General features: G+C 38.6%; 8 protein-coding genes, 1 long non-coding RNA gene and 2 other non-coding genes across 11 annotated transcripts; 7 read left to right on the top strand and 4 right to left on the bottom strand.

Moving 5' to 3' along the window:
* Positions 1-3,073: 3,073 nt before the first annotated feature.
* Positions 3,074-107,371, bottom strand: LOC122412519 (dipeptidase 1-like). The gene is made up of 11 exons (XM_043422104.1): positions 107,205-107,371; positions 102,067-103,833; positions 79,827-79,980; positions 70,835-70,967; positions 62,362-62,512; positions 60,220-60,289; positions 33,468-33,644; positions 32,974-33,058; positions 29,640-29,715; positions 15,584-15,719; positions 3,074-4,644 (listed from the first exon to the last, which is right to left on the bottom strand). Exons 2-11 carry the CDS (start codon positions 102,189-102,191, stop codon positions 4,528-4,530), a joined length of 1,224 nt encoding a protein of 407 aa, XP_043278039.1. The 5' UTR covers positions 102,192-103,833; positions 107,205-107,371; the 3' UTR covers positions 3,074-4,527.
* Positions 107,372-152,495: 45,124 nt separating this feature from the next.
* Positions 152,496-152,686, bottom strand: LOC122405657 (U2 spliceosomal RNA). The gene has a single exon (XR_006259805.1). It is a non-coding gene; the product is annotated as a U2 spliceosomal RNA (small nuclear RNA).
* Positions 152,687-158,505: 5,819 nt separating this feature from the next.
* LOC122405647 (U2 spliceosomal RNA) lies at positions 158,506-158,696 on the bottom strand. The gene has a single exon (XR_006259796.1). It is a non-coding gene; the product is annotated as a U2 spliceosomal RNA (small nuclear RNA).
* Positions 158,697-175,498: 16,802 nt separating this feature from the next.
* LOC122407417 (antitrypsin-like) lies at positions 175,499-178,649 on the top strand. Its single transcript, XM_043413603.1, has 9 exons — positions 175,499-175,542; positions 175,719-175,879; positions 176,250-176,435; positions 176,543-176,708; positions 177,271-177,488; positions 177,716-177,916; positions 178,000-178,132; positions 178,239-178,401; positions 178,493-178,649. Exons 1-9 carry the CDS (start codon positions 175,533-175,535, stop codon positions 178,521-178,523), a joined length of 1,269 nt encoding a protein of 422 aa, XP_043269538.1. The 5' UTR covers positions 175,499-175,532; the 3' UTR covers positions 178,524-178,649.
* An 877-nt stretch (positions 178,650-179,526) lies between these two features.
* Positions 179,527-182,496, top strand: LOC122410731 (serine protease inhibitor 3/4-like). The gene is made up of 9 exons (XM_043419131.1): positions 179,527-179,577; positions 179,690-179,850; positions 179,982-180,167; positions 180,313-180,514; positions 180,807-181,021; positions 181,283-181,483; positions 181,564-181,708; positions 181,923-182,082; positions 182,182-182,496. The coding sequence occupies exons 1-9, from the start codon at positions 179,568-179,570 to the stop codon at positions 182,213-182,215; spliced, it is 1,314 nt and encodes a 437-aa protein (XP_043275066.1). The 5' UTR covers positions 179,527-179,567; the 3' UTR covers positions 182,216-182,496.
* Positions 182,497-183,690: 1,194 nt separating this feature from the next.
* On the bottom strand, positions 183,691-188,286 carry LOC122406645 (uncharacterized). Its single transcript, XR_006260034.1, has 3 exons — positions 187,658-188,286; positions 187,438-187,563; positions 183,691-183,981 (listed from the first exon to the last, which is right to left on the bottom strand). It is a non-coding gene; the product is annotated as an uncharacterized lncRNA (long non-coding RNA).
* Positions 188,287-191,324: 3,038 nt separating this feature from the next.
* Positions 191,325-195,884, top strand: LOC122406639 (serine protease inhibitor 3/4-like). Its single transcript, XM_043412198.1, has 10 exons — positions 191,325-191,341; positions 192,473-192,557; positions 192,836-192,975; positions 193,597-193,782; positions 193,859-194,060; positions 194,250-194,467; positions 194,766-194,966; positions 195,049-195,316; positions 195,439-195,595; positions 195,690-195,884. The coding sequence occupies exons 2-10, from the start codon at positions 192,548-192,550 to the stop codon at positions 195,721-195,723; spliced, it is 1,416 nt and encodes a 471-aa protein (XP_043268133.1). The 5' UTR covers positions 191,325-191,341; positions 192,473-192,547; the 3' UTR covers positions 195,724-195,884.
* A 21,825-nt stretch (positions 195,885-217,709) lies between these two features.
* Positions 217,710-219,697, top strand: LOC122418904 (uncharacterized). Its single transcript, XM_043433013.1, has 7 exons — positions 217,710-217,719; positions 218,128-218,280; positions 218,398-218,499; positions 218,615-218,763; positions 218,866-219,033; positions 219,162-219,366; positions 219,639-219,697. The coding sequence occupies exons 1-7, from the start codon at positions 217,710-217,712 to the stop codon at positions 219,695-219,697; spliced, it is 846 nt and encodes a 281-aa protein (XP_043288948.1).
* A 6-nt stretch (positions 219,698-219,703) lies between these two features.
* LOC122418532 (serine protease inhibitor 3/4-like) lies at positions 219,704-223,530 on the top strand. The gene is made up of 5 exons (XM_043432798.1): positions 219,704-219,794; positions 221,924-222,115; positions 222,193-222,340; positions 222,525-222,684; positions 223,370-223,530. The coding sequence occupies exons 1-5, from the start codon at positions 219,720-219,722 to the stop codon at positions 223,413-223,415; spliced, it is 621 nt and encodes a 206-aa protein (XP_043288733.1). The 5' UTR covers positions 219,704-219,719; the 3' UTR covers positions 223,416-223,530.
* A 535-nt stretch (positions 223,531-224,065) lies between these two features.
* Positions 224,066-227,676, top strand: LOC122418903 (serine protease inhibitor 3/4-like). The gene is made up of 6 exons (XM_043433012.1): positions 224,066-224,082; positions 224,176-224,380; positions 224,922-225,125; positions 225,204-225,348; positions 225,444-225,603; positions 227,541-227,676. Exons 1-6 carry the CDS (start codon positions 224,066-224,068, stop codon positions 227,674-227,676), a joined length of 867 nt encoding a protein of 288 aa, XP_043288947.1.
* Positions 227,677-229,932: 2,256 nt separating this feature from the next.
* Positions 229,933-233,282, top strand: LOC122418897 (antichymotrypsin-2-like). Its single transcript, XM_043432996.1, has 6 exons — positions 229,933-229,995; positions 230,711-230,896; positions 231,033-231,234; positions 232,237-232,451; positions 232,758-232,841; positions 233,034-233,282. Exons 1-6 carry the CDS (start codon positions 229,933-229,935, stop codon positions 233,280-233,282), a joined length of 999 nt encoding a protein of 332 aa, XP_043288931.1.
* Positions 233,283-243,793: the final 10,511 nt, after the last annotated feature.

Genomic DNA, 243,793 nt, shown 5'->3' with positions numbered 1-243,793 from the left:
GCTTCCTTTGCCACGATTCGTATCAAACGTAAATTAAAATAGAAGCAAAAGCAGATTGAAAGAATGCTCGAGTGACGATGAATTCCACCGTCAAATATATTTCCCGTGAATGGGAAACTCGATTGGATAAAGTTTCATGCTCGAATATGAGTTTACGAACAATACATTTGTGCGTATTCCCCTCACCGAGATTATGTTTCAACGACGTATCTCTGGTTGAAAAAATAGTAAAATTACGCGCTTATTATTGCGACAAATTAATGGTGATTTGTGAAGCTGCATACCGTTTGCGACCCGCTAAATTCCGATTTCTATCGCCTTGTATATACCGTCTATAACTCGACGGATAAATTTGAGTCCTCTTTCGAATAAGCTCGTTTACAAATAAAAGTATATGACCAGAGGGCGGAGATAAACTCGCGGATTTCCTCCCCAGCGGAGGGATGATAGCCAGGGATGAAAAAAAGAGCAGAGTTGAAAAAACGTTCTCTCGCGTCGCGATCTGTGTAATCGGATAAAGCGCGAACTCACTCAATTTTCCGACTACCATATAACGTCATACTTTTCACAAGGGGATTTAGAATTGAATTTGGACAAATATCGAGCTTCGTTTTTAGGGTGACATTTGAGGCTGACTAAACATTTTTACTTTCAAGGTTCGACGATGAACCCCAAATCCCTTATCAGCTGTGATCTCTTTTGTAACATTGTGTCAACGATTGTAACAGGGACCCCGGATGAACGTATCCGAACCTACCGTTCGTAATCTTTCCTGAACAAGATTAATGTAGAAGTGAAAGATCGTATGACGCACGTACAAAAACGGTTAGCTGTTCCTCTGAGCTGGGCTGAAAAATGGAGAGGCAAAATGTACGGGTGAAATGACAAGTGGAAATGGTCGAGATGAATAAGGGCCAAAAGTAGTATCGAGTTAAAGTACCGTCCTTTCATCGTTTCATCGTTGTACATAATAAGTTATAGTCGCGAGAGAAAATGGCTCGAAGCGCGAGAACGAACACCCCCCTTCCTTTTAATATCATCCAACGTTTTCGTATTAACGTTCAAATTTATAGGAGTTGAGGGGTGAGCGAGTTTTCATAAACTTGACTTCTTTCTTCCTCTTTCGCTCCTTCCTCTCCTGCCGGCCCCCCCTCGCGCTCTTTTACTCTTCATATCGTTGTACTTGGACACAAAGTGTCTCGAGTTCGAAACAAAAGCACCGATCTCGTGCTCATGACGCGCGATTCGTGAATACGAAAAGCCTTCGCTGCGCGTATGAAAAAAAATGGCCAGTAAAAGTCAAATTGCTCGATAAATAATGGCTCGTAAAAAAGTACTCATTTTCATTCGGTTCGGTGAACTTTGCTGGAAAATCCTTCGGGTACCGGCCGTTTTTATTCGTTCGCAATTAGCTAGTATTTATCATTTTTCATAGTTTAGCTATTGTGAATTTAAATGGGAATGAGGGGCGTTTGAAATCGGCGGGAACTCTCGTCGCAGCCTCGGCTCACTCCGACTTACCTTTTGGCGACAAAAGCTCGTAAAAGCCGCAGAAAAAAATGTTTTTCCCATACGTCTGGGGAATTAAGTGCGGAAAATTAAGAGACTTTTAGCCGCATTTAAAAGTTTTAACGACCTCGTTCATTGGCTCATAACGATAGTGGAACAACGCCGCTTCTCAGGGCTGCTGGAAAAAGATGCTCGAAATTTGACCAGAGAAGATTACATTCCGTATGCAAATTCCGGGTTCTACCTGCTTAAAGTTTCCGTGCAAATTATTATTATTATTATTATTATTTTTTTTCACCAGAGAGCGGAACATCTCATTAGAGTTTCGGATGTTATTAGAGACACAATTTTCTGCATCTCGACCACTTTCAACATTAAATTCATCAATAAAATACGAATCTATCGAATCGTACAAGTCACAGTGATTTTTCAGTGTCTGTTGAAAAATCATTGAATAAGCCAATGATAAAATCGGAATCGATATGTTCTCGCTTAATTTTCTTTGATTCAGCCTCATCGGTGCATCGTTTTTGAGCGTAAAACCAAATCCGCTCTCGATTCGTTTGCCACAAACGTGGCAGCTCGTTCAATTCGAATTTCGTAATTTCATCGGTAGTTTGTGTGTTTCCTCGGCGATGAAACAGCGATGTAACACAAATCGAGAACGTGGTTGGATGGGATTGTTATCGAGTTAATGTACCTCGGGGGTCTTGAATAAATTGTCATCGAATATCACTAAAATTCAATTATACCAAACACGTTGTTGCACTGTGAAATTCGTGGTAAACATTGGCTCAACGATTCATTACAAATGAACGATATTATCTATATAGATATCATCCCCTTTCGGTCTAAACATCCATTTGTTATACCGGGTGTCTGTAAAATCGTTTTATGCACTGTGCGCCTTGTAAGATTAGTTCTAAAATTCTGATAAACTGTTAGGTCATCGATGCTGTTTCTGTCGATCCAACCACATTTTCGCCGTGCTCAGGAAATATTTATTCGCGCCTTCCAACAAACTTTTCACTTATCACGATTTATCGCGGTTCAACGAAAATTTTATTCAATCCATAAATTCCTTTTCTCAGTGTTCAAATATAAGCTGTTCGCAAGAAAGCTGCAGTGACTTTTCGGACACGTTATGTGGACGAGTCTCAACGAGGCTGCACATGTGTTTATATTCGTACAATTAGAGATGTTTAAGTGGATTATGCTTGGTACATGGGAGCGTTGACAAAGCTCTTTAGTTTTGGTTAGATAATCATTCAATTGGCGTTGGCCCTGGCGCGTCTCTCATTTGGCAGCTTATTACTCAAATATTGTCGTCGACGTTGATGAAATTGTTGAGAACGTTTATTCATGGGGATGCTGCTCGGATCGAGAGAGCTCGGTGTAGCTGAAAAAATTTCAAACCCTTTCACTGAATGCGGAGACGAAAAATTTTTGATCGAGGAAATCTATGGGTTTTCAAAAAACCAATCGATCCCCCAGAAGAGAAAGCTTGAAATGCAGGCTAATTTGAGGGAAGGAGGTTCGACTCGAAAGCACAACGAGACATGCGCCTGTTTTTACAAGTCTTAAACTTTTTTTGTTTTTTATATATTTTTCATACATCACACACCTTCCGGCTCGTCTTCGTTCAACCCTCAGGGTCGAACTGTTGATCGGATTTAGACTCCGCGATGAAAAAAAAAAATAAAATAAAATAAAATTAAAAAAAAAATAAAATAAAACACTTTTCATTTATTTTCTTTTAATGACGATGAAGTTGAGTGAGAAAACGAGTCGATATATGGCCAAGCTTTTTCAAAGCTTTCGTATATATGAGGTACATATGTATATATATATATACGAAGGATTCTTGGCGACACGAGAAAACGCTTTGTCCTCAACGAAAGTTTTTTACGTCTGATCAGAAAATTCGCGTAGATTTTTTTTCTTTTTTTTTTTTTTCAAATTTCCGCTCCGAACACTCGAAGCTAAAAAAGTGTTTTCGAAGGATGATATTCTTTCGATATATCTGTTTTCGAGTTATCTCGAAAGTTTCCTCGTTTCGCCAAAGAGAATTTTATGTACAAAAAAAAGGTTTGTGTATTGCTTTTTCATTCATTATCAATCGAGCGAATTTCGTCAACATTTTCTCATCATCATTCACAAGGGCGCGCACGCGATCAATCCCATAAAAATGATCATTCGGAAACTCGCGACAATAATTACACACGATTTTACACGAACTCGAAACAATCATTCAACATTGTGACGAAATCGTGGAATTTCACTGAATTTTTCTTGCTCAACAGGTCACTCGTACTTTTCGATGAAAAAACAATTTTTCACAAGTATTCGTCACTGACGTATTTTTTCGAAAATTTCTTCAAGCGATTATTTTTAATGCGAATTGTATTTTGTACCGAAATTAACACTGAAGAATGAAAAATCATTTCGATATTCGCCGCGTTCATGCCTCATTTAATCATTGCTCACTCTCACTCGAAACATCACACATGTACGTACAATAATTTGAATTTGTATCGTTTTTGTATTATTTTTCTTTTTTTTCTTTCATTCAACGAGATGAGGAACAGACAAATGTTTCCACGTCGATCATCACGATGGAACAGTTTTGTTTTCACTTCTTTTTTATACAAATTTTATCATTTTTTTTGGTCATCGAATATTACAATAGTCGCGTACAATAATATATTATTGGTTTTCGAATTTTTATCTGCCTCTTCGTACTTTTTTAGTGTTCGTATTCTTTGAAGAGGCGAACTCCGCTCGAGGCGCACTTTCAGCCCTTCGCGTGACATTTTGTTTGACGAGGCGCAGAACTGCCTTTAAATTTTCACTATTTCGTTTTTGTCGTTTTTTCCGGTGCATATTATATCTAGACGCGTATAAAAATGCAGGAATAAAAATTGCACTAGCTGAGAGGAGGGAAAATAGCGGATAAAAGTTTTTTCCGTTTCCGCTGTTGTTGGTGGTGCTTGCTTTGTTACTTTTTTCACAACATTTTTAGGGGGTGACGAAACGTTTCATATTGTAACGGCAGTAGTCTCGTCCGATTATATCCTCCGTTGGTATTTCCTCCTCCAATGGCTCCATTCCCTCCGCTGCCATTCGATCTCTCACCTGAAACACAAAACCCAAATAGAAAAACATCAAAATACATCCATTAGTGCGCGATACTTTTCCGATATTTTTTTATAATTATTTTACACTCTTTCCGCCATCGAAACTTTTTTTCTCACTCCACCTTTTATTCCGCTTTTTTCGAAAAATATCTGATATTTTTTCCCGATAACAATGCTAATTATTAAGTTATCACATTCTCAGGCCTGAAACTCGGTTTTTGAGTGGTTTTTTCCAGTTCTTTTGGCGTAAAGTGACTCTAAGTTTAATTTGAAAAATGTTAAGACGATAAATTATTGAAAATTTCGAATAAAAATAAGTCTCGTCATAAAATTGATTTATATTCATTTGAAAAAAAATTTTATTCGTAAATTTCTTTCGGTTATTGATCCGCGCATTGGATCAACAACTTTCGAATCGCTTCCCCCTTTCGTTCGCCGCAAATTCAAACCGATTTGAAACGATCGTAGGTGAAATACATTTTTCAAGTTATAGACAAAAAAATCGAATCTAGGGGAAGGTTTGGTGGAATAATCTCTGGATTTTTCACGCACGAAATCGAGTGAGGAGAGGAAGAGAGCGAGCGAAAAAAATCCCATCAATGAATTGCGTTTTATTCACGGGATTTTCGAGTCCCGGGGAATAAATACACTGTGGAAATTTAACAGGCAACTGGGTCTATCAATTTTCTATAAGCCCATTAACTCCTGTTGCGGATTTTGCAGATAGTCCGCTTGTACACAAAGCGGCTTTTGCAAAATCGTTCAAAGAAAGAAAAAAATAAAAACGAAAAACAGAAAAATATCATTCAGCGGTTATATTCAATTTTTTTGAATAGTGTTTTCGTGTGCACATCGAGTAATCCCTCTTCGATCAAAGTTTCGATATGAATCGTAGATGAAAAAAAACCCGCACATTCATCGAGTTTCTTTGAAAAAAAAAAAAAAAAAAAAAAAACGACCTCCAATCTTTCAAATATTTTTGGTTGAACAAAACTTTTCAGAATAAATATTGACATGTGTTATTAAAAACAGAAAATAAAAGTGGTTATGGTCACCCCTTTTGAAAGTGTCTCTCAGAAATATAAGAGGCAACAATGTGAAAAAAAAAATGTTTCAATTTTTTCTGCGACTGACGGATGAATAAATATGAAACGAACAAACGTAATGCGAGTAGAAAGCTCGTTCATTTAACTTTATTCGGTAAGTCGAAGCAATGCAAGAATGTATAGTGAAAAGAGGTTTGATGAATTTCGAGTTGGTGAAAAAAAAAAAAAAAAAAAATAGCTACAGCCACGAACACAATGGTTTTGGATGGCACATTCGAGAGAATATCTTGCTCGGTTGCAGCGGAAAATTTATGCCTCCTTAATTAATATCTTTTTTTTTTAACTTGACAAAAGATTGCATGATTATAATTATAATCGCGAGACTCGCGTGTGAATTGATAAGACGAAGGGTGAGGCAGGCGGAAGGGAGATGGCACGAGAGTCTGGTCTTTGGATTCATTGACGTTAATGGGACGGATCGTCGAGGGTTTCGTTAATGAGATACTTTCTTTTTTTCGAGACTTTCTCTTTCTCCCTCTCTCTCTCTCTCTTTCTGTAAGGACACCGGATGCGCAGGAAATGCACACAGCGAGGGTCGTTCCTCGCGAAAAGGCGGAAACAGCTTTGCCATTTGCTCGTCGTTAATGGTGCAGAATAAAAAAAAAAAAAATAAATAAAAAAAATAGAAATAAAAAATCGCCTTTTTTTTTTGCTAAGAGTGGATAAAAAGGATCAGAAAAGAGATATGAGAAGACGAAAAGGCAGGAGAGCTTTTCGGGGTGAAATATTGAAAAGGGAGTACGAGCTTTCGAGGATAAAAAGGGGGTTATTTTTTTATTTTTTATTTTTTTTTCAATCGAATTCCTGTGGTAGAGGGTTGGAATTTTTTTGGCCTCGAAGCACAAATCCATGCCTCGTCTAATTGCTCGCACGTATATTCGTATACGCGCGCGTTAAAAAGCCTGGAAAATTTTTATAGAATCGTAAAGAGAAACGCCTACATACAAATCCGGTTTCTTTTGTTCGTATCCGCTGATTCGCTGATACTTTTTTTGCAACAAAATATGAGCCAAGCTACGGTGAATCGTGGGCGAGAATTTTCATGCACTTGGAGAAAAAAAGCTCGCCCGGGGCTCTGCTCTAATCAAATTCCGGCTTTCGGGCCGCGGTTTTTTTCTTAACATAGCCTCCGGCTTGCGAGAGACTGGAATTCATACGTCGAAGTACATTTTTATTGCAAAATGGCAAACCGAGGGGACAAGGAATCATAATTTTGTTTTTTTCCTTCCAGAAGTTATTACTTTATCGTCGCAAACCTCCATTATCTTTGCTTAAGGGGGCTACCCCCCCGTGCGGCAGCCGGATTTTTAGGGGGTTTTTGGCGATTTTTTTGCGACGAGGAAAAAGAACATAGACTTTTGAAATTCGAAGAGTTTATTTATTGGTAGTTCAACTCTATAATAGAATTTTTTGACTCTGTATCTGGGGTAAATTCGGCGTAAAACTACTCCTCAGGAACACATATATTTCTCCATGGTCTCAACGATTCCGGGGAATTGGTTTATCTGAGATGAAAAAACCAAAGAGCATTTTGATGTGTAGGGCAGTGGCTATGCCTGAACTAAAATTATACAGAAATATTAAAAATTGAAGGATTTTCGGGCTTTGAAAGATTTTTGAAAATTGAAATTTTGTATTTTGATAAATATCAGAGTTAGAAAATTCTATAATAGAGTTGAAATACCAATAAATAAACTCTTCAAATTTCAAAACTCTACGTTTTTATTCCTCGCCCCAAAAGGATCGCAAAAGATCCCCACAAAAACCGACCGCCGCACGGGGTGACCCCTTTAATTTCCAAATTTCCATTGACGATCGACGGAAAACCTGAAATTCCTCTTAAATGGGGAAGGCGCGATTCGTGATTGGAAACAAAAATTCGTTGCGGAAAACTGAACTTTCAATGAGCAAAGAATGCATCATTTCCGTGTTGTCGAAATTTGCAAAAATAGTCTCGACGAAAATCTGCGGAATACGGCATCCGAGCGATCTTTTTGAGAGCTCCACTCTCAAATATCCGAGCTCGAATTGAGTGAGAAAGAAATTGCAAATATAACGCGTTTCGGTGTCACGAGGGAGGATGGATACTGCGGATAAACTGCTATGCACCTTGTTCTCTCTGCCTTTTTTCCACGAGTCGTTTCGTCTTTCGATATGAGTTACATTATTGTCGCATCGAATGCTCAGGGTGTCGGAAAAATCGTTGCTCTGCTCCGACGAGAACGAGCGCTTAGAAATTAATGATTTCGAAAATCCTACGAGTCTCGACTACGCGTTGAAATTTCCGCGGTTTTTTCAGCATTATTTCCGATAAGTCGAATCCCCTTAAAAGCCTGCCCGCTATAAGTCTCTTCCCCGCTTTCGACGCAGAGAGTTTTTCCGACTTCGAAACGTTTTCGAGGTTTGCGACCAATTGTTTCTTTATAAGCCCGGAGCACGTTTCTAACGTTTCAAATTTTGGTACGCCAGTTCGCCTAGGCCGTGACCCCGGCCATTTTGAATTTTCCTAATTTTTTTTATAAAATAGTACCCCATGAAAGGAGTATCCATGCCAATTTTTAGATCTTTATCTCTTCTCTGTCAAGCGTTATAATTTTCGAAAAAAATGTCAGTTTTGGAAGTTTCGAAAGCCTTTCAAGCCTGATAATTCCTGAATTAATTGAGATATCAACAAACATCACCATATCATTTTTTTTGTCTCGAAGAGCACTTTCACTTCAAGAGATGAAAAAATTTTTAGATTAACAATGTCAACGTTTTTTTTGCTTCCAAAGTACAAAACATTTTTTTTGCAGATGAATGATATTTTTTATTTTTTCCAAAAAAATTTCTAAAACAGAGTGATTTATTCTACGATTTTTACGACTAGTCTCATCGTGGGCTTATTTGTCCTTGTATGTTTTTTCGAATTAATTATATTTTTTATTAAAGCAATTTCATTATTATCAGCCCGATTGATGATTTTAACGATATTAGACGCCAGAGAGCGTTACCAGTTTTGCTCACAACGAATAGGTAAAAATTCGATGGCGTGCTATAGTGGGGGGAGGGGCGTTAAATGCGTTAAATTTCCTCTACAGCCCCTAAACAGGCTTTAAGGGGTTTCGACTGTACTCCGGTCCATACTCGTTTGAAAAATCGTTGACACGATTTTATCTACGATATGTTCAAATTGGTTGTTTTTCACTAGAATTTTTCATTTATTTCTCGAAAATATCACGTCAATGTGAGGGTGATCGATGAATATTTTTCCAAGTGTGTGTTCGGAAAGTAACATTCAAAATTAGCAAATACGAGAAGCAACTTTTTGGACACACAGTTTGTGGACATAATTCTCGCCTATTTCACGGTTCGAGCACTTTGTATGTGTACACGTGCATACGGAACGTGGAGAATTGTGGTAAATGGTCTAGTTTATCGCGCCGGATGCAGCCTTTCTCCCATTTAAACGTCCAACGAATATGTACACACACGTACACGAGCTCGAGCCGCGTGTGTGTATTATTTCAACCGAAAATATATATTCCATCGTGAATTATCGATGTATCGTGTGCCGGGGTGTGCGTGTGCATTTAAATCGTGTTCAATTTCATTACGAGTGTTCAATGAAGCGAGAATAGCGAGCAAAAAGACTTCATTATACGCCTCGCTGACTCGTGTAATCGGAGGACAAAATAAAACAATGATTTTATTCATGCGGTGCCGAAGGAAAAGCAACTGCGTCCGATATGGATTGTCACTACGGGATTGCTACCTTAAAAATAGTGAAGGACCATTTTTTTCAACTTTTTCCCCATAAAATGATCGCGGATACCATGAAAACATTATTGGCCCCTTAAAATTTTTTTGGTCATCAGTAAAAACATCATTTCCGACCATTTTTATAAGCGAACTCGAAGCATCTGCTTGCTCGTTCGTTTGTATCGCTTATGCAGATTTCCTTGTAAAAATAAACGTTCGTGTCGTTAAAGGGACAAATGAAGGGAAGGAAACGCTGTTGCATATTTTGAGGTAGAATCGATCCTCAGCAATCAAGTTTATGGGATGGCCATGCATCCCGTTACGTTTTATACTTCTCCCTTTGCACACATCTCTCGAGGCTCTACATCGGTTTACACACGTACGTTTGCATACGACATTCCGTTCAAATTGGTCTACGAGTCGCTCCATCGTTTGACATGTCGAATCGATCAATTTTCGTTTGCTTTTGTTCAATAAACTCGGTTTTTCATTCTCCTTCCAATTTTTCATTGTAATCGCAACCCCTCGATGAGGTTTGTATAATTTAAGGGCCTAAAGAAATAATTTGTTTCACAAATGAAATATTGCTTTCCAAGCTTTTTGGAAACGCAATTCCTTTGACTCAATCGACTTTGAGAAAATTCATTTTTCAATTTTCTTTTCCAACCGTAACAGTTGAAATTTACAAATATTAACGAAAATCACATTTTTTGAAGGGTCATACACGGGCTCTCGTGGCAGACACGCTTCTTGTCCGACGATTTGGATTTAATGAAATAGGATCCTCCCAACTTTAATGAGCTAAAAATGAGAACAAGAAAATATAATGTATTTAGATATCAATGAAGTCTTGGAAAAGTTTTGTTGCCGATGAAAATGACTTGGGAATGGATAAAGAAAAATCCTTATTTGAGGTTAACGAGTAATGACGACTAAACAGTGGAAGTTTTGACATCACCATGAGCCAGCTGGTTTAAAATATCGATATGCATAAGCATATAAATAGAAAATGGCTGTTGTCACATTTTGCTTGACGATTTATAAGGTGGTTCCTCCACGAGACAGTTAAATTAGGAAATTATTTAAATTTGGCATTCGTATTGTTTAACATATGAACAACACCTCTGTAATTTTTAACAAGTTTCACCATCTCGAATCCGAGATATATGTAATTGAAGTTGACTCAATTAACACGTAACATATGAACCATGCATGGGCAAACATTATTAATTCTACCGCTAGTACTAAAATTAGGAAGTTTATAAAAAAACGAGGAGGAGCTAGAGCAGGATATCACGGATATTCTGAAAAAAAATCAAGGTGATTGACCATCTGGTTGACAGATACAGTCTCGAGAAGTACGAAGGTTTAGGCTGCATACGATATGTTTTGCAAGCGAACAAGCGAATGTCGTCTGTATAGGCAACCTTTTTTGTGTGTTGAAGCGTAACCCGGATAGTTCCGTCAAAAAAATTACTCGCGATGTCAGATCAAAAATATTTTTAGAATAAATTTTATGAAAGAAAATGATATTTGTACTATATCTGCTGGCACCGAGTACGTATACACAGGGTCTTTACAAAGTTATTGATTACGATCCGAACGAATTATCAACCCTTTTAATATGCAGACGGTACATAACTTTTGGTTGGGGCTGTCGCAGAGGGTCAACCTTAACTACGAAAGTATTTAAACTGTTATTATAATATTAAACATTGATCAATCTCAATAAATAAGTATAAAGGGAGTAAAAAATTTCAGTTCCTTTTTTGAATTACAAGTAACGCACGATCTTCCTTAAGGGAACTCTGCAAAGGTGCTAATTCATTAGACTTGAAATATCTTATTTGTACGCACGAAACATTCATATTAAATGGACCCCTCGCAATTTTGCAAGACGCACCAGAAGAACGTATAGTGTAGTGGTTAGCGTCTCGGACAAACTAGGCAGGCATTAAGGAAGTTGAGGCTGTACAGTCATTTTTTTTACCCAAAAGTGATGACCTGTACCTTTCAAAAGTTAGGCCAGTTTACAGTTTGGCAATGTTGCATACACTTTAAAGAAAAGTTGGGGAAAAAAAGATGAAAAACTGGTGAAAGCTCAGTCGAAAACACGAACAGTGACGATCCTAGCCTCAAAAAACTGCACGGAAAACAGATTATTATTAATATAATCTCAGCAAATCTCCTAATAAATCTGAAAAAAATTGACATTATTCGGCAAGCCTTGCTCATGTTGCCCAAAAAATTTCATATTTTTAGCATCATTTTTAACTTAGATATCACTGAATGTGTCTTGACTTCCATAAGATTACATGTTATTTGGCCCAAATTGTTATTGATTTTTCTCAGCAACGACGCTCCTAAACTGTCTGAAAATTTAACTGATTTTTTTTACACTTCACTTTATAAGATGCAATCGGTTTAAAAGCGGTGGCATCATTTTCATTCTAATGCCTCAACTTCCTTAAGTAGGAAAGTTGTAGGTAGGCAGTTCAAATCCCCTCTGAAGAATATACGGAACTGTTTTTTTTTTTAACTAATCAAAATTTTCACAATGACGGATAATTGTATAGAATGATAAAATAAGCATGATTGAATATAAATATTATTTAATTGAATAATCGATAACAGGCATTCGCTGGGGAATGACGCTGGGTGAATGTGGGGCTAGCATTGGCCAAACACCGGCCCAGCGTTGGGCCGTTGTCCAGACTAAAGCTGGGCCCATACTGGTCCCGAGCTCTAGCCTACCGTAGGACCGTAGCTATCACTCCAACCATGGTTCTACGGTTGGCCAAGTTGTATCGCTAACGGTCGTCCAACCATCGCTCATAGTTGGCGCTGTACTGCACCGAGCTTGGGCCAATGGTGCCGTTTTTCACGGGGTCGTTCTCCTTAGAGCAGCTTCTTCCCCTGACATGTATTAGCGTACAGAGGAAGAAATCCCTTTAATAGAAAATCGATTCGACTCGCACATATTTACGATCGTATCGTAAGCCTTTTTGGTGTTTCACCAACTGGGAAACGCGTATATGCAGGCGAGTCTCCGCATCTACAGGCCGATTATGGTCTGTATCAATAAATCATTCGCTGCTTGGTGGCTATGCGAGGAACATTAGTATGCACAAAATATAAGGAACATTAAATTCCACACATATGCGTACCGTATGCGCTTTTATATTTCGATGGAGTTCACGAGATACAATGTATATTTGTTGTGCTCGTATTATATGGAATGAAAGAGAAACGAAAATAAGAAAAAATGAAGATAATATGCCACACATGAAATGACTTGGCATTCGGTCTCTCCCCTGACGTTTTTCATTTTTTCGCATTTCCTACTCCTTTATATAACGCTGTTATTATATTCTGTGGAATTATTATGGAGCATATAAAGCCGCAATATGTACGAGCCATGGAAAGGAATAAAAAAACAAATGTCGACGAACGTTTGGATCGCTTTTTTTACTTCTCGCTATTTTCCTTTCGTCCGCGTGTTCTCGACATCTCGGTGCGTTCTATCGTTTTTACGAGTATCGTACAAAACGACAGGACTGAACTTAATTATTATCTCGTTTGTATGTAAATCGAAACGTCCGACGAGGAGTGGTCGCTATTGTTTTTCTTTCAAATGTTTCTCTTATCGTAGTTGGAATTTTTTATTTTTTACAGTTAACGTAGCCATTATCGACGATGAATTGAAATATTGATCGAAAAATTCATGATCAAAGTGATGAAATTAATCGTTGAAATTTCTTCGCGAGACGAAACGAGCTCGTCTGTTCTGTTGGCTGGACAGAAAATAAGAAAAAGGCAATAAAACTTCTCAGGTAAATTTATGACAGTCCCTTTACAACTGTGGAAGGGAAATCTGGTCGCGGCCACGTGCGATTTACTCGCTCCTTTTATGTAGAGCGTTGTTACGCTCGGAGAGCTTGAGCGCCCGGCGATCTCGCGCTTTCCTTTTTTTTTTCAAACTACCCGCGACTGTGGATTTTCTCGAGCAGCTGCTACTAACTCGTGGTCTCGCTGCGCGAGATTGGCAAACCTCCAGAAGTGGAAAAATCACGCGAGAGGTGCAGAGACCTCCGAGTCTTCTCCGTTTCGTTCTCCCTTCTTCGACCCTCCTTTTTGTCTGCGAATTTCTCTCGTTCTCCGTCCTCTCTGTCCGACTTTATCTTTCGTCGTCACTCATTTTCTTTTCCTCCCCCCGATCCTAATTTCCTCTGTTTTGTCCCTTCGCCCTTTTCATAAACTTTCCATCGTCCTTCTCCCTCTCGGTTTTCCAATTTTTCACTCCTTTTTCCCAACGCGTTTCTTCCACCGATTTCTTCTCCCACGTTTTTACTTTTTCTCGCTCTCTTCCATTTCGTTCCCAGACTTCAATCCCACCCGCTTCTTCTCGTCTGGCTTTCTTCTCAGAGTCTCATATATACTCGACACCCTTATAACTTCGTCACGTCCATCTGCTGTCACCGCGGGTCGCAGTTTTGCAACAGCAGTGCCGGAGAACCCGTTGCACTTTTCCAGTTCTCTCGCGATGGAATTTCGCATGCAAATACTTATAATAAGCGTGACGACGGGGGCGTGGCCCGAAAAATAGAAAAACTCGTTTTTAACACATATTACGTTGTTCGGTGCGTTAGAGGAAAAAAAGTGACGTGCACCCCTTCGAAATGGGTGTCATTTAAATCCGTGGCGTAAATCCGGCGACCTCTACCTCCTTCAAGCCTACTTCATTATGGTTTGACTCGAAAATATGCAATAAATGTAATCTCGGGAACGACGCAAGGAAAAATGTTTTTTTCATTTTGTATACATACAAAAACGAAATTCATTTGCAGTATTTATTCGGCTCCGATGGGATTAATTGGGTTTGTTTTTTTCCGGAGTCCAATTCGCGATTGAATGCTTTTTCTTGTTACGTTTTTTTTTTTTTTTTTTTCATTTCGTACTATTCTTTTTCTCGAACTGTCGCTCTGAAAACCGATCTGCCTCTCCCTCCCTCTCCTTCTGACCGAGCATTTCTGGCTTCTGCCATCCCCTTTTTTGCTGCGTTCACAGGTTTCCTCCTCGCCCATGCTCCGCCAACCCAAATACATGATTTGTGTGCTTCATTAAATTGTATATCGGTTCTGAGAACTCTTGGCTAACTCCACTGGACCATTTACATCCATACGTAGACTTTTTTCCACGGGAAAAACGGACGATCTGGGGCAGTGGGGCAAAATGGGCCTCGAGGAAAAATGGGAGACGGCAAAGGACGGAGTACTCCGAAAAGCCGAGAGTGGCTCGACGACTCGAGAAATATAAATGAAATACGTACAGGAGAAACTCAAAATTTCATAAATTTCACCGAGTGACAAAAGCATGCTCTATTCCTTCAAACGCCAAGCTTTTTTGCCTCGTTTCGTCCCATTTTTCTCAGTCCTGCCCTACCTATACCTACCACCTACGTAACAACGTATGTGCATACATATATAACAAGATTATTTCGGTTGAGATACGCGCTTTTCGTCTGTCAAGGAGTGAACGATCGCTTACCTGAGTTTCGTCCGAGTATATATCCATTTATATGAGATATAAGCGATTGAGTTTGCCTTGCTCTGTATCGAAGAGAGATTTTTATTCGACCGATAAAATACCCGGGGCCTTCGGGCTTTAGGATTAATTCTATTAATTCACCTCGGAGAATAACGTTTTACCTCGACTTCCAGTTACTCAAACTCGGACAAAATCCGCAGGGTTGTCTCCATTTCGTTCCAAATTTATTCTTCTATATATCGTCAATTTTGTGATTCGGATCTTAGTCTGAATATTTTTTAAGAAAATGGACTATCGTTCAGGTTCAGGAGAAAACTTGCCGACGTTGGCTATTGGACGCACGGTTTTTGCTCTGTTTCTGTTGTTCGACTCGGTGGAAAATGAATTATCGTTTCCTGTGCGAACGACGGAACGGATTCGAAGGTTGGAAAAATCCAGTCCACCGACAGACGACAGTGGGCTTGCTGGGCTTGCGATCGATCATTAATTTTCATATCCAGTTTTTTTCAAACCATCATTTTTTCACTTCTATGCATTATTTACCTGCTCGACTGTTTTAAAAACTCGTATGAGATTGAGCCCGGCGAGTTTTTGGATGTCCCTTTCGGACCAGCCCCTAGCCAACAGTTCGGCGAACAATGCGGGATATTTACTGACGTCCTCGAGGCCGGCGGGTGTTCTGTAATCAGAATGGTTCAACATTAACTCAAAATTAGTGTGCGTGAGATTAGGTTGTATTTCACAACATTTTTTTTCGCGTGAAACTTACGTTTTTTCATTTATTAAGGTAACTCCTGTACTGCATGCTAGTCAAATGAGTGCTAAATTTTCAAAACGCTTTTAGACCAAGTTTAACGTATCGATTACATGTATTTTTAGTGGATTTGTATTACAACATATCTCATTAAGATGTAAAAACATTAAAAACGCTAGTTTTGCAAAACCATCAACTGATAAATGCAAATTTCCACGCTGACACATTTTTACTGGTATTTTTCAAAGAATTATCTGCGTTTTTTCATCGATTTTATTATTGCAACGAGTCTCATTTTGTTCGTCAACTGGTCCTCTATGAATCCACCATGTAGTTGTTTTTTTAACTCGATCGTTTCACTGTTGCAGCTAATTGTTCATTAAGTGAAAAAACATTTTCATTCATAATTTCTGAAGGAATGAGTTTAAAGGAAAATCTACGTGGTGAATTCGCAGAGGATCAGTTGAGGAACAAAATGAGACTTGGTGCAATAAAATCGGTTAAAAAATACAGATGATTCTTTGAAGAATACCCGTGAAAATGTGTCATCATGGAAGTTTGCATCGATCAGTTGATAGTTTTGCAAAACTATCATTTTAAATATTTTTTCACGTTAATAAGATATGCTTGAATACATATCTACTGACAATAAGTTTAATCGGTACGTTGAACTTGGTCTAAAAGAGTTTTGAAAATTTAGCACTCATTTGACTAGCATGCAATACAGGAGTTACCTTAAAGCATCGAAAATAGATTATCGAAAATTATTCGTTCGTTTAGCCAGGATGAAGCAAGGAAATCGATTGAAAATTCATTTGAAATGGACGGAATTCTAGAAAGAATTTTTTCTTGGAATGTGAATATTTTGCTGAAATGAAAAATGAATTTGGAAAATGGATATTGCGGTTGAGTCTTATATTTAATGTGATGAAATTTTAGTGTCGAACGATCGACATAAGCGGGAAAATAGAGCGAACGAAAGCGTTTGCGGCTCGCTCGAGTACGTATATCTCGGAACGATTTCCGATGTGTCATTTCTCTCAGTCTTTTTATTCTTTTTATCAAATCGGCCCCGTCAAAGCAAGTGCTTGCATCTGAACCGAGCTATAGATCGACGACGACGACGACGACAGAATCTCGACCGTTCATAAATCTCTCGGATCTCTGAGACTTGGTACTTTCGAAGCCCTGTCCTCCCCCCAGCCCAGCGTTCCCGTGAAACCCTTTCGGCTCACTTTTCCCTGTTCTCGTTGATCCCTCACGAGAAATCGTTTTCCCGCTGCGAAAACTTTTCGAGGCTTTTTCCTCGACGTTCTACACGACGGGAGAAATTCCCTCGGTGCGTTCAAGACGAGACATTTTTTCGGGATCTTTTATTCTCGTCAATTTGCAGAAAAAATAAACGTCCAAAGCCCATTATCGGGACACGACAGTTCTCCTCAGTCTTCCATCTTCTCTCCGATCATTCATGTCCTCTCTCGTGCGGCTTTTGACTTTAATGGAGAATTCCAACAATTTATTGCTCCTGCATTCTCCATCGAAAATAACCATTTAAATTCATCGGATTCTCCTCTTTTATCCTTTTATTTTCAACGGTAAATTTCATTTCAATGATAATTTATTTATTTTCAGTAAATTCGTATCATCAACACGAAAACAAAAACTTTCGATCGTTATAACGATAAATGATTCGATTTTTTTCGATCAAAACCATAAGGAACCAGTAAATTCTGATTTTTTTCCGTTCGAATTTTTATTAGCGACAGTTATAAAATCGAAATCGTCACAATATCGTAACCCAATATTGCACCGAGAATATCACGCTCCTGATCTGCATTGCACCATTAAATTAATAGATCGTAGACGGTCGAAGAAAGTGACTTTCGGATTTTTATATGCGGAATGACTAGATATGAGAACGTGGAGGATGGCGAGTGACGCGAGGGTCAGCATGAATTATTTTATCCTGACTCGACAAGCACCAGGAGTCGTGTCGTTTTATCGATATTTTCGAATTGGTTTACCGAGCAGGTATTCTGAAATATTGATCACCAAATTCGACGAGAGTCGACGAAGCCAACGTTTTTAAATAAACAGAAGGTAAAGAAACGCTGAATTTGCATTTCGCCAAGGGTGATGAGAAAATATTGTTCGATTGATTTTTGTTTTTAAATTACTCGAGTCAAAGATCGTTGGGGGTGGGGGGTGGGGGGGGGGGGGGGACTCCAGTAGTTTCGAATTCCAAAACACTGTAAAAATGGTATCCGAACAGTGTAAAAAAGTGCGGTGAAGATTGAAATATGAAGACTGAGAAAAAAACAAGTCATTGGAACAGCGAAATGTGGCATCACAAGATTAAATATGATTAAACGAACAAAAGAGTTTTAGATCAAACTGCAGATTCATTCTCTCCGAAAGCATTGGAGCCAAATAAAGAAAACTCTTCCAATAACATCAATTGTTATCGAATCAACAATTTTTTTCTCTGCGAACGGTCGATCATGAATCTCCCACAGCAGTCGTGGCATCAAAGCAAATTTTCCACTTCCATAATTAACCTGAACGACACTCCGTTATTTAAAGTAAGCGTCCAAATGTGGAATCCCTATCTCAAGGAAATCGGAACGAACGTGTGGATACATGGATAATGAGAGGCGAGAATGTTTAAACGACTCGCGAATTGGTTGAATAAGCAAAAGCACCAAGTGAGATTGTGCCACCTCGTTCAACGTTATTAATATCGTTCGACAGCGTGATCGAGGAAACCGGTGGCTCTGGTGGTTTGTAATGGGCAACTCTCGAGAGATCCTCACCGGCGTCGCTCTCTCTCTCGGGCCACAGCGTTGAGCTCCTTCCACCAATGTGTCCTCGTTTCTCCCCCTATCCGAAGGAACTCTCACGAAGCCAGCGAGTGAGTGTGAGGAGGCACGATACCGAAATGAGGTAACGTGTATTACCGTGGGGAGTCATTGGAGACAGCTCTTCGTATAGTACTCGAGAGACTGCGCTATCGAACGAGAAAGGGTGGAGGAGAGGGACGGCGAGAAAGTGTGAGTGAAATTTCGATTCGAGAGTGTCTCGCAGTACTTATTCATGTTCAATGGTCACCGAATCCTGCCAGTTATTTCAATGAAACGAGAGCAAAAAGGCTTGGGTTATCGATCATCCGGGGCGCCCGGGTTGGCTTTGTGCACGGATGGAAACGTCCATGAATATGCATCGATTGAGAAACCGGGGCAACGGTTTTGTGTCTCAAATTCCCAGGCTTGTTAGATCGTCGGATTCCGAAGAGAAAAGTTTTTTGTTATTTTTCCCTGGGATGCACCGTTTTCAAGATATTATTTAAAAAATCTGTAGCCAATGAGATGCGTTGCACGCCACCGGGTGGGCGGAGTCGAGTGTTGAGTGGGGGAACCACGCGGTACTGCTCTCCGGATCCGCTGATTGGTGTTCCCCCACCCCCCGGCACGTGGGCTCGGTCACGCCTCAACGACGACTCGTCTTTGTCTCCGCATACGCTGCGCCGCGAGAGAAAATTTTTGCAGATTTTTATCTTTACATTTTCACGAGCTATCCGTACCGTGCGAATTTCGTTGAGATTTTCTGTCCACTCTGTACATGGACCGGAGCTTAACCGTCGTATATCATCGCGCGCATTTTGGTTCGCTCTGTCTTGACCACAATTTTGGTTGAGTACTACATTGAGCTACGACGTAGGACATACATCCATTTCCCGAATTCGAATTCCCTCGTGACTCAGCTCGTCGGACGATCGATCACGCCTTCGGCGAAACTGCTTTCATTCCCCTCCCCTCGCCCCTTTACATGTCTCCCTCTTCCCATTATGTATATCGTTTATTCACGGAATTGGAATAATATCGAATCGCAGAAACCTAATTTTGTTTTTGCTCCGATTCTCGTGTGTCCTCGTACATGCTGCGCTCGATAAAATATACGAACTAGGCTAGCTCGGAATGGCGGATCGCGGGTGACAAGATTTCAGCAAAATCCTCAATGAGGATTTTTTACGGACCTTACAATCGTTTCTCCGATTCGCAAAATATCGAGGATATTTTTCAGAAAATGAAACTCAAAGGAGACCTGGAAAATTTATTAAAAAATTTCATACTGCAAGACAAAAAATCAACGAAATCTGAGCAAGCAATCTTCGAGCTCAAACTCTTGAAAAGTTCCCGCAGTCGAAAGAGTCGACGCGAGTCAGTCATGCAATACTGAGGAGGGGCTCGAATGGGAAAGGTGAAAACGCTTCGGACAGGGGAATGAACGACATTTTCAACGCAGACATAATGGAATGAGAGCTAGAAAAAAGGAACGGTATAAAAAAAGGCAGGAAGGGTTGTTAGTCGAGGATGGATACTGGGATACTTTCGTTTATCTGGACACTAGCAGACAGCTATAACGTTTCAGTGAGTTGTTGGAAGTACAAGAGGCAGCGAGTGAGTGAAGAGGCGAGGAGACGGAAGCGCGGGGGGCTCATTAATTTCATTATTAAACGAGAATGGCTGGTAAGTAGGTAAATGGAAAATGGGGATAATGACAAAAGCGAGTGGGGTGGAATGTGGCGGAATCGCAATGCCGGTAATGATAATCGCAGATATAACATCGCCCCTTCCCTCCTCACCCGTTTTCTCTATTCGCCTGCTGCCGATAATGTTTCATGGAAGCATTAATAATAACTCGAGATTTTCGGGGAAGAAACCCGTTGAGAAAACGAGAATTTTTCAAATTCTCAATAACCAAAGGTCCATTAAAATATTTCTCGCGGCGAATCCCATTTGCATTAACATTTTGAGTCGTATAACAAGCACAGTACGATTGAGCAATTCCTCAAAACTTCGGTACCGTAGCACGAAAGAGAAGTGTCGAAAAAACGTGTTTGCGCCATGTTTTTGTGTGGAGTGCGTTGAGAAGTGTGCGCGTAGGTCGAAAAACTTGGCTCGTTGATGAGTCTGGCAGGGAAGGAATTAATATACATGTGTGATAATAACGAGCGAGTGAAGAGGGACCAGCAAAAGCCCAAGTGCACCACACTCCCTCGAATGCATCCACGTATGTATAAAGGGTGTCCCATTACTTCTGGAGCCAAAAGTCTCGTGAGGTTTTCACTTTCCAGGATCGGTCGGCAGTTGGGCGGTGATCACTGAGTCGATCAATTATTGCTTGTTACTCATTAGTTACCAGAGTGGGGAAAACAGAGGCTTTTATCTTCAGATTGAGATCTCTCACTCGTTTGATAAATTCTCGAGTCCGATTCGGAGGACACTCGATGTATAATACACAAAGGATATTTAAGGTATATATAGAGATGCAGTGTCGAGTTCTCGCGTCGGCCAATAAGCTTTTACGCGAGATTAAAATTCATATTACTCGTCGTGGGGGCGCTCGAATGAGACGACTTTGGGGGAGTGAGTCGGTGAACCGCCGCTATGACCATTATCGGCTTAAACGTGCCATTCTATACGTGCACACATACAGCATACAGGGGAGTGTAAATACAGCCACTGAAACATGAATTCCAGCTCACAATGGAGGTTTAACACCCTTGGGAGGAAATTTTTACAGTACGAGCCGCCACAAAATGCTTCAAGTGTCCGCCGCACTTTTTTCTTTCAACTCGCCTGAAAACATAAACCGGATTTTTTGAATATGTTCCCTCAGCTAATTAATTGGGTTAAACATTTCCTGTCCACTTTTTTTTCGATTCAATTTCTTTTGGTGAAAGCAGCAAGGATCAACATTTTTTCGAGTTTTTAGAAAACATTCACATGGAAACTCTCCACGGATGCGAGTCAAATTTTTCATCTTCGGAAGATAGGCTCGAGCTCAGGAACGAGCAGACTTAGGTTTACGCACTTACTTAGAGCACGCGATATATGTATATTAATGTATTTACTCATATGCTTCACATTCGTGTGTGCAGTCATATGTGAACGTGTACATTGGGCTTTATGTGCTAGGATGCCAGCCATGCCGAGCTTCCCACTGTGTCACAGTAGCAAACTCTCTCCATAGAGCATATTCTCTTCCTCTCACCATGCACCCTGAGTCCCTCGTAATTAATGTCATAATAATTATCATCAATTACCCTTTACTACTTCCCTCATCATAATTATATACATATAAACTTGAGTAGAATTTGAATTGATATAATAGTGCTGTTGATAATAATATTAATAATAATAATAATAGGAATAATATAAAAACCAACGACATTTGCTGAAATTTATTCATTTCACCACTGACCCTTACTAGTCACACCTCAAGTTTCTGGCGTAATAGTCATACGGGGTCCATAGTACCCCACTCACTTTGGGGGACGATAAATAATTGAACAACTGTAAAAAAAAAAAATAAAATAAAAATACTGCAATGTATTTTGAACCTTTAAGAAACGAACACAACGATTTTATTCTATTCGTGTTATTTTTAATATTAAAAAAAATGTCAAAGAAAAGAATGCAGGAAAAATGACTTTTTTCACAAAAATTGATGTAGAAATCGTAATTTTCAATTGAAAAAAAAAATCAACTCGTTCTATAAACCTGAGAAATCACGCTTTCAGGTAGCATTAGTTAAATTTGTCACGCTGGGGTGGATCGGGACCCAGATCTTCGCACGGTCTGACTTGATCGACTACCAAAACTAAACTAACAACGGGCCTTTTCAAATAATAACGATGAGGCAAGGTTCTCTTCTCAAAGGTTCGAACTATCGACCGAGGGCACCAAAAGTCCCATTTTCTCGAGATTTCTATTTGGTATCGTTGGTCGAAAAACGGCTGGGGTCCGATATACCCCGCGTGACTATTAAGGGATAATATTGATTGATCCAACATTTTTATGCGAACTGAAAAGACCAGAAAGAAATTGACGAGGAAGTCAACCCTTTCGAGGTGGTTTAAGAGTTACTTGTTTCTGGTCGATTTTTAATCGAACATTTCGAATAATTGTCAAAGAGTGTGATTCGGATAGTGGCTTCAAAGAAGTTAAGAATCATGAGACATAGAAAACATTCGAAATCATAAGAAAATTTGACTTTTTTGAGGATTCCCATGCGCTTCAAGATTCAGAAGGAATTTAGTAAGTTTATGTGGTCTTTGAGAAGCCTTCGACTTGCAGGATTTTTTCGGTACTACTTCGCCGAGTGATATATGACCTTTTATGTGCCCTCTTCATTTTTATATTGCCTTATTTCGAGGATACCGGGATTCAGAGTGCTCTGATAAAGGAGAAAGAATATAAAGGAAAATTATCCGAGTGTGCGAAGGGAAGGAAAGTAGTGTATTCGAGCGACGAAAAAAATGAGCGTCACTCAGATTGCGCGAGCAGCGTTTGTCTCTGTGGGGACCAGGAGAAAAAAATGTTCCTCGGTTAACCCGGCGTAGACACGATGCTGGTGCAAATTTGCACCCCCTCAAATTTCAAGTGTCTCGAACTTCAAAATTCCTTTCTCCAATTTGGCCTTTTTTCTATAATAAAACTTGATTTTTCAATTTTTCAAATGATTCTAATCGAGTACTAAGGAATTTTCTCCCCTGAAAAGTCTCGCTGTAAGAATAATTCCACACATTCGTGCTGGATGAAATAAAAACGTTTTGAAAAGTCCAAATCCAAATTTGCACCAGTTTTTAAATTCGCTCAATCATGGAAATACTACCCGAATTTTTTGTCACGGTTTTCATACGGCGGGCTAAAAAAAAACTGCAGAAATGCGTTTTCCCCTCTCTATCGACGATTCATCGGAGCTCCATATGCGATCGGGAACTCTGCTTCCGCGCCAGAGAAGTACAAGCAAACGATATCGTTACGAAGGAGGAGGAAAACGTCTTGGCAAAATCCGAATAAATTCGCCATTTTTCGTCGGTGGACGAAAAAGGAGAGGAGGCCAGAGCATTCGAGTTTCAAAGCTGTAACAAACTATAGACATACGTGCGGAGAAGAGAGCGAGGCGGTCTGGAAGTAACGATATCTCGATGTTCCGGATATCTCTTGTCAAAAGTACAAATATAAAGGCGAAAGAGCGAGCAGGAGGGAAAGAGAAAAGGGATAGCCTTATGCAGAGCTAGTGAAATTTAATCTAGACGCCGCGGGCTTCTAGATTAGTTTCCACGAGTCGCATGAGCTTTTACGCACATGTACACAGTGCTTCGCGTATGTCTGTATGAATAAATAGACACATACACGTACAAATATATTTATATACGATTGCACATCCGGTTTTATGCATCAAAGTATACCGGGTGTCTTCGAACTTGCATTGTACGCTGGGGCTGCGCTTCCATCGGATTCGATCGAGAAGAACGAAGTGGAGAAGAAACGTAAAGAGGTCGGAACGCGCGTCCACCGGAGCAGAGCAAAGTGCAGACGGAAATTGCTTCAGTATTTTTCCATCTGATGTTCGTTATCGAACTCCATCGCTAAAAATGCCAATCGAACGTGGCAAGATGCGAAACGACATGTCTGATACTGCGCAGTCAGGATTTGCCTCCTCGGATGCTGCGTCGGCCAAGATTAATCAACTAATAACTCGTTCGTGATGAATGAGAGAAATATATTTCTGTTCTCGATTACACGATCTCCTTATTTTGGATAAACGTCAGAGTCGGCTGGGGGGACACACTGTATACGTGTGTAAACGTTATGACGAGAAGGATCATGTCTAGGTGCTGCTCTCTTTTTCAGAACGTGATGCTCGCGGCACGAACGTTTCTCTCATTCGCTTCTTCTGGTTTTTACGATGCCGTAGCATAATTTCTTACTCCTTTTCCGGTGTTCGCATCCGCCGCGCGGAAGTCGAGAAAAATCCAGCTTCCGCTTGGGGAAGAAAGGGTACGTGCTCTTATTCGTCGTACTCGTAGTCGACTTTTATTTTTCATTTTTGTTTCCATATACATCTTGATTCGGGTCGCGAAGGTGCATGCTCTCCCCCCTTAACCTCTGCCTACTCGAGGTTCGATATTTTTTCGTCTCATGGGCGGAGGGGAAGTGCAACGGTAAAGGGGAATCGTGATTGCGCATGAGAAATTCTCATCGTTTTCATCGATGCGAGAAAACGAATAAAATCTGTTTTACAAGTTCTTTCGGTGAAAATTTTCCAATTTGCTGCGTTGCGAATGTATCAAGATCTCGAGCATGGCGAAGACGCTTTCGTTTCTCGGCTTAAAAAGAATGAAACATTTGGAGATACAGATATAGCCGAGCGGACAGAGACCGACACGCAACAGTGCTTCAACGATATTATGTAACGCGAGATTTCTCGCGCCTCCATTTAAAAACCTTCTCTTTACTCCCTTGCTCTTCTTCCCACTTTCCATTTGCAGCCTCTTGCTCGGCATTGTTTCAATCCCTTCTCAACATTCATCCACCTCTCTTACAGCCAACACCTTTTTTCACCTCCTTTTTTTATGTCTCTTTCGAGGAGTGAACTTTTTCCCCTATTTATACGCTCGCACAGCTCTTTTCACGTTTCTTTTAACGCGGCTTCGTATTCCGGAGGATTTAGCTTACCTTGGCGTATATATACAACATTATTCTGCTCACCGATCTCGCGGTTAACACGCATTCTGGCACCAAAAATCATCGGCTCGTGGTCGTTTTTGTTTTGAAACGTGCAACTTTGCGAATAGCATTTTTCATCATTTCATACCCATCGTGTATGTTGGAAGTTTTTTTTATCTACGAATCGTCTGACTCCTTGAGGTTTGATAAACAATTGCAGTAGGGAGAGAACAAATAATTCTCAACTGCGCATAATAAAGTATTCTTGCGCGACGTCGTTACCGGGCGAAATAAAAAAAAATGATTCATGCATCGTCCGCTAGGTGGCTGCGGGCATGCATGTATCGCGCAATTGGAGCACTCGAGCCAGACCTATATTACCCGAGGCCCCGGATTCTCTATCTTCTTAAGTCTTGTAGTATTTTTTCAACTTGAGTCTGGTAGTATTTTTTCAACTTTTAGCTGAATGAACACAGAACCTAAATTCGGAAAAACCGAAAAATGACGCTAGCGGCCGCCAGATTTTCAAGGAATTGGCGGAGGTGGCGTTAAAAATGTTGATCATTCCTACGAGCAATGCGGTGGTAGAAAGAGCCTTTTCAGCCCTAACTCTTATAAAAACTCGAATTCGTAACAAGTTACGAACGCCAATGCTAGAAGCTCTGTTACGAATTCGATTGCACTGCATTTCATTTAAAAAATGTTGTAAAACATTACAGCCAACAAGTGACATGCTTGAAAGATTTCAATCGAAGTACATGTACGGCTCTTCAAGCCAATCCCAGGCCACTTCAAACGAAAACCAAGGCGAATCGGAAGTGCTCGCGGAAATGATTAATATGATAGCTGAAGTGATGTAAACATAGATCATGATATCATATCATATAAAGATATCATAGATATCATATAAAGAAACAAACACCAAAGTCACCAATCACCAATGGAAAGCAGTGTAATAAAAAAAATCCATATTATTCATCGTAACGTATTCTATAAGTACATTGTTCAAAATCCATAAAAATGTTGTTTTATGATAGATTAATAAAAAAAAAGATGATTTAATTCACGTTTAAAAGGGATGCTCAGGATAAATGTCTTTTTTCACCTTAAAATTTTACCTATGATACAATAATTTGATAGCATGGAGAATTTTGTATTCCCGCTCATTTGCCACAAGGTTGGCTACTTTTGGCTACTTGAGCGACCGCTTCTGGCGACTTGGGATACTAGAAGTCTGGCAACCCTGGCCATGGAAAGCAACCCACAACCTAAGCATAAACAGACTAGTAAGTTAAAAATTAACAGGAATAGTCATAAACAAAAAGAATCAAAAAATGTACAAGCATTGTAACAAGACTCATGAATAAAGAAAATATTAAACGAAAAAAATCTCTATCTTCTGGTTCAAGCTCATCTTTTGCCCGAACAAAAGCCAACCATGACACATGATTGCACGGGTGGAAAGTTGTATAAAAAATTGTTATAACACCATCGTTCGCGGCTACCACATCGGCTCTCAAACTTTTCACTGGTTAGGCTTTCTCAACTTTGGCCTTTTTCCGAACGAAAAATTAGTACGTTTTTGCAAAGAATCACTAAAGTCCTGAAATTGTGGCAGAAATCATTCCAAAGGGATTCGAAGTATTTTTTTTCCACGTGAATAATTTAAGGTTGCTCAATATCAAAACCCAATTTCTTACGGAAATTTTGAAAAAAATATGCCGCGCAGATAAATCTAACTAATCGATTAAAAAAAAGTAGTTCTGCTGTATAGTTTTTCAGACATTGCAAGTTTAAGTTCTATGGTTTGAACACGTGGTAATCGTCAAACAAAAAATGTGTATCGAAATAACTCGAGAACGGTTCTTACGATTTTGATTTAAAAAAACACAGTGTTAAAGTATCTTCTGAAGGAAAAATAAAAAAATAAAAAACCCAATCTACCGGCTAGTTTTTGAGAAAAAAATTATTGTAATAAAAATCGTAAGAGAATTCGAGTGGGAGAATTTAAGGTTCGCGACATGGCAGCGCTGTCGTGTGAGACAAGCCATATGATTATTACTGTACTTTAGGACGCTGCGCTCGTCACAGGCAGCTCTGCCTGCGTACAGGGTTGCCATACACGGCATGAAGATGCGCTCTAGCAGGGGCCTACACAAGAGAAAAAATGTAAAAATTCCAAAATCACGAGCAATTATGAAATTTTAGTAAAATATTGTCGCATCATTAACGATAATTTGAATGATTTTTGGAACATTTTTCACAATGAATAATTTTCACACAGGAAGTGTGAAAATCTATTTTTTCTACGACACGTTGCTATCGAACTACCTTAAGTGAAGAATTGAAATTACGCAGGCCTTGTTGACAGCAGGTGTACTTGATTGCTTGCGGGTGCATCAATCATTAGGAAACTCGAGTGTGGTGTTTAGGCACAGGAGAAAGGGAAGGTCTTCTGCTGGAAATTTCAATTATGTTTTCACGCTCACGGTCTTTTGGCCATTGATTTATTTACAAGCAAGAGGATAAATTTCAGACTCAAAAAGTTCCGTTGCTCTCAATCGAAAGGCTGGAAAAGCCAGTTGTGAAGTTTCGAGAATTCGAAAGAATCAAATTATTCCTCTTTGACGTTAATCCTTTCAATAAATATACGCAAACATTTATGGTATAATTTATCATTTTAACGGTTGTTTGGCTCTTTTTCGTGTCACTTAAACGTGCCCTCGGAGACGATGAGGAGAGGCGAAGAATGAAAGAGGTAGAGAAAACGAGGTTACCGAGGGATGAGAAAATAAAGATGTTTAGAGATCGCAGTGTCTTAAGCCCTGCGACACAAGAGAGTCGGATGACTGAGCTCGGTATCGCTATATATTAGAGAAGATGAGCTTGTAATTCTTTCAGAGGAAAATGTACTTGGTAAACAAGATGTCTGCTGAGCTGACTGATGTCGTTTATAACGGCACTTTTATTTTTCTCATCCACGGATTTTCGCGTTGAAAAATAAAATATTGCATTCTGCCTCGGGCTCTTGCTTCGCGACCCTAGGATTTATTAACTTTACCCCACGGCTATTTATTCAGTAGATTTTCGGTCTTTGAAAATTACCACCAAATTTATACCATCCTTGAATGTGGTGGTACTACTTTTTCAACAATATAATTTTGGGCCCAATTCTGAAGAATCGTTTCTTCTACCCAATTTCTCGTTTCTTCCAAACTTCCGGTTAATCGGATGAGTTTTTGGGTTCAGTGCGGATTCGATTTTTCGTATTTCGACATCATCAATTCCAGTATCGATACTTTTCCCCGCTCTGCAAAGTATTCGAGCCCACATCGTATCGCTTTTGGTTTGAAAGGCATGAGAAAATTTCGTTATTTAGTTTTCGACGTTGCGCTTCGGTTTCAGCTCCATATCGAGGGCTTCTTTTTCTGCTGCCTTGCAATTTGACCTTTATCCATTTTCCAATATAATTTCAGGCTCTGTATATATTCACAGAGATGTGTAATGTAGGAAATTGTGGAATATCGTCGTTTATCGAGTACGTGTAGACCCAAAAACGAGCATACCCCTGTGCAAACGAGACTTTATACAGGATGAGGTTTGCGAAGAGTATCGTTATGTAGGCAAAAAAGCTAGTTGCTGGCTGACTGCGGGGTGAATTCGAGAAGAATTTTTGAGAGCTCACTCAACTGTGTAAATTTTCAACGTCATCCCACCATTCTCGAAATTCTACTTTTGATCGATTTCGAGTATTTACTTAATGTACAATAAAAAATAGTGTAAATACATTTAATATCTTTCCAGTATTCAGTGATTGTATGTGAATTCGAAAAGCTACGATTGTGTGATTCGCAAATTAAATGATTTTTACTCGTTTAATCAATCCCAATGGTGAAATCAGTGCCCATGATCCAAATCGTATCGGGTGATTGAAATATAAATACAATTTCATTTCATCAAACCATAAATTCATAATATTCAATAAATTTGCTCGAATCTGATCGTCGCTTCCATACAATAATGAGATTCAACAAGCGTGTATGGATTCCCGAATAAAACGGATTCGATTACGATGATATTATATAACTCAGTGGAGAACGTGAGATTTCTAGGTGTACACTGTAATATCGCAATTATTATTTCATAAGCCCGGCAGCCTTCGTAAGCTTTTAATGAAACATTCGACAACAAATGAGTGAAAAAAAGGTATGGAAATGAAGATTCGTGTGAAAATATAGAAATGTAAATATTTCGCTGCACCAATAGGAATGCGAGATGCTGAGGAGTAGGAAATTGAAAAAAAATATTTTTTCGGAGAACAACTTACAAATTGATCCCATCATAGCCAGCCCCTATTCCAACGTGGTCGACACCTGCGACGTTTCGCACGTGGTTGATATGCTCTGAAACAGAGAATCAAGAGCCCTTCACATATACGAGCAGGTACATTATGTACATTCTAGTTTTATATATACACGTTGATAATGGTGCGTACATGGGACAAACGGAACGAAACGAACGCTCGTGTCTAGTTAGTTAGGAATTCCGATGGGAATGGACGGCAAAGAGAGAGAGAGAGAGAGAGAGAGAGGAAGGGGAGGGGAGCCTTGGTGGGAAAAGGAGGAGTTGTGTGAGAGGATAAAACAGAGGTGGTGGGTTTACTCGTTACTTTTTCCCCATGGGGGATGCGTATACATAGTTGAGCGCGTTATTAGCTTTCCGCGGGTAACGATTATCGTCAGCGAGTACAACTCTCTCTTCTCCTATATTTTCTCCTTCCTTTCCATCGTTTTGCCCCACTTTCCGTCCACCACTTCTTCTCTTCCTTCCCAAACTCGATTATGTTTTTTCTTTTCGAGTTTTCCTTCCCCTTGCTTCTGTACTCCCTTCTATTTTTATACTCTCACTTTTTTTCCTCGTACTCCTGGATGTTCTTTATCCTACTCTGCGTACCCAACAAATTCATATTTTTTCCTTTCTTAATCGTTGCTCTTTCGATTATTATTCTGCGAGATCTCTTACTTGCATTGTGCAACGTTTCGATATTCGGACGAGGTGATTAATTTCTCAAGTACCGGAACTTAGGATCTTTTAGATCCTCTTCTCTCACGTAGGAGACGTGTCAATGTTCAGGTTCGTGCACTCACCGACGGATTTTACCTGGAGCGAGCAAAGCCTTCCGATTTCCCCATCTTGCTATCCAAGGAGGCTTGCTCGAACTCGACCTTCGAGAACGGATATTTTCGTCCGGTTTGGGATCGCCCACTATTGCATTTTCATGACGCGATCGGGCATAGCCTCGCTTGGACTGCGATAAGCAATCTTCTCGTATATTGAGGAACAACATGCTTCATTATTTCTTTGTTTTATTTGTACAAATCGTGCCAGGGGGTAAGGCTGTGCTGCTACGGTTGGTTTGCACGCTTTTCTCTCGGGTTCTATCATTTTTTTGAGTGTTTAAAATTTTTTGCTTTTTGAGCCTTGCTTTTATTTACTGTGGTATCTCAATATATGGGCAAAATCTAACTGTAAATCACTCGAAAAACACAATTTCGAAAATCTAAGTCTTGTTTCTAATCGGAGTTCATTTTGAGTTTGTTTACTCTGATTATTCGACGAGAGAGAAAAATGATTCGAAGTTGATAGAAAGAAGGAAAGAAAAGTGTCGTCCCATTTCCAACTTTTTTCCTCGTTTCCTTTGCCTCCCCCATTTTTTTCTGTCCATACAAGAATGAAAAGTATCAAAACAGTTCATATTTTTTTGTACTTTTTGATCAATTTCTTATTTCACTGTCTCGTACGGAGTTGCAAAAATAAAATACAACAAAGAGTCTATCCCCACGTCGATCCATCTCTCATTGCTTTTATGCACTCGTGCATACACTTGTTAATAGATCGGTCCTGCCTGTCCAATGGTACTTCAGGTTAAGTTTCGATTTTTATTTCTCTGTATTCTAACCGCTTCGCGTCCTCGGATATTTCAGTGAACGATTCGAACACTTGCTCGTAAATCAAACGATGGAAACGACCACAGAGAATTGTAAAGGCGAAATTGCGTCGGTCTTTATCGTCGGCTATGTCGCGTATGTGCTCGATTATGACTGCAACTATGCATCGATACGAGATACGTGATCCTTCCTATTCAATATTGCAATTAAAACCACATCGAAACTTTACGAACTTCGCAAACGTATCGATATTTTTATTCGCATCATTATTCAATATCAAATGTCATTGTTATTTTGGCGAAATAATAACTTTACGTGTACCTCGTTGTTTCGAACTTTGAAATGGCCACTCGAACTTTTCTTAATGTATTGACTTTTATCATACCAGCGATTAAGAGAGCTCCGCCGTGGGGTTGTTCGGAAGAGAGATTGAAAACGTGTGTACGCGCTTACTCAGAGAACATTTGACTGAAATTTGGCACGTGACTTTGTCATACTCATGCCCAGTAAATGGACTCCAGACCGGCGTCAAATAGCTATCAAAATCGACATTTTTCTGACCGGATGAAGACTTGAAATAAAAATAAAATCGACTCCTTTGTTCTGAGGCTTTCTCTTTAAACAATTGCCATTATTTTTCCTTTATTATTGGTAAATCGAGTGGCCACACGTGCATACTAATCGATTTTTTTTACGCAGACTGTTCCAGACAATCCTCGGAGGTGCTGCGAAGTGTATACTGTGTTTGGCCTACTTTCTGGACAGCTCGACGACAACTGGTATGCTTCACAATTTTTCACTCTTTTTAAGCAACAAATATCGTTGGAATGCGAAACTAGAATTATGCAAGAGTCCTTACCACGCTTTTAAGGACATTTTCGTTGTTGGACAACGAAATTTTGGTGAATTTTATCCGCTCCCAGCAATGACTTTTCCATGAAGTTTTATATTTACTTAATTTTTTGAAGGTCGTTTATATTTTTGGTAAAGTTCCTCTTTTTATTACTCGTTATAACTCTCCCCAATATTTTTCTATTATTAATTCATCTACAATGAAAGCGAATCAAATTTTGCAACGAAAACTCGTTCGGTTTCTCACAACTTAAGCTTTCCTGGCTAATGTTATGCATCCCTCGAGAATCGAACACTCTGACGAGCGATAATCAAGTTTTAATTATTCAAGGCTGACGCATACACGCCGCAAACCACAAGTTTCTTGTACGGGCGCACGGAGAGAGGGGGACAGAGAGATTTTAGTGATTAATGAGAACGAAACGCGTTTGAGATCAAAATTAAGGTACACGGGGATGGCGCATAGGCCTCGAGGAATCACGAGATTTCCTCGCGTTTCAGTAACCATCAAAAGATTATCATAGCCGAGAAATTTGCTTCTAATCAGCGTCCCAAAGCCGCGAGCCACCGACCCGGAAGTGACAAAGCGACCACACTCATCGTCAGATCGAATATGGATATCCATATAGTCGGGAGTCCTTCCAATTTCAACACCTCTAAGAGGAGTCGGTCGTCGCACACCTTTTACTCAAAGTACGGCGCACTCCGAGCGCCCGGAAGTCAAAGACAGGGCGCAACAAATTTACCTTTCGAATATAGTTTCTTAACCAAAATCATAATTATTTCAAATTCATTAAAAACTGCTAGCATATTTCTCATCGATTGGAATTTATCGTGGAAATGAAAAATCCAAAACATTACCGGCGACGTCTTCGAGGGTTGACTTTTCTCCGCAGCTTATGAAGTGTGGATAGAAAGACACCATTACAATCCCACCCGATTGAGCCTGCAATCATATTTAAAATTTTTTTGGTAATGCGGTTAAGGAAGTCAGAGAAAAAAGGGGATTTTTGAAAAATTCAGGAAATGCTACTAACATTGACGAAATGCAATATTTGAACTTGATTGTGGAATTGATAATCGTTTATCTGCATTTCCACGATGCACTGCAATGGAAAATGCTGAGCTTTTTTTTGTTTTCAAAGTAAAGAAAAATTTTATGTTTTCTCTCGTTTACAAAATCACGATGGTACAAAGAAAAAAAAATGTTCAAATTTTTCAAATTGAAGATGAAAAAAAGTAAATGCAATACTATGCTATTTTCCTTCGAATCCGTTCAACTTTGAATTTATGTAGGAACTTTCGAAAAAGAATAACTTTTTTCCAACTACATATAATTCGAGGTCCGTACGTACGAGAAGTCGGAGAGCGTGATCTGGCACGTTTCTGGACGAGTTGCAGAGTGCATGTGCGCTGCTGTGGCTAAATATGACAGGTGCTCTCGAGGCGCTCATTGCGTCGAGCATCGTAGGTACCGAGACGTGCGAAAGATCGACCATCATTCCCAGTCTGTTCATCTCGAGTACGATGCTCTGGGGCAAAAAGACAAAAATCCACGTAAAGCTCATTTATTATTTGTTCAACTGGAATGCATACGAGCGTTTCTGTTCATTTTAAGAGCGAAAATACAATTTAGAAATTCTCATTTCTTTTGAATAATAATTTTGCTGAAAAAGCTTGTAAATTATCAAAAACATTCGATTCGTTGTTTTGAGAAAATACTTTCAAGAAGAATGAAAGTATTAAATGAAGTATAAAATGAAGTATTAAATGTCCAAACGATGGCGAAGCCTTCACAATTAAAACAGGAAGCGTTACGAACCAACATAACTTTTACCTAAACGTATTGAAAGGGATAATATCAGCACAGAAAGAAAGAAAACGAAGTTTAAGGAAGATCATGCGTTACTTGTGATTCAAAAATGCAACTGAACTTTTTCGCTCTTTTGACGATCAGAGAAACCATTCAAATTTATGCTCACAATTATTTAAATAATGTGTAACTTATTTGTTGAGATTGATAAATTTATTTATATGCGTACGCATATCTATATTTTGAACTGGCTCATGCTGTTGTCAAACATTCCACCGTTTATGTCGTTATTACTCGCGTTAACCTCAAATAATTATTTTTCTTTTTCCATTCCCAAGTCATTTTCACCGGTAACAAGCGACTTTCCCAAGACTTCGCATTGACATCTAAAAACGTTCGTTAAGTTTTTTCTCGACAAGGTCGATCCTATGATAATTCCGGGAATAGATGCACGCTGTATATCTCTGGCATATTTTCAAATTTCTAATGGAATTTTCATTTCCATTAGATCCGCGTGAACTTCCTTAATTCGAATGAGAAACAATTAGTATTTTGCTTATTGTTGCGAGACGTGGCGTTGCCGCGTCTGAAAAAGTTTGGGGATGTTGGAGACATGGAAATGTGGAAGTTCGTAAACAGGACACTCTGAATGTGGGTTGCAGGCGAGTTGGATGGAAGGAAATGACTTAACGGAAAAGAAAAAACGGAGAAAAGTAACCCACGTTAAGACACTGACACTTATTGCTCGAGCTGTTGGGGTTCTGCCCAGAGAAAATCGTCTCCTTGGTAAGCAAAAGGGCGAAGGGCGGAGAGCGAAGGGCAAGGGGGAAGGAGAACAGACGATGAAAAAGGGAAATTTCGTTGGACTCGCACGCTGAATTCCAATGTGTCTTGTCGCGCACGACAGTGTCATGCGGAATCTCCGATCACGCGAGGCCGGAATTCTCAATCATTTGGATCACGGTACAACGTGAATTACATTCCAGAATTTTTTTTCAAAAATTTATTCTTAAACGGTTGAGCGTTAAAACGGGATTAAAGAAAAACAATGCCGCACTAGCGATTCTCATTCCGAATTATAAAAATTGAAATCCCATTTCTTTTATCCTCCGTCACTCCTTATAAGAATTTTGGCGAAAAAAATAAACGAGGCAATACGAAACACGAGCTTATCGTTTTTCCCTGCGGTAGCATCGTCTCGAGAGACGAGACCGCGCGAGGCGTAGGGAAAAAAAATTAATCAATCGATTAAAATAGTAAGTTCCGTAACATTGTTTTAGTTGCAGAGAACGATTTTATTCACCTGCTCCCCTCGTGCGTACGAGTGATGAGCTCTTATCACGTCGTCGGATAGAGAGAAGTGATTCTCCGGTGACTGAGGCATCGCTGTTTTCGCGAAGGTTTCCATAACGTGATAAAGTTGGACAGCCTGGGAAAAAGCAGCTTGTTTACTCGAGCATGGATTCAAATTAGGGGAAAAAATAGCTCGACCTCGAGCTTCGAGAAACGGTTGGCGAAGTTGGACCTTGGAGTGAGGAGCATCGACGTAGCAGCGTTGCTCCAGTGCTCGGTGTTACTTTGGATTGACAAATTTTCGAATCGACAAGATATTCCAAAAGGCGGCCCGACCCGTGCGAAGCTTGATACTTTTTGCATGAGATACTTGGCGAAGTGAAAAAATGATAAAGTAGGAGAAAGATTGGAGGAAAAAGCTTCGGGAAAGTTTTCGAGGGAGCCTCGCGGCACATCGGAACCGCGACCCCTATAAATTCTAATTTTTATGTATTTTCCAAGGATCCCCTTCGACTTGTGCTCGAAAAGATCGGAAAAATGACAGTAACAGCGGAAAAGATTGATACTTGTTGAACAACTGTGGGATTGCTGATCCATTATTTAGCATGACGAAAAGGAGTGGAAATAGTTTCGAGGGTGCGGTAGCTCGCAAGGCCGAGGCTCGCTTGGACCGAAAATTTCGATGTTTCCTGGATTTTCTGTGGTTCGTTTGCTATCCAATGGACTCGAGTTATTCAACGAATCATGCTGGCTATTCGTCATCATTAATCTTTGAGAATCGTGGCACGTGCGGCGGACTGGGACCGAGGCACGGACCTTGCTGACCTTCTTCCTCTTTCCGTCTCCGTTTTTCCATCAAAGATAGTTTGATTTTTCGGATCCTATTTCATGACAAGAAATAAATTTATCATCATATCGAGAGGTTTCCTTTGATGGTGGTGAATAGAGGAGAAAATTCGGCCGGCTAACTCTTCCGATTTAGGAAACATGCGATCACATATCTGGCAACTTCGAATGCTCGAATGAAATTCAGCCGAGATATCGGGGCTAAGTTTTCGTTGTTTCATTCCCGGAGAAAAGAGTGGGAGAGAGAGGAGGGAAGATACGAAGAGACTGAGTGAGTGCATCGTTCTATTGTTCGTATCTCGTGGAACTTTCAGTGATGAGAAACTTGGCAGAGTATATATGCGTGATAGATATAAGACACTCGGAATTCAACATAAATAAATCGTCAGAGTCATTAGGAACCTTTCTACTCGATGGGTCCTAAAAGTAGTTTGATATTTTCGAAACTTCACTCATGTAACATTGATTTTTCTGCAGCAAGGAGTTGCATCCGGTCGAATGAATGAAAACACGAGAAAAGTATTCATTTCATCAGGAATGAATGATCGACCATTGAATTTAAAAATAAAAATTCAATCGGCTTACGCTCGAGGTGCCAAAAAAGTGTGAAATAAATAGAAAATACGAAGCGAGTGAAGCGAGTACAGAAACATGCTCGTAGATCATGGAATTCTGTTCATTGGAAACGAGGCAAGTGTTCGAAGGACGAGAATCGAAGAAGAAAAGCAGAAATGAAGAAAGAGGTTTAGAGGGTGGGCGAGGCGGGGCGAAGCAGGAAGGGGGTCAGTTTGTATAGAGTGCGGATGACACGAAGAGGGGTTGATGAAAAGCACGAGAGGGTGGTAAGCCGGGCTGAGCTTGGCTCTTTCCATTATTCAAGCAATTTATTTCGTTGGGCTAGGTCCGGGTGAACGAAAAAGAGACTGACAAAAATTCAAGTTAAGGCAAAAAGAAACGTCGGTAGGAAAACTGTAAAAAGCTCTTATTCTTTTGATGCTTCAAGCGGTGAAAACGAAAAGCCATGATGCGGCGATAGACACCATGGAACAGATCGTTCTATAGAATTCGCTGTTGTGCCACTGTTTTTTTGTTTGTTTGTTTTTTTTTTTTTTTTTTTTTTTTTTCATACCCTGCTCTTTGCCAATCCCCGTATTTCTTCGAGAGGAAAAAGAGAGAAAATGAAGAAAATATCGTGTCGCATTGACGTCGACTTATTGCCTCGTATAGTTATGACGAATTGAGTTCAAATTCGAGAATAAATAGTAAGCCTAACTTAACATTAATAATAACGATAGTAGCACAGCGCGATGAAAGGCAATGACAAAAAAAAACGAGAATAGAATTTTAAAAAATGCTGCAAATTAAAATTTGCAAATTGCTTCCTCAAGATGGTCAAGACGCACGATGCTCAAAGCTTACTCTATGAGGTGCTATATTTTTCATTTTGGCTTCCTCATAGAGGAAGCTTCGAGCATCTTGCATCTTGACCATCTTGAGGAAGCAATTTGCAAATTTTAATTTGCAGCATTTTTTTGTATACAAGGAATTAATGTATTTTCTCTACCTTCTTTTACGAACTTTAATTTATCTCTTCGTTTGAATTCATAAAAAAAAAAACCAAATGACGAGTCATCAGAAAAAACAGTTTGCAACTTTCAATTTTCATCGTTTTTCTATTTACATTGAAATTAAAGAAAATTCCGACGACTTTGCTGGAAAGTATAGAGGAAGTACAGACTTGTACACAATATCTTATAAAATTTCCAAAAATTGAAGCGGTTGGACGATTTTTTGAAAAACTCATATTCTCGTAAAATTCAAAATGTCATAAAATTTGAACCGCTCAACTGATATTCCCCAAATTCAATACCAACCTTCCTATTATGATAGTCTATTTATAAAAAAAAAATTATTAATGAGTCTTAAAATTTTCGAAAGTTAAAGCGTCGACACCCTTTTTATGAAAATTTCAAAACGTCGTCAGATTCGTAATTTTTTACAAATTCTGACAAAATTATCAGAGAGTGAAGAGCTTGTATAGATTAACATCCGTGCAAAACGGTAGCCCTGTATCTCAAACCGTTTCCGAGTTATAAGCGTTTGAATTTTGCAGTGCCATACGATACACACACACACACACACACACACACACACACACACACACATACACACACACACACATCCGGACATTTTTTCTAGATATGATTTTTCGATGTTTTGGAACATTTTGAGCACATTGACATTGAAAACTGGAAAAAAAAAATTTTTCATCGTCACAAAGCTTCCTCGATGAGGAAGCAAAAAACTATGAGAAAAGGAATAAGAAAAAAGATTTGAGGCGAAAGGGAAGTGAAAATAAAAAATGCCGGGAGAAAAAGAGAAAGCAAAGGTGGAGATGGAAAATGAGGGAGAAAAAGGAAGAAAAACAATGGGATGAGAGAAGAAACGAAGAGGAATTAGAAAAAGGGAAAGTTGGAAGAAAAAGAAAGAAGTAACGACAGACCGGTGGGAAATGAAAGAGTTAAAGAAGAGCGAGAAAAAAATGGGAAACGAAAATTTGAAAAAAAAAAAGAACGTCGAGAGCCACGAGAAGAAAAAAAACGTGAGAAACAAAACGGAAGGAGTGAATGATAAAAAAGCGAAAACAACAGGATCGCAATTTCCATCGATACGAGAAGAGAGGGAGGATCGCACACGACAGTGCAACATGTCGATATCGTTTGTAAGAGATATATTGTACGAGGACCGTCTCCCTTTCTCCATATTCCTTTATATCTCTTTTTCTCGTGGCCGTTTCCGAGCTCGAAACCTGTTTCAAAGTTTTGCCTGTACATTCATCTGACGTACTGCGAAATATTTTCGTTCATTCCATATATAGAGACGACCAACAATGTTTTTCTCCGATGAGCGTATTTCATATTTATAACCCGGAGAGCATTTGCCCACCGTATCAGAACCAAAGACACCAACCGAGCGGAAAGCCTCCGACAAAAATATTTTCATTCACGTGAATACCGAGCACCCTTCGATAGAAAAAAAAAAAAAAAAAAAAAAAAAAACATTAACTGTGACGTGGAAATGTGAGAAAAAGAGAATCCAATACCCAACGCGAAAAGTCTCGCAAGGACATTGTCAAAACATCTTATGGCAAATAAATGTCGCTCTCGATGCGAGTTGCACACTTTGGAAATAGTGAGGAAAACATCTGCCAATAAGTGCGCCATAATATATTTGTTGTTATGGTCAGCAAAAGTATAAAGAAAACGTTTTTTTAAAAAGGCAGCTTCGCGCTGAGAAAAAAACCCAAAAACTGATGATGCCTAAAAGTGGAAATGCAGAGTTAGAAATCTTCCAACTCTTTTTCTATTCTCAGAAGAAGTAAATATATTTCAAATATATGTTTTTTATCTTTCGAAACTTGGTGAAATTCTGAAATTAGTCTTTTTCGATGCGAGCGGATCCACATACATACGCAATTCCAGGAAATAGTGTTCCACCATTTTGGTTGGATCGGTGAAAAATAGCCGATTTCTACAATATATTTGTTCGCTCGTTGGTACCCCCGAAGTACATTGCCCTCGAGGCATGCCTCTTTTTCTCAGTATCAATTTTTGTCAATATACGTAGAAACGATAAAAGTTGGTAGCGCTGAAAGAAATGGGTGAACGGGCAAAGAGTTTTTTCTTCGACAACGCGGGTCAAAAGAATAAGGAGCCTTTTGCTTGTCACCAATCGAGTGTCGAGCTCGTTCCCTCCGACTCGGTATGTCAATCGAACGCCTTTTTTCATGTGTCTACAGGTATACGCTGCGGCTACGGAGGGAGGTTCTTATTCGTACTTAACGCCCGATTCTGTACATGATGTGTTTTCCTCTCAGAATGTTCTTTTCTCTTATTGTTAAACCGTCATAATTTTCGTCCTTCTCACATCACTTGAAATAGAGATGGAGAATCCATAATAATTTATTGATTCGATGATAACGAAATAAAGTGTCTTACTCGACGTCTGCGGTGTACGATTCGATTGTATCTTTTATCGAGATGAGGATAAAAAACTTTTCAAAGAAATATGGAGTTCTGAAAGTTCGGGCTCTCGAGAGAGATCGCAAGGGCTCGCAGGAATCCGCATAAAGTCACACATTTGTGCTTGAGTGACAAACAAATCCCGTAGACATGAATTTTCGAGACTTTTTCAAGCGGTTAGAGATAAAACATATGTAGCTATGCTTATATCTTGGATGTGAAATATAGTTGGGTCCGGGTATGGAAAAGTTTTGGTTGGAAAGGAGAGGAGGAACGGGGAGGAAGAGCGTTTCAGTGAGTTTCCAGATAAGGTTTCGAGCGAGGCTGCACACAATTCACAGTCGAGGTAGAGAGCACTCTCTGTAACTGTAAAATGTCTCGTAGATACGAATAAAATTTATTCCCCCTGCGTAAGAGAAGCACGCGGAGTCGTAGCTGTGACGATAGTTTGTGAAATTGTGAATAGAAAAGTTAGCGAGTCTGTTTTCTGGGCTGCAGGCTTGCTGAGTTATTAATTAGTTGGTGGTGGAGCGTTCCGATGCGTTGGCATTAAGTGGGCGCGTGGAGTCTCGACGAGACGTGTCCCACTGCGACCCCTCTTTAAAGCGCACCGGCTCGGCTACGACGTCACCAAGAAAAATGACTGGAGACTCGCCGCTCCCGAATTTAACGGTCGACGGAGTCGGGACACGAGTCGAAATTTTGATTCACCCGGTACGGGCGTGAGGAAATCGAATGTATGTAGCTTGCCTCCGCTGGCAAAGTTAGATTCCTTGTGAAAGCTACGGCTCATGGAAAGTTCTGTTTATAGCCTTTCGGATTCGGTGAGCATGCCGAAAGGAGTTTGCTTTGATTGATACAACTTTGGCGGAGTAGAGAGCGCGAGAAGCAAGCGCCGAAACGGGCTCGAAGGTTGTACATAGTTGGAGCAACCGCTTCGATACGCTCACCTGTCTGGCGAATAAATATTTTTGTCTCTCTCTCTCTCTCTCTCTGCGTGCACGTATCGCTTATTTTCTTATTGCCCTACTTATCTCTCCCCAGTTTCTCAACCAAATCCCGATCTCGTGGAGAGCAGTCGCTCAACATAAGTTTCATACGTTTATAGGTTTGCACTCGTTTCCTCTGAGAAGCTGCAAGGGCTTGAAATCAGCTCGGCGGATCAAAGCGATCGAGACTCGCTCCTCAGAGAGGCTAATTTTCATCGAAAATTTCATTTAATCTGTGAGAGTGAATTTGGCATGAGACCCCGAATTGTCAAACTCGCCCTCGCGCCTTTCCTCAGCTTTTCAAAATGGTTTCCCCACCAGTTTTTTTCAGCAAGCAGTATTCACAAGATTACGAACGGTTGCCTCGTACAGAGATATCGGAAAAAGTAAAGGCTCCTGTCGGGGCCACCTAATTAGACGAAAAGTTCGGGTAAGCGGCCAGCAGATGGTCTCAAAGGTCTTTCCCCACCTCTAAAAAGTACTTTCTGGGTAGTTCGACGCGGCAGCCGGTCAAGGCAAAGTAGACGAACCGAGTCAAGCATAATACCGTACAACTAGTGCCTGTATGGGCTGTATACAAGTTTATATATGCTGCGCCTTGCATAAACGACGTACAGGCTGCTCGACTCTGAGTCAACCTCTTCCATAAAATTGTCCAGATTATCGAGAAAAATCTATTGATGTTTCTCGACCAGGTTTTTTCGTACGAGTCCCCATTTACCAGGTCTGAAGATTCGATGTAATTGAAGAAAGAAGAAAATTTTGAGGAGCATGGAATTCCGTAGATCCAGAGGCACCGTCGATACTTTTCTGTCTCCTGCATTCCGATTCCACGCGTCGTCTGGGACTTTGTTAAGGAGGGTGGATCGCGACGATACGATGTTGCCATGCTAAACCGTGTTAAAAATATTAAGAATTTCATAATTGCAAGAATTTAATAAAATTTTGAAAATCTATTATTTACAAATATATAAGACAGTACAAATTTTTTTAGATTTTTCTACCACACAGCTCTCGAGTATTTGAACACTAAAGTTCACGTGTATAAGCATAGAGTTTACATATAAACAGTTAAAAATAAAAAATATGTCAACTTATAATCTTCTCCGGAATGCTATAATTAATTAATTATTGAAGAAACAAATTTTTAAAATTTTCGAAAACAATTGGAAACGCTATCGCTCCGGTAAAGAGTCTCTGGCAGCAACTCGTCAAATATATAAATGTACTTGTCTCAGAGTCGCTGCCGCGACTCGAGATACATCTCGTGCATAAGAAATTGGATTTAACGCTCAATTATTCGATAGCCATGTGGTAAAAAAATTTGAAAAAAATTGTATTTGTATACTTGATGCCAAAGATGCTATCACCAAATTTGATCAAATTCTGATTATTTTGATTTCGTGATCCACCCTCCTTTAACGCCCAACAAAATAGGTGCGGGTTATTCGAGTCGAAGACTCCACGACTCATCAGGTCTGATATCACAAGATTCGGTTCGAAATTCGATCCTGAACTTAACGGCCACCCGCCTTTGAAGACCCTGTGAGTGAGCTATATAGACGCTTGAGAAATCTGGAAAGGGCGCGATACACTTTCTAGAGTTTCTCCCCCCTCCGATGTAGCCAGATATTGCGCTCCGTAAGGACCCTTTTACCCTTTCTCTCTATATATGACTTTGCCGAAGATGCTTCTTTCACCCTCTCGCAATTCACCCCTCGACCTCTTCCACCCTTGTAGCTGTTTCCTCGCGAACCCTGCAAGAAATTGCACCAGCAGTTCCTCTCGGACTATCAACGCTCCTTCTACAGTTCTCTTTACTTATATGTCATGTAACGGGTGGCGTTGGTCGAACTGTTGGTCGAACTCGACTGTTGTCACTGCAGGTATACGCTTCGAAATGATTTTTCTCTCTTCAGAGGCGCTGCGTGTCTCGGTTTGAAGTAAGCGATAGCGATCTCGCTTCGACTTCGGTTTTTAAAGCCTGAGTCGGTTCGAGGTGAAACGAAGTTTTCCTTCTTCGAGGGAGATTCAAATTTTCAGTGGAATGGAAAACGAATTTTGCTATTCGACGATCGAACGGTGACGATTAGCGATCCTGGAAGTCCATTTGTTACACTCTCTCATTGTTAACGTCTCAGAAATTTCGTGATACAAGAGATTTCGGTGTTAATCGAGACACCCGGTATACGGGAGTGCTCCAAGTTCGGATTCCCGGCCATAAGTTCGGTTCAAATTTTCGTTAAAAGAGCCCGCACCAAGTTTTGTAGCAGCTGCGAAATGTATTGTAATCAATCTCTCGGCCGAAAGTCAACGATGAAATATGTTCGAGTCGTCCCTAAAGTTATTATTAAAGATTATCTGGCAGCGTAGCTCTGTGGAAAGAGTAGCTGCCTTCAAATTAAAAATCGAAGATGTATCGAGACTCACTCCTCCAAAGGAAGGACATTTCTAGAGATTTTTCCATCGCTGAAATAAAAAATCACCACTACTTTGTTCTCAAAAATGCTTGTAACGAAAAAAAACTGCTGGCTTCTGAGATACCATGAAAGTTGTGTCTGTAAACAGGCACGAGGTTGAACAAACATTTAAAAAAATCGATAAGTAGATAAATAAGGAGATTGAAATTGATATAAATCTGTGCAAATTTCAATTTCTTTTATTTTCATGAGTCTTCGACGTGTTTTCCTTAGGATGGCTCGAGTTCTGTAATTAATTGGCAGGATCGTCATGTTCGCGTGTATAAAAGTATATAACGGCATGGGTTGTTGCTAAAGCGTGGGAATGGGCTTGTAAAGGTAAAAAGAACGAACAGAGCATGGGGAGACAGTTTCGACAATTTTGGTTTCCGGACACGCGCCTGAGTCTCTCCCTTACTCGATTGCAGGAGCACGCGACCGAGCACGACCAGGCACGTCGATTAACTCCTCTGGGGATAGCCCACGATTCTGTAAACCATCATTACATTTACCTTTTTTTTTGTTTTCAATTTATTTAGTAGTTCTCGTCGTCTGATCCCACTGGATTTGCCGGTTAGACTCATCCGTTTCGCCGCCAGTTTAACTTTTATTTTCGTTTGCTTTTACATCGATCGTTTCGTGGCGATTAAACTTGAGTGTATTGTTTACGATTTTCGAATTCATTACAGTGTTCTTACGGTTGTGAGAAATGACTTCTCACGCAGTCTTTTATTAGAGTTTGTTTCGGAATCGACAAAACAAAATCTTGGTAAGAATATTTCAGGATTGTTTTCATTGGATAAAACAGCGAACACTGAGGGGTTTGAAAATTTATGAAAAATGGAATGTAAATTGGATAATTTTTTTCATTCATTTTTAAGCCAGATCATGCCCGAAGGATCGTATTTTAGTGGTGTCTAAATTGGGTCGATTTTTACTTCCTAATTAAAGATATTATCGCTTTAAGGGGATCCTCTTGTTTCTCGGGTCGAAAAAATCGATTTTTTTTATATTCATAAATCACTTCTACAACGTGTAGAAAATATGTGCTACTAAAGGCCTATTGTATGGTTCAGGCATAGCAGATTGGCGGTGAGTTGAAATTTTTAGTATAAATTACATGCGCGAACTTTCAAACGCGTTTTTCTGGAAACACCATTTTTCCAGAAACTACTGCACCGATCTTGTTCAAATTTATACAGCATCTTTAATATGTTATAAGCCAGCGATTGAACTAGAATTATCATGATTGCTTCGATAGTTTTTTTTTGTACGAGCGAAAAACTTAAGAAAAAATGAGTAAAAAATGGAATGTAATTTTAAAAAGTGTATAAAAAGGTGAATTTTTGTAATTTAGAATTCACTCTAGTTCAATTGCTAGTCTTAAATATGAAGATTAATATGCCGTTTGGTTTTTTGATTTCGGATAAGTAGAACAGTCGCAATCTTGGTCACCGTCAAGCACTTCTTTTACTTGATGTCTTCCTGTCGGCCACTATAACTTTTATTCTATTATATATTTTGATTTCAATAAATTTTTAAGGCTTATTCAAATGTTAATAAAGATTATGCAAAAACAATGAGATTGATTATTTCGATGGTTTGCCCGTAAAAAAGTCATTGAAAAAGCCGTAAAAAAACAGGCGAGAAACTAGAGGACCCTCTTAAATCAGTAGCAGAGTTATTAATTCGAAATTGTAAATACATTTTTTCAACTTATCTTTCGGCGAATGAAATTACAAGCCATTTATTAATCGGGCATCCATCACTGACTGAACGCGTAATTTTATTCGTCCCTGGTTAAAATACTATAGTTTTTTATGGAAAAAATCGCATTAGAGAGCGCAAAGGGAAAAAACGAAGGAGAATGGATCGAGAAAACAGTATTAATAAAAAGACACAAGGCTGTGACAGGAATGGGTCAAACCATGAAGAAACAAAATGCCGAAATAAGCAAATGTGAGGTTATAAGAGTACCAAATTCGTTCAGTCTTTAAGGTAATTACTAGTAAGACAATCGTCTCGAATTTTTTCTCAGACCTTCATTGTATACTTCATTGTTATTGTGTACTTTTTCATAAAATCCGTAAGAAGCGTTCATTCCTTGCATGAAAAGATATCCCTGTACCCCCGAGTATTTTTCTTCATATTTAAACACGTTTATCTTAATAACCAATAAGACGAACCCTTCAAAATTTGATATGGGTCAATTACTCACTTAAACTCTGTGTAAATTTCAAGACTTTCTTAAGAAAATGGTTTCGTGCTTTAATATCGAGTTGTCTGAAAATTTGAGAAAATAGTGACAAATCAGAAGCGTAAAAAATTTGAGATTGGAAAACGTATTCTGGGACCATTGTAACCATTTTTTTTTTTTCAAAAAATATTGAGTATCGATCTTGTTCGTGATGGATGGTATAAAAGATTGGATTCATGTGTATTCTTTCGGATGCTTTCAAGCCCTTGATTCGTTTCTTCTGAGAATTACATAAACATTCATTTTGAATGAATGTTTATATATGACTATAGCAACGGTGAGTATGAGAGGGGGGCAAATTCAATCGTTACATTTTCTCAACGAGGCACTATACGTCTTTCTAAGATGCGGAAAAGCAATTCTCTCAGCTAGCGCTCTCTTCTAAGAACAGTGTGAGAATTGAGCGAGGACGACTATGTGCGTTAGAGAGAGAGAGAGAAAGAAGGGAATGGAGGAGCAATAACAAAGAAAGAGACCGAGAAAAAAATAGATCAGCAACGAAGAGCGATAGAAGGAGGAAAAAAGAGAAAAATAGAAAAAAAATAGGATGAGACATGGAGTGAGAGAGAAGTGATGGGGTGATGGTCTTAACCCTCAACTTTAACGTTCAGGTCGTGCACACAGTACACTTTCAGCTCCGATTCTCTTACAACGACGTGATGATGATGCTGAGAGAAGAGTTCTTCACTCTTTTTCGAGGCCAGTTTCATCCTCCACTTCCGAGCTACATTTCGCTTCACTTTATCACGTACCATTCGTTCCTCACTCGTCCATTATGCGAATCTTCGACATCAATTCTTGCACAGTTCATTAGCGGTTGAACAATCTTCGAAGTGATTATTATTCCCCAATACTTTGGCATGAGATACAAATATGAATGAGCTTTGGTAACGAATTTTTGGTCAATTAGTTTCGAAGCAAGCTTCACCAGTTGAAATTTATAAAAGTACCTCGCTAGATGAACTTTCTGCAGTTTTTAATAATCAGTGCCCGAGTAGTCGAATTATTCTGTTCGAAGAGTAGCATAAAACGAACATTGCTCAACAATGAGTCTCATTTCCATTCAGTGTTTTCCCAATATATTTTTGAATATCGAAAAATCTGGTATCTGCATACGCAAACTTGTGGTTTTGGTTAGTAACATTAGTTGCAGCAGCTGCAACTGCCAACAGATTTCGTTTTCCAATCGTGTACAGATTCGTAATAAGAAGGAGGACAAAAAATAGTATTTGGAGAATAGGGCCGAGGGGGGCGTAATAAAATTTGAAGAGGGGTTAGAGTATCGAGAGTGTTTTCCTATACACGTTTGCTGGAGAATTGCCCGAAAGCTTGCGGGGCTCGTGGTCTTTATGTCCGTTTTTTTAGGACGAAACTTTGCATCGAGATCGTGGCTGACCATTCGTGGATTTTACTACTGGAACGCGACACTCTCTCGTCCTCGTCTTCCCCTTCCGCCCTCCAGCTGTCTCTCTTTCTTTGTTTTTCCCATGACAAATCGGTTTGTTACAGTTTGCCAAACATGAAAGCACCCCTGCCACTTTTTCAACCCTTTCCACCGCTCCATCCATTCATAGCCCGATCAACAATAGCCGTTTCACAATTCGACGATATTTTACGACCTATTAACATTGTGTTAGCGTTTGACGAGTCCCGGCTGGGCCACAATAGGCTTGCAAACCGGTGGGGAGGGCATAAAATCGTTGCATTACGACCAGACTATGATTATTACTCGTAACTGCGCACCCTCGCTCACTTTTTACACTACTCTCATCGCACAAGTCATTGGAAATCACTCGTCCCATCGAAATCACTCTGATTTCCGGCTCCTCAACCACTTTACAGAACTCGGTGACTAATTTTTATTTTTTCGGGCTAACTTTATTAAGGACTCATGAAAAAGTGTGCGTGCGTGTCAAAAGTAGGGGAAATTGGGGTAACTCCGACAGCTTAAGGGAAATTGATTAATAACCAACCACATAATTAAATGACGAAATAAATTTTCCCTTTTTTTTCACTCCTCGATATCTTGTTTACGATTTCCAATGTAAATTTTAACAAATAGATGAAAACATTGCTAGATATTTAGCAAAAAACGACACTCCGTAAAGTTTGGATTCACCCCGGACCGGGGTAATTCCGAACGGCCCTTGGGCTGAATCTAGATTGCATTAGAAATTGCTACACACATCGCAAACATATTTTCGACTCGTACTTTCCCTTGTGCAACTTTGTGAGCCCACATTTTACACTGGATTCGCATAATCCAGTCTTTGGATGGTGAATTTTCATATTTTTCAAAACAAAAATAGCTTTTTCGATTTCACATCGTTCACGGCCACATTTATGCACTCAATATCGTACGTTGGTCTTTTCTTTCATATGTATTTACGACGTTACTGAAATTTCAATAAAATCAATCGATATGGAGTAGGAGCAGAACATCCGGAATTCCCCGAAACAAGCCGTTCGCAATCAACCCAAACTGCGAAATTTCACAAATTAATTAATAATTAAAAAAATTGTAGGGTTAGCCCAAGTTTGAACTGCGTTAATAATAATTCTACATTGGGAAAAAGCTACTTTCATTTCAAATGAGCGTTTTTAAATTCGTTTTGACAAATTTTCATCGACGACGATCAGTTTTAAATTAGTTGTACGCGAAAAAACACCACGAGAAAACTCATCGATCCATATGAATTGCGATCTTCTTGTGATCTGCATCGAGCTATGTCGATTTACTCTCCTCGATTATGCTCTTTTATATGGAGGCTTGAGAAACGAGATTCGAGATCAAGTTTTCTGTTCGTGGGCGTTCAGCTGTGCTCGTACAACTTTCAAGATAATCTATAATATTTCTCTATTTTTGTCCAAGTCGCAGAGTCGCATGGGAGTCTGCAAAATCTTTCGAGATATTTGCATGCATCAAGGCTCATGGTATTACGGAGCGAATAAATTTTAGTCCTTTTAACTTCCGACGTTCCGTTCCTGCGACGTTAATTGGCTTGTAACAGCCAGAGGTTGACAGCGTCGGAAAGAACGCGAAGAAGAAGCCCCGCGTACTACAACTTTGTTGAGACTTCAGCTTCGCAGTCCTGGCCGCACAATTCGCTGGCTTGAGATCACGTCCCTCGACATTAATTAAAATCTCATTAAGGGTTCATCGAAACGAGAAATTACACAAGATTTTTCTGTTCGAAATCACTCCGTCCTGTCAACATCTGATTCACTTTTCGAGACACCCTTGTTGTATTTTTTTTTTTTTATCTTTCTATCAGTATATACATGTTTTTATGTAATAACACGAACGTTGAAATGTTGCTCGAACTCGCGACAGGAGTCCCATTATTGTCGGTTGTTCCAGCTTTTCTTGAAATGCTTCTCGCGTTACTAACGTCTCGGATTCCTTGTGTGTGCCATTATCGTGGTTAATCTATCCACTTGAAACGCGTTTCACGTGTAGACCATCCTCCGGTAATGCCCTTGGAGGGTCGATTAAGGGAAACGAAGGCAGCAGGAAGGTAAAGCATAATACTTGAGGGTTCGAGGATGGAAGCTTTCCAGGAGAAAGAGCAGGGGGACGCAGAGAACAGAATGTACTCCGGTGCAATTATTGCCCTCTCCTTCTCGTCCTCAAGGAAATCGAGATCGAGAGCGAGAACAAGAAACGTATAAGCATACCACATTTATTAGGTCGAACATACACATTTGAGGGTGCACTTTACTCTGGGAAAATAACTCGGAATTTCTTCGGTATGTGCATTCCAAGAAATCTGAGAAAACGAGCGAAAAATATCTCATTCTCTTTCGGAGTAATTGAATTCTATTAATGCCATAATTAGTGAAAATTTTCAAAAGTAATTACAAGTTTAAAATCGTTCTTAATTACCAGTCGTTTGCCCCATTTTGACTTTAATGTACTTTGCAAATGTTCTTTCCATTCCTGCTTTGAGCTGCGTTTAAGGAAGACAAAAAATTCCAACGAATAGAAGGTTCCTAACTCGACAATTACGAATTTTTATCGAACGACGATGATGATAAAAAAATTGACGATTTTCCGAAAATCATTGACCGAGCTACACATTCAAAAATCAAACAAAAATGTTTATTAATCCGCGAAGCTTTTTTTAAGTGACGACTTAACAAAAAGAAATCGCTGTTTGGTAACTTAAATATTTTCATGGCGTACTACAAGAAAACACACGTGGACTGGATTCCATGGCGTCGGCTCACTCGACCAGAGAGACCTCTCGATGCATTGCCTCTGATTACCTTTTGGAATTCTGGAATGTGGTGGAATGTCAAAAATTTTTCAATCGAGAATCATTTATGAAGTCTCGAAAAATACAAGTGCAGTTGAACATTCTGAGTAGGAATGAATTTGCAATTTTGTGTTATTTGTGTAAGAAGTTTAATATAACCTAAAGTTGTGAGTAACGTCATAAAAATACACGGCTTTGGGTAGATCTGATATAACTTCGAGAGCAGAAATTCATAATTTTTCGTGTAATCGTTGAATGTAAAATTCGATAAAGAAATTGGAATTGCTCGAATTGTTATTAGAATATTGAAACGGGGAAAGCGAAATAATCGAAATTAGTGTCTTGTGCAAAAGTTTCGGTGTGAATTTGGTGCGATGGCAAAAGTTTCAGAGACATGTAGGGCTGAAATGGGGTGCGAGGAGTCATATTCGAGAGAATATTTTCGTAGTGTTTTTCGGTGAGGAGAGTATGAACACAGGTTTCGCGATTTCACTCTTGGTGGGATTAAGGCTCTGATTAAAAATTCCATGTATACTCATAGAACTTGTACAGGAAAGGATATTTCTGGTCTGTGCTTATACCCGCTATTATAATGCTTCGTACGCTTTAGCTTAGCAAACTGGTCTTAATATCGGACGTTTCATGTGGAAACGACAAAAAGTTTGCATCGTCAGATGTCATCGAAAGAGAAAATGATATTTCGTTGGAGTAATTTTCTCGCGCAGCGATAGTAAGCCCTTATTTATATGGACTTGTGTAACGAATGATAAAAAAAGTAGTTCGCAAAACGCTCGCGATGAAACTCGAAGTTTGACAGAAATTGAGAAACGAAATTCGATTAGACGGAATTGCAGTTAAAGCATAACCAGGACGTGTGAATTGTTGAATAAATTATATTGACGAATGACAGGAAGAAAATGAATCGGTCACTTCAATGCAGAAAGTGTTATAGGGTTGTGGTGAAATTCAACCAGAGATGCACTCGGTGAGTCTCTTTCGTTCGAGGATTAGGTTATACGAGAAAATCTCTGCTTGGACACGTTGTGCGGTCGCCCATAAAGACCCAAAATTATGTAAACCGACGTTTTGCGTCCGTGGCATGGGGATTAAAATATACTCGTGGAAATTGGGGAGATGCACGAGGGCGAAATTCTAGGGTTAGATATTTTGGAATTTCGCTCCGGAGATCTTATCCCTCCCCTTAATATCATCGGATTTGCTGGTTTCCTTGTGGGGAAGCATTTTTTTTATAACCTCACGAAATATTTCACCCCTCCAAACAATTCCATACGAATTTTCCTACCCCTAAGTCCTATCTCGCTGTTATTTCGTCCCAAAACAAAAAGTACTCCAAATCACTGGGAAAGCTTGAAAAACAAAGTCAAAATATATTTTCTATTCACTCTGAATGTATTTGTAAGCAAAATTCATCTCCCGGTCGAAGTATAAAATTGTGTTGCCTGTCACACGACAGGGGATGCTTGTAGCTTGTAATAATTTCATAAACCTTTATTTGATCAAATTTAACCTCAATATGAGCGTTTGCTACGAGTGTTTTCTGCGTCTACGGGAATGAAGATCGAGAGAATATGTTGAAAGCCTGTGAAACACGCGGGTAGATCTCGTCATTGCTAACGAAATGAAAAAGAGATGAAAACGGAAAGACAACACCCGGAGCCTCAGCGCGGCGCACTTACGATCTTCTCTAGAGAGTTGAAAAAAATATATGCACACAAGCCCCGCATCTAGAGGTTTCAGTCATACAAATACAGCCCTTATATATATATGGAAAGGGGGGGGGGGGCGTGGAAGGGTTGAAATCTCATATACGTATATTTGTGTGTACACGGAGGACTTCAACCCTCTGGCGAAAAAGAGCTACATCTCGCGAATATTTGAGCAGAATCTCTCGCGTTTTCCTTACTTCCGTTCCACGTCTGCTTATGCCACGTTTACGTATTTACGAAGTCCCCTGTCGTCTCTATCTCACGAATTTCTGCACCCCCTTGAGGGGCAAAAGCACGAGGAAAAATATATATTCGTATGCACGGACGGGAAGAGTTGACGAAAAGTTAACAAAAGTCAAGGAAAAGCTGTTTTCATTGTTTTTTTTCCAAGTTTACTTGTTCCGACGTCATTCCAGCCCTTACAAGAAAAGTTAAATTCATCGTTTCATTGGCAGCTCAAATAAAACGTCAAAACTTTGGATAACATTGTTTTCCAGGGAGCCCTTTGTTTTTTTTGTTTTTTAATAACATTAAAAACTTTTGATAAAATCTCGTTCTTTCGGTGTTTCAAAATTAGAATAATGTTTCCTTGCAAAGTCATTCAAATAACAGCCTCCAAATATATTACAGTGAAAAATAACACCATTCTCGTTGGTATGAAAAACAAAGAATTCTTGGCAAACGAGAACTGAATAAAAAAATTTCTCCTTCCCCATAAATTATAAATAATTTGAAAAAAGAAGAGCTCATAAAACAAGAGATGGTAAAACTCTAATATTTTCGTCTTGGCTGTCGAGAAAACTTTATCCCAATCTACTCGGCAGTCAGGCGTTAAAAATATAGATAGCTTTTCACCACCTCGGTTGTCAGACAGTCTATAATATGCTTGAAAAAAGGGGATGATTGGCACACTCCACCAAATTACGTATACAAGTGCCAAGGGGATTGTAATATTGGCACGCTCGAATCAACCAGTATATTTTATCTCAACTCAAGTAAATAGGAAATAAAAACACCATATCTGTGTGAACATTAGTGTACAGCTGACAAGGCCACAACGTCAGCCAAATTGTGTACATTTGCATGCACGCATCTTTTTTTTTGTTTCAGAGTCAAAAGTAAATGATTGTAATACACTTTTCTCTTATGAACTCGATTTTTTAATCAGATCGATGGTTTTTAATTATTTTAATCGTGCGAATACGTTTTCATCATTTTTTTTTTAGTTGGAACAAACATTTCAAATTTTCAAATCAAAATGACCATATTTTGAATTTGAAATTGGAATTCAATTTTCATTACTCGAATGTGAGTATGATTATTCAACTCAAATTTCAATTGGAATAAAGAAATAAAAATAATTAAATTTTCAGCATGTAATCCACGATGAAATTGCTATTTCTCGTTCTTTAAGGATTGATGTATTTTGAATAGCAAAGTATTAGATCAAATAACTCAGGAAGCCCGAAAGCTTTTTGTCATTCATTTGCTTTTCTCGGACGAATAAACGGAAAAGATGAAGAGAAGTCTTGTTTTCGTAAAACCATTGTATCTGCATGTCTGACCTGGACGAATCCATATCTACTTATCTATATCTCGCTCAGAGCAGAATGCAGTGCCTCAAAGGAAAGTTTTTTCTGTTCCTCTATTCCTCTGCTCCGTTCATCGTGTCGCTTGGCGGGGGAAAATCGTTTTGAAGCTTAACAAAAGAAGGCTCGAGGGGGTGGGAAGGAATCGTGGTCGTACAAATATTGGAAAGGTCGTGGCCCCGTGTGAGAAAGACATTCGTGTGAAAGTCGAGAGAATACTATCGATACGTGCAAGAACCGATGCGACGTACGTAATATAAATGTTACTTATCAGAGGCTGATGTTCCAGATTTTTTTGTTCAAACGAGAGAAAAAGTACAAAATATATTCTGCCTTTTTTTATGCGGAAAAAAAGTCTTCCCTCAGTAGCAATGGGATGAAAAACTGCTCACGTTTCTTCGAAAAAAAAAATACATTTTTTATTTGATTATTTACTCATTTATTGGCAGTTTACTTTTGGTTGATATAGTCGACCCGAATAAATTCTGATTCAGTCTAACTAGCGTTGACATTATTTCACGTTGAAAGTTTTTTACTCCTTAAAGAGGTACGTCCCGTCAAATTACCTACAATTATTCTGATTTCTGTCGGATATTCGTATTATCGATTATAACGTCTCGTATTCTTGATAAATTATTTATTTAGTAGAGATAAAGTGAATAGTTCGATTCTCAACGACTTGGGAATCGCATCAGCTGTTAGCCTGGTTTCCGTAAGCGAATAAGGCTGTATAAGCCTGTTCTTGTCTAGCTCATGGCCCGCGCGGCTTGGAGCATCAAAAACTGTGATAACTGAACTTCCGCAGATTGCCTTCATAAGGGAACGTCCTTAGGGATGTATAAAAATGAACAAAACTGTACAACAAATGTAAAATCGGCTGTATGCCAAAGGACATGTCTTAGTGCATTAATAAACTCTATCCTATTCTATTCTACTTAATCATATAAAAATGTCCAAACTTGAAAATTTATTATGTATCGACGAAACGGTCATGATTGTTTAAATTTTGGGAACAGCTGCGTAAAGTAATCGTTTAGATTTCATCAAAATTTCAAGTCCAGAAGTTGCATTTCGAGTAATACCTCCTTAAGGAGTTTCGGTACAGCTTATCTTTGGGGGGGGGGGGGGGGGATCAGGGTGGCAAATCCATTGTATTCTAGCAGGGCGCCAACTTCTACACTCTCACTTTTCATTATTAATTAAGAGTAGGCTTTATTACGAATAATATGTGTGTAATTATGTATCCATCCATATTTTCTGTAATGACGAATGTTATAGTTTACTTTAAATATTATGGATATTTTTTATGTTATTTCTAAAAATTATCGAAAATGTGACGCGAACGTGACAACCGCGGCATTGCTCCGTCGTGTTTCGTTTCGCGTGTAGTGGCCGGCCTGCTCTGTCGACAGGTCCTCTCGAACATTAGATTGCCCTCGTGTGGGCAATCTAACCTCGAAGTTTCAACCTCGCGATCATTTTGTCAGTAGTGTTGAATTGTTTTTTTGTTATTATCGTAATGGTGCCAAGAAAACGGTGCAAAGGCAAATGGGTGACCGAAGCTGTTCATGATAAAAGAGTGAAACAGACAGAGGCTGGACAAAATATGAATGTTACTCGGTTTCATACGATACACATAACCTCGTCCATCCACTCCACTTGACTGTTTGAAATTTCGCGCCGATCCTGACATAATGCAACGTTGCCGTTACTTTCTTCGACCGTGGCGAGTCGATGGAAAATGAGCAGTTCAGTAATTTGTTTTTACGAAAATCTGACAAACTATGCAGAGAAACTTCTTGAAAATTTGACACAATTATCAGTTTAATACAACGTGGAAGTTGGTGTTTTTCTTTTTAATGTGTAAGCATTTTTTAAATTATGACAAAAAAAAAATGTGGTTTGTGATGTATCAATTTCGAATTCCCGCGTATTGACCAAGGTGTACCCCACTCCAAAATTCGGAGAGTGAGATAAAGTAGGGACGAGAGACAGTCGGTCTCGATCCTCGAAGAAAGTAGGAACGCTCGTGGCGAGAACAATACGTCTGTATAATTTAGATTATTTGTAGATACGTGATATTGGACTATAAGGCCTGTTAATTGATTGTAAAGTGTCATCATATACCTGTATTACGCACCAAAGAATATCACAAAACAATAAATATTATTCACTTTAAAACAAAAAAAAAAAAAAAGAAAATATATGTAACGAAATAATTTCAGTATAAGAATATAACAGGTTTGTGCCATCTAATCCCGTGTTAAAACGCTTCATAAAAAAAATTTATTTCTCAAAAACAGTGTTGTGAATCAATCTCAATTTTTCCAGGTGGGCCTTGACATTATCGACGAACATATGGAAAAAATTTCAAAATAACCTAAGCATTTTGGTTTACTGTACCGAAACTCCTTAATGGACATTGTATCGTCGCTTTTCGCTTCCGGGCCCTTTTACCCCCTCTGCCGCCGTTGTTATCACAACGCGCTCACGCAGCGGTCCCACTTCCCCCTCCCCAGCTCCCCGCAGCAGTAGATAGGGGCGCGCTTGTGATAAGGAATCACGGCTTAGGCGAGTCAGAACGCCAGAATGGATGTAAGCAGCGCGTCGACGGAGCAGAAAGGGGTGCTCGGCGATAAATTAAGGGTTCAACGCGACCTCGTCAACTAGTTTATTTTTCCTCAAACGTAACCTTGCTCGAATTAGGGTTGAATATTATTTCTAATTTTCCCAATTCTTCTGATTCATGGGATTAAAAAAAAATCACAGAGTTTCATGGAGCTCGGTTGGTTACTTTAGCATCGCAATAATGATAATTTCATAAAAAATCATTCCGGGATGATTTTTGGCCGAACTATGCGAGTCTTTGGATTGAAAAGGTCTCGTACGTGAAGAGTTTAGCGGATGATTGAGAGTGAAAACAAGCTCACCATGCTCGAATGATCTTGTTAAAGCCGAGGCGCGGGTGCAACGACAAATGATGCCGTGCAACCGATGTGGCCGCCTCGTACAGTGGCGATTCTCGCCTCTCACCTCATAGAATTCGTATAATTCTCGAACGAAGCGATCGTCGACGGAAGACTCGTGTCTCGTGTCAAAGGGATCGAGGACCACTTCGCTCTTGGCCGAGAACACTCCGCTGCGAACCTTCGAGCTTTATACAAGGCGTCCGGCGGATAAAAGTAGGAAAACACTCCGATGTAGATTCTTAGGGTCGTTTGAAAATAAAAATAGAATTTGAGCGATCACAAAGCGCTTCTGAAATGACTTTCCGAGGGTGGATACTGTCCATTTTATTTAATTTCATAGTGTTGTTGTAATTCTATCATTCCCAATCGTTCGCGGAAAAAGGTTGTTTCGTCGATTTCTCTTTCAACATTAAAAGACTCAAAAAAATCTGCTAATTTGGGATTCAGCGTAATAGGCCGGGAGATGGTGACAGAATAATGTAAGTCATTCTATACAAGTATGGCGGCCCTTGGAAGGTCGATTTAGGTGATTCGAATCACGAAAATGATAATCCTAGGGTTCGCCAGCGGGGCGTTATTGCAGATTATTTAAACAATGTTGTCAGAAAAATTACGGTTTTCAAACGATTTTTTACACAAAAACTCAAACATTTTTTGGAAGTTCATAAAAAACAAAGTGGGCGCTCGCACGATGCCATACTTTTTTGGCGGTGCTAATGACCCGCCATACTAATTAGAACGCGTTAATTAATTAATTTTTTTTAAATCATTTCATACAAGTTGATTTTTTTTTAAACGATCATCTTCAAGTAAACATTAACGAAATTTGCAATGCCATACCTCTACGACGGTTCTAAGTACCTGCCATACCGCCGCAAACGCGTAGATTTTGTCAATTATGCAAAACGATTTTTTACAGTATGGCACTTGAATCCTAGATAGTTCATGATGTAGTGAGACTATTCATGCACCTGCCATACTTTTAGTGGAGTTCAAAAATGGTGCCATACTTCAAAAACGGTTGCTTTTCACATGTTTTGAAGATAAATATTTATCAATTGTAAAATTATTTATTACAGTATGGCATTGTCGTATTTCTGTAGTGGCAACACGAGTGTACCTAAAAAAATGTGCCACACTTTGACCATGGGTCCGAAATGAGTCACATTCAAGCTACAATGTCAGAAAAATAATATTGTTTAAACGATTTGTTACAGTATGGCATTTAAATTTTTCGAAAGTTAATGCGAAACGATGGTTGGGAAAAATAATGCCACGCTTGTAGTGCAGTGCTGTAGGCATGCCATACCAGAAAACTTACGTTCAACAGCATTCTGTAGCTAGAATTAGGAAGAGACGTTAACATATTTATTCAAGTACGGGTAAGTCCCATTGAATTTATTTCGAATTATTTCCTGGCTCTTATAATAGTTATAAGGGGAATGGAAAAAAAACTTCGACACATCAACGCTTTTTTAATTTATTTTTATGTCTAAATAATTTAAATGTCGGAATCTGCTCTGCTGTCCCCAGCAACATCCTCATCCTCTTCCCCATCCTCGCTCTCGTCGTCTTCATCGCTGCTCATATCGGTATCTATAAAGTGTTCAATTCATTCAGTTATCTTGAGAATAGGAGCCCAAGGTTTCGGGTATATAATTTCGTTTCTACTACATACCTTGTTCCTCATCGTTATCATCTTTACTATCCGAAGGGCATAACACCTCGCTAATGCTTGTTGGCATGGCCTTGCCGTCGAATCAGCGGTATTCATACTGACCATCATCTGTCAGGTTCCACCCGAAATCATCAGCGCTGTTTACTGATGGATACGGTAAATTGGCATTACACCAGATAGTGCTGATGCTGATTGCACGGCGAAAGTAACGAGGCGTCGAAATTTTTGAGATTTTTTTCAAATCAACAACACAGATGAATAGGTGAGAAAGGGTCGCACTGACAGGTATATCTGCGGGACGCTTGGCGGGCAGTTGCCGTATACGCGCGGCGGGAAAAGTCGATGTAGCGTCCAGTTTTATACACCTTTACGTCTTGTAAAATAAGGATGCCCTTACGTACGGGTTAGAAATTTATCACCTGCATTGTTTGCACCTGCTATTTGCATAAAAAAATTATGCAACAAGTATGGCATGATTAAATTCATTTTTCCCATTTCATAAATAACTGGTCATTCAAGTTTCACGTTGTTAGAAATCGTTTTGCATAATTAACAAAATCTACGTCTTTGCGGCGGTATGGCAGGCACTTAGAACCGTCGTAGAGGTATGGCATTGCAAATTTCGTTAATGTTTACTTGAAGATGATCGTTTAAAAAAAACATCAACTTGTATGAAATGATTTAAAAAAAATTAATTAATTAACGCGTTCTAATTAGTATGAGGGGTCATTAGCACCGCCAAAAAAGTATGGCATCGTGCTAGCGCCCACTTTGTTTTTTATGAACTTCCAAAAAATGTTTGAGTTTTTGTGTAAAAAATCGTTTGAAAACCGTAATTTTTCTGACAACATTGTTTAAATAATCTGCAATAACGCCCCGCTGGCGAACCCTAGGATTATCATTTTCGTGATTCGAATCACCTAAATCGACCTTCCAAGGGCCGCCATACTTGTATAAAATGACTTACATTTTTCTGTCACCATCTCCTGGTCTATAATGACCAATCCGAGTTGCTTTGATTCTGCTGGTAAGATGAGAGAAATCTGGAAAAATGGGGATGCTCGTGTCTCGTGAACGGGGGATTTGAAATCCCTCCGGTCTGACGTAAATAAGAGCTCGTGAGCGGGTGATGGAGACAAGTGATCGGAGAAATAAATACGAAGAAAGTCCCGTTCGTTGAAAACAAGCAAAGAGTTATTCCTGCTTGGGGGATGAAAAATAAAGCAAAGAAAGGCGAAGAGAGGTTGCGAGAGAAAGAATAAAGAAGTGAGATCAGAAAGAATGTGGTACGAAAAAGATCTAAGAGTTCTTTTATCATGAGCTTCCCTGTTCTCGGTGTCTCGTGGGAACGACCGAGACTTTCTTTTTAAAAACTTTATTTATACATTCAAATATACATTTTATACTTCATTGAAATCCGCTCTTTTCAATATTTCTGGCTTTTCCTTTTCGTGAATATGCACTACGTTTTGACAGATTCACAAATAATCACAAACGAAATAGTGAATAAAAATTCATTGATGCAGCCACATACTTTTTTCCTTTTTTAGTACTTTCGTCATTCTTTTTCTTCATTCAGTTATAATCGCGGCATGAGAACACATAAAATGATAAAAGCAATTCGTGAACGTTTTTATTCTCTCTTACATTTGTGTCTATAGTTACAACCCTTGCGAAATTATGCATTCTTGATCAATCAATAAGATGGAACATTAGAAGCTGAATGAAATAAAACGTAGGGAGAACGTTTATTCTGAGCATTTTTTAGTATCTGTTCTGATAGAACATCAGATGTACAGTAATGAAATGGGAGGCGCTTGTCCCTTAGTCTCAGCACTCAATACCCTTGAGAATTCCTTTCTGAGCTAAGTGAACGAAAATTTACTGTCTCGTGATCTTTCTTTCGTGGTGCTGTTTTTCACTTTTTATCAAGCCACGAATGAGAGATCGTTTTCCCCTCTTTCTTCGATCTCACAGTTCCATTCTATTTCGACCGTGTTAGTCGGCCATCGGATTTTCACATCTTCAAGGGATGGGCGAGGGAAAGGTGGGACGTAAGATATAATCGTTCTTCAAGATTTTCCTCGAGGCAATTTTGAATTTTTTTCGTTCTCCAAAAATACGGCTCTCACGAGACTCACAAAAAACAAAGCTCTGAAAGTTTCACACGAGAGTCAGTTGAAAAGTGATATAACGCAAAGCTCACCTTGCCGAAATTCGAGAGTCCACCGACGTGAGGCACTTGACCAGGCTCGTCCGCTGTGCTGCAGTCTGCCCTACCGAACCAACAGGTCAGTAACTCAATAGTGACAATTCTCTGTATCAGTTGCATTATTCATCGAAATATAAAGAGGTTACAACATTTTGGGATCATCGAATTTCAAAATAAGAATAAGGTGATCGAGTGGGAAAAAACGAAAAAATAACCGAGTAGTTGTAGCCACTGAATTTAGATAGAATGATTATGGAAACATCATTTTTCTTTTATTCCCATTCCGCAATTGATCGAACGTCACGATCGATTAGAAGTTAGCGATTTCCGCATAACTTCGAGTCTCCAATCTGGTCGGTTACGACTTTTGTCTCTCAGCAGTAATTTCTACGAATCGCTGTCCAATCGTTCGTACGTAGAGGTGCACGTAGAGGCGTACGAGAATGTTATTTAGGTGTTAGAATCGCACACAGCCCGATGTGTGAACACGCTAATTATATATATGCGTACAGGGATATATATCTTGATTACACGCGGCAAATCGAGACCTGCCCAAACGCTCTCGACTAAATTGCTCTCTCGCTTTCTGTCTCGTGATCACCACTTGATGGTTGCAATTGGCCTTTGCTCTCATACTCTCATATTACGATTGACGCGTATGTGCATGTATCCACACAATTTGCTATAACTCTCATTTGTATAGATAGTTATGCACGAGTTCTCGTCTTATGGTCCATGGAGAGTTAATTGTCATACCTCCCGTCAGGCTCGTAAATCATATTTAACGGTGTCCCAAACGTCAACACTTTTGGCCTCTGTTAGTGGGGTCGCGTCGAGGGAGATCGCTTGCCAAGTATGTGAAATCTTCACCACAATCTTTTTCTTTCCCAAATGAAATTTTCACACCTCAGGCATTCGAATTGCATTTATTGAAAATTTAAGTCAACTGAAAAACTACCGAACCGTAGCACCGTGAAACATTTGTATGACAAGCTACGGAAACTGATAAATGAATTGAACGTTTTGTTATTTTGCGATCGGTTTTGAGACAATTGTAAACAGCTGGAATGTAATTATTGCTGAGGGAGTGGAGTGATGCCATTGGTTGACAATATTAATAGGATTTCATATGATGGCACAGCTTATCGCATGTCAGAGTTGGAAAATCTGCTGGTTACGCAGTCCGAACTGAGAATCGGTTACGGATAAAAGTGTTGCATTTTTTTTTTGTAAGCAATGAAATTATCGAACGGAAATTGATAGAATTTGACTGTCTCAAAAGCTCGATCGTACAACGACTGCCGGATTTGGCGTGACATTTAGGGAATCCACCACGGAAATCAGTCTAAGCGAAAGCTCCAGTTACGACTGGCGCTGAATCGGTGCTGGCCCGTTTCGTAGAGCTCTTGCGTGACGCTTTATATTTTTCACCCTAACTCAGTGTACCGGGTTCCCGTATATTGCCGTTCGTGCGACTGATCCTCGATTCTTTCCCTCTCTCGTCCTCTCTTTTCCCGTATGCGAAATCGTTCGTGCGATTAATTTTGGTCGGTTCGATCGTTGGCTTTAACGCATCCCCTCTCTGCCCCTTTTCATCCCTCGCTTCCCTTCCGTCCTCTCGCTCTCTCTGTTCTGCTGCCACTTTATATCGACGTGGTTGGGAGAACGAGACTATCGGTCGCGTTGTTTTCGAAACTAGGGAGCGACAAACCTCTCTCGCGTCCACGCCGATTACGCTTCGATCGTGTCGATTCGCGGTAGTCGTAACCACCAAACCGTTATCCTCCCTTTCTATATCTATGTATGCATATTCAAAAACAGCAAAGTTTCCAAGTTCTCATATCCGGTGTCCGGAAAGTCGATCTTCCCTGGGAGATATTATTCCTACTCCGGATTTTTTGGGGGGGCGGGAGAAGCCTCGTGGCTTGCTGGTTTTCTCAATTTCTCTCGACAACGGGATTTCAACTCGTGGATCATTCGTTTGAAAGATAATTTTCCCCTGGTATCAAACGCGGCGATATAATATTTCTCGAGGTTTTAGTATTTTTTCAGAGTATCCGTGGATTTAATGGAAAAAGGGGGTTGATAAAAAAAGGCATAATTGGGTTGACTGTGATTTTTCACTCGGATACTCACCAAGGGGTATTGCACGTGTGAGTGAGGGTGAGATACCTCGTCCCGAGCTCGTACAGCATCCTCAGAACGGGTAGACTAGCACCGACCGCGTGACCACCCTCGACGCCTATCAGACTGGCTAATCTACCCTCTTTGTGCGCTCTCTCGATACCTGCAAAAAAAACGCGGAGAAAAATATTTTTAATTAACTTTATTCGTACGATACTCTTCGGTCGGATAAAAAATGAGATAAAATTATATGAATCGTTGACCCCGTCGGGTCTGATAAAAAATGAGATACAATAGAATAAATTGATGGTCTTAGCTTTCCTAAAGATGAATTTCGTGTGGGCGTGCACCGAAAAGTGTTCAACATCTGTAATTTCTGATTCGCGAAAAATAATTTAACTTTTAGTTTGCCATTTTTGCTTCCGTTACGTCGATTTTCGCTTATACACTGGAGGCAGCGTTGCCAGTTGCCAGTAATGCATTACTTTTAGTGATGCATTATATTAGCCATTTAATCGCTCATTACAATGTGATGAATAATGAAATTTTTTTCCAGTACTCATCACATTGTAACGAGTGTGTTGAAAAAATTCTTCCATTTCATTTTTGTTTCGTCCTGATAAGAAATGAAAAATAGTTAAACCTCAGGTGAACAGTACCACTTCTGCTGGGAGGCGAGGAACACCTAGTTTTCATTCGTGGGTCAGTTTTATCCGGCATCAACATTGCCCAATCTCTATTAGGATCTTTTGAGTGATTGAAAAAAAAAACTAAGCTTCATGTAATAGCGGAATTGTAATGAGTCACGGAAATGTTTTTCGTCACTCGGTATAAATGCAATGAAGAATGCATTACACTTCCGTTACAAAACTGGCAACGATGACTGGAGGTAATGTGAGTTCGGTATTGTTTATGAAAAGTGAGCTCTGGAAAATTATTCGAAAAATTTCAACGTGAAGTATTTCAATGAATCACCGAAAATAAATGACCTCCACTTAATTGTGTAACAGAAATGATAAAAAAATTGTACGCAGCAACAATGAAACCCGGCTTCTCATGTTAGAGCCACACGAAACATAGGGAGTCAAGAAAATGTGAAAGAATTGAGTTTGAAAAAGGAATACATCCTCACTGAGTTATTATCCACTCGAAGGCCTCTCCGCGTGAACTAGGAGAATTTCATTGATGGATTTTTTTCACCCTCACCAGGTTCATTCGATTCTTCACCTTTCGAAAGCATGCTGCACGTGCGCCAGCTGACACTCGAGTGCACCTCTCAGTAATAGCTCTTCTCTTTAAACTTACGTCCCTTTCTAGACTTCCCCCAATTTCACCCTCTCTGCTTTCCCATCCCACCCCTACAGGCTTTTGGGCCCTCTCCCAGAGTTTTTCACCCCTTCTCCAAAGTTTATATCGCGCTCTCCTAAATTGTCCATACTCGTAGATTTCCAACCATCTCTCTGGAACCTTTCTAGCCCTTTTCCTCCTTGCTCCTCGAATTTCTTCCACCTCATCTCCTTTCCTTGACGTTTCTCCCCTTTCCCTAGCTTTCGCTTCTGCTCTCTTCGTCTAAAAGAGTCATCTCACATGCGCGCGCTCTCTGAGCATTCCGAGAACATCTTCCTTTTTTTTATCTCTCGCTTGTCGGTGTCCACGTTGACGTTGACGTCGGAAGTGTACTCGAAAGCGGGACGTCGGACGCTAGGCGTCCGATGTCCCGTCGGCATTCGAGCTATCGCTTTCCAGAAACACTCCAGGAAAGCTCTTTTTGAGTTACGCGTCAGTATTTTTTTATCTCTCGCTATCCCACTGTATTTTCTTTTAATTCTTCTCTTTTCTTCGCCCTTCGCGTTCCTCAAAGGGAACAGGTCGATCAACGTGTTTCACGACGAAAACACACTATTAAAAATTTATCAAATTGTATACAAAAATCTTGGTCTTCAACAAGGATACGCGTGTTCTCGAAGTCACCAATTGCGTTGCTTGAAAATAATCATCGAATGCTATAATTTTTCGTAAATGACAACTTTTTTTTCAACAAATCACGATTACATTTGGCATCCGTTGCTTGCGGAAAGAAGAGAAAAAATGTCAGATTGATGTGCCAAAAATTGAAGTTTAAGATTTATTTTCATCTATGAAATGCCGATCAATTATGTAATAATTGTCAACAATTTATGGCTCAATTACACTGTTTAATTTTTCAGCCCTCTCCAAGATAATTGCTACGTGAATTATTTTGAATGAACAATTATGTACACTCGTTAAGGAATTTGAGGCATTAGAAAGAAAATGATGTCATCGCTTTTAAACCGATTGCATCTTATAAAGTGAAGTGTAAAAAAAAATCAGTCAAATTTTCAAGCAGTTTAGGAGCGTCGTTGCTGAGAAAAATCAATAACTATTTGGGCCAAATAACATGTAACTAAAAATATGAAACTTTTTGGGCAACATGAGCAAGGCTTGCTGAATAATGTCATTTTTTCAGATTTATCAGGAGATTTGCTGAGATTACATTTTAATAATTAATAATCAGTTTCCCGTGCAGTTTTTTGAGGCTAGGATCGTCACCGTCCGTGTTTTCGACCGAGCTTTCACCAGTTTTTCGTCTTTTCTTTCCAACTCTTCTTTAAAGTGTGTGCAACATTGCCAAACTGTAAACTGGTCTAACTTTTGAAAGGTGCAGGTCATTACTTTTGGGTAAAAAAAAAAATGATTGTACGGCCTCAACTTCCTTAATAAAGCTGCAGAATATGAGAATTTTAATTGCATTCCTTATGCTTCTTGCTGTCAATTTTTCAGTACGTTAACTCTTCATTCTTCTTTTCAATGTAAAGTCACTGTTTTATTCTTTCGGGGTGAAAAATAGAAGGAAATTGAATGAACAAAAATAAAGACATCGGAGTTCTGTTATGTGACCGTAAGGAACAAAGGGGTCGCATTCATGTCGGACGTCAGGGTTCGTTGACGAGGGAATGTTCGCTTGAAGTTTCTGTATTAAAAAAAGAAAAAAAAAATAAAATAAAGGGAACAAGGAGATCGTGAACTCTTTTTCCCGGTAACAATGGAGATTGTCCATTCGTAAAAAAATGTGGTTTTCAAAAAATCTAAGGCAGCGATCGCACCTCAATGTGAACCATCAAGGATTCTTTAGTTGAACCAAAAATCTGTGATTGTCCAGTCAACGCATGATGAATCGCCAAAGTATGAAATCAAGAATCCCCGTAAATAATTGAATAAATTGAAAACTTTTCAAACTCTATCGAATCAAGGAGGAATTTGAGGATTCATTCGTCACCTGGTCGCAAAATTTGTTGACGAAATTTTCTGAGTTTATAGAAAAATGTTTCACCGCTTTGCATTTGGGGTTCTTTTCAGTTGCGGGATAGATCCAACATATATTCGTAAACACTTTAATGCATTGAGTATATTTATATGTTCCGAGGGTCTCGTTACGACGCCTCGGTTCGAATGCCCAGGCTCGAAGAAGTCCGTGACAAGCTTGTCTGTCGTTGATGGCTAAAAGAGCGAACGCGCGAGAAGGCGAGAGCGAGCGTGAAGTAGAGTGTACCGGGGGAAAAAGATCATCGACTCTTGCAAAAGCTCCACCTTCAAATGCACACAGACACAAATATTGTATGTACACATCGGGGAAAAAAGCACGGCGAATACTATAGAAACGGAGAGAAATCCGGCACACGGCCTAAAGATAAGATACATGGGTACCTGCACCAGGGAATATCTGTGTATGAAAATGTCTATAAGCATGCATAACGGCTGAAACGATTCGCCGTTTCCGTAAGAGAGAAGAGGCACTCTAAATTTTTTCGAAAGAAATCTTCCCCCGCGACAAGTGGTCATGGATCGAAGAAGCCACGAGGGTGTCTCGTGCGCTCGCGCCCCCGCTATACCCCGCCAAAACTATTTCGCCGTTTGTCCGCCTCACTCCTCTTCTGTATCGTTACATACGTGTACGAACTTTCGTCTATGTATAGGGGTGAAGGACCCCGTCTCGTCGCTTCTTTATCCTTATTTCCAGTGTTCGTATTCGGGGTGTCCGAAAAGTCCTTTGACAAATTCCTCCTGGGAGGAGTGAATCGTCGGATCTCCGAGGGATTTTTGTTCGAGGCGGCGTTGAGTTTCGTGCTGCCTGGAGACACCGACCGACTTTCATTAGCAGCGACTTGGACCGGCCAAGCTCTTCTGCAGCATTCGATTTGTTTTTAAGGACGAATTTTAGGCACCCGGGGATCACATATTTGGCAGAAAGGTGAAATTTGTTCTGTGAATTTGAGAGGATGCTGCTCGAGTTGTGCACGTCGAACGCTACTTTTCGGACACCTTCTATCTGCGCATATACGTTTGCAACGGTATGCTCTCTCTTTTGAGTCTCTGGTCCTGGAGCCTCGCCAGACAGGGCTCTCGTGAGCGAGCAAGACCGAGAAAAAGAAAGAGACGGCGAAAAGAGATCCTTCGAGATTTTAGTCGTTCGTGACGCAACGACCGGAAGAGACCCCGGTACCGCGAGGATTTCGCCTCGTCGCACAAGTTAGTAAGTCAGATTTAAAAATAAAAAAGCCGAGATCCAGCCGAAGAATTAATGAAAAAGTCGGAAAAATAATTGAAAAAAGTATCCTCCCGCGTGGGCCGATTACTTTACGTGCGACAAAAAAATCAAACTTTTCGCGTCGAAGTTTTATTTCTAACGATTTTAATCTTTATTCCACATGAGATAAAAAGTATTGACAAAAGTTGGAAACCAGAGTTTGACAGGATTCCAATCGTGATTGTATTTTTAGATATGAAATTTTGCACAACAATTCCCACAAGGCGAATTGATAGCAATTGCATTGTGAAAGACACTGATTTTGTCAGTTTTGAGTTGCATGCAAAGTATAAAAGCGGCAGAAAAGCATACTCTTGTTATTTTTAAATGGAACGAACGAACCGACTCTCATTAAGTTTTGTTCGCTCCTCGGGTATTGGCCCCGTAAATTCTAAGTGTATACCGGAAACAGATCCATTTATTGGTATTGTAGCGGAAGGTGCGTGTACCGGAGCCAATGGAAGGGTGGATCAGAGTCGATGGACACGAAACAACTAGTTAGAGTAAAAATATGCCAGTGATCGAACAGCATTTGGATCTTTGCCAGACAAATGGAGAGCCACAGTGAGGGAGCGAGTGAGAAAGGGGCTAGAAATTTTATCGTTTTCGCTGTGTGCTCTCGAAACCTCTCCGATGTTTGACCCAATATTGTGTCGGCCTTTTTTCTTCTATCATCGTCCCCTACTTTTTTCCCCTTTTCATCTAATCCTTCTATTTCGATTCTTCTGTTTCTGTATTTCCCTGTAAAATTTGTTTTTTTTTTTTTTCGTTTCTCTCTTTCGTCTCATCTTTTTTCTCTTTTTTTCTCCACCTTCTTTCCACTCACTCTCTATCTCTCCTCTTTTCCTACTTTTCTCTTCGTTTCGGCTTTTTTTTGGATTGCCCTTCTTTTCCCGACTGTCTGCCTGTCCGTCTGTCGGCCTACCCTCTGTCAGCCCGTCTCCCTTTCGATGCCGATTTTCCCCCACCACTTTTATCGGTCTCTTGTATCGGTTGTATTGTTCGATGCTCCGGAACTTGGCATGCTTTACGATTCTGACCATCGGTATCCTGTTCTTTGTTCTTTTTCTCTTCTTATTTTTTGTCCCCTCTTTTCGAGGCTTATTTTTTACCTTCCTCGTTTCCTCCCTTTGTTCTTTCCATTCTTCTCTCCTTCGTCCGATCCTTTTTCCTGTGCATTTCATCTTCATTTCCTTCTCTTTTTTGACTCCCAGCAGAGAAATTCAACTTTTCTTGTTTACTTGCATTCCCTATTCTTCTCTCCGATGACTTCCTTATCCCTCTTGGTCACCGATTTTCCTCCTCTCCCCCCTCCACACCGTTTCCCCTCCATTTTCATCGCCTTCCTATTTTCCATTTAAACTTTCTTTCTCCATTCAATTCTATCATCTCGCCTTTTTCAGTTCGTTCTCACTTTCTCCCCCGTTTCTCCCCGACTTCCTATTTCAGGCTGAAGCGTACAATGCTCCGCAGTACCGCATAGATGCTGCGTACAATACGGTGCAGCCGCGGTCTCACCGTCCACGTCGTTCTCGCAGTGGTCACGGCCGTTAGTGGTCAGCCATCGATGCGGAACTCGACCCCCTCAACGCGTGCACACACCAGACGGGTTTCGAATAGCTCTCGAAGATCGAACCGGTTCCACCAACCGTGAAAACCGTCCACGATTCTTTCAAACCGACTTTCCGCTGCGTCGAGCTTCATTTTGCCAAATTGCTGTCTTTCAGTACTATTTTAGATCTCCACTCTCCACCGCGTTACTTGAGACTTGACAAAAGATTGAAGTTTGTAGAAGTGTGGTCAGAAATTGAGCTTCACAAGAATTTCTGCTTCGAAAACAACGTTAACGGATTCATGCTGTTTTGTTTCAGACGAAAATCCCAAAAAAGTCTCATCCTAATGTCGCCTGGAGGCAGAAACTCCGAACTTTTGAGGGGTCATTCGTGGTGAGTAAAAAAAGATATTCTATGTATTATAGAGTTTGGGTTAAATTCGATTTGGATCACTGTGACAAGCCCATGATGGGAAACACGTAACGTAAACACTCGGGACTTGGAATTGCGTTGGGAAACCACAAAACATCGCGGTTAACCTGGCAAAGCGAATGTAGTCGGGGCATTTAATGGTCAGCCACTCGGAATATCTTTGAATAGGAGTGAACAGGAACGGTACGTAACAAAATAGTTGCACAATAGATTCGCTTGACTAGGATTCGTCTTTGAATTTTGATGCATGCCACAGTCGTTGATCGCTGCTAAAGTCCGAATATTTCGCTCCCTCGAGCTCTTGTAACAACCGAATGTGCACGTGCTGAAAATCACGAGGAAATGGTCGACGGCAAATCGTGTAACCGAATCGTGAAATTCTGAGAAAATTCATGCTTTCACAACTTTTTTATGTCGAGTACCGTCGGTGAGATACTAAGGAAATACAGTTACAGCCAATCGCGTACAAGGGTAATGAAAAAAGAGGCGGCACATTTGCCACGTCTACTTTTCACTAGTTTATTCAAAGGGCTGTCTTTAATGAGCGAATGTTCCATGAATAATCCGTCGGCGGGGAGAATAACTAAATTTTCCCAGGAGCTTCTAAACCCACCGTTGTGCATTGGCAGGATATAACTTTCAGGGTTTCCTGCGCCTTGGTCGCGTGAACTCGAAAGTCCGAATATTTGCCTGCAGTCTGCACGTACTTATGAACGGGGAGGGAAAGTTTCATTTGAGTGATTATTGGAACAAATAATTGCTCCAGAAGCAGTGGACACATTGGGCAGGTATATGATGATTCACGTATAAATGACTCGATTAATTGTCTCGTACGAAATGTTCACGATTTCGGTTATCTTTGTGGCTGCGAGTGGCGCCCATATAATCCCATTGTTTCCGCGCGACAATTCTCCATCGCTCTGCCTCCCTCTCTCTTCCTCTTTCTATCTGTAGTCGAGGTTTACGACTGCACGAGGCAGAAACTCGTACGAGGAAGGCTCTCTGCCAAGCTCGTTTCACAAGAGAAGAGGGAGAATCGATTTCCCCCAGTAGTAACGGGGCTCTGTGGTCAGCCATCAGGCTTACATGGCCAGAATCAGAGAGAGCGAGAGACAGAGACAGAGGGGGGTAGAATTACTGATACATACTAGAAAGGCCTCGAAGATTGAGGCTGTATGGTCGAATGAGGCCAGGAAGAGCTCGTCCAATATAGACTCCGTGCTTACATAATGTATGTACACACGTATGCATAAAGGGCAGGTACTAGCCAGCATATCCTTACGAACATCGACGTGTAAATATACAAATTCCAATATAAATGTGTGCTAGTTTTTTTTCATAGAAGTTTACACGTATAAATAGATAATATTGTGAGCAGATTAGTTGCACAAGGAGGCACATATTCTCGTTAGACATGTGTAACGATACATCTTCCAGGAGAACGTGCGAGGAGTCTCCAGCTCGTAATCGCCCAGAGCTTCACAATCTTCCTTCGAACCAAGTTAAACAACAGTGTCTACGTGGTAGTGACATGGGACTTTATCTGGATAGAGATTTCCTCAATATTCGATGGGTCCCACAATTCGCGACAGTAAACGATCAGTAGCCGTCTGGTGGTGCAAGGTAAAACTGTTGGAAAGGTGATATTTACAATTCGAAGTGCTGCCACCTTCAGGATTTACAGACCCGTCGCGACGGTAAGCGAATCAGTCGCCGTCTGGCGGTGCAAGTTAGAACTCTCGGAAAGGCGTCGGAGTGCTGACATTTCTAGGATTTAACGGACGCGAATTCTTGAGGAAAGAATCTTCGGTCATTTTTTTCTGGTCAACACCGACGACTTTTTTTTATTAGTTAACAATCTCATGCATAATCGGTTGAAAAGAATATCACGTACCTTCGGCGCTCGTTACGAGGACCATATTTTGTGGATGCTTGTTCACCAGACGCCTTATCAGGTCGATCTGCTCGAGGGCCAGTTGAACCGAGTCCAGGTGTTGCGACGAACAAGGCACGTAAGCAGACCAGAACTGTCAATGGAAAAATGAACAGACGTCAGAATTTGAATATTCATGAATCTCGACATTCGCGTCACGGCTCATCTATTTTTTTTGCATTTATCCAATTTCATATTTTATACAACTATTTATTTCATACAACACTGGAATTGACATTTGAACTTGGACTTAATTATTCCCACAATCTTTTTGCCCTCGTGAACCACCAAGTTCTGTGATCCGAATCCAATGTCGGACATGACAAGGCCTGTTATATTTTCCCTGAAGTCCCGAAACTCTTAGACAAGCAAAGGTCGTCGTTGCTTCTTGTTCAAAGATCACGAGCTCAGCGAGCGAAGGATTCGGGGATACTCGGTCTCTAATGAGCCCTGAGAACGAGAGCTTCTTTCAGAGAAACTCTTTGCCCGGTACTTCCATAGCGACCTCAACATCTTCGGGTTCTGTGATCTAACGAAGTCGTTCCGGAGGGCGAACGGATCGAGGGCTGCCCCAGAAGTCTGCTACGTGGCTGCGGTGGACCTGGGCTCCCTAGTTTTATTTCTAAATTAGCAAAGTTCACGTCCTGCCACAAACTCCGGGAGATCAAGTGTACTCCTTAAATTAATCTCGAACGAGTCAACTTTTCGTCAAGCCATAAAATCTCTGGCGTCGTGTTAATTTCATTACGATTCAATATAATCGTGGACCCTCTAAGGGAAAATGAGATGGAGCGTTGTGTGTTGAGGAACGTGTGTTTGAACGCTTCGAGTGTCTGTATCCAGGAATACAGACAGAAAAGGGGAAACTCGTGAGCGATTTTGTGCCTTCCTTTGACTCGAGTCCGAATAGTTTCCTTGCTCTGCTCTCTCGTCTTTCAGTTCGATCGATCAATGACTCACCTGACAATCCGAATAAATACTTCTCATGATAGATTTCAAGTTATTTGACATTGAATGCTGAGAATCCTGACAAAATAATTCTAGTTCCTTGCGTCGTTGTAACGAAGTATTTGTCTTCCTTGCTAAAAATTTTATTAAGTTTTGACTTGTTTTTACTCATTTCTCTCAGGAAGGGTCGATATTTTGTTCCTTCAGTTTGACACCCCATGATCTCCATTATCGTAAAAAAATGTTCAAAATATGCCTGAAACTTTACTCGAGTAAGCCCAGGCTACATTTTGATTCCATGAAAAATTTGAGCTGCAAATAAATTCGTGTCATTAAGTTCTGCGGAGTGAGAAAGCGTATCCTGGTATTGAGTTAAACTTCGAGTGTCGGAAGTTTGGATGGAATTTTCCAAAAGAAATAGAATTAGCACTGAAAGACTGTTATCGAGTTAATTAAATCTTGATTCGAAAGTTTTAATGATGGTTTGGGATTTTTTGCTTCGTGTCGCGGTAATACGTGCGGCCAGGTGTTGTCGGGGGTTATAACTCAACGTCGATAAAGGTAGAGAGTGATGGCGTGTTTATCGTAGCGAAGGACACGTGCGAAGTATTATGGTGGAAGTAAAAAATATATACGTATGCATGTGGAATCCTGTCGACGTGCTCCACGCGACAATTTTCCTCGTGCTTTGTCTTCTTTTTTTTTCTTCATTTTTTCCTATGTGACGTGTTGACGAGAAAAATAAAGCAGCTGCCATGTCAGAAAGCACGTTGTTGCTATACATAAGGGATGTTTGTGCCCCCTGCATCCCTGCAGAGTCGAGGGTAGTTAACGACACGCAAGTAAGATTTATACTCAAGACAGCCCCAAGGCTACGTAGAGCTCGGGGGTCGTGAGGCTCCTCGAGTTTCTTTTTTTCTGGGTCGAGACTGGCGCTGAGATTTTTTTATAGGCTCTTCTCTTGTCTCAGCTTCTCGTACACGGACCTTCTCTCTTTTCAACATTGTAACGCACGCCTCACTAAAAAAACAAACGAAAATGGTCGTCGGTTGAAAAAATAAAAATGAAACAACGTACGAAGAGACAAATATGCGATCTCATTATGAAGAAATGAAACCTTCGGACGTGACTCTCCGAACCTCTCATTTTTTCTTCTTTTAGCTGTTACAAAAAATATTCTTCATTCCGGGTGCCTTAATCTCGATGAATCTTTAGATGAAATTATTTTTAAAAAACTTTGCAACGAAGGATTCAATATTGTGGGCTTTTTAACACTCCTTTTTGGACCAGGTTCCGTGCAATTCATTGCAGTTTTAGAGCTGTCTTTAGGACATATTGACTAACTCGGGAGCAAAGTTATCTCGAAGGCTTGTAAAATCGATCTTTGATCTATCAAAAGTTTGGAGAGTGCTTCGAAATTTCCTCTGGCTATTCTTCCACTTTGTTTCTCATCGTCCTCGTCTTCCCATCTGCCCAATACTTGTTCTAGGCCTCTACAAAGTTTTCAACGGCCTATATGCATCTCCATATTAAGGCGTATAATGCATCCTTCTATAGATTGTTCCAAAAGTTTCGTCAGAAACTTAAAAAGATTGTAGTAATGTGGAATAGAAAGTTCTTTGCTGCAGGGTACACTTACAGGCTGCAAGTTTCGTCGTATCTGAACTTTGATAGATCGACCTTGTACATTGATATCTCATCAACACAACGCTGGAAGAGAAAAATTGCTGAGGACTTTCGCGTTAAAAATTTCTCAACCTTCTCGACTTTCGGGACACTCTTTGTATGGGAATCAGCACTTTCCGTAGGCAAAGTTCTCGATCGAGGTTTCTCTTATGTACATACACATTTAGAAATGTTTGAGCTGTGTATATATGCGAGATATTTGAAACTCGATGATCGATGATGGGAAGTGACTGGCAGCAGTGCGAGTTTAATTCTCCTCCTCACAATGAACCCTGCCTGAGGGCCACTTAGTCGCAGAGGGAGTCACGACAAGTACGTTCTAAATTTTCTCGTTGTACCGACTGATGCTGTCTCGGAGGCTGGTCACCCTACTTGCGACAAAGTTCATTTTCGAGTATAAAGAACAAAGTTGCGAAGCTCGATGTAGACGTAATTAGGAGAAAGTTTCTAGACAATATCGATCAACTGCGCGAGTTGCGAGATTTCATTTTGGATACGTTCGACAATTTTTCTGAGCGCCTCTAATGTTGATTTCTCGCTATTTTGATTGGGGTCAGTTGAGAAATATTTTCAATGTTAAGGGGTCTACCCTGATTAGAATTTTCAAAAAATCGATTTTTTTTAAATTTATTTTTTCGAAAGTATGCATATTTAAAAGTATCATACTAAAATTTTATTAAGATCTGAGCAATCCAAATGTACTTTTGAGTGACGTTTACCTGGCTGTCTGAGCGTGCTAACACGCACCGCCCAGTGCGGTACTTTGTTTAAACGCGTTTTTCTCAAAATCACGCTTTTGGACGGCTCGTTAATAAAATCTCCGAAACTATTAAACCGATCCTTACCAAAATTTTACCACGCGTTCTTTATGACTGTAGTTATAGCGCATATCATACGAATTTTAAAGGTTTGAGTGGAACTACTTTTTTTTTTTTGCAAAAAACGATGAAAAAAACGTGCTTTTTCGTAGTTTTTTGGAAAAATAGCCGCCATTTTGTCTTAAAAAAAATCGTATAATGTTCGCTATAGCCATTTACTATTGAATCTAAAACCATTTTTACTTTTTGTTGTTATCATCCATTCCAGAGATTTTATCAACGGCGGACACCCATTTTCTTTTTGGACCGGTCTTCTCCTCCATTTTTCTGTACGAAAATTGAGTAAAATAAAAACAACATTTTTTTTTGTACATTTTAAGGGTGCATTTTTTAGGCTCAACACGTTTTACATCCATATTTATAATTCATACCGGTCAAAAAAATAGATCCCTCAATTCGATTAGGTCGAATGGTTGGTGGTGTTGAAAACAAGGTTTTTGTTTACAAATTTGACAGAAATGAGAATTTTTTGGTATTAAACACGACCAAGTTGGACCGGCCAAATTCATAGAACGAGAATAATCATAGAACAAAATGATTAATTTTATTTTTCATCGGATTAAATATGAATCCTATTTCGGTTTAATTGCTGCAGTTTTGACTTCATTTTTCGTCGTTATTCTTTCTCCCTTGTTTCCACTCATTTCGATCGATACCGACACGACAGGTACATATATTTGTGCAAACAACGCGATCGTAAATTCTCTGCCATACTCCCACGTAACCAATACTACCTCCGATAAATTAAATCGCCTTTGAAATTAATCGTGACAGTGATAAATCTAGGCTCGAACTATGGGCAAGCCAAAGTTGTCTTCCCTCTTCTCTCCTTCCGTGAAAACGTGCTTGGATTCTTCGATAAATCGAATTTTTAAATACCAACTCTTTTTTACAATCTACCTTGAACTTTTTCTGAACAATATTTTATTTGATCTTCCAGATACGATCAAGACAAATGTTCTTGTGCAAACAAGACTTTTTCTAACCTTCTATATTTCGAATGAATATGTGTTTTGATTTTGGAACGATTTTTTGAATTTAGATAAATATTAGGACGAAAGTATAGAAGAATAATTTGTCAAAGTTGACTTTTTTTTCATTCTATTGGAGAATTTTATAAAAATTATCTTTTTTTTTTAAAAAAACGTTGTTTTTGCCGATGTTACACTCACTAGCTAAGAATTTCGATTTTGAGACTTTCAAAAGTTAGCGAAATCCTCAGACTTTTGAAATTCATAAAATCTTTGCACCACAAAATAGAAGAATATTTAATGGAATCATGTCAAGCAGTTGAAACAACCGTTGCATGGAAGTGTTGGATAACATTTTGCAAACTATCGCTCCAGCAGAGATCACCAGGATACAGCACATTACGTTTATTCTCTAGTAAACGCTTTTCGCAATTAATCCCAGCCAGGAGCAAAGTTTTCTCGCTTGGCCAATTGAATTACGCGATTCGGAGTTGCACGCTTGTTTGGGCTGTTCATGAATTTACAGTATCTGTAACTACTTTCACGACTCTCAGGAGCCTTGCAGAATATTCGTACGGAAAATTTTATTCTAATATAGTCAAACGAATTCTCAAACCCTTTTCACTTGTTTCGAGTGCCAAAATTATTCGCAAATTCACTCAAGTATTTGGCAGGCCTTTTCATACACAAAACTAAAAAATCTGGAATGAGCAAACTCATTTTTCCGAATAGTAAATTCACAAAACAATATACCAACGAGTCATTTAGTTGAATTCAAATTATTGAAATTCAATCAGTCAATTGGAATGTTTAATGAAAAATAAAAATAATAAAGAAAAAAAATAAAAATAGCCGGAATAACTTTTCCACAAAATCGCAAATTAAACAATAATCAAAATCATACTTTATTGGCTGATATTAATTATGTGGCTTTCGAAACTTTACCTCAATGTTAATTAGACGAAGAAGCTGCTAAAAGAGAGGGCGGGGGGAGGGGTGCGAGGTAATATCGTAGCCAAAGTGAGAGGTGTGCCGTTGAATTAAGTGAATTCCCGAATATCGTGAGAGACTGATGAGCTTTAATTTTGTTAATGGACTTTTCGACAGTACGAGAGAGCGTGGCATCTCACGCTGAAAATTGTCGAGTTCTTGTATATGTGAAGGAAGAGGATGAGACGGGGATGGAAGGGGGCTGAGTGAAGGGTAGAGGTGGATGACGACGCTTCGGGGGAGTCCAAGGGGTTTTAGCCGGATTAAAGCGACGGTTAGGTGCGACCTCGGTCGAACCCTTTGGACCACCTGGCACGCAAATAAGGATTAATTAAGCACAATGAGCTTCTCCTAAGACCCTGCTTTTAATTCGATATCCTTAACGGCCAAAAGTCTCGAGACTTCAATTTTGTTATAAACTCGCGAACAATTTTTATTCCACAGACTTCCTTTTTTCTTACGGCTTTAATCCCTCGTAGCCATTTTTCGATATTACAAGGTGGAAGCTCGTCGAGGTAAATGGAGAGTAGAAAAAGTGTGCTTCGCTTTGAATTCAAGTACTGAGGGGCTTCGTTACACGTAGAAATTAAAATTGAAGCCAGGCTAATTGTGTACTTTTTTTATTTCTCGTAAAGAAAGTCAATTACATTTACGTTAAAAAGTACCATTTCAAAAGAAACAACTTAATACCCTCACTCGATATCAGTTGTTAGGATGTGCAAAAAAAAAAAAAAATATTAAAATAGTCACACAGATTGGCTTCATTTACCAGCTTTTCATTTACCAGCTTTTGTCCCAGAAACGACGGAGTTTCGGAAATCACACCATAGAGATATGACCAAACGAATTAAACATATGAAATGAAAAGAATTTTCAAATGAGCACAGCAGCAATTGTGATTCATCTTTTGGCATCCCATGCCTGGTGAATGCGTGCTTATATCGTGGCAGGAAGGATATAAAGGATACAGGATAAAAGAGATTCCTGTGTGAACTAGGTCATCGATACGTAAGCCACTCAATGCTGGGATGCATCAGACAGTGGGTTTTAGGTAAACGAAAAAAAAAAAAAAAAAAAAAACAAAAACGAAGACTCATATGCACATCGTCGGAAAACACTTCAAGACGATGGATAGAAAGGGCTGAGGAATAGATCGAGAGTTTGAGAGGGGAAAAACTAGAGATGTCGAAAGCACTCAGTCGCTAGATGGATATCCGATTCAGAATTCCCATGGGCCCGTTTCGTTGTAGGAATATCTCAAATTTTCTTCGATTATTCTACTGTCTGTGAACTTCTTTACTAGAACATTGATACGATTGCTTTTGTTCCTTTCATTTCGAATCACGTTCATTCATCGGTTTCATTAGTATGATGTTTTTCGGGTAAATTTTCAAGGTTTGGAGACCGATGAGATTCATTATCTTTGTCTGATAATTCGGTTGCAAAGTCATTTGACTTTTCACATTACTTTGATGCAATATGCTCTCAAACGTAATTAATATTCGAGGTTTGTCCATTGTTTTTTTCTGAGAGATTCGTAGCAGCATTCGTTATCCATGAATTAGAAGCATCGTTCGATTGAACTTCGGTACGCTTGAGAAGAGAAAGTTTTGCAAAGCGAAGAATTAAGAAAATTTAATTACGTTTAGTTTTTAATAATCTTGTTTGTATTATGCTTTTTTCGTTTTCTTTTTCCATTTACGATGTTCACGTGTGTGGCTGGGTTCCTTTGATTTTCTCGCTTTTGGTGGATATACAGATCTATTGAAATAAAGAGAACTAAAAGATGAAGTCGAGAGCTGCGATGTGAGAAGAGAGAAAAAATCCGTGCCACTCGTTTTTAATTTCCTGCCTGTCCAATTCTGGAGGATTTTTCTCACCGGCCAAGCCACTGAGACTGTGAGATTTCTGTTCACCTCACAATTCCGTTTTCCTCCCTTTTTTGTTTCATCCTTTTCCGCCGACATATCTCGGGCGTTGACTTGTTAGGGGTGCGTGAAAAATTCAAAGCGTTTCTCATCGCGGCAACATAGCTGAAAATCTAAGAAGGTTGACGGAGATGAAGCGAGGGTGAGGCCGAGGAAAAACCAAATAAGCAAGAAGGTGAAAAAATAAGAACGCGAGTCTCGCCTTTGCATCCAAGTAAGAAAAACGAGTACAATAGTTTAAAAAACGAGATGGCAGAAAATAAAGGTGATGAGAAAGAAAATGGGAATGTTTAAAAGAAAGAGGAGAAAGAACGAGAGACAAAATTGCAAAGTAAGACAAGGGACCGACAGAAAAAATGAAAAGAGAAATAAAGAAGATGAAGAAGAGAAAAAAAGGAAATGATGGGACAAGTCAAAGGAGGAAGGCAATCGGGAAACCGCCGGAAAGATTTCTGGATGAAAGGAATAGGAGTTCCGGTGTGTTCCCAACGACTAAACGTCGTGTCCACATCTTCTTTTCTCCTTTTTCCCTTGGTTCCCCGCGATCTATATAAGTATTTCCTGTCCACGTATATACGTGCACGCGGGGGGAGGGGTAAACTCGTACGATTTTACGACGAGTGCTTCGTTAATTTCCTCATACACTTCCTCTCTTTTTCTCCATCTTTGCTTCTGCCCCTCTTCGCTTTTTCGTTATTTTACTTCTTCTTTTCCAAGTTTGTCTTCGAACCTCATTTTCCCCTTCGTACGAACACATCACATTGTTTTAACTACGGAGCAAGAGACGAAGAGAGCGAAAAGGGGTGGGAGCTCGAAGTTACGAACAAAACTCTCATTCCCCTGTTCGGTAATTAACGAAGCTCTCTCGTTGCCTCCCTTTCTCTCTCTCTCTCTTTTTCTCTCTCTCTCTCTCTCCCGTTTTTAGCTGAGACCTCTGACCCGGCAGAACAACCTCGCTTTTACCCCCCCCCCCCTTCCCCCCCCTCCCCCCTGTTCTTTACCGTTATATCCTGAAGAACTCGTTCGTATGCTCTTCGAACTCTTTGCTTTTTGCCAAAAGGGATCTACGGCCACTGTTAAGTAGCGGGATCAGAACTTTTTGGAGAGAAGGGAAATTGAGCGTGATATATATTTGTGCGATGTACATCGAGGTGAGGATGGGGTATCGTGTGACAGATGTGCAAAAAAACACTCTCGGAGAAATGTTTTCATCGTTAACTCTCTGTTTCATGAACCAGACATCTAAAAAGTCGAGGAATACTGCGAGTTTGGAATAGAGGGCAATCAAAAAATCATAAAAAGATGAAATTTCTTATAAATAAGGAAATAGATTCGCTTTGCTGTGGTGGTGGATATAAAAAAATCGATAGAGTGCTCCAATTGTCATTGCTCCACGAAAAGATCGATGCCGAAAGTGGAAGGATTGAGATCCGCATCGTCATGACCTTTTGACCTCGGTCAGACAATTTTTCGCAGATTCAAGATTGATATTCCATAATTTATCAAACATCCGACATGCATCGACTGATAGAGCTTGTTACAAATGACTCACCTGCGCTGCCACCATCCCCTCCTTCAAACGCCTCAGATCCGTATGGCTCCAGGCACTTCGGGACCATGGATGGGTCTCTCGCAAATCGTCAAACCTGAACTCCCGCAATTGATTCTTCAGGAACTTTCGTATGTTCCATGGTAGATCGTTGTGCCTGGAAAATCATAATTATAAGAAAAAAAAACAATTATTTTCATATTTTGCGTTGTTTTTGTCATTTTTCGATGATTAAAAACGTAATTTCTTTGATTATTTCACATTTTCATCAGTGATTGCATTTTTTTTTTAATTAAATATTATTTTTCGCTGACACCGGAAAAATTAGCCTGATGAAAATTCTACCGTCCACCTGAATTTTCTCGCGGTGACGAGAATTACCGGAATGAAAGGTAATTCCTCTCGTGTCACCAGAAGTTATTGCTAATTATTTTTTCTCCCAACTAGCATATTTCCAACGGCAGGACATACCAGAAATTTAATGAAAGTAAAAACGTTACAAAGCGCATAAAAAAGAAACTTTTTCCCCAGAACTCAGGAATCTCTAGACCGTGACGAAGTTTTTGTAACAAAAATAATATTTACTCATCGAATGATCAATTTTCAAATTTTTTGAAAATCATTATCAAATTTTTAGATGAGATAACAAAAAATCAATTGATTACATTATGATTTACTTTGATTGTCCCGTTAATATTTTTTGCAATGCTACAAGTGATCGAGGATTTGATGTATTGAAAAGTGGTCCCGAGTATTCGTTAATTAAGCTGCCTGATTCGCTCACAATCTTCCCAGTAAGATCGAAATAGTGGAAACAAGAAAGTAGACGAAGCTTGCGAAAAGAATGGGCATCGTGTCTTCATGAAACTCGGTTGGTGAAAAACAAGGAAGGAATTAAGAGGCTGAAATTTACAACCCTGTCCCAATTCCCAGAGGGGTCGTGTACGAAACTCAGAGAAAAAGGCTTTCACCCCTTGACGATGTTGGGACCATGCTTGAATTTGCCTCATAAAAATTACAAGTTTGTCGCTCTTGTGGCTGGATTTTGCGGTTATCCTTAGGATTTAACCCTCTGAACTATCCTCTTCCTTAGCACGATGTATACTGCGTACTCGTACCTCTATATCACAAGAAACTTTTGGTAACACGCTATAGCCAGCTGTAGTGGAGTATTATATCCGAAGAGACGACAGACGACCGAAAACATAAATCCCTAGCAAGTTCAAAACATTACTTGCTTCCTACACCAAAAGAGGTATCTCATTAAAAACAATTCACGTCATGAACTTAATGTTTATCTTGGCTATTAACATCTCTTATCAAATATAAAACCTCAAATGCAGAAATTGTGGTTTGCTGTTACTCGAAAGACGACAGAATTGCTGAGACTTGGTCGAGTCTTCTGACGAAATTCCTGGACTTTTGTTAATGCAAAAAAAGCAATAAATGGTAATATTCCATGGAATATTGTGAAATGTTGTTTCTGTTTTTTTTTTTATGTTTTTTTATCGTTTCAACGTAAACTACTTTTGATCTTACGAGCCCTTCAACCGCTGGGGAACATACGAAGGGTGGGGGTGGAAAGTTTTGAGGAACAAATCGTCATCGCACAGGGGAATGACCCATATTCATCGACGTATATGTTTCTCGTCTTTCTCTGGGGTTCTCGGTGAAGTTTCGATCCATAAAGTTATATTCGGTCCTGGTGGTTTATTAGAATTCCTTGTGGGGTTAAAGTTTTGTGGAGCAATCGAAAGGGAGAGAGGATGAAAGATAAGAAGTAGGAAGGTCGCGGCTCCGAAGAAGGGGTTGAAAGTTTTCTTCGCCTCTTTCTTTTCTCCCTTAACCGTGCAATATTTTCCCACACCCGTACAGACAAAGAGACGAATATTTCGAGTGCGTTAAAAACGTAGAACTCTTCACGTGGCTCTTACAAGGAAGTAGAAAACGTGGCCATTTCCCCGGGGCTGTACAACTGCAATCCCTTTTTCTTTCATCCCCTCCATCTCATATATATTCCCTTTACAGTCCAGGCACTCTTCTCAAACACTCGAGAAAACATACTTGCAAAACTTCTCCTTTATTTCCCTCCTCCACTTTACCCTTCGACTACTATTTTTACATCGAAACTTGGAGAACACAAAAAAAAACGAGTAAACCCTAAACTTCGAGTGCTCCGAGTCGCACCCTCAAATTTGCACAATCGATAAATCCATACCTCCTTGAGAAGCATGTTCGATGATCCGTTCGTAAAAATTTTCTGGCACATATGCAACCCCTAAGAAGCTTTTCCGGTTTCAGACCTCGAGGAAATGCAAGGGTGCAAGAATTTGACCGATACTTGGTCCCTCTGTTTTCGAGAACGGAGCGAGAAAACTTTGGCGGTTTGTGCGAACGCGAGAGACCGCAAAATGCTCTCTGACAACGAATACAGACACTTCCCTTTCAGCAACTTTTGGCAAGGGATTCATTCTCATCGAGTTTCCGATGTTTTGTTTGTAAATTGTAACGGAAAGTAAAGTTCAAAATTCGCAGTAGCTTCGATGGCCTTCTGGGGTGAATAATGCCAAGAAAAGATAATATTTAAGGGGTCTTTTCTAATTAGAGTTTTCAAAAAGACGAATTTTTTTTAAATTGCATTTTTCGATACATATTTAAAAGTATCATACTAAAATTTTATATAAAGATCTGAGCAGTCCAAGTCTACTTTTGAGAGACGTTTACTTGGCTCTTTGAGCGCACTAAGTGCGGTACCGCGTATCTGCTTTTGTTTAAAAGAGTTTTTCTCAAAATCACGTTTTTGCACGGCTCGCTGATAAAATCTTCGAAACTATTAAACCGATCCTTACCAAAATTTCACCACGTGTTCTTTATGCATCACAGCTATAGCACATATCGTATGAATTTTGAAATTTTTAGGGGTACTTTTATTTTTTGCAAAAAACGATGAAAAAAATGGGCTTTTTCGTAGTTTTTGGAAAAATGGCCGCCATTTTGTCATTAAAAAAAAAAATCAAAAACCGTATGATATGCGCTATAGCCATTTACCTATTGAATCTAAAAGAGTGTATTTTTTATGCCCAACACTTTTTACATCCATATTTATAATTCATACCGCAGTCAAAAAAATACGTGAAAATAGTTTTTTTTGTCCGTCTAATTAGGGTAGACCCTTTGAGAGTTTATTTTATTTTCACTCAACATAAATTGCCTATTTCATTCAATTCTATTTCACAAGAATTCCATTCTCGTATAATTAAAATAACCCGGCATACGCCACAATATTGAACTTTTTTTCAACAGATATTTCTTCAAAATACAATTATCGAATATAAACTTCCGGGAAGAAGAAAAACGACGTAACATCTGTGAGCGCTGTTTCGAAGTTTCTAATAGGTTGTGTCTACCGCGTTTATAGCGCAGGGCGTACCTGCAAACTTGTTTCTGAACTCGAATTACCAGAAGGGATGAAGTATATACCGATGAAGAACAGATGAAGGTCGTGTACAGTTCCGAAATATTTATTGCTTTTGTACGAAACGGCGTAAATTAAAAAAACCGTCGAATGACATGCAAGAGCGTTGTTCAAGTTGATTTTTTCGTATGAAATTCCATTTTGCATATTAAAATATATTATTGGCTTAATTGGTTGGTTCGTTTCGATGGTGTTGGAAGTGGATTTTCCGAAGCACACCGTGTTCATCGATATCTGATTGTGCGTAATGATTAATGTTATGGTGCAAGCCAACAGTGTTGATAAGCGCATTACCATTAAACTTTCAACCCTTATGGGTGCTCTTCGTTTAAACAGAATATAGTTTCAAGCGGTCAAACGAGTGCGAAAGAATCCGCATTAATGTTGCAGCAGGTTCAGGGAAGACTGGATACTTTGAAGGAAAAACAAAAAATTGTTAAATACTTGGTAACGAAATTCGTTTGAAAGAGTGCTTTTCGCAGAAATCGATTTAAAAACAATAGTTTTAAATAACGCGGTTAAGCTTGTTTTGATAAATGATATTTTGATGAAAAGAGGAATCGGTTCGAAGGTTTTCCCACTCTGGTAAAAATGGGAAGGTTTCATTACCACGAATTTGACCAAAATTCACTTTTCAGTTCATCATTCAGGCATAAATTTAGTTGCTTTTTCCAAGCGTTCCCGACTGGCACTTGGCGTCAAGGAGTTTTGATGACCTCTTGTTACAGACGTTAATTATGGCTCGTTATACGGATAATATTTGGTACGAATAGCTGGACAAGTCATTTGGGAAATGGAACATGCATTTATGAATATTACAGAATGAGAATGGCAACAGGAGTGGGACATATTCAGTGCTAATTTCGTTGGTCCAATTCGAATAATATTCGAGAGAATTATGTCTGCATGCATACCTGTATATTCTACATAATACAATAATTTACATGTATATATGTAGGAGTGTCAACGCCCAACTTCTGTTCGACCCCTTCGTATAAACTTGCATCCCACGTTTTCCCTGTTCCAGACTTAGCCTCTCTCTTCCCTCGTTCCTTCGTCGTTTCCTTCGAAACTATACTTATATGTAAGCGTACATTCGACCCTTATGCTTACTAGGAGCAAGAGCTTTCTCGAATTCTGAAACCGTTTCCTCATAGCACTCGTACAATAAAAGTAACAGCCTCTTTCCTTTCCTACGTAAGAATCAATCTATTTTTTTTTTCAACCTTTGATACAAAGCTATCAAGATTTTTGTTCTATCCATTCTGACGATGAATTTAGTTAACGAATCAAGTTTTCAGTTTAAACTGCTGAACCGATTCAGATGAAATGTCGTATAAAGATATTTTGCGTCAGGACAGCCTTACCGGCACGATTTCTGGTTTCACAGAAATCCGTCAGAGGGCTACGGGTGGAGCGCTCTCGCGTCAGCGAAGCATCACCCGTGCGCCAATAAGACTCCCAACTTTTCCCTTCTCCTCCTCCTTCTTGTTCCTACCGAAATTGTACACAAACAAAGAAATAACGGAGCGTATTATTCCTCCATATACGAGAAGATTGTTTATCGCAGTATGTTTTAGCAATAGTGAGCACTGGATGAATCTATACCGGACAAAAGTGTCCGTTTCGAGTTCGGGAAAGACTCCTCGGATATATAGCAAGATAGGGAAATAGGGAAGGTATTTACCCGCGCCAGGCAAGATCCGCCGGTGAGTGCACGAACCTGCACACTGACACGTCCGCTTACGACGTGAGAGAAGAGGATCTAAAAACTCCTAAGTTCCGATATTTGGGAAATAATCACCTCCCCAATATCGAAACGTTTCAACTTATAATTTTTTTTTATTATTATTTTAATATTAATGAAATCGATAAATGAACCAGTTCGGATAAAAAAATAAGCAACCGTATTATTTCTACGCAGACGACGTAGCGGGTTGAGGCTAATAGTTAGTAATAAAAGAAAATGGCTACGATACGGTAAGCAATTGTTCCGGACATGCTTTCTACCTCGTCGTTTCTCCCAGTATATTTTAATGGGCCTCGCAATGAGATTTAAGGTACTTGATACAACTTTTAAATTTATCTTATGACAAAAAGTTTTTGACAGAAGGTAATTCAGTCGTGGGTCATAACGACTGGTGATACGAAAAAATAATTTCAATATTTTATGAGAAACTTACGAGACACGAATGTCGGAATCGTAATGGCAATTTCTACTAGTTAGAGCTCGTATAATTCGAGACAGTTAAAAATGCGTTTCCTCCGTACTTGCCGGTCGATCACCAACTGGTTTCATGTTATTCTCACTCCCTTCTCTACTTTTCTACCCGATAGTTTGTGTGCATGCACATCTGCATGAAAAAATGTCTTCATATACACATAAACCGTACGGTTTTCACTACTTCGGATTATAACCATAAACGAGGAGGATGGACAGCATAAAATACATACAAAATATTTTATACAGAGTATGTATTCGCACTTCCTGTTTTGTGCAGCATAATACATGGTGCCAGCAACTGCAGCTTTCTGGAAATGTTCTATCAAAACTCTATCACCTCTCATTCTCTATATTACGAGTAGTGTGTGCATGTGTGTATACTTCTGTAGACAATACGGGAATTACCTTCGTAATCAAACTTGCTGAATACGTCCTTCGTCCAATGTACACGCTCCAAAAAGCACTCGTATACAATTAGCCGAACACACAGTTTCGCAATCGCGTTAATAAAATATCCCCTTCATTTTCGGCGTTTCTATCTCCTCACATTATTCTCTTTTACTACATTATTTTCGGTGAGAAGACTCGCTGGATCGACGAGGGCTGTGTTAACGAATATTTTTCATTCACAAGTTCGGTGTGATTGAACGAAACAAAAAATTCAACAGAGCTCAAACATTTTTAAAATCTTTTTCTCTTTTTTACCGTCTGTTAAACCGTGAAATCGAGTTTCACGATTTTTCTCGCTCACCCGCGAGTGCCGCGAGCATACGGCACTGATTTTTTTTTAGTCCCGAACGTTATCCTGGCTCAGCCTCCGTAATGATCCTTGGAAAGCCTCTTACTTCATGTCCCATTTTAAATTTGGCCCTTCGTCACACACTCGTGTCGTAAGAGCTCGGAATTTCAATGAAATGGAAACAAGTTAAAGAAAAAAAAATCATGAACTTCACTCAAGTTTCTCCGCAATGATTTTCTCCACTTAAAATTTAACGAAAACTCGAAAAAACTCCAAAAATACATGCGAAACAATCTATTTTGCTCGCTTTTGATATTTCGTCACTATTAAACAAATACAATGAGTTATGTAAACTGAAATACATGTATTTATATCAGGAGGGCGTTTTGTTGTCCCGAAGCCGATTTATACCACTGTGTGCACTTGGTCTGCTCTCGTAGCTCCTGGTCGGGGCTCACTACTGCCAAATGCCACTTCGCCATTCCATTGTTCACTATATACGGCTGAAGGTTCCCTTTTATACACACTCATACAAACATTTATATAAACACGTATATGTATATGGGTATATCGAACAATGCAGGAAGGTATGATTACCTCGTAGTCTCGCTTGCAAGCGTCGTTTTACATCGCGAAATCTCTCCTCTCCGGGCCTGAAATATATTGCCGTTTCTAACGTAACGCGGAATGTTACCTCTTCTATACAATATTTCGCAGCCCGCTTCAAACTCCCAGAAATTTCATTCCGAATTAATACCTTTGGCGAACTAATTAGAAATTATGAGATAAAGTAATAATTAGCCTTAATTATTCGTTGTCCTCTTAAAGATGGACTACTCGAAAACAGTATTGATTTTGCATAACGCAAATTCCCGGAAGATGGTGAAGAATTGAGCATAAAAATTCTTGGCTAGTTGAAACTGGGAAAAAGAGTTGAGAAATGTTGGAGGAAGCTCGGAAAGATTATTTCGTGGAACGTGTTTCGTGGAACATCACTTTACCGTGAATAGTTAACTGATACTTGCATGAGTTGAAACAGGTTTAATTAAATTACTCAAAGTCGCTATGTTTTTGTGTTGAAAGGTTATTGAATGTTGTTTTATTCCCAGTTTTATAAATCGGAGGCTAAAAGTGTACTGCTGGAAGTTTGAGTGTTTTGGTTCATTTTACACGAAGTAATGTGCCCGGTGAAGTATTCCACATTGTCGAGAATTTTCGTAGCGAGTTTTTGAGACGGAAACTCTTGAAAGGTTTAAAGGAGAAGGCATGGATAAAGGAGTCAAAAGAGAGTGGGGGTTAATTGCGAAAGGACGATAAGGCGGTCGGTCGCGCGATATGCATATGAATAGAATATTTCGTTTGCAGGGTGCGCCTTTTGCTCTACCGGGTGGGCTCGAAAAATTTGGGAGTTTCGATATGTTTTCATACTCGGCATAAAAGTTGGAGCATCTTTAGTGCTTCGCGACTACATTTGCTGTGGCTTTCGGTTCTTTGGGAAGAGCCAATTCCACAAATTTTTCAAGTTTCAATGTTTATTTGAATTAAAGAAATTTGACTCGGAAGAACTTGAGTTTTTGTTGCGATCGAGCTTTCGAATTTACCTCCTTAAAGATCATTCGGCAACCACCACAAAATATTTCAAATGATGCTCAATCATTTGACGGGCGACCAGATCTTGGTCTTCTCAATTTCGTCGAATCACCCTATACACAAATATTAACCGACGGGAAAGGCGTCACCGCGAAAATGCAAATTTGACTTCCGGCGTGCGAGATCGTCGGGTATTCGTGCACCAACGTTCTGTACTTCTTCATCCTCAGCTTCTCCCGCTCCCACATAGTAGTTTGAAGTTATGAAACGAGCCCGAAATTTTGGCATATCGTGTGTTCGTTTAAAGCCGTGCTCCGAGAGCCTCGATTGGCCGCAGTTAACCTCGAAAATCACATTTAGTCAACATGAGATATTACCCGGAGGTATAAGTGGCCGGAGAAACGTGCGAGTATCCACCTCTCGGATGGAGGGTGATGTAAGGGCAGGGGGAATTTTATTATCGCAGTGCAAGAGAACAGGGCTGTTACAATTTGGGATTATGTGGTGGATCATGCTTTCGTACAGTTGCTCTTTTCTAGGTGACTCCGAAACCGATTAAGTCCCCTGCGGTTTCTCGAGAAAATGAAACATCCCATGGGGCAATCTTCCAGGCTAGTTCAGACTGTGGGGTGAAAGTAGCACGAGTATCGAAACAACCCTCACAAGAGTAGTTCTTTTTTAACTCATGTATATGAAGTGTGATGATAAAAATACCCAAGGCTTGTTGCGTTTCGGAACCCCCACACGTACCCTTCGATTTTCCCTTCGCCCGAATCGATCATTTACAACTTGCAAAATATATTTTCATTGCTCCTCTCCAAGTAAACCATTTTTCTCCAAGCCTCGGATAAAAATGAGGTCGCTTTTGACACATGTATTGGATCCTTAATGTCCATACCATTTTCACGTTTTTATTCGGCTCCTTTTTTATTTACGAGTCTTCGTGGAGGAAGACCAGCTTCGGATAAAATGTTTTTGAGTTTACGGCCTAGTAATTTTAAGTCTACAGAATTTCTAGGTTTATTTCGATGATTTTGAATATCGCTATTTTTATAGGTTACAGAGCTCTTCGCACAGTTTTTAAAAGTATTTCATTTCCGTCACTATTTTCTATCCAGTTGAATAGTTGAGAGTCCGCGACAGTGTGCTAGTCACGAAAGGCGATTTCGAATAACACACGGTCCAACACCTTGGTTCTCTCCCACAATTTATTTTTCCCCGCTCGCGGAAGACACGGCTCCGCAGTTTGATTTCGCAGATAAACTCCGCCGGCCAAACAAGAGCGCAATGACTCTTGCAATACATTCTAGAAATATAAAGAAAAACTTTTTCGTACAAAGTTTCCAAAATGTAGAATTTCTTAGATTCTTTTCCCTGGACGATATTCTCAAATGCCAATTTCATATGAGCCGCACTGTCAAAAATATTTCAAAACTTGTCCATTGGCGTTTTTTTATTGAACTCAACATCGGGGTTCTTTAATGACGACATGGAAAGCCGAAGCTTATGCAGGATAAGAGAATATTTCAGATGATTTTCATCACACGATTCCGAATTCGTTCAAATAATTTACAGTCTAGAAAAAAGAGTTGCCAACATTTTCCTCCGCAACACCGTGACGAGAATACCGACATAATCGAGAAAGAAAAATGATAAAAGCTTTTGCAAAGATTGTGAAGAAGAGGGTTCCATGCTGATAAGCTCATTGTATGTTCAAATGAGCTCTTGAGTCTCGCTCGTAGTTTGTGCACTTACGATCCGGACACCCTGTATACATATATATGTATAAAAACATATACAAGGAATGCATTGTATATAAAGCTGTGGGAATAGAATTACAGTCGGCAGGATTGCTCGGAGAGTAAGCAGCTGAGAGTTAGAGGAGATGTAGCGGAAGCTCGGAAAACGTAGCGCATTAACTATACCACGAAGTTTCAGATCTCTCACAGTCGTTGACGTCGAGAGTGGTAGAAGTGCCGTATTACACAGTGTATGGGAAATAATCCTCGGAGACTCTGACAACATCTATAGAAAGCATCTTCGTCGTAGACGAAAGCCCAGAATGTAGGGTTACGTTAAATCAAACCCTTATAACTAGAGCGACCCATGTATATAAAGTGAACGGTCGAGCTTTTACCCTCTATTTATGAACCCTCATACCCAGGGGGTGCTAAGAGTAACGGCAGATATTATCGAAACTCGATAGATTATGGAATTTCGAGAAAAAAATATTGTCTTAACGATATTTATTTCAGGAACATTCTGTTTTTAGTGTTAATCAATAAATGAAACGTCGAGAGTGCGTAAGGAAGATCGAGAAGCTTAGAGGGAAAAATCGGGGTCTTCTGCTAATGAGCCCTCTTCATTGGTGCTCGTTCACTCATATTTCTGGCATGCTTCGTTGAGGAGGCAAACGGCCTGAGGCTTTGTTTTTAGAATTTCACAATTTCTGCATCTTCCGAATATACAAATAATAATCAATCAATCATAAGTGGCGACACAAAAAAGAGTGAAAACGGTCGACTGTTTCCTTTGGCATCATTTCACTTTTCAGCCCCTTCAAAGAAACGGTCGAGTCACTCTCCGGACACCGTTGATTCACGTGTGTCTATAGCATTGAAGTGGCGAAAGCTCGACCGTTTACTTTGTCGTCCATTTGCACCAAGGAGAATCTCCAATTTCATTTCGTCGACGTCTTCGTCGTCCCCAGTCTTCCTTTCAGGCTTCTCTCGTCTCTCGCTCATCAAGAGCAGTTAGAAATTATTCTGTCGATCCAGCTACTACTTATCGCTTTGGCTGGTACACGACCTTACCGGGGCTTCTTGATGGCTATGATTCGAGCAGTCGTAGCAGATAACACGATGGCAAGACTTACAGAAGAGAGACGGTCAAAGAGAAATGTCTCTGGACTTGACTAGGAACCTCCTCAACGTTACCTTATATTGAGATCTCCGACATTAAAGCACATGCAAATTTACGACCTCCACGCTTCAACCTCGAGGAGGGTCGTTCATAATTTCTATTTTATACTTCATGAAGCGAAGATTTTTGTTTTATTACGCAGATAAAAATTGATGGAGCACGTAATAAAAGGTGGAACTTTTATGCCCGATGAAAAAAAAAAGTTGCAAGCGATAAAAATTATTCGAACATCAATGTGTGAAGGGATTCTTTATCTTAGGATTATTCAAACGGATCTTGGAATGCATTCACAAAAGTTTGTATTTTTCGATTCAATGAGAAATTTGAACTCTCATTTTGTGATTAATTGTATTAAAATCTTATTACTTCAAGATTTAATTTATTTTCAGACACAATTTCACAATATTAGTTTAAAATAAAACAAATCAGGAAATATTACAAATGCATCGTACGTTGAGGTTTTATTTGAAGACATTTTCAAGCAGTCACATCCAACTAGTGATTTAAATAGCAAAAGTCATAGATTCCTCTTGAACAAATAAAAATACATAGGAAGTTTCGCTCCTCGTAGGACTTTTAGAGATCTCACCGACTTTCGAAAAAAGCATCAACTATATACGACGATAAAAAAAGTTTGTTGAATCTCCAAAAAACAAAATTGACAAAACGTTGGAGAAATTAGAACAAAAATATTGAAATTCATCGTTGTGATTATCAGAGGGCATTTGATAGAACAGGATGCATGTATCGGATGTGGGTTGTGATACTGATCAAGATCCCTATCGCTCTCGTTATGAGGAAAATTGGGAGGGATATGACTGAGAAGGTTTGCTGGTAAGATCAAAAGATAAGGATCGGTATTAGCTGCTAGAGGGCGGATACAATCGTTCAAAGTGTGTTTGCTCAAGTATACAGCGGCCAAAGCGTCCGGAGATTAGTGCCCTCTAGACCGAAGGGCAAAAGAGAAAGACAGATGGATAAACATCGGTGTATAATACTATGTTCTATTTTAATGAATTTTGTGACATTAGTAAAAAAACTGATAGGACAAATTTGGGGTGTGAAATATTTGCGACAGGATTTGGGAAAATTTTTTCCACTTTTCAAGTTGGTGATAATATTATTAGTGACTGAGTGTGAGCCAAATCTTTGGATATTCATAATTATTATTATTGTAATTTTTGAAGTAAAACTTCTATAGGCGTGCTGGGCTTGGGGGGGGGGGGGGGGGGGTAAACTGGAGAAAATCTTGTTACGGAAGTGTGCAACGGAAGTGCTACGAAAATAGTGAATGCGCATGCGTATGTACATTTTCGTTCTCTCTCACGCCCATTGCCATGGACTCATGTGATTGGGCGAAGCGAACGATAATTGAGAAAGAGATATACGTTGGTAGAGATAGAAATACCTAATACACAGTGTAGGCCCATCGTCCCCATTCTTACATTTAACCTTGAGCCCTGACTTGGAAGTATTGTAGGAGCAAGAGAGAGAGAGAGAGAGTGATGCGCACGCACATTTTCTTTCCGACTTTCTCTTATTTTACGCAGTATTAGTGCGTTAGCCTGCTTTACACGACCATTGATAGAAGCCCTATAGGAGCAAGTGATAGAAATTTCGCGCGTTTTTTTTCTTTCTCTCTTTTTCTCACTGCCAGTTCATGAAATATATACATCTCAGTAAAGCATGTGTGAGTTTTGAGTTCAGTAGCTTTAAACGAACGATATGAAAACCAAGCACAAAATTTTTTATAAAATTTTATTTTTTTTAATAAAAATTTTAAATTACAATAATTGTAACACTTTTTTAATAGAGAAAGTAATCCTCTACGAAAAACCACAAGAATTTTCATGTTTTTTATATACATATTCAAGTACACAGCTACTGAATATAACGTTATGTGTCGAGATCTTTGAATTTCAACCCATATAAATGACGTGACGGCCGTTGCTGCAGTACGGCACACACCGATAATTCATGACGTATCATTCAACTTGATTGTTTTATACTTGATTTTTTAAGAATCTCAAAATAAAATAGCACTGTTTCTTTGTAAAAAAAAGTCTGAACTTTACGAAAAAAATATTACAAAATATTTAAAAAATGGTACATTAGGAGAAAAAGCAATTTTAAAGTTATAATTGCTTTTTCAGGATTTATCTGATCCTTGAGAATATTTAAAATATTTTTATCGAAAAGCTGAGGTTTTATCACATAAAAATGACTACGTTTAGTGTTCCGAAAAATAATTCAGGGGTTCGATATTTGCAACACGAGAAGTTAACAATTGCAAATTTTCAAATTTTCAAACCTCTATAACTTAGAAACGGCTAGACAAAAAAAATTTTTTTAAATCATGAAAGCCCACAGTGACACGTACTTTTGAAAAGTAATGACCGTTATGCATACTAATTCAGACCCTCCAGCACAAATTAATTCCATAATTGGTGGAATGACCCATACACCTGTACGTTGCGAAAAAAGTTTTACTTCAGTTGTGTGGTCTAAAGCTCACTCACTTTTTTTCTTAGGAATTTCTCTCTTCGAAGCGGATTTTCGTATCGGGTTCAATTGGACACCCTGTATGAAGGCAAAGGGAGAAACATGTCTGACCACGAACATCCCTATCCACTTGCAAACCGCAGGTAGATACGATCACGTTTCTCTACCGTTAATTAAAAGCTTAACTAAAGGAGTGTTTCTGACTAATACGTCCATATCCGGTGCAGATTGATTCTCTAGATTGGTGTTGGCAAATATATCATGGTGATCCTATTAGTTTTATTAATCGGGCAAATGGTTTAAGGGGGAATAATAAGGAATAAAGAGTAATCACTTTTTTAGCGACTCCCTTTCTCAAGTGGCTCTATCCACGTTTCAGCAGAACACTGAAATTTGTCAGTAATTATGGAGTAATTATCAAGTTTTAGGAATCATTCGGTCATCAATAAACTTCTGGAGGAGTAGCAAAATTTCACTGGAGTTTTTAAGGGTGAAATCCATGAAAGTTGAGAAACGTTCGATATTTTGTTCCTCTATTTTTTCGTGCGTTGAACTTCGCCATGTTTCTTTACAAAACAAAAAAGTCTCTCACCCTGCTTCAGCGTTTATCGTGTCACTGTTTTTCCGTTTGATCAGGGAGCCAGACTTTTTCTTCGTTTCGTAACCATTCAACTTTAATACGTCGTGATTTCCTTCCGGCATTTTTGCTTCTTCTCCTTTTATTCTCCTTTCTTTAACGGGTCTTGTACCGGCGAGGTAAGCTTTTAACTTTTCCGACGAGTAAAACGTCGTGTATTAACTAGCTGAGCCAAGTTTTACACGTTTAATACCGAGATAGTGGCCGAGTGGAAAGAAGAGAAGGAAAAAAGAGCGGAGGGTGAAAAAAATTGGTGAGGGATGGGGAGAAAACGAGAGAAATGGACGGCTTGATTTTCTGATGCGTATTAAATGCGTATTTTCGAAGGGTGGAAAGAGTCTTTCTCTTCTTCTTCCTTTTCACTGGATTTTCTTCCGGAGCTTAGAATAAAATTGCGCCACGAAAATCTCAACATCTGTGACGAAATAGAATACATACGTATATGTCTATGTATATGTAGAGAATGAGAGACTTGTTGCACTCCGAGAGGTCCATTCCTCCCTCATCCGCCATAATGATGAAACGATAAAATCGCCCAGACCACCCTCGAGCAGTTTTGGAAAGCTCAGTCCGCGAATCAACCTGATGTATTCGAGCACGTCGAGGGAAAGTGTTGCATCGATTTCTTGAGAATTAAAAAATACCTAAAGTGGATTGCTGAGGTCAGTGGAGATAAGAGGATTAAGCACTCTAAGATGTGACTCGTAATTATTGAAATTCTCAAGCATTTTATGTTTTTTCAATCAACTATAACAGGAGGAATCACCATTGCGTTGAATTATACATCGAACAGTGAAAGATACGAAATCATTATACAAAGAAACTTCAATAGAGCTACTCAACGAATTAAAAATGTATAATTTCTTCCTCGGGGCTGGAGCTCGTAATTTAATATTGAACAACGGAGCGAAGAGAGAGAGAGAAAGAATAAGAAAGCACATAATGGAATGTGAATTTACTCGTAATGTCGTAAAGCTCTTTGGCATTCACTTCTGAGCTCTGAATTCCGAGGGTCCGCTTCGCGTTATTTCGTCTTGGTCGGAAAAAGCTTGAAAGGGTGGGGGTTAGAAAGGATTGGGGATCGGGTTTTGAGACGAGAAATCTGCGAGATAGAAAATCCAAGGGAAGACATTATCAAAAGCTCCACAAGCTTTAGAGACTCTTTTTTACGTATACATGCACGACGCTTTAATACGTTATATAGACGTTGCTCCGGTCGTAGCGAATTTGTGAGCGTCGAGCGCGTACGCTTTTCGGTTAATCTCCCGGAATTTGACTCGAGGGAACTCGTATTTTTCCAGTAAGGTAGTAACTTCTATATGCTTTTTTCCAACCATATCTATGTGGAAATTAAGTTGAGTGTATGAGAATATGTAAATACAAAGATGCACGGCAGCGTCGACATTGTGATTGAGCCACGGAACCCCCAAAAGCCGCAGATATTTAGGGTTTTCTCTTTCGACATCCCTCTGACCTTTAGGATGCTTTTTTGGATCCATTTTCATCAAATTAAAATTTTTGAAAATATTACAGAATTTAAAAATCCCCTTCTTCTTTTCCCCTTCATGGATCCTCAAAAATCTTCTTCGAGGACACGAAAGTTTCAGTCAAAAACGACCGAATTTCGGATTCGCAATTACAAAATCGATGGTTCGCGGCTGCTAAAATTCTTATCCCGATGCGAATCGGGTGAACGAACGTTGTTGTTTTCATTCAATTACTCTATCAATTTATTTTGTGTCAAGAGACGTTTAATTAAATTGGTTCTCGAAAGTTTTTTGGATCAGTAAAATGGACCAAAGATATTGTAGTTTTTATCCGAGTTTCGTAAAAACGTCGTGAAATGGCTGAATTCACGGAGGTTTTTTCGGGCTAAAGTTGTTCAGAGCGAGGGTTAACGGCACCCGATATATCTGGAGTTCTCGTTAGACGTTGAAACTGCAGCGTGCTAGCATTTCCCCCTTTTTCGTGCTCCTTCCTTTTCGTAACGGCAATTAAATATTTCCGGGGGTAGAAATAAATTTCGCAAAAAAACGCGAACGTGGATAAGCTCGCCATACACTGCTGGCTTCGCGTAATTACCGAGAGACTGTAGCACATTCAAAGCAACGCTAAGGGCTCTGAGACATGATTTAAATGTTTACACATGTGGACCATTTTTCCAACACTTTTTCGTTCTTCGTACTCGGAAACGGAGAATTCGAAGGCTTATATGGAAAATAAAAAATCTGAAAATTCAGACGCTTTTGCTGCTTTTCTATTCGACGATTATTTCTGAGTAGATTTCTTCATTTTTTCGGGGTCCTTTCAATGGAACTTGGAATTTGTTTTGAGGACTGAGTTGCATCTAAAAATTTGAACGTATTTCTGAATGCCAAATTTCACAATGTTTTCATACAACTTGGTAAATGTTTTTCTAGTTTCTAAAATACTTTACGGGGTACGAGGTTGTATGTTGAAAACACAGAAATTCTTGTCTCCGAGACTGAATCCTATTTCATTTATTTGGAGCGTGTAATCGTATATATGTTTTTTTCCATTATTCATTTTTCTGTGAGGACGAGTTCGAGAACGCAGAGAATTGCATTATCCGAAAGTTTGGCTTGCCGAATACCAACGACTGTGGAATTTCTTGCGGCCTCCGACAAATTATGGGGCATTTTATGCAGAATGCCTCGTAGCTTGGATTTTCGGAATTCGGAACATCGTAAAATCGATAGCGATCCATGCTCAAGTCCGATTTCTTCACATTTGTGATTAAACTCTTGCCTTTTCATTAGAAAAAACTGCAAAAGTATGTTTCTGGCGTTAAGATGATCGATATATAATATTTGAAAAGTTGTAAAATCGTAAGCAGTTAAAAAATGTAAGGCCAATGGGAGATTCGAAGCTGGGCTCATTTGTAATGGAACAACCCGTGTGAAAATCATTTATTGGAAATTCGAGTAAAAGGGAGATGTGGTTGTAGAAAGAAAGAGACAAAGAGATTTCCACGAAGAGGAGGGAGGCAGAAGGAAGAAAAAAAGGGAGACAGATGAAGATGGAAGGGTTGCGGAATGGAAAGAGAAGAATAGAAAGGGGATAGAAGAGAAGAAAGGACCAGTTAGCCACAGAGCTGAGCTCGTGGCAAATATTTTCTCCAAATTGCTTGTCCCCCGAGGCGTCACAAGGAAGAACACAGGGTGAATATTTGATTCAACACGAGAGAGTAGACGAAGAAGGGGCAAAACCACAGAGCAATGGAGAAACGGAGTTTGTACGTGTGTGAGCGAGAGAGAGAGAGAGAGAGAGGGAGGGAGAGAAAGGGGAAAGAGAGATGTGGTTTCTGTCGAGTGGGAAATTCTCTGGAGAACGAGAATGCATAGACTCACTTTGTCGGTATCCCACATCCCCACTTCCGGCTATAGGATGACATTTTATGGCCAAAGTTGTCGGAACATTGTCCAACGATTAGCTCAATACAATTGAATATTTCTCGCTAACGAATTTTCCATTAATCCTGGCTCGAATCTCAATTCTTCACTATCCTTAGGACGGATCTTTTCAAAATCAATCTCATTGCACGTGAATTGTTAATATTTTACTTGAAAAATTCAATCAATTTCATGAGTGGACATGGGTCGAAGAAGAAGAAGAATTTCGAAATTCTTTACGAAGCACACAACCCTCATAACTTTTTTTTCAATCCTACAAAACCGATTATCGATGGAATCACCTCGTTGCCACGATCCAGTCAAAATGAGCGATCTCGTTCGTCTGAAAAATGTACTTATTTGCATATTCTGGAAAAACCCCATGAGCACTTTTCTCCTTCAAATTTTGGTCGATCGATATAACCCAATAGCCATTTACCGGTTGGATGATTGGAAACTTCTCGAACGAGGACAATTTTTCGCGAATATTCGGTCTCGCCCAGGGGATTGCCAACGACTCTCGATTTTCCATGAGAATCTTTCTCCCTTCCTTCTTCCTCTCTCTCTCTTTCGCTCTCCTCCCCCCCCCCCCCCCCCCCCACCACGCTTTCTGTCCCTTCGAAAGGGAATCGTGAGCTCAAGAGCTTTTCGACGCTCGATGTGGGCTTGCTCTAGCTGGACACCCGAGAATGCTTCGGAGGCACGAAGAAAAGGATGCAATTTACCACGACAAAGGCTCGAATCTCTGCCTCTCTGATCCGCTAACCTATTTCGCTGGACGACATCGATACACGTGAGAAGTAGAACCGTACACACATACATATATCTCCACATTTATCCATGTACACAGGGTGTCCGAAAAGTCACGCTCGAAATAGTCACACGAATAGCGAAATTTACTAGTGACAAAGATATCTCGTGCAAAAAAATATCGATTTGCGATTACAATTAATGAGTCAAACGCTCGATCGTGCGGAGCTCGTTTCCGGTGTACGGTCACAGCCACTGCGTAGGATTTTCGTTTGACGCTTAGCCATGCCCTTTTCTCATCGCTCCCACCAGATTGGCTCTCACTAATTAATTAATTCTCATTAAAAAAAAACTGTCACTGAGGACAAATTTTGAAGAATTTTCCTTAAGGATACTCGCGAACTGCTCGCCCTGTTCATTTCCTGCGCAACTCTCCGGACACCCGGTACATTTTTATTCATTTATGTCTCCATGGGTTCGTCCTCAGAGACATTTATATCTATGTCTGGTTTGGGAACGTCGGTAAACTATTATTGTGTACAATTCGGTTGTCCCTCTTTACACAGACCCACACAATTTCGCCATCTATCCTTGGCGAAGGGCCGGAAGCTTCGGTATACGACGTACTTGCGAGCATCTATCCGACAAACTTTGTCCGAGGAGTTTCGGAATCAAGCATACACCACCTCAAATGTATTATTTTGATACGAATCCCGAATAATTTGCCTTGTAAATTTGCTCTCCGGAGGACACCTTTATTTATTGTGACAAGTGTCAAAGTATTGTGACAAGTGTCAAACTTTTTCCGATAAGATTTTCCGAGGAGGAGTAAGTTCGATTATTCATTTGAAGGGCTGAATATTTTTATGTTCTTCATTAAGGATGTAAAAGCGGTTCGTATACTAATCAATGGACAGTTTTTGATCATATTTTTTCAAAAAAAAATGTATAGCACAATATTATTAAGAAATCTTGTAATGTTTTTTTAATGGTAAATAATATTTAAGTTCATTTCATTACGAAAAGGATTTTAAACAGAGTTATTAACACGACTCGGTAGTGCAGTGTGAAAAGTTTACAAAAATATAAAGAATTGTACAAATGTTTACATTTATAGATTGCGCGACGTTGCCAAAATTTCACGGGGTTACGAAATCCTTTCCTTGAGCATTTGTCGTCTTTAACTTTATATTTCTAATTCAGATGCCCGTTGACCCCCTTTTTTTAACGAACCCTCAAACTCCTCAAGGTTCAATGCATATAATAGACGTTTTTTATGACTAACATCTGATATAAAAATATATCAGATTTTGAGTTATACAGGCTTCGAAGTCATTGTGGCTATATATGACACGTAAAATTGTGTTCTTTTGACTAAATATATTTCGGTTAAACGGTCGTTAAGAGACCTTGAAATTTCACAGAGATTAAGTTTTAAGCTTGGACTATAATATACAAAAAAATTAGAGTGCCATCTGAAATGAGCCTGGATCCTTGATTTTTAGCAACTCGGCACTCGATTGAGGATGAAAAAGTCGTTTGAAAGAATTTGGACTGAAAATTCGACGAGAAGAAAAAAACTCATTTCTGATGATAAATTGTATGAATAGTTAAAGACTGGAACGTCGAAGTTGTTCGTAACGAAGCGTAAGCCCATTCTCCAATGGCTTTTAAGGATCATTGACTCTTTTTTGCGAGGGTGTGAACATAGCAATTTCGAGGCATCGTTATTTTTCCTTACTTCTACGTTCTTATTCATTTTGACGTAAATCCTCTATGCGGCTTGAGTTCACACACTCAAGGGATAGAGTGCATCTGTCAGGAAAATACGATTAGTGTACTGAACTTGGAAGGGAGCAGGGGAGGTGAGGAGAGGAAGCTCTTAAATACAAGGGTGGCGAAAAGGGAATGAAAATGTGAAAATCCATACATTCTCGTTTTTCCCTTCGCTGCTCTTTTTTATTATCACATTCTACACTTTTTACGCTTTCGACTACGTGCTCGCATATTCTCCATGGGGAGTTCTTTTGCAAACGGTCGATTTTTCATTTTCTCGTTTTTTTTTTCAGAATTTTTAAGTTTGCGAATCTATTCTTCAACAATTGGGCAATAACGAAAAGGATTTGGAAATAAGTGAATAAGTTCGGGGGCAAAAAATAAACGATGGCATCTTGAAAAAGAACCTCACTACGAATTTACCAATTGGAACATTTTTCAGCAGGAATTTTAAAGCTGAAGAACTTCAATGAAAATTTAACTCCAGGGATATCTCAAGGGCAATGGAGAATGCAAACTTTATTGAATGAGTTTTGAGAAATGACTGAACAGACATTAGAAATGAGTGTTGCGATTACTTTACTTGAAAAAATGCATGCAAATTTCAAGTACCCTAATAAAAAGATCGCAGGTTCGTGTTAAATTCCCTTTGTCATGTTAAGCAAGGGCGAATGAACGGGGGCGCTTTACGAAAGATACTCCGAAAGTTTGAGGGTTCTCTTATTCAACTTCTGAAGCTGATGCGACAAGTGCGGTTTTTCACAAGGGTTTTATTTTGCCAGAGGCATTTATGAGCAAGTGCCTCATGTATATTCGCCAATCTGCCTATAAATATATGCGTATAAATAAGTTCACGTGTACCTGTATGTAGATTTATATGCGAGTAAATCCAGGAGGGTGAATTTAGTGGCAATATTTTTGGTTCTAGGGTAGTTTATCTCAAAGATTTTTCTGAGCTCCTAAAAGTGTTGGAGCACCTAAGTTTTTGTTCGAACCCTCGATGTACATTCGGCATGAGAAACTTGCATTGCTCATGGTGTTTTTATTTTACTTTTATTCGCCAAACTGTTTCTGTTAGTCATAAAAAAACGGCGATAAAAATACGAAATCTAATATAATAAAAATCTTTTATTTTCATACTGTTCAGCCCACTGGAATTTTCTTCGCATTTATCCAACTTGATATGTCTTTTTCTCACACTAGCGAAGCTCGATAAGTTTTGAATGTACCGACGCTTCTAAAGCGGTTGAAAAAGTCGCTACTTGTATTCCGAGCATTTTTATTTATCGAGGACATTAAGGTCGTTCTTATTCGTTTTGTCAAAGTTTAATTTGATGAAATATCATTTTGCTTCTCCATTAACGGCATTGGTGGATGATTTTAATTCAGATTCCATTCATCACGAGGGTTGTATTAATTGAGACCAATTAAAATATTCCTCATTCATCCATAAGTGCTGGAAGTTTTTTAAAGCTGAGCATTTCCAAGCATGAATGTGAAGCCAATTAGAATATAAATATTATATTCACCCAAACCTCCAGCTCGTTAATTGAGGATTGGACTAATGAATATCAACCAAATTATTTTTCATTCATCCATATCATATTATGGAAAATCGAGAAGCACTGAATCCATGGTGAATCGACTAAAAATTTTCCAATTAATATGATTTTTCTTTCACTATTGATCGCGGATTAACCCATCCAGATCGGTATTCTAAATTTTGTGTACAAAATCGAAAATCTCAAATACAATGATATCAAATGACCAACTTTTACGAATGAACTTTCAATGATATCCATTTAATATCCTTTTATTGAAATCCTTTTATTTGATATCCTTTTAAAAAAAAATCCAGTGCGAGCCTCGCCGCACTGTTTACGCGAATATGCCGGATTTATGACGTCACAGAGTTCTCAAATGAGAAACGGACAAATTTTTAAATAAAAAAATCTGAATATCGGCGACGATTTTTTTTCGATTTTTCCCTTTCCATTGGTCCTTGTTGCAAGTAATTATTTTTACATATTAAATTCGCGAGATCAATGAATTTTTTATCCACCATTTCAGCCCGTTTTCCCAGAAATTTCCTTATGCAATCACCTCAATTACTCAAAAATGTTCAGATATTATTCGAACTTTTTTAGATTACTGCCAAAAATGCTCGGATCCCCCGAATGCAAAGTTAACGAGAACGAATCCGTGATTTTCTTACCCATCGATCAGTGGAACATCTCGAAGTATTCTGCGTGCAGCGGCGAGTCGATCGCCCGCGTGTGCAGCCAGTAGTATCCTCGTCAGTAGCTGACCCAGCACCATCACGCCCATCACCATCCTCATCCTCCTCCGTGCTGGGCCCGCAGCTTATTTTCACCGATAATGTCCTCATGCCATCATTCTCAATCACCACAATTTTCTCCCCGAAACGAGCACGGAACACCGAAGCAATTACAAATATCTTCGACCCTCAGGATTTATTATTTCTGACACTCACGTTAAATTTTCCTTTTTTGTTTGACTTTCCGACGCTTCGATTTATTGTCTTCGTTGACTTTTTTTATTTGTAACTACTACGAAGATTATTTAATTGTGAAAAATTCGACTGGTCAGGATTGAAATGATTATTCACTCTGGGAGTTTTTAAACGTTGCATTTTTTCGTGTACATATGATCGAGTGCATAATTCGGAGATGGAATTTTGAAGAGACTTTGAAAAAATATTTGGAGGTGATGTCGAAGGATATTTGAAGTTCGTAAGTGATTAGCTCAATCGATTATGCAGCCTCGAATCGTTGTATCTCGTCGTTTCTTTCTTACATTAGCCACTGTCAATTAAAGTTACACTTTTTGACACATTTCATTCGAGCGTTCAACCGATGGATTGTGAATAATTGGACTTTTTTCGGGATCATTCTGCCTCCATAAAGGTCAATTATCTATCACCATAGATTTTAGCAACGACAAAAATTTGAGTAATGATGACAATCGAGTCCTTATTCGAACTGTCGTTTTTATTGGACCTCAATTTTGATCACTTAAATTTCAAGGTCGTTCGGCATGGAGGACGTTGATGGTTATTTCTGGACTTTTCTTTGACCTTGATCGGGCGAGATCAGCTTGGAAATGATGTTCGACATCGAGGGTCCTTGAATGAAGGTGTCTGTTGAATGAATCCAGTGTGGAAGGTTATCGTTGTATCGAATCGTTTGATCAGGAGATAGGACACGTCGAGATCTTGCTGAATGCTCTTCTCCGGCACTTGGTGGTTGTACGGGCAAATTGTGTGTATCAGAGGCTTTACATGGGAGACAATGACTCGAAGCGGGATCGTCCTTGAAATTCCAGGAGGATGTTAATCGTTGACAGAGTGGTCGACGTGGGTATCGTAATTGGCTTTTCACCCGAGGCCCCACGTTTATACAGTCTTGTTGCGAGGCTGGTGGGAACAACCTCCGTTCGACGGTACTCGTTTTCACCTTCCCCAAAATCCAAACCAACCCCCGACCGAAAGTTGGTCAATTTTTATTAACGACTAACGAGCTCGCCGAAGACTTTCTCGTTTATATTTTCGTGTCCTCTTTTCTTTTATTTTGTTACCACATTCTTTTTCTTTTTCACTCCAGGCTCTTGTCTCACAAAAGGCTCTCTCGGGGATCGTTAAGCAAAAAACCTACGACGAGATTTTGCCTCACGTGACAAAGAAGAATTCCTCGGGGATCGAAAAAACCTCCTTCACCTTTCAACCAGCAACACTTTTCTTTCTTTTTACTGAGTCAACCCTTGATCATCCACTCACAAGAATGTTCTCGTATTAATTAATTTCTTGATTAATCTTTTACTGTATTCTTTCAACACACTGTTACAGTCACGAGATTAATTTTCATGAATCCGTCTGCTTTGCGACACTTTTCCACGGTGATGCTTTTCGACGCAGCAAAGCGTTGACTGTTCAACCGAACGGCGATCTCTCGATTTGATTTATCTGAAAGATTAACCACTTTTATGGCTACATTGTTTTGGCACTTGACACTTTTTTTTCGTGTTGATTCCATCTTTCAATTTTTATAATTGGAAGGGAATTTACAGTTTGGGGCTATAACGCTTATCAAGGACTTTAAGAGTGTTTTGTACCAACGATTAATTTCATTTCAAATATCCACGAGTCATACATAAAGATTTTCAAATTCGATCACCATCGTCATTAATATTCTATCATGCAAGCTTTTCCCATTAATTCATTTGAGCGATTGACTTTATCATTTAATTCATCAGCAGTTTTACTGCTGGTTGATGAAAAATAATCCAATCGTTTGTGCGATTATTCTCTCTCATTGCTGACAAACCACGGGTTCGTATACATTAATTATTATTCGAGGAGTGAACTCGGGCAATTTTGTCTCGTTTTTTTTTGTTTGCAACGATTATGAGCCTTGTTTTTATCGCACTATTTTCAAGCGCTGGAAAAAGTTTAATAAAAATGAAAATAATCTTCATCGCTGTTGTTGCATTCAAAGTTTTATTAAGTTTCGTACGTTGGGACAATGTTTTGACAAAATCGACTTCTTTGCCAATTTCACTCCTCCTCCAGATTCATAAACGCGGATAAGTTTTTCGATGAGAGGAAAACAGCGAGTTGTCTGCTAAACTATTTTCGTGTTTTTTTAACGCTCCTAGATGAACACAAACTTTGGTCTATAAACACGTGTGTTCCCCTTAGAAAAATAAGTCGGATGTGAAAATTCGGGAAAATCATCTCCCGAAGACACTTGAATTATTCAGAATCCCCGGTGAAATATTGTTTCGTTGAAAAACCTTTCCCACAATGTTTTCATATTTACCACGCTCAGAGCGCCTTCGGTACGATGCAGCGAATTCGTTTATTTCGTCGCTCTTCAATTTATGTTCATTTTTCATATTCCTGCATCATCGCGATTACCATTTTTATTGGTCTTTTCGGTAGAATTATTTGTCCGAAGCTTCAATTATTTAGTACAGTGAGTGAGTGAATCCACGAAAAATCGCAAAATGAAGTGATCGATCATTTCTTATTCTGTGATCAGTGAAAAGCGATGCGCAGCGTGTATTTTTTAATTTATTTTGAAAAATTTATTTTAAAGATAACGAAATCTTAATTCCTTCAAAATTCATTCCAGCCTGATATTCGACGTTCGAAAAATCAAAGTCAACATCGAGATTGACTTATCCTGTTCGACATTTTAATCTCAGCTTTGACGATGTTCGCCCGGATATCCCAAGAGTGCATTATTCCGGCGTGAGGATCGAATCGAAGCACGATGATAAACCGAGGAGAGAGACGTGTGCGTGAAATAATGAGAATAAATAATGATTTGTGCCAAAAGTTTTGCGACGTGGCATCGAACCTGATGATATGAGCACAAATTGTGTGAATAAAAACTTTTATAATTTCGAATAGTGTAACTGGGAAATCTGACAATTTTATTGTAACTCGATTAAGCATTTTCATCAATCATTTGCAATTTCGTCCTATCAGGTCGTCGCAGTCGATTATTGCGCAAACTTTTCTCTCGTCATTTGTTCCGTGAGAGTAAATTTCGCAAACATAAATTCACAAATGAATTTGCTATTCTCTCGAGGTCTATCACCGTCCTTTTTCTCTTCGCGTCTACATCTCTCTCTCCCTCCCCTCATCCGTCTCATTATCTCTGCCTTTCTTCTGGCACCCACATCACGTTCGTTCGACCAAGCAAGATCGAATTAACGAGGATCGTTAGCGTCAGGACTAGTCCAATTAATCATTCAGGCAGCTTTCGTTTCACGTATGGATACGGAGACATCCTCCCAAACTGACAAACACATGCGTGTATAGCGATAGAGAAAAAATGGAGTGTTGTCAAAGTGTTGGGCACAAGCTGGCAGCCTGTCACTATAAAGGCGTAGCTGGCGTTTATTTCGTTACATATTTCGTACGCTGCGCCCTTTCCACAAATCCAACAATATTTATACGCATATATATGAGGTATTGGGAGAGGGATAACATTCGTGCGTCAAATCCATGTCAACGCCAGTCCTGTCACATGTCAAGGTTTTGATTTAATGTGTATATATCGATATACGAGTGTATCAACATGTACACGAATGGATAGAAGTGAAATTGGTGGTTCGTTCGAGGAGATTTCGCCGAGTCTCCGACCGCATATCCGGTCGACCCACTTCCGTCTGCGGGATCATGTACAGGCACACAAAGATCGTAAATAGTGTCACGCGTTTTCGGAGGCCCCCTTACGATTGAAAAACTTGTTGACACTTTGAGTGTGCACCAAAAAAAAAAAAACACATTTCGTTACAGGGAGAGAAGGGAGCTTGCATAGAAAGAAGGATCTTGGGCCCCGATTGCTTTTGTTCTTGCTCCAGCGAGCCACCGGACTGCATGGAAATAATAAAAAAATAAAAATAAAAAAGTAGAAGATACAATTTTCCGAGTTTATACTCCCAGCCGGATCCCAAGAACTAACGAGAGAAACATGAGGCCGAAGTTTGTAGTGATGAAAAAATATGGAGCCGAAGACAGAGTATTGTATAGATATTAGTGAGAGCAAGAGAGACTGGGATTAAAAAGGAGAGGGATTACAAAGTGGCAAACACTCTTCCGATATTTTACGCCCTTTCTCGAACCGTGCACTTCCTTGTCTCACTCCGTTCGACACGCCCCCGCCTAATCATTTTCAACGAACCATTCCCAAAGTTTCTCAATCCAATACTTGTGTAATTTTAGACGAATTACCATGTAAATATATCTCTCATATACATCGGTGTGTACAAAAATGAATGCACCCGTGTGACGAAGTTAACCTGCGTGACATGCCCTCGAATCGAGTATGCTAAACTTTTAGCAAGTTCATTTTTTCCCCCTATTTGACTCTTCGCGATAAGAAAAGTTTCTGTATCTAGCCTCCTCGCTATTCCACCAACCTCTATGGTTTTTTCATTCTTACTTCCTTTCTCTCATTTCGTTTTTAACTCTCTCGTGTCGTTTCTATCGTTTGAAATAGAGAACTGAGTTTGACTAGATATCTGCATTTTTTACTTGACCTCGAAAGCAATCAATTGTACTTTTACTTTATTTAGCACATCGTTGAAAAATGTTATGTATGATTCGGTGTTTCGATCACGTTTTACCAAGTTTTACTCTCTCTCGTTGTTCAACAGTAGCGAAAATAGAGCTCGGTCGTTTGACCCCGTTTTTTCATTTTTTTTCTCAACCCCCAACTCGCGGCTTATTTTTTGCCCAAAAATGTGAGTTTTGGAAAAAAATAAAGCGACTTTTTTTCGTGTTTTTTGTTCTGGGATAACAAAACGGTGGCAAGTTCTTACAGAAAAATCGATGCTCGCAAAGGGATGCTTAATTCCCGTCGCGAGAGTATTCACCCCGAGAAAGGATGCAATGAAAGTGATGCCACGATATTGTCGCCGAACTTTGCGAACGGTTTGAACGAAGATATGAAAACGGTCGCGCGGCCGGATAAGGTCTACGCGGTCCGGAGCTGAAGACCCGACTGCTGAAAACAACCCCCGACGTTTACTATACGCCCGTCGTGGCGCAGGCGTAACCACCCCGTCCCTTCTCCATCTTCTACTTTCTCCTATATATTATTATAAATATACAAGAAATAATAAAAAGTTATGAGAATGGAATCTATCGAATTAGCGAGTAAAGTCCATCGAAAAGCGAGTGAAACGTGTGTCGATCTGATCCAGTCTTTTTCAGGTTCGTCGAATCAATTTTTCTGACACTAACATTCCTATAATCAGTTGGTTGGAATACTATTTTAATTCAAAAATTATTTTGGGGTTTTTTTTTAAATGTGTTTACACACGGAGAAAATGCGGCCGAAAATTCTAGAGGAAAGTACTAGGAATATAGTATCTTGGGGACAGTATATACGTACTGGATTGCAGCATTAACTCGAAGAGAAGTAATAAGAATTGTTCTAACCACCATGGTAAAAAGACCAATACCCATACCTTTTATTCAAAAGACTCAAGAGTCTTTTTCCCTATAAGCCTAGCAAAAAATGTTTTCAGTTACTTCAAATGTTTATATTACAAAGTGTGCTCGGACAACCTTAAAAAAAAAAAGAAAAAATTATTCGTATGATAAAATGTCGCACGTATTCGGTGTATATTCGTGTATCTATCATGGAATTTACTATGCTGACAGCCAAAATTTGTGTTTTACAATAGATTTCCACTTATCAGCAAGTGTTAGTGTGACATGACGAATAATACTTGAATACAAAACGAAATATAGTTCTCGCATGCACCACTTTTTGCTATTCACATAAAGCTGTTTAGAATTAAAGGGAGGAGAAATTGCTAAATTCAAAAAATACTATGCTGTTTGTAATCGGTGGCTGAATACTTTGAAAATTCTTGAAAAATAATATATTCCGCGCTATAAAAAACGAATCAGTTTTCTCCGTGGTTTTTTGGTTTAATTCTGTTGATAATTTGGCACACTTTTATGTACCCGGGCATGTGTACGGGTTCGCGAAATGATGCGAGATCCGAGCATCCTTCAGGAGTATGAACCACCGGAGATTCTCTTGGATCACCAAAACTCATTCCCAAAAGCTCAGGCTTTTGAAACTGTCGGGGCTTAATAGTCTCACTTCCGGTTTGTGTGGATTTAACGGATGGAATAAGAGGAAAATTGTTTTTTTCCAAGTGTCAGTCGTTAAAGTTGTGTATAAACTAAAAAAAAAAAAAAAAAATAAAATATTTTTTTGAGTGCCAAAAAGCAATGAAATTCGTCCCAGTGGTGAAAAATGCAAAAGTTACGTGTGGATTTTTGTTTAACTCGACGAAGATTGTAGCGTTGAGAGGACGAGAAGGACGTGAAAAATTTCTCTGATCCTGATTCGGGTCAACTGAAATAACAAGTTTAACGTTAAAAAAGCTTCGACCGAAAGGTTATGCTATGAAAAACCTATAAATATGAAACTTTATGCATTTTCTGTGAAAACGATCGGCAAAAACTTGGCCAACTTTTATCTCGACTTCTCCCAATTGATTTTCGCTCAAAGAGAATAAAATTCGTGGCGATCAACGAAAAAAATAAAAGTTCAGATAAGAGATTGCGTTCGGAGTTTATGAATATCGATTTCCATGCGGTGTTGATAAGCATCAAAAAAACACTTCCATTAGTTTCGCCTGGATTTGGGATTCGATCGATAAAAGTATTAGGGACAATATCGGATCGTGACGAAAAAAACATCGAGATAATAGTAAAATGTCACAATATGAATTAGTAGAATATAAATTTGTGAAAACAGTATATTACGTTACAAGCGTGAAAAAGAGGGAATAAAAGATATACAAATCTGTGAATGAATATGTATTATTTGAATTTTTTTGTTTGAGTGATTGAATTGTTTCAATGAATGAATAAGAATTTATTGTGAAAACACAATTGCAAAGAACCATAGTTCGACCTTCCGTTTTTTTTTTCACGGTCATTTGCTCGAATGAAAGAAGAGTCAAAATTACGTCGACACAGTTGAAACGAAATTCCTTGTATCTGGAGGCTTGAGTCGTGGTGATGTTAAAGTAAGTTTGGAGTATAAATTGGGCTTCGTTGGCCAAACGAACCGAACGAGATGTTTGCAAAGGACGCCGATCTAATTTCACGTATGTTCTATGACGATAAACGAACCTGTGATCTTTCGTGACTATCGGGCTTGGACAATCTCCCGATTTTCTTCCCTTCATCTTTTGTCCTGTTTCGTCCTTTCTGACTCGAGTTTTCGTCCTTGGCGAAAGCTCCCAGTCTGCGATTCTGTGCCCTTCCTCCAAAATTCGTCTCACACTCTTAAAGCTGTTCATACCTGTATGTCTCATGATATTTGTACATTTTATTTATTAGTGTATCGTCGCAAGAACGTGTGCGCTATCGAATTTTCACTGATTTCAAGAGGGTCAAAAAGAGAAAAAAAGAAAAGGGTTTACGGTTCAACTCCATCTGAATGATACTATCGACAAGTCGCTGCTGTTTTTTCTCAAAAGAAACGTGTATTTCAATGGAAATAACTTTCTATAGACTATTTTGACAGTTGTAGTTAAATCCTAATTTCTTAAGTCTCAGTTACCTAACTGGTCATAAAAATATTAGACCATCTTTTGACCTGAGTAGTAGTTCATCTGTCAACGTCTCTTTTCGTTTTCATGTGGGCGTTCATCAGCTGCAGGAAATTCTTTAAAAAAAGACTTTGCGTTTATACGAAAATATGTATAGAAACCGCGAAGAGGACTTCTCAATTTTTTTGTAAAGTTGTAATATTGATTGTCATTCCAACTCGTATCCTTTGGGCAAAAAAAGTTTTCGAACGTTTTTGCCAGTCTGCACATACATTGCTGATATTCAAATTTCAAATTACGCGCACACAACCTCGAATATGAGACGTTGCAACATCTCTAGTGACGCTCTGGAAAGAAGCGAGTGTCATGCCTTATTTTAGTAGTTACTCCAGTCATAAATCACCTTCGGCAAATTTTAAGCCGGATAAATGATTGGAAGTATTTCATCTCTCGATTGTTCAAATTTTGTCCAATCCTATCCATCAATAACAGAGATACGGGGAAAAATTTACAGCTACTCTGAGATTTCTCATGAGACGTCATGTTAACGTGGCTTGCCGAGGGAAAAAATAAATTACAGATATTCCGCGTTACAACTCACCCCAATCCTCAAAAATTTGTATACGAATGACTTTTACATGATAATTTAACATTTTGTAAAATTTCAAATTTTTCTGTCCATTAATACTATTTCCTGCTTAATTTCCTTAATTACACAGAGAGAACGAAACGCCGGTAATATTTAACGCGAAATTCACTGTAAAATTTACCGGATGTGTTTGACTGCGGAAACAAGTTGACGAAAAATATTTATTCCTGTAACGCACTATAAAATTATCAATATTTTGCTAAATTTTCAGTTTTATAATAATAAATATTGCAGATAGTGAAATTTACGGTACGTTACTAAAATTTACAAAACGTTTAGTAAATTTTACGGTACATCACGGTAAAATGTCTTTGCCCCAATGTACGTATCGATCACTCGCTTCGGAATTTCATAGCACACTAAATCGGTGATTTACACACTTCAACAAAGGGCCGAACATACAAAAAGAATAGGGAAATAGGCCGATATAGCGACAACATGTCCCTGCCATGTCCCTTTTGTCGTCGCATCCTAGCATAAATATTCGTAGGGAAATTTTTACAGCGCAGCGCAGTAAAATTCGCCGTGACGCTCATGTAATATTTCCAAATAAATATTGAAATAATCTTCAAAAGTACGGCACCATTAATCGGATATTTCTTTTAGCCATACTTTTAGACATACTTCGGTAAACGTTTCTACTTTGAAGAATGAATATTATTTAATGTATAGGATAATTCAATTTTTTCGCCATCATACTATCATAAATTGCAGCTCGTCATCGCACTATCGTTACTGGACGATAATTTTTCAAATTCAATTCCCTCTGTGTACAATGAACTTTGAAAAGGTCTCAGATTTTTATAGATAAATGTGCATCGGCTGAAGAAACGATGACACAAAGCTAGCGAATAATCATTCATTTTTATTACATATTTCATCATAATAGTAATTGCAAAAGTAATAATGAAGATAATATATAAAAATGGGGTGTGCAGTATGCATATCGGAATGGACTGGCACGGAAAGTACACGTACCCATTATATAAAGTCACCGAGGCGTAATGAAAATTTCAAAAAGCCAGTCCCCAAAGCCCAGGCGATAAATTGCATTAACGTGATTTTGCGTTCCCGTCACGAGCATCAGAGAGACTCGATGCACTCGTGGTGCATTCCACTTTCTCTTTCTCCAACCTTTTTCACACACACGAACACTCTCTCTCTCTCTCTCTCCCTTCATCTCTTTGCTTCTCTATCTCATATAATTTATATGAATTTTAGTTAATGACAATCGAGAGAGGGTGGTGAGCAAAAAAAAATTAATCAACTTGTTCCACCGAGATGGAGCGAGGCTCTCAGGGAACAGTGTAAATAACTTTGCTTTCCACTTTACTTTACATTGTATTTTTTCTGAAAATTTTTCAAATTGTGAAATATCGAGAAAATTTATATTTTTTATGTGCGACTCGTCGAAAATCCTGGTTCAATGATTTAATTCATTCAAAATATTCTGTCAATGATGCTTTGATCTTTTTTTTGACGACTCAAAGTGAAAGTTGGAAGGTGCATTGTGAAAAAGCTGCACGAAACCAACGCTTTTTTCGTCGAGTTGAAACATGGATTTCTGATCTCATTAAAACTTCAAAAAATATTTGGACGATGTTTCATTTTTTATTATTAATTTGTCGAATGTTGAAATGGCAATTCGATTGTTTAAGTAATTTTTTCTGTACGCGTTTCTCTTTGACGAATTCGTCGTTCATTTTTTCAAACATTCGTTTTCACTTTCTCAAGCGGTTTTTCTCGAGGCTCTTTCATTTACTGATGAAGCAGTTTTTTCTTTAGTTCACAAAGAGTTTGAGTAAAAACGTCGAGATAGATTTTCCAAACAAGTTTTAGTTCTTAGCCGAATATTGAGAGTGACCCATTCATGTTTGGAATAATAAAAAAAAAATTGATAAAAAAATAAAATAAATAATAATAATGATGAAAAGAAAGTACAAAAGTCAATTTATGAGCTGGTTCGAGGAAATTGACTCAATTCATCCACGTGCAATGATTATTGAATAATTGAAAAACAGTCGATCATTAAAGTGATGAATTGAACGAATGAAATGAATAATTTCGATTCGTTCAAATGTTTCCGATCACGTAAAACGTTAAAAAAAAAATTTGGACATGGACGAGTGACGATGACAATTAAAATATTCGGAAATTTAATGCACTGTCCAAAGGAGACATTTTTTTTCAACGTACATGTATTTTCGTCAGCAGAAGAAGCGAATGACTTTGAGGCGGTCAGGGACCTGGAGCAAGTTCCTGTTTGCGGCCTCCTCTTCTCGCGCCTTACTCTCAATTTGGCAGAGCTTTATAACGCCGTGTAGAATATCTGAAAGGAAAGCGGAAAAGCGAAAGCGAGAGAATCGTGCTACGTTTTAAGTCCTCTTTGCGGTGTGACACATCAGGACCTCTTCGACGTCGACGGGGTTACTAGCAAACTGGGCCGACCTTTCGGTCGAACCCCTCTTGGCCGTGAGCCAACTACAACTGCTCGCGATATCCGGTGACACTCGATTATTGGAAGAAATAGCGTGAGAAATACAAATAAATTTTTCGTTTTTTCGACACGAGTTCCACTGTCTTTTTATAAAAATAAAGGGAAAAAAAATGAAAAAAACTAAAAGACAAGACTTTTCGAAAATTATTGTTTTTTCTTGATTTTGTGAATTTTTTGTCTCATGATGTTCATCAATATTTTATCATTTTTCAAGTCCGTTGGAAAGTATTTGTTTTTTTATCAATAAATAAGTTTGTATTGAGCCATTGCATTCCTGAGAATGTTTCGTTTCATTTAGTTTGTGATTTTATCAGGATTATGGAACTGATACATTTTGTTTTCACTGTATTTCGAATAATAACAGTGCCGGAATCGGGAAACTGGTTTTTATTTTCTCCAAACGTAAATACATTATTTATCGGTGAATTTCCTTTTTCACATAAATGATGCAGTCCAGCTCCCCCATCCTCGATCATTTTGAGATAAAATTATTTATGGAAACTATTTATAAAATAACCAACCTCTAATTCAGAGGTAATTTGTGACAGGAGGTATTGATCAGGGCTGCGGAGCTGGAGCCCTAATTCGGGAGTCATCGGTTAAGATTTATGTCCAATGCAGAAATACTAACTATATTCGCTCCCTATTACAAAGTCGTGGCAATGCAAAAAGTGAGATCCTCGATTGTATAATGATCTTTACAAATAAAGGGTGTCTTGATATTTGCATAAATCAATCCATTTGCGATCGGCATGTTTTCGTTCAAAATTCGTCAAAAATTTTTCATTTTCATTTCGTTTACTCGATTTTAAACCTATTTCCACTCGTGCTAGTGAAGTTTATTTATTTGCTGCAAATTCAGACTAAAAATTGTGTTTTTTCGAGAAAAAAGGAAGCATTTTCATTTCGAGTGGTTTTTGTTTTCACATTTTATTTTTTTTCTCTCTATTGACTGTTAAGCTGCCACGAGCTCATATTATGTATTCCCATCCCTTTCACCGTCGATAATATTTTCTCTTTTCAATACTGAAAATATATTTAGGAAGTCTAGAGGTATAATTTTGCGTTTCGTAATATATTAAGGGGACACCCTGTAACTAGAAAAGAACTTGTGACTAGAGAAATCGAATGCTTCATTATTTAAATCAGGGCTGGTTCGATGATTGATTCCCGAGAAAAAAGTCGCTCGAGCACGCGAGGATTACGTGATTGTTTCGCATGTTCGGTGACGTATCGACGAGCGCAAAATAGCGGAATTCTGTATAATCGATCGAAAGAGTGGGAGGAAGAGCGGAAGAAATATCGCAACGTAATTCCTGCAGGTGTTATTAGCTTTCATTCGAATTTTCCTATCATATCGTGCAGTTCGAAATATTTTACATATTTTGCACATTAATAATTACATATTCATGCAAATTTACCGTTTTGTGCTGACAAATAATTTTAGTAATATTACCTTGAAAAGTATTCTCTCGTTAAATATAGCAAGTCATTTTTGCACCCGATGGTATTGCCTCCGATGAATAAAGATCTCGATTTTTGAGGAATTATAAAATTACGAGTTTTTTTTTCTAAAGCAATGCAATAATATGCAAATTATCAAACGGTAGCGACAATATAAATATTTAATTGTCGAAAATTTTTTAAAAAGATACTTGGCTCGGGGGTTCCATCGGTTTTTAAATATGCAAAATCGCTTTTTTTTCAATTTCTACTAGGTTACCATGGCCATCGACATTGCATATTTAGCTGCATTTTAGTTGAGATTTAAATCGAATCGATTCGGATCGTTAAAAAAACTCAACAACCATTTCGTAGCAGAATTGTAGGAACTGACGATTCCAGAAGATAATTCTCATTGTGAAGAATAGTAGTGATTATAAGATAAATAACGATTACTGTACAAAAGAAGGAGGTTGCTCTTCCAATACTTGCCCCTTTGATTATCCTTCACCCTTGAAGCTGCTTTTCTTCTCTTTGTACTCCATAGAGTCTTGTTCTTCGACAACGAGTGAAACGAGCCGTTAATAGAAATTACTTCAAGGAAAAGAAGGAAAGTTGCCACGTCGAATTTCCTAAGCGTTCAACGCGAGCTCTGCAACGAGAGGGAATCGCGTATATCTTAGCCTGCTCGGAAAATACTCGTTCGTCCCCGCCTTCAGCAACGACGTGGCGGGGCCTTTAGCTCGTTTAATGAAATCGCGCGGCACTCTCTACTTATTCAGGTTTTCGAAAAACTAGTTTCTTTGCTTTTAAATTACGGATCGTGTACAGGGGAAGCTTGATTCGAATCCTGACACTTATTTCTTCCCCACGTTACTATTTTGTTTCGCATTTTCATCATCGGTTACGATTTTCGTAATTTTTCGATAAAGGCGTCGTTATTTGCGTCCGAAATTCACTTCTCAGCATTTTGGTAGTTTCGGCGAGTTTGGTTTCGTCAAAAAATTCGTATTTCGTTACCAATATTCTTTTCTAATTACTAATATTTCGCACTTCGTAACTCTGCTGCTAATGAAAAATCGATGAAGGATTTTGAAAAATGAATGACGACGCCAGTAATTGAGAAAAAAAATCCTCCCAATAAAACTGCACGTCGAATGAATTTTTATTCAAATTTATATTTGCGCCCTCAAATTTTTCGGCGACAAAGTGGAAGGAGCGAAGAGTGTGCGAGTGGAATACGTCGTGTCGAAGCTAGAGTTTGGTATGCTGGAAGGACGCGAGAAAGCGAGAGAATAAAAAGGAAAACGAGGAGAAAAAAGAGTGGAAGGAAAAATGGTGACGAGCGAAGAGAAGGGCGGCGAGGCTGAGCGAGTGTTGGGAGTGTGAGCTGAGTGAAATTTGCAAATGTATGCGGGAAAACGTGGTAGCGACAAACTAAGCGCATAGTTCAGCATTATCTAGGCGCAGCAGCCGAGAGACTGGACCAGGCGTAATTAAAGTATTTGCGGGGTGAATTATTTATGAACGTCGCGCGAGGGAAGAGAAATCGGAGAGAGAAAAAATGAGAGCTGAGAAGAAAAAGGGTCGTGGGCAAGGAAGAGGAAAGAAATATAAAAAGATGAGAAACCAGAGGTGAGGAAGAGGAGGAGGAAAATATAAAATAGAAATCGAAAGAGAGATTGTAAAATGAAATGCTGAATGCATAAGGAAGAAAGAAGGAGGAAAATGTAGAAGAGATACGAAGATGATGGGAACAGAATGAAAAAAAAGTTCTGTCCACTTTCTGGTATATAACGAAAACTTGGGTAATAGAGAGAAAAGCCTGGGGGTGAGTTTTACTCTATTTTCTTTCTCGCTCTTCGTTTTTCTTCATTCCTCTTTTGCTTTCTCCAATAACGTGGCAAACTTTCAACAAAATTAATTCTGCAATTCTAACTGAATATCGCGATTGGAGAGCGTCACGTGTCTCGCACACGAACCATCGAAGTATCATCCATCTCAAATTAACATCCCCAAGTTAGCACTCTCAGCACAAAGTACCAAAGTAGTCCTGCATCACCTGATGCAAAGTTAATCGAAGTTAAGACAATTCTTCATTTATTCAATAACCACACGTTTCTATATTTTTCCTCAGAGTTTTTTCTCTAGTTTTCTATTTTATATCTTTCCATGAAAATTCCTGAGTTATCAACGCTTATTATCTTCGATCATTGCGAACCACGAGAGAAATAATTATTTCGTTTAAGAAATATGAGCAAATGGCAGACTTTTCACAGAATCATCCCGGATTTATTGGATCTTTTTAACAGTATTTTTTAGTGTTAAAAAAAATGATTAGAAACGAAAATACAAATCTCTGTCGATAGGAGCAAAGCCTCTAGCTGCATAAACTTTTTTCACAAAAGTGTCTTTCACCCTCGACAAGTTTTTTCTTCGATTTTAATTTCAAATTTAATTTCGAATGCCTTTCAATTCCGAGTAATTTTCGTCCCTGCTATTCACGCCTATTAGTTTCACTGGCTTTAGTGTACGTGTTATCGATCCCTGGGAAAAGTCGTATTGAAAAAAAGGTCGCTAACCAATGTATGTACCGCAAGAATGATCGGATTATACCTTGGCTCAATACTCTAACCACCGACTACGTTGCCTCCCACACTTTATACTGTCTCAAGCTTTAGATATACGTATATAGATCAGGAACAGCTTTTTCGTCGTATACCGGGTGTCCGAAGCATCGTTTCTGTTACTGTCACAAAACTCGGCACTAAATTCTGTGTGATAAACGTTCAAATAAATTGAAACGCGTTTTACTCAGTTTTACAGTATCCAAACACTTTTATACATTTGACAATTAAACAGACTGCTCAATCCCAATCAAATACTCATAGTTTTTTTTTCGTAGATTGTTCTTTTCATCAGTTTGTAATTCGACCATTTTTTGCAGGACCAACATGAGATTGAAACAATGAGATAAAACGATTGTTCTTTTGGAAGTTCATCACCGAAGAAAAACGTTGATTTATCCATTGAAAAATAGGTTATTGGCCCCATTTTCGTTGATTCGGAACGAGACGTCCCATATGTGAATCTATGTATATACATGTACATATTCAGAAAGACGTCGAAGGCGAGATCGCGCGAAACGTCGAAGGGATCTCGAAATTAGATTGGGACGGAATCAGCAATCCTCGTCTTGCGATTCAACGGAATATCTCTGGGTCTCTTCATCTCCCTCTCACTCTCTCCTTTATCTCCGTTACTATTGCATGTCTCTTACACCCTTTATCGTTCTTCTTTACTTCCTTGTCCTTCTCGCCGTTCGTATTCACGAGCCATCTCTTCCTATGTCCAATCTTCGCTTCACTTCGGTCTACCATCGCTGGAGTAGATATTTCAGTGAATCCATGTGCCATATAAGCAGCTATATAAGTATATACCCATCGAAGAAGATGCAACGCGCACATATGTATGAGGTATTCTTGCCGAAGCTGGACCAATTTTTTTTACCGGCGACCGCGAATTTCATTCATTTTTTTTCATGTTGTTGCATTTGTTCTGAAAAGTTTTACATTCGTTTTCAAGATTCCCTTGTGGCTTTGATGCTTCGTCTCGTATTTTTTATCTCGAAATTATATACCTCGTGGAAACCGCACTCTCTTTGAGGTCACACACTCACTGCACTGGTGCAAATTTGCACTTGGACTTTTCGAAACCTTTTATTTCGCCGATAAATCTGTGGAATTAATCTTACAGCGAGACTTTTTAGGGGTAACAATTCCTTAGTAATCGATTACAACGATTCAAAAAATTGAAAAATAAAGTTTCACTATAGAAAAATGGCCAAATTGAAGAGAGGAATTTTGAAAATCTGTTTTTTTTTTTCATTTTCGTGGGTGCAAATTTGCACTGGTGTGGTGCCTACGGATTAAAAGCACACGCTCTCATTTCATTTTTATTTTACATATTTTTATGCCGCTTTCGCAGCGTACTTCGAGACAAATTTGTAAAATCAATTCCGAATATTTTCATTGGGAGGAAATGAGTTGCATTTATTTTTCTGCATGCAGCAAAATGAACGCAATGGTATCTCCATTTTTTTCTGGTTTATAAAAAACTGAAAATTTCGTGATATATTTAAAGAAAAAAAACCAGTTCGTTCATCATAGCAACTGAAATTGAAAAAAAAACCGGGAAAAAATCGCCTTCGATCTGAAATTGTCTTTCCAAATTATTGATCCAAAGTTAAAACTATATTTTTTAAAGTTTCAAAATCGATTAACATATTTGAAGATTTTTACAAAATAAACATTATTTTCTATGTTTCAAAAACTAGCTAATGCAATCTGAAATGAGAATGGGAGAAGAATATCTTTGTAGTTGGGAATGAAATTGAATAAAAGTTCATGATTTTGAGGAACAAGCAATATTAATAGAAGTTTGAAATAAACAGAGAACTTGGAAAACATCGAAAATGTTTCTGCTTGACTGGAAACGCCCCGTATGTATGCAGTCTACATATGGATGAATACGTTGTACGTACCTCGGCAGTCTAGAAACTAACTTGACTTTTTGTTCTACGAGCAATGGTATAGACACTATCAACGAAATCAGTGGTTTTCGAGCTACCGAACAGCCGAAAGTGCAAGCACAAAATTGGCTACCTCCTCTGACGTTTTCGTTTGTTTCTTTTTATCAGTTTTCAGTATTATTAGATATACTTACTATCATTCTTGTCCATATTCGATCACTTTTCCCAGTGACTGCACCGGTAGAAAACAATATAAGAAATTTGACGACCGAGATCGTATCGACGTTTTATTTTCGGAGAAACTGGGAGCTTGGATATTCACAAAAGGTAATGATTTTTATAGCGAACACGATGGCTTCGCGATTTCATTCGTAATTATTTTTTATTTTCCGCTGTAAAAACCATTTCTCAATGTTTTTTTTATTGATCGAGGGCCTTAATTTTCATCCGGTAATAGATTTCACTACGGTCGTTAATATTTCCATTCCGAATCTTCAAATATTTTTGACAATTATTATCATATCTCAGGGGTGAAATTCCATTTTTAACTACAATCGTTTTTCTATTTTTAAACTGGTTTTTATAAAAATTGTTCACTTTCCAATAAGAATTTAAATTAGTTCAGCCGTTCGATAAAGTATGGTAAAAGTCCATTTTTTTGGAGTACATATAACGATAAGCGCAGGTTCGGGGCCTCTAATGGGGCAAAATTTTGAATTATTTCATTTACAATTTTGAGTCTTTAATACGGTACCTTATGGGAGAACTCGCAATAATATCAATTGAGAAAAAGTTGTACGGTGTTCGAGCTTCGAAAAAGTTTACATCGTGAAGAAAATTTATCAGATTCCGTTCCTTTAAAAAAACTGCTGGTAACAGCTGATTGAACTTCGAGGAAATTCGGGAATTTCAACAAATTTATTTTTGAGACTGACTCACGTGCTTTCATTCGTCTAGTAGCTTCGTTTTTTTTTTTAATGCATTAACAACTCCTTTTTCTCGGTGTCATTACACCGATATAAACTTTCTTTCGCACAATAAAAATATTCCCTCGGTATTTAAAGTGTTGGACTGAATCATTAACTAGTCAAGTAGAAGTATAAATTTTATCTTTTATGATATTCTTGAAGCATTTTATGACATTCTCGTGATAAAAATATTCTCAATGTAGGTGTTCATTAATTTTATAATTAAGATTTCAATTTAATCAACATAAAGTAGTTGCTAACTTGACTACAGTCATAGAACGGCCGAACTACTTTAGTATTTTAATGCATTGAAGGTTGGTTGAGTAGCAATTTAATTTTGAATTTTTTCAACTTATGCACCGTTACTATAAAAAAATAAATAACCCAATAGTTTACAACTATATAATAAATTTGCTTTTGTATATATCGGTGAATATATAGTCAATTTAAATGAAAGTAGATTCGGTTCGATAGCTTTTCTACTTGGCAATCCTACACGTATTATGCTGGTTTCCAGCCACTTGATCTATAAAGTCTTTTCATCGTACGTGCTTAGCATCGCTTGAATCTAATTGCGAATTTCTACCCCTTCGTTACGGTATGTCCAATTGGCCACTCATTTGAAAATCTAGGATTCACCTCGTCGATTCTTTTTTCTTTCAATTCTCTCGAATCACGAGAGCGAAATTACTGAGTGCAGTGAACCAAATGGGTAGAAAAAAGTATGTTTTAATGGTGAAAATTTTTCGTTCAAATTGCAAACACCATCAATTAAACAAATTTCATCGAAAAAACGAGACACTTCCCATTATGTAAACTTCAAGAGCATGAGAACCAATATTTTTCATTCGATTCAAAGTTTTTTATGTACTTTTTGAAATAATTATCCTCGTTATATCTCCGTATAGACGTTCGGAATTGAAAAATTTATCTCTGAAATTTTTCAACGAATTTTTATTAATATTAATCCATTCGAGACAATTAAGCAGGCTGGACAAAAAATTTTCAATTCAATTTTATTTGGGAACGAAGATAACTTATCAGGTGTTTTGTTTTCTATCCTTCCTTGTTTTCCCCGTCTTTGTTTTCTATCACAGAGGTCACGTACTTCGACATAATTAGATGCGGAATCCCACTTGAAAAATATGGAATGAGCTACTTTGCATGACTCCAGAAACTATGAACAAATACTTTCCGAACGGTATTTAATTTTTGACATACTCTCCCCCACTTGTTAGCATACAAGATTGCCACCCTTATTTTTTTCTTTCTCACAATGAGCCATGTGGCCCTGTCATTCGTTCAAGAGACGCTGACTGTTATATTCACAAGATGGGAAGCATGCCCAAACGTTTGGAACTTTGTAATCTGGATTTTCAGTCCTGGCCGTGTGAAGCTAAGTATGGATTTAGGGTTATTAGGATCAGGGTAGCTTAGACAGAAAGCTAAATAGACGAAAAAAGCCTTGGAATGTGAAAGTATAAACGTAACTATGCCTCCTTTTTTAAAGGTAAAAGTAGGGGTTGCATAGTGGGATCCGAAAACTGTTTGAATGAATGACAATACTTGTCAGCCGCGCTTCGTTTATTAATCTAACGATCTTGACCACATTCGCGAGGCAAGCGTCGTAAAGTTTCGTCCTTCGTTCGTAATTTCGTTACTCACTCGTTGTATCGCTAACCACTGGTGCATTATGGTAATGGGTTTAGTCGGCCATTTAACGCGGACTGCAAAAGACGTTTGAGTTTCGTAATAGTGTATCTCGCAGTACTCGTCTTATCTCCAAAGTTAGACGCGTGGATGGTAGTTCCACATGCTTTACAGGTTGTTTAAAAAAAAAACTTGGAATCTTTAGTCTTCATGAATGACGAAATCCTCTTTCTAGATTCTTCTTCAACGAAACGAGCACGAGGGAAGATTGCCTGCCAACGAAGAGGTAGTGGATCGGTTATTTCCATATATTCTTAATTTAACAACTTTTCCCTTAAGAATTACACATTTTCGCGTTTGCATGCCTCGGCTGTAATATTTGAGCGATCCTATAGGCGTCGACCGAATAGGAGCAAGTTTCGGTGGGGTAGCAGTGCATGGAGTAAATCAACCCTGTAAATTTACTGGAAGTTGTCACCCTCGGTGACGCCGCACTTTGCAAATGCGATTGAACCAAAAGTTACTGTTAAATGCACGTCAGACTTGCGCACTTTACCGATTGTCGGTGTATGAAGTTAGCGGCGATACAAATCACGAGAGCCTCTTCACTTCTTTGAGCGGCGTTGAATATTCTATTTTGGATGTACTTTCGAATCTATGGTTCATCAAAGGGAAACTGAGGGATTAAATTATTACAGACGAAAGTTCAATGAAACATTTATTAGGATAGGTCAAGAAATACACATAAATCAACAGAAATAGTTCTAATATAATAATAATAAAAAGTCGATGAAACAATAACAAGGTATAAACGATAACATCGGCGAAATAAGTGAAACTATATTGTCCCAAGACATTCCACAATTAGCCGGGTTGTATAAATATAAAGTTGATTTTGTAGCAGTTACAAAATTGCCCGCAAAATGTTGTTCGTGAATAGTGCGAAGCCAAGAAAAAACGATGTGCATCAATTGTCATTGGAGGCGCGAAGGTCATATTTAGAGTATGACTTGGTTCATCGTTCGGTGCGAGCCGGGACCACATAGGGCGGGCCGGTTTTCCCTTCGGGAGCGGTCGGGTTCTTCTTTAGTTCGATATGGACATCAGCATCGGTGGCTGCTCCAGTTGGGACTTGAGAGCGTTCCTCAGGGAAAATGTATTCTTCGTGTTTCTGCGTTTCGCCAAAATGATGACCGGAGTCGAAGCCCTTATCGTAGCTGTGCTCGTGTCCGTGCTCGTTCCAGCCTTCATGGTGATGATGGTGTCCGTGCCCATGCTTGTGGTGATGTCCCTCTTCGTGGCCATGCTTATGTTCGTGTTTGTGCTCGTGACCGTGTTTGTGGTGATGGTCCTCGTGATGATGCTCGTGATGCTCTTCTTTGTGTCCGTGTTTGTGTTCGTGGCCGTGCTTGTGATGATGATCTTCGTGATGTTTATGCTCCTCGTGATGATCGTGCTTGTGATGATGATCGTGGCCGTGTTTGTGATGATGATCTTCCTTGTGACCGTGTTTATGTTCTTCTTTATGCTCGTGACCGTGATGATGATGATGCGACTCAGTTTCTTTGTGGGAGTGATGGTGATGATGCTCGTTGACGTGGTGATGTTCGTGATGGTGGTGGTGTTCGTTGTGATGGGCATGCTTGTGGTGATGATGGTGTTCACCGTGGTGTTTGTGCTCTTCGTGATGTTCGTGCTTGGAGTGATGATGATGTCCGTGATGGTGCGAATGTTCGCCGTGGTGTTTGTGCTCATGTCCGTGTTTATGCTCGTGCTTGTGATCGTGACCGTGCTTGTGATGATGCCCGTGTTTATGGTGATGATCTTCGTGATGGTCCTCGTGATGTTCTTCTTTATGGCCGTGTTTGTGCTCGTGGCCATGTTTGTGATGATGATCCTCGTGATGTTTGTGCTCCTCGTGATGATCGTGTTTGTGGTGATGGTCGTGACCGTGTTTGTGGTGATGCCCGTGATCGTGCTTGTGATGATGACCGTGGTCGTGCTTGGAATGATGGCCATGCTTGTGATCGTGCTTCGAATGGTGACCGTGCTCGTGGTGATGTCCGTGATGGTGGCCATGGTGATGACCGTGATGGAAAGAATGACCGTGGCCGAACGATGCCCGGCGATTTGCGGGACTTGTTCGCTCAATGTCCAGGGTCAAAGGTTCGCTCAACGTCGAACCTTTGCCAGAGATTTTCACACCATTTTCCCTCAATTGCGCAGCAAGAAACGCAGGTGGGCCGATGGCAACGGTTACTGGATTTTTGAGGGTACTTCGCTGGAAGTCAAGGCTTCCAAATCCGTTCAATTGGCGTTTTTGGGGTTTTTTCTTCTCAATCTAGGATAAAAATGACAAAGGATAAATCTATGGAACCTCGTTCTAAAGTTTATGGTATCTGAAGGTTTATTACCAATGATTCGTCGTTCACCACTTCGAAGATCTGTGGTTTATATGTGACCTTGAAGGGCTTGGGCAGCTGCACTTGTCTTGGGAGCCTGATGGGTTCATCATCGACCAATCGAACATCATTTTTGGGTTCAGCAGCTGTACCTAACTCCGATTGTCGTCCGATTGGGTTCGGTAGTCCGACAGTTTCAGCCGCTAATATAGCCAGGACCGAGAACCACGCCTGTTGGAATTGCAACGTGCAATCTCGATTAAACTACGATGTGGAAATTTGATCAGAGGTGAGCTGAGGGCAAAAAACGTTCATCGATCCGATCGTTCATCAGCTAGTGACGAAAAGAGGGGAGAGCAGCGAGGTCATGAGGAGCAGGTTTTGTTGGGACGAGTGTTAACCCGTTCATCGAACTTGGCTGCTCGGGAATAGTCGAACGGACAGACGTAGAGGGTGGTCATGAAGTACGAGAACCAAAGCCAGTAGTTCCTTACTACGATGGTTAGGTTCGGGGCCAAACCAACTCAGGAGAATTCGTGGTGGCTCGACCGCTGGCTGCACGTTCGAGCGGAAGAATGAGATAATATCCGGTAAATCGGGGCTCCAGTCGCACCCGTCCGATTATCGCTCGAAGCAGTAGAGGCGTTTCCACCGACGAATTCTCATTCCCTTTTCACATGCCGCCCTTTTCAACCTTTCCAAGCGTGTGAAAAGTGAGACAGGGTCGTGGCCGGATAAACGCTGGTCGAAATCGAAAACGATTTTGCACCATGGTTACACCTCTGCTCACGTCAGCGTTTCCAACTTTATCCTTCCCGGTGGATTCTTTTTCTTTTTACTCGATTCTTCATCAACCGATCATCCGTTCCATTAATTAAATTCAACTGCCAATGGCTGCGTAAAAAACCTTGATGATTAATAATCCCATAGAAAAAGTAGTTCTGCAGATGAACGATTCTCTAGCATCAGCTATGATTCCGGCGAATCCATCAATTGAATTAAAGTTATCGAATCAAATACAGTCGAATCCCCTTCTAAGCCTGTTTAGGGGCTGTAGGCGAAATTTAACGGCTCTCCCACTATAGTGCGCCATCGAATTTTTACCTATTCGCTGCGTGCAAGACTGGTAGCGCTCTCTAGTGACGCGGTAGCCGCAGTTTTCCTGGTTTATTTCCTGACTTATTACATATCTACATATAATACCATAATTCCAAATTAGAAATTGGCTCCGGGCTTGTAAAAGACAGTTGGGCGCAAACCTCAAAAACGCTTTAGAGTGGGGGAAGCTCTTCGCGTCGAAAGCGAAGAAGAGGCTCTGGCGGACAGGCTTTTAAAGGGATTCGACTGTAATTAATGCTGTTTCGTAGGGTCACTCGACTTAAAGATTTCAGATCATTCTATATCGGGACCGTTATTTTTATGGAATCTATAACTTCTGGGCGTGATCTCCTTCTGCGAGGACTTGCAACGAATACAGTCCAAATTCGTTGTTTTTTGTCTTCGAATCATTCTCGTCCCTGTAGTTTTCTCAATGGCCGAAATGTGTTGCAGTCGAGCATTCATGACTCCTCCTTAATATCTCACAATTTAATCAACGGCGAAGCGATTCACAGAAAGGATCTCTTCTGGAGCAATGTCTGTTCCTTTCCTTTCTCTTTGCGAATGTTTGCGTGTCTTTTCTTTGTCTTCACGCTTCCCTCGTGCCGATGCCGGTTTACTTCCCATTTCGTCGGCCCCTTCGTCCCACTCCGTTTGCTTCTCCTTTCTTCCAGTTCGTTTTCGTGTACATCACATCTAGTTCCATTAGTAACTTCGAGCACATTTTAAGTCGAATTAGTAAGGGATTGTTCGGGGAGATGGGGTTGAAATTTTCGTGTGCTGTTGTTCTCGATCTATCCAGCATCCAAATGAAGGAAAAAGAGAAAACAAGAAGGAACGGCAATGGGCGGGAGAGCGGGGGTTCTACATAAAGCGTTAGGAGCATAACTGGTTGAAAAATCACCACCACTCCCCACGGTCTATTTTCGTCTTTCGATCCAAGTATATGTGCACGTAGGAACATCGAAAGGATCGCCTCTCCGGTTGCTGGGCTCTCCGCGTTAGAGTTTGCTTTCATTTTTTCCATTCCTCCCCCTCGTGGTCCCGTGGGCGCCCGAGATTTTCCACACTCTCTTCCTCATTTCCTGTCCGAGAGGATGAGAGAGGGATGCAACTCCATTCCACCGCGTTCCCAAAGGTAGCAAAGAGCACGCTGAGGAGTTGTGTGGATCGCGTTCACGATTTATATCACTTCTCTCTCGTTCTCTCTTTCGCTCTCGCTCCTCTCTCATTCTCTTCCTCTTCCTCTCCCCGTCCTACCTCTTTTTCCTCTTCTCTTCCGCTACATTATTTTATCTCACTCTCTCCTATCAGAGTGACCTGGAAAAGTTTTTGTTCCCATATATATATCTGACAAACCGTTCATTCCAAAAGTCTCGATCTGGAGCTTCTGAGGAGAGCTTAAATGTGCTGCTTTAAGTAGAAAAGTCGTTCGCCTATTTTTTCTCTCGAAAAAAAACGCTTGATGAGATTCTACGTAATTAGTGACAGTCGATCCTGCGTTCTTGAAGGCAAACGGGCAAGAGCGAAGTGAATTAGCTAGAATTTAGCAGTGACATTTGGTGCTGTATTTTCGTGATTCCATTCCACAATGCGAGGAATTCGTTATCGCTCATCGAAATTACCACCCGACGAGCGATGCACCGCAGAAGAAGATGGAGAATGACGCTTTTCTCTTCAGAATTGTTAAATTTATACACTCTATAAAATGAGGGGTAATTTTTGGTAAAACCTGTACGCTCCTCGACCGTTTTATCCCGCTCTTCTCATTCCCGTAAACTCTCGCTACGGCGACGGATATTATACTGTATTCCAGCACTCTGTACGCTAAATCTATTAACAGCACTTCTCAAACCGGTTGCATGCTAAGCCCTCGGTCCCCGAGGGAATTACAGGGTAACCACACTTTCGTAAAAGCGTTTCGACCACTCCGATGATCCGTATTTTTACCTCGTTTTCTCAAAATAATTATCGTATCAATTAAACCGTGCAGATTGGAGGGTGGAGCGTTCAGGTTTAATGTGTCACAGGACTTACCCACAAGAGCGCCATCAGCGTGAGCCTGAGAGTCAGCGGTTAAAGACTGAATACAAAAATCCTATCACCACGTACTTTTATAGAAACCACAATAGTATTGCTTTTTGTTGAATTAAAAAAAAAAAAAAAAAAAACATTGTATTCTCTTTTAAAGATCTCGGTGTTATACCGTAACTTTCGATTGCTGTCTCCAGCGGTGCTAAGCGCCAATGTCGTTTACGCTGACCGGTTACAATGTTTTAATCGTCATCGTAATGCGCTTTCAACCGAAAAATATCAATTTTCATGACGATTTTAAACACCCTTCGTTCCTGCTCGTTCAACGCTTTACTTGCTATCGCAATGCTTCTTTCTCTGATGAGGTTTTCTTCATATATCTATATATAATAATTTTGTATACATACATATACATTTGTACATAATTTCCGGAGTTTGAGATTTCGTAAAACGACCGGGTCGTAAAGTTTTCCGTCACTCGGCAAACTTCTCATTATTACGTTTCTTATTTCTCCATAAGTCCAAACGACCAAACTGTAGAAGCTGTAAATTCTGCTCCTTCTTTTCCCAGCTTCGAAACCATCGATCTGACTCGCTCTCGGAAGCGGAAGTCCGATATCCTTCTTCGTCCCGAGAACGATTACTTTTTCCTTTCTTTTGTTGTTTTTTTTTTTCACTTCTCCTTTTTTTACATTGTTCTCTCCCACTGATCGTCTTCTTTACCGTCTCGGGAACATTTTCCAACGCAACTTTCATTCTTAAAGACTCGAGAATGTTCTTCCGTCGAAGGGACCAAGAAAAATAAATGACAACTCGTTTCAACATAATTTCATTGGACATTGAAAAAGCAGTTAAATCGAATTTGAATTTTCATTACTCCGAACAATTATCCAATTTGCAAATTCGTGTACCGTATATTTGCATTTTTATTGTCCTTCTCCATTATTCTTAAATTTTTCAAGGTTTGATCTCAATGAAAACGTGAAGATCACTTTTTATTTCCTACCGCAGGAATAGCTGAACATTTTTGGACGTGGAATATCAAAATTTGTTTCTTTTTTGTGAGATACTATAATTTTAGCTAAACTTTTTCATTTAACATCCGATTTTAATGATTCGTACGAAAGCAAACAATTCCACGTTGCAACAAAAATTTTCAATTTCAGTAATGGAAGCTTGGCATAAAATTGTAGAGTTCAATTGCAGTTGTACTGTACTGTTTTAAAAAACTGAACACGCAAGGGTTCACGTACAAAACTTATCTTTCGTAACCGGATATCGAGCGTTGGTGGCAAAATTTCTTTGTTTTCGAATCAGGTTTTGCATCCGGTTAACAATACCTATCTGTTATTATCCTCGAAGTTTTTAAATGTTTCGTTATCTTCGAATTACTCATCCATGACGTAATTTCAAACTGAGGTACACGGACATGAATTGCTGAATTTTTTTGAGAAGATCTGATCTAATCTAAACTATTTCGACTGTTTTTGTTTTCCAATTTTGAATAGAAATTAGCTCGATTTTTTACTTCTGTAGGGTGAAATATTTTACGATTAAAACATATCTGGATCGAATAGCGAGTAAACCGCTCTAAAATATTTTCGGTGCAACAGCGGATCTTCTTGAGAAATTTCTGCTCGATGAGGTATTCGCACAATGCCATTATCGCATTTTTGCACGAACCGCTTTGAGAAAATTTGCTTCGACGAATTCTCGCCCCTTTGGCGACGAAGCGTAAATATACACGGGATAAAAAGTGCGACGCGTTGATAAAAATTTCCAGCTGCGTTGTGAAATATGTTTTGACGTCCGTACACACACTTATGCCGGAAAATCGATCGATCGTAACTACAATGAAGGAAACATAAAAGATACCGATTACCAGTATGCACAGGGACGAGCACATGTTGAGAACCAAGTCGAAGTAGAAATAAGAATCTTGACTAGCCTTTTCGATACTCGGTGTCAATTCAAATTGTCGTGATATTTTTTTCTAGCATGTCAACGAAAAGAAAAGAATTTAGCCACAAGTTTTCGCATGTCTCGAAAAACTTCAAATATTTTCAATCACCGTAATTCCTGAGTTGCAAAAAACACTCTTTCGCAGTGTAATACTGCGAATCAATATTGAATTACAGACACAGAAAAAGTTGGATGCCCTCAGGAAGATTATAATTTAGTGTGACGGCGCGAGTTTTTGAGCTCATAAATAATATCCAAAGTCCATAAATAAAGTTGTGTCCATATGGAAAATGAAACTAAATTTATTCCACGATTTTATGGGGAGATTCTTGAAAGAGATTATTCTGAGATGTCAGCTACACAATGCGTGGTATATTTCGCCGAGGGTGAAATATTTCACCCTTAAACGATGCTTCACCCGAAAAATCGAATATGTATATAAAATACACAAAGGCGAATGAATAAAATACAGATCGAGATGATTGCAGTCGGTTTCATTTCGACGTATACCCACATAATCGAATAAAAGAACTGAATATTCTGAGAAAATATATCTTTTATTCCGTAAAAATGTGCCGAATGATCTCAAATAATGAAAAAAAAAAAAAAAATAGATAGATGAAAAAGAATATGTAAGAAAAGAAGAAAAACTATTCTAAATTACTGCCTTTTTCGAACTACTATTTATGGTTTACAAAGCGACTATTTGCATATTATTTAAAAAATCATTGGTCCATCAATCGATACTACAATTTCCGACCCTTTTCCAACCGCACTGTAATTTTTTTGCCGTTTGAACTATAATTCTCTTTATCTCCCGTCTCACGATATCTTACATGTACTTTTTTTTATTTCCCACGTTCACTTCGTCTTCTTTTCTCTTCTCCGGGCTCTCGTCCGTCAATTCGTTCTTGTCCGTTTCGCTGCCCGAGAACAGAGGATCAGCACGAAATAAAAAAAATGGGAAAAAAAGAACATACACGATAGCTAGAACGTTGAACAGTTCTAGTACAATCGTACAATGTGTTATCGATTTAAACATTAGCGTTCAGCTCTCCATTACTTTTTTTCTTATCCAGTTGGGATAAAAGAAGGAAAAATAGGCACACGCACACCTTCTACATATAGAACAGGATGTATGCTATTGTACTGATTCGCAAAGAATAAAAAAAAGTCTGTAATAACTTGCAATGTGAAATTACGCTTTCACAAAATGTCGATCTATTTTATGTATAAATAATTACAATGATAATATAATGTTACATTAATAAATAAAAGCAGATGAGAAAACTAGAGTTCGTTGTTTCCATAGAAGTAGAAAATGATAAATTGAACATAAAAATGTTCGTACTCACATTTCATTTATTTTATTCAAACGAAGTTGATACATTTACTTGAAATTCATATTTTTGAAAAGTTACTGTACGCGCGTCTCTTGAATGCAATTCACACATTCTTTTTATTTAGCGTTCATATGCAAATGTACTTTCTATGTCTACGTATGTATGTATTTATATATGCATGTATGCCATGAATACAGATTAAACATTTTCCATATTTTTAAACTCGTTTCCACCATTGATTTTTCAAGTTCCAGTTCATTCTATCTATTTTTCTTTTTCTTTATCTGACACGAAGATTTTCTCATTCAAGGATATCTGAATATTCATACATTTGATATTAGATGAAAAAAAACCTTGTGTAAAAGAAGAATTCTTGTAAACGAAATTCGTCAAGTTTTTTTTTCTCGTTTGCTAAAGTCTTCGTCACTGTACCAGACTGGTGGGAAGATGGTGAACGGTTTTCGGTGCAATTGTACTCAATTATCGTTTCACGTGGAAAAATATCCTCGAGTTAAGGATGAAGTGGAAGGGAACGAGCAAAGAAAAAGACTGCGGAATGAAAGTTTTTACTACAAAAATGCAATGAAGCGTTTCTCGGTCGATGTCCAAATAATTATTGTCCTCAAGTTTCTCGTGGTGTTAGCCAACCTTACTAATTATTGCATCTCCTATATTTTTTTTCTATTGTTCGTATTTTTCTATTACATTACTTTTCTATTACTAATAATTTTTTTTCTTTCCAGTATACATGGAAAGGTTTCTTTTTTTCGAAACAAAATTACTTTTATAATGATACATATTGTAGCGAATTGATATCAATGTATTACAATAAAAATGTTATCGAGGTTTGGAGAAACTGCCAAAAATAGTTCACTGAAATATATTACTAGTTGTTTTACAATCATTTTCACTGACTATAAAAAGCCATTGAAAAAAAAAAAATAATAATAAAAAAAACAATAACGACGAATTTACTGTACAGAAACCACAAATTTTTATAGAATCCATTACCGGAGCGAATCGTTATGCAAAAGTAGACAAGATTGAAATCGAAATCAAACAGCTGGCTCAGACAGTCGATAAAATAGTTTTAAAAAATGTCGTGTATACTGGTTCACGAGAATTGGCCAAATCTGGGGCGATTGGGCGAGTGTTGGTAGCCGAAGATTTTCCGGTTTTACGATTCAGAACTTCAACGACTCTATTCCGGGGGGGATAAAAGCTATAAACGAAGATCTTTCGAAAGAATATTCTCCGACACTACAGTACGAGCGAGCAGCACTGGTCGTGTTGTCAAGTAGATAGAAAATTGATGATGAGTAGCAAAAATGTAGAAAATGCAGCATCGTACAATGAGTAGCAAGAAAAGTGACGAGAGGACAAACCACCATGAAAATTAAACGTGAAGATTGAGATTACCATGTTCCAGCTGAAATTTTTGAATTTTTTAATATTGGCGCGAAAATTATTTAAGATTTTATTGCAGCGCGTAAATACTCAATGCATTGAAAGCACTGTGAAGATATACGATTTACTTTTTGCTAATAAGACAAATGAAAAAAATTGTTTTCTTTTGAAATAGAAACAAAGTCAATTGACCTAAAACTCACAAAATTGCACTGGGACCTCGTCGTTTGGGAATTGATAGAAGACGCTAATAAATTTCGTACCTGGCAGAGTAGAGAAAAGATATAAGGAGGCACACACAGAGGGACAAAAATGTGAGGCCTACTATAGGAAATTGTGTCCGAATCCCTGTGGGTTCACCCGAAGTTTTTCCAGGATCGATGGTTCTGACCCATGCATTGTCAAGGTAACACTAGATATTTCATTTGCTATTTTGTTTTGGTCGCGAACCTACGAAAGGAGCGAAGGTTTCGAGATTCACGAAGCAATGGGAACGGAATTTCATTCGTTCCTATTTTCGGAGGCTTCTTACCTGACAAGCTGGAGGCGTTAATCGTCTGAAGTGGGCCCAATGGTCCACATGTGTCAGGCGGCGTAATATCTGTCACGAGGACGAAGCAAATCTCTTTCGTTTCGCAGTCTCTTGTTTCTCTCTAAAATTGCCCTTTTCCTACATAACGCTCCGTTAAACTTTGTCTATATCGTGAACGTCTTATCCCCAGTCTCCCTCATTCTCGCTCCCTGCACGAGTCGTTGATTTACGCTTTAGCAAACTTTTATCACCGGTTCTCTCTTTCAGAATCCCGCGAGGTCTCCCACTTTTCTCTTTTTGTTTGCTCAATCGTCCGACGCGGTTGAGACTCGGGTATTTTATTTCAAGAAAACCCGCAAAAGTTTCGATTACATGTATTATGTATATGGAATTCGCATCCGCGAGGCAACCGTTCAGTAGATTGTCGAATACTGTCACGATAATTTCTTTTCGATGCACCTCATATTAAGGAGGGTGGATCGCGACGATACAATGTTGCCATGCCAAACCATGTTAAAAATATGAAGAATTTCATAAAATTTGGTAAATGTACGTATTCTTTAAAAATATATAAGACCATATACATTTTTTTAGATTTTTCTACCACATAGCTCTCGAGTAATTCAGCACTAAAGTTTACGTGTATAAGCATAGAGTTTACATATATACAGTTATACATCCCGTGCATAAGGACTTGGATTTAACGCTCAATTATTCGATAACCGTGTGGTGAAAAAATTTGAAAAAAATTGTATTCGTACACTTGATGTTAAAGAATGTTATCACCAAATTTTATCAAATTCTGATTATTTTGATTTCGTGATCCACCCTCCTTAAGGCCTTATATATATGCGTGATGGGCAGAAAAGTCCAACATTTTTTTATTAGATATTCTTCGAGTGCAATGTCTGAAGAATATTCTCACCAAATTTCACAAAGATCGAAGCGTTAGATTCGTAGCTATGGGTATTTCAACCGACCGCCCGGTAAAAAAAAAATCAAGATCACTTTTTTTTCGTCCGGTGCATACGTGTATGTAAGGCCTTAACGCACAATTCAAAACTAATCTTCCGTTGTGGTGTCAACAGTCATCAGATAACCGACGGTCGCTTCTGACGTTTGTTCTTAGGCACTCATGGCATAGGCCGTGATTAATCAATCGATGAAGCAGTAGCACTAGGCTGGAATAAAAAATGGCTCAGGACTTATCCCTTTGAAATTGATTTCTCAACTCGCTAAACAAATTCCGCCATAGAATTCAATGTAGCCTGTAAAATACGTAACAGGATATGTATGTGGAGGAGGGCGTTGCATATGTATGCGGAACGAAGGGAGGAAGGAAGAGTGTGCAAACGCTGGGATCTGGAATCTATCGTCCCTGAGGGAGTTGGTCTGAAAGCCGATCTTGAGTTCACGAAGCGGGCGAGCCAAGTATTGCAGTCTAGCTTCTTCGGTGTTTGCTTGCATTTTCTGGTGGAGAAAAATTTCTCGTTTAAACTCTAACTCGCTCGTGAAGCTCGTCGAAAGAAACATCAGTCGAATAACTTGGACGGGAGAGTGCAACTGTCAGTCTTTTACCTGCCTTTTCACCTGAATTCCTCCGTCGGAGTTACAGAGTCCGAGCCACGAAGCAAAGTTCGTCCATCAAGATACCTCGTGGGCTTTCGAGCTCATCTGAAATAATAATTGAACTCGGAATGAGTCTCGTATAAAAATCAGTACTTATTATGAAACGTTTATACGATTTTTTATTCCCCTTTTTTTCTCTCCTTCGGGAGATTTTCTTTTGTGGCTCTTGACATAAAAGTTAGCAGACAGCAAATCAGGATATAGAGAGGAGACGCTCGAGGGTAAGAACGAATCATTTGGCTTAACGAGCGGGACATCTGTGCATATCTATATACACGGTTGAAGCTGTGAGCTCGACCGAATGGTCGTTTACACTCAATTGCTGACGGTTAAGCCGAGCAATCGGTGAAGTAAATCGATTTTCCTAGAATAGGATTAAGCCTTGTGTGCAACTCGATAATCATTTGGATCTCGTCTCCACCATCTGCTTCTCGCAAACAGTATTTGACGAGACTATTTATTCGCTCGAAAAATTTACAATTATTCTCATCCCCTTTGAATCGAATCTCCTGATAAAAATCCACGTTAAAAATTTCAACTTACAGAACAAATATCTAGATGAAGAATCTTGAAGAACCAATAGTAAGAATCAGCGTTGTCCATTTTTTTTTCGACTCGATCGAAGGATGTTCCTTTAATTTAACAGATGTTAGAACTTTCAAGTTCATTGTTATCATATTTCTGTCCTCACATATTTCCATATTTCAGCTCAAGAGAGAAAGCATCGGTCATTAGCCTAAAAAAAAAAAAATGAAAATATCTGGTTACCTCATCGGAGCAGTCGATCCTTATCTGTGAGCGGGAAATCAAGGGAAGCCTTGGGGCAGGTGTTAATTCGGAAGAGTGATAATATACTGAGAAACGTTTCGATATTCGGGAGGTGATTAACTTCCCAAATATTGGAACTTAGGATATTTTAAATTCTCTTCTCTCTCGTAGGAGAAGTGACAGTGTGCAGGTTCGTGCACTGACCGGCGCATTTTGCCAGTAGCGGCTAAAGAACATATCGAGTGCTCGAAAACGATTTATCGTGACGCCGCCAGGCGAAGTGCAATGTCTTCGGAATGCGTCACCGTTATTTTATTATCTGAATAGACGTTTCGTCAACATCTGACCGGGCAGAGTGCAAAGCCTTGATTATTCATTATTGCTTTGTTTGTATACAATTTTGGTAGGAATAAGGAGGAGGAGGAAAGAAAGGTTGGGAGCCTTATAGACAGATTTCCGTGAAACGAAAAATCGTTAGAATAAATATGTAGAGCTGTGTAACGATTGGCCTACTCTTACATTTTTGAAGTAACAGTGCTGCGAGTTTTTTAGGATTAGTGCTTGAGCGCAGATGAAATAAGTCGTAGGAAAATTGGAAAACTAAACTGAGAGGGAGAGTGAAAGGTACGGAAGTTAAGTACGAAGGCATCGAATAGCTCTCGTACATGAAAATGGGAACGAAACGAGATTGTTAAATGTCCATAGTCGACAGGGAGGAATAAAAGCTCCGGGCCAGCTCGGCAAAACAATATGTGTGTATATAAGATTCGTCTGGTGACGTGGCGATAAATTAGCACGTAAAATGGCCGAACGGACGTGGAATTGCGCGATGGGTTTTGGAGGGGTTTATGCTGTATGCTTGGCAGCGGAATCGCCGTACGAAAAGCTCGAATTCTCTCGAGATATCGTAATAAATTTGAATGCGTTGCCCTGGGTTTGGGTGAAGAATGGATAACACAGAGCCAGATATACATAGATTGAAGAACATTGAAAAGAGAAATGTGTTGGAAGAGTGCGGTGAAAAGCGTGAGGATAGTCATTAACGTGTTCGCATCTCTCGTGAACGAATTTATCACTCTGATTTCTCGGTAGCTGGGTGCGCGGATACACACTAAAGAATGAATGAGGAAAGCTCCTGCGAAAAGAAAATCTTGATTCATAGTCAGGGTGTCCCGGAAATGACGGCGGAGCTTCTGTTATCTGCGATTTGCCTCGTTGCGTGTGGGCTTCCGCCAAAGGCGAAAGTACGCTTGAAACGGAGGTCGCGTAGAGTGAACGCCAATTCCGAATGATTTGTCCGGAATTTATCAGATCGAAATGCGATGAAAAATTATGACCCGAATGTGATTCGACACAAGGCAACTTGGGATTCTGGGTTAACCCTGTACACAGGCATGAAGTGATTGAATGAAGCATATTCGAGAACCCACCAGACTGCTTCAGGATAGCGTATAAGGTTGAAGAGAGAACGTTTTTTTCTTGTCGGACAAAGCCAGAAAGCGAAAAGTTCTTTCTCGTTCTGCCTCGGTAGATCTTCCGGCATGATAAATTTGTTCGTGTCGCCAAGTAGGCACGAAGCGTTACCCCTGGAGCCGACAGTGACGACGAAAATGATGAAGGAGCTGTAGGTAGAAATGCCAGGGGCACAGCCAGGAGACACACCGTCGGAGTTCTTCTTCGAGAGTCTTGGAGGTGGTCGTCTTGAGGTATGAAAAGTATATAGTTGGGCGCTTGCAAGTTTTCCTTTATACACTCAACTGTACTAGTTGCAATATTAAGTTGCTCTACCCCCGTATACGACTCCCTCGGGGTTACGCTCGTAATTAAAGCGCTGAATTATTCGGCGACCGGGTCTAAGCGTGCCCGTGTCGGGAGAACGGACCCGCGAACGTCGTTAGTCGTCGGCGAAGCTCGCGACGAGGAGGCTACGGTAAACAAGACGACGTGAATTATTGCGTCTCGCCGTGTGGCGGGCACGATCCTTTCCCACCCTTCATACACGAACGCTACGACTTTCTCCTGCTTCGAAGAAGGGCTTACCTTTTCATGCTTCATCGCTTTGATCTCTCTCGGCGTCCTCGAGGGGGAACTAAACTTTGCAGTAATCTCCTTCGCCGAAGGACAAAATCATTAGGCTCTTGAGCACCTTTAATGTTGACATTATTCAAGACAGCTAATAATTCAATGACCGATGATCTGTGCTAGAATAATTCATGAGATTATTAGCATGCTGTTGGCAGATCTGGCCGGACGATATAGCTACGCGTCAGAGAGTATTTGCTCTGATTATTCCTCAACTGCGTACATTTTCTACCCTTATATACCGACAAGATTTTTCCTCTCTAGTTGTAAGACGCACCTTCCCATCACCCGAGAGTAAGGCTAAGAGCGTTCAATTAATTAAATCAGTAATTACACTTTCGAGAACCACCCAATGAGGACGCTTTGGAGCAGGATATGACTAGGTGGGAAAGGATTTTTAGTCTTCAACGATGAAAGAGCATGGGAGGGTCTGCATGCGAATTACAAGACCTTGGGTAGTGAACAAAGCTTCGGGCTACTCCTTCGCAATGTTTCTGGGAAATGACCGATGCTGGGTCAACCTCAGGTATTTTTTATTCAACATTCCCTTCAGCTTCTCTACATTTCTGTGATGTTCATGAGTCATGTGCTACGCTCTGCACTATGGATGATCCCTCCATAACCTCCTGCCCTTTTCTCGTTCACCATCGTTCTCCTCTCCTTTTATACGCATCCGGGACTCGAGAATTCGAGGAACTTGCCTGTCCCGCTGCAGCAACGATGAGGGAGCCTTTCTCCCTCAATAACGTATCACACTCCGCAGACTCTTCTCTCAGGGACTTGTGAAACATTTAGGCCACCTCCTTGATTGGTCGGTCGGATCATCTGACGATGACATTAATTTAGATTAATCGTGGTTGCCAAGCCCGAGAGAGACCAAGATGGAAATGGAGAATGCAACAGCCATCAGGAGAATCCCTGCTGTGACGAGATCGCGCGTCTCTGCAATAGAGAAGATACTTCAACTCCGAACCGGGCAAACCAGATCCTCTCCGCTGGTCGGCCATCTCCGTAGTGGCCACGTTTGTCTCCGGAGAAACACGAGCTTTGCAGAGTTAAATCACTCCAAAGCCAATAACATACCATGAATATCAACACACCGTTGGCAGATGCGTTTGCACCAGATAATTTGCTATTATCCCTCGAGCTTGACTCGCTAGATCCTCCAGAACATTCATGTTGTATGGAGATCACATATTGTGCCATTGAAAGGCAGATATTAAAATCTTCTTTGATTCGAACTCTGGCATGTTTCTTCCCCACTGTATCCGTCCTTAATGATCTCCGTGATCCTTTGATCTATTGAAATCTGAGAAGAAGCTACGAGACTCATCGGTATGTTGTGATGTCATTTCCTAATGAACTGGAATGTGCTGCTTTTCCACATACATAATCATAAGACGTAGGTGAGTTGGCTAGGGACGCGGGAAAAAAGGCTGGAGTGAGTTGCTTCCGACGATCCGAAGATCCTTCACGGCTTTTCCACGGATGAATGGGATAGGTACTCATCGTAGTGGGATATCAGCCAGAGCTTGGGGCGGAAGATCATTATGTATTCCGGGAGTCCCCTTGCTTCGCTCGAGATTCTCCTCGTTCTGGTATGGGGCCTTGGCAAACCACCCTTGGTCGTTGTCTTTGTGTACCTCACGCGACTCCCCCTTGCTCTTGCCAGTCTCCATCCCTCCCGTCGTCAGCAAACATTGTCCTCTCCGCTTCAGCTAATGCTCTCGAGAGCCTCGTCCCTCCACGATCACCCTGGCGGACTCGTGACTCTCTTCGCGTCCTTTCATAAGAAACAGTCCACCGATGGAAATGAATAAGAATTATGGTGGAAAAAAGTTCTGTGCTCATTACAGACTACCGTCGAGACTGAGAGAACAACTCACTTTCCGCCCTTGAGATTCATTGTGGCGTGTGTATTATTCCCATGTATCGAATTTGAGATGCAGGAAGTAGAAGATTGGCGGGGTGGAGTAGCTTTACATGCTCCGGGATGCATTGTTCTCGACTAGTCCGTAAGTTTGAGGTAGGAAACTCCGGAAAATGGTTGGTCAATCGATGTCACCTTGGTCCGGATTTTTACAGTAATTACAGCTCCATAACCAGCAGGATAGGATCTGCTCAGACTTGGGGTTTCCATGTACATGGTCGCAAACTTGGATTCAGAATCATATGCCCAATGCCAGTCTGCTGTTTCGTTTTCGTCAACAACTAATGAACCGGCTTGCTCTGTGTCTGCGGACTTACATTGAACAGGAGCTTCCTCGGAGTAGAAGGCAAGAACGTTGTGTGGGAAGAACATCGGCTGATGCGGAGTTTACATGGAGAATATTAACAAGGCCAAAAGCGTATTCTGGCGACTAGTGCAGCGTACCCGGTGGCATCCGGGCTCATTTGCTCGAAGGACATTAGTCCTGCTCGTAATGCAGGACTAATGTACATCGAGGACTTTCTTTCCTCCTCTTTATCTCGCTTTGTACTAGCTCCGCTCATAAACTCCAACCTCAATGTTAACTTTTATGAGTGTCTTCAAGAGCCAACAGTCGAGTCGGCAATCGACTCTTCCGTTATTTTTGTAGGGCTCCCTAATGTTTGACGTTAATGAATGCATTTAGCTTCGCTGCTTCCGTTCAGTTGTTCGAGTTGCATGGATCGGCTAATGGCTTTGTACCAACTACTTCAAATGGATTATCCATCAAGTGCCATTTGTCGTCATTGCCCACTCGCTTTGATCATTATTTAGCGTATTCATTTGTACTCGCAGAGAATCAAGTCGAAAAATCAACAGTAAAAGTACAAAGTTATAGCGGACAACGTTCCATAATTCGAGAGTTAAACAAAGGCTTAATGAAGAAGGCAGGTTGATTAAGAGTGCGAATAAAGTGTTCTGGCAAAGTGGAGTGCGTTTATCGTAGTCTCATAGTCGGCAACGCTGCGGCTGGTTAAATAAGAGATGCCCGAGTCAGCTTCAGGCCAAGAATATAGGAATTACAGTGCACGAAGAAAGCGGCGAACAGGCCCGAGAGGGATGAGTACTCCACGTTCTATTTGCACGCAGCAAACAGGAGTCCTCGCTGCTACAAGCCGGTAAAACTAGCGGAGCTACAACGAACGATACTGTATACGTAGAAAGGCGTTGCTCTTTTCCGATCCCTCGGGCTCCTCTGCTATAGCAATGCTTATTTGGCTTGGTTTACGCATTTCTCTAGATCCTACAACTTCGTTCCATGAATGTCGCGGGAAGATCATGATTCCTCCTTCCCCGGTTTCTTTTGCATTTCTTTTGAGTTACAGCTCGCCAGAGTGTACCACCACGTCGGTATTTCCTGTGAATCAGGTCTTCCATCTTGAGTTACACGAGCTGTTGACTCGCTTCATTTTTCCAGCAAACTTCTTTTCCGTACGGAATGCTTGATGGTCCTCCTCTCGGGTTGCACGAGCACGCGCCATTTCAAATTCTTTTTTCTTCATCGCCTGCTCTCGGCCATAGAACTCAGTAGAGTGGGTAATTGCTCAAACATTCCTTTGAAGCATTCTCTTCTACTACCGATCTTTGGATCACCAACTCGAGAAAACAATTCACGACCCCAAGGTCCACCATGATCGCAGCCAACGAATCACGATGCATCCGATATTATGCATCGTACTCCCCTTTCCCTTCGCATCTGCCAACCTCTCCTTCACCCTACAGCCTGCTATTCAGGCTTTATGCGTACCACGACGTACCGATGAATATTTGCCGGCTGCTATACCACCCCTTGGTAACTCCTGTTCGGGAAACCAACCCCCTGACAAATTTCGATCGAGAGTCCCGTGAATTTGGGATATTACGTGACTCGGGTACTTCAGTAAACTGGCTCTATCCTCTCTTGACTATATCTCCGCGTTCTCACCCTGTTTCTGTTAGATCTTCTCTCTCTCTCTCTCTCTCTCTCTCTCTCGCCACCTCCCACTCTTTTTGACCACACACGAAGGCGGTTTATGTTCGTATAAAATTTTACGTCCACACAAACGTCAACATTTTTTACATAGACCTTTCGTCCCGTACGTGAGAGCATTGCTTTACGATGTTGAGACTTTTTCTCTAGCTTACTTTGAGTTTTGGAATAGATTGGACGTGTAAGGATTGATGATGCTATAAAAAACAATGTTATGGTCTGGAAACCAGAACAACTCTTGACTCTTTTACATTTAATTACAGTTGCTTTGGCCCGAATGCAATTCGGCGGGGAATTCCAAGCTCGCGATTCAAAACCCACCTGCGAACTTGCGACGTAGCCGAAACCACGGAAATGGAGCGAATGCATCCAGAACTTGGGGATTTTTATGGGACGAAAAATGTGTAATGCATTCCGGTCTGTTCTTCCACCGTTTAACCCACAAATTGAATCGATAAATGGAGCCTCATAATCGCTCGCTAGGACCAACGATAAGCGTCGTTTTTACTCCTCTGAACATCGATGAAAAAGGGCCCTTCCTGCTAAAGGTTTACTCGGCATTTGATCTCTGGAATACCTCCGTATGGACAAACAAAAACAGGGCAAAACTCTCACATGAACAACGCTATATCATGAGGTTAAACACCCTGAGAACGATGGACAGAGGGGGCGAAAAAAAAGAGAAAAATTGGACCTGTCGTTGTAAGGGATGAAAGTGCCGACGTATTCACTTTCCAGGCCGTAGCATCAACGCCGAGCTCTTGCCCCGGGGGCACGCTACCTTCACTTGCTGCAACGAGATAATGCCTCGTGTGTGCTGTGTCGCTCGGCTAATCATCATCCCTCTCTCCGCATCTCTCTTTTTACCTCGTACTCACCGCTCGAATCCTACCCAAGCTCGATAACGAAGTTTACCGAGAGAGCAAAAGGGACAGAGACTAAAATAAGATAAAAAGGGAAATGGAGGGTTAGAGGATGAGGGAATGCACGGACCGAGTGAAATGGCTGTAGCGGGAGAGTTCAAAAAGTGCTTGCTTGAGGACTCCCCGAGCCTCGGCTTTCTCTAATACCTCCGTAATATTACGAGTTCAAACCAGGTTAAATCACCAACCACGTTGTCGAACGCCTTCATTTTATTCGCACGAAAATCATAACAATTTGAAAACAGCAGCGTGAGAAGATCTTTTCATTTTGCAGCATGGAAAATCAAATTGTTTTTTTAAATCAATTCTCCAAGGTTTTTGGATCTTTTGAAATTTTTTCATCCAAATACAATTTTTTTGTTTACTACTATAAATCATGCCTCATGAATGATCGAACGTTGACCAAGCATGAAAATATCTTGAGCATTATGATTTGAGTCAATGGAGTACTGAACTATCGAACACAATTTTTTCTGATCGAGCTCCGTTTAGAGCCTTTTTTTACAAATCAGAAGAGTCACTAGTGATATTTCGCAATTCAAATTATTCGCCGCATCTGGTGCGGTTTCCAGAAGTTCAGGCAACTATATTCCAGTTATTAAACCCTGATCTCAGCAAGAGTGCAGTAGGTCATGGCCCTACTTCCATCGAGCAATCATCGAATGCCCTCTTCATTCGATTACCGTTCGTATAAGTTCAATGAAACTAAAAGTGCTTATCAACAACCCTGTCGATATCTGGGGTCTGTTCGAGGCAACTTGTGATCGTTGTTAAATTTAAGGCCATTCAGTTTTTGTCAAAGTTGCTGGTTGCGAATAAAAAAAAAAGAATTGAAAATGAGTTCGTCAACGTGGTAATCATTTCGCAAATTGGTGAAGAATTTCATAATTGACACAAGTTCAAGCAAAACAAATGGACAGTAATCCGGAACTCAATAATGAAAATTAAATGTTGAAAGGAAGATGAAGGCAAATACAAACAGTAGTCGAAATGAATCATAACACGTTGATGTTTCTTTCGTGACGAAAATACCGAGAGAAGGGGACTCCGATAAAGTTTGTATGCCGCTGTGGTTTCTGCATTCAATTTTCATTTCCACGTATCATGAGTTTAAATAACAAAGCGAGAACTTCATGCCAATGTAAAACGCAATAAAAATCTGTTTATTTGGTGCAGTATTAGCGGGAAGGGTGTAACGAAACTTACGGAATTTTATGTTGTTCGCTATTGAGCGATGTTCCGGGATAGCATGAAAAGTTTGGTTTCGAAGTGAGGCGAAGTCATGGCTTTATTTACGAGCTTAAATAAGATTATCACGTAACAGCGTAGTTTTAGAAAAACATGAAATCAGACGACATTGCATTTGTTGCAACGTTCCACGGACCCATTTTTTTTGAGTAATTGCTAGAAAATGCGAGCAGACGAAATAATATGGGGAGAGAAAAAATTAAGTTTAATTGTAAAAACAAAGGAAAAGCAATGAGATCTGGGTGGAGGTAATAAAAATAAAAATTCTTAGTAAACTATGTGGGAATCCTTGTTTTATTAAATCGTGAATAAAGTAAGTTAATAAATGGAAGTTGATGGCGAACGAAAATAGTGTGACGTGGGAAGAGAGCCAATAATAATATTTAAGGAGGCTTCTTTGAAAAAGGTGTTTTTTACTGTAAAGTTTCTGGCATCGGTTCTACAGTGCAATTCTCGTTCTGAGATATTTTTATGTATCGAACGATTGCCACCAACGTGTATTGTAAGGTCGGAAATAGCATTTTCCTTATTGCATATATCCGAACGTGCCGAGCAATACGATTATTGTATTATGGCGACGAGTGAAATGGGGGTGCATCGAGGCAAAGACAAGCAAGTTTCTGAAAAAAGAATAAGCCGACGAAAATAAACGTTGAAAGTTAAAAAGTGTATGAAAAAAAAACACGCGAACAATAAAGATAAGGAAAGTAACAAGAAAAAAAAAACAAGATTGAATTAAAAAAATGGAAAAATAAAATATAACTGAAAGCAGAAAAAAGCATAAAAACAGGAAAAAATGATTGGAAATAAACAGGAGAAAAATTGGAGCAAATAAGAAAATAAATGGAGAAATAAAAATAAATAAGACAATAATAAAGACGTACGAACGAAAGAATCTTCTTTCCTCATTTTCTATGGAGGTTGAGAGATACAGTAAAGCGAAGGCATTCAACGAACCTATATCGAATCGATCCATGTATAAAAGAGGTACCTCGTGAACGGGTAAACGGATATTGTTAGTTCGTGTTGTGGTAGAATAACCTCATTATCCCAACGCGAAGCTTCTGATTGGTATTATTTTATTGTTCTCCCTGCTTTTGTTCGTCTCGACTGATTTTAGTCTCGGTGCACAAATATGACTATGACAAATTCACGGCGCGATCCAATGAAGAATGACAAACAGTGTGAAAAATTCATCTCTCGGCCAATCAATGATTACCTGACTCGTCGCCATTAAAGAAATCCCAATGTACGTTAAGGGCTGACGATTTCAGGTATCCAATATTCGATAAAAATGTTTTTTCATCTCGTTTATTCAATATTATCGATTCACATTCGCAGTAAAAATTGGCTGTGTATCGTAAACCTACGAAGCTTGAAATTTATATTTAATTTTTTGAAGGATCGCTCTTTGAGCGTATTTTTTTTCGAAAAAACACGGTGGTGGACGCTTGGAGAAGCTCGCGCGCGGAAAAAGTGATTGCATCGGGGAGGAGGGGGAAGTAAAAGAATGAAAAGATAAAAAAGGGTTGGGGGAAGGGTAGAATGGTCGAAGACGAAGCTGCTGTGTGAGGTTGGTTTTCCCGTTTCGTGGCGCGACAATTTCTTATTTTTACGAGCGCTCCGAGACGCCGTTTCTTCCATACTTTTCCTTATAGTCTCTCTCCCTCTTTTCCCTCTGTCTCTCTTCTCTCTCTCCGCGCCTCTTTACGAGGCGAATAGCTCCACGGGAATTTCTTTGCTTCTCGCAATGCGCGCTCCATCCACTATTGCATAAGTGGAAACAAGAAGAATTACGCAGTTACGTAAATTATGAGTGGACTACGACCGGAAATGGGTTTCCACCCTCACGACGACCTTTCTCCGAAAGCTTTTTTTTTTAGAAAAAGAGGGGATAAGAAAGTGCCCGAAGGGGTTGCTCTTCACCGAGCTTGTTAAAGTACTTCTGCGCATTTCTGCTCTTGATCCCTGCTGTTGGACTGCCTTACGAACTATCCCCCTTCACGGACCCACCACCTCTCGACAAAGACGGACGACCGAGCAGCCGCGAATTCCTCGCCCAGAACTATCGCGATAATAAAATTAATGATTCTATCAGAGGCGAAAGGAATGCGTAAGAGCACTCGCAACAAATGCAGAAAAGAAATAAATATATATTTTTGTCTTTCAATGACTCACCGGAATCTTCAATTTCTTCAATAAAGATCGTTGAAAAATATTCGTCTTCAGAGGCCTGAATGTCCTTGAGGTCATCGGTGCACAGATAAACAGAAATTTTTCAAAAATATATTTCTACCCGTTGCTGTATCAAGCTCCGTGACGACGAGCTATATCGGCGTCCCATTTCAAAGTTTCTTTCATTCATTTTGAACTTGGCGTCCAAGGCAGAGGCCTCGATGAAAAATAAATATAGATACGTACGTGGCTTTGAGAGAAGGAAGACCAAAAGTCAAGGAGCAGGGAGAAAGAAACATTACAGTTCTTTTTCGAGGCACATAAATAGTCCTTGTGTCGGATTCAGACCGGAAACTACAGGAGTCCTTCGAAAAGATTTCTTAAGCCATACGACCAATCGCACAGGGAATAAAGGATATGCTGAGTATTATATATCGAGGTCCTTTTTGACGCTGTTCTTTGAAGTCTCCAATTCCTGAAAGAATAATGGATAAAACATTCACAAATAACATCTAGCGGAAATACAAATGAATCAGATTAAAAGAAGTAGAAAATTCAAGACAATAAAAGATTGTAAAAATTATAAAAATAAAAAAAAATCATTTTCAAGAGGTTTAAGGTAGATGGGTGAATATTCGCTATCCAAGATTACGCGATGATATTTTTGCTAAGCAAAAATCAATACGTACTGGATAGATTTGCAAAATTTCGACACTAATTACCGTGTAGTTTAGCAGCAAATTAATTATTGAATATCGACTTTTCGGGTGTGACTCAAAAGTTCGATATGCGTATATATAGGCATATACAGATATACAGAATGCCTGTTCATGTTAATGAATTTTTTCGTTAGTTATATCCAAGATTTTGCAAAAAAAAATCGATCGTTGTATTTCGTGGATATTCAAGAATACACGAGTATTTTAGTTTTTAAACCTTACCATTGAAAATCGGCTGAAATATGAAAAAATATCTAATGAGAAATCATTCGGATTACACGACAAATGGATCAGTAACGTTTGACAACGCTGCATTCAATATACGTTCGCACGTGACGTCAGTTCGATCTTTTGGTCATATTTTGACGTTCGTTAGTTTCGCCACGTTTTTTTTGTAAATTTTTACATAACGACGATTTTTATCCGGGTAAACTTTTTGATCGTTCATTTTTTCATTTTCCTCCACTGCAATATTACTTTGGACAGTAAACTCACTTCATAACCTATAAAATTTGTAAACAAAACTGACAGCGTGACATCAACAGCAGCGGCAGCTGCTGCACCACGCTAGTCAAAATGAACTCTTCAGCCGTTTTTTAAATAATAAAATTGTATAAAAATGTTGGTTCTTTACCAATTATATTTCTAAAATAATAAAATTATTGTTTTTAAGCAAGTTTCGTCTTTTGAAATTTTCGAAAAATATAGTTGCTGCAAAAATAACGTAGCCGTTACCCATCAACCTTACAACGTCGGAAGTTAGGTCCGAACGGAAATATCTGATGTACAAAAATGAGTTGTACGTGTGCGAGGGTTGATGCATACTCAGTTTTCTTGGAACGTGTTAGCTCTTTCCGCTCACGCTGCCTCTAATTGCGTCCCTAATTTAACGAAGAGGGAAAGGGTGAACACAAGTTTATACACAAGGGAACTGATCCAGGTACATGTAGCGAAAGGTACTGAACGTACGGAACACCTTAAGTAAACTCTTGCGGGTTACAGGTAACGGAACTCTTTCATTCCGTTTTCTCCTTTTCTTTTGAGATCCTTTTAAATTTTCTCATTTTCCAGTGATTTCCTTATTGTGGATGTTTCTTTTTATCATTTTCCTTCATCTGAATCCTTGACCTTCCAACTCTTTTTACAAATTTAAGTAATTTTCTTGTTCTTCATATTTTACTGCTTCATCGTCTCGTATTTCTTTGTGTACATTGCTTTTTTATTAACTATCCATATTTTTTCTTTTATTTCGTTTTGATCTGTCGTTCCACTTTCATTCTCGCCCTGTTTTTATTCCTTACGTTTTTTCTCCCTTTTCAGGTTTCTTCGCTCTTTCTTCGATTTCCTTCTAACTGCATTCTTCCTGCTTCCATCGTCATCCTATTTTTTCGCTTTAATCACTATTTATTCATCTGTTTATCCGTTCCTCTCTTGCTCGCTTTTCTTCAATTTATATGTCGCAGTTGCACTGTTTGAAAGCCGCAAGGGCACGTACGAGAATGGTCGTATGGAACAAACGTGGTGGGACTGGGTAACGCCGATAATGCAACCCAAAGAACTCTCATTAAATTCACCAAAGTGTCGAAGTTTTAGCTGAGGTCAAATTCAGCGTTCTAGTTAAGTCGTGCTCCCAAGAAATGGCAAAACAAGGAAAGCGAAGAGGAAGAGTTGAGAGGACGAAATTTACATTAGACCCAAAAGAGACAATGCTGAGGTCCTGACTAATCTCACTTCACTAGACTGATCTTCAACGCCTGAGCAAGACAAAATTTAACCCCTATTTGCAATTCACGAATTACGATAACCTTCTACTACGGAAAGAGAAAGATCCCAGCCCTGTCGGTAAGAAGAATAATGTGTTTTGGAAAGACATTTTCACTCAGAAGGGTATTTTATAGACAAAAATTGATTTCGTTCTTCGATTACATAATGAGCGAGACTTTCATTTCCGGCGAGCCGTTCAACTGTGAACCTTTTTATCTCAATTTTTTATTCGCTTTTTGTCGTAGGGAAAAATGGGACTTTGCGAAAAGAGCTTCCAGTACATATATCCGGATATATTTTTGCGTTCAGTTCCTCGTTATCTTCCGCTCGACTAGGCGTTCACGTTCACTTTTTCGTTATTTGCTTTTGTCGCCTCGTCATACACGCTCAAACGTCAGAGTTATTCGAGCATGAGGAATCTCGTTGAAATTTAAGGCCGATCAGAAGGATGCAAGTTTCCTCGTGCTCAACCTTTAACAATCTTTTCAATTTTTGACGACCTACACGAAAAAATCGTGTGAACAGTTCGACAAGTTTTGGAAATGAATAAAAATTCAGGCATCCTTTGAAGCAGTGGACGAAAAGTGTTTTTTCTCGTACTTGGCAAATAACTTGAAAATCTTGTTCGTAAATCTGATCCCGAAAATCAACCAATTTCAAGTTGTTTAAAAAACATCTTTTAATGCAGAATTTCAAGCATATTTGCGAAATAAAAAAAATCGATTTTTCGAAAATGTAAAATTTTACAGACAATTGTAAATGATATAGTTTTTAAATCCAAACGAGTCTTTTCAGACGATGAGCAGCCTTGATATGGTTTGAAATAAATTAGTTACAGCTAACACCTCAATCGTGTCTTTCGTGCCTAATGAAAATCGGATATTTGCTCTTTCCTCCTCTCGAGATAAGCCACGAGAGATAAGCTACTCGAGCTACTGCGGATCCTTGGTTAGTTTCCGACTGCTAATTACGAGCTTTCCTCCAAAATGGTTGAAGAGCCCTGTCAAGTTCGCCAGCCCTTTCACCCCTAATTCAAAGCCCTTTACTCTGTTGACTGCACGCTCTGATAAGAATAATACCGCTATGTGTGTATATTTGTAATTATAGCACTAGAGCGATGTTGGAAACACGCAATGCTACTTCGCGTTGAGATGCCTTCTCATAAGAATTTGAGGGCCAGTATATGAGTTGTCAAAACGTAAATTTTTTATTTCTTTTATGACAAAGAATTTATTTCAGAAAAGTGAACGAAAGAATAAAACTGAAGTAGTAAAATGGCATTGCCGAGCTCTTAAAATGTTTACCAAAAATTGATAATACGGAATCGAACATTTTGACAACGTACTTCTACTTTTGCGATCAGATCACAATCAAATCATTTTCTTTTCAAATCAAATAAAAAGAATAAATGAATCAAGTTATATTGGAAATGGAAAGTAATGTGGGAACGGAACATGAAAGAGGAAGACGTATTCGAAATGTGACATGTTCACATTGTAAAAATCAATGATAAAAAGGACAACTCTTTCTTAAAAAATAAGTGAAGGTGAAGAAGAAGAAAACATCAAGAGAAGTGACAGTTTTGTTCGCGAACCTCGAAGAACGGAGTCGTTTAAAAAAAAAAATATTGTCATTCGTTTGAAATTAAATTTGAAAATAAAGAATTTCGAATTTATTATATCCGATCCTACAGTAATAGTAAATCTGAAATTAAACTAAAATGATGAAGATTAAAATATATAATGAGCAATAATAATATCGAATTGAAATCGCTATTAATAAACAGATGAAAAATTCCTATTAAAAAGAAAGTTATTAAACATCTTACTCGATGTTGAATTCGTCGGAATGTTTATTACAAAACAATACACTAATTGGATCGGACAAAAAAACGGTTACGTCTGCTCATGAGAATTGACGGAAGAGTCTGATGCATACTTGTTAAGGGGGTACAGGATTAGCCTCTCGAAGAATCTTCTTTACGTAGAGAATCTCTGGAACGATTGAAGAAACTTCATTCATGCTTTTCTGGCTCCATTATTCCGTCGGCTCGTTCTTACTCTTAATGCCTTCAATGTATATCTATCATCCTTCATTTACAACGGTATCTCACGAATGCACGGATGCCTCACCCCCTTAATTACTCCTTGGGCTTCTCTACGATCGTTCACGCCAAAACACCGAACCAAGGAATTTCCAGAATAATTCCATTGTACGAGATTTATCTTCGCGATGCTTCGGCCAATCAAGTGAATATAATTCCATCCGAGAACAACTAAACAACAAACTCCGCATCCAACAAAATCCCTCGCTTCTTACACCTTCTCAAACACCAACTCTCACTCTGAATTTTCGTATGCAATGCCCGACTCTCTCGAATATTTCCAGGAACGAAAATGAAGCACGCGGTATTTGTAGTCGTAGAAAGTTTGTAAAAAAAAATAGTTCTGAAAATTCTCGAATAATCCACCATCTTTTTTAATGCCACAGAGGGCGTTCAAAGAAATTTGGCACAGAACGTTGTAATAATGTAAAAAAAATCGTAAAAATATCATTATTTCAGAGCCAACGTCATGTGAGCTCACTATTTTTGTAGAGTTTGAAAAAAGGTCAGAAGTATTTCAATTCAGTCATTCGATGATCCCAATCTCATATACAATTCTAGGTTTTTGACAGACTCGATGACGAATCGACAGAAACTGGTTTGACACAGAACAGTCCATAGAACAATCGAAAGATTTAGACATAGAGTGTTATATTTCTTGGCTGAATTCTTGCATGTCTCTAGGCGTGCCTCGATTTCCCAATGGCGTTGTTTTCTACGGTAATCCGGATGTACGAGATTCCATATACGGATGGTCCCAAAAGTCAAGTCCCTCAATCACAGAGTCGATTTGTTACAACATACAGAAAGGAGTACCCTCAGCTATTTTTTTTCTCTAATTCACCGTTGATGAGAAATTCCTTGACCCGAGAGAGCCGATTAAGGTCTTTCTTCTTTTCGGAAGAAAGAGAGCCGCGAATTTTTTTTCCGATGCACCGCATTGATGGCGAGCCTTAATTTTATGTCTTTTAAACGTTACATCATGGGCAAAGCGACTAAGAAGTTTTGTTGCGACAACTTGTGGATCTCGAAGAGATTTTCACCTTCTCGGACACCCTGTACAAACATCTCAGAGTTATGCACGCCATACGTTTTTCTGGATGCACTTTTCATACGGGATTCGAGCGGTGTTTGGTGATTTCTGAACAAAACGTCTCGGGTGTGCGAAAAGATCTGCAACGATGGCAATCGAGATGAGAATCGAATTTCGCGGCTTGGCAGCTCGTTCCCCGACCCAAATTGTAGTCGAATCCCTAGCCGAAGCGTTTCGTGTTTCCTACTCGTATACATAGCAGAAATCCTCCTAGAAATCGTGGTTAAAACCAGCACAGCGTATTTTCCTTCCTTGCAAAAAAGAGTGTGGATGAATCTGCCCCGGCTAAGAAAGAGAACGTTCCATATTCAGAGGTTTGTTTGCCACAGAAAAATATACGAGATGAAAAGTCTGAAGGCTATCATTATTCTCGAAAAAAACAGTCTGCGATTACTTTCATATACACAAACATTATTTTCAGTCAATAACAAGAACAAGGTGGTTTTGCAATTCATTAAATTTCCTTTCGGATGAAATCCAGTCAGAAAATGATAGATTTTTGTATCAATTTTGATAGTTAATAATGGTGGAGGAATTCTCGAAGCTTTTCACATCAGGGGAGAATCGGTATTGTTTGTTGTAGCGAACAAATTTTCGGCCCAGGATCGAATGAGTTAGCCAATGATGAGATTTTTTAGGGTTGATTGAACCGAAAGGGTGCACTGCTCATTCCATCGACCCTTTCCAATCCCTGAGTGCATAGAAATATACTTATATGTAAATGCACTATCGTTGTATAGGTCCATACGTGTGTGTATCGTCAGATTGCACAGTACGGGAACGGGTACTTATACTGTATAAATTCGTTTCCGGTTGAGAGAGCTTTCTCTCACGCTTCAACTATTCACCGGTGGGGAAAAATCGTTCGATCATCCACAAACGTGAGCTCTAAGGATATATACAATCGAAATATCGTGATTTAGTATAGATTTTTCTCTATATTTATATGTACATAAGCGTGCTTATATATTTATTTTTTCGTTCATGTTCGTACGTCGTGGTGCATGGGGCATTTGAGGACATTTTAACATTTGCGCGAACTTTTTCAATTCGAGAGAATTTTCATTATATTCATGCTCCCGAAGATTCGAAAAAAAATAATTTCGGTTCTCAAATACTGAAAACAGTCGAGTTCAATATTTCATTTCAATTATTATCCGATAATACATTGGTTTTCTAATGTGTGAGTAACGACGAATGTTGCCATTGTATAATTGGATACTTAGCAACAAATGTTTCTGAGATTCTTTCACTTTTCACGTATCTTTATACGACGTTGTTGTACAATATAATTATTGAAAACAATTCATTTCGAATACACAATGAACTAAACACATTTTTTATTTTCAAGCTAACACTTAGGAGCCCATGTCGTTGTTTACATAAATTTATGACCTTTTGGGTACATTCAACAACATTTGTTCAATTTTTTCAATATTGGGTTAGATATAATTTTTTGGAAATTAATGTTTGTTCGTGGTTACAATACAACTGTCTCACACTCAAGTTCAGAGTGTAATTATAATTATTTGAGTCGTAACAATTAATAATAAATTTTTGTTTAGATATATTTATAGAGCTGAAGCTGGCGGTAATGCAATGCCAGTACAACTCGTATCTACCTTGAGCAAGCTCATAAGGTTAGATGAGATCCAAAAAACAGGTTAATATTCTGGCTTTCCAGTGGAAAGCGTATCAGATATTAAGCTGATAAGAACAGATACTACACTTTGATCAAAGCCATTAGGCCATGAAGCGATGTCATTCTTGGTTTCCTCGTCGCTTAAGTAAGAGTTCGATGCATACTGCGCGGACGAGAAAAGAGATCCGTTGCGGCTTCTAGCGGCCGTTTCAGGTACGAGAATTAAACTCTGTAGAAACTTATGATTGGCAGTCCATTGTTTTTGCGAGAGGTGTTCGGTCGGTAATCGGCGAAGCCACACATCAGATCGTCTCCTGACGATGAAAAGAAAAAAAAGTGTGACGATTTATCAATTGAAAAGTTTTTTTTAGTGATTGAAATAAACAGAAAACGTTTCAATAGCTTTTTATGAACTTTTCCCCGAATTATATTTGATATCTTTTAACCAGGTGAAAATAAAACATTTCGGAAAATTAGAATATATTTATAATGAGAGGTTATATCATCACTGAATGTTTGTATAAAACTTTCATAGCTCCAAGTTCTTCAAAAAAAGTCCCTTCACTTCTCGAGTGCAGAAAAAGTATTCAAATATATGTTGACTTCGAATAACGTTTGATAGACATAAGTGTTATAAATATTGTCCATTTTTTTTACACAAATGAATTTTTTTGAGCCTCTTAAAACCTGTTGCCGTTGCAGTGCTCATGGTTCCTGAGACATTTTGTAGCCTCAACCCAACGGTGAGAAAGCTGAAGGTTGAAAATTGAACTGAAAAAGTATAAACTTTAATACGGACGAGCTTGAATAATTGTCAGGAATCGTGATGCGAAATGCCCCATGGAACACTTGTTTATGTTCTCCAAGAGAATTGGTGCACTTGCTCGTATAATTAGTAAACAGTTTTTGATCGATCGTCGATCTCTTGCATCGGCAGATTCTTCTATTTTGTTGCTTCATCCTCTTCCTCCTGCTCCCTTTCTCGTTGCCGGTTTCATATCGAGTGTTAAATGAACGAAAGAGAAGGATGGGAGCACCTAGAGAAGCGGTAAAAGGTGAACGGGATAAATTGATTGAAGCGATTTTTCTACGCTTGCGGAATTCTCATGTGATCATTGATCCGCATAGAAGCTCCGAGGGAGTCTTCTTGCACGTGTGTGTATGCGGGCGTGCTTATTTTATTCCTTTATCCTCACTCCCGTTTTTTTAATCCCTTTTTCTCCTCTCTTTTTTCGTTACTTTCTATATTTCGTCTTCTCATTATCTGTCATCGCTTCTTTCTTCCTCTCTTCTCGGACTTTTTTTCATTTTCTCTCGATTCTTAGTGAAAGGAAAGCTTTCCCGATCGATGTGCATTTCTCAGTGCGAAGCCAAATCGCTCGAACGTAAATGCGAGTCGTGGACAGAGCGGAAGGGAGGAAAAGAGAGAGAGAGAAAAAGGATAAAAGCAGAGCGAAAAAACCTCATATGTCGGTGTGCGCTTGGAAAACTCATCATCGAATCGGATAGTCTTCTAGTGTCTTTTTACCTCTCCACTCTTCACTCCAACCTGCCTCCTCGCTTCCGAGCAGAAAAAACACAGAGGAGGATGGAAAACGATTTGGAGAAAATTGGTCAGTGGAATGATCCGCTTCGCAGTTTTTCCTAGTCTGATTTTCTCGTCCTTGCTATTCTCCACTTTCGCTCCACCTGCAGCTACTACCGTTTTTTCATATTGTGAAAAGTTTTCAACTAAAAATATCACGGTCCGGCCATCTCGACATTTTTTCAAAGGAGATTAGCTCATTTTCGGAACAGATGGAAACCACGAATTTTAGCGATCGAGTGAAAGAAATTCCCTCAAATGAAGCAAGTTTAATGAACAAAGAACCTGCAGAGAATGCCTGACTTTCCTATGATGCTCAAGGAATAACGTGTGCGATGTGAAACGAACATTTTATAAGATCGTTTCCCCCAAAGATTACGTCGCGTGTTGGAGAAAGGGTTTTTTCTTCCTTTTCATCCACTCTCGAGCCTAATTCTCATCTTTTATACGCAATAGGACACGGGTACTTGACTCCAAAGCTCTTCTAAGAGACCCCGCAATCAACCGGTGTACAACGACTCAGATATACAGACATAATATCAGTTCCAGGAGATTTCATGTACAAGAGTCCGGGAAGAAAGTTCAAGCAACTTCAGCTGTGCGTTCTGGAACCAATTGAAAAAAATCTGGTGTTGATAAAAAAGTCATTCGTCTTAGTTTTTTAACTCTAGAACGCATGACTGGGGTGTGAGCACACCCCACGCGAACTTCAAACTACGCTCCCGTCCTAACAAGCGACATTATCGACTGATTATTGACGGATTTTTTTACATATAAATTCAATTGAAATTAGTTTTATCGTACATCATTCTTTTCGTTATAAAAAAACGAAGAAAATGGTATAGGATAAAGTCAGTTTAGCATCGTAGGACCGGGTTTATAAGCAGAAAAAGAGTGGGGTGCGTTCAAACCCCGGTCATGAGGTTGAGGGTATGAAAAAAGGCACATGAGGTGTAGGGTTAACGAAATTCATCTCTCGATTCCTGGCCCAATTTATTTGGCAGCGACTCATTTTTTGTTCGGGAAAGCTGATTCTTTCCTGAGCAGAAAATTCAAACGATAGGAAAAAAACTCGAAATTAAAAACAATTTCAGGGTGTAGAAGATAAACAAAATAACGTTGCAATGCGTTGAAATATTTTCCGGCGCAACTTCAACAACGGAAAGAAATGATGAAAAATGTTTTCTTTACTTGATCCTCGAATTTTGTACAGATAATTAAGTAGTAGAGCTTTGAGGTATTTTTGCCTGCTCGCTATTAGATTCTTATTTACATAATTCAGTGAGCATGATAACGACCGATTCAGAGACGATGCCATTCCTCTTGCTTTTCCCCCACCCTTTCCTCCCTCTTTTTATATTTTGTCCATCCCAGACGCAGTGTTTGCTTATCATGCAAATAGGTCAATGCTCCCACCGTACTTACTCGGGGCATAAGGGGTAGTATACAAAAGGAAATTACACGTTTTGGCCATTATTCTTGAAAGCTGCAAAAGCTGTTTATATTTATTGGCTTTCCGAATATTGTGTTTCGTTGTTTCAAGATTTTTAATTGGGCCCCTGATATCAGAGGTTGAATTGGGAGGCGGAAGCTTGAATTAGAGCATGGCCAGAAATAATTGGACGCAACTCGACGAATTGAGCTGCTTCTCTTTTTCTTGAACTTCAAAAATACGCTCACTCGCATATGTACTGAGGCGTCGGAAGAAATAAGACTCTCAGAAGGGCTCTATAATTCTTTCGAGGCTACTTTTTTGAGCTCAATCTTTTTTACAATAAAAAATGTAACGTACGATTCCGTGGGGAGAAGAGAAAAAATGGCGCCGTCTTTTTCAACTCTTTCTTTGTCAGTGCCACGAAAACGTACACCGCTGGACGCGCCGTTTCTAAACCGTATTTGTAAGACGGAATAACACGAATTTTGGCGGGGCCAACTGGACTCAACTCCTTGTCCACTCACACACGAGCCACCCCCAAAGGAATGACCCGAGATTTAGGAAATGGGAATATACACTCTCGTTGATTTCGTTGATCCTTTACTACCGGACCGGCAGTAAATCCTGGCGCCATGCCTCCTTCTCCGACCCCTTTCTTTCCTCGGATTAAGGCAACACACAACCCTCTGAAGAAGCACAGAATTCCTGATACTTTCATTCCTCCTTTTCCATGCGTTCTTCTGACCGAATCATTTCTTCCTCTTTTCTCCGGAGTCACGAGAACTCAGATCCCAAAGTTCTTCGCGAAAGCCATTATTCCTTTCTCCTTTCGATATATGAAATATATATGCGTATCGTATCGTGCTGACTTTACGAACGTTATCTACTCGCTAGAGTACTCCTCATCCACTAAATTGCTAGAGACATTCATCATGATTGAATTAGCCGAATGAATAAATAAATAAATAAAAGCTTCGATTATGGAGCGGTGGCAATACTTGAGATTTGTCTGGCTCCATCGTTCGTTGTATCATCATCATAAAAAAATTATTCGAGATGTTCGAGCTAATTGAATCGTCTGCACAAATATGTAACGTCCATTTGTGGGGTTTGTGCTAAAAGTATGTGGGATTGGTTCGTCTTCGTTTCCGTATTGAACTATTCCGACTTGATCGGAACTTGGAAAAAGAAAATATCGACGAAGTGAGAATTTTCGAAATATTTCTAACTACATTCGTTCGTTGAATATGTTTTATTGATAACAACAATCAACGATGCTGCTTTGAATTCGTTTATTAAAACAAAGAGATGGGATTCCAGGGATGAGATTTGTTTTCTGCAATGTATTACGCGTTTCATTGTGACAGGAGTAATCCCTTCTGCGGTTGAGCCGGAGGCACAACGATCCCTCCTTAATTCCGGGGTTAAACAAGGGAAAAGGAACAAATAATTTGTAGGTTTCTCGAAAGGATAAGAAAAGAATCCCGATGTTCGTTAAGGTTTGGCGGCAATATCAATCTCTTATAGCTTCGCTCGTTTATATATATTTAGGGCTCTGTGTCTGAGAGCAATTCTACGTTACGTTTATTACCGTGATAAAACGCTGTCGAGACCCTCTCTGAATACTAATACATTGATATATCGAATAATAAATATAATGGAACGGTCGTGTGGGCAGAAAAATCGGATTCGACTTAGGTTAGACAAGATAAAGAATGACGTTTACTCTTCTCACGCCTCTGAAATCGTCGAAGGAAATCAAGCTGTTTTTGGGAAGACAAGCAAAATTAATTAATTAAAACATGAGTATTCTGATATTTTATTTCTCACAAAGTTCTTCTCACACAATCTAAATGCTACGATTGAACTCTTTGTTAAGAAACAGATGGATAATCGAAACTCAAGAAAAAGTGTGTCCTTTCATTTAGGCTTACAAATAGCAATTGAATTCTCATTCGCACGAAAGAACAATGATGTTTTAAAGTCAACAGAAATTGAAACACGGGATGAAGGTTGAGCAGCGTAATCCATTGGTTCATCGCTGATTTCTTCAGGCTATCCTAGATCCGTTTTCTCTTTTATTAATTTTTTTTCGGTTACTCGTGCTTCGATGCTTTTGCGGTTGTTATAATCTGCATCCATAACTTTGCCGACAAACAATTACGGGTATTCTTGACTACGAGGGTAGTAGTGAATTCAAAAGTGAAACATGATATCGGCCATTGAATGGAACAAAAATATAGTGTATTTGACTTTTTTTTTAACAAATAATTTTGTTCGTACAGATAACGTTGAATCCCTCGTATTTTTGTTCAATCAAAAGATTTTGTTCGATGTTCAATTTGTTGGAACTCTAAAATAAAAATACTCCTGACGAATATTTCGAAATCACTTCGTTTTAATAGAATTCTATGAAATTATTTAATTGAATCTGAAATTTACATTTGAATAATAATTCGTTCGATTTACTATATAATTTCAAAATCTGACTGAGTGGGCCATTTGTTTGATCAAATTTGGTGATAATGTTCTTCAACATTAAATGCGAAAACGCAATTTTTTTCAAAATTTTCTTCTACTTAGTTATCGAATTACGCATCAAAGCAGATTTCTCATGCTCGAAATGTATACACCTATAGATATGGAAACACGCTATGCTTATACACGTGAACTTCAGTGATCAATTACTCGATAACTGTGTAGAAGAAAAATCGTAAAAAAATTTGTATTGTCGAATTTAGCACTAAAGAATATGTTCATCAAACTTTATAAAATTCTGAACTTTTTGAATTTTTTTTTGTTTTTAGCATGGGGCTGCAAGCAACAATCCTTGTACCGAACACTCCTTAATGCAAAGCCAGTGCAATTACAATTAGTTGCGGATCAACGATGAATAATGGAACTTTTGTTTTAATATTTTTGTGGAGCTGAAGCTGGCGGTAATGCAATGCCAGTACAACTCGTATCTACCTTGAGCAAGCTCATGAGGTTAGATGAGATCCAAAAAACAGGTTAATATTCTGGCTTTCCAGTGGAAAGCGTATCAGATATTAAGCTGATAAGAACAGATACTACACTTTGATCAAAGCCATTAGGCCATGAAGCGATGTCATTCTTGGTTTCCTCGTCGCTTAAGTAAGAGTTCGAGGCATACTGCGCGGACGAGAAAAGAGATCCGTTGCGGCTTCTAGCGGCCGTTTCAGGTACGAGAATTAAACTTTGTAGAGGCTTATGAACAGGGCCGTTTGGCTTTCGCAGTCCATTGTTTTTGCGTGAGGTGTTCGATTGGTAATCGGTGAAGCCACACATCAGATCGTCTCCTGACGATGAAAAGAAAAAAAGTGTGACGATTTATCCATTGAAAAGTTTTTTCAGTTATTGAAATAAACAGAAAACGTCTCAATGGCTTTCTATATGAACTTTTCCTCGAATTGTATTTTATATTAAAATTCACCGAACGTCTTGTGTCGGAAATTGAAAAAAGAATCTCGATATTTTTTTCATAATTTATATTTTACAAACGTGTTGTCACAAAATTTAGTAACATTACTTTACCATGCTATTGGTCAGTTGTTATGAATAAAAAAAAGTGATGGAAAAGAGGAATTTTACAGCCTTTGATGGGAACTCAACGAGTGTTGGTTTTCCGATAGTTTTAGCGATGGTTTGTAATGGCATTCTTGGGGCAGTTTTAAAACGAGATTTCAACGGTTCTTCTCTAGAAATAGGCGTACAGAATCTTCCGTGAGTGCCATTTTCAGATGCATGCAGTCTCGAGGGGCAGTTTTAAGAAAGGCAGTTTCCATTGGGGTTTACTCTTTGTTTGCAAGAGAATTTAACGAACTGCGAGACATGGAGAGAAAGAGAGAGAGAGAGAGAGAGAACGGAGGAAAGAGTGCATTATTGTGGAGCGCATTACCATAAAACGGTACGTTGGTACTTCTGGTGGGATCGTTCGAGAAACTACTGACTAGTACTTTTCTTTACAGGCATTTTTATAGCCCGTCAAGTTGATTCATTTTCTCTGATTTCGTTCTTGCTATAGCTTCGAAAATCTATTACCATCAACTTATTTCCAATGACATTCACCAACCAGTTAATTATTTTTATAATATTTTTCTTGATGTTATTAAACTCTTTTCAAGTATTCTTTTTTCTTTCGTTCCTTTGCACTAAGAATCTAGCCGGTTCAGTCAACTGCTTCATCCTCATGAAAGCCACTTTTGATCTTGTCGGAGCTTTGTTCTATCTCCATTTTCGCCTTTTATGACATCTTATTCTCGCCCCTTTCTGTCCGTTCCACTGTGAATGGGGGTTGAGTTTATCTCTCGTATGGTAAATAGGAGGATTCCAAGCAGCTCAACTTCCGGTTAGCTAATCGAGTGTCTGTTTTGCACTTCCATTCGTTACTACTCGTGGCTTCCATGTCCACCAATCTCGTAGAATAGATTTCGGCATCAGCGACAAAAGAAAAGAGAATGCGGAGTGGAGAATGTCCTGGGTGTCCCTAAAATCCTGTTACGAAATTTGCAGATTCGATGAACTGGCAATTTTTAAAAAGGAAAATGCCCTGCTGTTTTTCTCTCCGTTTCATTGCTGCAATGGCCGATTGATTGGTCAACGAGGGCTAATCTTGTGTATCCAGATGTAACTTCACGGGAACAAAATGCTGATCAATTCTTTGGTATCTTAACAGCAGCTTTTTGGAATGAAAAGTTAATGAAAACTGCTCTTTTTAGGTTACAATGATCTACCAACGTTGTGAGTCCGGAGTGTCATGCCAGGGACACTCGGTACAGTTGGCGGACGGAAACACTTTAATCGCGTTATCCGCTCACCGGTACATTTTCCCATTTCCGTAACAGTCCCTCCTTCGGCACCCTCTTTCTCCCTCTCATTTCTCGTTTCTTCTTTCAATGCGAATTCTCGGCATTCCTCTTCTACCGCGTATTTTCTCTTTGCATTCTAATACACTCTGCGGCCTTCTTTTTGTCAGATTCCTCTTTCGTTTTCTTCATTCCGCCGCTTGCTTTAACAGATGTTACATTTCGTTTCAACGACTGAATAGCATTACCTCGTCGCACTATTCCATGTCGAGAGCGTTACCCAACTCTGTAACCAGATTCAATTATCGATGTTTCTCCTCCCAATCTCTTATGCACACCTTCTCTGACTCTCTTTCACTCCCACCTCTTCCCCTGTTTGATTGTTCTCCAGGGCCAACAAAGAAAGCACATTTCTGACGTTTATTAAGCATTTTCGAATTTGTCAGCACATCGAATATCTCAAGGGGGGGGGGGGGGGGGGGGAAGAGGACGTATCAAGCATTGAGAGACTGATAATCCCATGAACCAATCACTCGAAGATGAGCTTTCCTCTTCTTTTTTCCATAACACTCCATCGGAAAGTACTTAGTTTAAACGTCTGATTGGAAGAATTTTTGTTTTTGTTTTTAACTTTTAGGCAAATTTCTTAACGTCAAATTCAGAGCACTGTTTACTTAGCTGATACTGAAATTCTGTTTCTATCATTTCAGTATGACAGTATGTTAATGGATATTATGACTGAATGAAGAAAAAACCGGATGTAAGAGTTGAATAATTAAACAGAAATTCGATAGAATACAAAAAAAATGCTCGTGCTGTTCTTCGGAAAAGATATTTTTCAAGCAAAAGGATAACTGCGAATGAAATGATATGGGACTTTTTGAAAAAAGACATCGAAGCTCTTGCTGCCGCTTTCCAGGTTGTTACATAAAAAATTAGTGAAAAATTGCACGAGCCATGGGTCCAATATTAGGTAGTGAAAACAAAATCGGAAAACAGTCCTTTCCAAAGTGACAAAAGGATACAAAAAAATCGTAAAAAATATTTGCTAAAAGAGATATAATATTGTAATTGTCCTTTTCGAAATGCTGTTTGCTAAGATGAAATATCTTTATTTTTAAAAAGCTATGCATATAATGTGGAGTCCGTTTCCGTGCTGCTGGAATCACAAAATGAAGACACCGTGTATTATAACTGAAAAGCATTTATATTCGTTGGCATCTTTTTAGTTCCGTATCCAGATTGCACAGCACATCGCTGTATTTGGTTAATCGTTGTTCGCCTCCAGTCATCTATCCAATTTTAAAATCCAGGTTTATCGTTCTGGGATGCGAGGAAGAAGTTTAAAAGCGTAGAAAGCTCGTGAATCGATGTCGTTTACTTCATTTTTTTGCCTTCTCTTTTACTCCGTCAGCGGTTTCCTGCTTTTCTTCTGTGCATTGTTTCTTTTTCTATTGTTGGGATTTTAAATAGAATTGTCTTTCTTTCATATTTCTGTGAGAATAAACTATCGCTGTGGCCAACGGGTTTCCCTGTACTGTGCTTGTGACGCGAAAACCCGGATATAACACCAAATAAATACCAAAAATGTCGCCATGATTGTGGAATCTTACCACTCAACAAATTATCAATAACGAGATAAGGCCGTTCGGCCTTAAATTTTAACTTGAAATGCTTATATATAATTATGAATAAAATAGATTGTGTATCGATCCTTACAGTGTCCTATTTTCGTTTTAATGTAAAATTCGTTTGAACGCTCTAAAAGATATTAAAGCCCATAACTCCCGAAAATTTTCATCGCTCGTTAACATTTGCAAAATATTAATTGCACCATAACAAAATAGCTCTTCAAATGCACGACTTTGCCTCGCGGAATGTTTTTTCCGCCATAAAAAAAAAAAAAAAAAAAAAAAAAAAAAATAATTACCATCCCATTCGAACGAAAAAAAGAGAAAAAAAAACATTAAATCCACGGCTTTATTCAATGTACTTTTATGTCGAAGTAAAGCGACAAACAACGACTGTACGTCCTCATAAAGCACGCTTTGGCGAGCGAAACATACACCGGCAATGTACAACGGAAAAATTCTCGTGGAATATAGGTTAGGGGAACGGGCAGTGGGGTGACGGAGGAGCAGTGGGGATGGAAGATCGTCGAGAGATTTATAATTGTCCCACAGTTACGTAAGAGAGCGTAGCGGAACTCTCGTCGCGGCGAGGATGGAAGGGGCCAAATGAGAATGAGGGGGAAAGAGAATTCGCGAGCCAATCAAAAAACCTCGACGGCAATAAAACCTCGAGGAAGTTAATGGTGCTTGCGCTACGGTCCTCGCGCACAATTTTACGAGACCGGCTGAATCAAGCTCGTGGATCAACGAGCAGCTTTCCTGCACATCGATCTCTCGCTTCCTTTTTTTCTCTTTTTCATTTCAATTCTTCGTTTTTTTGTTCCATTTTACATTTTGCTCGCTTTTTTGTTTTCACTCGACTAGTGCTTTTTTCATTTAACTTTATATGCACGTGCTCTTTATCCGTTTGATTTTTCATCCGCCGCACTTTCTTTTTCACCACTCATTCTCTGCTCCCGATCTGATGATTCTTGTATCGACACCCTACTTTCGAGACGCCTCCATTTTCCAACAAAATCCCCGCAATACATCCGCCCATTTCTATTAACTGCTCAGAATATTGAGCACTCTCGGCCACTATTTTATTCTCGCTGAGTCTCAAGTGCCGACCGATTGAAAGTGTGTCCCCGGCCTTTATTTCGTTCAATAAAAATATGGATTCCTCTCGTTTGAATACAGAGTCGTTCAAAATTGTCTCTCGAATGCTGGAGATTTTTAAATTCAGTCACATTCTCCCATTATTCATTCCGTTTCGGTGTTTTTTTGTTCAATGATCGTCAATCTTTTCACTATTTCGAGTCTTTTGCATTTTTTTTTTAATTTTGAATAGAACTATTAAAATTTTAGAAACATTATATTTCAATGAGTTTCGATTTTGAATCGGTAATATTTGACTTTCGAAAAATTTTCGAAAGCCTCAAAAAAAGCACAAATTTTTATCGTTCCTTTGTTTCTCGTCCCACTCCCCACTATCCCTCTCCTTTTTTTTGGCCTCTGTTGTTTATAATTCGTAGACCACGCAACGACGAGCGAGACATCTAGTGTGCTCGACGTTCATTTTCAAAGTCGATGTGAGCCAAGCGTGAAATTAGCTTCGTCTCACTCTCCTTGTTATTTCCACTGGTGCGGCTTCTCGCCTACGTGCCAATGGGATTTTAGTTTCTTTTTCCGTTTAAACAAGAATCAGGTGCGCAACGGTTATATACCCCCGCGAACGATGCCATAAAGAGCTCGGTTCCGTTGCCATAAAAGTGACCTTGTACCACATTATATGTATAGTTTTTTTTTTTTTGTTATTTCCTGACCGTATTTCAGTTGCGCAGAACTTTTACGAAAGACAAGCGTAAAAATTTCGAATTTTTATATATCTTTAACTGTTTTCATGGTAAAAAATTGTGGCAAAAAACAATAATATTATTTCCTTATAGCTGTTCAAAATTTTCCCACCTGCCACGATCCCTTTTTCTATCTTATTTTTCTCCCACCCCTTTCCTTTTTTCTCCTGCTCTTCCTTTTGTTTTTTCTCGAAATTTTTTGTCCTAGGTGTAGCAGCGGGTGAAATTAGTCCTGTTTCAAAACACGTTGAACACGAGGATGCTCCGTTGCACTCGAGCGTCCGTCTGATGCTCACAGGCTTCGTGTTGTGCACCGAGACTACCCTTTCTCCGCTTTCTTGCCTCTCTCACTCGGTTACAAGTCCACTTTCGCCATCTTTGTAGCTCCTGTGCGATTCTCCGCTTCCTCCTATGTGGCTGTATCTGGTATTTCACGGGGCAACAGAGGGGGGCAGCGGTACAGCACCAGTCGTCCATCATCCAACCCGTCCTTTCTTCACCAAAAGCCTTTGTAAAACGTGGCTAACTCTCTCTCTCTCTCTCTCTCTCTCTCTCTCTCTCTCTCTTTCCTTCTTCTGTTTCTCTGTATATGACGATGCGGAAAGTCTGTTCCACCTTGTCCTCGGACGACCTCACTCGTTTCGAGTCACTGCTCGTTCTCTCTCCCTCTCTCCTCGTGCACCCTCAAGGAACACTCAAATTACTTCATTATAATCAACCACACAACCTTAGCCTTTTAACCCTTTCCCCTCTTCTGCTTGACATTCATCCCACTCCCCTGCCGTCCCCGCCCCTCGCCACTCCGGCCTTTCCGTCTTTTCAGAAACAACATGAATCTCTGGTTTTCGCGGCTTCCGGCAACGAGAAGACACATACAGAGAATGTCAACTGTCACGACCCACTGATTCTCTAGTTGCTGCACCCTTTTGACAAGCAGCATGGAAAAACACAAGTTTTCAGCAGCTCTAGAAAAAGAATTAATTAAGGGAGCTGTCTACTAGAGAGGGATTCATTTAATTACTTGTTTTTGAAAATTTTTTCATTTGGCTTCAAGTACACTCAAGATTTTATTGATTTTTTCTTTTTAAGAGGGAATAACAGTGTGAATAGAAGAGCTTCTGTATGGTCCAGGGACAGCAGACTAATCGGTACAAACTTGTTTTATATTAATATTTAAGTTACATCATTTAATTTTATCCTCTCAAAAGTTTAAACGTGCTTTTCTCGAAACCATGTCTTTTGACCTGTTTGACAGCAAAACTCTGTCAAATTTTGTCCAATCGGTTTCATTCAAAAAGGATTCTCTTCAGAAAACTTATCGTTATCGTCGCATCGTAGATTTTTTTTTTTAATTGTTTAACTTTTTTTTTATTAACCGGTTTACTGGTATTGGATCATATATGTACAAAAAAAAGTCGGTCCCATTCTGGTTTTGTATCATATGTGTACATATTGAAATAACTTTATCAATTTTCAACCGATTTGGACAAAAATTGGTATACAATGGTTTTTTGGGTCGCTGAGTCGATTTTTGAACTTAATTTTCATCTCACTACCCTTGGAAATGGGGACAATCGAAGGTTGAGGGTGAAATTTTTCGTTTTTTCAATGGATTTTCATGCTATATAACATGAAAATTTTTAGTTTTTTATCACACTGGACTCTCTCATCGAAATCAAACAAAATTCGCTACCCCCAAAAATGTGAAAAATAAGAGTTCAGGGTGAAATTTGGTAATTTTTCACTGTGAAAATTTTATGCTTTATCACATGAAAATGGAATCAGCAACCTCGAAAACCCTCGGAAATAAAATATCGAGATTTTCGGTAACATATTGGCTCGTACCAGTTTTGGCACAAAAACTGGAAAAAAGCTCACCAGTCAACTGGTTAACAATTTACTGCAAAATTTTTGTGTAAAATTCGATTTTTCTTTAATGGCAGCCATTTTTTTTCTAATCAAAATTATCAAATTTCCTACGATGCTGCGATAGCTATATTATTATAATTTAATAATCTTTTTGAATTTTTTATTTCAGATGCTTGCTCTGGCACTTGCGCTGTTAACCGTCGGGGAGTCTTTTTTTGAGACGCCATTTTGCGACTGTTCCTCTGCTTAATAAAATGTACTAAAAATGAAAAAAAAAATATCCTTGTATACTTCATTACGTTAATAATGAATAAACAAAATTTCAAATAATTTGATCGAGTCGTTCTTAAAAAAAAACATTCCCAAAAAATACCTCATTTTTCAGCCTGTTACACCGATATTCCCCTCAACGAAGAGGATAGCGATGCTCGACAGCAAATATTTATTGAATGATTTCAGTTTTTATTATCAATTCGTTCTATTACAACAATTTTGAAAAATCTACAATTCATTAGCGGTTTATTGCACTAATAAAAACATTAGTTAATTCGATAAAACTTTTGTTTAACAAATAAATCGTTGCGAACGAAGCGATATTCACCAACGAAATATGCTGTATCGAGAAAATTTCATTTTGGTTCTCTGCGACTTCTCAATACAACAAAAATTTTGTCGAATCAACAATTTCTATGCTCAATGTGGACCAACCATTAAATGCGATACGTGGTCCAGTGAAAAATATTCGTTTTATAGTTGAACTGGAGCGGTGTAAAATCGAGAAAGCGGATACATAAATTGTGATTAAGTAACAGGATAGTTTTTATTTTTCCGGTTACACGTATTTTGCAATTAACACAATTTCCCTTATTTTTTTTCCAATCAACGATACGCTGGTATATTTCCAGCCGCGCGCAGGGAGGCCAGTACAATACACAAACGCGCATGGGGCTTCCTTGATTCACGGAATCGAGAGTAGAATATTTGAAAAAAATTCAGTTCCGGTAAACAAGTGTAGAAAAAAGGCCGAGAAAGCTCTCACGTACGCAGCGGTAAATTTGAGAATTAATTGTCGACAGGTACGTGTGAATCCATATCGGCAATTCGATTAAAAATCGCATCGTACATTCTACCGATGCAGTTTTTTATTCCGGGGACGTTAACTTGGTACAAAAGCGCCGGTTCCTCGGTGTAAACCGATCGAGTGAAAGACCCGAATGTTTTTCGTTTTCAAACAAAATTTACCGATGTTACCAGCAACGTCGATATTGCAATTTATTGATTTTGGCTTAAAATTCAAAACACTTTCAGTCTTTTTATTGAAGCCAACTTCTTTGGATTATCTTACGGATAAAGTATATAAAAAATTATGAAAAAATTCTCCATAATCTTAAAAATTCAAAATTTTTGCACTATTTTGTTGCTCGATAATATTCACGGAATTCGCTTGATATCGGTACCTCGATTTCATCCAGTTTCTACAGCTGTGCCTTGAACCGGAGTCTCAGTGTACAGGAAATTATGTACGCGTTTAGATTGTAGGGAAGAAAAGAAAGGAAGTCAAAGTCAGAGGACGTGTCAGACAGGAGGGCTTATAGAGAATAGAGAGAAATCATATCTTCCGGCTGCTGCTTGGAGGCTTCTCTGGTCTTCCATTCTCTTTCTATCCGTCTATTTTCTATTCTGCTAGTCTTGGGTGCTAATGCTTTCAAACAATAGTTGATAAATAGCTGTTGCATTGCACACTCGCTAAAGTCAGGACGAGCTCAAAACTCCATAAATAATACATTGTGTCTGATGTCTTTGAAAGTCCCTGTAATTTCATGATTTGGCTTTTCTATTACTGTTTCTTCTCATTCTACTCCCTTAATCTGGCACTTCGAATGTATCTTTTATTATATTTTCATGGAGACTGAAACTCTTGTTCATTGTTCTTTCGTCTCCTTTTTCATCCGCATTCTCTATTTCTATTTTTCTTATCGCTTTCTTTACTTAATTTCCTCAATAACGTCTGATCTTCTAATTTATTCACTGTTTCATCCTCTTTTTATTGACTTTTTTTAAAATTTTATTGTTTCTTGTTTTTTTTTATGTCTTGGTTTTCTCGTAGATTCTCTCTTTGCTACTTGTTCTCTTTCGCTGTTTCTAGATTTGTTTTTAAGGTTTTTTTCGTTTCTTGTTTTTTGCGCATCTCTCTTATTCTTTATTTTCGTGATCCTATTTTTCTGCTTTCCTTTCCTCTTTGCTCGTTATGAAGAGAGCGGGAAGCTGGTATTCAAGCGATTATTTACAATTTACGAGCCTTTCGCGTTCTGCGAAAAGCCTCAGAAGCGACGTCTCCTCCGACTGCTAACTCCTGCTTCTCGATCCTCGTGGAGGATTTCCGTTCTTCGGAATTCCATTTTGCACGTTTGGTACTCTCAGCTCTGTGCAAACATCGACACCCACACAGGCTCGCTAGAAGCGTCGACAAATTGAACGTACAATGAATATATCTCGTGGCTTGTACAGCAATCCGACAATTCTCCGTTGTACTCATACTCGAGACGAGAACGACCGAGCAGACGACGTTTTCTTTTTCATCGAAAGAAACGAAGAAATTTCGCATAAGACGCAACTTGCTATGGAGCTTTCGTGAAAGCATACAGATCCAGCACAAAAGCCACCCTCTTCCTGCCTCCACCTTCTCTGCTCCGCGCAAAGGATGAAAGAGGAAAGGCGAGATTGCTTGGAAAACTCCACTTTTTGTACTGCAAAATTTTCTTCGCGTGTTCCCTTTATTCGTTGCTTTCTTTGTTTTTTCAACCTATCGCGATCACCAGGATTACGAAAATCCTCCATAAACAAGCATAAACAAACGAAAAATAAATATCGCACATGGATATGTTTGGCGGAAGCACACGATTTCCAACTTTCAATTCTATTCTCATATTTTTCATCATTCAACTCATTTCAAAAATATCTCTAATATTTTTTTTATCTCAATCTAACTAAGCTATGCGAAGATTTTTTCGAAATCTCGAGTGACATTTTTTGTGGAAATCGCTATTTTAAGAAGTTCGTCAATTGAAGCGTTTGTTCCATACCCACGCGTTCGTTCATTTTGCCTGCATGTGGGCTTAATTTTATTAATTATTTTATGAATCTCCATTAAACCCTTGCAGAACATTTTTCAGATTTTTCTCAAAATGAATCATAATGAAGTAGTTTGAGATTGGAAAAGATAAAAACGATCAAAAGCTATTTTCTTATTTGACCAAAAGAATATCTGTCGCGTATGTAAAAGCACGTGAACGTAAATGTTACGAAAATAAGAGAACAGAATTGCATATGTAATGCAACCATGGCCGATGTAAGCCTGCAGGAACAAAAAATAAAGCTGGCGCACCTCGTAGCTGCCATTAATTATCTATTCTTTCGAACTCCCTGCCTCTGAATCGAGTTTCTCTATAATACACATTTTCCCTCAGGTCTTTTTCACATTATGGCACACGAACGTACACTGTGTATGTGAAGTTATTTTTGTGCCAACGGGAACTACACGAATTGTATAGCATTCATAATCCTGGTAAACCAACAAACGTATGAATTTTCTACACGTCATGGCTTACAAAAAGTTCAGGAGAATGGAAAAATTCGAGTTGCTCAAATACAAAGCCTTGCTGCGAGGCAAAAGTTAGGTAATTTGAAAAAAAAACGTCAACGACTTCAGCCAATTCGGAGATGCGTTATTTATTCAACTGATTATTTTCTTCCTTCAAAATGGCTCACAAGATTCTTCTATTTTTCTATGATTTAATCAATTGCAAGAAAGAGAGACAGAGAGAAAGAAATGGGATATCGAAAGATCGGTTGATCGTTCACCTGAGTCGTCTCGAGAACAATCCTGAGCTATGTGTTATAAGCCCATTCACCCCTCAGGTCATCCCTTTGCCCATTGTTCGCTTACACCCTTTGCGAGGATTTCGCCCCATCGAGAATTTCGCTACCTCGATGTTTCAGACGATCCATACTACAAACAGGATCATCTTCCTGGATGAGCAATAGCGTTGTCTTTACTAACAATACACGTGGTGAAACACGCTTGCCATTTGTGGCGTGGATCAAAAGCCCTTGGTTCTGATAGATTTCTATTGCAGGAACGATTCTAACAGTTGCAAAATAATTGAAACTGCGGGAAAAAAACTTGGCGATTTTGATCGAAAAAATTGAGTGGAGTCATCAACAATCCCTCGTTGATCAAAGTCTACTTTGAAACTCCACTGTGAATTTTCGCAGATCCAATAAAACTCGGTTCATTCCTCGATTCAATCTTCACAGTATTTTCCAGAAAAAGCATATGAATTTTCAAAAGAACAGAAATGGAACAAAGACAGAGGGCGATCCTTGTGTTTTTGGGTAAAAACAAAATCTCGTGAGCTCGGCACAAACTTATTTAGAGTCAAATTTTTTCAGTGACTTGCGAGAGCCTCTTCTGCACGTGACTCGAAAAATATCTTCATCCGAGCGAAGAGAAAGCCCCCAACCTCATTTCACTTTCTGTAAAACTTTATTAAATTTTTGAAAACTCTGTTAAAAGTGAAATGTTAGAAATTGAATTAGGTGGATTCTGCAACTCTTGGAAAGGTTCGAAAAAATTAAGTTGCCGAACATTCTGGAGTTTCGATATCGCATTGTAAATTATACGGGAATTAATGAAATGTCGATGAGGACGACAAGAGCGATTGAAAAGGGTGTTTCTTAATGACGTCTTGTTTTTTTTCTTCCTTGCGTTGTTGGCTAGCAGTGAAGCAAGGATTTCCTGCTCTATTACGAGGTGAACTCCTCTGTGCCATCGGATGAGGAATGGCGGTTAAGGGTAGGTATGCAGGTGAAGAGGGGACTGCAAAGGAGAAGGGGTTTCTCAGTGAATTATTAATGTTTCGGTCGATAGTTTAGCTGCTCTCGCCTGCACCTGACGCGTACAAATGTCCGCTGCCACGTCATTAGTTCACGTACGATCCTCGACGCTTAAGTCTTGTCCTCGTGCATATCCTTAGAGCTAAAATAGATACACGTGCACGTAAATTTATGTACAAATACGTGAAGGCAGTCGTACATAAAACAAGTCCTTAGAGGAGACGAATTTTTCAAGCTCACTCCTTGATTTAAGTTCAGATGGATGGATTGAGGTTTCTGGTGAACCCGCAAATTTTCCTGAGCAATACAAGTGCAGGAATTTCGTTCAATATTCTGTATCCATTCTACGATGAGGTTGGAGCATTTTTCGGACGATCTTGATAAGAGCTGAAGCAGATTTGCAAAAAAAATATTATCAGGAATATCGAACATCGCAATATTTCGATTAATCGATTGCGGCACGGAAAGGGGTTGGCACTCTTTTGGATGAGGATTCAACTGACACTTTGCCCACAATTTCGTTGTCTCATTTAAAAATGATGTTGACTGAAGAATCATGGAAGTATCTTAAAGTTTCTTGTGTAGGGCTCCTTCAATATGAGTGCATAATTATTTTCCATGGATGCTGATTATATGAAACTAATATATGAATTATATATGCAGTTATCTACATACGCAGAAATACTCGAAATTACATGGCCTGGAACTGCTCACTGATTGCATAAGTTGAACATTTCCACGAGCAATGATAAAATAATATCTGCTCGTATGGGAGGACTCGAGATGAGCTTTGGTACTGAATAACCCTTCGGGGACGTTATCTTATTCCTAAGTTGGCTAGAACTTGCACTGACTTTCAAATCCACTCACTTTCTAGAACCAATCATTTTTTCAAAACTTTTTCGAGTATATGGGATCAAATTTTCAAATGATTTACCAGGCTTTTCTTTGTTTCTCAAATATCAAGTGACAGCAACACGATGGAATTGTACTAAGAAAATCAGTTCAAATAACACTGTGATACTCACCCTACAAAATGGATCGGCAAATGTTCTATTCAAAGTACCCTATTCACCATCAAATCGGATTCACCACCTTGACATCAAATATCAGGAAGAAAGTCTTTCGCAAAGTCGAAAGAGAGAAAGATAAGGAGATGGAGGAACGAACAACAAAGATGGAGGAAGACGGTAGAAGAGATTGGGAAACAAAGAGGAAACGAAGTTTTGAGTCCTCCCGACTTTGTTTCACATTTTATTCGACGCTTACTCGGTTTTCTCACTGCCTACGATTTCACTATCAGTGCCAGATACACGAATCATAATCCACATGTATGTATCGATCTTTACTTCCGCATCGGAGGTTACGGTATGCCTATATTTATGTAACGTGATTCAGACGCGAGTGTTTGTGTTGTATACTTCCCCAGGTGCCCAATAAGTACATTGAGTGTATGACCAGTGATGTATCGAATATGTATTGAATAACCGGTATACGTTTGTATATGTATTTGTTGGTATAGCACGTATGTGTAGAAAACCGAAGCAGACGCTCATGTTGAAATCTCGATATCGAGTAAAGCCTTATATGAGATCGTTACCAACTGCTGGTGAAAAGTGTAAAGGATTCTCTCGTCTTCGACCAAAAGTAGAAGAACTCTTTCTCTTATCGGATCGTAAATAGAACGACTATTCATCTGAATCCCTGTACGATATTATTTCGCTCACTTCCTTTCTCCGACTCCGTTCATTTCCTCTGTTATTGTTTTTTCTTGTTTCCCCACATTTTGACTTTTTTATTCTGTCACTCTGTGTTTTTGTTTCGTCTATCGCTTTTTTAAATCTTCCTCTCTCTCCCTTTCCTTATTTCTCGATCATTTTTGTCTCTGTCCAGAGTTTCTTTGGCTCTTCCTGCCTCTTTCTCTCTCGTGTGGACTCTCCCATTTTTGTTGTTCTTATCGCATTGTCTCTTAGACACGGAGGCGTCGAAACCTTGTGAAAGACTAGAATGAAAGTGCAGCCAAGTTATTTTTTAGGAGAGGACGAGCAAAGAGAGTGGGAGAGAGAGAGAGAGAATCGGTGAAATACGAGCTCAGAGACCAGAAAGCCTCCTAAAGTCACTGCTGGCGAATTCCTTTTCATTTTTATATCTTCTTCGTTCACTGTCTCTTCTTCGCCTCATTCTTTTCTTCCTTGTTCTCCTTCTACTTTAGCCTCGTGTTACTCTTACTTTTTTATTAGCTCGTCACTTGGTTCCCAAGACTGTTTGCACACGGGAAACCTTTGGGATTGCTCGGGCACATGCACTCATAAGAAAGAAGAGAGAAACAGAGACCACAGGAGCGAGGAAAGTGGGCGAGCAACGAATCGACTGTAGACTGTAGGCCAAGCACGTATAGAAAAAAAATCACCTGTACATAAGCTCGCGGGCCTCGTCGTAATATAGCTGTGCGAAAGAGGATTAAGGGGGGCACGAAAGTAGAACTCCTGCTTCTACATTTTTCTGGGCCTATGCCAAATGTATCTTTCGAAACGTAGAGATTCCGATCTTTGAATGCGGCAAACTCTTTACGACAATTATCGAAAGATGGCTGAAGGTCTCGTGCAATTTCGACAATTTTATGTGGTTTTTTACTCGTGAACAGTACAATTATGTTTGTTTTTACAAGCCACACTAATAGGAAGTCTCATTAAATGAGCTTAATCATTGATAGATTTATTACCTGAATTTTGATTTCTTCTTATATTGATGTCCGAACGGATACTTTTCCATTCCATTTTTTAATGGCTATTCCTCCTTAAAGCAATTCGCCCAGAAAAATTCAGGGGTTAATTTCCAGGATTCGTGGGCAGAGTTTTCAAATAAACTGTCCGACGACGTGATATTATTTTATTTACAAAAAACACGTTTCTCCGCTCCAATATTTTTTCAATCGACATTCTCATCATGATTTTACGCAGCAAGAATTTTATTCGTGGATATTGAAAATATGAAGTTCAAAATAAGTATATTCTGTACAGCCTCGTGTGACGGCCGCAAACACAGCTGCAGACATTAAATTATCTGAACCATTATCTATCAAATGTCAACTGCTACGTTCGTATTAATATCAAGTGGGTACAAAACAACTTTTATCACCGTAAAATGAGCTCTGATTCCAGTATCAAGTTGTTACTTCATATTCACCCAACCCAAAAATTGTAATTATTATTGGGGGTCAGTCAGTAAACATTCGCAAGCAGGCCGTTTGGATAATTTTTCGTCAAATCTCTATCCAATAGGAAAAATACAGCACATGCAATGCGCACAAAAGTCACGTATGACGGAATATATTTTCCTTGTAACACCGGCAGTCCACGAATCTGCAAAAGTGTTGGTTCTCCTGATAAAATATATCCATGTCTGGATGAAATAATAAATAATTGACTTTCAGTGGTCGATTCTATCCAAATCGAGATCGAGCTCTCATTCTCTGCTTTTACAGTTGAATCTTTTGAGAATTTAATGATTCCAAGGAATGATAAACATTTGAACAAATGACTACTCCAAGGAAACTTGATTGATCTCGTAAAAAGATACAATAAGATACCAACAGCGATGAGTCAGCCTGGTCAGTGTGTGACTCCGATGACGAATTTCCAATATGAATAGTCCGGGGCTAATCTTACACCTAAAACAATGATGCAATCCTTGATCCCAATTTTTAATATCTGATGAATAAACTTTATCATTCGCCATTCAATAAACGAGAGTTGGATTCACTAAATTTTCGTCCAACGTAGTCGATTTGGTTTTGTGAACCAATTTTTTTTTGTCTGTGGGGAGTCTGATGCTATCATCAGAGGGGCCACTTATCGCGACGATGAGTGTCACATCTCTCGGAATTATATCAACGTTATTGGGCCAAATGATTCTCATCATCCTTCGGCGTCACCGAATTTACGATTAAAAACAAATATTACTTCAGCTATGACAGCGTACCGAGAAGAGATATTGGTTGATATAGGAACGAATTTCGTTTCTCTCAACAAACATATTTAGTTCGTTACGAGCAACAAAATACTACTGAGCCGGAAAAAATTAATTTGTAGATGCTGAGAAAAGTGATTAGTTAGACCAACAAAGTCATGCTGCAGTTGAACGAATTTATGAATAAATTAATCAATCCTTTCTCATGATTTTTGTTTAGTCTATTCGATAATTTAGACTCGAGAAAAAATATTTTTTGAAGCAGCTCGAACGAAATTAGTTGACTTTAGAAGTCCAACGAAAAAAATTGGCGCATGCGTCCAAAGTTGCAGCGAAATGAATCCAATTCAATAAATGAATTTGGCACTCATGCAAGTTGTCACCTTGAACGATCCGCGTTCAAAATATCTTCGACAAGATAACCTTGAATACTGGTAACCACAGCAAAACATGACTTGAGATTAAAAAACCAGCGGGACACATGTCCAGGATCCGGTGTCGTGTCAAAATTATTCACGATGCAATGACGAAAGATAAGTTGCAAACAATGTATTTGCCTCGAAGAAATCGATGCCCATGGAAGATTGTACATTTCGAGATGGATGCGACGCTTTTCAAACCGCTTTTCTCGTATCGAAGGTTTGTGCTCACTCATTATGAAAGGTGTTATCATTGCTTGACGTGAAATTTCGAAAGCTATCTGAAAAAAATTTTCTACGAATATCCATTGAATCGTTATCCAATACTCTCTATCTCCGTCGGGGAGGGATTATCGTCATGCGGTAAAGATTATGGTCGCCACTCTTTTTTGACCAAAACAAATCCTCTGCATGGTGGGGATCAGCGTTATATTAAAGGTCGACTTTTCACACGCCAATGATTGAGTTTTTCATTGCGGAGTGTTTCGCTACGTAAGAAATGCGCTTGTGTAAGTTGCTGAAAAGTGAATTCGTCCAAATGCTAATAAGATAATTCAATATTTTGTTCCCTACAACAAATGTGCTCGTTCATATTCGTTTTTCTATCTACGATTTATTCCAAGTTTTTCATATTTTTTTATAACGACTATCGTGTGAAAAAATGAAGAATATTTTTCTTTTGTAGTATCAGTTATCGGTATTGTCACGTTGTACGTGACAGTAAACACAAATGGGCTCCCAGCACCAGCGAGTACCGTGAAAACATGGCTATCAAATGACAAGAGGGATCAAAGTCAACAGTTTGTTTCGAATTTGGCCAGGAATTTTTCGTCTTTTTACTTTGATGTATATTTTTATTACGACAACAAAAATAATTCACATTAACGAATCAATGGTTGCATTGGCACGGAGCAACTCCACATGCGTTCTACAAACGACGTTAGTGCGATTGGGATTGTGCATTGTCAACTTTAGCTCTCTATGAGAATTGAAGGATTTGAAAACCGAATTTGTTGGAGTTGAAATCCTCCAAAATTTATCGACGACAGTCTTGGCAGCAAAAAATGATATTCGCATTTTCGAAAATTCATTATTTCCGCGGTTTGACTGTGCATTGGTGCGGTTGTTTCGGTGCAATGGCAGGAATTATAAAATTGTGTCAATGCTTTCAACTTAACAATTTTATTTGAAACTGATTTGTCTTCGTTCCAAACAGCGCATGACCGAATATGTCGGCAAGAATCGAATCGTTTCCTCTCTGAGCGCTTTCATCCCCATGTCATTGCTGTCTTATGGAGCTCGAGGAGAAACAAGAAAAAATTTCTTGGACGTAATCCGACTTCCGAAGCATAAAGCCCGGATGGCCGAAAATGGTTATAAAATAATGTTGCAAAGTTTGGCAGTGAGTAACTGACATCTTGATTTAAAAAAAAAAATATATATTTTTATGAATTGGTAAAATTCATTTTCGAACATGCTACGTGACTCAATCAATCGCGAATGTTGCAGAAATATGATATTCGCCTCGAAACAAAAATGTTGGTTCCGACCGGTGTCAGATTGAATCCCGAATTCATTGATTTGAGTACGAAAGTATTCAATACAGAAATCGAGTATGCCGATACGACCGATGTAACGGACAAGCAGAAAAATCCTACGGAGTTAATCGAGCCACGTAAGATTGTTAATTTATTTATTCGAAAATATTTTCTATCACCATTCACGGAGAGAATTAAATTTGAAAAATTACCGTCGAGTAAGGACAGTGCGGTGACGAGTTGCAATTCATGATAGTATTATGGAAAAGAAATTGAATTTTCGTATGAAAAAAATAATATTCATTGTTCAAAGTAAAAACTTTTACCGGAGTATTTAGCAAATATTAACGTCACGGTGAATTGTACGGCGCTGCACTGTACAAATTTCCGTACGAATGTTTATGCGAGAATGCAGCTATACGTACGGTAAATTTCACAATTTGCAATATTTACTATAATAAAATTGAAAATTCCACAAAATATGGAAAATTTAACGTGCGTTACAGGAATAAATATTTTTCGTTAACTTGTCCCCGCAGTCAAATATATCCGGTAAATTTAACAGTGAATTTCACCTTAAATATTATAGTTTAATTCTCTCCGTGTTGTTCCGAATCGAACGTGAATTCAAAAAATTCCTCACGAATGCGAGTTCCTATTAAGTTTCTATGCCATTGCACATTTTTATTGACGTTTCAGAACCTACCGGTCGGGCCCTGAGTTTCAGCCTTAACAACACTATTCGCTTCAAGGGGATTTGGAAGAAGGCATTCGATAAATTTTTCACTACACTACGTCCTTTCCATGCGTTCGGCGATGATGATCCAGTAATGGTACCGACCATGTACACAACTGGCCGATTTAAGCACGGTCGGATCGACGAAATCAGCGCGAGTTTCGTAGAACTTCCATACGAGGTTAGTCACAGTTATAAAATAGTCAAATGCCTAAGATTTTGGCGTTTAAGAATAAGATCCATCACATTGGATGACTTCTGCGGTTCAATTCTACTATTTTCACTTTCAAACTTATGAAAATTGGCTTAAAAGATTATTTTTATCGATCTCTACGTCCTTCAAAGTAGTTTAAAGTCATTTCTATCATTTTTCCATTCGAAAGATTTTGGTTGCAACCTCATTTACAGAGCAACAGCGAGGACGACGCCATGAGCATGTTCATATTACTTCCGGACGAGGTGGAAGGTGACGACTGGGTTTACATGATAAGCAACCTCAGAAATATAACTCTGAGCAGACTATTAAATAGCACAGAAAAAGAGGTCGCGGTAACTCTTCCAAAATTCAACATCGAAACGGAACTGTCACTCAATGAGTTTCTGAACCGGGTAACTATATTGTTGACTATTTAATTATTATTTGGAACGTAATGGAGGAGGATTCATTTGTTAACTGGCGATTTCTTGTACAGATTTCCAGTTTCAGTGGGCCATCAAACTTTTCCGGCATTTTCGATGCAGATGCTCAGTTCGATCTTGGTGAATCAGTTACGAAGATCGTAATCGAAGTCGACGAGGAGGGCGAAGAAGCCGCAGCATCAAGTGGTCAGTCGCAGTTCAATAGTCTTTTGCTCGTAGCTGCTTCATTTGCAGGCAAACAACGATGGTTATAAAAAAATCGAACTGAAAAATCTTTTTAATTTTCATTCAGGAATATCTTATTACGACAGCACTGTGCTCGCGACGTTAGATTCAAAAACTCGGTCTGCTGCACGAGAAGTTACCGAGTTCAACGTCGATCGTCCATTCGCTGCGCTGATAATAACCAAGGGAAACATTTTTATGGACATATTTTGTATAAATTACCCTGGCAGGTAAGAACACGTTCCATGAATCCGTAGAGCAAACGCTAATTTCGTTTGATAAAATCGATTTAATCATAAACAATTGAAACTCATTTTTCAGCGAATATCCACCCTACGGTATGATTATTTAGTGTTGGAAACCCAGTTTAACGTTTGTCAGCGGCGTATCGAATGGCAGAGTTACAAAAAATTGTTAAGATTGTACCAAAAATAAAGACGATCGTGATTTATACTACAATTGTAGAAAACAATGAAATGCATCGCTTGTATATAGTTGTTCCATGAGCCTACGGAACAATTGAATCCGTTTCACTGAGAATTTAAATAAAAAATTTGCCACAATAGTCATGCATTATCTTAGATCAAGTGTAAACCACAATTCATGGATTGTTCTAATCCGAAAAGAAGCAATCATTCGCAAATGTTTGTCGCAGAAAACAGACACTGTTGCAGTATCAAGTAGACCTAATGAACATTAGGAGTAAAGTAACTTGATGTGGAATATGGAACGAATGCAACTTGGCTCATTTCTTTGAGAAGCATTGTATAACAGAATAGAAAAAAAAAACAAGAAAAAAAAGAGAAATTTTGTAAAACATTAAAATTGGAAAAAATCTGAAAAAGAAAAAATTATGTAAAAATATCATTTTGTTTCATTTTTGGGAAAAATATAAAAGGTTTAATAGATTTCAAAAAAATTCTTAATTTTTGAAATAGCCCGTTAACGAAAATGTGGATTTATCTTTGAAGCGTAGTAGATTTTCTACACGTTGTGTTTTTTTCTAACATTTTAAAAGGTTTGATAAGCCAACATTTCAAAGTATACGTCGACTCTGGTGAATTTATACAAACGCCACGAAAAATAAATTGTGTTGCTATCAATAACTTGTTTTCAATTCTTCCCAACCGGATCGGAGTGCTACCAGGAAAATTTGTTCATCAGCGACAGACTTTATCTCCACTCGTAATATGGCATTTCAAATATACTGAAGCGTGAAATATTTGCACAAGTGTTTGCGAATGTATGCATTATGATATTTTGAAATAATTAGACTTTTTTCTAACCGATTCAACTCTCCGGATGGTGGGGGTTGAGACTATATTAAGGTCGATCATTTGAAAAAATACAGTAATTCGAGTTTCCCATTGCGGAGACCTTCGCGTTTCGAACCAAAATGCGTTTGGGTGAGTGAACAAAAAGCAGCGTTAATATTTCTAGAAATTTTGGATTTTCAACGATTTTCTGCTTACCCTTTTTCACCTATAACGATACGAGACAACTGTTTTTTTGTTGTAGCATTTGTTATTGGTATAGTCACGTTGTACGTGACACTAGATTCTCATGCAGTGCCAGCACCGAGCCACGGTACAAGACCTACTGTATCGGTGAATGAACGGAAACAAAGTCAGCAGTTTGTCGTTGATTTGGCGAGAAATTTCTCATCTCTCTACTTTGAGGTATACGATTATTTGTAATGAAAATGGTTTCATAGTAGTCGGTAGGAAACAACGATAGAAATAAACCAACTCGAAATAATTTCTGTGTTTTTAATTCTTTATCAATTGGTTCTTTTTTTTATTCTCAACAGAAATTAACCCGATATGTCCCGGCAGGTCGAATCCTGTCACCGTTGAGTGTTTTCATCCCAATCTCCATGTTAACATATGGATCTCGAAGAAGTACGAGAAAAAGTTTCCTGAAGGCAATTGGACTCTCTCAGAATCAAATTCAGATGGCAAAAACTGGTTACATGAAATACTTGGACCAGTTGGCTGTGAGTGGGTTTCATTGTTGCAAGTTTAATTCCCAGTGGAAAAATTGAGCAACCACTTTCCAATTTACTTATTTTAGGTCTGATCATAAGAACGATTTCTTTGGATGTCGTTATAAAGTCTTAATATTGAAATAATTTATTACAGAATTACGATATTAGCATAAAAACGAAACTATTCGTTCCTGAGGGTGTTGAGCTGGAATCATATTTCAAAAGTTTGGCCAAAAAAACATTTCATTCGGAAATTGAGGCGGTCAGTGTTACCGATGGATTCATGGATGGCACCAAAATAAATGAATGGGTCGCTGTTCAAACTCATAATAATGTCACAGAACTATTCAAGCCAGGTGAGAGTATTAACGTTTGATAATTGACATCTTTTATCATAATTATTCAAGTCAAATGATAAATTGAAGAAAGAAAAATGAAATAAAACGTTCGAATGACAGAAAGTTGAATAAATAATATTTTTTTTCTACGTCATTTAAAATGTAGGAATTACAACGTAAATGAATTAAAAATGTTGACACCTCAAAGAGGCATTCTGCGTTATTCTAACCAAAATTGTCGACGTCATTTTTTCCTTTACGAAACATCTTTCATTCGTATTGAAGAGAACTATTGTGATATTTGTTTCAGAACATATTGGTCCTAATCCAAGTTTCGTCCTCGTAAACACTGTTTATTTTAAGGGAACTTGGAAGCAGGCATTCGACAAATCTCGTACGAAGTTACGGCCTTTCCATCCATTCGGTGGGGAATCGTTGAATGTAAAGACTATGTATACAGTTGGTCATTTTCGATATGGCCAATTAAATGATTTTGATATACATTTCATCGAACTTCCTTACAAGGTGAATTGTGTTTGTACCTATTTGGTGTAATATTCGACAAGTACAATATTTCAGCCATTGGAGATTGCGGTTGTCACCTCGATCTCCGAATATTATTTTATGAATGATCAAATTTTTCTATTTTATTTCACCAATTGACTTGAGTTTCTCCAACTGAATGCACATTTCTTACAAAAGTCGAAGAAATTTTCCTAGAAAATTACCGTAATTTCAAGGAATATTTTTTTGTGCTACAGAATAATATTTTTTGTATATTTTTAGAGCAACAGTATTAAAAATGCGATGAGTATGTTTATTCTACTCTCCAAGCAAATGACATATAACCCATGGATAGAAAAGTTACCAGCACTTCGGAATATGAAACTTGAAAAGCTTTTGGATAGTGAGGAACGAAAAGTTGAAGTATTTCTTCCCAAATTCAAGATCGAAACTACTTTGTCACTAAACAAATGGCTTAATAATGTTTGTATTTTTTATTTACCTATTTAATTGGCTCGACTATGGTAGCTTTGTCTCTATGTACATTTTTTTTCTCTCTCCAGGTTTTCGCATCAGCCCCCCCGTTTAAAGAGGCAGCCGATTTTACCGGAATGTTCAAGTCGTCTCAACGGTTCAACTTCAGTGAATCTGTGTCAAAGGTTGCAATCGAAGTCGACGAGGAGGGCCATGAAACAGCTGAGTCAAGTGGTCAGTTGAAGATGAATAATTTATTAACTCACACTTTTGCCATTAAAGAAACTTTTGCACAAAAAAATGGTAGTGCTGTTTCGTGCAATTGTTGAAATGTAAAGTTATGGACAATGAAATTCATTGATTGGCGTGGATTGAGGTGAACCATTCATGGAAGGGATTATTTAAATATTTTTTCAAATATTCCAATTTTTATATATTTTTCATGCAGGAATATCATACAATTCGACTAGAACTGCAGAATCGAGTAGAAAAACTCGGTCTACTGATGAGCAAGTGATGCAGTTCAAGGTCGACCGACCTTTCATTGCGATGATTGTGGCGAAGGGAAGAGTTCTCACGGATATATTCTCCATCAGTTTTAATGGGGTGTAAGTAAATCATTTTTTATCACCAATATAATATGCACAAGAAGACCTTTGATTTCGATATTTCATTGAATATTTCTCCAAACAAAATTTTTTTTTCAGTGAATTCATACCGGATGATGTGACTTTTTGGTGATAAAAGTATGCCCAATTCTTCGTCGACACCATTCCGAACCAGGGAAACTTGCAAAGAAACCAGAATGATGTTCCACAATCAAAATAATAATCATTCAGTTAGCGTGAAAAGACAGTCGCCCCAATCGAGTATCAAATGCGCATGATCCGAAACAGAGGAAGCAAAGTTATTTCATTTTTATTTAATAGTCGACTTCTCTGTTGGAAAACATCCTTTCAAATTTCCCTCTCTCCTATATATTGACCACGTGCGTGCTCTGCTGGCTTCTTGTACACCTTTCTCATAAAAAAATATATAGATATTTGTTGTTCTGCTATACAAATGTGTTCCACTGTGTCTCGTTATTTATTAACCAGATTACATCCTGCCCCTTGGAAGAATTCAATCTCAATCACATATACAGAACACCCAAAGTATTTTATTTCGTTTGTTCCCGTGTACAGCCTTCCGGATTTCCAGTAGCCCATCCCCCCTCTTTTTCCCAACTTTTACCTTCACTTCACTTTTCCTGTTCCTGTTTCTATTGCTGTTCAGGGATTGCCAATAGTCACACTTTTTCTTTATGTTTCACTGAGACACAATCCCACGAGGAAAAAACTGCATTCTGCTTAGTAAGTGATAAGCAAGATTCTTCGCCCTCGTCCAAGATCGCCTAACTCCCTCAGACCGAGACCTATTTCGCGTTGACGAAAAATGATTCCCTTCATAATTTTATCTCAAAATACTTTCTAGTTTCCGAATTCATTGTGACATTTCAGTTCTTTTGTTGGGAAATATGAATTTTTTAGTTATCACACCGAATACCTTAAATACACCACATTAGCTTCCCTTTGAAAGGAAATAACGTTTGGAGTACGAAAAAAAATGTGTACTCACTTTTCTTTTGCGATAACTAAAGCACCTTTTCACACAACGCCAACTCAACATGAAACGCCGACTTCACATTGATATTTCGATGGGTTAAAGCAGTTTATCTTTTGGTTTAGAAGTATCTATGGTGCAATCTAACCTTGCTTGATGGAAATAGGCAGTTAGAACCCCGACCTAACTGACCGATGCGGTTTTTTTTTATTGAGCCTGGAAGCGCATGTTGCGTAGAAGCAACATACGGTCCGAGAGGGTTAACTCGGGGGGGGGGGGGGGGGGGGGGGGGTCACCGAAGTCATACACCGATCGCACACCCACCACTTTCGGTTTCATGCGTGGGAGTATTCAAAAGTAAAGGAGTCAAAATTGGGCCCAAACACTGTTCGACGATCCGTTCGCTCAGGATCAGAGTTGTTTTCTGAAAGTTTGTTTACAACGCTCGTGGTCAGCGTTCACCAACGCGCTGGGGTTGACTACACTTACCGTCGTTCGGTTGGTGTTTGAACGCTTTGTGGCCTTTGAATATAGCAAAGTGTCATTTGTACTCGACAAGTTTTGGCAAAATGAAATATAAAAAGAACGATTTCGATTGGCATTTCATCGAGCAGCTCAGTTTTTATTTCTTCATCGTCCAAGGAATTTTAGCTCACTTGCTCTTGTTAACAAATTTGTGGCATTGTCGTTTCGGAATAGCTAAAAGCGCCGTGTTCAGCGTTTAGAGTCGATGACGTGGGATGACATGCGCGAGGCAGAGATGAATATCTCGAATGACTTACCAGGATGTGACTATGTTATTTTGGTAAACGTTACCCAAGTCAAGAGAAATAGAGAAACGTTCTACGATCTTGAAACTTCAGTTTGATTATTCGATGAAACTCCAGCTCTTCCTTTGGCTGCTTCTGAAAATAGAAAATATTTTTATTCGAATTGAAAAAAAAAATCGAATGAAGGCATTTTAGTAGTTTGAAATAGATTTCTGGGCGTGAGTATTAAAAGAGGCTAGGAATGCTACTGGTTCGTTTCGTATGTCATTAATATTCCAGTGCTTGTTATTTTTTTCATGATTTCGCAATACTTATCGGTCTCCTTACACACCTGCTTCTATTTTTTTATGATCTAAAAATTTATTGAGTGCCGATTCGAAAACTTGACGCAGACCTACCTACGGAGGTCTGGAATATCGAATCATATGTGGAGCGAACATCAGTTCCATTTGCTTATGTGGCGTATATGTACAGCACAGATAACGAGATCTTGAGCAATATTTATCGAGAGATTCGACAACATGTTGCTAGCAACCCGGACGACTAGTGGTTGATGGTACCCACTTTGACATTTGCCGAAGTATTAATGGCTGGCTTTATTGGAACGAAACGCACCGTTCTCTGTGGAGGGAAGGATTTTCGCTGTATAAAAAGCCGGTTCTGTCGGTTATAAATTTGCACTAACGTTTCCCTCGTTTCATGGTCTTCTTCACTGGCAGGCATAATGAGTTTACGTGGGTTCCAAAAATAGTGCATGAACATCAGTCATAGCATTTTACGTTCATGATGTTGCCAAAGCTGTGATGCGATTAAAATCACTATCAGAGGGATAATTTTGCATAGAATAAATTTCATATTTTTCATCTCATTGTATTAATATCAGTTTTTCCATAACAAAATCTTGTTCACAATAACGTTTGTAGTTTTCTTTATTCAAAAAAGTAATAAATGGTCCTCGTAAATTTGCATTCTGTTTTCTATCTCACGCAGGATTCATCATCGGTATCGTCACGATATATGCGATAATATACATGTGTGCAGTTCCGAGTTCTGAGGGTGGAATTTCTCCTCCGTTATTTGATGAAAGTAACACGACCCAATCGCATTCAGGGGAACAAAAGATAAGCTTGCCCGATTGTGAGTAGCCCAGTTTCATGAAAATAATCTTCTTTTTCATGTTTTTTTGAAAGCTATTTTTCGGCAACACTCCGTTATCACCTTCTCGAAGGATTTGATATTTTTGTTTCTCGATCAGTTTTCGTCAACTTTACTACGGTTTTCACGAACATAAATGATCTTGTAATCGGAAAGAACGTTTAATCAACAGTAAGTGATTTATTATTTCAGAAATTTTTCTTCTTACGATTGGATATTTGAACATTTATATTTCGAGCTGCAGAAACGATACTCGTGAAAAAAATCTTTTGATTTTCTGTTGCAGCGGTATTAGACACGTTTTCAAGTCTGTGCGGGCATTTGGACATGGTCGCGGTTGCAAGACGTGCTCCGCCAAAATTACCTCCATCAAATGGTCAACCGGCCGTTACAGACGTAGTCGAAAACTTCTCGCTATACATTTTTGAAGTACACTTTCATTTGTATTTTCATCATTTGTAGAGAGTCATTGTCATTGATGACAATTTCTATACAATTGTTTTTTCTACACAGAAATTTGCTCAACGGGGATTGAAGGATCGCGTCATTTCACCAGTAAGCTTTTACATTCCGATGGCAATCTTATCACCCCCCCTGTTCAAGGAACAACGAGATTATTACGTTTGTCTTTTTGAAAAATAAAATATCTCTTCCGTGATAAAAAAAAAAGTTTTTCATCTTTTTCGAATCCTCGAATCGAAAAGATTAAAAACGTCAACTTCTAAGAACACATTTAGAGCTGAGAAAAATGTAAAGTAAAAACGGGATACCAAGTCGATGTACCTGGAACACCATTATTTTAGTTATTTTTAAATGTCGGAAGATTTTTTTTGCATTTTTCAAACGTACTTATGAGACAAAACATGAAGAATGTGTTTTCTTGGGTAGTCAACTCACATGCTGGCTCAGGTTCAGCCTATGAAAGTTTTCTCTCATCAGCTGATGGAGAAGGAATGAACCAAGAGGCCAATCAGAGAATAGATTTGGAGGAATGTAATCCATTCTCTTTTAAAAAAATAATTTTTTTCTCTGCACGAATGAGCTTACAATTTATTTCGAAATTTCCTATCGCATATTCCCTGGAAAAATAATTATTTTTCCTCATTTTAGTGTACTTCAATCTCACTAAATCGTGCTACTTGATTGATTCGCTTGACACTCGAAAAACGACTGATGTCCAAACGCCTACGGATGGGGGACTGAATTCATCTCACAGTAAATAATTCAATTTCGTGGAAACTTTTTTTTCGCTTTCGAAACCACCTTCGTGTGGGAAAATCAGTATTATTTTCTATTGCCGTACTGGCTAGCGCTTTTGATCATTTGTGCAGAGAGGTGAAACTGCCTGTAGTCGTAAAACCAACTCAGAAAACGACTGATGTCCAAACGCCTTCGGATGGGGGACTGAACTCATCGCACGGTAAATAATTCAATTTCGTGGAAACTTTTCTCCGCTGTGGAAACTTTTCTCCGCGGTCGAAACCACCTTCGTGTGAAAAAAACAGTAATATTTTCTATTGCAGTACTGATTAGCGCTTTTGATGATTTCAGCAGAGAGGTGAAACCAACTGGCGGAAAATTTTCTCCAGAAATAAGTAGAGAAAATGGGCTTCGACTCATCATGAACTTGGCAGAAATTCTCTCGTTATTCGTTTTCAAAGTATACTTCCATCAGGACAAACGAAGTAGATTTATAATGAGATTTCAAACGCAATCATTCATTTTACAATGCAATAATTATTTTTCGTCAACAGAAATTCACACTTTGGAAATTGGAAGATCGGATAGTTTCACCGTTGAGTTTTTTGTCTCCATGTCGATGTTATCGTTCGGAGCTCGAGGGAGGACCAAAAGCAACATTTACAGCGCGCTCAGACTCTCGCGAAAGTAAAGTCGCGAAGCTAAACTTCATTATTCAGAATTTCTGGACTAATTTGCTGTGAGAGTCGTTTATGTGTGCACTTACTGTTGAGATTTGTTGGAAAAGATACTCAGGAGCAGGTACGCTATGGCCCAAAATTTTGGAATAAGCTACCAGCATAACATGTTTATCCAAACACTATTCACTATACGAACTCAAATTATTGCAGAATTATTATGATGTTCGCGTTAGAACGAAAATTTTCGTCTCCTGAAACCACAATTCGCGAACATGACTCGAAAAATATTCAATTCGAAAATTGAGTCTGTCGATGTTAACGATCGATTAATGGCATCTGTTAAATTTTCAATATTTTGTAGAATTTTCACTTTTATAATAGTAAATATTGCAGATAGTGAAATTTACGGTGCATCACGGCAAAATGTCTTTACCCTAACGTAGGTATCGATCACTCGTTTCCGAATAGCACACTGAAACGGTCATTCACACACTTCAACAAAGGGCTGAGCATATAAAAAAAAATGGGGAAATAGGCCGATGTAGCAACAAAATACCTCTAGCATGTCCTCAGTGTGTGGCTGCATCCCAGCATAAATATTCGTACGGAAACTTGTAGAGTGCAGCGCCGTAAAATTCATTGTGAGGTTAAAATTTACTAAATACCCCGGTAACAGTTCCTACTGTGAACAATGAATAATATTTTTTTATAGGAAAATTCAATTTCTTTCCCACAATAATAGCATGAACTGCAGCTCGTCACCACACTATCCTTACTCGACGGTAATTTTTCAAATTTGATCATCTCCGTGCATTTGACAGATATTTGTAATACAAATTTATCAAGCTGGAGTCACCAGCACGAAAATAACGCCGATACAAAGTATTAAATTTTTTATTGGATGGCACAGACTTCCTTGGATATTCTCGAACTTTTCAACGACCTGATTAGAATTTTTTTTCAGGGATTCACAGGATTCATTTCTACAGCGATCGATGAGTTCGCTCAAAGTAAACTGTTGTTCCTGACACTCATTCCAATGTTTATATTCGGTTGAGACAGTTGGATTTTGAGGTTCATTTTATCTTCATTCGCGTATATTCGTGTTTCATTGGAAAGGCTGGTGCTGTGTACGTTTCTGGGGTGCTCGTTCTGTCCAGCTCACGAGATCGAAGTGGTACTATTTAAGTGTAAGAATTACCTGAAGAACATAATTAATGAGGGGAAAGACCTCTAACGTCATAAAAAACATAAAAAACCAATATTCAAAACGTATGTCAAAACGCGATAATACACGTTCTGCACGAAGTACGAGTGGAATGATAGAGCATGTTGGAATAGTCGAAATGTAGAAACGTAAACATTGGACAAAACGATGCTGTCTTGTCCAATGTAAACACGGGAAGGAGGCAAGTAAATTTGTTATAACAGTATCTACGAGACGATGAGTTGTGACGAGTGTATCGTTTCACTTACCGATACTATAATACGATTTCAAATTCGAAATGAAAGTATTATATTTTTACAAAATGATGGTGTATTAAAACTCGAAGTAAATTGTACAACTTGTACTTGAATTTATAGAACTTCTCAGTCAGCTTTTTACATTTTCGATGACGTTTCAGTTCGTCCCCCTCCTCAAAATTACGTGGAGTATGAATTTTTTCACATAAAATAAGTAAGAAAAAAATTTGGTGCAGTTTTGAGCTGCAGCCTGGATTCGAAATATTTACCAAATTAAACTCCACTAACGCTAGACAATGAATCCCTCTTCAATGGAATTAAAAAGTCGAAGTTTTCTTCCCTTCAAGTATTTGGTCCGGGACAACGAAAATGGCAGAAATTTTTAAACATCGCCATCTTCTAGTCACAAAAATAGTTACTTGTAGGCCACAACCATTATCCTGACACTACACACAAAAAAAATAAAACAATATTTATACCGAATTTGACAACATACTGGCATCGTGTTACTGGTCTTTTGTCAATAGTCTGAAGATTAATACTCCAAATGGTTCGTACTTTTTGAAAATATGGCAAATGATATTGATATTAAGCTCAAATAGAAAAAGACTAGTGTGCAATTTTTTTCAGTCAACCATATTCGTTATCAGGTGGATTTGCACTCTGTAAATTGCCCTCCTTTTCGATTTGAATTTCCATCGAATTAAATTATTTTGTTGCTTGGTCTAACTCGCTACGAGACAAAATGCGTTTGTGTAAGTTAACCAAAGATTTGCATTTTGTCGTAACAGCGCCGAATCAATTGAATTTTATGAAGATTCAAAACAGATTACGATGTCGACTGTTGATGTTCACGCGAATCAAACGTATATTTTTCAGAGATTATTGAAGTTTGAAAACTACAATTTCTTGGTAGCCAAAATCACATGAATACGTGGAGTAACAATTTTTCTCTATCTCAGTATTCGGCCTAGGTATTGTCACGCCGTACGCTACAATGAGATCGCACGCAAACCTGAGCCCAAAATAAAACCGATTTTTATTATCCAGTGACGAAAAAGAGAGAGACCTCCCAGTGGATCTGGCAGGGAATTTCTCGGTCAAATTTCACAGGGTAAATTTTCACGAGGAAATTAGCAACGAATAAAATTTGACCGCTGATTACAATTTGTTGATGCAATTCGTTTTTGTCCAGTTTTTTTTACAGGCTGGAAACTTTATAATAAAGTTGTAACTTCCCTAGTCGTAAGCTTTTATCTTCCATGTATGTTGTATGTTGTCTTATGGAACTCAAGGAGCGGCCACAAAACATTTTATCGATGTGCTCCAACTTCCGGATAACAGAACTCAGTTGCGAATGATCGAATACAGTTTTTACCAACTTTTGCATCGACCGGCAATAAGTTTCACAAGCGTCGCGTACAGACGAATACGCCCTTTAAAACTCGACCAAAAAAAGTTCAGAGGAGCAAAGCACTTTACCTCACAGTGGCTCGTGCTCAGATTTTCAATTTTGAATTTAAATTTAGAAATAAGGGTTTTGAAAACCAAGATACCACTTTTCTAGAAAACTTTTCAAATGGGATGTTCGAATGATGCTCATATTTTCATAGATATAATTTCCTTAAAATTGAAATTGTTGCAGGATTATGATGTACCTTAAAAACGAAAATATTTGTTGTTCCTAATGCCGAAAAATTGAATCCTGTTTTGTTTGATTTGCGAAACGAAATTTCGAGTTGGAAACAAGTGAGAATGAGATCATGGCCACTATTTAAAAATCTGCAGAGAAATCTGATTTTTTTACACAGCATAGAAAAATGTTCGAAAATTACGGTAAAAAAAATTGAGGAGAGGTTACCGAACATTTAAGCAAGAAAATAAGTATTAAAAATTGGACATCGTAGTGGCAGTAAATGGATCGTGATTTTTCAATCAAATTTAAGGGATCGTAAATGCTGGAAAAAAAAAAATTAAATCATATACGTATTCGTTGAACATTTATCTTGTTAATGGCGTTATAAAAATATCAGGTCACCGAAACTTTAAGAATGAAATCATAAATTAACTACGATTATTGCTCACGATGAATCGTTGAATACTAGGTTCGGTACGACATCGGCAACACCGCTCTATCAGCTGTTTATATATATGTATATCGACGTATATCGTGTTTAGTTGTGACGTGCTTACATTAGTGTATCAGTACTGTACAGGCGTGTATACTTTCTCGGTATAATTAATAGAAAAATGTTTTTTGTACATATTTATACAAATATTGTGATAACAAAAATATTTGTAATCACAAATAATGACGTAACCTCAAATTCAAATAAATTGTTGGTTATGTGTATCAGGTCATATGTGAGTGACAAGCTATCAGTTTACCGTTGGCAAGGTAGATATATCTCTCCACCAACAACAAAGTTGCCAAATCAAAAAGTTAACTAGTCAAATTTTTACTAATAATGATATTTTTTTTTATATAATTGATAATTACAACGGACTAATTGATTAGTTATGTTAATTTTTAAATCTATAAATTTTGAGAGAATATAATAGCACCAATCCCTTATTATGACAAAAAATTCAGTTGTTCAACGCTCGTGTGGTGGGCATGATCTCATTAATTAATGTCGTCGACGGTTTTATCGACGCGCAGAAATCGACGAATGCTCAAGCCAACAATAGTGCGCCAGAAATACTTGAACCACGTAAGACTCTTATCCATTTTCCTATTTCATTTTTATATTCTTGAGTAAAAGAGTGCTCGAGTCTTGAAGCGTTGACGTTCGAATGCCACCGAAAAATGAAAAAGTATCCGCCAAACATTAGCGCGATACCGCTCTTTGCAATCCTGTATTTAGCCTCCACTGGCACGTGTCTTCAGAGAGGTGCCGTAGTTTTCCCATTTGAATGTATTTTTCTTGCCTGTTATCGGATGTCTTCAGCGTGCTCGGTCAGTATTAATAGAATTAATGGCGCGAGGTAAAACGGTAAGGCTGCTACTGCGTAGATCCTTTCCAGAAATACGCTCTGTAGAATGTTAACACAACTGTCAATTCAGCAGAATGCAACGACGTAATATTTTCTCAATTTCTTACGCTCGTGCTATTTCAATAATTATAATTTTTTTTCAACCCCTATCGAAGTCATTGAAAGTAAATTCGATATTCATAATTACGTACGTGATAGCGATTCTGGTAAATATTTTTATTTTTTTTCTTCCATTTGAATGCTGATTGGAAACAATACGAACTCGATTGTACGACTACACGAGACATCGAACTGTCGATACATAATTGGATGGAGTTCTGTGTCGTTGAAAATATTATGTTGACGAATGATGAGAATTTTTTGTTAATTGAAAATTATCATTTATTTCTCATTGAGGCTCGTCGGAATTCTATGAAGTTTTGTCATTCAATTTTCGTACATGAGAATGTGGTTAGGAAATGTATTTTTTTAAATCCAAATACACATAAGATTGCTTATCATCGTGCAATAACGATGGAGAAATAAGTCTTCGTAAATAACTAAAACTTGTGAAACTGGTTACAGGCCATTTCGGCCTTGTCACTGAATAATTAAACTTGTCACAGGTCGAAACAACTTGCAATAAAATAATGTTGAAAAATAACGCACAACGAAACATGCATAGACCTTAAATAATATTTGGAATTTTGAAAATATTAAAATGGCTAATCATTGACTTTCTTCTTCTTATTATTATTATTATTATTATTATTATTATTATTATTATTAGGTACGATCTTGTATCGTCAAGTAAATTTAAAAAAACGTGGTATTCTTATTTTCTAATTATTTCCGACCGTTGCATCGATGGGAAGGTTTAAAAAATGTTTATTTTTTCAGCGAAAAATGGCCTCGTGTGAAGCTCCTGCCAAATCTCGTACCAGTATATTATTCATGATGCACGATAAATAACATACGATTGTGAAATATTTATAGAGCTCTGTGACAGTCCATATTGCGGTCGACTGGAAACTCATTTTTCTATAGTTAGCAGCTTGTCTAAATAATATGGTCATATATTTTAGGCAGAAAATAAATCGTTCTTTTTTTCTCGGTAAACATGGTCTTTTCCTATTCGGGCTGAATAAAAGGCTGAGGTTTTTCGTTTTCTGGATAGACCGACTCGAAGTTTTGTTGCTGAAGAGTCATCTCCGGTACGAGCCAAGATGCGTTTATGTAAGTTTACCAAAACGTTGCATTTGATATTTTTTTATATTCGAACACACTTTTGCACTCTTGGCTGTTATAGAATCGGTACGAATGTCCAAAAAAGTTCTCCGTCCTAAAATCTAACTTGAAAACTCTTCGTATAAGTTGATTTGGTCTGCTCTCACCAAAAGCTGTCGGGATTTTACGGAAATTTTTACAATCGTTTAAAATCCTTATAACAATTTATCTTCGACATCAAGAGACTCTTTTAACGATGAACATAATTTCATGTCTTTTTTTTACAGTATTCATTATTGGTGTTCTCACGTTTTACGCGACGATCAATTCTGAAGCTAACTCCGTTTCATTAAAAGATGAAAGAAGGAAAGAAAGTCAACAGTTCGTCGTCGATCTAGCGAGGAATTTCTCATCTTTCTATTTCCAGGTATATTTTTCGTAAAGAAAACAAAGTTTTGGGTTAATAAATTACACATGGAGAGAAAATTTCAGTAAAAACTAATGTGGTGCCATAGAAGTGGGGCTCTATATCGTAATATTTATAAATTCTTACAAATGGTAATTTTTAGCGAAGCGATAACTCGATGAAAATTGATGTGTGGTGCCGAAACAAATATATCGGTACACATGTGCACCATCGTCAATGCTTGTGTTCGAGCTCCTCAAATTTGACTGTGTTCAATTGTAAATTTCGATTGTGGAAACAGTACTAACCATAGCAAAACGGCATTAATAATTCTACTTTACAGTTCATCATCGAGTCAACATAAACTTTACAATGTTTCCTCGGTGAAGTACGCAGGAAAAAATGGCACAGTTTGAACCTTTGTCAGAGCAAAAAACGCAATTTAAAAGTTTTCATTCGGAATTTACTTGGAAATTACAACGTTTTTGATAAAAAGCTCCACAATGGGCGATATGAAACCGTAACACTATGGTGGCATTGTAATTATTACTATTTTTTCTCTTCGTGCAGTTTGATCAATAGATAAAGTTGAGAAATCACTTAAAATTTATGTGTCCACGATTTTTTTATTATTCTATCCAGGTAAGCGCGGTATTTTCAGTCCCTGAGCGAATCGTTTCGCCTCTGAGCATTTTCATCCCCATGTCCATGCTAGCTTATGGAGCTCGAGGACGAACCAAGGACACTTATCTCAAGGCGATTGGACTTCCAAAATCAAAAACTTCGTTGGCTAAAGTTGGTTACGAGATATTCTTGGACAATTTAGCAGTAAGTGAATCGCAGTGATTTCTCGAAAAACTGTATTTGAACGTGGCATTACAAAATAAAAATAATAATTTTATAGAAATACGACGTACAGATGAAAACGAAAATATTCGTTCCATCTGACTTCGAAGTGAAATCCGGATTCGAAAAAACGACGAAGAAAGTGTTCAAGGTGGAATATGAGAAGGTTCCTGTCACCGATGGATTCATGGATAGCGGGAAAATAAACGAATGGGTGGCCGCTCAAACTCACAACAATGTGACAAAATTATTTGAATCTCGTAAGATTATAAATTTATTATTTTATTATAATGATCATCATAAAGTAGTTCTTTCGAACCACTTATTCAATGGTGACGTCAGATTTTCAAAAAAGTTTCGCCACATCTGAATCCAAAAGTATCTTGACCAAAAATTGATCACTTTTGTCAAATTACTTGATTTTTATTCCAAATGAATATTCTTTCCAGAACGTATCGGTCCTGATCCGAATATGGTTCTCGTCAACACTGTTTACTTCAAGGGAACTTGGCAGAAAGCATTCAACAAATCTCTCACCGAATTAAGGCCGTTCCATCCCCTTAACTCGGAACGATCAGTCGACGTTCCTACCATGTATACGGAAGGCCGTTTCCGGTACGGTCGAATGGATGGATTCAATGCATCGTTCATCGAACTTCCTTACAAGGTGAATTATTTCGATAAATTCGACGAATACATATAAGATTTTGGAATTATTTTTAATAGGTTTCGACCTCGGTTCTGGATCCATATTTTTGTTCATTTATCGCCACAATTCTCATTTACATTTTTATGGCGATGGAACCCAAAAAGCGGTCTTTGTGATGGGCTCAGATTTCAAAACTATTAATAAAAAATACTTCGACAGTGGGAATTGCTTCATAAAAACTTATAAATGTTTCCATACTTCAATGTTACCATTTTCTCATCACATTTTCAATGACACGTATCAATTTTTTTTCTAGAGCAACAGCGAAAACGAAACGATGAGCATGTTCATAATACTTCCCGACGATAAGAAATGGGATGACTGGAAGTGGTTAGTGTATGAATTAAGGAACATGAATCTGAACAAACTTTTGAATAGTACAGAAAAAGACGTCAAGCTCTATCTCCCGAAATTCAAAATCGAAATAAATCAATCGCTGACCAGGATCATCGACCGGGTGTGTATTTCGCTTCCTCCTTAAATCGAAACAAGTGGGCAAAAGTTGTGCCTTTTTCCTAACGATTCGTTTGTTTTCACAGATTTTAAATCCGGACTTATCGAAGATCGAGAACCACGTTGATAGTGCCCCTTCGGTAGCTGCGTTGCGTGCGCGGCAGGCCGCAGAGCTCGAGAGATTTATTGGTTTTCCGAGTCCTAGGCAAAAACGAGGGGCGAAGGCGGACCGTCCCAAGCCAGCGAGGTTCTCCGGATTTTTCAAGCATCCCAAACCGATGAAGCTGGGCGAGACCGCGACGAAAATTGTGATCGAGGTCGGTGAAGAGGGCCAAGAAACTGCCGAATCAAGTGGTCAGTATGATTCAATGATTCAGTTATTTCCATATTTTTATTCGATTGATAAAAAGGTTTCATAGAAACAAGAATAATAGCGATGAAATTATTGATTCGAATGTAGTTCGATTTCCTTACAGGAATTTCCTATAATGCGTTCGAAGCCTCTTCGGATCGAAAAACTCGTTCGGCTAACCTAGAGCTTATCGAATTCAAAGTGGATCGTCCTTTTATCGCGATCGTCGCACTCAAGGGCCGAATTCTTACTGACATATTCTCCATCAACTTCAATGGCTTGTGAGTGAATAAAAAATGACTTTTCCATATTATTATAACATCATGCCTCCTCTATTATCGATTGAATGTTAATCTCTTAAAATTTGTTTTTCAGTACGTTTATCCCCGAAGATGCTACCTTCTGGTGATGAAAGTTCAACTGACTGGATGGAACATGGAAAAAAGAAAGTTTTAAACAAGTTAACACAATTTTCCAAACGTCGAGCCAATTATGACTGTTTCATCATTCGAAGAAGACTATTTCCATTGGAATTCCAATGTACATAAATAAACACCGAAAGTGTAGAATAGCGAATCATTTTTTGGAGCCTTGTCCCGATTTCCAGATCGTTTCCTCATATTTATTGAACAGCGTGTCGATTGTCACATCCATTTGCTCTAATATGAGTGCTTCCGGAGATGCGTGAATTTTCAACCCCGACATAAAAAGTATACAAAAGTATTATTCCCGTTTGAACGTTGCGAGCTTGTGCGTGTCACTGAGGTTCAAAAATTGGCACTGTGCTGTGCAAAAATTTCGATGCTCCGTCGGAATTTTTCTCCAATTTTCATCCCAATTTTCAGTTTTAGTCAATTTTTACCACAAAATATGACGACTCCATTACCGGCCTGAAACCCCACAAACATCAGCTTGTGCACCCAAAAATGTAACCCAGAGGGAATGAGCTAACTTAGCCATAATTGCAAGAATAATATTCAGAAGAGTTCTATCGATGCTGTTGACACAGAGATTCGGGCGAATCGGATCAGTACAGTGTGCATAATAATATGATATATTTGTAAATGAATTTAAGACGCCATGAACCTTCGGTGAACTGGTCGAAGAGAAATGATATTCGGGTGTTTAAAACATCTGTTTGTAATGCAATTTCAATCCAACAGAACCTTCGTTCCCAAATGGTTAATTCTGACATCCATAAATATTAGAATACTATTCCAAATATTGTAAGCGAGCTTTAAGCCCTTTAGAAAAACGCGAATTGAATTTGTAGAGCACGAAATTATCGACAAATATAGACCCTTGAAAGGGTCGAATCTAAATGCAGTGTTCGCCAATGTACTATGAATATTTATAGAGGCCCAGAGTGTCATCTTGGTATATTATTACAAATACAAGTACCTTTAGAAATAGCATTGAATAAAAATATCTTCTGGAATACAATTCGTTTTTAAGATATTTTGACAGTGGTTAGTTTCATTTTACTAAACTCGTATGAAATAAAACTCGATCAAATGCTTATCATTCATAAATATGTCCAAGATATTCAGTCTTACAAGTGTAGGATATTTACAAAACGAGGATATTTTGTCCCAGGATATTTTTCCTCAGGATATTTTGGCACGGGATATTTTTTTTCAGGATTTTTTGACGTATACTTTTATATACATTTTTTTGTGGTATTACGACATGGGCCTGAAAAGAAAGACATTCGTTATCACCCACGTTAGACGACAAGACTATTCCATCTTATTGAATACGAAAGTCTTCAAATTGGAATTTGACTACTTTAAAATCAACGATGTCTCTCGACTACTCGAGAATTATCACGTGGATGGCCGAGCAATCGAACTATGATGCATCAGCACTATTCGATGTCCGTAAAATTGTTTATCCATTTTACCCTGAGTAGTATTCGTCCACAAAATTGAAACCGGTTGATTTAATTTCCTGTTTCCGGTGCAGATAAGATCGGCCGTTATCCGAGCATCAGCCTCGTTAACACGATCCATTTCAAGGGCATTTGGAAAAAGGCATTCAATGAATCTCGTAGTGAAGCTCGTCCGTTCCATCCACTTTGGAGGCCAATGTTAGGCATGCGACGAATCGACGTAATTAATGCTAATTTCATTGAACTCCATTACAAGGTGAATCATTTGAACGAGAATATTAATGAGTCAAACATGGTGGAATTTAGAAACTGATTCACATGATTTATGATACATTTTGAGAATTAACATGAAAATTCATCCAATTTTCAATATCGCTGAACATCTTTTCAATAAATTTTCCAAGCATTTGGAAAGAATTATTGAGAAAAATGTTGAAAATTCATTCATACGAAAATCATTCATTCACTGGATTTTTGCAAACCAATTCGCAGAGCAACGATGAAAGCAATCCCCTAAGTATGTTCGTATTGCTTCCTGACGATAATGATGGCACCGGATTCAAGCAAATGATAGAAAACCTGGACAGCATGAGCCTGAAAAAACTTTTGGACAGTACAGAGCATGCAGGAAGTTGAAGTTTATCTTCCGAAATTCGAAATCACAACTGACATATCGTTCAACATTGCTCGCCGACAGGTTTGATTTTTCGTTTCAGTTTTGAGTCGTTGATCAGAAGTTTTGTTTTTTATTGAAAAAACATTTTTATACAGATTTTCCGATAAGCTAATCCTTTCGATGATATCTCAGTGAATCGGTGTCCAGGGTCGTGATTAGAGTCGACGAAAAGGGCCAAGACACTGGTACATTAAATGGTTAGTTGAAGTTCATTGATTCATTGATTCGTGGCTAAAATAATTGCAACTCTGCGCAATTGGACTTTCCGCATTGCACAATAAAAACTCTGCATCAATTTCACTTTAAGCATAGTTTACAAAGGTAACGACTCAACACCCGACTTTGACTTCTTACCCATAGAATTACCTTACATTTTTGGGATGAAAAAGCGACCCTGAATCGAGAAACTCGATCGCTCAGGCCTCAGCCTGTGGTATTCAAAGTGGACCGTCCTTTCGTTGCAATATTTGCAACCAAAGAAGTTTTTACAGTTATTTTTTCGAATGCCTTCACTGGCAACCAAGAAAATCAATGTCATTATAAAATATATCGATATTCGTGACGAAAACTTTAATTGTTTCTTCGAACGACTAAGGAGACCGGGACTCATTGAAATTTGATTTTCAGTCGATCCATTTTGATGGTATGTTTAAAGGTTTTTCTGGACTTCAAAATTTCGTGTTCCCGCGAAACGAATAAATTCTTCCCAATCTGCGAACTTCACGTCTTGTGACCGTTGCGGAAATCATCGATCACGAAATTCGACCTCATTTCGGTTTTTTCCACTTTCAAAGAATTTGCAATGCGAACTGCAAATGACGGTTATCTTTTGCTTCGATCAATTAATCGCTCTCTGCACTTGATTGCAAATTTGCCAAGCGCTTGATGCAGTAGATTTTTCGGTACTAGAAGCATCAACGAAGTCGATCGAAATTTGTCTGGTTTTTCACTATTCTTTGGTTTAAACGAAGTTTACCAAGGTGTCCAAAACCTCGAGGTCGAGTTTTGTTCTGTTTTGTAAAATTTTTCATTTGGAGACACTCTATTTTTCAAGAGACGAGCATGATATGAACGACGCGGTGCAACTAGTGGCCTTGTTATCATATTTTTCTAACTTCGTCACTCAACGCTATGGGCATGAAGTGATTCATATATCACTTGTGATAATATTTTGATTTGATATATTTATTTGCATTGAGAACATTCGTATCAGAGCTTGAATACCCCAGTTTTCTGACGATAAGTGAAATAAAATTTTGGCCATAATAAATTACGTTTATCTCGACTTTGAATAGAAAATTAATGGCCTTTTTTCCATCCGGATTCTTTTTATGGAAAGTGTACGAGAGGCAGGAATTCGTAGTGTATAAAAAGCCGATAACTTTCAATTTTTTGTTGTATTGAAGCCAGTTTTTTTGTTGTTGAAGGTCCATTCTCGTTACGAAGGCAAAATGCGTTCACGTAAGTTAGCAGGATACCTGCGCATCGACGATTGTCGGTGAATTTCACATTGCCTTGAATAAAATTCATTTTTAAACACCGTGATTTCGTTCAACGAATTTTTTCGGGAATGAAATCAGACAAGTTCTTATTTTTCGAATAGTCCTTTGTACGATTCTCTTCCGTAAATTTGAAAAAAAAGTCAATCAGAATAGTTCACTTTTTTCACTGATAATTAAGAGCATTTTTATAAGTTGTTCTGAAATTTTTTAATCTCATTATCGATTTCCATCGCAGTATTTTTCGTCGGCATTGTCACGTTATACGTCACGACGAACTCGCACGCACTTGCAGAACACCCTCGTAGGAAACCTTCGTTGTCGAAAGCTGAATGGGAACGAGATCTATGGCCTTTGATACATATAGAAGTGACAGAAGATGCTTCGCAAGGTAACTAATGAGTTTTGATAAAAATCATTATTTTATCGCAACTGAAAGTATTTCCTCTTTTTAAAGATTTGAAAAAACCGAAAATAACTTGATCACTGAATGGTTTCGAGTCTTCCTTCACAATTTCATTGCCATGTTGACGATAAAGAGTACGATGTTTTTCGATTTCAGTATACCAGGAAATTCATTCGTTATGCGAGACCTACGCAGTCGCAAGGCCAGATCCATTGGATTCAGTTGCAATGTTAGAAACAACACAGATAACGAATTGGATATACAGTTAGTATTGAATTTTTGTGGGACTTTCGTTTCGTTTTCATTTCGTTGTGTTGAAATTTTGGAATTTTGTTTTCTACCCTCTGGAACGAGAACTGTATAAAACAATGATTTTTTTTATTATTATTATTATTTTTTTTATTGCAGCGTTCGAAAAACTTAATAAATTGTGTAAGACTCTCAAAGCAGTTGGTTTCCCAGAAGCAACAAATTGTATGTTCGGGATCGGCATTGAAAATCAGGGTCTCCAGCTCGTCTTGGATCTGGCGACGAACTACTCGAAGAACTTCTTAGCAGTATGTCTTTGGAAATAATTGAATCTTTTGAAACAATCGAACGATGGTTTCATCAATCGAAGGAATCGTAAATCAGGTGAACCATTTCTGCTTTTTTTTCTCCGCAGCAAACGAATATAATTGGAACCAAGAATCAAATCCTTTCGCCGTTCAGCTTTTTCATGTACAATTCGATGATGTTCCATGCAAGGAAAGGAAGTCACGAGTCACCTTTCTTAAGCGCTCTCCGACTTCCGGTTAACAAAACCAAGTTGGCTGAAATTGGATTCCAAAAATTCCCAAGCTACATGGCCGTAAGAATGAATTACTTCGTAAATGCGAGCGTGTCTCTTTGGATTACCTCAGAGTAGAGCTCGAGAGACTGACCCACGCTGGACCAGTTGGCACCGTGACAATTCACTCGAAAGAAAATCTTTTTGTCGTCCTACGACGTGGCCAACCCCAATCACGTCTATCATTTCTTAAATCTACCTGAAACTTTTCTCTACCAAGGTAAATTTGTACCATTCCGCATGGAACCAGTATCAAAGCCAACCAACCAATGAGCTCTCAATATTTCGTCAGGTCTGTGACATCGATCGATTTGTTGAGTTTGATCTCGTTCCATGTACTCAAGTAGAGATTGACTTTGGTGGAGAAAGATTTTGTTGGGGTTATAGAATAAGGGATAAAGTTAATTGGTTGGTTAAGATGTCAAATGGTTTGGATCGGTCACGCGAGGAGTCGACAAAAAGGCTTTCCATCGAGTGAGTTGTCGCGCTGCCAACGACTCAGGGTTCCCGAATCTCAGTCGAGAAAAACGGGTATTATGGAAATTGAAATACTTTTTGAAAAAACGATCATTTTTAATGAAAGTAAAATCGTACTCATTGAACTGGTTGTAGAAAAATGGAGTTCGCATGAGGACGAAAATGTTTACCACTCCATTAGCCGAATCTTTGGATCGCCAATTCGTCGATGTGACTCGACACATTTTCAAGGCAGAAGTCGAGACCGTTCATCTGGATACCAATGGGTTCATAGATACCAAAAAAATAAACGAATGGATGGCCATTCAGACCAACAGTGAAGTGAAAACAATTTTCAAACCGGGTGAGTTTATTTATTTGCTTGTGATCGTACTGATTAAATTATTTGAAAAAGTGTATTGAAATTAGTGTCGTATGAAAAATAGGCTGCAGCCCCTTTCTGTGTGAAAATTATTCGTTGAGAAATATGTTCCAAAAATCATTCAAATTATCGTTAATAATCAGTAAAAAAATGTATGGATACGATATTTTACTAATGTTTCATAATTGCTCGTGGTTTTGGAATTTTTGTATTTCTTCTTTTGCTTACGCCCCAGCTAAAACGACATCTCCAAGCCGTATGCATATATCCGAGCATACAAATGAACGCTCAGAAGTACGTGAATTTTGGCAACACTGTACACAGTCAGTTATTGTCTGTGACGATCGCAGCGTCCTATAGTACAATGATAGTCATGGCTTGTCTCACGCGACAACGTTGCCGCGTCGCAAACCTTGAAATTCTCCCACTCAATTTCTCGTACGATTTTTATTACAATAATTTTTTTTTTCAAAAACTAGACGGTAGATAATGTTTTTTTTTTTTTTTTAATTTTTCTTCAGAGGATACTCTAACACTGTGTGTTTTTAAATCAAAATCGTAAGAACCGTTCTCGAATAATTTCGAAACATATTTTTTGTTTGACGATTACCATGTGTTTAGATCGAGAAACCATAGAACTTCAATCTGCAATATCTCAAAAACTATACGGTAGAAATACTATTTTTTTTAATCGACTCGTTAAATTTTTCTGTACGACAAATTTTTTTTCAAAATTTCCGTAAAAAGTTGGATTTTGCTATTGAACAACCTCAAATAAAGATTTTCACTGAAAAGTTTAAACGTACGAAGAATTCTGTGAATAGAAAAAAAAAATATGATGCAGTTTTCATGGAGTTTATTAGATTTCAGTATTCCATGAAAATTTGTTGATTAATTCCAGTGGTCCCTACTCGCCCCCCGAGCCTCTTTATTGCAAATGCTGTCTACTTTACGGGAACTTGGCAGGATATATCCATGAATACTGTCACGAATACTTTTAACCTGGATGATGGCAGTCATGTCGAGGTCCAAAGTCTCCACGGAGGTCATTATTTGCAATATGGCCGGATGGACCATTTCCAAGCTCAATTTATCGAACTCCCCTACGAGGTGACTTATCGTCTTCATAAAAATGATTTTTTTTCCAAATTGTTATGTTCATGATAAAATTAAAAAAAAAGAGTGTTCGAATAGTTTATGAATCTTCTTGGTTTTACTTTTGACGAGTTTTACACCTTTGAAATAAAGTTCCGAAGATGAATGGCAACTGATCTATTAAGAATAGAACATTCCAAGTAAAATTGACCATTTCACTGTCGTCTATAGCGCACTGACAGATGGAGCATGTTCGTGATCCTTCCGGACAACGTGGAATCTGAGAACTGGAAGTCGGTGAGCCAACTTTCGCCTGAAAGTCTGACAAGCGAGCTGTCAAAGACCACGAAGAAATATGTCGAACTCACTATTCCAAAATTCAAAATCCATTCTGAAGTGTCACTCAGCGGAGCATTTTCAACGGTTTGTTTTTTCTATTACTGCTCCAAAAAGTAAAATGAGCAAATTTTCTTATTTCAATGGATATATTTTACAGTCATGCGGTACCAATTGTTCCTCAACCGGACGTGAAATCGACATAACGTTCGCTCGCTTGTTCGCTCAATCATTCCAACTACGTCAAGCCGAATTGAAGGTCGTGTTCGAAGTCGATGGTCATAATCAACAACACGGTTAGTTCAAATTCATTATGGATGTTTTTTTTTTAGTTTTATTTCATTATACCTGTGTATGGCTTACCAGATTTTTTCAAAAATATTCCCATCCGTTGAACCTTACTTTTCCGCTCGTCGTATTGTTTTTGTTCATACGGGGCTCAGGGAAACTGTGAAAAACCCAGTCGATGCAGGTGGCTACATTCTAATTAAGGATTAAGGAAAAAGAAAGTAGTGATTAATTCATTTCTTGTTCCTGCTTTCTTCAGATGCATGGCGCAGAAAACTCCCTTCGCTTGAACCAGACGAAACTATGAATGATTCTGATGACGATAATAGCATCGTGGAATTCAATGTGAATCGTCATTTCGTTGCGATCGTTGTGCAGAAGGGAATAGTAGTTTATAATCCTCTTTTTTACATCAACTTTACTGGCAGGTAAGAATATAATGCAGTATGAGATTCCAACATGCACTGCACTTGAGATGAAACTTGGTCGTCAATTTTACGTATATTTCAATGCAACAAGGCTCAAAATCTTCGTTCCGAATTTGCGCTTTTACTGACAGGCCAAAATTTCGATCCGTTCATTTCTTTCGGAATCATTGTAAGATTACTTCGATGGTAACAAGAGCAAACATTTTTTTTGAGAATTTCACAAATTTATTCTGTCAAACGATTTGTATCAGACCACTGCATACGCAGTTCAATTTTTATCGAAATCGGTTGAACACTGTTAAAGAATTTTGCAATCGAAAATTCGATAACAAATCGCATTTGCTCGAGGGCCCAGGGAAACTGCTGAAAGATCGACAGAAATAGGCGGTTACACTTCTTAAAGATTTTTTGTTGATTAAGATTCCTGAAAACGCAATAAAATTGCCTTCTACTTTGCGCTCGATGCGCGAGCTAGTGCATGGCTAAACGGTTACTTGATTTACTTGAGTCACTAGGTTCAGAGATCACTGAAAGCAAATACACGTTTTTTAGCATGTCACTCACGAAGAAAACTTCCTTTTGATCAACTTCCTTTGATCGGTTAATTTAATTACTAAACGAATTCAATTATGTTTATAGTCAGTACAAGGCATGAAATGAGGCATCGTTGGACTAGAACTCCGACAGTAAACCTTCGGAGACAACACAAAACATCGCTGTTGCTGTCTTGCTGATTTTCAACTCTCGAAAACAAAACCACGATGAGCTACAGTGATGGCCTCACTTCGACAGATTTTCTTTATTTCTGCGTTGGAAATCTGTCGCTCTGTGGAAAACCATGCAGTTTCAGCTGTCCAAAATTTTTAAAATAACATACATCAACCTTTTTATGTTTACTGTTTTAACCTATTAGTTGGATATTACAAGGATGATTTTGTGAATTCTTTTCGTGTCGAATATTTAATCAAGGCATACTTTGATATGCAATTTTTTTTTGAGTTACCAGACAATAAAAAATAATGGAAGTCGCAGTGGCTCTGGAGCAGGTTGAATTTGGTGGTTGAAAACAGTTGATATGTTAATCAAGAAAAGAATAGAAAAAAATGAAGAATTGAAAGAATTATACGATTTTTTAATAACGTTGCAACTTTCAATACAATTTTTTTCAGATTTTTGTACTAAAAACTACACAAAGAAAATGAATTCGTTTTGTATAGTGAGGAATTTATTATTTTTCATGAATTTTCCAATTTTTCGTCCCTTGAATTCTAAGCAGCTTCATGTGGATAGCAAAATATGTGATGCACGTGAGAACGATATTTCGTTTTGTTTTCGAGTGTTATTCATCACGTCGAACTAGCACTTACTGATAAGTGGGAATGTATTGTAAATCACAAATTTTCACTGTCAACATAGTAAATTTATGATAAATACACGAATATACATCGAATACGTGCGACATTTTACCATAAGAACAGTTTTTTTCCACGATTGGCCGAGCATACTTTACAATATAAACATTTGAAGTGACTGAAAACATTTTTTAATGTGCCTATAGAGAAAAACATTCTTGAGTCTCTTGAATAAAAGGCATGGGTATTGATCTTTTTACTATGGTGGATAGAACAATTCTTATTATTGCTCTTCGAATTAATGCTGCAATTCAGTACGTATATACTGTCCCCGAGTTACTATATTCGTAGTACTTTCCTCTAGAATTTTCGGCCTCGTTTTTTGCGTGTAATTTTGTAGATAGACCGATTATTTAAATTCGTCAGGCTTATAACCGAGTAGGTAGCGATGATGTTGAGTTATGTTCTGATTTTGTAAGCCCGTTTTGGTGTCTGATTCATGTCATGTTTTCAATTATTATCTTGCTACTTTTATTTATTTCTTTCTCCATCTGGCTGGTCATTATTTCATTCCAATTTTGTCGTTCTATACGGAGGGCATGGAGTAATTTATTTGCTAGTGGTGTGATGAAATTTTGAGTTATTCATTCGCCGGGAGAAGTTTGACACTCGTGCACCTGTCCTTTAACGAGAAATAGAGCAGATTCGAAGCTACGTGGACGAATATCAGTAAATCATTGTTACTTCGACTTCAAATAGAAATGAATGGCTGTTTTTTTCCCCGTACAATATTCATTTTCCGGGGATCATGCGAGCTCCGAGAATATTTGCTGTATAAAAAGCCAAAATTTCCAGTTTTTCAATTACTTTGGAGCCAGTTTTTTTCGCTGAAGGGTCAATATTGTTACCAGGGCAAAATGCATTCAAGTAAGAACTCCAAAACAATAATTTCAGTTTCCCCATCATAATTCCAGCTTATTTGTAGGAAACACGTTAATTCCAATTAGTTGAAACAAACGAGATCCTTTGAAAAACAGAGAAAAAAAGTTGTTCCAATATCTTGAATTTACATGAATTTCGAGTAGAAATTTTTTAAATTTCATTCCCTGAAAATTGCTCGTTCTGTTTTACCGATTATCAAATTATCGTACGATTGGTTCCAAACTCTCATCCATTACTGTTCACCGTAGTATTTGCCTTTGGAATTGTCGTATTGTACGGCACCGTGAACTCACACGCCCTCGTGAACACTCCATCGAATGGTGCAACAGAACGAGATGTGCGTTCCTCCTTTCCACAGCCTTTGGTACAAGACATGACGGACTGTAAATAGAGGACTTCCGTCAAAATAGTTCTTTATAAGGATAAGATTTCTTTACAATTTTTATCGATGTTACATTTTTTTGACCATAGAAAGATTTTATAATTACTTGAATCACTCCATGAAGAATTAATTTAAGAAATTTTTCTAAGATACTTTATGATATTGATGAAGAAAATATACGAGTGTTTTCGATTTTAGTATTCGAGCACATTCGTTCGACGTGTCGAGCCTATTCACTCGCCAACGACAAATCACCGAAAATAAAAACAACCATGGCACAGGAGTTACTTTGGACGGACGGTGAGTCAATTTGCACGGAAAACCCTTTTTATTTCAGTTGTGAAGAATCGTTTTTTCACACTACGTATATCATTTTCGAAAATAAGAAAAAATCGTTGTTTTCTATTTTGTAGCATTCTTCGAAGTTGAAGATTTGTGCAAATCCATGGACTCAATTGGTGACCCTGAACCAAGGAGTTGTACTTATTTGCCTGCAACGAAAAATCAGGCTCTTCGGGCGGTCGGGGCTCTGTCAAAAAATTACTCGACCAGTCTTTTAAATGTACATTTTTAGTTCAGTTAAAATCATGACTCGAAGCTGTCGAATAATGATTTAATCAATCAAGTAATTTAGTATTCACACTGTTCATGTTGATTTTTTTTTACAGCGTTTGGATATACCCATTACTGAAAATTACATTTATTCACACCTGAGCTCCTTCATCTACATGGCAATGATGTCTTATGGAAACGAAGAAGAAAATGGACCGAGATCTTTCGTCCGCGCACTTGGACTCCCGGATAACAAAGTAAAACTAGCCAAAATAGGATTCCAGGAGTACCTGAAATACTTGGGCGTAAGAAGCTTTGAATTTTCAATTCTAAGATTATATTATTGTCTTTAGAAACTTTATGTTTATGAAATAATGCTCATTTGCGATTAAAGTGAAATCATCATCTTCGAACTCGTTTCAGGATCACGGTGTTCGCATAAATACGAAAATTTTTGCCCACGGATATCGATGGAAGGTGGACGATCATTTTATCAATGTGACCAGACAAATTTTCAATTCCGAATTCGAAAAAGTCGATGACGTTGATAGACACGTGGATACTCAAATAATGAACAAATGGGTTGCCACTCGGACGAACAGTGATTTGACAGAAATATTTACACCCAGTAAGTTTATTGATTCGTGACTTACCACATTTCGAATTGAATCATTGAAATAATTGTTTGATTAAACTTCCGTTGAGGTCTTTCAACAGGACGAAAATGATAAAAATTTGTTCATCAACGAATCTTCAAATATTAGTTACACTTTTTTAGTTTTAACTACAAACTAAATTTCGAATCAAGCTCAAGAAATCCTGGTAATAGACAAATATTACTTATTTATTTTAGACGTTCTCACTGACCCGAGCATCGTTGTTGCAAATACTATCTGGTTCAAAGGAATTTGGAAATACAAATTCACATTCGAGCCTTCCATTATATTTAACAATCTATACAGAACGGGTCTGGAGGCATCCGGTTATTATCAACATGGCCAAATCGACAGTATCGAAGCACAGTTTGTTGAAATTCCTTACGAGGTGAGTTACCGTTCTTCATTATTTCGAATAGTAGAACGAAGGCTGGATTTCGAAAATATAAAATTTTGAGAAACATTGCAAACGTATAACTTTCATTTTCAGAGTCCCTTCAATATGAGCATGTACGTAATAGTTCCTGACAAAAATACACCTCAAAATTGGGAGATGCTAAGAAGACTGCGACCCGAGGCCTTGACGAGAATGCTCTCAGCCACCACAAAGAAACTCTTGACCATCACGATGCCAAACTTCAAGATCGAAAATGTGGTTTCACTCAATGAACCCTTTTCTGAGGTTAACATAATTTTTATCGTCCTTTTACAAGCTGGAATAAGCGACTTTTTTACTGATGGATTCTTTTACAGACATGCAACCGAGATACAGAGATCTGTTTCCCATTCAGTCCGGGAACTGACTTATCGAAACTCCCCGAGTCGGAACAGTCGTTCGATGTACTTGAAGCTAAATCGAAAATAGTATTCGAGGTCGATAAAGAGGGTCGAGAAAATGGTCAGTCAAAATTCACTCATCCAATCGAAGTAATAGTGACGTTAGAAAAAAATGATAAATCATTAAGAAAATTCATTTTTATTTTATTACATTCAGGAATAGATAAGCGTTCGATGAGATATAGAAATCTTCGTTTCGAGAAATTTTTGGTGGATCGTCCTTTCTTTGCGATTGTGGTGATCAAAGGAAAAGTTTTCATGCCGATTTTCTATATTAATTATACCGACAGGTAAGAATCCCAAAATTTTTAGCTCACCATTAACACTCGTGATTTGGAATCATCCACGGACTCAATGCATCGGGAAAACAAGAAACCGAGTTTTTGAAGTATTTTCAATGTCAATGAAGAAGAATTTTCAAAAATTTAAAAATTGTGTTGTCGGATTGGGAAATGAGACCGAAATCGTTTTCACCAAACACTTCCTCCACCACTCATACCGGTTCAGCCGCGATTTAACCACGTTTTTTTTCAATTAACTATCACCTAGAAACTACAGTGAGCAGGAGGCGGCCAACGACAACAACGATGGTGATGATGGTTGTTGCTGCGACGACGACGACGATGACGATTGCTGATAGGCCAAAAGATCATATCAGAACTGTAAAAATATCGCCGATCGATGGAATTCTTTGGATTTATCCAACTTATTATTAAAACTATTGATCTGGAGCCTCGTTTCTTTCCTTTACTCCACTTTCCTGCTAGCGAGATGCTCCACGTTTGGAGCCTTTTTCGCCATTTCTATTGGCATCCGATTCGTCAAGCGCGTTTCGCATCTAATATTTTGTACTAACTTCATTTTCACACTATTATTCGAACGAATTTTTTCTCCACTGGTCAAAAGAAATCAAAATAAAAAACTGAACTCTGAAATGTATTTAATAGAAGTAAAGAAATTTTGTCCATCTTCAGGATCACGAAAAACGTTGGTTGTCAGCCTCAAGGAAGAGCCCGACCGATGCTGATTGCCGTTCCACTTTTCAATGTTGAATCAATCCTCACGTTAGTCATTAAACGAAACACGATTATACTCAAACGGTGGTTACAGCACTTTACATCGACCCACAGTCGGCTATGCCCAATGAGTCGTGAGCCCACCAGATGGCAAACTTTCCAAGATTAGTTTTCGTGAAACAACGTGCCTTTAACACCTTAAGATTCTGTTGAAAAAAAAGACAAATCTGGGAACTTGGTTTCTGGAATGTTTAACACGCTGAAATTCTTCTCCACTGATTTGAATGATCCACTATTTGTCATTATTCGTTTTTAAGGTCAATCATGCCCGTGGGATCGTATTTTATGGGTGTTTCGGTCGGTCGATTTTTACTTTCTAATTAAAGATATAATCATTTGAAATTAATTTCAGAGTTATCAATTAAAACCCATGTAGGAAACGCCAAGCTTGACAATAGGGCCAATGCTTGGCCCACGCATGGCTTGTCGAGTATATTTTGCCAAGCTTGGCCCCGTCCTTGGGCGTTTATTGGCTGCCGTATAAAAAAAAAGAATATTTTTGCCAATATGCAACCGACAGTCGGCCCTTGAATGGTAGCCAATGATCGGCCGAACGAACTTTATCAGTCTTGGGCCATTATCGGCTGATGACCGAAAACCTTGAATATTTTTTACTATATATTTCCCGGTAAAAATGCAATACTTGGCACATGAATGGTAACCAATCATTGGCCAAGCGAATTTTACCAGTTTTGGACCATTTTTGGGCCGATGACTGTATACTATTGTATTACTAAATTTGTCAATAGAAGTGCAATATCAGAGGGCCCATTTCGCACCAATGAGTTTTAATGAATTTCTCCCAGTGATGAAAGTTTGGATTATATTTCTTTCTTTGTACAAAAATTTAGATCAAATTTCTTTTCCGGCAACAACTTTGATGAACTTCCTTTTCAAGCGATGAGAGTTCTGGTTAAATTTGCTTGCCGCAACAATATTTATAAACATTTGTCTTGCAGCGGTGAAAGTTATATGTTTTAATTTTTTGTGTAGCAGGAAAATTTTGGAAACATTTTCTCTACAACCAAAATTTGGAAACTTTCTTGCTACTCAAAAATTTAGGCATAACTTTCTCCGCTATGAGATAAAAATTTTTATGATTATATAAAATATTGAAATTTCATCAAAATTTTCATCGCTGAAAGAATATGTTTTCAAAACTTTCCTGCGTTACACCAAAAATGAAACCATAACTTTCATCGCTGCAAGTAAGAAATTTTCATGAATACTGTTGCGGTAAACAAATTTGACCAACACAGTCATCACTTAGAAATAGTGTTCATCAAAATTGTTGCCGGAAAAGAAATTTGATCTAGATATTTTTACAAAAAATATGATCCAAGCTTTTATCACTGAGAGAAATTCATTAAAACTCATTGATGTAAAGAAATTTATCAAAACTTCCATTGCTATATCAATAAATTTAGTGTAAGATAGATTTTTTATTCTATTGTAAATCGTCAAAATTTAGTATTACAATTTTTTATGTAACAAAACTCAAAGTAGGTCACTCAAACAATTCGAAATCACCATATACATTACTCGAAACATCCTTTGCAACATATCAAGAATTTTATGACACAGTTGGTACAATGACGAATTGGTCTAGTAGGTAGCGTGCGTCCGTTAAGTTAGAGCGTGTTAGGTAGGTAGGTAGATCGAATCCCACATGTGTACACATTTTTCTTCGATATAATTGATTTCAGAATCTCGGAACGGTAAGGGTCTGAGATCACAAACATTAGAAAATCCAATACACAGTGAAAAAAAAATAAATTTTGTCATGTTTTTCGTTGTCTTGCAAAAGTGTTTAATCGAAAGCTCCCAGTTTATTGCCATTGATGCGCCATTATAATGTATCAGCAATTGGCTGACGATCTTGGGCCAAGAACGGCAATCGGTAACGGGCCGAAGTTATCATCCGTGCTTGAGCCATCATCCCGCCAGTCTTGGCTGCCATTACCGCGCCAAGATCGGAGTGGTGGCTGCCGGTACTGGGCCGATCTTGGGCCCTTTGTAAAACCCTACATGGGAAATTGTAAAAACATTTTTTCAACTTATTTTTTGGCGAATGCAATTGCAAGCTATTAATTGAACGAGGATCCAGAACTGACTGAACCCAAAATTTCATTCGTCCCTGGCTAAAATACTATAGTTTCTTAATTAAAAAATCATATTAGAAAATGCAAAGAAAAAACACAACCGGCGCGAGGACATTTTGGCGCGGGGACGTTTGGGCACCAGGCCGTTTGGGTACGAAACGTTTCGGCGCGGCTGTCCAGCCGCGCCCATAAGATCGAATTATCGAATTCATCGTGTTTTTATTTTTTCACGATATTGAAAATAATGATGATTTTTTTGTTATTCGTAGAATATTTTCCTTGCCACTGAAAATAGAAACTAAGATTTTTCGTATGACTATTTCGAGTGCATTGGTGGTAATAAATAGTTAGCAAACGCGATCCACCTCCATATATCCACACATACTTTGTCGATGTTAAATCCTCGCTTAATATTGAAACGCGGGTCACGGGGGTCGCAGGGGGCGAAGCCCCCGGTGGGGGGTTTGGACCAACCATTAAAATATTAAGTTAATCATCATGAGTACCATCTCATCCCGTATCCTGCGAAATAACTTTTATTTTATTATGGTCGATTTGGCATGGAATGCCATATTTATTCAGTGAATTTATTTTTGAATGGGAGAAACGTGAATACTGTTTTTCAAAAACATTCTACGCAAATTGACTTCCATACGATTTAGAAAGACTACATGCAGTCTTCTCGCAATAACACGGACAATGTAATGTAACAATGTATATTGGCCGGTCCGGTATACTGTTGTTTTTCGTTCATGTGAAGAACGCTTTTTTATAAAAGTGTCCAGGAGAACATTTTATCACTGTTTTGTCGATAAACTTTCTTTTCTTTTTTCTACGTATGTTTTATCTAATAATAAATGAATCTACTGAAAAGAATCAATAACACGATTTTTTGGGAAAAAGCCTTTATGGCATAAAAAACCCAATTTATTTACAAATAAGTTTGAACAACAGTTTAACGAACTGAACAAAATTATGGTGTGAATCACAATATAATGAAAAAGAATAACGACGATTAGGAGGATAATTTTCGACTCCTTGAATGATTGTGAGGAGGAATTAATTTCGACTCCTATTATGGTTTGATAAATCGTTTCAATCGAGGGTCAGACCTCGGGCTTTGGGTTGGCTGGCCAGACCGACCGCTGCCGTTTGTATTGTTTTTGTATGAAATGATTTTATGGAAACTTGTACTTATTTTTTAATGTGGACTTTACGTTGAAATGTTGCGTATGTAAAGCTCGAGATCTCGCGGAGAACTGACTTGTTTTTTTCTTCTTGTTACTACAACAAGATTATCTTTTTTTTCCAAAGCCTATAAGACCTTCTTTCTATAATAACAAAAGACTCTCATGGACATCCTCCTCTCTCCGACATATATATATACTCTAGTTCTTACGGAACAATCACGGAAACGAATTTATTATCGAAACTGAAACAACTTGATTTATTGAAACGTTCTCGTGCAAGAACGTCCCTGCGTCCAAACGTCCTCGCGCTCAAACGTCTCGCGCCGAAACGTCCCCGCGCCGAAACGTCCCGTGCCGAAACGTCCTCGCGGCGAAACGTCTTGCGCCGAAACGACCGCGCCAAAACGGTCGCGCCGAAACGTGACGCATCCGGCTGGTCATTATTTCATTCCAATTTTGTCGTTCTATACGGAGGGCATGGAGTAATTTATTTGCTAGTGGTGTGATGAAATTTTGAGTTATTCATTCGCCGGGAGAAGTTTGTCACTCGTGCACCTGTCCTTTAACGAGAAATAGAGCAGAGTCGAAGCTACGTGGACGAATATCAGTAAATCATTGTTACTTCGACTTCAAATAGAAATGAATGGCTGTTTTTTCCCTGTACAATATTCATTTTCTGGGGATCATGCGAGCTCCGCGAATATTTGCTGTATAAAAAGCCAAAATTTCCAGTTTTTCAATTACTTTGGAGCCAGTTTTTTTCGCTGAAGGGTCAACATTGTTACCAGGGCAAAATGCATTCACGTAAGAACTCCAAAACAATAATTTCAGTTTCCCCATCATAATTCCAGCTTATTTGTAGGAAACACGTTAATTCCAATTAGTTGAAACAAACGAGATCCTTTGAAAAACAGAGAAAAAAAGTTGTTCCAATATCTTGAATTTACATGAATTTCGAGTAGAAATTTTTTAAATTTCATTCCCTGAAAATTGCTCGTTCTGTTTTACCGATTATCAAATTATCGTACGATTGGTTCCAAACTCTCATCCATTACTGTTCACCGTAGTATTTGCCTTTGGAATTGTCGTATTGTACGGCACCGTGAACTCACACGCCCTCGTGAACACTCCATCGAATGGTGCAAGAGAACGAGATGTGCGTTCCTCCTCTCCACAGCCTTTGGTAGAAAACATGACGGACTGTAAATAGAAAATTGTCCTCAAAATAGTTCTTTATAAGGATAAGATTTTTTTATAATTTTTATCGATGTTACATTTTTTTGACCATAGAAAGATTTTTTAATTACTTGAATCACTCCATGAAAAATTAATTTAAGAAATTTTTCTAAGATACTTTACGATATTGATGACGAAAATATACGATTGTTTTCGATTTTAGTATTCGAGCATATTCGTTCGATGTGTCGAGCCTACTCACTCGCCAACGAAAAATCACCGAAAATAAAAACGACCTTGGCACAGGAGTTACTTTGGACGAACGGTGAGACAATTTGCACGGAAAACTCTTTTTATTTCAGCTGTGAAGAATCGTTTTTATTAAAACTTCGTATATCATATTCGAAAATGAGAAAAAATCGTTGTTTTCTATTTTGTAGCATTCTTCGAAGTTGAAGATTTGTGCAAATCCATGAACTTCATTGGTGACCCTCAACCAAGGAATTCTACTTATTTACCTGCAACGGAAAATGAGGCTCTTCGGGTGGTCGAGACTCTGGCAAAAAATTACTCGTACATTCTTTTAAATGTACATTTTTAGTTCAGTTAAAATCATGACTCGAAGCTGTCGAATAATGATTCAATCAATCAAGTAATTTTGTTTCCACACTTTTCATGTTGCTTTTTTTGCAGCGTTTGGATATACCCGTCACTGAAAATTACCTTTATTCACACCTGAGCCCCTTCATCTACATGGCAATGATGTCTTATGGAAACGAAGAAGAAAATGGACCGAGATCTTTCGTACGCGCACTTGGACTCCCGGATAATAAAGTAAAACTGGCTAAAATAGGATTCCAGGAGTACCTGAAATACTTGGGCGTAAGAAGCTTTGAATTTTCAATTCTAAGATTATATTATTGTCTTTAGAAACTTTATGTTTATGAAATAATGCTCATTTGCGATTAAAGTGAAATCATCCTCTTCGAACTCGTTTCAGGATCACGGTGTTCGCATAAATACGAAAATTTTTGCCCACGGATATCGATGGAAGGTGGACGATCATTTTATCAATGTGACCAGACAAATTTTCAATTCCGAATTCGAAAAAGTCGATGACGTTGATAGACACGTAAATACTCAAATAATGAACAAATGGGTTGCCACTCGGACGAACAGTGCTTTGAAAGAAATATTTACACCCAGTAAGTTTATTGATTCGTGACTTACCACGTTTCGAATTGAATCATTGAAATAATTGTTTGATTGAACTTCCGTTGAAGTCTTTCAACAGGACGAAAATGATAAAAATTTGTTCATCAACGAATCTTCAAATATTAGTTACACTTTTTTAGTTTTAACTACAAACTAAATTTCGAATCAAGCTCAAGAAATCCTGGTAATAGACAAATATTACTTATTTATTTTAGACAATCTCACTGACCCGAGCATCGTTGTTGCAAATACTATCTGGTTCAAAGGAATTTGGAAATACAAATTCACATTCAACCCTTTATTTACATTTCGTCACAATGGACGCATAAAATCGGGTCTGGAAGCATCCGGTTATTATCAACATGGTCAAATTCACGATGTCGGAGCACAGTTCGTTGAAATTCCTTACGAGGTGAGTTACCGTTCTTCATTACTTCGAACAGTAGAACGAAAGCTGGATAAAACTTGGCATTTCGAAAATGTAATATTTTGAGAAACACTGCAAACGTAACTTTCATTTACAGAGCCCCTTCAATATGAGCATGTACGTAATAGTTCCGGACAAACATGCACCTAAAACTTGGGAGATACTAAGAGGACTGCGACCCGAGACCTTGACAAAAAAGCTCTCAGCCACCACAAAGAAACTTTTGACTATCACGATACCAAACTTCAAGATCGAAAATGTGGTTTCATTCAAAGAACCTTTTTCTGAGGTTAGCATAATTTTTATCGTCCTTTTACAAGCTGGAATAAGTGAGTTTTTTACTGATGGATTTTTTTACAGACATGCAACCGAGATACAGAAATCTGTTTCCCATTCAGTCGGAGAACTGACTTACCGAAACTCCCCGAGTCGGAACAGTCGTTCGATGTACTTGAAGCTAAATCGAAAATAGTATTCGAGGTCAATAAAGAGGGTCGAGAAAATGGTCAGTCAAAATTCACTCATCCAATCGAAGTAACAGTGACGTTAGAAAAAAATGATAAATCATTAAGAAAATTCATTTTTTCTTTATTACATTCAGGAATGAATAAGGATTCGATGAAATATAAACATCTTCGTTTCGAGAAATTTTTGGTGGATCGTCCTTTCTTTGCGATTGTGGTGATCAAAGATAAAGTGTTCATGCCGATTTTCTATATTAATTTTACCGGCAGGTAAGAATTCCAAAATTTTAAACTCACCATAAACACTCGTGATTTCGAACCATGTACGCATTCGATGCATCGGAAACACAAGAAACGGAGTTTCTGAAGTATTTTCAATGCGAATGAAGTCAACAGATTTTTTTCATTATAATAGTACAAATAAGATAGTGAAGTTGAAAAAATTTAAAAATTTAAAAATTGTGTTGTCAAATTGGGAAATGAGACCGAAATCGTTTTCACCAAACACTTTCTTCACAACTCACATCGGTTCAGCCGTGATTTAATCACCTTTTTTTTCAATTAACTGTCACCTAGAAACCATGGTGAGCGGTAGGCGGCCGACGACCACGACTATGGTGATGATGGTTGTTACTACGACGACGACGATGACGATTGCAGATAAACCAAAAGATCACACCAGGACCGTAAAAATATCGTCGATTGATGGAATTCTTTGGATTTATCCAACTTACTATTAAAACTATTGATCTGGAGCTTTGTTGCTTTCTCTTACTCCACTTTCCTGCTAGCGAGATGCTCCACGTTTGGAGCCCTTTTCGCCATTTCTATTGGAATCCGATTCGTCAAGCGCGTTTCGCATCTAATATTTTGTATTAACTTTATTTTCACACTGTTATTCGAACGAATTTTCTCTCCACTGGTCAAAAGAAATCAAAATAAAAAATTGAACTCTGAAATGTATTTAATAGAAGTAAAAAAATTTTTTACAGCTCCAGGATCACGAAAAACGTTGCTTATCAGCCTCAACGCAGAGCCCGACTGATGCTGATTGCCGTTCCACTTTTCAATGTTGAATCAATCCTCACGTTAGTCATTAAATGAAACACGATTATACTGAAACGACGGTTACAACACTCCACGTCGACCCACGGTCGGCTACGCCCACTGAATCGCGAGCCCACCAGATGGCGAGCACTTTCAAAGATTAGTTTTCGTGAAACAATGTGCTTTCAACACCTTAAGATTCTGTTGAAAAAAAAGACAAATGTGGGAACTTGGTTTCTGGAATATTTAACATGCTGAAATTCTGCTCCACTGATTTGAATGATCCACTATTTGTCAAGTGACTAGCACCTTCGAAAAGACACTTGAGAACCTTGGCTCTGATGTCATGTTTTTTTTCAATTCCGTTGTTCCACGCCGGAAGACACCGAGTGATTTATATTTCGGATGTAACCAAATTTCGAGTTGCTCATGTGTACAGAGAAGTTCGACACTCGATACTCCAGCCCTTTTATGATAAATGGAACACAGTTTCAGCCATGTGGACAAATATCAGTAAAATATGTTCATTTTGACTTTGAATAGAATTTTTTTTCAACCGGGCTTTATTCTTGTTCTGGGGATTGTGAAAGCGACGGAATTTCACACTATAAAAAGCCGATATTTCCAGTTTTCATATCACTTTGGTGCGATTTTTTGATTGTTGAGAGGTCAACCTTGTTACGGAGGCGGAATGCGTTCACGTGAGTTACCATCGACAATGTTCCTCACATTTTGAATTCAGCTTGAATTAAGCAATTAATGCTTGAATGAACGTTTTTTCGTTCCATTGTCAGTTTTGCTACTCGTCTCATGAAATCTCACTCGAAATGATTCAGCAACGCAACCATACTGAACTAAAAATTTTCTCAGCTTTCAAAATCCGTTCGTAGAATTCTCAAAATGTTCAATCTCAAATTTACATCCTTCGGAAGATCTTTCATTTTATTTAGAAAAACGTACAAGTAAAAAAATGAATACGTATTTTTTTTTCTCTCACGTTATACTAATGATATTTGCTCGGAAAAGTACATTTTTTTTTACCGATGATTGAACTATTATATAATTTGTTTTAAATTACAAAAAAATATCGAAATCACTTTCCATCGCAGTATTTGCAGTCAGTCTTGTCACATTGTGCATCACGATAAATTCACACGCACTCGTGAAACTCTCACATGGGAAAACTCCACCCTCCGATGATCTAAGGGAACAAGATCAGCATCTTTCACCTCCGGCACCCCTGGTGGAAGATATGACAGAATGTAAATAATTTGTTTTCCTAAGAGTAATTTTTAAATGATAATTAAAACAGTCAGCTTCGTATATGAAGATTGTGGAATAACTAGAGTAATTTCGAAAATGTTCGAATGTGATTTCAGTATTTCGGAATATTCATTCGTTGTGCAAGGCCTATTCGCTAATGAATCGAAAACCAGCGAATGCAACAACGATTCTGGAACCAGCAACGAATTGCATGAACAGTAAATAGCTGCTTTCTCAACTCCTTGTAATCGAATTTTGAAAAATTTATTTCCTATTTCAGAAATTATATTTATGATTTTTTTTTTTTTTTTTAATTATTGCTTTCCATCGTAGCGTTTCCTGAAATTGCAAAATTGTGTGGGACGCTAGACTCGATTGGGGTCCCGGAAGCAACGAGATGTACGTTTTCGCCAACGGTAAAAAATCATGGCTTCCAACTCGTCTCAAATCTAGCGAGAAATTACTCGCTCAACCTGCCAGCAGTGAGTCTCTTGAAATAATCGAATTTAAGCATTGGGAGGGATGGAAATGACAGTAAATCATTTCTGTGTCCAAGATTTTTAAAATTTGACTTTTTTTCACAGCTAACAAATATGTCCAGCCACGATCACGTTATTTCACCTTTGAGCTCCTTCATTTACATGGCAATGATCTCTTATGCGAGTCCAGAAGGAAGCGGATTTTCTGGACTTCCGAAAAACAAAATGAAGATGGCAAAACTTGGATTTCATCAATTCTTGAAGTACATGGGTGTAAGTGTGAATTGATTTATATGAGCGAGGATCCTCTTTAGATAACTTGGAAATAATAGGTTTTTTTTTATTTAAAAAAAAGTATATTTTCGATTAAATTAGAATCATTCTCGTTGAACGTTTGACAGGATCATGGTGTCCGCATAAAAACAAAAATTTTCACCGACCATGACGTCACCCAGTTGGATCCCAATTTCATCAAAGTGGCCAAACGAATTTTCCATTCGGAAATTGAAACAGTTGATGTGATCGATGGATCCATGGGTAACAGAAAAATAAACGAATGGATTGCTGCTCAAACGAACAGTAGTGTAGCTCACATATTCGAGCCACGTGAGTTTATTTATGGGCTAATAACAAGTTTATTAAATTGCACTGTTGGAGTCTGTTGGAGTAAACGTATCCTATTGAGTTATTCGATTGAAAAGCCTCCATTTCAGAACGTCTCAACAAATTAAAAATCATCAAATTCTGTTTTTAAATGAATTAAAAAATATCCACAACTTTTTTCCAAGCACAATGTACATTATTTCTGTCATTGATTTATTTTAGAGCCTGTTGATGATGAGCCAAACGTCGTTGTCGCAAACACCATCTATTTCAAGGGAATTTGGAAGTACAGATTCTCATCCAGTCCGGGGCATTCTTTTCAACTCGGCGATGACGATTGGGTTACGCTACCGACTATGAACGTTGCTGATTATTTCCAATATGGCCGAATAGAGAGCGTCGAAGCTCGGTTCGTTGAAATTCCTTACGAGGTAAATTTTTAAGGCAACTATTGAGTGTAATATGCTAGTCAAATGAGTGCTTAATTGCCAAAACACTTTTAGACCAAGTTCAACGTACGGATTAAATGTACTGTTAGTGAATTTGTATTGCAGCATATCTCATTAACATATAAAAATATTAAAAACGATAGTTTTGCAAAATCATCGACTGATTAATGCAAATTTTCACGATGACACATTTTCACTGGTATTTTTCAAAGAATTATCTGCGTTTTTTGATCGATTTTTTGCACCACCTTTCATTTTGTTCCTTAACTGATCTTCTACAAATCCACCATGTAGTTTTTTTTTAAACTTAATCGTTTCACTGCTGCATCTAATTCTTCGTTAAGGGAAAAACTTTTTTATTGATAATTTCTGAAGGAATGAATTTTCGAAAAATCTACGTGGTGAATTCGTAGAGGATCACTTGAGGAACAAAATGAAACTTGGTGCAATAAAATCGGTCAAAAGATACAGATAATTCTTTGAAAAATACCACTGAAAATGGATCATCGTGAGAATTTGCATTAATCCGTTGATGGTTTTGCAAATCAATTGTTTTTAATATTTTTTCACGTTAATAAAATATACTTTAATGCATATCTACTAACAATACATTTAATCAGTGCGTTAAACTTGGTCAAAAAGGGTTTTGAAAATTTAGCACTCATTCGACTATAGCATGCAGTTGTTACATCATGATCAGCACCCTTTGACTTAATAAATTTCTAAGCCCCAACGACAGTAACCTAACAATCGACGAAATAAACCACAGATACAAAATAAAAGAAAATGTAATACACCAAAATAGGCCTTCTATAAAACCAAATATCATATCAACGCATAAAAATTATCAGAGCAAGGGGAAAGAGTTGGCCTAACGCAATAACACTAGAGTCACTACACACTATTACCATAGGCCCCTCTTGCGCAGCCTTCGAAGCAACTGAGTCATACGCGCTTCGCGCATCGCACAAACCATAGGGCAATCCTTATCACAGAGTGTGGCACGTGCATGGCAAGACTAAAATTATGAACAGAAAAACAAAAGGAAGATTTCTGTGAAAAGCCATAAAAATGGCATTACTAAAGCCACGAGTACCCTCTTTTCAAGGCCTTGGATTCAAGGCCTGGAATTTTGGAAGGTCAACCTTGGAAACTCCTAGCTCACCCCTCAAAGCATAGAAGTCACGCGATCCCGATTTAGCGAACCAATCGGCAGAACCAGTTGCAGATGGGAGAAATCCTATAAAACGGGACACTCGGACACTGGAAAGGCAGTGTCTTCGTCGAAATCTTTTATACGTTAGCGAACAGAACAAAGGAAAAGGACTTGGTCAGAATTTTTGATTAATTCTTTACTGAAATCCGGAGATAGAAAGTTTTAAGAAATAAATTCAAGTTAATCTCACTGTCTTAGACCTAAACCAAAGCGGATTTCGAAATATATCAAGCAATTAGCCAAATAAAATAATTATTATTTTAATCTAACTCGGCGCGAGCATTTGTAATTGCTCTAAACCTACGACGACGCTTCGAACTCGGACCATTGTATCGGAACTCAAGAGGGAACAACCAGTAACTTCTAGTAAAGAATCACAGCAAGTAGCCTAGAAAGAGAAATCTAGTGAGTACACCTTTATGCAAACCAAACTTCATCGCATCACCTCAAAAGGGCTCATCTGCATGCCTTCCGGGTCCAAATCAACCTAACTCACAAAAAGAAACATCATTCTTGCGCTCCCATACTCAACAGACGTGGCTCTCGTCCCTGGGTAAAGGACTTGAGTGTCTTGACCCGAAAGAAGAGTCAATACCGTGTCGCGTACCCCCCTTACTAATTCAAAATCTAATCCAAAATCTTCTACGGGGACGTAACACAGTTGAGTAGTGTCCTTAACCCTTCCAGATTCACTTCTTTTCGCATTTTAGTATTCACGATGGTGTTAGTTTTTTTTCTCAAATTATGTGCATCTCAATTTCTCATTCCCCGAAATGAATGTTAGAAAGTTCGATGCATTGATGCTAAATTATTGAAAATTTAGTTACAACACTATTCGGATTTGCTTTCAATTTCCTTTGAATTTTATTGAACTTTAAGAAACTTCCATTTTCAGAGCTCCTACAATATGAGCATGTACGTTATACTTCCGGACAAAGTCGAAGCTGATAATTCGAGACTGTTGCGTCAACTTCGGCCCGAGATCCTAACGAGGATGCTTTCGAACAGCACAGAGAAATTCGTCCAGCTTTTGTTACCGAAATTCAAGATCGAAACTGAAGTTCCCCTTCATAAAGCATTTTCAAGGGTCAGCATGCCCTGTATTATTGTTTGACGAATTCGAATCAGTGAATTTTCGATTCTTTATGAGTGTTCGTTTTATAGTCATGTGATTGGAACTGTTTCCCATTCAATCTGAAAACCAACTCATCAAAAATCTCTGACACTCCTCGATTTCACCGTGTACGACAAGCCAAATCAAAAGTCGTTTTCGAAATAGACGAAGAAGGCCTCCAAACTCCGATTTCACATGGTCAGTCCAAATACATTGTTCAATATTTTTTTTACAACATTTTTCAGTCCAAAAGTGTTGTTAAAAAATCATTAAAATTATTAAAATTAAATAATTAAAATCATTACCATTTCAAATAAAAATATAGCAAATGAAAAAGTGAAATATTAGTAAAGAAATGAAATCATTTTTATCTCTGCCTCAGGAGGGCTTCCCGGGAGAAATGATCGCTTCAAAAAGAATCCACAGTATTTCATAGACGAAGACAAATTCGTGATGTTCGCAGCGAATCGTCCTTTCATTGCAATTGTCGTCAGCAAGGGAAAAGTTTTCATTCCTATTTTTTACATCGATTTTACTCTCAGGTAAGAATTTCGAGCTGAGTTTCTCACTCCTGACTGGCACCTGTGATTTTTAATCAGACATTCGACGTTCCTTAATCCACCTTAATCCACAACCTTAATCCACCGTTCTATTAAGCCAAGAGTGTCTTTCTTCACAGAAGGAAATTGATTCGAGATCATATATTTAAACTCGTGAAAAATGTACGTTGTAGTGCACAAGAGCGTCCCATTTGATTCCTAGCTGTCCTCAAAGCTCGGGCGATATTTGATTTGCGCAATTTCTCGAGGCTCTTAGAGCCAGAACTTAGTAATATCCGGGGAATCGACTTCGAAGCTCTTCCGTTCGAAAGTATCATTGCACTTTGCGACTCGAGCAACTTTAACCACTAAAAGCGGTCGGATCAAACGCTCCTCGTCAGCCTCAGTACGTCTCAGGGATAAAAAATGATTTTTTCGTATTTCTTTGTTTCTCTGGGTATACCAGCGGATTTTGATGAAATTTGCTTTTTCCTGTCGAATCTCCACTCTCCCTGATGGACCAAATGTTTGCACGAGGGCCTGGGGAAACTGTCGGAAACTCGATTGATATAAAAAAAGCTCAGAAAAACTGCTCCTCGTCAATCGATCGGTGCACGAATAGTTTTTGAAAGAAAAATTCCATTCCATTGACAAATTTAAAAAACGAATGTTTTTTACGATGTTTCAGTCAATTCAGAGTCAAAACAGGTCGTCGTCGGCCCACGTCTCCGTGAGCTGCGTGTCGAGAAAATGCTCAACAATTCTGTCTCCAATTAGCAGCGTTCAACTTCCAAACCCTCCCATGATGATGAGCTGATCTCATGACTCGAGTTCGAGGCGTTTTTCGACTTCCACGTTATTAGTTTAACACCTTTTCATGGAAAACAGCATGGTCCCTCCTTTTTCGAAAAATCCGGAATGATTTTTGCCATAATTCAAGTTTCAGGCTTTATCCAGTTCTAAATCAAAGACAAGCTCCATCAATTTTAGAATCCATCTAAGGATCCATCAAGAATCGTGATATATTTCAAGCGTTTTATAGTAAAATTATGCTCTAAAATTTACTACCAATGAGAAGTACTTTTTTACGAATATTGTCATGTAAGAGAATTGAATAAAATTTTTCGATCGGCGAATGCAGAGGATCTTCAGCGTTGAAAACATGTGCAAGAAAAAGAAGTTAAACGAGTCGTTGCGAACATTTAAGGTAGTTCGAGACTCTGAATATTACCGATGGACTGATGGACACGAGGAAAATCGACGAATGGGCCGCTGCCCAAACAAACAACAAAGTCATTCAAACAACCAAACCGCCTAAGATTGTTTTTTATTTCTTCTAATCATTTCAGCCGTAAAATCCCCATAAAAATATTCAATTCCGGAAATGATTCGACTTCTATGGTAAATCAATCAAAAAAATTGAATTCACTTCTTCGAAATCTATTGACCATCCACTCCACATAAAAAACGTTTATTCATTCCATATCCTGTTAGTCGTGCTCCCGGCATCATTTTTATGAATACCATTTACTTCAAGAGAACTTGGAAAAAGCCATTCAATAAATCCCTCACTGTACCACGTCCTTTTCACGCAATCAACAATCACACGGTCGACGTACCAACTATGTACACACTCGGACGTTTTAAACACGGCCGGATTGATGCTTACAAAGCCCAGTTCGTTGAATTTCTTTACGCAGTAAGAAACCCTTTCATTTTTCACGTTTACTCGCTTCCACAAATTTATTTAAGGAATAATTTTGTATCAATGTGATCGAATGACTGACATCGGTGAAGGTGCAGTTGGTGTGTGGCTTCAACTCTTCAAGCTAAGCAGCATCTGGCAAGGCCAATACTTGGATGGGTGACCATTTTTCATGACTTTTAATGTGAAGTGAAAAGTGAGATGAAAAGTGTATATCGGTGTGTAAAATAGGCCCGCAAAAACCCGGAAGGAACAATTGAAAAAATAAGCAATTAGAACTGTGTTGCGATTTGAAATTACGGGAATATTAAATCGCCGAAACTGGAGGTAGTTTGTCACTGTATTTAAGGTATTCTGTGTTTAAGGATAGAAGTTGCAAAAATGGGAGAAGCAGCTTTTCGTATATAACCGAGACTTCTCGGAGGTTAGGAATCAGTCCAAACTTCGAGTGTACAATTTGCGCCACTAAAAAATACGCTCATGCGAAAAAAATATACTACCTTAGTGATGTTTTATAAGTAATTATTCGTTACAGAGTAATGACAAAAGCGACACGATGAGCATGTTCATAATACTGCCGGACGATTGTGTGTACAACGTTTGGTCACCGCTGATACCGGCACTAGAGCCTGAGACCTTAATGGAGAAGTTTTCGAACAGCACGGAGAAGGATGTCGAAGTTTATTTGCCGCAATTCAGAATTGAAACTGACCTTCGATTGGATTCAATAATTGGCTGGGTTTTAAACTTTTTTTCTCGTTATTTGATCTTCCAAGGTTAAGAACGTTCTATTTTCAATCGTTAATTTAATCCACAGTTCTTCCATTCGTGGTTCCGTGCCAGTTTGATAGCCAAAGATTCGAGAGTTCTCGATCCATCGATATCGCTGAATGTCACTAAAACCAAAACAAAAGTTGTGATCGAAGTCGACGAATCTGGTCAAGAAACAGCTGGATCAACCGGTTCGTTGAAATTTGTTGATCACGACATTAGCAGATTCTTCATTCGACGACTAGAAAATTATTCAGAACTTTCGTTTGCTTTTTCGTACCCGCAGGAGTGTTTTATAATACAACCGAGCCTGCGACATCAGATCGAAAAACTCGATCCGTTCCTCAGGGAGTTACACAATTTAAAGTGGATCATTATTTCGTCGCAGTTTGTATAGTGAAGGGGAAAATCCACACTGAAGCCTTTTACTTTCATTCCACCGGCAGGTAATGCAATAAGAAAAACACTAAAAAGTGACGTTCCGTAATGTTTTCTTTAACCAAAGTCAATTAATCGAAGCGATGTTTCTCAGTGAGTTTTTACCTGAAAATATGACGACCTCGATGACAAGGTGGTGAGCAGATCGTTCAAATAACTGTCAATGAATCATTCGAAAACTGGAGGCTACACCCAACAAATCATTCGTGAAGCGAAATAGAAAACAGTCAGTCCCATTATTTTGAAACGAATACAAAATTGTTTTAGCAAAGTTCCATGGCTGATTGGGACATTTTTCCGGAAGTCTTTACTTGAACTTAATTTTATGATATGAAACGAACAACGATTAATCAATCTTCATAAATACAAAAAAAAATCATTAAACTTTATTTTTTTTATTTATTTATCTCTAATTTTCTTAGCGACAACGGAAAACCAGATTTCCCATTTTCCCACCCCTTCAACTCTAACAAGAATTTTAATTTCACTCATCTTCAACTCACTATTTAAGGAGGGTTGATCACGAAATCAGAATAATAAGAATTTGATAAAATTTCGTGATAACATTCTTCGGCATCAAGTATACAAATACAATTTTTGTCAAATTTTTTCACCACATTGTTATCGAATAATTCAGCTTTAAATCGAAGTTCTTATGCACGAGATGTAAACTCTATGCTTATACACGTGAACTTTAGTGCTCAATTACTCGAAAGTTATGTGCTAGAAAAATCTAAAAAAAAATGATATTGTCGTATATATTTTTAAAGAATACATTTACCAAATTTTATGAAATTCTTATCATTTTGAAATTCTTAATATTTTTAACACGGTTTAGTATGGCAACATTGTATCGTCGCGGTCCACCCTCCTTAATTGCCATTACGTTATTGAACAGCGGATCATGGAGCACGCCCAACTTAATCGTGCAACGTTTCATTTGTGACAGTTGGAAAGTTAAAACGTAAGTGGAAATAGTGTCTCGTTAACCCTACACCTCATGTGCCTTTTTTCATACTCTCACCCTCAGGACCGGGGTTTGAACGCACCCCACTCTTTTTCTGCTTATAAATCCGGTCCTACGATGCTAAACTGACTTTATCCTACACCATTTTCTTCGTTTTTTTATAACGAAAAGAATGATGTACGATAAAACTAATTTCAATTGAATTTATATATAAAAAAATCCGTCGATAATCAGTCGATAATGTCGCTTGTTAGGACGGGAGCGTAGTTTGAAGTTCGCGTGGGGTGTGCTCACACCCCAGTCATGCGTTCTAGGGTTAATGTTACTCAAAACGTTCTCGATTTAATTCTCAATCGATCGACGCTCGGTGAGAACGAGCAAATTTTAAATTTCTCGAAGCTATCAAACGGAGATTTATAAAATGATAAAAATATTTGAACGGATGCGAATTTTCGTGGGATGATTTTGCACGAAGCCTCAAACACATAAAGCAACTCAAGCTTAATGCATGAATATATATGCAGAGGCAAACCCGTAGGACACGAGTCTGTCTCGACTCTGCTTCTCCAGAAATGGCTCTCCGGGGGTGATAAAGTTTTATGAATTACCACACGCAACGTCCCCACGAGCGCTCTCGCTGCATTCGCGACTACAACTCTGACTATGCGTTTCCTCTAAGGGATCTGTCTCTATTCTCGGTTTTACTTTTTTTCAGACTCCTTTTTACGATACGTTTTTTTCACATGTATCCAACTCTTGCTGGAGCACGAGGGTTGGAAGTCACGTTTAAGGAACGAGACTAAGGTGTGCAGTGTAATAAGCCGAAGAATGAGTGTAAATTCGCTGAAGTAGAGACACGAGAGAGACCAACTTTTCGTCTTTTCTCTGTTACCCTGACGTATTTCCTAATACTTGCTACCATAGCGTACATCTGATCATGAGAAATATTCGTCTCACGTATTTCGCATATTTGTTTAGGATTGACACGAGCGGTTTGCTCAAAAGTTTCAAAATCCTCGACACTAAACCACCGATACTTTGGATCAAAATTTTGGATCGGACTAAAAAGTACTTGGAATGGTTGATTGAAGTGACAAGGCTCTCGAGCGACTAAATAACTTCAAACATCAGAATGTCAAGAACAATGTAGAGGAATGCGAAATAAAAAAATATTTCTAAAGATCTGAATTATTTTCGCTTTTCGAAGAAAAATGATAATGAAGACAATGGTGATTGCTTCAAAAATGTTTCACAGCACAATAATCCTTCAATTTTTAATATTCCTATATGATTTTAGTTCCGGCGATACCCACTGCTTTACAAATCAAAACCCTCTTTGATTTTTCATCGCAGATAAAACAATCCCCCGGAATCATAGAGACCATGGAGAAACATATGGGTTCCTGTGGAGTAGTTTTACACCGAATTGACCCGAGATATCAGAGTTAAACAATCCTATAATGGAGTTGAAATACCAATAAATAAACCCTGAAAATTCGAAAAATCTGTTGCCACACCGGGTGACCCCCTTAAGGAGGGTGGATCGCGACGATACAATGTTGCCATGCTAAGCCATGTTAAAAATATTAAGAATTTCAAAATGATAAGAATTTCATAAAATTTGGTAAATGTATTCTTTTAAAATATATAAGACAATATAAATTTTTTTAGATTTTTCTACCATATAGCTCTCGAGTAATTGAACATTAAAGTTCACGTGTATAAGCATAGAGTTCACATGTATACAGTTATACATCTCGTGCATAAGAAGTTCGATTCAACGCTCAATTATTCGATAACCATGTGATAAAAAAATTGTATTCGTATACTTGATGCTAAAGAATGTTATCACGAAATTTTATCAAATTCTGATTATTTTGATTTCGTGATCCACCCTCGTTAATGCTGAAATCCAGTAGGTTAATGCTGTCCCCGAGATACTGCCTCATCGTACGTCAGAAATGTACTCACCATTCGAGCAAACACAGGGCGAAAGGGGACAAAGAGGAAAAGGAGAATTTTTGAAAGTTCCTCACTTTCGAACAGAATGTAAGAGGCATTGCTTCTGCGTAACTGGGGCCTATCTCTGGAATTTTCTCCCAGAAAATGATTTCAATTTAGAAAAGGCCTCTTTTCGTAGATCGGTGGAAAGTACATTGATGGAAAGATTAGCTTATTAGATTAAGATAAATAACACTAGCATCGATTGAACAACAACAAAACAGTGCAATAAACAACAAAATGTAGCGTAAAGATGCATAAAAATTTTAAAAACTGTACAACAAATGCAAGTCTTTGGCTGTATGCCAAAGAACATATTCTAGCGCATTAATAAACTCTATTCTATTCTATTCTATCTCTAGTACTTTTCTATAGAAATTTTCGACCTCGTTTTCTCCGTGTGGGTAAAAGATGAGAGCAGTAGCCAGAATTGTGACACCTGATTAATAAAAGTCTTCCACGAGTCATAGACATGATATACGATAAAAATTCGAACAATATTTATAGGAAAAGTTGACACTTCGTATGCCAACTCACGAAAGATTAACGATCCGTTAATGTGACAAAGTTTGAAAAATTACGGTAGAACGTTGAATGTCACGGTATTAAACATTATCGATGAGATGTTTGGAAGCGTCGTTACTTCTGTAACGATAATGGCAAGGAAATCCCCCAAATCGAATTCGAATAAAAAAAACGTAATGGGGTGTCCATAAATCGACGGATGACATATTGACTGAATGCGCGAAATGAATAGCTTTTTGCGAATATATCGATGACCGCTTTCATTCTATAAAAGCCGAACTTTTCCAGATTTTTAATCATTCTGGATCGTCTTGCTATTTCCGGAATCTCACTCGCTCCGTGGCGATATGCGTTTACGTAAGTTGACAAAACACAGTGCTCTCAGTCGTCGTGAAATTTAGCATCTACGAACGTCCTGCTGAGGCAGTATTCGAGAGTTTCCAATGTTAGCAACAAAGCATGTTATTTTCTCCTAACAAAACAATCTGCTTCGATGAGGCTGGAAACTCGACGATATGTGCTCTTCTCTTCAATGAAAATTTCGTTCTATCGATAGTCTGCTTTTCAATAACTTTGAATTCGTTTGAAAACTTTTTGCAAGTCCGTTGTCCATTCGTTCGAATCTTTCGAATTGATGTGTGCAAAAAAATGTGCATTTGGTTTCGACAAATTAGTGGACTTTTGAACGTTTATTTTCATATCAAAATCATACTCGTCAAGGGGAAATTAATCGTCGATTTTCATCGCAGTATTCGTCGTTGGTGTCGTCACGTTGTACGTCACAACAATCTCCCATGCAGCGAAGAAACAAAATGGTGGATCGAGTTCTTTATCGTATGCAGAAATGGCAGAAGGGCAACAGCTCGTACTGGACATAGCGAGGAATTTCTCGTCCTCGTATTTCGAGGTATATTTCTCGTCGTACAAATATTTCAGATTGATTGATCAATGAATGAATTTTCTGACTCAATTGCAGTTTTACATCTGCATTCTACTACTATTTTCTCCCTTCAAAACAACCGATATGGGACTGTGCTGTAACACAATGAGTTATCTTTACTTTACTCTTTCCACTCCACTTCATATGGAGTGAAGATAACCGATTGTGTCACAGCCCACTCTCATTATCAATGCTTCTGAGAGAAGGTAACAAAATGCAGCTATGGAAGAACGCAGCTGTAACAACGAAAATGATTTTTTTTTTCGATTGATCAATAATGAAAATGGCTCAGGAGCCAGTTGGAGAAAAATATGCAAATGTGCATGTATGAGGATAGTTAAAAAGGAAAATTTATTAGGACAAGGTCGTATGGGAAGGAAAATATTTGCAAAAGAAAGTGTATCAGAAAAAATTGGTTTTGACATTAGTCATTTAGAAATGCGAATGTATCAGAAAATCATTCGTTTTTGATGGTTTGAAAATGCGAATTTAGGAGAATTCAATTGGATCACAATGAAGACATTAAAACAAGATGTGGAAATCGAAATAAGTTGCATCAGAATGCAATTATTTTGTCGTGTGGTTACTTACGAATGGAATAGAAAAGGTGCTTAATTATTAGCAGGAAGTAATAATGAAGGATTTGCATGACTCACATGGTCGTATGGTTTTTTCTGCACAGTCGTTGACTCTCAATGCTCCTTTTGATGGGATCGTGTCACCGTTGAGTTTCTTCATTCCCTTGTCGATGTTGTCTTTTGGAGCACGAGGCAAAACTAGGCGAATATTTTTGGACGCTCTTGGACTTCCGAAAAACAAAACCCATTTGGCTGCATTTGGTTATGAGGATTTTTTGGATAATTTGAATGTGAGTCGAACGGAAAAACTCTTATGAAAAATTTCGATTCGAATTTTTCAGATTCACAAATATGGGTATACAAAACAGTTCTTTTCTGGTATATTTTTGAAAATTTATCGTAATGAATCCACTGAAAATTTTCCAGGAATATGACGTACACGTAAAAACGAAGATATTCGTACCGAGTGACGTCACATTGAAACCCAATTTCGTTAATACAAGCACAGAAATCTTCAATGCAGAAATTGAAACTGTTAATGTCACCAATGGGTTGATGGACACTGGAAAAATGAACGAATGGATCGCTGCTCAAACGAACAACAATGTCACGGAACTGATCAAACTTGGTAAAATTATTCACTCATATTTTCATGGATCATTTTCTTTCTAATTATTGAAAAAAAAACAAGTTTAACTTTAAGGTAGATTATGCCCGTGGCATCGTATTTTATGGGTGTCTAAATCGATCGATTTTTACTTTCCAATTAAAGATATAATCACTTGAAATTAATTTCAGAGTTATCGATTAAATATTGTAAAAACATTTTTTCAACTTATTTTTTGGCAAATGAAATTGCAAGCATTCATTGAACGAGGATCCATCACTGACTGAACCCAAAATTTCATTCGTCTCTGGTTAAAATACTATAGTTTTTCATGTAAAAAATCATATTAGAAAACACAAAGGGAAATGGATCAAGAAAAAAGTATTAATAAAAAGATAGAAGGCTATGCAAAGACAAAATATAAAGACAAGAATTGCCTGAGCCAAGAAGAAACAAAATAAACAAATTCGTGGTTATACGAGTGCTCATTACCAATTTTGAACAATCTTTAAGGTAACATGTCTTTATTAGTAGCAAGACAATCGTCTCGAATTTTTTCCCAAACCTTCATTAAACACTTCATTTTTATTTTCATAAACTTCGTAAGAAGGGTTCATTCGTTATATGGAAAAATGCACGATTTTTTATGCATAGTCCCTATACCCCTGTGTATTTTTCTTCGTATTTAAACACGTTTATCTAAATAACCAATAAGGCGAACCCTTTAAAACTTGATATGGGTGTCAGTCGATTACCCATTTAAACTCTGTGTAAAATTCAAGACTTTCTTAAGAAAATCGTTTCGTGCATGAACTTCCTTAAAGACTATGATGCATCGCATAATATTTGATCTGATAGAGACTGAGTATTAAAGTTTTGGCATAATTCAAGTAATATACTAAAAAAAATTGAAACACCTTCGATACGAATTTCATGAAGTTGCATGGAAAATTTAAGTTGATTTTGCTTTAAGATTTATTGTAAAAAAATGCTCAATGATAATAATTTTTGCTTCCATTTCAGAAGAAATAAGTCGTAATTTGAGTATCGTTCTCGCTAACACTGTCTACTTCAGGGGAACTTGGCAACAGAAATTCTTGAGTTCTGAGACTGGCCCACGTCCTTTTCATCCGGTCAATGGACAACCTTTCCCAGTGCTAACTATGGTGGCAGAAGGTCGTTTTCGACAGGGCCGGATTGATGAATTCAACTGTAGTTTTCTCGAAATACCCTACAAGGTGAATCTCTGGATGCACGATAATTTGACTGTTTTTTATGACAATCCATCGCATCTTGGGATCGATTTCGTTTGGGTTTTTTAAATTTTAGACGTAAAATTAATATTTTTTGAATTTTAGTTCACACAATTTTCATTTTTTCAAGTATTTATTAAATAAACCTCCAAAAATACGTAAAAATTTTTCTTTGAATTCAGAAACAATTAATTAAACCTTCTTCTTCCATTTTATTTTTCGTTATTACCTACAAAACAAGGGTTTTGCTTTCTCGTTATGAATAATATTTTATTTTAACACCATCCACAGAGCAGTAGTGCGAACAATGCCATGAGCATGTTCGTATTACTTCCGGACAAGGGCCAATATCTTGAATGGTCGCTTTTAGTGCAGGTGATTAAGGGGATGAAGCTGGACAGGCTTTTGAATAGTACAGAGACATTTATGGAGGTTCAGCTTCCGAAATTCAGAATCGAAACTACACTATCACTCACCAAGTACCTGGACCAGGTTCGATTTTGCTGTTGAATTAAACCATGGAATTAATGAATTTTGATCATTTTGATTTAACCGAAAAAATGTTAGTTTTTCGCCCCGGCAGTGACGAGAGAAGATCAAACGAAAAAATATCCTAAAACAGCCGATTTCTCCGGAATTTTCGAGTCATCTGGAAAACTCAATATCAATGGTGAAAGCTTGATGAAGATCGTCATCGAAATTGATGAGGAAGGCCAACGAACTGCTGAATCAAGTGGTCAGTTGAAACATAAATTACTCGCAGATTTTCGAAAACTTTTACGAAAAATAATAAGACTATTGGTCATTGAGTTTTAAGGTGTTATCCAATGAAAAATGGATCGGTAAGCGAATTCCAAAACGTTGACTTTTAAGTGGCCGCGAATACGATCATTATTAAGAAATTTTTAGCGAATATTTTCTGTTCTAAAATACTCCAATTGAAAATTATTTTCAAAAAATACTTCATAAATGTTCATATAATTAAATTTATAAAAAAAACCTAGAGGTTGACTTCAAATATATTTTTATCTTTCATTCAGGAATATTTTATAAGCCGAAAGGAACTGAGACTTCGAACCGAAGGGCTCGATCAAGTGTGTCAGATGTTTTTAAGGTGGATCGTCCGTTCCTTGCGCTCATCGTGACTAAGGGAAAAGTTCTCACTGAAATATTTTCCATCAATTTCCCTGGCGTGTAAGTATACATCGGAGCTCCATTTAGTGAATATTTATCACAAAATCCGATCGTGTTTAGAAAAATATTTAATCGTAATCAACTGCAATTTTTTTTCAGTCAATTTATACCCCCACACCTGTTTGGCTAATAAAATTACCCGAATCTTCTTCAGCGAGGCATCATAAAAGAAAAAAACTGAAAATGTATTTTTACTGAATGCTTAACTCTCGTCTTTGTGACCTAGAAGGAGATGGAAGTTCAAAATGTTTGACACTGAAATAAGATTTTGAAAAAAAGTTGCCTAATTGCCAAAAAAATATTTTTGCCCAATTAGGGTAGACCCCTTAAAGTTTTTTTGATACGATTATATAGTAATTATGAAATTAAATTACAATGATTATCCGCTGAATTTTCATTGTGAGGATCGTCAGTAGTTCGGCCGTTCTATGAAGTTTGCAACCACTTCATGTTGATTAATTTTAAGTCTAAATTATTAATCAAATTAATAAATACTTACATTGAAAATATTTTTATCATAATAATGTAATAAAACGCTTTAAAAATATCATAAAAGATAAAATTTATACTCCAACTTGACTAGTTAGTGATCGAGTCGATACCGGTGACACTTGAAATGCACATAACCTAGAGAACATTTTTATTGTGCGAAAGAAAGAGTTTATATCGGTGATACGGCACCGAGAAAAAGGAATGGTCAATTTATGAAACAAAAGCGAAGCTACTGGACGAATAAAAGCACGTAAGTCAGTCTCAAAAATAAATTTGATGAAATTCCCGCGATTCCCGAATTTGCTCGAAGTTCAATCAGCCGTTACCAGCAGTCCAACGTAATGACTGGCATCCTTTTTCGACACGTCAAAAACTCAAGTTTTTTCATGTTTTCTTTCTTAAAAGCCTCGTAAGGTAATGTTTTTTTTTAAAGAAATGGAATCTGTGATAAATTTTCTTCACGATAGAAACTTTTCCGAAGCTCGGACACCGTACAATTTTTTCACAATTAATATTATTGTGAGTTCTCCCATAGGGTACCATGTTAAAAACTCAAAATTATAAATGAAACAATTCAAAATTTTTCCCCGTAAGAGGCCCCGGAACTGTGCTCATCGTTATTAGGGGACCTTAAACTATCATTTACCGCAAAAAAAGTAGACCTTCTTTATCGAACGGCCGAACTACTTTAAAGATTGAGGAAGAGTGCCTAGAAGGTAATGGAAGAGAATGAGAGAGAGAGAGAGAGAAAGAGAAGTGAGTCAAAAATGCTCGACGAGAGAGTGGAGCAAGTTGTGATAGTTCGGCGCAGTAGGGATTTGCCATGTTGGTCAGACAAGCCACGTACCTTGACGCAGGTAGTTTCGGATGAGGTACGATCACCCCGGGAAATCTCCACGAATGTGGCAGCCCCGACCTTTCTCTTCCCTTTTCTCCTTCTCTCTCTTCCCGCACCTGTATAAGTCCACATGTCTATTTAAACATATACATTGCTCTTTCCCTTCCTCCCCTTTCGTGTTTCTCGTTCTGTAGTTCTTGAAAATCTTTAGCAAAGATTCCGCGATCTAAATCCACTCTTTCCATTGGCTTAGGCTTAGAGCCCTCAGAAATCAACGAATGGGCCTCTGTGAATTTTGAAATATTTTCTTAAACTCGGTTGTGACCAGTTGATCTTACTTTCGTTTTGTTATCAATCATAAAATTCGATGGAAAACTCATGAGCCCCAACTGGATGCCTCCCATGCACGGAGAAAACGGATTCGTTTTGTATAGAGAGAAATATATTATTTTGCAAAAATTTTTTAAGCATTTAGGTGCCGATTACAAACAGCATTGTATTTTCTGAGTTTTCCAATTTTTCGTTCCTTGAATTCTAAGCAGCTTTATGTGGATATCAAAATATGTGATGCACGTAAGAACTATATTTCGTTTTGTTTTCGAGTGTTATTCGTCATGTCAGACTAGCACTTACTGATAAGTGGAAATGCATTGTAAATCACAAATTTTGACTGTCAGCATATGTAAATTCTATGATAAATACACGAATTTACACCGAATACGTGCGACATTTTTCCATACATATAGTTTTTGTCGGGGTTGCCTGAGCATACTTTACAATATAAATATTTGAATCGACTGAAAACATTTGTTACTATGCTTATAGAGAAAAACAGTCTTGATTTTTTTTGAATAAAAGACATGGGTCTTTTTACTATAGTGGATAGAACAATTCTTATTACTGCTCTTCGAATTAATACTGCAATCCAATACGAATATACTGTCCCCGAAACACTATGTAGGTTAAACTTTTATAAGAAAAACAATTGAAAAAGCTTCAAAACTGGAGTATTATTTTATTGGTGTTTTTCTGTGAATCTTTTTCACGATTATTATTTTTTTCGAACAATCGTGCAATAGCGTTGCAAGTTTTAATATTCTGAAATCCGATATTCGATTATTCCAGATTCATGAATCGTTGCCTGATTAACCGGCTTTTGTTCTAATGAGAATTTATTGCTTTTTCGTTCCAGTACAGAAAAATTAATCCCTCATAAAAGTCCCACGTGAGCATAGTCTCGTAGAGACTTTTTTCAAAAATCTCGACAAAGTGTTCAAGAGCTCAAGTACTTTTTTTAATACGGCAATGAAAAAGCGTTGTCTGATGATCAATAAAATGTCGATTATTTCATATATTTTCTATTCCAATAAAATTTTCTTGGGCATTTCTGAAAAAAAGAAACCAACTTTTTTAAGTCAAACTATAAGAAAAGAACAAGCAACAATTTGCCTCGCCTGAGAGCAGCTCCGAGAAGTTAATTCTTATTTTTTCAGGCTCTTTAACCAAAAGAGAAAAAAAGAATTCATACGAATAAAAGTATAGATATAAAGATGAAGTTTTATCGAAATTTTTTGTGGTTTAATCTTTTCGTCTGAGCACAAACACGAATGGAAGAACGAGGAGAGATGGAGGACAGGTGTATTTTAATTAAAAACATACCAGCGTACCGGAAATACTTTGAAACTTTTCGATGTATACATTTGTGCTCGTTTTTATTTACAATCGTGCAATAATTTTCGCTCACATATATACATATACGTGTATAATTCAAAGACACGAATATGTACATTTGAAGGAATGTTGCGTTGTGGTCATTCGGAGAGGATAGAGGCGGTGGAAAATTCGAGGAAAGAGTTTTGGGGATAGTTAAAACGTTATTAAATATCCGAGAGCTTCCACAGTGTAACGGATTTAGTCGATTTTTATTTTACATTTTCAGTATTCTCTTTCATTTTCCCTGATGTTCGAGTGGGAAACGTTCAACTCCGACAAATCCTCAAGCGTTTGAAAACCTCTCTCATTTCGTTTCTCTGTACTTTGGCGGAGTAAAAAAATGAATTGAAAAAAATGTATAAAAGTAGAAAAATAGTTGGGGAAAAATGAGGCAAAAAGGCAAGGACTGAAACTGAATCGTATCTCACTCCCTCGCGGGAATTACCGCGCCGCTAACGCTCCTCGACGAGGGTTTCGACACTGAAATCTTTTTATTTTTAACCTCCTTCCGTTTTTTTGCCATTTCCTTTCTCCCTCTCTCTCTCTCTCGTTTTTACTGCGTTCCGACGATCGTCCGAGCGGGACGGGACACGAGAGTTGGTCAGGTGCACCGTCGTGAAACTGGGGAAAGCCGTTGGACATGGTACTAACCGGAAATGGGCGCAGGGAGATTCAGATCGGTATAGAGCGAAAGAGAAACAGAGCTGTACCGAGTTTTCCGCGCTTTTAGCAGAAACAGTTCGGCAAGTTCGCCACAGCTATGGCGTTAATTGCGTTTGGGGACGAACGTCCAACCCCCATATACGTACTGTGGCAAACCATTTTTCTCTCCTTCTCTTTTCTCCCTTTGAGCCCTCGTGCCCTTCCTCTCTCTCTCTCTCTCGCTCTCTGCCTCTTATTTTTACTTTTTTCCCCTCCGTTCGCTTATGTTCGCTCGTTGCTTGCTGTACAATCGCAGTTACGAGTGAGACGAAAATAACAGAGAAAAAAACAAATTGAAATTGTTGCATCCACGACGTAAGAGCTCCGATCTGCGGCTCTTCCCCCATAAACATGGTTTTTTTATTATTTTGAAAAATAATCTTCCTCACCCGTTCGTGTGTTAACGATTTGAAAATTTTATTTTGCTGCCCAACTTTGAGTTCGTGGACCGCAATAATAATTTCTGTTTGAAAACATTTTTGTTGGATCGAATGACAATGGGTTGGGGATATTACAAAAGTTTGATAACTGAGTTTTTTGTGAGTTGAGTGAAAACGGTTAATATTGAGGATTTTGAATTTTGGTTCAGATTGATCTCAGTGGAAATTTCTTACGATTTTTTTCTTGAGTTGGTAAGTAAAGAATAAAAGGATGTAAGAGTTTGCTCTCCACAAACATGATTATATTTGAAGAATACGAAGAGAGAAATTCGAATTATGTGTCGTCGAAAAAACAAAAATATATTTTAGCTTTAAGGAGGGTGGATCGCGAAATCAATATAAACAAAATTTGATCAAATTTCGTAATAACAGTCTTTGGCATCAGGTACACGAATACAATTTTTTTCTAATTTTTTTACCACGTAGTTATCGCATAATTGAGCATTAAATCGAAGTTCTTATGTACGCGATGTATAACTGTATATATGTAAACTCTATGCTTATATACGTGAACTTTAGTGTTCAATTACTCTGGAGCTACGTGGTAGAAAAATCTAAAAAAATTTATATTGTCTTATATATTTTTAAAGAATACATTTACCAAATTTTATTGAATTCTTATAATTTTGAAATTCTTAATATTTTTAACATGGTTTAGCATGGCGACATTGTATCGTCGCGATCCATCCTCCTTAAGGTAGATCGTACCCGTAGTATCGTATTTTGTTGATGCTAAATTGGGTCGATTTTTAATTCCTAATTAAAGATTCACACTAAATTAATGTCAGAATTAGTAATTCGAAATTGTAAATAAATTTTTTCAATTTATTTTTTGGCTAATGAAATTACAAGCCATTAATTAAACGGGGATCCATCACTGACCGAACCCGAAATTTCATTCGTCCCTGGCTAAAATACAATAGTTTTTCATTTAAAAAATTGCTTTAGACAGCACAAATGAAAAAGACAAAGGGAAATGGATCAAGAAAAAAGTTATTAAAAAAAAGACAGAAAGCTATGACAGGAAATGCACGAGACCAAGAAGAAACTAAATGTCGAAATAAGCAAATGTGAGGTTACGAGTGCTCATTTTAACAATTTCATTCAATCTTTAAGGTAATATATCTTTATTACTAGCAAGACAATCGTCTAGAATTTTTTCCCAAACCTTCATTAATTACTTCATTGTTATTGTGTACTCTTTCATAAACTTCGTATAAGAAGGGTTCATTCGTTATATGGAATGATAAACTATTTTTTACGTATGGTCCCCTGTGTATTTTTCTTCATATTTAAATACGTTTATCTCAATAACCAATAAGACAAACCCTTCAAAATTTGATATGAGTGTAAGTGACAAACTCTCTAAATTTCAAGTCTTGCTTAAGAAAATCGTTTCGTGAATGAACTGCCTTAAATTTTTTTCGAAAATGTTTCATACACGGATGAAGATAGCTGGAATTAGGGGTTTCAAGAGATAAAATCCAATCAGCCTGTTCATGGGGATATAAAAATAATTAATTTGTATAACAACGTGATCATCGAGTAGCTGAGTAACGAAATAAAAGTTTCGTTCGAAGTAGCTTCGTGTTTGCTGCTGCGTTCGAATAAGGAATGAGTCGACAGTAAATCCAAGACTGGAATTTTCTTGGGAAAAGGGTGAGGTTGAAACGAGGGTGGAAGAGTAAAGCAAAAAGGGAAATAGATAAAAATAGCAAGTTAAACAAGATAGAGAATCGAGGAAAGCCAAGATAAGTTGAAAGAGGGAGGGATAGTCGTGGCAAATGGTTGGAAGGTTAAAATCGTGGCGAGGACGCGTCGAGAGGGATGTGGAGGTAAAGTGAAGTAGAAGCTGTAAAAGGTACGTGTAAAGGATGTGCGAGGGTCCAGAATAATGGAAGAAAGTGAACAGAAACGAACACGAGGGAGGAAACCTTCAGCATGGATCCGACGAGAAGAAAAAAAGAATAACAGCAAGGGAGAGAGAAAGAGTGTGAAGGAGCGAGAAGCAGACGCGGAGTGGGGCGGGTGGGGTGGGGGGGGGGGGGAGCCACGTAAAAACTTTCTTTGCCGTGAGTAGAAACGCAGACACACGTAGAAAAGGTTGAATGAAGAGGAAACGTGTCTTACACGCTTTTTAGCGACGGTAATAAATCACCGGATCTGAATGCGTGTCGCACCCTTCGCCCTCTTTCTCAACTCACCCTCTGTGCGATGTCTCCTGTTATATACGAAGACATGGCTTTTTCTTCGCCACCTTTCTGTTTCCATTTTTTATTTTAACACCCCTCTGTATATATTTTTTTCTATTTTTGTATCGTCCTCCCCTCTCTTCTCTGTCGTGCCTTCCCCTCCCAAGTTTTCTGCTTCTACCACGTTCTTCGACTGTCCATATTTTTGTCACCTTTTGGAAGCCACTTTGTCTATTTCTCTTCATGATTCAATATTTTTCCACTTTTTGTTCGCCAACCTTTTTCACTTCTCTAGTCATCGTTCATCCTGTTTTTTTACAATCTTACCCTGCTTTTGATGACCTTTGCTTGCTCTTTCCACGTCTCATCGTCGTCCCCCTCGCCTCGCTTATCAACATTGCGTCTCTCCTGCTTCCCCTGCTTTATTCCACACCGCTGGCTTATGTTTTTCTTCAGTTTTTTCCTCTTTATCCACTCTTAGGTTTTTTCGATGTTGCACTCTTTCAGCCCCTTTTTGCAACGTTGCCCATCGTTTTAAAAAAATTCGTTTTTTTTTATTCTCGACTCCGCCTTAGCCGGAATGACCAAACTCCTGGAAACTCTCTCCACCCCTATTTTTCTTATCGCTCTTCCCTAGTCTCCTCCATCTTCATTACTCGCCGTAACCCCTTTTACTCACGATCCGACAAGCGTCGCCGGGGACCCGGTAACCCGTGAGCATTCTCTCCCTGATTCCTCGTCGCAGCGTCACCCCTTCGTGATCTTTACGAGGTTGCAAAAGTCTCGGGCACAAAGAAACGTAGATATCGAGAATTTGTAAGGTTTGCCGAACACTCCTGTCCCGAGGGTGCTCAGCTTTATCGATTAGTTCAATCACTTTTGTCAAATTAGACATTTCCTTTCTGACTCGTGTCACTCACGACTCAGATTATTACAGTCATTGCAAGGGCGGACGGAAAGTCTACTGGGAAAGAAAATTTGACGGAAAGAGTTGTAAAAATCTTTCCGGCACGGGGAAACATTTTTTATGGGATATTTACCTTTTTCGTATTTCATTAAGGGTTTTATTCGAGCCCCGACGACTTCTCGTTTTTTTACTTACTATAAAATGCTCAATGAATTCCTTCCGGGGCTTCTATGTCTATTCCTTATTAAGATTTTTTCAAATTACACTTCCTCACATTTTTATCATCCTTCTTATTGTTACCCCTTGCACAATAATTCTCAGTTTATTGACATTTATTCAAGGAGGAATATCCACTCGAAGATATTGCAGGAGGCGCCCAATCAATCAATCTCTTTTACACGCTCCCTTACTTCCCTTTCACTCGCAAGAGGTTTCAGAAGTGACGCGAATGAAGAGTGAACTAGTCCGCAAGAGGGCTCTGGCCTCAGTCGCCACGTGCGTTGCGCACGGACTTTGATGGATTCGTCTTTGGTTTGGGAGCGGATTACATTCGTCTAAGTATGTTTGTACTCCTAGTTCAACGTCCAGGAGACGAAGTACGTGTCAGCTACGCTATCACGAGTGTGAGAAAGATTCGGTACGAACCGAGTGGTGCACAAAGCTTCGACTGAAAGCTCCAAAGCTCCAAAGCTCGATTCTCTTGCTCCGTCGTCCTCGACGAGGGCTCTCTCCGAACCGGTCTTTTTACTGTGAATGCAAGTCACACTTGTGTACACGCCGGATAATTAATCGACCTTCCAATGACCTCTGGTTGACATTGATCTTGAAAGCTTTCTGTGCCCCGATTGAATGGTCATTCTCCGAGGCTCTGAACATTTTTGCTGATCCTTAGAGATCGCTTTTTCAAAAAAAACTTAATATTTCCATGGGAAATGAATGAGGATATTATTTGATGGGAATTCGTGAGAAATCATTGGAAAGATTATCGTAAAAGTATGAGGTCAAATGGTTTCGTAAAAAATGACGAAATTTCCGCAACGAACATTGTGGAATATCTGCTATTTTTCCACACACGAGGACTCGTTAAATTTTCTCTGTACTCCCGTGGAAATATTCGAAAACAATGCTTCTTCCGGGGATGAGTGGAGAATATTTGATGGAAAAAGTTGAACATATTTTCAGGTCAGCCGAGAAAAATATGGTCGCCAAATTGACATGTTTTGTTCTGTATATGCTCGTACATGCTCGCTTGTACCTCGTCCACAACCCGACGAGCACGATTTCCACACCCATCCGGAATTTGCCCTCGCCAGTCTGTCCTCGGGTTACCTCGAAATCGTAACCATCCGGTATGAGCACTCCAGTTCTCGTCACCCCTTTCCACCCAACACCCTTACCCGATGGTTTAACCCGGCATTCGGGTAAAGTGCCAACTGTTTCGGTTGTAATTTCGAGCTCTCCTGTGTACACTGGCTACCGAACTGATGTACTGCTTATATCTTGTTAAAAGTGGGGCAAAATGAGCCGCACGCTAAAAGGCTTGGTCTCAACAACAGTTTCGTTATAAACTTCATCCAATCTTTTATTACAGATTTTCCTTCAATATTCTGTTTGAACAAAAATTTTATCGAATTATCAACAACAAATATTCCCTCGCACATTCACTGATACGCAAATTTGGCAATTAATTTTCACTCGTTTTAACGACAAAGCCTTCCACTCGTTTCGAATTTGCTTAGTACTCAAAAAAACTTTTTTCCAATTTTTTTTTTAATACATTCGATTTAGTGTCGTGGATTTTTTCGAAACGATTTTGCATTTTTATTCAATTCAAAAGTCCTTCTTCGTGTTTCATCGGCGTTGACGCAAATTATGGTGCAACGAATCACAGTATCGAACGTATCGATTTTTATTTACGAAATTACAGTGGAGAGAGATTTACGAAATTGCAGAGAGAGAGAGAGAGAGGAAGGGAGCTGTGGCGATACGGAGTCAATTCTGTCGTGTCCAGCAGAATGTTTCAGATCTCGAGAATATATGAACTAATTAGCCCTTGAGCACTCAATTCACCACTGTCGAAATTCAATCTCCAAAATTAGCTATGGCATGCTTAGCTTGTACAATTCACCGGAATATTTCATTGAAAACTAGACAAAATGAGCTCACGAATTACTTCGTCATTGGTCCAACATTTGGCGACTAATTTTGTTAGTGTTCCTTTCCGAAGTCCCAAAATCATTGACTGTTATCGAAAATCTGCACATTTCCTTTCATTGCCGTTCCCCCAATCATAATAAAACTGTAGAAAAATCTCACCGTTGAATATGATAAAAAAATATTTTTTCTGTCACCTGTCACTATCGTTTCGCTAAAATAATATAAAAATTCCTCTCTCCCTCTTGGTCTTGCTGGTCCTCATTACGACAGATAAAATGCTCAGAAAATTCGAAACGTTTCAACCAGACCATCAGCTATTTGGGAAATGTTTGACCAAGAGTGTGATTCGCATGCTCCACCCATAAATCCTATGGTCGCTGGTGAAATGTCCAATACTCGCCCTTCCACTGTAGCCATTGTACACCAAACGTGTATGAAGAGAGAATGGTTTTTTCCATGTGTGCACCTGCCTGCAAATATTCACGTGTGTAAATATTGCTGGTAAAGCGAAAATCAAAATGACGAAATTTTTGGAATTAAATTGGTTCCTCCCGAAATCGATTTCCTCGTATAGCACTCCGTGTGCATTTACATTATACGATTTTTCCTGCATAAATTGTGTCATAAAAAGTAATTTGGAGTAACGATCTTCGATGGAGTGAATTCTCAGCTCTTTTTTTTTGTATTTTTTT

This window comes from Venturia canescens, chromosome 1 (genome assembly GCF_019457755.1).
Source record: "Venturia canescens isolate UGA chromosome 1, ASM1945775v1, whole genome shotgun sequence".
Taxonomy (NCBI): domain Eukaryota; kingdom Metazoa; phylum Arthropoda; class Insecta; order Hymenoptera; family Ichneumonidae; genus Venturia; species Venturia canescens.
The sequence above is the reverse complement of the archived record's forward strand: the minus strand, read 5'-3'. Positions and strand labels throughout refer to the sequence as shown.

Coding starts and splice junctions, on each gene's coding strand:
- LOC122418903 (XM_043433012.1), top strand. Junction 224,381..224,921: donor TCGTTGAATTTCTTTACGCA/GTAAGAAACCCT, acceptor TATTCGTTACAG/AGTAATGACAAAAGCGACAC. Junction 225,604..227,540: donor TACTTTCATTCCACCGGCAG/GTAATGCAATAA, acceptor ATATTTGTTTAG/GATTGACACGAGCGGTTTGC.
- LOC122412519 (XM_043422104.1), bottom strand. CDS start 102,191: ATGAGGATGGTGATGGGCGTGATGGTGCTGGGTCAGCTACTGACGAGG. Junction 62,513..70,834: donor CCTCGTAACGAGCGCCGAAG/GTACGTGATATT, acceptor TTTTTTTTGCAG/GTATCGAGAGAGCGCACAAA. Junction 4,645..15,583: donor TTTTTAAAACAGTCGAGCAG/GTAAATAATGCA, acceptor TTTGTGTTTCAG/GTGAGAGATCGAATGGCAGC.
- LOC122406639 (XM_043412198.1), top strand. Junction 194,061..194,249: donor GACAAAATTATTTGAATCTC/GTAAGATTATAA, acceptor TATTCTTTCCAG/AACGTATCGGTCCTGATCCG. Junction 195,596..195,689: donor TCCATCAACTTCAATGGCTT/GTGAGTGAATAA, acceptor TTTGTTTTTCAG/TACGTTTATCCCCGAAGATG.
- LOC122407417 (XM_043413603.1), top strand. Junction 175,880..176,249: donor TTTCGTCTTTTTACTTTGAT/GTATATTTTTAT, acceptor CGTTCCAAACAG/CGCATGACCGAATATGTCGG. Junction 176,436..176,542: donor TAATGTTGCAAAGTTTGGCA/GTGAGTAACTGA, acceptor CGAATGTTGCAG/AAATATGATATTCGCCTCGA.
- LOC122410731 (XM_043419131.1), top strand. Junction 179,851..179,981: donor TCTCATCTCTCTACTTTGAG/GTATACGATTAT, acceptor TATTCTCAACAG/AAATTAACCCGATATGTCCC. Junction 182,083..182,181: donor TCCATCAGTTTTAATGGGGT/GTAAGTAAATCA, acceptor TTTTTTTTTCAG/TGAATTCATACCGGATGATG.
- LOC122418897 (XM_043432996.1), top strand. CDS start 229,933: ATGGCAGAAGGGCAACAGCTCGTACTGGACATAGCGAGGAATTTCTCG. Junction 229,996..230,710: donor TCTCGTCCTCGTATTTCGAG/GTATATTTCTCG, acceptor TTTTCTGCACAG/TCGTTGACTCTCAATGCTCC. Junction 230,897..231,032: donor ATTTTTTGGATAATTTGAAT/GTGAGTCGAACG, acceptor AAAATTTTCCAG/GAATATGACGTACACGTAAA.
- LOC122418904 (XM_043433013.1), top strand. Junction 218,281..218,397: donor GGTGGAAGATATGACAGAAT/GTAAATAATTTG, acceptor ATGTGATTTCAG/TATTTCGGAATATTCATTCG. Junction 218,764..218,865: donor ACTCGCTCAACCTGCCAGCA/GTGAGTCTCTTG, acceptor TTTTTTTCACAG/CTAACAAATATGTCCAGCCA.
- LOC122418532 (XM_043432798.1), top strand. CDS start 219,720: ATGAACGTTGCTGATTATTTCCAATATGGCCGAATAGAGAGCGTCGAA. Junction 219,795..221,923: donor TCGTTGAAATTCCTTACGAG/GTAAATTTTTAA, acceptor TTCCATTTTCAG/AGCTCCTACAATATGAGCAT. Junction 222,685..223,369: donor TACATCGATTTTACTCTCAG/GTAAGAATTTCG, acceptor ACGATGTTTCAG/TCAATTCAGAGTCAAAACAG.